We start from the raw sequence: 265,902 nt of genomic DNA on the forward strand, positions 1-265,902 counted from the left end.
CCATGCTCTAAAATACTAAATTAATGTTACTGTTTAGTACCTGCACCTGCTTTACCTCATCCAATGTCAGCTGTTTCCATAAACTTTTCACCAAGCCTTCCAACCTTCTTGTCGGAAAGGAAAATGGCACAGGATCACAGAATCAATGAAGAGTCTGGATTTCAAAGGACCTTAAAGATCATCTCGTTCCAACCCACCACATGAGAAGAAACCTTTAATGCTCAGTTTTCCTCAAACACTCCAAACTCTGCACCCTTCTTGAAATTGCTGCCTTTTAAACTCACCAGCTGCTTTTTGTCTGCTTTATTCATTTTCTCCTCACCCAAAAAATCCCTAAGGAAGGAGTGAAGGTAAAAGAAGTGACCTAAGAAATTTTTACATAACTTCCCAAAGACAGTTTCCCCTGCCTGAATGGTTTGTATTGGCTTAGACAGCTTTTCAGGCAGGTACAGGTTATAGAAATACATTTTTTATTCCGCCTAGGGCATAGAAGAGGAAGAAGGGAGATAATCAGGAAAAGCAAAGCCAGTGTGGTTATCAACCATACGGGAAATTCAGCCACATCAGCCACAGGGAAATTCAAATTAGTAAAAGTTTGTTTCACAACACAAAGCTTTCAAATTGCAGGAAAAGGATAAAATACTTCCTAATTGTGGTCATGCCCACCTTTTCAGAGCTGGACTGAACTTGAGGCTCAAGACAGAAGAATATCTGCCTTACATTCCAATATATAATTGGAATTAGTATTAGATCTAGACATCAACATGCACACTCCTCTCATGATATTCACTCTGATAGCAAGAAACAAACACCCACTGGCTGACCTCCACTGAGTGGATAAAACAGAGATATTCTGACTTTAGTTAGGGCTGGGGGTGTGTCTTCATACCAAAGCTCAGCTGCTGAGATTCATTTGGCCCCGTGTGGTCACAAGGTGTTTCCCCAGCCCCTGCACACACATGTACTTTAGACCCTGCATTTTGGGGACTTGAATGTGGTTGTGACACAACCTGGAATGGATCCTGGTTATCTTTAACAGCAGGTAGTTATCTCAATTAGTGGGGAAATCATGTGCCTCTGCAAAACAAACACTGGAATTCTGGCAATGCCACCCTTTCCTCTGAGCAATTCTGGAAAAACAAGTCCCTTGTACTCCACTTAATATTAATTAGATGGAAGGAGCTGCTTTAGAGGGCAAAGTAAACTGAAAAGCAAAGGCACTATATGGAAAGGAGAGACTATTCCTTTTTGAAATACTGCTTTGTTTTTCATTCCAATTTGGAAGAGGTTTCTGTTCCCTGTGGATTTCCAAAGGTGACTTTTGGCCTGTGGATTCTACACTATATGATGTGATTCCAGGCTCTCTTGTAAGCCATGGAAAAGACCGGGTGAATTTGGGAACTGGGTGGAAGCCTCCCACTGGAGCCCTTAGTACATGATGATCCCTGTGGAAAGGTGAAGCTCTTTGAGCAAAAGACCAAGCACAAACCTGAGTGAACTCCCGGAGCACTCTACTCATGCTTCATGTAGAGCTGAGTTTAGACCATGAAAACCACATTTAAGCCACCCTGGAATGTGGCAAGCACATTTTTCTCTCTCTCAGGATTTTTCATAGAGGCACACAGAGAGAAAGAAAGAGAAAACAATTTCTATTTCTGCTCCTTGTTTTTCCCATGTGGAATGTGCTTGGAGAATTGTTTACCTGGGGTGATTGCTTGATTGGATTCTGGTGAGGATTGTTTGAACCTGATGGCAAATCCAATCACCTGTGGCTGCACTCTCAGAGGGGGTCACAAGTTGTTAGTTAGTGAGATGTGGTGGTTAGAAAAAGTAGGTATGTAGTTTTAGTATTTTCCTTTATATAGTATATTAATGTATTATAGCATAGTTATAATAAAGAAACCATTCAGCCTTCTGGACTGGAGTTAGACATCATCATCCTTCCCATTGGGTTTGCCTGCATTTTACAATACTGGAGTTCCACTGGACAGCTTGTTTCCAGCTGGAAACACAAGCAGGACACTGCAGTTCTCCATGGCTGAATAAAACTGGAGGCATAATAACCCATAAGCTAAGATATTTTAATGCACTGGCTTGTCCTAAGGGAGTTTTCTGGTTAATTTGTGATATAAAACTCCATTTTCCCACCTGCAAGACACCTGAGACAGGTGCGCTTGTCCTGGGAAAGCTGAGGCATAATCCACTGGCTGTGGAAACACTGGGTTCTCCTCCTGCAATACAGCCTCAAGCTTGTGGCTCCACAGCCCCGGTGCCCAGGGCACAGGGGTGGTTCCTGTCCTTGTTCCACCTCATTTATGGAATCAAGGCCTGAAGAGAGCTGGGGAGGGACTTTGACAATGTGATAGGCAAAGGGGAATGCTGTGTGTCCAAGACCCCCCGTTCCTCCCAGAAGGGAATGTGGCCTGTGGAGAACCTGCTGCATGTCTGAGGTGGGCAAAGCCACTGCTGCAAGTGAACCACAGGCTGAGAGTGGAGGAATTTGTCTCCTCGAATATCTCAGTCCTTGAATGCCTCAGTGAAGAGTTCTGCTACTATGGGCAAACATGGACATAATGACTACTCGTTGAGTAAACCAAGCTGCTGCCTGCCCTCTCTCTGAGCAGGCTGAGTGTCACTATCACCCCATTAAATTCCACTCCTGGAGTATAAACACTGATGAAAAATGTGGTGATAGGACACAGGGAATGGCTCCCAGTGCCAGAGGGCAGGGATGGATGGGATATTGGGAAGAAATTGTTCCCTGGGAAGGTGGGCAGGCCCTGGCACAGGGTGCCCAGAGCAGCTGTGGCTGCCCCTGGATCCCTGGCAGTGCCCAAGGCCAGGCTGGACGGGGCTTGGAGCAGCCTGGGATGGTGGAAGATGTCCCTACCATGACAGGGGTGGAACTGGATGAATTTTAAAATCCCTTCAAACACAAAACCATTCCATGATTCTGTGATTTAATTATTTTAATAATGTATTTGACCAAGACATTTCTTGAAAGAGAATATTCCCAGGTTTGTAAACTACAGCTAATTTGCATCATTACTCCATTGGCCATGGTGTACCAGAGGATCCAGCCACTGAAGTTAGATTAGGATAACCCAGAGCTGCTTCAATGTACTGTCATTCCCTCAGTGCAGCTATTTTTCCCTTCCGGAAAACAGGCACAGTCTTGATCCTCCGAAAGGGGGGATGGATCCGCAGTGGCTGTAAGGGATGATCTGTACGATCTGTGCTGTCCGTGACACGCGTGAGTGTCAGAGGAGCTGTGGAGAAAGAGCCGGACCCTCGGAGCCCGAGTTCCCGGCACGTGTCCCTGTGGGAGCGATCCCGGTTCCCGGCCCGTGTCCCCGTGGGAACAGTCCCGGTTCTTGGCCCGTGTCCCCGTGGGAGCGATCCCGGCTCCCGGCCCGTGTCCCCGTGGGAGCGATCCCGGTTCCCGGCCCGTGTCCCCGTGGGAGCGATCCCGGTTCCCGGCCCGTGTCCCCGTGGGAGCGATCCCGGTTCCCGGCCCGTGTCTGGAGCACTGTCCCGGTTCCCGGCCCGTGTCTGGAGCACTATCCCGGTTCCCGGCCCGTGTCTGGAGCACTATCCCGGTTCCCGGCCCGTGTCCCCGTGGGAGCGATCCCGGTTCCCGGCCCGTGTCTGGAGCACTATCCCGGTTCCCGGCCCGTGTCTGGAGCACTATCCCGGTTCCCGGCCCGTGTCCCCGTGGAGCGATCCCGCTCCCGCTCCCGTCCCCTCTGGCCCCGCCAGCCGCCAGAGGGCGCTGCCGCCGCCCGCGCGCCGAGCGCCCGCCAAGATGGCGGCGTGTGTGGCGGCGGGCACCGCGGGCACCGCGGGCGGGGGTCCCGGCCGGGCGGGGGTCGGGGCGGGCCCGGCCCCGGGACGGGGCTCGGGGCGAGCAGGGGTCGGGACGGTCCTGGTGGCCGCGTTGGCGGTGCTCGGCTCGCTGCAAGTGGCCCGCGGCGCCGGGTGAGTGTCTGGGCACCGTCTGTCCCGGGGCGCGGCTGTGCCCGGCTCCGGGGGCTCCCGGTGCCCTGAGGTGGGGCTGGTGGAGCGGGTGCCAAGCGGGACGGCCGCCCTGAACCGCGGTGGGTCACAGCGGGGACGCGGGAGGAGCGGGCCCGGGGTGTCAGCGAGGCCGTGCCCGCCCCGAGCCGCGCCGCTCTCACCCGCCCGCGTTCGCGGCCGTGGGACAAGCGGGTGCTGTCGTTGCAGGAGCCCCCCCGGCGAGCCCCTGCTGCAGCCCTACCCGCCCGGGCAGCACGGCCCCCGGCACGGCCACCGGCACGTCAGGGACTGCCAGCCCGTCAGCTTCGGCAACGTCACGCACGAAGCGTGGCCCGGCGACAGCAGCACGGGCGGCCCGGTGGCTGTCACCAGGACGTTTGTGTCGTACATCCAGCCGGAGGGCAGCGACCGCAAGGTGATCTATGGCCACTTCACCTTCGTGAGGGACCCCCTGAGGACCTTCTCCGTGCTGGAGCCGGGCGGTGCCGGCGGCTGCCTGGCTCAGCGCAGAGCCCCCGTGGAGGAGACTGCAAAGCTCAGGAAGTGTCTGGTGGCCCAGAACGGCGGGTACTTTAACATGGAGACTGGAGAGTGCCTTGGGAATGTGGTGAGCGATGGGAGGCTGGTGAGAGACTCTGGAGGCCTACAAAACGCTCAGTTTGGCATCCGGAAAGATGGCACCATGGTGTTCGGGTAAGAGCTGGGGGTGTTTGGAGAATGCTGTCTAGCCTGAAGACTTTCAGGCATCGCTGGGCAGGAAGCTCGTCCCAGCACTGCCTCCTTGGCCTCCCCAGTTAGAGCAGAAGCTCACTTGGAATGCTGAAGCTAGGGATGTTCTAGCCGTACCTCATGGAGCTATCTCTGTGGCCCTTGGCTCGTGTCCTAGGATGAAGAGAAGCTCAGTAAGTTATGATCTCCAGCTGTTTAGGTTCCAGTGTCTCCTCTCCCAGCTTGCGGTAGGGACACTGGCTGGGGTAGAAGGGGAGAGGGCTCTGTTTCCCCACAGAGGAGACACAGAGTGGAGTGTCTGTGCTCTGGCTGCAGGACAGAAAGGCTGGGTTTGGAGGGGACCTCAGGAGGTGCCTCATCCAGCACCCTGCTCAGCACAGGTTGGATGGAGTGGGCTGCTCAGGGCCGCGTCTGGTTGGATTTTGAACATCTCCAAGGATGGACACTCCACATCCTCTCTGGGCAAACCTGTGATTGAACATATTAACACTTTTTTGGAACACTTCAAGGGTGGTGATTCCACCACTGCCCCAGGCAGCTGTGCCTGACTACCCTTCCCATGAAGGAATTTTCCCCATGTCCAGCCTAAACCTCCCATGGCACTTGAGGCTGTTCCCTCTCCTCCTGTCCCCGTTCCCTGGGAGCAGAGCCCGACCCCCCCGGCTGTCCCCTCCTGTCAGGAGTTGTGCAGAGCCACAAGGTCCCCCCTGAGCCTCCTTTTCTCCAGGCTGAGCCCCTTTCCAGCTCCCTCAGCCCCTCCTGGTGCTCCAGCCCGTTCCCAGCTCTGTTCCCTGCCCTGGACTCGCTCCAGCCCCTCTGTGTTGTGAGTAACACAGGGCTGGAGGTGCCTCAGCAGTGCCAGCACAGGGGACAGTCCCTGCCCTGGTCCTGCTGGCCACACTGTGGCTGGTCCAGGCCAGGTGTCACTGGCCTTCTTGCTCACCTGGGCATGTGACCCTCCCCAAGCAGATAGAGACAGAAGTTCTGATCACCCTCTGATGAGGAATATTTGACTGAGAGACCGTAGTGCTCCCTGGAGTGCAAGGCTGTGGTATTCACACATCCTTTGAACAGAGGGAGACACAAGCTTTCACAGGATTTTCCTGGGAAAGTCTGTGTCTCTCTATTCAAAGGATGTGTGAATACCACACAAGGCCTCCAGGAGCTGCCCTTCCCCAGCAGCAGGAGGATCCTAAAAGTCCCAGAAGGGTGCGAGGACCCTTCTGCTGGTCTCAGAAGATGCAGCAGCCTGGGAGTTGCATCCTCCACCCTTCTGGTAGCTCACTCCCAGGCCTCGGGAAGGATCCCTGCAAAGCCACACTGAGCGTGCCAAACCAGGGCTTTATCCTGCAGCCATTCTGGCAGTCCTGAGTACCATGGCCTTGATTTATGGGAGAGAGGTGTTGGGTGGGTCGGTGACATGTCCCTTCAGTGAGGGGGCTTCTGCAGAGGGGACCAACAGCAATTTCAGGGTCACTGTTGAGTCCTTAACCTCAGCTCTGCCCTGCTGCTCCCCAGCTCTGGCAGGATGTCCCTGTTAAATGGAGCTATTGTGATGTTTGGCGGCTTTGTGCCTTCCAAACCATGATCAGAAAAATAGTTTGGGTGTAAGTAATTTTGGCAGTCAGGACAATGGGGAAAGTCGTTCACTCCTTCACTCTTTCACCCTGCATCACACCCAGCAGGACACAGCCCAGGGCACAGTTACCCCACCCTGCAAAGCTGCTGCTGCTCCTGGGCTGGCAGTGGGTGAATCCAGGCTTTAAAAGCTGTCGGTCCCTGCCCAAACTGTTTTGTAGTTTGATCTACTTTCAGCCATGTTCAGGTTGTCTTCTTGTTCCTTTCCCATGGGAAAAGGGAATTGGTTGTGCATGCTTTCCATTTAGGTATTTGCAATTACACCTTCCTACAAAGCACAAAGCTTTGTTTGCCCACAGTCACGGATACCAAACGAGAGTTGAGCATCCAGCTCCCACAAGACATCAAAAAAGTCATCTTTAAACCCAAAACCTCTGGCAGAGCACAGCTGTCCAGCTCCAGCCCCTGCTCCCGTGCTCTCAGTTGCAAACGTCCCGCAGCACCAGGCTCCCATGAGGCAGGTGTTCCCCATCACCCTAATTCAGGAGAGAGCAGTGTCCCTCGGGAAGCACCCTGTGGTGACACACAACACCTGAGCATGGAGCTGGTACCTGAACAATCCTTGTGCTGTCTGCAGGAGTAGGGAAACCTCCTTCCCAGATGGAAGGAGCAGGTGGCATCCAGTGCAGCTACAGGCAGGCTGGATGCTGTAGCTCCAAATGCTCTCCAAAGCTGTTTGATGTCACATTTTTGGAGAATAGAAGCTGACAGGCAGCAGGATGGTACAGCTGCTTCCACAGATCCCTGAGTATTTGGCAGTGGCTGTGTCCTTGTGTTCTGCCAGATGCTTTCTGCTCTCGTTACCCTGGCTCAGATCCACTGGCCACATTGCTGCCGTTGCTGGCCACATTGAGGCATAGGGGCCTGGGACTGTCATTAGCTGTGGGTTTGTGTAGAGGAGCAGAGAACAGGGGCTGCTCTGGCTCCTAAAATGATGTTCCACACTGCTTGAAACATCAAGCAGTGGTTTGGATGTAGCTGTCCTTCATTCTGCCTTTTTCTGCCCTTCTCCCTGCTTCAGGAACCCGCTGGCAGCAGGAGAGGCTTTAACGTGATGTGCCTGTGGGTAACCCTGCTGCCCTCTGTTCCTAGGTACCTGTCTGAGGAGGATGTCCTGGATCAGTCAAACCCTTTTGTGCAGCTCGTGAGTGGGGTGGTTTGGCTGCTGAGGAATGGAGAGGTGTACGTCAACCAAAGCCGGGCGGCCGAGTGTGGTGACACTCAAACCACAGGTAAATACTGGGGGCCTGCCTTCAGCCTGCCCGTGGCCAGTCCTTCCCCTGGGACTCTGGGGAGAAGGGGCACTTAAGAAGTCCAGCTTTCACAGATCATGGAATAGTTTGGGTTGGAAAGGACCTTAAAGGTGATCTTACTCCACACCTCTGCCGTGGGCAGGGACCTTCCACTATCCCAGGTTGCTCCAAGCCCTGTCCAGCCTGGCCTTGGACACTTCCAGGGATCCAGGAGGAGCCACAGCTTCTCTGGCACCCTGTGCCAGGGCATCCCCACCCTCACAGCCAAGAATTCCTATCCTGTCTAAACCTGTCCAGAGAAACTCAAAGCAGGTGCCTCTTACAGGAGTGTAAGGGAGCCAAGGGATTGTGAATCTCCTGCTTTGTGCCTGTGCCAGACAAAAACTTAATCAAGAGCACTTTTGTAGGGCTTGGATGAGCGAGAGGAGGCTGGGCTGTGCTCTCCCTGTGTTTCAGTTCCGATGAGGCCCTTGCTGGGAGCTCTTTTGCAGACAGATGTGTCTTAGCAGCCCATCCTGTCCCTCAGCCTAGTGTGAATTGTTCCCTGTCCTGCAGGAACCTTCGACAGGTTCATCAATGTGATCTCAGCCAGGACTGCGGTGGGACACGACCGTCAGGGCCGGCTGGTCTTGGTTCATGTGGATGGACAGACAGAGTCCAGAGGGTAAGGGCTTAAATTCCCGGGACTGGAGAGGCACTGCAGCTGTCAGGGACATGTTTTAAGGCAGAGACTTGCAGAGCTCAGGAGAGCCAGAAGAGGCTCACAGAGCCCTCCTCAGGGTGCCTGGGATGGGAGAGCTTTCCCTTCCACCACAGAGAGCAACAAGCTCCTGATCTAACAGCTTCACTGAAGGCAAATGAACAAACAACCTCTGCTTTGCAGGGTCAGCCTGTGGGAAATGGCAGAATTCCTGAAGCAGCAGGGAGTCATCAACGCTATCAACCTGGATGGTGGAGGCTCTGCCACGCTGGTCCTGAACGGGACCCTGGCCAACTACCCCTCTGAGCACTGGTGGGTGCTGCTGGCTCGCGCCCAGGGCTGCCCGGGGGCCCTGCAGCTCCTGTCAGGGTGCAGAGCCCAGCCCCACGCCCTGGCCTGGCTGGGAGGGCACAGCAAAGGCAGGTGACAGGATCTGCAGGAGAGAGCAGCTCTAGAATTTAAAGAGATTGAGTGACTCCATGTTTTTTCCACTTAGTCATCGAGGATTAAAGCTGAGCTGGTTCCAGACAGGCAGCAAAGCTGTGGCTGTGGCTGAGTGGCTGATGTGGGAATCGGATAAGGCAGCAGCTCTTAGTCTGGGAGATTCAGAGGTGCACATCCATGGGAATTAGCAGAGATCTGTCAGCAGCTTATTATTATGGAAGAGAAACACTGACTGGGAGACTCTGCCCTTCCTCATTGGAGGGAATCTAAAGAATATTTTGTTTTAAATTCAACTTTTTAGTCAGTTCTGACTGTAAACATGAAGGGATTTAACATTCAGTTGCCATAACTACAGTGATATAATTTATATCAAAGCAAACAGCGTTCAAGAAAATGTGTGCTGGGTGTCAAAATGAGAGAAGCTGGGACTGCTTTAAGTGGGACTGTTGCTTCTGTAATTCCACGTTTGAAATGATACCTATGGGACGGGATTTATAACTCAGTTCAAACATTGACTCCAATGCCGTTTTATTTTCATATTTTCCCAGTATTAATGTTCATGTTTGGCAGTGTGGCTCGGGAGGAGATCTCTGGGTTATGTAACGGGTGTTGTGTTGGGCTGGGCAGCGCAGGGTCAGCTCAGGCTGTCCCCTCTGCTGTCCCCAGCTCCTTTGACAGCATGTGGCGCTGTCCCCGGAGCATCTCCACCGTGGTGTGTGTGCACGAGCCGGGCTGTGACCCGCCTGACTGCAGTGGCCACGGGCTCTGCGTGGCCGGGCACTGCCACTGCGACGGCCCCTTCTGGGCAGGTCCCTCCTGTGACACCCTGGACTGCGGCCCTGCCAACTGCAGCCTGCGCGGCGTCTGCAGCGCCGGTGAGTCCCGGTGCGGGTGACTCCGAGGGGCCCGGTGACACCGGGGCACAGCAGGGGCGCAGGCCCTGGCCGTGCATCCCTGGGGAATACAGTGTGCCTGCTGGAGACACCAGCTGGGTGGGTGGGGCTGCTTCCCCTCTCCTCCAGCATCCAGGCACAGATGGTCAGAACGGGTTGCTTTGAGGAGCCAGCAGCAGGGCTGGGCCGGGGCTCAGGGCTGGAAACTTCAAGCTCTGTGCCTCAGTTTCCTTTCCTGCCCCGGGGTCGTGCTCTGGGTTTGTTGTGAGGCAGCTGATGGACAGGGCTCTGTATTATGCTGTGTGACAGCAGCTGCTTCTGTCCCCTGCCCTTACTGTTCCTTCTTCACCTGCCTCTCCTACTTCATGATCTTTACAAGTGTGCAGTTGCTAGTCTTCCATGAATCTGAACCTAGGGATTGCTGGAATGTCTGGCCCTCTGTGCCCAATCCTGTTACCCTCTTCCTGTCCTCCTGACTCCACTCTCATTCAAGTGTGCCCCAGTGCAGTGGCTGGGCAGAGCTTGGTGGGTGCAGGTGTTGCCAGTAGCTGCCCCAGCACTGATCCCAGGGAATGCCATCAGCAGGGATTCTGCTGCATTTGGCAGCTGGGGAGGGGAGGTGTGTGAGCCCACCCTTTGTGTGAGTGCAGGGTTCCTCTTCTGGGGGTTCACTGGCAGGGGCACCTCAAGAGGCAGAGGCTCCTCATTTCAAGTCCTTGCTGCTTGCAAGTGTTCTGTCGTTGTCAGTAATGCCTGGTTCATGTTTGCATAGCTGGATGCCTGTGTGACGCCGGCTGGACTGGCAGCAACTGCACTGAAGGTAAATACTGGCTGCTGCTCCACTGCCTCTTCACAGGCAGGGAGGGGGCAGTGGGAACCACCTTCCAACAGCTGCCTGCCCCAGGGGGGGAGCGGGGAAGGGAAAGGCCACCCTGTGGGCTGGGCTGCTCTTTTCTGGCAGCGTGTGTTTCAGTGCAGCTGGAGCATCTGCAGTTGGCTTGGTGGGAGACACTCGAGCCCTTGCTCCTTGTTCAGGGCACACATTCAGCTTATTGCTGAGCATCCCTCCACAGGGATGAGCTGTGGCTGTGTGCTGGGATTGCTCACCTCTGCTGCCAGGGTCCTGGTGACACCTCTGCTTGTCTCCTGCAGCTTGTGCTCCTGGTTCCTACGGGGAGTCCTGCAGCCAGAAGTGCCGGTGCCAGCACGGCAGCTCCTGCGACCCCGTGCACGGAGCCTGTTCCTGCCCTGCCGGCTTCTACGGCACCAGCTGTGAGCATGGTAAGGCTCTCAGCGACCCCTGGGGCTGGGGACAGCATTTTGTGTCACCTCTGAGCCACCTCTTGGGTGCAGTTCTGCCAGGGTAGCTCAGGCCTGACCATCACCAGCCGGCTCCCAGCTCTTCTGGGCCCGTCTGTCCTACTCAAATGGACTAAAAAGGAGAGGAAGGAGCAGAGAGGAAAGAGCAGTTTGCTTCATCAATGGAAAACTGTAGATTCCTGTTTAGTCTCAGCCCCAAAGAACTGCATTTTCCCAGAGCTTCTGAGTGAACACAAAACATCCTCTGCTCCAGGGTGTTGCACTAGGCCCTGCTGTAGCCCAGGCTTCAGGTGATGCAGGTCAGTGCCCGTGGAATGCTCCAGAGGGCTGTCCTGACATCCCACCCTCACTACTTGTGCCAGTGCTAAGCGTTCTGCCTGGTAACCGCTCCAGGTCTCCCTGTGTCTGAGTGAACAATTTAATTACAGGGGGGTGTGAACTTCCTGGCTGCCTGATTCTGTCACTGATGCTCTGTTCCAGCCTGGGAACACTCAGCCAATCCCATCCCAGAGATGTTGCCCCGAGAAGCTGTGGCTGTCCCATCCCTGCAAGTGTCCAATGCCAGGTTGGACAGGTCTTGGAGCAGCCTGGGATAGTGGAAGATGTCCCTGCCTGTGGCAGGGGGTTGGAGCAAGATGAGCTCTAAAGCCCCTTTCAACTCAAACCATTCCATGATTCTGTGATCCCAGTTTTACACAAACTTCCCTCTGAAGCACACCAAAAGCAGCTTTGAACTCCCAGCACGGTGCTCCCAGGCTGCTGCAGGCTCAGCTGAGCTGAGGGAGCTGCAGCCACAGCCTGCAGCCTCAGAGCAGGTGGAGCTTTGGCAATGACCAATCTTTGTGATCCCATCCCCAGAGTGTCCCCTGGGCTGGTTTGGGCCGGGCTGCCAGAGCCGCTGTGAGTGTGACCACTCGTGTCCCTGTGACCCCGAGACGGGCAGCTGCAACATCACCCACCACGGGGCACTGCAGGACCACTTACACAGAGGTATCCGACTGCAGGGGCTGGGGTTTGAATAAAAGCTGGAAGAGCAGCTTTAGTGCATAATGGTGTTTGCTTAGTCACCAGCTCTGCTTTACCTTGCTCTTTTTTAGTGGACTGTTACACCCTGCCCCATTTTTCTTCCCTCTTGTTTTCCAGCTGGACAGTGTTTGGCTTCCCAGAAAAAGGAAAAGAGCAAAGAAGAGTTCTCTCTGTCAGAGTAAGTGTTTGGTGCTCACTGTGCATGTCAGAGGCTGTCACAGAGCATGGGGGGTGTTCAGTCTGCAGAAAGGGAGGCTCAGGGGGGCCCTTCTGGCTCTGCACAGCTCCTGACAGGAGGGGACAGCCAGGGGGGTCGGGCTCTGCTCCCAGGGAACAGGGACAGGACAAGGGGAAATGGCCTCAAGGCGTGCCAGGGGAGGTTTAGGCTGGGTATTGGGGAAATTCCTTCACAGAAGGGGGGTCAGGTAGTGCCCATGGAGGTGGTGGAGCCCCCGTCCCTGGAGGGATTTAAAAGCTGTGTGGATGTGGCTCTTGGGGACATGGGTTAGTGGTGGCCTTGGCAGTGCTGGGAGAATGGGTGGGCTCGATGATCTTGGAGGGCTTTTCCAACCTAAATGATTCCGTGGTTCGGTCCTGCCTGAGAGCAGGCCCACAGGCTTGGCAGCACAGAGAAGGGAGGGCAGTCCTCTGCACTTGGGCACACGTGCCACAGGTGAGCTGTTGGTGATGTGGTTTGTGGATTTGTGTGTCCCACAGAAGCTCGTGGCTCTCCCTGAGCTCTGCCCTGGCCCTGCTGCTGGTGCTGAGTGCCCTGGGGAACGTGGGGCTGGTGCTGCAGGGGCGGCGGCAGCAGCAGGACCGGGACTATCGCTACCACCCCCTGAGGGACATCAACGGGCACACCCCTCACAGCCCCACCTCTGCTGCCTGGGACCAGGAGGACACTCAGGAGCCCGAGGACACTCAGGACCCAAACCAAGAGTTCCTTTAGAATCATGGATGGGATGAGGTATTTCACCCTGCATTGCCCCTCAGCACCGACTGGGACTGGGGCAGTTCCCACTGGGAGCCTCAAAGTGCTGCCTGAGGAACCTCAGCCCAAGAACTGCCCTGTTGAGGCTGTGGTTTCCTTTCCTCTGCTGCCCCAGCACCCAGGACTGCAGCATTTGGGGATGCAGGACATCCCTTGGGTGAGGGAATTCCACAGCTGCAGCAGGAAAGGAGATGGGCTGGTTCCTTCCAAAACTTGAGGGAAACAGGTGAGGGATGCAAGTCACAGGCACCTCCGAAAGATCCCTGCTCATCTGAGCAGTGCTTTTTAAGATGCTAGTTAAACTGCCTCTAGTATAAAGCTGGGCTTAAGGGTATTAGTTAGTGTCTGCCCTTCCTTGCTAAGCTCAGATTTTAGTCAGAGAAGTGACCAAAAGTTTGTTCTAAAGTGTTGAAGGAGGAGCAGCACCCAGTGCCAGCAGAGCCCTCCTCTTGGGCCGTGGTGGGGGCTCGGGTGACACGCAGGGTTGTGACAGCCCCTGCAGGGCTGCAGTGTTTTCTGACCAATCCTCAGGCCAGAGCAGCCCCAGAGGGTGATGAGTGCTGTGTTTTGGGGCAGCTCCTCACCAAAAAAAGCCCTCTCAGGTCCCAGGTTCCATTTGTGCATCTCTCCAACTCCCAGGAGCCAAAGGCTCTGCCCAGCTCCATGGGCTGAGGGACCCTGGCAGAGCCTGGAGCTGCCCCCGTGGGGAAGGGCACACACAGGGACAGCCTGGCATGGCTGGCATGGCACGGACTGGGCTGCCCTGCCCCAGCTGGGCACTCCTCAGAGGGATCCCAGCAGGATCTCGAGCAGCTCCTGTGGAAATCTGGAACGCATCCTTGCACAGTTACATTCAAACAGTGTTTGAGTTTGCTTCCCCGCGAGGGAAACCCAGCCTTGGACGAGCCCCTTGGATGCTGCAGAGGGGTGAGAGCCTGTCTGAGCCCCACACATCTTTATGCACTCACTCTCCTTTTACCTCTCCAAGTAAAGGATGTGTAATTTCTGTGCCAGTGTTGGCACCAAATCAGCCTGTAACCAAGAGACTCTATTTTTCTATGATTTACAGAATCTTGAATAAAGTCTTTTAGTGCTACGTGCCTGAAACTCCAAATTCCTGATGTGCAGCTGATCCTTTCCCAGTTAACCTCAGCCACCCAGTGGAACCCAGGGGCTCTTTTATTTTTAATAACACCCACACTGCAGAATGTGCTGTTCCAGCTCACTCTGTGCTAGGAAATTAAACAAACTGTGCTAATTCCGTAGAAAAAAAAGCCCAAACATTTTAGTTAAAAAGCAGGAAAAAGTGAATACAAGCACTATGTGTGCTTCAGGGGGCAAAGAGTGCAGCACACAGGTTTGAATTTTCACTGCCCTGCAATTTCACCAGTTGAATCAAACAACTCCATGTGTTCTCAGAGATGTTTTATTTCCCACATACCCAAAAGTACAGCTCTACCAGGACCCACAGACACCATCACAGGAGGACATCTGTTATTTCAGTGCCCTGCAGTGGGCTCTTACAGGAGGTTTGAGGGTTTTGGCTGAGAAAAATGAGGATTTCAATGTATAAAACCAAAGCCAGCTGCAAAGGAGAGAAAGTAAGTGCTGCTAAAAAAATTAATGCCCATTTAACTTAGGTGTAACTGAAATCTTGGAAGTGGGTGTTGGTGTCACTAAAAGCCAGCAAATGTGACTTGACTCCAATTTCACCTTCCAAGAGAGAAAAAATCACATGTAAGGAGCATCACAAAGGTGTTGGAGGAATATTAAAGCTAATTGCATGCAGGAATCTTTGACAGCTGCTGTCAAGTAAGTCTCTAATAGCTGTTCCTTGCTTTAATTGCTTACAGTACAAACATTTGGGACATTAAAGCAGTGTGAGCTTGTAAAATGCCTTTTGAAATGAGGGATTCCCTGCCTGGAGCAGGGTTGGCCTCAGCCCCAGCAGCTTCCCAGCCCAGCGTAGTGGACAGCTGGGCTCACCACTTCTCACTGGGAATTGTGAGTAGATTATGGCATTTCAGAATCTTCTGCCAACAAACCAAATTGGGATTACAAACTGTCATTCACAGTTCCTGAAAGGGACCAGACAGAGCCGAAGTGGCTGAGAGAGGAGCACAGCTGCAGCTCAGTCACTCAGGATTCCCTGGCCTGGTCACCGTCGGGAATTCTGTTTCCAGCAGTGAGTTCAGGAGCTGAGGAACGACCAGCCGCTGCGGTGCCTCCCTGTGAGAGCCCCCAGAGCGCTGGGAGTGTCCCCTGGCACGGGTGACACCTGCGGGGCTGGAGCCGCCCCTGGTGCCCCGGGGGCTCAGCCCTCCTCCTTCAGCAGGACCGAGCCCTTTTCACACCGGAGAGCAGCAAAACACGGCTCAGGACTGCCCTGAACGACAGCCATCCAACACCCATCCTCACACTCTGTGTTTGCCCTTCCCAGCCCTGGGACAGAGCCCAGGAATGGGGCAAACCTGGAGAACTCGCTGGCAACGAAGGTGTCACATGTGGCTGTATTGAACTGTGGCCTCTGGCACAGCCCTTGGCACCTTGCACAGCATCCTGCACTCCCCACCACCACAGGAATGGCACCAGCTCTGAGGTAGGTGTTGTGTTTGCATAGGGAGTATCCGAAGCAGGGAGAGCCCCAGTTTACTGGGAGCCAGTTTTTATTTAGCAGCTCCTTCCCTGCACACAGCCCGAGCTCACCGGCCTCGCTGCTGGGGACGGAGCAGGGAGGGCTTTGCTGCATCACCCAAAATGAGCCCATTTCCCCAGGTTCTGGCTTAGGAAATTTCTGAGGGTCCAGAACCCTTCCCAGCCTCAGCTCACTGTGAAGAAAACTCTGAGTTTATTTTCTAAAGCACACTGATGTCATTTGAGGGAGGAAAAAGTGATGCAGAAGAATTCTGTGTCTCTGGTGTCTGCAGTTCACAAGGTCAGGTTTAGAAAGCACAGCACAGCATCCAGGCTGTTGCTCCCTTTCTCCTGTTTATATTCAGGAGAAAAAGGAAAAATTGAATTATTTAAACTGGTTTCAAAGTAAATTGTCAGGGATAAACCAGTCAGCCTTGCCAAGGAGAGGTCACAGGCTGCTTCACAGACCTGTGCCATGCTCTCTGATGGACACAGGAGTGGTACTGCCAAGGGACAAGAGGAAAAACTGGGACTGGGACATCCCCAGAGCCAGGAACACTCTGTGGAACCACCCTTGACCTCACCCTTCAGAGATCTGCCAGGGGCCAAGTTCCAGGTGCTTCACTGACAAAAGTCAAACTTCTGGTGGGCAGAAGACAGCATATCCCACATTTCAAAATAAAATTACAAAAATAAAATAAAAAAAAATCCAGGGCAAAGAAAGAGATTCTTACTCGGAGCAAACCCAGGGAACAGGAATGGTGCCACTGTAGGATGTGAGCAACCCCATGAGAAGGGAAGATAAAATCCTGAAACAGCACAGGGGGACAGGGCTGGGTTTGCTCCTGGAGCTTTGGGAGTCTGAAACTTTTTCTAGAATGAGATTTTTATTCTGGGTCAAGGATTTTCCATGAGGGATACACACATGCACTTTTGCTTCCAGAATTCCTGACTTTCCAGATGAAAGGTAGGAATTACATTTACATTTGTCCCTCTTTATCAGACTCCAGTATGCTGAAATGCCAGAGACAGAAGTTTCACTTGTCTGGGAGAAACATTAAAGTCTATGGAACAACTGAGAATTGGAAATCAGAACTTCCCTGAGCTCTACATAACCCAGTTACCTGTCCACAGGGAGAGATGCAAGGTGCAGAGTGATTCCCTTGGCTCCAATCCTTAAAAAACCCCACCAATCAACTCAAAACCGTATCAAGTTCTTTGTCTCCCATTGTCCCAAATATTTTGGCTCTGTTCTCCTTTGGCAGAGCCTGGTGCTTCAAAACCAGTGATTAAAAAAAGCAGGGTGGGAAGGAACAACTTCACAGATTCCTGAATAAAAACTTGGTGAGTATTTGACACCTGCTCTCATTTGTTTTTCACTTGGACAAGAACATGGATAAAACTTTGCTCCCCAACCCAACTACAGGAACAATCAGAGATTAGGGACAAATGTGGCATTTTTGGTGTGTAGGAAGACAGTGCATCTTCATGACAACTCCTGAACTTAATCCTTGTTTCTTAATCCTAAAAAACAGTCTAAAAAAAGCACTGGACTCTCACCTTCCCTTGCAAGGAAGGTGACACAAGCCCTTACCCCACTGCAGCCCTTTTGCAAGAACATCCAGTGATTATAAAGATCAGGACCCAAGCAGAAAGACTGCTTGGGATTGAAAACAATCAGTTATTCCTTTCTAAAACAAAGTTCATCTCATTAAAAAAGGTGACTGTATTTAATAAATAGTGATTTCTGACATAATAAGTTAAAAATTAATTTAAAATAAGCTAGTATAGAATAAATAGGCTTCAGTAAGTGCTTACATACATACATGCCTCTCTGAATGGTTTCAAGTGAGCTCATGTTTAAAAGAAGCAAGTTCTGTAATACTGCCAGAAAATCTTGTGCCTTCAGGAAATCAAATATTGCTTTTCTTAGCCCTTTAGGACTGGATTCAGTTCCCATCCACTAGGGAATGGGACAGACCTACTCATTATTGCTTTAAACCTGAGTAAAAAGAAAGAATAGTTTGGAAGATGCCACTCACTGCAGGCAGATTCAATGCCTGGAATTTCTAAAAAAAACCATTTTGACTTTGTTTCTCAGCAGGGTTAAAAAAATCCAACACATTTCCCAGAGCATCCTGCCAGACCAGAAGAGGTTTTTGGTTTGGCCTGGAAGTGATTTCTGAACTATCCTACCTGTACCCAGGTGTTGGCAGTTCCTTCAAGGCCCTGCCCCTGGAATGCCCACTTGACTGTCCAGTGTGGAACCAGTACCCCGTGGGCACCCAGGACATTCCCTTGGTTTTGCCACCCAGGAATTATCTAAAGGTCCAACAGGTAAGGCAACATCAGCCTCCTCTGGGGAAAAGAACTGATGGGAAGAGCCCTTTGGAGTGGAGCGGATTCCTGCAAACTCACAGGCACCCAAAATCCACAGGTGGTGAAGGAGGCTACTGAGAAGCATGCAGCTGACCCAAAACTCCTAAACCTGCCCTTGGAATTTCAGTTTTTGTGGTTGAAGCAGCTCCCAGAGGCCTCTCTGTGTCCAAATGGCTGCGACTGCCCCACGGCTCAGCCCTGGAGCTCTTTGGTTTGGGGCTGGAGCAGCCCTGGGTGCCCCTGCTGCTGGAGCCTTGGCTCTGCTATCTGGAGAGGTGGGAGCTGCTCTGGGACTGGCTGGAAGATGTGGTGACTCCACTCAGCTGGGAAAAGCCACTGTTGCAGGATTCCAGGCTCGACATGGATCCCCTGGGACGGGACAGAACAGGTGTGCCGTTAGGAAGGCTGCAGTTAAGGGATTCCTCCCACAGATCAGCTCCCCCTCTCTAACACTTGCACAAGTGCTTTTTGGCCCATCATTTCCCACTCGCTCTCTAAGAATCTCTGTGTCATGATGAAAAATTAATCAGTCAAAGACATTTTTTCCCATTTACAGATATTATTCCTTGTCTCTGACTATTGCTCTGGGAAAAGGGACACAGCTGCAGCCTCTGGGAGCTGTCCCTGAGGAGAAAGGAAAGCTCCAGAGCACTCCAAATGCAGTCTTGTGAATCCAAGGACTCCAGGCTACTGAACACCAGAGTCCCAGCTCAGCATCTCCAGCTCCTCCTGCCAAAAGCAGGCTGGGCTCAGGAAGGGCCCCAAGGAGGAGCATGACTGGAGTGAGGCATTTCTGCTACTCTGACCCCAAGGACCTGGCCAGGTCATACCTCAAGCAACCACCTTCAAGTCTGTTCTGCCCAATGCCTCCTCCAGCTCTAGGGAGGAGTCAAGGACTTGCACAGAGCTCAGATTAACAGGAGATGGGGAGGTGCAGCTTCCATTGAAGGAGGGGGCCAGGCACACCCTGCCAAGGCTGGCTGTTCACCTGTTCACAAGAGCTCATCCTTCTCAAGTGCCAAACAAAATCATCTGGGAAATAGCCCAACTGATATTTAAATTACTCCAAAAGCAGCTTCTCAAAATATTCCCAACTAAGATAAAAACCCTCTTGAGTCAAAAATCTCCTGCTCTTCAGGCAGCTGCAAGCAAGACCCAAAGCACAGATTTCACCGGTGGACACAGATTCAAGAGAACTTTTAAATACCTATAGCACCAGAGGAGATTGGTTGCAAAAATCCCACCAATTTTGTGTCCACCCACTCCTCAGTGGAAACACACCCCCTGTGAGGGTCTCTGATATCCAAGTGTTTAACTCACGCTCAGTGCAACTCGTAGTAAACCTCTTGTAAATGCCCTACCTGAAGTCCTTGGAGGCCAGCACCTCGTAGTAGTAGATGAGCTTGCACTTGTGGCTGGAGCCCTGCAGGGAGGCCAGGACATCGTCCACGCGGGGGAGGCTGGAGCTGGAGCAGGGCAGGGGCCCGTGCATCCTCCACTGCAGGATGTAAAAGCCAGGCCAGCGTGTGACATGGGACCCCTGCAGAGGGAGGGACACCAGGTGACCACGGGTGCCTGGGGGAATGGCTGAATGACCCAGCACAGGTGTCATTCACCTGTCTCACCTCCCTGAGACACAGCCCTGTAGTACCAGTAGGGAAATAAAAACAAGCTTATTTAGCTTAATTTCCATAAGAATTTTAGCTTGGAGTCTCTTTCCATTGACTCACTCTAAATAAGGATTTCCCACTTTCACAGGGTATCCAGAAAATGACCACAGAATGGTTTGGGTGGGAATGGACCTTAAAGCCCATCCCATTCCAACCCCTTCCACTGTCCCAGGCTGCTCCAAGCCCCGTCCAGCCTGGCCTTGGGCACTTCCAGGGATCCAGGGACAGCCACAGCTGCTCTGGGCACCCTGTGCCAGGGCCTCCCCACCTTCCCAGGGAACAATTCCTTCCCAATATCCCATCTATCCCTGCCCTCTGGCAGTGGGAGCCATTCCCTGTGTCCTGTCCCTCCATCCCTTGTCCCCAGTCCCTCTCCAGCTCTCCTGGAGCCCCTTTAGCCCCTAGAAGGGGCTCTGAGCTCTCCCTGGAGCCTTCTCCTCTCCAGGTGAGCACCCCCAGCTCTCCCAGCCTGGCTCCAGAGCAGAGGGGCTCCAGCCCTTGGGGTGTCTCCATGGGCTCCCCTGGACTCTCTCCAGCAGCTCCAGGTCCTGCTGCTGTTGGCCCCAGGGCTGGGGCTGGGGCCTGCAGGTGGGGTCTCACCTGAGTGGGGCAGAGGGGCAGAATCCCCCCTCCTGTTGCTGGGAATGACCACAGCCCCTCTTTGTAGCAGTTCCTGATTTCCCACACCATCAATTCCCTCCCTACCACCTGATTACTTTGGAGCTCGCAGGACTCTGAAGCCATGGCAGGACCCAAACCCCTCTGACCTGGATGCTTTCTCCTTCCCTGCAGACCAGGGGAGATTCCACCCGGCTGTAATCCACCCCCAGCACCCAGGTCTTGTCAATGAGCTGCACATTGTCCCCTGCACCAGAGGGACTTGGTGATGTGGCTTCTTTGTGACTTGGCTCAGGAGCTCGCTTGGAGTGGAAGAGGCTGAACACCACGTCTCCCTTCAGGATGTCGAAGTCCCAGGTGATGACAGATTCCCCTTCCAGGATCTCCACAAGTATCTAAGAAAGGAACGGAACAAGCCCCTTGCAGGGTCAGGTGCTCAGGTGGCAGCAGTGTGTTTGCCCCCCAGCTCTGGGGCAGACAGCCTTGGCTCCACAATCCTTCAGCTGGCCGATGGTCTCGATTCCTGAGGGGGATACACACCAATTCCCACTCCCAGCCCTACCACGGTACACCCACTCAGGTGTTTTTACCTTTTCTCCCCATATCAGAGTTGCTTGTAAATGAGTTACTTGTTCTAGGAAAACCTCAGTGGAACTGAGGCACAAAGAGCCAAATCAGAGTGACTCCCCATCAGAGAGGCCAGAAGACTGATTTGACACTGATTTGCTCCTTTTTGGGACATCCTGTTTCCTGGTGACTCCCATCAAGCACACATCTTCCTTTATCACCCCCACTACTGTCCCAGCTACACTGCTGGGAATGGGAGCTGAACTATCAGAAGGGAAACTGTGTGCCCTTTATTTCTCCCAAGAGGAGGAGGACAGGGAGGAGGAAGAGAGTGGACCTTACAGAAGATCAGGCCATAGTAGAGATAAGAGACAATGCTGCTCAAACTGCTGTTCTTCACTTCCCTTGCAGGAACAGCAGCTGCTGCCGAGCCCTCTGCTGCTCCAGTCAGCCCCAGCAGAGGGGACACGTGTCACCGTGCCATCCCAGCACCTCAAGCTGTGCTCTGTACCTCGTGTGGGGCTCCTTTGAGGACACTTGCAGAGTGGTAGATGGTTTCTGTCCACAGCCGGATGTGATCCGAGTTCTCCGGCTCGTCCTCGGTCTGGTACAGGGATTTGGGGACGAGTCCTCCTTCTGAGACAGTGCACTGCAACGGCCAGACAGACACACAGGAGGCTCAGGATGTTCCAGCAGTGAACCAGGAACTCTTGCTGGCTGTCAGACACGGGCTGACCCTCAGCTGAGCCAGAACTGCACAGCGGCTCTGAGCTCACAGGAACTACCGAGGTTTATGTGAGCTCCCTGTAGAGAGCTGCCCTCTGACCCTGCCCCAGGATCCCAGAGCAGCACCAGCACTGCAGGGGGCAGCCCTCTGTGCCCAACTGAACTGCCCTGTGCCAACAGCAGGGGCATGCTGGCCAGCACAGAGGCTTAACCCCTTCCAGAAGGCAGTGGAAGGCCAGGGTGGTGAGGAAGAGGGAATCAGTTCCAGATTGCACCTGCACACGAGGAAGGAAAACCCACCATGCAGTCTCCTCCCAGGAAGTCTGGGATCACATCCTTGTCCACATAGTCCACCAGCCCTCCTGAGCCCTGGTAGTTGTTGCCACTGTAGATGAGGAACTTCTGCCGTGTGTTCTCATTGATGAAGGGACTGACCTGGAAGACAAAGGGCACACAGGACATGGCTGTCACTGAGGGCAGCTGGGGACGCTGTCTGAGCCATCTCATGATGATGCTTTGGGCTCTAGCCTGGAATGTCCCAGCACTGTGCAGAGCTTCACAGCTCTGAGGCACTTCCCAAAGAGAGGGCAACAAACTGAAAATGTTCTCTGTGTCACCATTTCACAACACTTTCTGCTTCACGTAAAGAAGTCTGCAGTCACTGTCTCACCTACAAACCTCACAAGAAATGTAACAACCACGTTCTCACACTGCCAGAGCAGTCAGCAGGCATCAGGCAGAACTAGATTTATTATTTATTACTTATTGTTACTACTTATTCCCCTTCAGTGCCCTACAACATGAGATTAAAAGGTGTCTGTCTTTTCCCATCTATATGAAAGCCCACCAAGTTTGGGTGGAATGGGGAATTCCAACCCAGGTTTCTCATCCTGTCCCGGTGCATGGCAGTCACCAGAACCCAGTGAGCTACAGGCACCCCATGGCCTGGTTCTGCTGTGGCTCTTCAGGAGCTCACCATAAGTTGTCTGGAGATTTTCCCTCCCTGCCTCTGCTGATGTAGCTATCTGTGAACCTGCACAAGTGCCAGTGATCCTGCAGAGCCCAGGTTTCACTCACCAGGGTCCAGAGCACAGGGAAGACCCGTGGTGCTCTCACGATCAGGAGCCTCCCCAGGGTCTCAGGGTAGTTGTCCTCCACCACCTCGATGATCCTGAGCAGGGCCTTCACCCCAGGCCGCCAGAGATGCCTCATATTGAGCCCTTCCAAGTCCACCAGGCACGTCCAGGATCTAAAATAAACAGGCAGAAAAAGACCTGTCAGAACTTTAGAGTGTGGTGGCTGCTCTGTTTAGGATCCACAGTAACCCCACAGCCTGTGGAGGATCCAGGGAAGCCAACAAGGGACACGAGCAGTTCCAATAAAAGCACATCTCCACTCAGGCAGCAGACACCTGAATCCAGGTGAGCTCCAGGTAACACAGACACACAGCCCCAAGGGCAGGAACAGCTGTCACTCTGGAAGAAGGTGAAGGTATGCAGGCCTATTGCTAAAAATAATCTAAAAATGCATTTTAAATGAAGGTGGAATCTGGTAGACAGGCTTCTGTATTAAAAAACCCCAAAATTTCAAAGATGTGGAATAAAATCACCAAGACAGAAAGATTAAATTAATCTGAGATGGGATATGAAAATTATGTAAGGAAGGACCAATACTTACTTTCCAATGAAACTGCAGGATTTGTCTGCATTTAAGTCCAACAAATAAATTTATATATATCTGTGGTCCCCATCTAGCCCATAAGACACATTGCTGTCTGCACTGTAACCCCAAGGACATCACTCCAAACCACAGCAGCATCCTTCACCACGGCACTGAGAGTCTGCAAGGACTCAGGAAAACCAATTATAAACCAGTTTATACTGACGTGATGGGGCGGCCGAAGATGTTGGTGTTTTCCTCACATCTCTTCTGTCCTTCCTCATTAATGGACAGAACCTGGAGTCAAAGACAGCACAGACAGGGATTAGCCTGAGAATGGCTGAGTAATCAGGATGGCCCAGAGATATTATTTTAAAAAATACAGAAAGCAGAGGGCAGGGATGGATGGGATATTGGGAAGGAATTGTTCCTGGCAGGGTGGGCAGGCCCTGGCACAGGGTGCCCAGAGCAGCTGTGGCTGCCCCTGGATCCCTGGCAGTGTCCAAGGCCAGGCTGGACAGGGCTTGGAGCAGCCTGGGATGGTGGGATGTGTCCCTGCCTGAGACAAGGGGTGGGGTGAGATGAGCTTTAAGGTCCCTTCCCATCCAAACCATTCCAGGATTCCTGATGCACCACGACAAGAATTCCCAACACCCTGAGGGGAACAGGTGACACACAAAGGCACAGCTCACATGTCGAAGCAGGGATTCCTCTCCCAGGGCCTTCACCAAACCCTTGGTGTCCATCTGGCCGAGGCGGAGGATGTAGAGCGGCCGCCCATCTTCAAAACAAAGGGGGCAGCACTTAGAGAGGGCAGCACTTTAGTCTCCCAGGCTATCACTCTCATACCTTTTTAAAAAGCCACATTAAATTTTTGAAAAGGATAAAAATCACTGCCAAAAGCAACCTGTTCAGAGAAACTGCTTTGCATTGACTGATCTGCGCAGAGGAAATACAATTAGAGGGAAGCAGAGTGGCACTCACAGGCACTGAGCTGCTTTGTTAACTTTAAAAACATCAATACAGCTTTCCTCAACATCCCAGGCCATGGGTGAGGTGCCAGGACCAGCTCCTCACCTTTGTCCTGGTAGTGCCACCCCCCAGTGTAGTACTCCTGCAGCAGGGCTGGGGGTCTCCAGGACTGCAGGATGAAATCCACCTGGTACTGCTTGCGCCAGGCCAGCGACTGGCACAGCATCTCCCGCGCTTTGTCGATGTTGAAGTCGCGGGCGCGCAGGAACCGCAGGATGTGCTCATCCTTGGGGATCTGCCAGGAGAGAAAGCCCCAGGATCAGCACTGGAACGTTCCATTTGGCCTGCAGAGGAGGCTGCACAGTTGATACCATTTTTTAATATCTTAAAATGAAGACAGCAAACATTAAACTTCCCTACCGCCTCCCTCCCTCCGTAGCTAACCCGGCTGGAAGCAGCAGAGGGTGCCAGGAGCACAAAAATGGGGACCAGCTCACTGACTGTAGGAAGCCCTTCCCCAGTGCAATTCCCAGGAGCCCCAGCAAACCTCGGGCTGGCTAATGCTTCCCTTGGCTGGTTATCCACAAGGACCTCCAAAATACTGTATGAAAGTCAGGAAGCTGCAAGTTCACCTGCCCAGGGCAAATCAGCCCAGGATGGCAACAGGTAACACACTGACCACACTAGGCACTGGAGGGGAATCACAACTGTGCGGTCTGAATGATGCCACCAGTACCAAATCCAGCTCCTGTGCAGGCCCTGCTGCTGGTGTTTGAACAGGAAAGCTGTTGAGTGCTTCCAAAGACTTCCCTGCCCCATTACAGAACAATAACTCTTGATACAAATCAACCTTATCTACAACACACCCTCTCCCAATCACCCACCTCAGCACTAGCACTAATCCTAACATCACAGGCACAAAAGCTTTCCAAAGCAAGTCTGCAGAATGGCTTATTCCAACCTCCTTCCAGATCTGCCATGTTCTCTTTAGCTGGAGAATCAAAGAAAGCTTGGCAGGAGTGCCAAGCAGCAGGAATTAACAACAAACCTGATGGATTCCACAGAAGTGCCAAATGTGACCAAGAGCCTGTCAGCTGCAAATCCAGCTGGATTAAAGCTGCATGTGCTGCTGGATTCCCAGTCCCTCACTGCAACTTCTCCAAAACTGCTTGGCCTCATTCTCTACAAGTTTCCATAAAAATTCCAGCTCTGTGGAGCAGGGATAGACTCTTCCAGAGTATCCACATTGTGCTAGCACAACCCAAGCACTCCCAGCCCTGCTGGGACACAAACCCCCATGTTCAGGAGTCAAAGCTCCTTTGTCCACTGCTGCCATGCTCAGGGAAACAGAAAGTTGGGTAGAAAGCAAGGCTGGCAGCTGAGTCAGGAGAGAGCAATCTTGGATTCACAAGCAAGAGATGGTAACAACTGACTCACCTAAAGAAGGGGCAGAGTTCAGGCAGCCTAAACCAATCCTAAAGCACCTTAGGAGCAGGGAGGAGATTAACACTGGTTCTAACACTGCATCTGTGTGTCCTGCAAAGGAGAGGGCAACCTTCCCAAAGATGATCTCAGGAGTATTTAGAGGCATTCAGTATGACAGCAAGTTTAAAGCCAGCAGAGTGTTCATCAGATAATTCAGGTTTGTGTTCCTGCAGCTCAGAGGCAGCTGTCACTCATCAGACCCAGCCCAGACACCCACCACAGCTCCTGGATCTGTGCAGGAGCGGGGATGGCAGTGGAACGTTTGATACTTTTCCTGTTTCAAACCTCCCCTGTGTACAGCTCCAGGCAAGAGTCAAATCCAGCACTTCTATTTGGACCAAAGGCAGGAAGCTCCAAGAAGACTTATTTCATAGCAGAAATAGTCTTTTATCCTTGTCCAACCAAAACAGTAACTCCCACATGCAAGAAAATGAAGGTTTAATTTCAGCCTGCTTTTGTATTCCCTGGTAAAACTGCTGCACTCTCCTGCATGGTGCAAAGCCTTGAACAGAGCTTTAAGTTGCTGCAAATTTAATACCATTTACAGTTTGTTCCTTCAACTCTTCAGATTTTTTAAGCAACAACGTATCTGATTGTAAAGGTAACATCTGCTTTGGAAGGAATAGGGAAGGGATAATGAAATAGGACAGAGGACAAAAATAAGAAGGGCCATTTTCCAAGAAACGGGAGATCTATTTTTTGATAATTTCTGACAGAGGAATAAGGCCATCTCTGCTCTGAATTAAAAGAACAGATTGTCACAGGAAGGTAAGAGCCTCTCCAGGGACAATCCCAGCCTTGCAGGATAAGCTCCTGATTTTGGTCTGCTCTGTCAGGGAATCAGGAGAGGCAGCTGAGCAGTCAGGGGGTTCAATTTGAAGTTTCAGTAGCCAGCACCTCCCTTCCTGTATCCTCCTGGGGACAGGGCCCAGCAAGGCCACCCAAAGGCCTGAGGCAGCTCCACTGTCCCCTGAGCCCAGGATTCCGCTGCTCCCAGCAGAGCACAGGGGACAAGAACTGCCACTCCCTGCCCAGCTCCAAGCACCCAACGGGCAGCTGTTCCATATTTTGCTTATGTGCTCTCACTTTTTCCTTCTCTAGCTTGATTCCCCAGCCTCTGACATGGAGGGGGAAAACCAACCTGTGGGTTGATACTTTTCAACCTAAACAAATGTTCAGGTGGTGCCTGTTCCAGCTGGAAAGAGGATCCTTGCAGGTCACACCAGGGAAAAAGCCTCCCTCTCTTTGGGATGTCCTCCCATCCAGGAGCCACTAGGTGAGATATCTCCTACCCCAGTGGAGCCCACACCACTTCACTGTTCAGATCTCCATGAAAAGCTTCCTGTCCTCTCTCAGAGCACAGTCACACCTGGGGACTGATCCCTACCTGTCCAGTGCCTCTCATCTGACTGGAGGCTGGATCACAGGCACAGATCAAAAGCAGTTTTCAGCAGAGCCCCTTTTCTTGGTGAAGCTGTTCCTGCTCACACAGCTCACTCATCACCCCTGGCTGGCTGGGAGCCCAGCCCCAGCTCCTTCCTCAGGGGCAGAGCATCACCGTGACACAAAAGCAGCTGCCAGGGAGGTGTCACAGCTTTTCAAGGGGCCCTTTGCTACATCAGGTGTGTGTATATGTGCAATACATTATACATCATACATATATCCCTGCAGTCTCTACCTGCCCCCAGCAGCCCCCACCCTTCTGGTCCAAGTTATCCAACCTGCTGTTGATGCCACTGCACACCAGTGGCCTTGGCCAGCTCTGGCAGATGTTTGGGGTGGGAATTTATCAGCTCCTACAATTCAATAGCACTGTTGGTGTCTGGAGCTTATCAGCTGCTGGGAGCCTCTCACTCTGCCCCAACACCTCCTGTTCTCTTCAGACTGAGGTTTGCTGGGAGACGTTTCTCCATCCACATTCCCGGGTACCAACAAAACTCACGTGCCTGCTCGCACATAAGGGAACTTCAGGAGCTCAACAGCAGCAGAACAATAGCACTAAATCTTTGTTACATTTCATTTCTACAGAGGTGATTCACATTCACTTTTCCAAGAAAAAAAACAGCATTCTAAATCATGTTCAGACTCCCTGTACACAGATGAGACATGCTCAGCTCTGAGACATACAGCACAGCCTGCAGGACTGGCAAAGCTCCTTGTAAGCAGCAGTGTCGTTTGGAAAGGCCAGGTAAAGAAAAAAGAATGAAAATCTTCCCAGAGCCAGTAATGCAGAGCATCTCACCTAACCCATCCTGACTGAGCTGATTCCTTCCAAGCCAGGAAGCTTTTACTGTTGAAACTTCATCCAGCTCTTCTCTGCTTCCAAGCAAGATCACTCGCTCCTCTTCCTAAGCACCCTTTATCTGCTCAGCCCACCCAACTACTCTCTCTGGTGCTATGCTCGGTCCTTCTTTCCTTCCCTCCTAATCCTCCTCCATGAGGAAATCTGGAGTTAAACCCCTTTTGAGGCATTCAAGCTGCTCTAGGCCCTTTCTTTTCCCAGCCACATATCAGTTACCCTGCTGGTGTGACAGAGACTTTCCTTTAACCAAAAGGAGCCCAGGTAGCTTCTGGACATTCCAGCAGAGCAGAGGCACACCTGTCCCTCAGTGCCCGTGCAGCTTCTCAGGGAAAAATCAGAGAACCATGGAATTTCCTTGAGCAGGAAGGAACTCAAGAATCATCCAGTCCAACCCCTGACCCTGCACAGACACCCCAACAATCCCACCCTGTGCCTGAGCATTGTCCAAACCCTCCTGGAGCTCTGGCAGCCTCGGGGCTGTGCCCATTCCCTGGGGAGCCTGGGCAGTGCCCAGCACCCTCTGGGGGAAGAGCCTTTCCTGATCTCCAACCTAACCCTCCCCTGGCACAGCTCCAGCTGTTTCCTGTCCCTGTCACAGAGCAGAGACTGGAGCTGCAGCCCCTGGTGAGCTCTGTGCTCCATCTCCTCCAGCTGAACAGACCAAGTGCCCTCAGCTGCTCCTCCTATGGCTTCCCCTTGAGACCCTTCCCCATCCTCATGTTCCTCCTTGGAACACTTTCTGACAGCTTTAGATCCTTCCGATATCCTGATACCTGATAACATCTGATATCCTGATAATCCTGGTGTCCAGCATTAGAGGTGAGGTCACTCCAGCACAGAGCAGAGCAGGACAGTGCCCGCAGGGCACGGTGACCCTTTGGGCTGCCAGGGCTGACTCAGGCTCAGCTCAACATCAACCAGGACCCCCAGGTCCCTTCCTGTGGCATCACACTCCAGCTTCTCAATGCCCAGTGTGTTTGTGCACCCAGAGCTCCCCATCCCAGCTGGGGATTCCCCCAGATGCCCCTCAGTGCCTGCCCTACCCACCTTTCCCTTGTGAGTCTCCTGGAGCCACTGGCGCAGGCGGATCAGGCAGCTCTCCTGCATCGGGGTGAGCCGGCCCAGGTAGCGCTCGATGTAATCAGCGTCCAGTTTGTCAGCTGCAGGGAGGAAACAACTCAGAGCAGACTGGCACAGCCAGCAGGGAGGGGAGCAGGTGTTTCTACACATTGGGTTCCCTATGATTTACATGGGATTTGCTCAGAAGCCTCATCCCAGCAGCCTGGGGGAGGAAAGGAAGGGAGACAGGGATGGGGGGACACTCTCCTGGAGATTGGGGCATGAGGCCACAGGCAGCACATGCTGCATCACAGCTGGATCACTCCCCCTGTCTCTAGGAACACCAATATTCCATTCAGCCCTGAATTGCTCCAGGAAGAGCTTTAAAAGATCTATCATGAGCTCTGGCACTCAGCTCACCAACCACTCCAAGACTCGGGCACTTCCATCTCCATGTGCCCTAAATCTCCTGCACAACTGCAGTGAAAAGTGGCTTGCTGGAAAACCAAGCCATAATTCTACCCAGGGACACCAGAGACTAAGGGAGAACAACAGCACATTTCTGACAGCCAGGGAGGATTTTGGCAGGAGAAAAACTCCTGTGCACACCAAGCAGCTCAATGCTCCTCCAGCTCAGAGACAAAGGACAAGGGGTTGGTGACTGCCAGCACCGAGGGACAGAGGGATGTGCCAGCACCAAGGGACAGAGGGATGTGTCACCCGGGCTGGCAGCTGCTAGCCAGCAGAACAGGGCAGCTGGGGGGAGCAGCCCCGGCAGCAGCTGGGATGGAAGACACAGGGAGCAGGGCTGGGGACAGAGCCTTGTGCTCTTTGTCAGGCACAAGGCTCTCAGTAGATGCCACCACCTACACAAGGAGGCCTGGACATCCACAGGATAAGCAGGAGAACAGAGAAATTGCATTTGGAAGTGAGACATCCCATAGAACCCCCAGAGCTACCAAGGTGGGGAGCAGGCCCAGGGAAGCTAATCCTGTCCTGAACAGGAATATGGGCAGAAAAATAAGGGCTTTTCTTGCTCTTCTGCTAGCTGGGACCTGCCACTATGAGGTCAACATTAATCTCAAACATTTCTCCTAATCAGCTTCTCAGTGGATTCCCGTCTTTTTCCAGAAAAGCTCCAGAGAATGTCAGGTGAGAGCAGAACTACTGGTATTTCCAAATTCCAGGCTTTTTGCCTAGTTACATTCAGCAAAACAAGTGCTGCCTTTCCTTCTCAGGAATGACAACAACTGTTTCTATTACAACAGCTTTGGATTCAAAGGTCCCTCCTATTTCTTTTTGCCAGATAAGTATTTTATTTAGTCTAGAAAATATCATCAGACCAACACACAGAAAGATAAAGTTTGTTTCAGGCATTTTGTGGGAAAAATGCATTAGGAGACATTCCTCAAGTTTGTTTTGGTCTCATACAGGGCCAAAAACCATCCAAACCTGTCCCCAAGAATATTAATTTTGGAACAGATAAAATATTTAATTCCAGCATACTGAAGACCTTAAAGGGCTGATCAAACCTCCAAAACATACTGCCTGCACAGCTTTTTTGTTTTAGGGGAAAAAAAAAAGTTCCTCTGTTTATTTTTTTTGAAAAAAGAAAATAGCTTTCCCTCCTCCTCCTCCCCCCCACTCCAGATGAAAAACCTGATGCCAAGAGAAATTAAAATAAGCTCCTCGGTCAGTGCTACTGACCGAGTGCTGCAGTGCCTACCGTCAGGGCTGGCAGGCTCTGGGGGCGGGCAGGGGCTGGCAGCCGGCTCCCTGCTGGTGCCAGCAGCCCCAGAATCCAGCAGGATGGCACCGGGGGCCCGCCCCACCGCCGGGGCTCGCTCTTCCTCCGCCGCGGGAGGGCTCCAGCGGGGGATGAACGTGATCCCTTGGGAGATCAGCTCCTTCAGGTAGTGCTCAATCACCTCCTTGCCCTGAAGGGGAAAGCTCATTAGGAGAAAGCCTCCTCCAGAGCCAGCAAGGCACTGGAGTTTCCTCAGGACAGATGATGAGTGCTGCTAAGGATAAACAGAGGGGAAATCTCCTTCCATCCCCATGATCCTGTCAAAAAACCTCCAGTACCAAAGCCCCCTGTGAATGATGAATTACACTAATGGCCAGGCAAATCCCAGTTATGGATGCAGCTGCCTTTCTAACACTTTTACCCCGTCCTCCTGCTCCCAAACCCAATTAGCTGCCCTGTTCCTCTTCAGCCCAGAGCCACTGACCCAAACCCAAGCTTTGGAGACACAGGGGGTGATTTGCACCCAGAACTTTCCCTTCCTGCACAAGAAGAGTGTCTTCAGTGTCCAGCAGCCCTGCACTCACAGCACCCAGTGCCGTGCTCCTCTGGCACAGCCTGCTCCATCCCTGCACAGCCACATTCCAGCCAGCTCTGTTCTGTTCCGTGCTCTTTGCACACTGGCTTTGCCTTCCTTTGCCCAACTGAGGGATTTCAGAGCCATAAGCAAGGGCACAAAACTACACTGGGTCTGTTTACAGAAAGGCAAATAGAGGGCCTGGGGTGTTCAGGCAGCCAGGGAAGCCCACCTTACCCGTTTGATGTTGGAGGTGTACTGCTTCATGGCAATTTTTTCCACGGTGCTTTCAAAGCCAAAGAAGGATTTGATGTCGAGAGAGGCTGACTGCTCAAAGCAGGTCCACTCCTCGTTCTCAGGGTGAACCTGCAGCCAGGGGAACACACAGGAGGGATGGTGGCAGATGGCTCATGGCCCTGGCACCACACTGGCTGTTCAGCCTCCACAGCTACAGAGAGGGGGCAGAGGAGGCACTGCCAGACCTGGAGTGACCAGCCAGCTTCATTCCTGTTGTGGGAACCCTTTGTGAACTGGACATCCAGACTTTTGCTAACCCAACATTCTTCACATGCACAAGGAAATCCAGATGTAAACCCATCCCTGCCCCAGCAGACCTGATCTGTAGTAGTAAAAGCTGCACAAAAATAGCAGTGCAACTGCCCACTTCAAGCCCATCATGTCAAGGTCTCCTTATGGAAAGACAGGGATGGCCTTGTGGAACATGCAATTAAAACTTCTACACCTGAAAAGAAGAAAAATGCAAACCAGGTTCTTTTTTACTTTTGGATGGGAGACTTAGCCTCCTCCCCAAAACACTGGGGACTGGGGACATGGCAGAGCAGGGAGTTTCCCCACTCTTCAGCTCAACACACACCTTTCCCTTATTTCCCCTCTCCTGCTCTATATATGGTAGACTCCTTCCCTCCTTTAAACTTAACCCTTTCCTGAGAAGGCTCTGCCTTCTCTCTGCAGGTGCTGCTGTTCACAAATTGACACAAAATAAAAACAACTCCAGCCCCCACACAAGGATACCATAAAAGATAAATTTCCTGGAGAGATATTAAGTAACTGCAGGAGCAGGATCATATTTCTCCAAGTTGCCTCAGAGAACACTGCAGAAAAGGAAAGATGAGAATAAACCTGCTTCCGGTGCACTCTGGCAGGGAAAAGGGAACTGGTAAAAATAGAGCAGGGAACCATCTTGAGGATGCAGCCAGCAGCTCCCACCCTGTTCCCCTCAAAGCCCAGATGCTGACGTTTCCTTCCTAAGGACACAGCCAAAATCAGCAAGTGTAACAATCTCAGAGTTGACCTGGGAGCATTTCAGACCTATCAGTGCCTTTGATGATGATGGAAGTTTAATTTACAGCATTTTTTAGGATGTTTTTAGCAGTTTTTAGGAAGCGTCATGCAGCCACCAAGGAACCTCTGACCCAGGAACACCAAAATGTTCACAGCTTTTCCACTCCTCCTCTTGCCTGAAGCTCCTCACAGCCTCCTTACTCCCAAGAAACTGAGCTGCTGTCCAGCTGCCAAAAGGGCAGGTAAGTAACAGGAGCTGGACATTTGTGTAAGGAAGAACAAGCAGGATCTGATTGCTTCCAGAAACAGCTGAGCTATTTCATGGTGACTGGGCCCTCAGAGCACCATTACAGTGACACAGCACAGAAACAGCCACAGAGGGAGACAGCCCAGAACACAAATAAGGCTCAAGTCCTTTCTCCAAATCTTTAGAGCACGAAAATAATGACAAACAAGGTGCTAAAACTTTCACTTATTTGTGGGCAAAATAAATGGGCAGACTTCACTCAGGCCCTTATAATAATGAATAGTAAGGGTTTAATTCTATATTTCCAGATTTATAGACATGCCCAAGATCCAGATATTTTTGTTAGCCTGAATTTCAATAAAAAAGAAACAGAGGGAATACCAGCAGTTCTGTTTTCCACTTTCACTCCAAGCAGGGAATCACAATCAACCTGAAGAAGTTTCTCAAGCCTTATGAAATCACAGAATGGTTTGGATGGACACACAGAATCACTAGGTTGGAAGAGACCTTTAAAATCATTGAGACCTTAAAGCCCATCTTGTTCCACCCCCTGCCATGGGCAGGGACACCTTCCACTATCCCAGGTTGCTCCAAGCCCTGTCCAACCTAACTTTGGACATTTCCAGGAATCCAGGGGCAGCCACAGCTTCTCTGGGCACCCTGTGCCAGGGCCTGCCCACCCTCACAAGGAAGAATTCCTTCCCAATGTCCAGTCTGTCTGTGGGAAGCCATCCCTCCTGGTCTTGTCTCTCCAGGCCCTTCATCCAAAGCAACTGAACCATCCCACACCCAGGATCCAACAGCCTTTCCAGCCCCAGAGTCTCTAATCCCAGCCCAGCACTGCAGGGGTGCTCAAACCCATTCAGGCACCTTCCCCCTGTGTGTGAGTGTACAGCTCCCCCCTCCCAGCAGAGACAGCCCCAGGACGGCTCTCACTGAGTAGCTGCAGGTCTCCCTGACCACCACCCGGTTGGCAAAGGTCTCGTTGTGGGCTTCGATGCGGAGCGTTCTCTCTCTCCAGTTCACTGTGTTCTTCTGGATGAAGAAGACATATTCTACCCCTGCAATCTGAAGAGGAGGGGGAAACACAGAGAGACAAGAGTAACTTTAGGAGCCTTTGCCTGTCTCAGCCAGCCAACAGAATGCAGCCTCTCTGCTCCCAAGGTTCCACCTGCCTTCTTCAGCAGCCTGGGAGCATCCACATTCAGCTTGCAGCTTCGCTCAATGACATGGATGGCTCCGTCCTCACTCCGGGATTCGTGCAGGATTTCACTCCCCAGGAAGACTGGGATCTCTGGGCATGTAGGAAAGCGTTTCTCATAGGCCTAGAAGTGAAAAGAAAGTAAACTTCAGCTTCCGGGTAAATCAATTTTAACTCTTTCTGAATTAATTCATTCCCTTACAGTGAAAATCCAACAAAACCTGAGGCCCCTGAACCCTGGAGTTGGCCCCAGTTTTCTCAGAGATGAAGTTAAAGCAGAGTAGGTACAAGCAGGGACAGCACCATGTCAGTCACCAGCCAAGCACGTCCTAACATAACTTTTCCTTGACACATGAAGTAGAAACAGAATTCTGTTGTTGAAGAATACTAGGAAGGGAATCATCACTTCAACATCAGGAAGCTCCTAACTAGCAAAAGCAAACAGAGCTCTGCTGATTTCTGCTGGCTAAAGACTTGAATATTATAATCTCTGGGTCAATACTATCTGTATGAAGCCTTAAAATGTGATGTGCCAAACAGTTCTCGTTGCCCTGAACTATCGAGAGTAAGACCACCGATTATTGGCTACTCACTTTGCCTCAATTTATCCAATTCTAGAACAACTCTGTCCTGGCTCTGAAATCTTCCCTGTTCTATTAGCACATCCCTCTGAAGAGCCCTTTCTCCAAAGCTTCTTTAGCAGCTCAAGCAGAAATCCAGTCTTCCCTGGTACTTGCAGTGAAGCTAACTTGCATGAACAGTACCTACTCCTGCTGCTCCTTCCCTAACTTCATCTTTTACTATATTCTAAGATGTTTGCAGGATGGAATGTTTTCCTTGGATTTCTGAAAAACCTCTTGCATGTTGTGTTGCTGTTGCAAATATGTGGTAGCTGCGCAAGCTGCCCAGAATTCCAGTGCAGCTGTTCCAGGAAGAGAACCTGTGCTCTCCTTCCACTGGACTCCCAGAGCTCCACATTTCCATCGTAAGATGTTTCTGCCAAGGCAATTCATCTAGGAACTGCTGTCATCTTCCCATCTTCCAGAAGACACCACCATTTTATACAGCACAGAAAAATAAAAATGTTCATGAGTTCTCTGCCCCAAAAGCAAACATTGATGCACTGATGCTGGAGCTGGGCTGGGCTGTCAGCTCCCCGTTAGCACAGCCATGCAAAGCCTGGATGCCCCTGCACAGATTCATGTCCCTGCTCCCAAAATAGCCCAGGCACTTAAGGACACATTCCATATCTCCTGCTCCCGGACCTCTGGACGGGAAAGGAGCTATTTCAGATTATCGTGTTGCTCCAGTATCAGGAGGGAAGTGAAGGCAGCTGCCAGCTGGAGTCCTGGCCAGAACAGAGCACGCAGGTTTGAAACCCTGCTCTCCCAGTCCCTCAGCAATATCCTGCTTGCTTTGCCACACTTCTCAGAGAACCTTTCCCACGTTCTTCTACCTGTGCTTTTCACTCCTCATCACAGGAATAACAAAACCAGTTTAGATAAATCCAAAATTCCCATGGTAAGTGACTGTTTCCAACACAGATCCAGCTGGCTCCAGCCAAGAGAAGCTCACTCACTGCTTCAAGCAGCTTAATTTGTTAGGATGGGAGCTCATGGATCTGTGTCAGGCTTTGCCACAGGATACTCCCAGCCATCCTCTCCTGGTGCCCTTTGCTCCAGGGCCACCAGGTAGGAGGGCTGCACACCTCAGTCACTGCTCTCCTCTCTGCGCTTGCCAGCCCATTCAGCTGCTCAGGCAGAGTCAACACTTCCTATTTGTGCTTCCACCTGCCCTCTCCCAACCCTCCAGACTCCAAACCACCACCCAGGGCTATCCTGAGGCCAAAGCCTTCACCTTGCTGGTCTCTTCTGCTCCAGCACATACAAAATGTATCTCTTCAGGCCACCCATTCTAAGGTACTGGAGTCCTCAGTGGTTGGGCAGTGCATGCTGAGAACACCTCCAGAGGCCACTGGGATACCAGAATATTTAGCAACTGGTTCTGAGCAGTTTGTCCCACGACACTCCATACACATGCCCTTAACACACTTGAAGAAGGGTCACTGAAAGCTCTTCCCTGAGAGAAGGCTGCCCCAATTAACTCCACAGCAAGGGTGGACAGCTGGATAGGACAATGGGAAAGGGTCTTAAACTAAAAGAGGACACACTTAAATCAGATGTTAGAAAGAAATTCTTCCCTGTGAGGGTGTTGAGGGCCTGGCACAGGGTGCCCAGAGAAGCTGTGGCAGCCCCTGGATCCCTGGCAGTGTCCAAGGTCAGGCTGGACAGGGCTTGGAGCGGCCTGGGACTGCAAAATGTGTTCCTGCCCATGGCAAGGGGGTGGAACTGGATGGGCTTTTAGGGTCTCTTCCCACCCAAATTATTCTGTGATTCTGCTCTTTCAGGGGTGCAGCCGTGCCAGGAACATTTGAGGGAGTTTCCAGACAAACAAGAGCTGTTCTAGTGGGACCAGGACCCTCCAAAAGCATCACTTGAACAGCTTCACCTGTAAGTGCCCCCTCACCACGGAGAGACCACAAGAGCCAGTCTGAAACCACCACTGAATCCAGGTGCCTGTGGCTCCCATCCGAAGGTAAACCACTGCATCTCAACACCCAGCTGCTTCTTTCTCCACTAAGTATGGACTTGATCCAGCTGGAAACAGGCTCCCTAATAAACTGTCATTAGATCCAGCAAAACTAAGACCAGGACTAAGAGAGCAGCCCTTTTTCAGTCAGCTAAACAACATCTGGAGCAGGAAGAGAGGCCAGAGCAGAGGCACATGGCAGTGCACAGCCTGGTGATATAACTGTGACACGAGCCCAAACACATTGCCTAAATAGGGGGAACACTGCCATATTTGACAAAGAATCCATATCCACATCAATATTAAGTCCTTTGCTAATCTTCTTTGCACAACAGCTCTAAAAATACAGCAGGGAAGATGCCTGAGATCACATGAAGGACAGCTGAAGCCCCACGCTGCAGACACAGCAAAGCTGTTCCCAGAGCACCCAGAATTTCCATCCCTGCAGACTGAGCTGAGCAGGAGAGCAGCCCATTTCTGCACCCAGCAAAATCCTCTTAACCAAAATCATCCTCTCTATGCAACAGCCCATTGCTGCAACAGGGAAACTGAGGGAGGTTATAAAGACAGAGAAATACTTGATTTTTTTCAAGCCATCACAAGGCTGTTATGCCTCCTCCTCTGGGATTCTGCAGAGTCCAAGGTGGACAACAGAACATCCCAGAGAAATGAAAGGCACAGAGTATTTAGTATTAATTGTTTTAATGCTTTGGCTGCCTGTACTTGCTCTTTCAGCTCCTTCCTGCAGGAACTCTGCACTGAGCAGGATACAGGAACTAGGATTTGATCTCCCTTCTGTGCCTCTCCTTTCCCAGAAGGAACAACAGCAGTGTTGTGCTAGCACTGTGTGTTAAAGCTCTACTGTGGGTCTGCATTTCAGACTGACACTGGGATGACTGAAGTTTCCAACAGAATCAGGTATATATCAAATGTATAATAAAATTAATGGTGCCATGAAGCCACTCCCCCCCTTCCTCTAAACCCCACTGGGATTAACACCTCATACCCAAACCAACCATTCCACAAGGGGTGCTGGCTCAGGCCCACCAGTGTCCTCCCCTAAATAAAAGTTGTTTTCCCCCAGATTTCTGGCCAAAGAACTGTTGCAAAAATCAGTGCTTTTATTGTAGTAGACTGTGACCAACAGTTCAAAGAGTCATTTAAATATCTGCAGTCCTGAAACTGAAATTACACTTTATATTTCACAAGAGGGCTGAGTGAAGACAGAGGAACCCAGAATCTGTTTGAACTCATCAAGATCCTTTGCTTAGAACTATAACCAATTATTTGTGGGTGCATCTAAATGTAAAAAAAAAAAAAAAGCATTTAGATACAGTTCATTGGAATGAAAAAAATTAACAAAGAAGAAATTAAATTTAAAAAAAAAACCAACAAGTGAAACAATTTCCAGCTGAAAAGTTAAAACATGCAGGAAAGTCAAAGATCTCAAAGGTTCAATAGTGTCAGATTTTCCTTTCACACTGAAGAGAGCCCAAACTAGGATAAGGATATTTCCAGCTGGTTACAGTGACCTCTGCATCCCAACAAAGACCCCTTAATGCCACTGAAGCTGACAAATGATGAATTACAAGGAGCAGTCATTAACAGTGATATGGCTGACTGTGAAACCAGCAGAGTGCTCTGACCAAGCTTTTGCCCTGTGGATCTCCTGGGAAATACATCCAAGTGGTTTTACCTGCTCCGGTAAATATCCATCCCAAATGGATTATGGACCAATGCTGAAAAGTGAAAATCAGCTCGTGAGAAGAGAGCTTGAGAACAATGCAAGAAGCCATGCTTGGAAGTGTTCTGAACTGTACAAATTCTCAGTAACCAGTACAAACCCCACATCTGTGAGAAGACAGTACTCCAAAGGTCAGCCAGATAGATGCCAAACAAGAACAAATTATACAAAACCACAACGTCAAACCCCAAAAGTGACATTCTAAAGCCTCACAGCCACAGAAAAAAGAGGAAATTACCTGCCTTTCCACTCCCCCTACTCCACCTGCTCAGCCCCTTCCCCTGCAGAGCAGGGCCCTCTGCAAGCCCTGCACATTCCCAGCTCCAGGGTGTCAGAGATCCTGACAGTGCCAGAGTGCTCCTGCCCTCCACTTTAGGAGCTGTGTCACTGCTGTTCCTGCAGGAGCCATAGGACATGGCCAGCAGGCAGGATCTTTCTAACAGCTACTCCTGTTTCTCCTTGGCAGGGTTTTCTAGGAGCGACCTTGAAATCAATTTACACCACAGAGACCTCAGGAAGGCACAACAACAGGGACGTGTAACCACTGAATTACTGCAGGAAACAAAACACCTCAGCAGCCAAAGCCCCTGCACACCTCGAGGCAGCTCCCTCCAGCCTGCTGGGTCCCGAGTGGTTTCTTCCATAGGCAGCTTCTGTGAGATGGGATCTCCAGAAGTACAAAAGCTGGGGGGGAGGGGGAAACTGCCTTGTGTGGAGCACAAAGAAACTTAATTGTGATGCACCTGATGTAGACAGAATTTATAGTCAATATTACACGAATATGCGACAAGGAGAAGACTCCATCCTTGTGCTAAAACACTTCAAATTTTCATTATCAGATAACGTTTAAATCTGTATTAATTAAGGAGATTCCTCAAGGTCATGTTACAGCCATGTGCAGGTTGCCAGGGAAAAGGAACCCCTGTGTTCAGAAGAAGGGAAGTGAGGAGGAGGTACAATACCAGGTTTTGAGCTGAAGATGCCCAGATCATCATCCCTTTGAAAAGAGATGATGAGAAGCACGATGAAGACACTTCATCACTTTTAAGTAGGAAGTGGATGCATTTGGAGCAGCTTTTGAGCGGCTCTAATGATACATAAATATTCCTCTGCAGATTCAGGCCTTCTAGGAAAAAGGAATTTCATCCTGCAGTTCCTCCCACTGCTTGGTCTCAGTGCTGAAGGGAACCACAGAGTCTGCACACACCAGACACAATAATCCATGTGCTTTGAACAGATCAGATACCAGCTTCCCACTAGCCACAAAGTAAGATAAAATATACAAGGAACAATGTGGGAGGGACAAAATGCATATTTAGGGTACAGAAAGGCACTGATTCAGGGAAAAGAGAATTTCATTTCAAGGAGGTGCAGAGTATGCACAACAAAAGTGTTTGGGGCCCAAGGGAAAAAAAAAAAACACTTCTGTTGGCCAGAGGAAAAAGATTTGCCAACGAGAAGTGCATGGGACAACAGCACCCAGGCTACAAACATTGACCCAGTGTTATCTCTGCCTGGACTACAGCCAATAATTTGCCTCATTGCTTCAGATTTTGGTGAAAGAAACAATTCAGGGAGCAGCAGCATCTAGTGCAATACAGGCACAACTGAGGGCAACAGCAAACCTCCTAAACCCAGGCCCTGCACTGCAGCTGCACAAAGCCCTCCCAGGAAGCCACCAACGTGCCTGACCTCCTGTCTGAGAAGGAACAATATCCCATTCAAGCTGTCCTGCTGCAGCTTTCTCTCTCCTCTGCTGGGAGAAGGAACTCTGTGTGGAGCAGCTGGGGTCACCAACAGCACAAGGCTTTGGCCTTTACAAAAAACTGTGGAGTGACACCTTATCCAGGAACCACTGCTTGTCACAGCCCAATGTGGAGAGAGAGAAACCAAAATGGGAAGGCAAGGAAGCAGAGATCTGGTGTGACTAACACCTGAAAAAGCAAAACACAGCAGTCAAGTGTCACATCACACATTTACAGCTTGGTGATTCACCCCAAAATCAAAGAGGCTACCTCACAAACTAATGGCTACTTGGAAGGACACACTGTCATTGCCAGAAGCTGCTGTGAGAATTTATACAAACTGGCCATGATTCAGGGTCAGACTTGGGAAGGTCACTGTGCTTAGCAATTAAAACAAGCCCATACTGGTTGAGATTATTCTAAATTTTATCACTTGTTTTAGTCCCTACTGAAGAGTTTATAATTCATCTTCTGCACCTACACATTCAGTAGAGAAGGGTCTTTTGGTCACTACTGGAAGATGAGATAAAGGTGGTACAGCAGAGCTGGAGGTGTCTCCTTGTGCTGAGCCTCTGAACTGGAGCTCCTTTCAGAGCTCAGCCATCCCTGCACCAGCCAGATTAAGCCTGAGACACAACCCATCCTTCAAGGAAATAACCTCCATGCTGCAGCTGGAGAAGGCGAGTAAACCTGTACAGATCCTTGGAATTAGTGTAAACCCTCTCCAGTCCACACATGGTGCCAGCACCATCCTGCCCAGCAAATGGAGTCTGAGCAGTAGCAAAGCTCTCAGAGACCTCTATCATCCCCACAAAACACACTGAAGGTGATGTGCCGATGTTGCCAAAAGTTCTTCCATCAGTGCCTCCCAGAAAGCAGCTCTTCCATCATCCAGCAGCTGTGACAAACAGCACTCACCAAACACTTTCTGCTCACTCGAGGGGAAACATCCCACACCACGGTCCCAGGAGAAATGTCAGCTCTTTCCCAGCTATTGCTCACTCTCAACCTGCTTCATGCCAAAGGAGGAGGTGGCAGGGCCTGGGGCTGAGCCCCCAGTGCAGAGCCAGCCCAGCTGGCACACAGAGCATCACTCCCAGGCTCCTGGTGCCAAATGCTGCTCAGCAGGAAGATGAGGGGATATTTTTAGTGTATCTTGACAGCAGAGTTTCAAGCCTTCAACTCACACTGAAGCATCATGTCTTGAGTCAACACTAGATTATCTCTAAGTGCATAAAATGTTAACCCAGTAGCTTCTGGCAGTCACAGCAAACTCACCTTCCAAACATGGCAAAAAGCAGGGACAAGGGAAGCTGCCTTCTTTAAAATATCTGGCACAGTCCACGGCTGCAGGCAGACCATGCCCACCCAAGGAGGAATTGTCAAGTTTTATATACCCAACAACCCATACATCAATAAAAATCTGTAACATATATCTATAACCTATAACAATCAATAACAAACAAAGCAGATCCTGCTTTGCAGGGATTTCTTAACTTCTTAAGTGCTTAGGTTATTATCAAGACATTTCATGTCACGTGTGGCATGGGCTGACCACCAAAGAACACCTGTTTTGAAGCATTTTTCCCCCTTGCACATTGATTCTCTCTCCATCTCCAGGGCCCTGCCACCCAGCAATACCATTTCAGGCAGTACCTAAAAGCTGTGCCATTACCTGCATCCCAGCAGCTGCAAAGGAGCTCCCAAGCACTGGACACACTGCAAAGCTCTTCCCTGTGCCACCTGCAGCCACCCACAGAGAGGGCAGCAGGATCCTCTCCCCTGGCACTCCTGCAGCTACTGCACTGAGAGCTCCACTCCAACCGCCCTGGCTGCTCCACACAGCCCTCTGTGCCTTCACTGCTGCTCCTGAGGATTCCAGCTGCCAGGAACTGCTCTGTTCCCTGCAGCAAGTCCTCTCCTGGCTCCAGAGCTCACACTTGAAAGCAGAAGCTATGAGCCAGCATCAAATATTTTAGTTAAGATTCTACTTTTCTTTATTTAAAACCAGGCTGTGACAATACCATAATAGTGACAACAACTTGGAGCCCTAGATGGGGCTATTCCAGCCTGTAACTACAACTTGGCATCCAGGAACCCCCCAAAGTGTCCTCTGTGGTGCATCAGTGCCATGGCACTGTAGGTGACCTGACAAACAATCTGCAGTACTTAGGAAGCAAGACAGCAGCAGCCTTTGAGGCTGGCTGGGCTGTGAACACACACATTGAACGGTCACTCTGAACAAACCCAAAGAGCTGATGTGACCCCTGCTAGACATCAGCCTGTTTGTGCATTGTACAGCTCTCACAGCACTTATCTGTTCCCAGCACACCCCGAGCTGTTTGGGTGTTAAGTAGCAAAAGGAGGCTCAGAGGTTCTGTTGCAGGAGCATCACTTCATCAGCCAGTGAAAAATCAAACCCTTTAAGACACCACAGCATTAGGGAGCAGAGCACACTCAGCACACCAGGATTTAAGCAGTCTCTTTATACATTCAATCTGCTAAAGGCAACAGGAAGAAGTCATTAAATAAAGCTACTTTAAATCTAAAACCTTTAACACAATGCATGTTGATGTTGAAAAGGAAAATAAGTTTGAAAAAGTGTATGGAAAGCAGTTCTGGCTGTCAGGACCTGACCTCCAGCATTCAGAGTTTCTTCTCCTCCAGCTAAGCCTGACAGATGCAACAGCAAGGAGCTGTTTTCAATTAGCCTGCATCTACAAACCTCCTAACACTCGTGACACAAAAGAATGTTAGGAGGGTTGTGGAATGAGTGATGCATTTGGATTTTAGTTGTCCTAGATGGCGACTCTTGCATCTAACCCTGGGCCAGATCCTCAGCTGCTGGAAAGGAGCAAAAGCTTTGCCAGTGAGCAAACAGTGCAGAGAAGGCTGAGGAACAGCAGTGAGGACCACTGCCAAATCCAGTGAGAATCATTGGACTGCTCCTGAGAGTCAGGCACAAGAGAAAGACATCTCACATTGGGACCATGGATGTTTGCTTTCCATGGGTATGACCCTGTGTACAGGATGAGAAAAGATTATGGAGAAGGAATATTTCTGCTGCTTACTCCATGAGAAGTAAGTTCTGACTTTAAATAAACTTGCAGCATTTGTAGCCTGAATTAAACTTGTCACTCAGCTTGTTAGAACCTCTGACACTCAAACTATACTGAGCTGAAACAGAACCATCTACTGTTAATTTCCTACTTTGTCTTACCTGTGAAATAAAAAACTGCAGATCAACTAAATGTAAAAAAACATTGGAGACCAACAAATCTGGAGATGGACTTTGGATGAGGGCATAGAGTGATAGGACAAAGGGGAATGATTTCACCTTGTCACAGGCCAGAGTTAGATGGGATGTTGGGGAGAAATTGTTCCCTGTGAGGTGGGGAGGCCCTGGCACAGAGTGCCCAGAGCAGCTGTGGCTGTCCCTGGATCCCTGGAAGTGCCCAAGGCCAGGTTGAACAGGGCTTGGAGCACCCTGGGATAGTGGAAGGTGCCCCTGCCCATGGCAGGGGGTGGGATGGGCTTTAAGGTCCCTTCAACCCAAACTGTTCTGTGAGTCAAAGAACACTGAATCACCACTAAAACCAGAAGAGTCTGGGAGCTGCTTGGAAGTGAGGCCAGGAGCTCAGATGTTGCAGCTTTCACTTGCAGAGCAAGGCAGGGGACTCCTGAGCTGCCACAGGTCTGTCAGAGACTCTGAGTGATGCTGGAGATGAGAAACACCCCCACACCCAACAGGCACCCCAGAGGAGCCATCCCCACCCAAATTCTGGCTGCAGGAGCAGAATTGCCCTGGCCTCATGAGCAGCACTCAGCCAGCACACAGGCACACACCAAGGCTCCCCATGTGTGTCCAAGAGCTCGGGCTCCCAGCTGCACAGATATGTGTCAGCACATGCCGTGGGCAGCACCAAGAAATGAGGTCAAGCAGAAAGCAGCACTGACTCACATGAGGCACATGTGGGGCTCCACGGCAGTTTGTTTCAAGCACAAAATACAACTGCACAGGCAATGGGAGCTGATGCTCCTGCAAACATCCCAATGCCTGATCTTTGTTCTTATTTCCCAAAATCATGACTTATTTTTATACAGTAGTGCAGAAAGATCCCTGTCTTGCAGCAGAAACCATAAACTGCTCTTAGCAGTGAGAGCTGAACATGAAGTGCACTGTGGCAAGAGGAGCAAATCATTGACAAGTGCTGTCAGAGATTTCTCATCTGCACCACTAATGCAGCAACTGAAATTATCCATCACATACAGAAGACCCTGTAAGGTCTCTGGGGGGTTATTCCCAACCTGTAGCTTTAGAGACTTAATCCTATAAATCCCCTAAAGTGTGTGAAAATGGTCAATGTCAACTCTGAGTGTGAAGGGCTGAGGCATTACTAAAAATAACAGGAACACAACTCCCTACCACGTTCAAAGCTGAAACCCTCCAGCCACAGCTATCTCATCTAACCTAATAATCCACTGCAAATAACATTAAATATGCAATATGTCTCTCTCTTGGCCCTTTCCTGTGTGTTGGACTTGCTCACCCAAGCCAAATTCTCCTCCCCAGTACATCACAGAAGGCTCACAAATATTTGCATCACTCATGTATGGCAGAGGTACCTCTCTCCTTCTGGATTTTTCATTCATTACAACATTTTTTTTAAATCCCTTTTAGCTTTCCAACTACAACAGAAAGAAAGTGAAAAATAAGTTTATGCTTGGGAATTTTCTTGGCTGTAAGATAAAATTAGAAGACATGCAATGTCAAATCTACTGATCTAATTGAAGGGAAGACAAGATGAGGCCCAGAGAGGCATGGACAATCCATTGGAGGAACAGCTCCATTTAAAAGAGGACACAGACAAAAAAGATAAACTAGAAAGAAAAAACATGACACGATAACAAAGCCTAACAGAAGTCTAGGTTCTTTTCAAGTATAAGGTATAAAGGTGTCAGGCACTGAATATGTGTTTGAAGAGAATAATACTTTTGATCCATTAATGTGAATCCAAGCTAGGAACAAAGCAGGTGGAAATGACTACAGTGACCTTGGACAGGTGTGGAAAAAACACCCTTTGCTTAAATCTGTTTTAGAAGGAAGGACAAGAAAAAAGAAAAAAACCAGAACGCCCAAATGACAAGAAAAGACTTGTTAAGCTGATTCCTTTTTACTTCCTCAGATGCACAGGACTGGCAAAGAGAGCAAGAAGGGGAATGTTCTTCCAAGGACTTGGAATACACATCAAATCTCCTGCCTGCAAATACTCCAACCCAAGCTGCAGGAGCATCAGCAAACAGCAGAGTGTAAATCCAGAAACAATTACCCTGCCACACGGTAACAAAGGTATCACCAGGAAAAGCCCCAGCTCACCCCTGGAGCACAGCCTCAGGCACACACATGGCCTCTGCACAAGTCCAAGGAGGAGAACTCTTGCTCCTGAGGCTGGGCTCCACAAAGGGCCCACCTGTGGAGCCAGCCCAGAAACAAGGAATTGCTTGTCAAATTTGTCTGTGACAGCCCTATTTCTCAAAATCTCCTATGTGAGCAAAGCACACCCACTGCTTTCTCGGGTCCAAACACTGGAGGTTCTGAGGGAAAAATACTTTTCCCAACTTACTTCCTATGTTCTGTTCAGGCTGTGTTGTGAGGGATGACCCTCCCCAATGAGGAATTAAGCACAAGTGTATCAGGCTGAAGGGTGCCCAGAGATCTGTAAAACATGGGGGTGTCTTTGGGTCACCCCTGCGACCTCTGCTTTCCTACCACAACCTGAGACCTCAGCACTCCAAAGGTTCCCACACAGCATTTGAGGGGAAAAGATGAAAGCAGCTGAATCTCAGTGCTGAGGAAGCTGCTGTCAGATTTGTGGTGAAGGAGATTAACAGCAATGCCACGTGCTGAGGAGCAAAACAGCTTCACTGTACACCCACTCTTCCCTGCACAACTTCCAGCAACTGACAGCTGGTACCTGACAGCTCTGCGAGATCCGTGAGATCCGTGCTGCCTCCACACGAACGGGAGCCTCCGTCTGAACACGGCAGCAGCGGCAGCCAGCTCTGCGTCCAGCTCAGCCTGCATGGACCACCACAAGACTGAAAGGCTGCTTTACAGCAGCAGATCCTGCTGGGAACACAGGGTTTTCACAGGGAGGGAGGGGACTAAGGGGTCTATATTCAGCTCTCTACTCCACAGCACAGTCTGCAGGGTGACCCTGGATAAGGAACCTGTTCATGAGAAAGAGGACCAACAGCTCTGCTAAGATTTGCTGAACAACTAAAGGATGACATTTACAACCCCAGCCCTCAATTCTCAGGGAATTTTAAACTCTGTTAAAAACTGAAAGCAAATAAAATTAAACCACTTCAAAATTAAGCCTACCAGCCTCTGGCCTTTAGGCATGTGCTAACAAGCTTATAAAGGATTTGTCTCAAGGCAGCCCTCCTCAATTGGCAGCCAATCGACTGAGGAGCATCTGGTGGTAGCTTTATCCTGCTAATAGAGACAACAGGAATGTGGAGAGGTGTGCATAGAGCAAAGGCTCCCAGGATCTTCATCACAGGTACTGGTGTCTTATTCTCACACAGGATGCACTGAGAGAGCAAAGACCTCAGCCAGGAAAGCTTCACTGCCCCAGACTGGTCAGGGCAATTCTGTGGCATGTTCTGTGGTTTAGCTGTGAATAGACATGGCAAATCTGGGTAAGACTGGGGAAAAAAGGGGTGGATTTGGGAGGGAGCTGCTCAACAGTCAGCAAAAGCAGTGTTCATGTGGATGACCAGAGAGCAAAGTGAACAGCAACCACTCTCAGCTGCTGCTACCTTTGGGGTCCCCTATTCACAATGAGGAACAAACTGATGTCCCCAGTTTTAACTGTTGAAATAAAAGGCTGGAGGCTGTTTTGGATAAAACAAATCTTAAGGCATTTCTCAGAAATCTTGAAGAGGCCACATTGTCAAGAGGAACTCAATAGAGGTTCTCCCTTCCATTCATGGGAATCACATCAGTTGTCTCCAACAGCTGCAGCTTTCCTTCTTCTTTCTGGGTTCCCATAAACTAAAGGAAATGGGAACAGGCAATGGAGGAAGCAGCAGGCTAAAAGTGGCAAACACCAAGCCTGGGGATCCCTTCAGCTGACTGAAATGCCCAGCAGATTACAAAACAAAACTTTGCAAGATTCCATAAGCGAGCGCCTCTAACAACACCCAAATGCTGCCCTTGAAACGCAGCAGCAAACCTTTGAGAAGGGTATTTGACTCACACCTAATTGTGACAAAGTCCAGAATATTGCAAAGAAACTCTGCCTAAAGCAGTCAACATCAGCCTTCTGCATCCCCAGTGAACAAACTTCAATGATAGCCCTCAAACCCCTTGTGGAAATCACAAGATTTGGAGAGAGGTCTCCTGACAGTTCAATCACAGAGTGGATGGGGAAGAACAATACAGAAGACTTTTTCCAAAGATTTCCAGCCTTTAACCAAAACAAAAAGCTCAGTATTATTCAGAATCCAGTTGTAGATACATCCATACTACAGTGCTGACTGGGATCACATCTGGACAGATTTGGAACTGAGTGGCATTTGGTGATATAGCAAAGAAGGTGTCTGGCCACAAACTGACCCTGCCTAACAATGTCAGATTTTTCCCCCTTCCATGTCAAAGAATAAATACATAAGGTTGGATTTTCTTGGTTTTTTTTTTTTTTTTTCCCTTCTAACAACTAAGCTGCCATTCTTAATGCTGAGATACTGATCCTTATTTTTCTTGGAAAATTGGTGGAGGGGAGCTGAGGCTCTGTTCCTGCAGTAGGACTGTCACATACATCCACATAAACCCACAGTCCCCCACCTCCCACTGGCCCTCAGCAGCTGGAGCAGGGAAAGTGCTGAGTGTTACTCACTGCCATGACGAGCTCAAAAGGGTATTTGTAGACTCGAACTGGGGACTGGTATTTCTGCACCATTTTTACCACACACCTGTAATAGAGAGAAATTGGAACATTTTAGATTCCCCACGCCAAGCAGCGAACACATTCTAGGTGATTTTTACAGACCTTACTAGAAGTTGTAGCTCTTTCTTACAAATAGAGAGGAGATTTATTAGGTAGAATATCTTGCCTAGTAAGTGGCAGAGACAGAAGCAAGTCTCTGCAGTCCCAGTCCAGAGCTGTGCCCAGCATCCTGTGCTGCTTGCCAGCACTACTGCAATAAATTCAACTTGGACCTCCAACAAAATTCACAACAATTAAAGCACAGCACAGAGATGTAAAGCCAGAATGAATTGTACTCTGGAGAAGGAGCCTGTCTTAGGAGCCTTACAGAGCCTACATAGCAATTCTTCCCCCTATCCCCCTTCCCTATATTAGATCTGTAAAAATTAGGGCAAAATCTTTCTCATTGAAAGCTTCCACAGCTTCCCATACCTCTGTGTTTTAAATGCTTTTGTGCACAAAGTAGGATTCAGTTGTTTTAGCTCACTGAAAGGAAGGAAAAGGAAGCAGCATGCAGAAAGAACATGCTTGATGCTAAGCTGGCAATCACATCCCACTGCCTGGATGCCCACTTTTCCAGCTGAACTGAGGCAAGAACTGCAGGGAACAGGAACAATCCCGTCCTCAGCGTTTCCCTGCTCCCAGCCACCTCTCACTGTCCTCATCGGGATTCCTCCCTCAGACTCTCCTGCCCGGGTTTTAACTCTCAAACATGCATCAGTAACCAGCATCTCAAGGCAAGTACACAAATCATTATAAAAAGCATTATTAGGCTGCTTTCTGCGATTCCTTTAGGAATTCCTTTGTACTGCTCCTGCCAATACCATCCATGAACATCAGGACACAAAAGGCTGGATGGCTGGTTGGAGGCACTGTGCTCATTCCACCCCACTCAAATTCCACTGCTGAGCAGACACAGCCTTCGGCAACATGACGCAGTGTAGCGCTGAACTCAACAGTCAGAGCACTCAGACAACTTATCCCTGACATTTTCAGCCCAAAACCAGAGGTGAAACATGAATAAGCAATAGATTCTCCCTCCAAAATTGCTGCAAAATGCCATCACACTGTTAAATCTATGCAAGGGCGAGGGAAAAAGGACTTGAAAAGTTTGAGTACCTGAGAATGAGGGATTTTTGGAGAAATAAATTCCTCTGCAGGGGATCACATTACCCAAGCAGCAAAGGTCAGGACTTGCTGTATCTCTCAGTCTCACTGTTGCTAAAAGCCAGTCCATGCCAAGCCAGTCAATGGAGAGAGAACCTCCCAGCAGAGCATCCAACTCAGAGTGCAGCGTGAGGAGCAGCACAAGCACATCCCAGGAAGCCCGGGCTGCTATCAGGTATCAGATACCCGAGCCAAGAGGCACAGGACAGGGCACCTTGGAACATGACCTGTAACATGATTAGGCTGGGCAGAGACCCTCCCTGTGAGCGCAAATAGAGCGGGAGAAGCCTCGTCCAGCACATTTACCTGGGATCTTGCTTATTCTGACCTCACCTCCTACACCAGGAATTCCTGCACCTCTGCAGGAGAAGGTCAGAAACCTCCACAGCAGGAAGGCTCAAGACACACCAGCCACAGAACAGTGGGATGGCACGAGCTGTAGCTCAGCAGCCTTAATTGTGCTGCCTGGACAGACCCGCTGCTCCCGGCAGCTGCTGGACCTGACTGCCACAGGTTTATTGCCTCTGTGCTCCTCCAGCTGAGGGAAGGCTGGAGAAAAGAGCCAGTCACTATTACACCCACAGGAAGCTGTAGAAAAATGACAGCTGATAACTTACACCTGCCCTAGAAATCTTTCATACCTCGGGAGAGTACAGTGGCAGCAGACTTTCTATGCCCTCTCCTCCAAACAGAGCTGTGAGATGGTCATTGTGCTTCTCAAAGCAACAGGGACTCCTGCTATAAATCCTGGAAAAAAAGAAAAAAAATATCAGAAAAGCCAGTGAAGGTGGTTACTTAGCACACCCGGCTGAAGATGATGATTAGCACTGATAAGGACAGAGTCCCAGGTGTTACCATTGGGCATCTAGGCTATATTAGCTCAAGACGTGCATCTTCCCAGGGCTTTAGCACCAAAGACAGATGTGTTTTTAAAATAATCTCGTGTTCCACTCAAATTATAAACAGGTATGTTCAACCACAAGAAAGAAACCACGCAATCAGAGAGTATATCTGCTCCTCAAACATCCTTCCAGCTCTACAGTGGCCCAGGCTCCCTGCTCAACTTCCAATTTGCATCTGGTTAAAAAAAAAACATATTAGGGAAGACACCTCAGGTGAAGAGCAGTGACCCACGGAACTGCAGCATGACCACTTAGAAACCCCAATCCACAGGTGGAGGCAGACCTGGAGCATCCCTGGGGAGACACGAGGAAAAAGGCTCAATACCAGCTGGCCAAGCCCAGAGCAGTTGATAAAAACTCAGAGGCTGGAGTCGTCAATGCATTGAAGCAACAAATCTGGCTACTAACCACCATCCCAAGCAGCTATTAAATTATTTCAATTCTTGCGCAGCTGAACACAGAAAACAGCAGCAGCCACCACATTTCACAAAGCATCCTGTGACACACTGTGCCAACAGCACTGAGCCCTGAGAGCCTCAGCTCCCTGGGCACTCCTTTTGCTCCAGCCCACACAACAACTCCTCTGTGAACCAAGCAGAGAGAGCTCATTACGAGCTCGAGATCCACCTGCTGGGTGCTCCAGGGAAGGAGGTGGGAAGAGGAGGGATATGGACCCCTGATGGCACTTGCTGTAACTCTGGGAGCATTAGAGAAGCAGTGGTGCACCCCCAGCGTGCAAAGCTCCCCCAGCACAGGAGCCAGGCCTATGAGGGCTCCCGTGAGGAACACACATCACTACACACAGCAAAGGGACAGGCAGTGACATTAACTGTGTGTTTCCTTCTCACCCAGAATCACTCACTGCACACCTGAGGGATTCTCCATATGCTTGACTTCTAGTCCACTATTTGTAGGAGCAGCTTACTTGACAGAATACAGCCAGGTGGTTGGAAATCAGAAACTCAGTGTCTAGATTAAATACCCAGAAATCCCTGAATCAAACCCCCTGCCCTGCTTCTCGGCCAGGCACAGAACTCACTCAGCTCCTTCCACACTGGAGCTGCCTGTTGGACGTGGAACTGGCAGCAAGTGACTATTAACTTCTCCCACCTGTGGTGGCTGCTTTTCATCTTGAAGAGAACTGAGCAGGGTTTTTTCTTTGCTTTGTTTTTGACAAAGAACTGCTGAAAATAGCAGGATTCTTGACTTCCTCAAATACCATTACACCACGTGAAAGCCAGCTGTGGCACCCAGCTAAGCTGATATTTCCAGTTAGAAAAGGGGGACTCCACAGGGCTGCATTCTTTCCTCCTGCCTTCTAGAGAAAGGTGGAGAGAAAGGTGTGTGACATTTCCCCTGCCTGGGGCCCCTTTCACTTAGGGAGATATTGTAATTTATGCTTTACACACAGAATAACAACACAGTACCAAGCAGTAGGATATTTATTAGAGCTTTTTCACCTAAGAACTTAAGAAAAAATCTCTTGAAACTTGATATAAGGAAGGCTCAAGGCAGAATGGTGCCAGAATAAACCTTTACCATTTTTTAGAAGCAGACATCTGCTCAGACAGGGCTTAATCTTGCCCCTGAGAAACACCTCTGGAGCAAGTGAAGCAGCATGGAAGGTGCAGGTCACTGTGCTGAGGTGGAGCCTGGGCACTGCTCCTACACCTGGCAGAAGTACCTGGAGTCCTGGCAAAGATCAAAACCAAAGACAAGCAACACAAAACACCCGAACAACAACATTTATACATTCCTGACCACACAATAGGGAACAGTCTTTTTGGCTGAGGGGAAGAAGGAAACGGAACAGTGTCCAGCACTCTGCTCTTAGAGCTGTTTCTCTTCCTTTCTCTTCCACTTGTGTATCACAACAAGCTCCATGCCCAATATTTCCACACATCCATCTCGTAAGGTAATTTTCTCACCAAAGAATCACCAAGGAACTTTTATGCACAGCAATACACTAGCTCCCTGATATTTGCCAGCCTGTAGCAGGAGATAAGCATTCCTGAAGTAAACCCCCTCATTCCTCACCTTACTAGTCCACAGGAAGGCATAGGAAATAGTGTAGGAAATAGTTCAATTCTATAGTTCAATTCCAATTCAATAGTTCAATTCCTACATGCAGTGTAGGAAATAGTTCAATTCTCAAACACAATTTAAGAATAGGAAACACAGAATCCTGGAATGGTCTGAATTGGAAGGGACCTTAAAACATATCCTGTTTCCCCCCCTGCATTGGACAGGGACAGGTTCCACTATCCCAGGCTGCTCCAAGCCCCAGCCTACCTAACCTTGATTATTTCCAGGGATGGGGCAGCCACAGCTCCTCTGGGCAACCTGTGCAAGGGCCTCTTCACCCTCTATCCTTTGTCCCCAGTCCCTCTGCAGCTCTCCTGGAGCCCCTTTAGGCCCTGGAAGGGGCTCTGAGCTCTCCCTGGATCTTTCTCCTCTCCACATGAACAGCCCCAGCTCTCCCAGCCTGGCCCCAGAGCAGAGGGGCTCCAGCCCTTGAGGCATCTCCATGGGCTCCCCTGGACCCACTTCAACAAGTTCACATCCTTCTTCTGCCAAGGACACCATGCTTCAGTTTAACACATAAATCAAGAGTGGAGCCAGGCAGCAGCTCACTCAACAGTACAACAAAGCACCAGCAAACTGTTTCAGTGTGCCGTGAGTGAAATCTGCAGCTGTATTTTCCTTGAGCAGAGGCTGGCTGTCATCAACCCCACCAGACAAGTGGTGCCATCAACACAAGCACCTTCTCACCATCTACAGACCAGTTCTACTGTTTGGAGGAGTTTAGCCAAGTGACCCAGAGAATATACTTGGTTCACCTAGAAGCTGACTCGAAAACATGGATTTACAGAACGGTTTGGAAGGGACCTTAAAGCCCATCTTGTTCTAGCCCCTGCCAAGAGCTAGTTCTAGCCCCACCACCCCAGGCTGCTCCAAACTCCATCCAGCCTGGCCTTGGACACTTCCAGAGATGGGGCAGCAGCAGCTTCTCTGGGCAACCTGTTAAATCCATCAGTGGATTTAACAGCGTTGATCAGGGTCACCCTTAGAGTTTATAAATACTTCAGGGTGAGTTTCAGGCTGGATCTGTTGAACCCCGAGCCCCGGGGAGCTCGGCGTGCCCGGCTCTCCGGAGCCGCTCGGGCTGGTGCCGGGGTCCCACTCGCAGCCGCGTCCACGGCGGAGCCCACCTGGAGCGAGCCCCGCCCGCCCCTCAGCCGGCGTCCGCCGCACTCGCCCCCGGCACTACACAAACCCGACAACTTCAGAACCGCTGCATTTTGTCCTCAGAGCCGAAGGGCTCCCCCGCCACCCCGAGCCCACCGCGCGGGTCCGCGCCGGCTCCTTCCCTGATCCCACAGGATTATGACTAAAATTTCCCTCTCGGCTTCCCGTGTCTGAAGGATAGCGGCCCCCGGCGCCCCACACCCACACCCACCACCACCGCCCCCGCTCCGCCGCCTCACGACGCGCCCGGGCACACGAGGCAGGAAAAGCCTCACACCCACCCGCCCTCTCCTCACGCGGCGGCCCCGAGGGACCCCCGGAGAGCGCTGCCCACCGCGGCCGCCTCCCATACCCCCGCACCCCAGCCGCCGGCTCCCCCTCACCGCGGGCGCGGCGCAGCCCGGCCGGCCCCATCCCGCTCTCGGCGGCTCCCGCGGCCCCGCCCCTCTGCCGGCCCCGCCCCCCGCGCGGCCCGGCCCCGCCCCCGCAGGGCGCTGTCCATTGTGCTGCGGGGGCGCGGGCAGGCCCCGCCCCCCGCTCGTGCGGCCCCGCGCCCCCCGCCGCCATCTCGCTGAGGGGCGGCTGGGTCCCGGCCGTCGGGGGGAGATCGCTGCCCGATATCCCCTCCATCCCTGCCCTCTGGCGGTGGGCAGCCGTTCCCCCTTGGCCTGGCATTCCATCCCCTGTCCCAAGTCCCTCTCCAGCTCTCCCGGAGCCCCTTCAGGCACTGGAAGGGGCTTTAAAGTCTCCGCGGAGCCTTCTCCAGGTGAGCACCCCCAGCTCTCTGGGGCCGTCCCCACAGCAGAGCTGCTCCATCATCTTGCTGCCCCCTCTGGACTCGCCCCGGCAGCTCCGTGTCCTTCCAGTGCTGAAGACTCCAGACCCGGGCACGTCTCCAGGCGGGGTCTCATGTGGGCAGAAAAGGAGAATAACGAGGGGTGTGTGTGGAGATGGGCTCACCCCATCCCACAGAGGGGTCACAGCAACAACCCTGCCAGGGCTCAAGGAGTGCTTGGACAGTGCTCTGGGCACTGGGATTGTTGGAGTGTCCTGTGCAGGGCCAGGAGTTGGATCTGATGACCTTGATGGGACCCTTTCAGTTCAGGATGTTCTGTGTTTCTTTGATTCCTGCCCTTGAAGAAGAGGAACCTTCTTGGGTCAGGGCAGGAGGAGGCAGAGCCACAGCTCCCAAACACAATCCTGCTCATCCCAGGGTGGATCAGAGCAAAGGGACCTGCTCACCTCAGCCCTTTACTCTATCACTGCACTGTATTGTTTGATTTATTATGTGACTTACTACACACCTGTGAACCCGCTCCTTGAGCAAATATCCCCCAGGCTGTACTCTCTGATGAGGCACAAGGGGATCACTCAGATAAGTGACACTGAGGACACTGGGAGGCATCCTCACCTCTCAGCTTCCCCCTCTCCCACCAGCTCTGAAAACCTGTGCAGTGTTTGGTGAATCTTGGGGGACTGTGCAGCTCAGGCCATGTGCTGGGCAGTTGTCACCATTCAGTGACAGTCCTTGGGGCCGTGGCTCTGTGGAGGAAATGATGCCAACACTGCCCGGCTTTGGGGTGTCAAAGAGTGGCTGAGCAGCTGGTCCTGGGGCAGGAGAGGCGTGTGGCACCACGGGTGGTGGAGGAGAGGGATGTGAGAGACCAGCAGGGGAATGTTTTGCACCTTCAGAACCTCCTTTCAGGTTCTCCCTAAGGACCAGCTGCCCCTTTGCCTGCTGGTATTGAAGTAACATCACATTTACTGCTTTGTCTTTTCCTGCCTCCTTATCACTTCCAGCTGTGGGGTGTCCCCTTATCTGGGCAGACATTTCAGGAAGCTGCAGTACTATTTCTGATCAGCAATATTTCCTGAAATGTTCTGCTATCTCAGACTGAGGAGACCAGCCTGACACAGCTCAAAAACAACCATTTATCATCAAATGTCAGAGCTCCCAAGGCTGCAGCCTGTGGAGCCAGAGCACTTTTCCTGAAGACCTTTGCAGCACAACTTGGCATCAAAAGCCACAAAGTTACTCAAGGCCTGCAACATCTACTTCATAAATATATATTCAGAATAAAACCAAAATGTATTTATTTACAAATAAATATTCTGAATTTCCCATCACAATGCAACTTTCTTTTTTAAAGAAGTGTGTCTCTCCTGTTCCTCATTTACTGCTAAATTTCCTCAGAGAAAACAGAAGAAAAAATAAAGCACCATTTCCATCTTCCTGCTACAGAATTTGCACCAGCCTGTAACTACTTTGTGCCACAACTGGTTGTTTCCCTTTTGTTCAGGTTATAAAAGCTGGATGAGATTTTGGTGAGTCCCAATCCATCTTTTTCTCTGCTGTGCAGCCCTGAATATAATTCCTATTTTGCAACACTGGTTTTCTCCTGCTGCCAGAAGGTCACCTTGGCATTTTCCAGTGTCAGTGGGCTGCCTTTTCCCCTGACATAGGGCCAACTCTCCAGGGCACTCCCAAGGGCCCTGACTGTCCTTCCACCTAGCAGGACTGGGTGTTTGCCTCAAGGGCTGGCACTGACCCTCAGTTTTTTCTCATGGGAGCTCCTCACAAAGAAGTTCTGACCCCTCAGCAGCCCAGCCCAGGAACTCCTGCAGTTAGAAAGGAGAATGTCTTCCAGGAAGAACATCTGGTCTGGCGATATCGTTCAGCCTCCACTTCTCCCATTACAAGGGCATTTCACTTCAAATTCTGCTTTTGTCTCAACTTCTATGCCTCATCTGGTGGCATAAATTAAAAAAACTCAACAGCAATTCAAATGCATTGGCACATCACATGCAGGAAAAAGCCTGTAGGGATTGTTCATGGTATTGTTATTCCTATTTACCTCATTAGGAAAGCAGCTGAAAGAAGCTGCAAAGGAGGTTTGTGGCAAAGCTGCAGTCAGCGAGGCCAGAAGATGCAGTGGTTTGTCATGGGGGTGCTGGGGTAACTCGGCCCTGAGCAGGGGAAGGATCCCCCTGGATCCCTGTGGGAAAGGAAAAGGAGAAGGGCAAGGAAAAGGCAGTTTCACACCTCCAGCCCAGCCCTTTCTGCAGTGTCACTCTGAGGAGCTGCTGTCCAGCCCTCTGCCACACGTGTTCATCAACCCTTAGAAAATCAGCACTGGTTAAACGTTAAAGGCTTGCTTTAAAAATTCAGCGGTTAGGTTCACCTGCCTTTTAGAGCCCCATTTAAGCAGCGTGGAGGTGTATTCCACTCTCTAAACGTGGGCTTCAGTCCAGGTGTCACAGTGGAGCTGAGAGGAAGAAGAGGCTCCCCACACAGCCTCCAGCGCTGGCATAGACACACCAGCCTACTCCACTGCACCGTTCTGGGCTGGAGCTCACCTCTGCCACCTCCACTCCTCTGTAAAGACACCTTTTAAGCACTTAATCTCACTCTCTTTCACCTGAGCTGAGAAAAAAGCTGGATCTGCTGTTCTGAGAGCCAGGACAAGTTGAAATACTGAGGCTTTCTTTACTGAAACCAGACCAGCAGTACCCAGCTCCACAGCACTCACGGACCCCCTTGTTCCAAGAGGATGCCCCCACATCCCACGGATCCCTTTGGGCTTTGCCTTCCCCGTGCCACTCTCAGTCATTTTTTTGGTGCAAAACTGAGATGAAATGTGCTGCCCAAGGTCACCCAGCGAGATGGCAGAGATCACTGGAGGGATGAAACTGGAGACCAGCAGGCTGAGGTTGGGTTCCTTTCCCCGTGGGACTGCAGATGAACAGTGTGCTAATGGCTGTGCTACATTCACCTTCCGAGACAATGCCGAGGTGGCTCCCTGCCCCGCCTTCCCTGCCTCTGCAGCTTTTAAAATAGATGTACTAGTCTTGGTTTGGTTTGTTTTGTGAAGCAGAGGGGTCTCCCACCCTCTGGCCCACCAGCAGCTAAGAACTGAATTTCTGCTTTGCATAAGAGAAATACAAAATAAACCCATCACATCAGTAATATTTAACCCCCAAAGCTTCCAGCTCAACAGCTGATCCCACCGATGCTCTTTAAATGCATCTTTTTGAGTTTTTCACCTGCAGTGTGTTGACATGCTCTGTTTGTGGGGGTCTCTCTGCATTTTGGCTCATGAAATATTTGCCATATTCCAGCCTATCATAGAATCATGGAAACACAGAATGGTTTGGGGGTTTAAAGCTCATCCAGTTCCAGCCCCTGCCACAGGCAGGGACACCTTCCACTATCCCGGGTTGCTCCAAGCCCCAGTGTCCAACCTGGCCTTGGGCACTTCCAGGGATGGGGCAGCCACAGGTTCTCTGTGCCAGGGCCCCACCACCTTCACAGGGAAGTTTTTCCTGATATCTAATCTAAACCTACTCTCTGTCAGTGTGAAGAATTCTCCTTTGTCCTGTTACTAGATGCTCTTGGAGCACCCCCTCCATCTTTTGTATAGGATCCCTTCAGGATCTGGAAGGCCACTCAGGAAGATCTAATACAATTCAGGTTTCATTTTTATCACAAATATTTCTCCTCATTTCTGTGCAGTCATTCTGGGACCCTCCAAGGCACATTCTCTGAGACAAACACAGCACATTGTGACAGCAGCACATCTCCACAATCTCACAAGCAAACCAAAAGTATTGCAATTAACCCAGTGTTCAGCTCTCTGGTAGAGAGCTAGACAGGCCCTGTGTGAATGAAGAACATCCTATTTAAATGACTTCTCTTTCTGTGCTGTTTGTTCCTTTATGCATTTCCCCTTTCGCCTCTTGGTAGTTCTGTGAGGAGATGTCACCCTGTGCCTTGCTGAGTTCTGCCTGATTCTCCTTGCCTGGGAGTAAAGCCTGACACAGGTTTGTTATTCTGGGTCACCAAAATCAGTGCCATCTCCAGGAGCACAGCTCTTGTCAGAGCTTAGCTCTGAGCACTGCTCTGCAGAGGTGGTGTTGGAACAGCACGGTTAACAGAGAGGGAGGTCTGCTGAGCTCGGAGCAAAGGCAAAAGGAATATGGTAAATTCAAAGGAAATACTGGAAACCAGCTGAGAAACACGAAAGCTTTGGGAAGCATGCAGTGCTTGATCTTTGTTTGACGTGAGGCTCTCCAGTGGCTGATGGGAACATGGAGGATTTCCTTCCCAGAGCCAGTAAGCTGACAGCACAGAGCTGTTGGGGCTATTTAAAAGGTTGAGAACTTCAAAGCTCTTTTGGAAACAGACAGCTCAGGAGACCCCAAATACAGCGACCTTGCAGCAGCATCCCCTTGTTTCCACCCCTTTCCAGGTGCCAGCACCAACTGCACAATGCTTATTTCATCCAAACCCTCACCCACTGTGATGCTTTAATACAAAATCTTCTTTCTTGGGACCTTAAATACAGATCTCTAATAAAAGGAATAATACAGACTGTGGAAGCAGCATCAAGAATTTCTCTTCAGACCATGTAACTGGTCCCTGCTGGGACAGTCCTGGTCTCTGCCTTTCCAGCACTCTTGGAGGTGGAGTTCAGTACTCGTATTTTGAGAAAAGTATTCCATGACTGTCATAGAGGCTTTTGAAACTTCTGTTGATTTCCTCAACAGATTGTTGATTTTCTAGCTGATTAAGTGCAGCCTAAATGAGTGTGTTTTCCCCATAACTTTGCCCTTTTCTCCCAGGTGTCTCAAGTGACACTGGGTATATGAAATAACACAGCACAACCCAAGACCTGCTCCTTCCCAAAATCCTGTTTGAGCTGTTCCCTGACAAGTGTGACAAGCAGTGGCTGGAGATGTCTCCCTAGGATGCCACCTCCAGGCAAATGCTTTTGGAGAGACCCTGTCGGGGGCAGATTGGGATCTGCTGGTTAACCCCAGGGGAACTGGAGGTGTTTTTCCAGAGCCAGGGTACACCAGACCGGTGAGACTGGATTTTGCTCTGTGTGCCTCTTACCTGAGTAACACAGGAGATGAGAACAAAGCTCTAGGGCCAAACCCCCAGGTAACACCAGGATTTGCTATCGTTCCATCACAGCAGAGAGCACCGGGGAATGAGCTATTAAACACAGGATATTCCATGATGAATATTTTCTCCTTCCTGGGAATATTCCTTGTAAGCAGTCCAAAGGATTATGTCTCCTTTTAAAAGAAGTCCTTTAATTTATATTGAGGTATGCACTCCCAAGATTTAATTTACCCCAAGCTATGAAATTAAGCTTACCTAAAATTTCAGACTGCCTATTTATGTGATATATTCCACCACACAGTTTAGCAGTGCAGTGATACCTCAAGTGCAGGAGATACTGGTGAGGGTCATGATTTTGCCTAAGCCTTTAATTTAGACAATAGGATCCACATGCTTTGAACCCCCACAAAGAAGATTTGAAGTAATCTTAACAAATTATTTGTAAAAGCCAGATTGTACCCCATTTTCCTGCAACTTCTCAATGCATCTCCCCAGGAGCTGCCAAAATAAGAGGGAGGAAAAATGGTCTCAGGCTGTGTCTTTGTCTGTGAGACGCTGAACGCAGCAGCTGCAATCAGAACCCAGAGAGCAAACTCCTTGTGAGGGGTGTTTCCATTTTATTTTCCAGACCTCTGCCCATCTCAGATCTGATCCCCATCCACTGCTCTCTCAGTCTTGGATCTCATTTCCCAGTGACACCAGGGACCTTTACTGAGCTATGTTCACTATGCCCACTATGTCCCGCCCTGCGTTCCAGGGAGGGCTCGGTGTCCACGCTGTGACCGGAGCACCCCGCTGCCTGTCCTGCACTCTGGCCACCAACTGCCTGAGGTGCTGCTTCCCACTCCAAGCACTGCAGCTGGGATAAGCTATACAAAAAGAATAAAAAGAGAAGTACCTATCCCAAGACAACTAGGACACTAGAGATTAAGCTGCTTTGATTACAGTCACTAAATAGACTTTGGTTTTTTATCTGAAATACCAAAAGGGATCTTCTGGAGACCCCTGAGTCCCTCAGGTACATTCATGCTACCCAGAATACAAGCTCTAAAAGGCTGCCACAGAAATCCAGGCATCTGTAGCCTCATGAGAATATTTTTCCTATAAAGCTGCAAAACTGTGAGCAAAAAGCCTTGTATGATAACTCAGAGGTAGACACGCAGGGGAGGTTGCTGAAAAAGTCTTGGATAGTTAGGAAGAGTGATTCTTGTGTGAGAAAGCTTGTTCTCAGTCTGCTTGGCCTGGAAGTTGAGGTGCCTGGGGGGGTGTCTTTCCTGTCTCCCATGGGATGGATGGCCGTGGCTCGGAGCACCACCAAGCCATGGGATATTTATGTCGACTTCTTAGGCAGCTCCGTTGAGCTTGGTGGCTGTGGTTGGTCACTCTTGGTCTGGCCTGCAGGAGGGGGCCACGTGGTCTTCTGATGAAGGTGGCTGAAAAGGAGAAATATGCCTTAGGTAGTTTGGGAGAAGGACACAGAGGAGAATGTGAAGACAGCACTCATTATTTAGGAAAGAAGAGGAAGCCACAGATCTTGCCTGGTTAGACTGTGCAGGCCGCCTGTTTTGTCTGAAAATGCTTTTCATAACCTTGAAATCATCATTTGCAAATGCGTACTTTGTACCTAAACAAAAAACTGTGCTGGCAGATCTTCAGGTTGAGTTAAGCTAAGAAAGCAGTAGGAGATATTTAGGTCTCAAAGTACCCTTTCGGATAACTTTAGGAAATGGCTCTGTTAAATACAAGCAGTTTAAGAGGTTTCAGGGAAATTTAACAGTTTAAGGTCCAAACAAGGCCATGTCATCCTGCTTTCCTTGTCTGGAGCTTCACAGCATCTTGATATCACAGCATGAAAGATTAACATATTCAGTGATGCTTTTTCCCTTACACAGAGTGCACTATAAAAACGCTGGCTAGACAAGCCACAGAACCACAAATTCCCATTTGGCCTGAAGGAAAACCAGCATTTTATAAAGCAAGAGAGAAATCCAGGAATTCACACCATGCAGGGCAGGAAGTCTCTTTCTGTCTAGGAATTTCACAGTATTTCTCTGTCATGGCCATCTGGAGGCTTCTCCTAGACTGTCTGATCAAAAGTTGTCAAGCAACAGTTTTGGTTAAAAAACCCCAACAAAACAAACAGGAATTTTTAGTATCTATGTTGTCCAAATTACAGACCACAGCAGTTTTGACACCTACTCCTTGTAATTTGGGATTCCTTCAGCAGGCAGGCACTGGTCCCTGTCCCATGGCAGAGCTGCAGATGGAAGCACAGAGCCAAGTGTTAGTGCAGAGAACATGCCCAATGCTGCTGCATTATCATAATGCACATTTAAATGGGGCAGGAGCTCAGAAAATGCTGACAGCACTCATAAACCAGAGGTGCTCCTGAAAGGCTGCAATTATTTCCTTTGTGTCTTGTGCTTTGAGATGAAGGCAGTGCTGGGCCATGGCCACGCTGAGCTGGTGAATAGCATCAAAGAGCAAGGACTGGGCACCTGTCTGGGGCTGTGCATTCACCCAGATGTGACACTGGGGAGGTCAGACACTCATTTTGTGGGGGAAGAGACAAGCAGGGTCAAATAATTGCTGCCAAGAAATGTTTATGGCTTATGGACCAGCTCAGAGTCCCACACTGGGAAAGCTAATCCAGACTCCCATGGAGCTGGATTCCTGTTCCCTGATTTTCTCACAGATGTGAGGAAAAGGGAGCATGGCTGGTTTTTACTCCAAGGAAACGGGGAGGTGACTGTTCCATTCCCTTCAACATTGCTATAATTGTACCTGGATGATATAAGGAAAGTTTGGATCCTGGGTTTAAAGCTGTTGGGAAACTGATAGGATCCAGCAAGGGAAGCCCCAGGCCTTCAGGGAGAGGCTGGGGAGGGCTTAGGGAGCTGGGCTTGTTTAGCCTGGCAAAGAGGAGGCCAAGAGGCAACTTCACAGCCCCCACTGCTACGTCAGGGGCAATTAAAGGATGCTGCAGCCGAGCTGTTTTTGGCAGTGCAGCCAGCGTAAGTGGGGGCAGTGGCCACAGGCTGCCCCTGGGGGAGCACAGCCTGCATGCTGGGAAGATCTTTGTCACAGAGCAGTGAGGGAACACCATCCAGGAAGGCTGTGGATCTCCATCCTGGCTGGATCCCTCTACTGGGATGGCCCTGCCTGGAGCAGAAGATGTGATCTCCAGCAGTCCCTTTCAACCAGCATTTCAGTGATTCTGTGAAACCCTCCTCCTGCCTGTTAGGGTTTTCCCCCTGGATAAATGCCTTTCCTCTGGCCCTGGGAACAAGTCTTCGACTCCATACCCTGTGAGTCTGCATTGCAGATTCACAGATGAGTCACATGGATATAGGGCAATTACATCTCAGTGAGCATGAGAGAATCAGGGAGGCTCAGCTGGGATGGAAAAATATGGAAGGTGCTGGAAACTGTCAATAACACTGACAGAGATCCCTGAGACTTGCTGGGATTCAGCATTCTCCAGTTAATTTAGTACTTACCGTCCTTGTTGGAGAGGATTGGTGCTAACAGTTCTTTAGCTTCTGATAGCAAAAGGTCAACAAGATCTGAAGGTGGAAGAGATGTGTCTGAGACTGCATCTGTTTTATCCTCTTCTGTTTCATGGTTGACGCTTATAAATACGGAAAGTGCCATCAATACTTCTATCAGAGAATGGTCATTGACAATCCTGGCCAGCCTCTCAGGATCTGCTACATAAATTCTGTGTGTTTGGGGGGTTGCATCTCCATCTCTCCACATTCAAGTGTCTCTTAGACACACTTGCATTGCTTTGTTACAGAAAAATAGCAAAGTATTCTTTAGAATTTGTCAAATTATAAATTTCCCCTGCATTATATTAGAAATAACCAACTTGGAAACTTAATAACTGATTTCCATCCCTCTTAAAAACTGGCTTTTAAAGGGACTGGTCATTATCGATGGGACAGTGAGTTTTCAGTGATTTAATCAGTTAAAAACACACATAGAGTTGTGATACATTTATGCCCAAGTGATAGGAAATAGGCTCAGGTTGCAGGAGAGTCCAAAAGCCTGAGTTCTATGTTTGCAGCCATTCATGCAGCTGAGAGTCTGGAGAGCTCCTTGCTTACACTCTGCCTACTCTAACTGCTGATAAAAAAGGATGTGGTCCTGAAGGCAAAACCTGGTTTATGTTTGGAAAAGCAGGTGGGTCAAAACTCTGCTGCTCTGAAAAAACCTGCTTGGGGTCTCTGCTGACAAGAGCAATTTAACCCAAGCTGAGTTTCAGCTACTCACTCCCAAAAAATGCCTGAACAGAGGCCAAAGTCCCCCAGCACCAACCCACCAGCAACCTCCAGATCATCCTTCTCCCATGGTTTCACTTCCAAAGTGAAAGTATGTTTAGAAACTCGGGGTAGGTTATGTGTGAAGCACTTTCCCCAGGAAAAGGTCAGAAAAGGACATTTCATGTTGCTGTTCACCATTCCCAGAAGCCATCTCCTACCTTTTCTCATCTGGTAAATGACTGTGTGTGCTCAGGACCTTGTAAATGTTCTGTCATGCAATAGAAAAAAAAAAAAAAAGGTTTCAAACTTGTAGAAATGAATAATTCCTGAGAACAAACCCCATGGGTTTTTCCTGATGATCAGATTTAATATGACAGTAATCAGCTTCTGCTTATTCATTGCCCTTGAAGCGAATATCTCAAGGCCTTTTGCAGCTTAGGCAGCATTCATGAATCTACAGACACATGTGAATTCTGCATTTTAATATCACTGCTAAAATATATGAAATGCAACACAAAAATCCTCTTCCAAGGAATAATTTTGCAGGCCGCATTTCAGTGATCATGGCTCCCAGCAATCCCTGGCTCCTGGGTTGGACGTGCACGTGCAAGCTCTCATTACCATGCACTTCTCCAACACTACTGAGGGGTGGAGAGAAAAGGAAGACATTTTGCTCCAGTGCTCAAAAATCCTGTGATGTTTTACCCTGGGGTCAAGTGAGATATATTTCCAAAGTCTGACCCCAAACTGCACAGGCTCTAGTACATAGTGCTGAAGCTCTGGAGGCATTTAATTCTCCTTTCTCTGGAGCAGTGGACACAGCATCTACATTTCCTTTTGCTCCACTGTTTCTGCTTGATTTCAAGAATTCTTGGGACAGGCCACCAGTAGCCATAGCAGATACACTGGCTACTAATGCTTCCCATGCTGGCCAGATTATTAATGACACATACTGGTGTTCCCAATATAGGGAATGAAGTGGAAAACCTGCCAAATGAAAGACTAAACTGTGAGATTTTGCAGGAAATCCAGGGGGAGAGCAAAGCCACTCTCCAGGTTCCTCTTTATAGAGCTATAGCAGGGGAAGGTGAGCACAGATGATTTTGACAGCCTCAGCACGGGGAGCCAGGAAGAGCAGAGCCACCAGCAAAACCTGCACCACAGAGTTTGCATTGCTCCCAGGGATATGAGGAGATCTGAGTTCATTCCCTGCTTCCTCCTAACCAACAGAAAGTGACTTTTTTGAGTGAGACAGGAAAAAAAAACCCTCTTGCTTATGGAGCAGGAAGTTGATTGGACTTGCAAAACCACCCAGAAGGAAAGAGGCCGTGGTGGTGCTGCAGCACCAGGGAAGGTCCACACCTCACCTGCACAAACAGGAGCAGTTTCCTATTGCAGATCTCCAGGCGCTTCCGGGAGACTTCGGATTTTCGTAGCTGGGCATCAGCCAGGGACAGCTGCCTCTTCAGCTCCAGGATGTCCTCCTGAGGCAGGGACACAGGAGGAGGAGAAAGGTGGTGGTGATGCTCCAGCCTTGGCTTTTGGAAACAACAGTTTGTGGCATTTGCTACAAGCAAAAGCAGTGTCCTTTGGGAAGGGACAGTGGAAATCATGCAAATTGTAACACAGATCCAGAGACTGTGTTGGCCTTGTGGTCCCACACAGCAAATATCTATGTGCTATTTCATTTTCTCCTGTGTAAATAGAAGGAGGGTAACCCTAGTTGTGGCTGCCCCATCCCTGGAAGTGTCCAAGGCCAGGCTGGACAGGGTTTGGAACAACCTGGGATAGTGGAAGGTGTCCCTGCCCTTGGCAGGAGGTTGGAATGAGATGGGCTTTATGGTCTCTTCTGGCCCAAATCATTCCATGACTCTATGAACCCACAGAAGAAGAGTCTGAAGGGTTGTGAGTTTTTCCAGGGGGTTGCATTACCTCTATTTCAGAGACGTGCTTTGCTTTTTTCCCTGCCAGCTGCATCTTCAGTTCTGCAATTTCAGCCTCCAGCAGGTGGATCACTTCCTCGTAGTCCTGCTCGGCGCTGTGGGCCTGTCTCTGCACCACCTCAGCCATCTGCAGTTTGCTGTGCAGGGTCCGGTTCTCCGACAGGAACCCCAGTGCCTTCTGCAAGCACCCGGAACTTCTGATGAACACACCACGTCCCCCTCAGCTGCCAACCCCCAAACCCACCCCAAGCACCCCAGAAATCCCTTCACTAACTTGGTTCAGCCTCTGAAGCTCGTCCTCCATCGACTTCTTGCTGCTCTCCACTTCTCTCAGGAGAGACTGTGGGAAATATTTTCACCAGATTAGAAGCAACAAAAGACAGGACATTTTCTAGAATGCCCCTACCCACCAGAATATTATTTTACAGAAGTTCTGTGCATTTGGTCCCCCCCCCCCCCACAGGGAGAGCTTTTAGAGCTGTGACCTGCAGAATTCCACCTGGACACAGCTGAGGTGCTCACAGCCAGGTGAGGGTGAGAGGACAGGTGCTGCTTCTGTTAATCACACACTGGAATTCTTAATGAGACCTGCTTTTTAAATATATTAACTCTCTGCTGAGAAGAGACTGCGTGCTTGAGTACAAATAAGTTTTCCTTTGAGATGGAGAGCGAGAAAGAGGCAATTAAGGAGAGTGGAGGGTGAGAGTGTGACGAGGAATGCAAACTGGTGACTTCTCCAGAGGGACAGGCCACCTCATTACCCCCACAGAGAGCTACAGCAGAACACCCCAGCCAAGAAATCTGCTCTGACAGGAGGCTCCACCTTCAGCCTGCGGACTTCATGCCGCAGATCCCTCATCTCCAGCTGCAGCTGCTCCAGGTCCTCGCTGCCATTGCAGTTGAGAGAGTCAAAGGTCTGCAAGGAGAGGGACAGACTCATCACACATTGAATCAAATTCGCCTAAAAAAGAAGTCAGCATTTTTATGCACTAGATCAAAAGTCACATTAAATAATTCAGCTCCAGGGTGGTTCATTTTGCCCCATAGAATTTTACTCTCTGATCCCCATCATTGCTGAAATAGCTGAGCTAGAGTGAATTTTCACGTTGTAAACCAAATCAAATTACTTAGAATTGATTAATTATGGATATTTCTCCTTCTGCATAACCACCAGGCTGCTTCCTCAAATTATTCCATAGATAGTATTATTTCCTTATTAAAAATGAGACGTTTTAGGTCCTTTATAGAATTTCCTATTAATAAATGATTAATGAATAGGTTTGTCTTGTCTTTCTAACTCTAAAACAACCAGAAAATGGTAATTTAGCTCTTCCCATCTCAGAATTCCGTGGATTCAATGTAGAAGATCCATGGATTCAACGAAGGAGAGCTTTGGGGTGACTGACCGGGGAGTGAAAAGCTGATGTATCCAGCAAATTGGCCACTTCGTGCTGAGTGAAGAGCACAGAGCTGGAATCCAGACCAGCCTCGTCCAGCTCCTGCTGCATCAGGTCCCTGAGTGCTTGGAGAACATCTGTGAGAAACAATCAGTTTTTACCGGGCTAAAAGAGAAAATTGCGGTGGGTTAGGAGAAAATGCCACTGATTTTGGGGCCATCCACCGGTGCCAAGCAGGGTTTAGAGATGCCAGACAGGTTTCTCTAATAGTCCTGGGTTTGTCAGCAATCCCATCAGGCTTAAGTGAGTTGTTGATAGCCTTTATCAGACTCCTGTTCCTTATTCAACTGAAAAAACTGACATTTTTAAAACCCAGAAAACCCCAGATATTTTCACAGGGGAGTTCTCACAACTGTGGTTCTGAAAGTTTTAAAATTTTAAGCTAAACCCACATTACCCTGACAAAATTGCACCTGCTGCCATTTCTCATGTTACCGATTTAAACAAAAACACAACTCAGTGAGTTCAGCACTTAGAAAAGGTGTTAAATTAACAAGTCTGAAAATCCACATTAATTTTGCTTTCAGACATGAAGGAAAGCACAGCAGAAGGGGCTGCGTGGGACAGGTGGGAACCATCAGGGAGGTGGCACCAGGGTCCCAGATCTTCCAGTCACAGAATCACAGAAACATGGAATGGTTTGGGCACAAAGGGACCATAAAGATGATCTTATTCCATCCCCTGCCATAGTAGGGACAGCTCCTGCTATCCCAGGTGGCTCCATACTGTGTCCAGCCTGGCCTTGGACAATTCCAGAGGTCCAGGGGCAGCCACAGCTGCTCTGGGCACCCTGTGCCAGGGCCTCCCCACCCTCCCAGGGAACAATTCCTTCCCAATATCCCATCCATCCCTGCCCTCTGGCAGTGGGAAGCCATTCCCTGTGTCCTGTCCCTCCATCCCTTGTCCCCAGTCCCTCTCCAGCTCTCCTGGAGCCCCTTTAGGCCCTGCAAGGGGCTCTGAGCTCTCCCCCAAGCTGGAGGAGGCAGTTCTGCAGGTGGGGTCTCACCTGGGGAGGCAGAATCCCCCCTCCTGCTGCCCATACCAGGGCTCAGCCCAGCACAGGGGGGGTTCTGGCTGCTCACAGCCAGGGCATGTCCAGCTCTCATCCTCCGACAGCCCAAATCCTCCCCCAGGGCTGCTTTCAGTCCCTGCCCAGCCTGGATTTGTGCTTGTGACTGCCCCGACCCAGTGCAGAATATGCACTTGGCCTTGTTGAACTTTGTGAGGTTCACATGGTCCCACTTTGAAGCCTGTCCTGGATGGTGCTCTGTCCCTGGGCTGCAGCAGGAGCCAGAGTCTCTCTGCAAAACCAGCACATTTGCTAAATACCCCCAGTCATCCTTATTTCTGTTTCCACAAACTACAACGCCAGTCACTCATAGGAGAGGGCCGTGGTTCTGTGTCCCATCCCTCCCTCTGCCCAAAGCATTGGTCCAGATGCCTTGTGACTGTTCTCTCTGCTGGGAACATTGCTGATGGTTTGGGATTTTTGCTGAAAGCCTCCTGGGAAGCAGACCCTGTGGGCCAGCCATGCTCTGGAAGGCCACAGAAAGCAGAAGTGGCTTTCATTTTCTGTGTCTTGTCTGGCCAGTTCCTGCTAGGAAAGCTGGGATTTTAAGGAAAGTAAGCCTTTGCACCAACTTTCTTTTACCTATGATAGGACAATGGGAAGGGCTTTAAACTGACAGAGAGTAGGTTTAGGTTACATGTTAGGAAGAAATTCTTCACTGTGAGGGCAGTGAGGGCCTTGCACAAGTTTCACAGCGAAGCTGTGGCTGATCCATCCCTGGAAGTGTCCTCTTGGACAGGGCTTGGAGCAACCTGGGACAGTGGAAGGTGTCTGGTGGAATGAGATGAATTTTGAGGTTCCTTCCAACCCAAACCATTCCAGGATACCATGATTCTACAGAATGCCTTCTTTTATGTTTGTGATTTTCCCTCTTTATAGGCTCCATCCCATCCCAGGCAGGTGTCTCACCAGCCTCTTCAGTCCCTTTTTCCCTTTTTAGCTGCCAGTGAAGTTGCACAGAAATGTCAGATCCCCCTAGGCAGAGCTCCTGCTCACCTCCATAGGCCACAGTCCCCTGCGAGTCCGTGGTCAGGCTTTGCCGGAGCTGCCTCTTCTTCTCCTCAGTCACATCCAGACCAAGGTACTGCAGAACCTTGAGCAGAAACAAGGAGCCTTTAAAAAGAAAAATACTGGCAAAGCAATTCCTTGAGGTAAACACTGGGAAGACACTTGGTGCTGTGTTTCTCCAGGCAGCATCTCCCAGAGATGGGTTTCCAGTCTCTCCTTTGCTGCACAGGTACAGAAATGTTTGTTCCTGAACACAGGTTCACATCCCCCCAAGAACATTTTATCTGCAATCAGATTTGCAGCTCTGATGAGTTTTCAGGACTTTTATCACAAGCCAGTAGAATTTTAGCAAGACTCAGCTGGCAAGAGCTCAGCCTCTCCTTTCTCTTACTGCCCAGAAATTGTGTTTGGGACCAGGAAGATAAAAGCTATTAACAGAGTGTTTCTCCAGGAGAGAGGAGACATTCAAACATTTTGCTCCTCCATGCATGTTTTGCTCTCTCATTACTCCTGATGCCCTAACTTCTACTGATATTTATCAGTTCAACCTCAGGGCAGCACACAGAAGCAGATAAACCTGTGCAAGCCCCACTTCCCTGCTGGCAGCAGCAACTGAAGGCTTTTAAAGGACAAAGTCGAGCTCAGCAGACTCTGGGAAAGAGCCCAGGTGAAAGGATCACCCGTGCCAGGCTGCACTCACAGCTCCTGCTCACAGCACCTCCCGGAGATTCCCTGGGAAGGGGCTGCGGGGGGAGCCCCTTTCTCCTCGCTCGCCTTTCCAGCACCAGCAAGTGTAACGAGCGCGGATCTCCAGGACGGTTTGGATGGATGAGAGATCTCTGAAGTCAGGTCTTAGAAAATGTGGTTTATTAAAAGGGGGAAAGGCCCTGCTTGGAGTTGCCAGGCGCAACTCGTGGCAGGCCCAGGGGGAGAGGGAGAGAGAGGGAGCGAGGGTTCCAGGTAAGGGTCCCAGGGGAAGGTCCAAGAGAGGAAGGTCCAAGAGAGGAAGGTCCAAGAGAGCGTCTGGTCCCTCGGGCACACCTTATCAGGGGGCTTCAAGGTGGGCTGGAGCAGGACTTGGGCCAATGGGGTCACAGATACCTGATACTTCAGGGGAGGGTCACAGGTGTGGGATGAACCAGACATTGGGGGTGAGACAGAGCATTCCATTTGACCCTTGGACCTATCTGCAGGTAAAGGGCGTTGTTTAATCAGAAGGGGGGATTGCTTTCAGCCTGGCTATACTATTGTTTTCTAGTTATTCAGTAGTCAAGGTTTGCTATTTCAAATCTAGTTCTCATCTCAATGTCTGTATTTTCAAAATCTTTTGCCAGGCAATCATATTTATAAGGTTTTCCTATTTCATCTTCCCCAACAAGCAAGTCCCTGGGATCCATCTGCTGTCCCGCTCGAGTCCCACCTCCCGCTCCTCTGCCCACCACCCCTGTGCAAGGCAGTGCTGCAGGCTCCCAGACTTTGGGATGTTGGCGGGGATGGGCACCCCAAAGCCACCTCGGGCTGTGCCAGTCGGTGTCACCCCCCCACCTAACACAGCTTTGAAAAGTGAAGCCAAGCGCTCCGCTCCTGCCAGCCGAGAGGAGCTGCTTTGTCCCCCTGAGGAGCAGAGCTCGCTGTGCAAACACCATCCTGGATCCCGCTTTAGAAGAATTACGCAGGCTCAGAGAACGGCTCCGCTGCGCTACCGTCGGGTGGCAGCAGATGTTCGTCACATCGGGGTCTCCGTGGCGTCCCGGCCCCGCACAAAGGGCTCTGTCCCCGCATCCCCCCCTCTAACGCCGGAAGAACCCAAGATGCCAGACTGGGACACGGCCCCCCAGGGCATCCTGGCGCTCCCCAGGGTCTCGGTGAGCAGATGGGCAGCTCCGCTCCATGCCCATGGAATGTGTTCTCCATAAAATGATGGGAAAGTCAGTAGTTCTGGATGGCTCCTCGATGAGGTACAGGCTGCCTGAGGTCACCCTAGCAGTGACAGCAGCACCAAAAGTTTGGAGGGCACAACCTTAGCCAATGGCATGATGTCCAAGGGAGGTGCAGGTGTCAGGAAAAGACTTCTGGAGCTTCATGGAGCACCAAGGAATAGTCAAGATGAGCCAAGGGTTGTTTAAATGCCCCTTTGGACACAGTCAGGATGTTTCACCCTCTTTACCTTCAGAGGTTGGACTCAAACTCCAGCAAATTCACCTGCAGATGGACTATTTCCTGCACGGTGCACAAGGAGAAGACTTTGCTTTGGGGACAGGGGCCCTGACACTTACCAGTTCCAGTTTTCCATCCTTGAGCCGGATATGGGGATCCAGTGCTACTTTAGGTTTGGTGCCTGAAGCTGCTTTGTAGTTAGAAGCTGAAGCAGGTGCTGAAAAATCAAACCCAAATATTAATGGGGAAGCATTTGGGTAGAGGTGTCTGCAAAGCAAAATTCAGATCTCTTGTTGCATGAAATATAAAGTGTGTGCAGCAGGGCAAAAATCCAAGTCCAGGATTTACTAAAACCAGCTCTGGAAGGCTGAACTAGGCCTGTGTTGGAAAGATTGGATACTGGGGCAAATCCTTCTGAAACTGGGCTTCTGCATGGTTTAAAGTGACATGTTTCATCCAGGGACAAAGGACTGCAAAAAAATTTCCAGCACTTTGGAAATTTCTAGTCACAGAGTTTTGTGGAGTCTTGGAGTTATGGTGAGAAAAATGAATTAAAATCTGCCTGGTTCTTGTCTACGCTGGTTAAGCAAAATGGAAATAATTCCTGACACCCATGGGGATGAACAGATTAAAAGTGATGCGGAAAAGCACCATTTGGAGATTTTTTTCCCTCCTCAAGACTGCAAAAAGCCTTGGACCCTTTTTCCCTCAGCTGGGCAGGCAGGTTTTTTTGGGTAGAAGGAGCCACATGTGTTGTGAGGCAGGCACAGAGGCAGAGGGAGGCAGAGGCAGCAGCTGCTGTACTGGTGAAAAGCTGTCATAAGCTGGAGGATCCAGCTGCCAACAGCTGGCTCAGCATTGCCAGCACTGCTGCACAGCTGAAAAGGTCCAGAGCACAAACCCTGCTCCTCCATCCCTGGAGGGAACCTCACCTTTTCCATTATGATTGACCCTTACCTGTGAGGAACCATGATACTCCCTGGGAAGAGGGCTGTAGGAGGTGTTACCTGCTCCTGAAGAACCCAACCAGACTCCAGAAAGGTGCAGGGTGGCTGTGCCTGCCCCTGCCCACCCTCAAACCATCAGCCCAGGTGACAAAATTCCTTCTGGTGCCAGTCGTGAGATTTGCCCAGGGAGCAATTCCTGTTGCCTGCTTGGATCTGGTTAACATCACGGGGAGCCCTGTTTTGCCAAGTAACACAGCTCCTCTGGAATCCCTGCAGCACTTCTCCCTCACCCTCCTGTCCATCGGGGCAGAGCCCAGGTGCCAGGAGAAGGCATTGAGTAGCAGAGGAGCTGCATAATCCTCCTTATCCGGGTATCCATCTGCTCTGCTAAGGCAGCAGCTGGGAAGCAGCAAGAGGTAGCAAAAAGAGGTTTGCTGGATCAGCCACCACCACTTCCCTCTCCAAGTTCAAGGGCAGAGCCATTACCCTTCAAGCCATGGCTAATCAGGATTAGCTCCATGTGCCTTTGCTGTCAGCTCTGGACACAGCCATATCCAGGGCATCCATCAGGCACCCAGAGAGAGGCACTGCCTGGCCCAGGCCCTCAGCCTGGCTGTTCTCTCAGAGCCAGTTGTCTCCCTCCATGAATGACAACACTGACACAAAGCCTCCTTGGCATCCCACATTCAAATCCTGGAGTGATCAAATCCCCCAGCTAAGTCAGGCTGTGGGTGGGTCACTGCTGGTACTGGGTGGCTCTGTCCCCATCACCAGGACTGGCTGTCTGTGGTGGCCACCTGAGAGTGTCCCTGGCACCTGCTCAGGGCAGGGAGGACAGAGCTCATCCCTGTCCCAGGGCCTCTCCAGGGGAGCGTGGAAGGCAGAGCTGAAACTGCTGAGCTTGCCCAAGGTGAGCCAGGCATCCCTGGGAGCAGCTGCTCCATCTCCTGCTGATCCCAGCTATGGACTAAACACAGTTTACCTCCAGGGCTTGCTCTTAGCCTTCCAGAGAGGAATTGCAGCAAGGCACAGGGATTTATAAGCAAAGCCAATATCCCAGGGAAGGAAGGGCTGCTGGATTTGAGGCTGCAAGAATGGTGAGCAGCACTTGTTCAGGATTCGTTGGGTAAGTCCATCTTTTCCTCAGGGCAGAAGTAACCTTCCTATCACAGGGGTATGGGGTACCTTGGTGGAGGTTGTCTCCCTGAGCTCTGGGGATTACTGAGGTTTCCTCAGTAGTATTAAGGGATTTGGGAAGCTGCAGGGTGATTCAGGTTCACCCTCCATTGCTGCCACACTGTTGGATGAACAGTGTGGTTCTCTCTACAAAAGGTAAGAGCTCAGGAGACCCGGAGCATAGAGATGAAACACAGACTGGAAAAATAAGCAAAAACTGAAGCTTGGATGTAGAGAGAAACCTGATTTATTTAACATCTCTAAGCCATATCCCAATTTGGCCAATTGAGGGCATCCTCAAAGCCTGTTCAGAGCCCAGGATTGCTGTGTACATCCCAATTCTCATTACCTGACTTCTTTTATGCTGTGTGTCCAAGACCCCCCGTTCCTCCCAGAAGGGAATGTGGCCTGTGGAGAACCTGCTGCATGTCTGAGGTGGGCAAAGCCACTGCTGCAAGTGAACCACAGGCTGAGAGTGGAGGAATTTGTCTCCTCGAATATCTCAGTCCTTGAATGCCTCAGTGAAGAGTTTTGCTACTATGGGCAAACATGGACATAATGACTACTCGTTGAGTAAACCAAGCTGCTGCCTGCCCTCTCTCTGAGCAGGCTGAGTGTCACTATCACCCCATTAAATTCCACTCCTGGAGTATAAACACTGATGAAAAATGTGGTGATAGGACACAGGGAATGGCTCCCACTGCCAGAGGGCAGGGATGGATGGGATATTGGGAAGGAATTGTTCCTTGGGACAGGTTGCCCAGAGAAGCTGTGGCTGTCCCTGGATCCCTGGAATTGTCCAAGGCCAGGTTGGACAGGACTTGGAGCAGCCTGGGATGGTGGAAGATGTCCCTGCCCGTGGCAGGGGGTGGGGTGGGCTGGGCTTTAAAGTCCCTTCCAAGGCAATCCATTCAGTGGTTCTGTGATTCTGTAATTTCATGATCCTCAGCTCTGAGGAGCCACAGCTGTTTGTCACCCACACAAAGAGAATGGTTGAGCAGGACTCACCTGAGACCGTAAGCTCTGGTGGGCAAATGTCCGGAGACAAAGAAGGCACAGGAAAAGGATTTTCACGTCTGTTCTAGAAAAACAAGACAAAACGGCACAGACAGTTGCTAAGAAGAATCTGTTGGTGTAAATAATGAGCAGGAGACAGATTTCAAGACAGAGCCATGAGGGCACCACATACATCTCTTGTGCAGGTGGGCCTAAAGAGATTCCAGAGGTTTCTCTGGGAGCACCTGGTACCTGGCACAGGCTGAGCCACCCCATAACTTCTGGTCACATGCAAACGGCTCTGTCTTTACTGTAACTGTGCTTGAGTGCTGAGGCTGGTTGTGACCTTGCCTGGTTTCTCCACAGAGGTTCTCCCTGAAGCTCTGCATCCAATCCAGCAGGGAGGTCCCAAGTCTGACCACAGCCAGGTGTAATATTTACCCCAAACCCATAATTATCCCAGTGAGCGTGGCAGGAAGCCGAGATCAGTTCACACCCTTTCTTGTGTGCTATGTCATGATTGAAAGCACAAGGAAGAGGGAAAAATAATCTGAGGGTGATCACCACCAAGACAGCTGTGACACACCTGGGGTCTTGGGTGCCAAGAGGGCACAGGACTGGTGTGAGGACATACAGACAGGCAGCACACGTGCCTGGGCACTCTTTCCCTGGTGTGGAATTCCAGACCTCATTACAAGTTCCATCTTTCAGCAGCAAAGTGAGGAAAGGAGCCATTTCAGTCCAGCCAATGGTGTGATTTCATACAAGTGCACAGCATCACACAAGCTGGGGGTGAGGGGTCCAACCACAGCACCAGACCACAGCTCCAGGGGCTCTGGTGCCTTCCTAGGGCACATCTCCAGTCTGGTGCACCCAAAGTCAACACATATGTGACATTCATGTAAGTCTGTGTCCCCACAGGTCTGGAAAGTAAGGTGTTTTGTGAATGGTCTTGTATGAAAGGAAGATCCAGCCAACCTCTTTTGAAGGAAATTTGTGTGAAAGAGGGCAGAAAGGACACCCAGCATGGCACCAATCCAAGAGCAGAGTGGAGCTACAGACCCTGAAGGTTGTGTGGTTAAACCCTGTCCAGCCATTCACAGCTTGAGCACTTCTCTGCAAACACAATGTGGAGTTGGCTTTGCAGGAGAAATGAGCCTGGCTTATCATTAAAGTAGTCAGGAGCAGGAAAGGGCTGTGCAGGAATGCTGGGGATTCAGCCTCATCAGAGGGCTTGAAGAATAAAGAGTTGTGCCTGCCTTTGGGTAGGAGCCTAGATCAAACTGACTCCAGAGATCCCTTCCAGCCCTATGACTGGTGCTGAATGAGATGCAGGTTGCTATCCACAGAAGGGCTTTGTTTTTTTTTAGACCAGAGACTCTTGAAACAGGTCTGAATGCAGGCCCTGGAGATGAAACTCCTGTCATTACCTCCACAGATCCATCTCTGTCTCAAACCCAAGAGAGAAGAAATTATTTCAGATTAAAAACACCTGCCTGCAGGTAAATACATCAACAGTACAGACTTCCCACTAGATTTCCAGAAGTATTACTAGGGACTTCCTAAAGAAGAGTTCTCTGATCAATGAAAGATCCCAGGACTGGTATCTGTCTCCAGGACTGGCATCATAGCTCTTTAGAGATGAACTTCCACCTACCTCTGGGGACCTCACATGGACCTTCAGCCTGCAGGAGCTCAGGCCGTTTCCCACAGCCTTTGGAGGTGGGGATGGGATGTTGTTGTGAACTGACAATCCGGGATGTAAACGTCCCCTCCCAGGGATAAAGGCCACTTCTGTGCTTCCCTCGTGTCTTCAACAAACAACAAACACAGAACGTCTCATTAACAAAACAAAAGGTACCAATTTGCAGAGCTCCCATGCTTGTGGTTCTCTGTCCAGGATAACCTCACCTAAGCCTGAGTAGCCTGCACCAGTGCAGCTGGATCTCCACCAGCTGCATTCCATTGAATCATGGACTGGTTAAGGTTGGGAAAGACCCCTAAGATCATTGAGTTCCACCATTTCCTGGGCACTGCCAAGGCTGCTACTGACCCATGTCCCCAAGTGCCACATCTCCATGGCTTTTGAACACTTCTGGGTGATTTCACTACTGCCCTGGGCAGCCTGTGCCAAGGGCTTTACAACCCTTTCCATGAAGAAGTTGTTCCTAATATCCAATCTAAACATCCCCTGGCACTACTTGAGGCTGTTTCCTCTTGTCCTGTCACTTATTAATTGGAAAAAAAGCCCAGTCCCCACCTGGCTCCACCCTGCTGTACAGATCCATAAGGTCTCTCCTGAGTCTCTTTTTATCCCTTCTTTAAACTTCAGTTCTGTTTCAAAGCTCTGCTGGGCAGTGATAGGAGATACTCATGAGCCCCTGAACATCGGGAAGGTCTGGATTACACTTCAGGATGATCCATGCCTTCAAGATTTCCTGATGTGACCACCTTAAAGAATCATTTAAGACTAACAGTGCCCTTGAAGCCAAACCTTGGTATGAAGTGTTCTGCATAAGACTCAACAGCACCTGATGATGACAGGAAATGCTTTCTATGCCTACCTGAATTTGGCTTTTTCAATTATTTTTCTGGCCTCCTCATGTGTGCTGCCCACCAGAGAATCTCTGTTGATAGCGATGAGTTGGTCTCCAGGTCGGAGCCGACCATCCTAAACAAACAGGGAGAAAGACACAGCATTGAGAAGGGATATCTCTGCCCAAAGCCTTCTCCTGCTACACAAATCCTCATTAGTCCATGCAGTTATCCATCTACTCTTAGAAAAGCTGCTTCAGAACAGCCACAGCCTCTAGGAAAGGTCCCCATGGCAGAGCTCCAGAGGGTCTCCACGCTGACTTACTTTGTAACAGTCCCCATCTGGCAAAAGCTCTTGGACATAAATCATGGGCCCGTCAGGCCTGTTGGATCCGCCACTGATTGTCAGCCCCAAGCCAGAGGAGTTTGCTATAGAAATGCTCTGGATTCCTGAGTCAATGGAGCAGCTGCAAGGGAGAGAAGTCAGCAGGTGACTCAAGGTGATCTGGGTTATCTTCTCATATCACTGAACAAACTGCCTGGATTTATTTCCATGTGTGATCCTTCTACCTTCTCCCAGCCTTTTATTTGCATCCTTTCTTCCACCCACCGTTGGAAAGGGGAAGTGAGGCCTCCTGTTCTTTGGCAGACATTGTTCAGTGTTATTAAGGTGACTGCTTCCCCTAATCCCCAACAGGGGAATACTCATTTAGAGAAGAAACTAAAAATTTAACCAGAATATATTTGGCATTCCTGATTTTATAGCCAAAAGCACACAAATGATCAACACGGTTGTTGCTTGAATCCAACTAAATCACCAGACAGCAATTTACAGATGGATCAGCTATCCAGCAGTTCTTAGGAAACATCGAAGTGAAGCTCGGGATACACAGCTGGGTGTGTCCTAACCAGGGTTTGGACCCAAAATCGTGCAAGATGCCCTAAGAAATGGTTATCCTTTACAGCAACACCCACCACACTGTGAGTTGCTGCTGTGGCAGGTGGCTCGCCCAGTCCAGGATGCAAAGGAGCAGCAAACAGGCTGGACCCTTCCCTCCAGGAGCTGCTGGACAGGACTCAACAGGCCACCAAGGCCCGGCCACAGTGGTGGCTACGTGCCAGCAGGGAGGTCTGCCAGTAGCAGAGCTGTGGGAGCAGAGATCTCACTGAGCTCCCATGGGCAGCGCTGCAACAGGGCGGGGTTTGGGGAAGGATTTGGTGGTATATAAGGATCAGCAAGCCTTTTCCTCCAAATGGGATGGGTGCAGCTGACTTTTTGCTTTTCAGTTTATTTCCACAGCAGCCACTGCCCAAAGAGTCTGCACTGGCTCCTCACATTACAACTTCAGACACAACAGCAGCTGTGCATCCCGTGCCCCACAGTGCCACCAGCACATGTTCCCAAGCAATGCCCTCCCTGGTGGTCAGACACCCCAGTGGAAGGGGTGCATGGGCCTTAGTCTTATGAAAAAACATTGCTTTAAGGTGAACGATTTTATGGAAATGGTGTCATTAAATACAGCATTAAAATGCTCTGTTCAACCCAAAATCTCAGACACTGACTGTGGTGAGAGGGTATCACATCCAGCTGCCATTGCTCAGTGGAGGGGCAGGACCTCAGGTGATGCCACAATGAGAAGTCACAGCCTGGGGACAACCTGTGGTGAGCATAAGGGTGACAGCTACACGCATGAAAAGACCCTTGGCCCAAATTACATCTCACAGCTGACCACCAATGCTCAGGTGAAACCAGTGATCTGTGATTCCAGGGAAAGACCACCGGGGCCTGGCAGCAGCATGGAGACAAGCAGAACATGGTACAGCATGGCAAGGAGGCCACCAAGACAGGCCGCTCTAGCCTAAATGCCCATTTTCCTGCCCACAGAGCGGGGCTGGAATGAGATGATCTCTGAGGTTCCATCCCACCCAACCCATTCTGGATTCTACATCTCACCCTGGAGGGAATTAACAGCACAGTAAGGATGGCTTGTCCAAAGCAGCTGCCAAGTAGATGATCTGGTGTCTCCTCTGTGTGGGTCTCTCACTCCATGCAAGCAGCTTAAACCTCTGGTGCCAAATATTTGTCCTCTGCAAATCCCTAATAAGCTGGTATTTAGCAAGAGGATTTACTGGTTCTGCAGTGAGGGCTGATTCTCTTTACCAGTGCCTTGGTTGTTTGTGCTGGCAAAGGAGGGGAGCTACAAGCCCTGGGGACAAATGGTCCCCATTCCATGACTGTGAACACCCTCCGAGCTGTCCCTCTGGAAAAGGGCCCTGGAGACGAGACTGCAGAAAAACCAGCTCTGCCTGTCCAAACCTCTGACCCTAAGGAATGCGCAAGGGCTGATGACCACGTGAAAACACACTCTGAGAGATGCTCTGGCCACCAAAGGATGCAGTCACTGCAGGCTGATGACCCCAAAGCAAAGGGCATCAGGGATGTTTGCATGGAGAGGTGCTGGTGCTCTTGGAGCAAAGGGTCAAAGTGAAAGGAGCAGGGCAATAGGAAACAAGCTCCAAAAACACCTCCTGAAAGCAGCATCAGCCTTGCAGGAACACTCTGCTTGTGGTTTACAAGGTGATGTGCAGGGCCCTCTCAGCTGGCCGTAAACCATGGCCTCTCCCTGGGATTCAGAGGGGAGGAAGAGGAGCTGCTGCGTGGTTAACCACGGTGCAGACATACTGATTGTCTCAACTGGGAACCTTTTCACCCCTTGGGAACAAACCTCCCAGGAACAGCCAAGATGCCACCACCATATCCAAAAGATGCTGTGGCCTCTGGACTGTTGTGGTGATAGAAGAGTAGGGAAGTCATAAGGATGAACAAAACTGTTCAACAAGCACTGGAATTTTTTACTGGGTGTAGCCCTGTAGACATTTGATGGTCTCCTGCTGACCCCCCAGGCCAGGCTGGTGGGATCTGTACGTACTGTGCGTGAGGAGTGTGCGCCAGGTTCCCGAGGAAGGGGCCGTGGGAGTTGGCAGGGCTCAGCAGCAGCGGGCTCTGGGAGCGCGAGGACGAGCCCGAGGAGGTGCTCTCCAGGTATCGACCTGAACAGCAAAGGCAGAGTCAGTCAAGGGCACACAAACACTCCAGCATCCCCCCTGCTCTGCTGCTGAGAGCTGATGCTGCACTCCTGGATTTCTGGGGAAAGCCACATGGTGGTTAAAGACATCAGGATAGGGCTGCAGGAGAGGAAACATTCAGCCTTCTTGGCACAATTCCAGCGTGGGACTGTCACCCCTCTGCCAACCCTACACACCTCTGCCATAGCAGAAGGGCCAGCAGCTGTCTGGTGGGATGCCAAACCGTAGGGAAAGCTTTTTTCCCCAGGCACACAAGGTTTTTTGTGCTGGCATCTTGCTCAGGTCAACCTTGTTGCATCTCATTAAACATTTCCCATTTGCAAATGAAAAATAATGATCTTTATATGAATTATTGCTGAAACGACTTGAAATCCAGAGCAAAAATGTACAGCTGAATTTACTGATGAAGTCACTTGCCCAGCACATCAGTTAGGCAGAATCTGGGGATCAGGGGAGTGGTTATGACCCCAATTCAAGTCTCCCTTGATCACCCCTGGCAGCATTGGCCACGCTCTTGGCATGCACCAAGGGTCTGCAATAAGGACAAGCTTTCTTAAAACTTCCACCCCAACACCGACTCAAATCCAACCACAGCTCCTTCGGAATGACACTGGGATAAAGGAAACTCTCTCTGCAGAGAGAGGGGCTTTAAGTTCCCTGCTAAGCTACTCACTGCCACCATGCAGGACCGGCGAGCTCCGCGCTGAGCCCGTGTTGCTCTGGGAGCCGAACTTCTCCAGCAGCTCAGAGAACTCTCTCCTGCAAACAAAACCATGGTGCAGTCAGCTGCTGCTCAATACTCCCCCCACATGATTATATGGCAAGAGAGCCCCCATGGTGGTGACTGGGTACCAAGGCTGCAGGGCCGGTGCTCTCCAGCTGTGGGGAGCAGACAAAGCTTCCTCATGCACGAGGGGAACAGCCTCTGCTTTCAAGAGCTTGTGCAAGGCTTAAGATCTATAATCAATCTCATGGCAGTGCAGCTTTCCTGTGATGGGCTGCAGCTCCAGAGTGCTCCTTCCCTGTCCAGATTGTGTTCAGGGCAAGAGGAGCTGGGAAGGGTCGTATCCTTAGAGGTCTTTTCCAATCTTTATGACCCTATGATTCTATGGACAGGCTGTGTGCTGAGAACTGTCATTCCTGAGAGAGGGCAGGATGAACACCGGAGTCCTGCCTTGCATCCTGCCTTCCACCCCCCTTCATGGACCCTCCTGGGAATGTTTTCACCCCCAACTATAAGGCTCAAAAGTTTTGCAAACACACCACACAAATTAAACCCTGCCAGAAGGAGCTGTAACTGTGCAAACATAATCCAAAAATTCTTGCCCTATTTGTGACTCCTCCTAGGACAGTTAAATACAGGTTATTCTCTGTTTTTTCTCCTCTTTTCCTGGACAGAAAGCAGATCTCGTAGCTCTTGCTGAAGTAAAGAGGGAGATGGTTTTCAGGGCACCTGCAAAAGCATCAGCCCATTCTCCCAATCCATCCATGATGATGTTCTCCACAAACATCACAAGCTAAACCCTTGGAGCATGACACCTCAACAAAGGCCTGCATGCAGTCTTATCCCCAAAATCCCCTGGAAACTGATCTCCATGCCCAGGCACCAGATGCTTTGTTCCAGGTTGAGTCTGACCACCATGTGTTGAGCTGGAACTCCCTGTACACCACAGGTGATTTTCTTCGTGACCTTTTTTTGCGTTTTTTAAACTCCATTAAGAACTACCATTGTCCTCATTTACCAGCTCCTGCCTCATTTCTGTAACCTTTCTTTGAGTTGCTCTGAGCTCCTCACATCCTTTCAGATGAGGAGGCATGGAAAGGAATGACATCTTCATCATGCCCATGTTCAGCAGCCTTCTGATCCAGCCCTGCTACGCTGCTCTCATGTTGTCCCTCTGAAATGGGGGATATTCTCTCCCTTCATAACCCATCCCCACCTGACTGATCTGACCTTTTGGCAGAGAGATCCTCAAGGATGACTAATTTCTTACACATGCCAGTTAATAAGCATCCAGGCAGTGGGACAGACCCTGAAAATGTTGTTTCAGTGGCCACAGTAACACCATTAGATGTCGTCTTTGAAGGCAGGAGGGAATCCCCATGGAAAGGTGCCTTCCTGATGCCATAGCCCCAGGAAAAGCCTGGTCATGAGTGGCTCCCTCTCAGGCTTGACAGACAAGCTCAAGAGGTGAACCTGTAGGAACCCAGCCACAGCAAAGTTCCCTGAGCGAGGAGACTGCTGTGACACACTCGCAGACGCTGCGTCATCTGCGTTCCTCACCAGGACAGATGTTGGGTGTTATTGGCTAGATTAGAGTCAACAATATTAAATGATGAATGAATCATAAGCTCCTCAGGTTCCTGCTGGAAATGCTCTCAGTAATTTACATCTTCCCAGTCACAACCAGCTCATTAACAAACTTCAAAGACCAGTGCATGCCTTATCTAATATTGCCATCAAATTTATGCCTTATTCATTCCATTTAATGCTAATTTAAAACCCAAGTGTCACACAATGCTCACTGACATCCCTTGGTGAATCCCAATATTTGCATCCATACTATTGTCTTTATCAACCAAACCCATGACCTTAAACAAGACCATGACTTTGTTCAGAAACCCCATGTCTCACAGAGCTCTTTTGGCTTTCACCTCTTGGGCACAAACTTCCCAGGAACAGCCAAGATGCCACCAGGACTCCCAGAAGATGCTGTGACCTCCCAGTCATGGTGGTGATATAGTAGAGGGGACATGAGGATGATCAAAGCCATTCTCCAAGCTGTGGAATTCTTTATTGGATCTCCCCCTCAGACAGTGGCAGGCATTTGGTGGCCCACCAAGAGACAGCTGTGTGGGGCCAGCCCTGTGTGACCTGCACTTACTGTGCATGGGGAGAAGGCAGTTTTATAACGTAAGGCAAATACGTAAAATATTAGGAAAATTTCTCCACTGAAAGGGTGTCAGGCACTGGAACAGGCTGCCCAGGGATGTGGTTCAAAAAACATGTGGATGTGACAGTTGAGGACATGGTTTACTGGTGGCCTGAGCAGTGGTAGGTTCAGGGTTGGACTCGAGGGTCTCAGAGGGTTTTTCCAACCTAAATGATTCCACAAGCACTTGGAAAGCAGAAGGACAAGTCAGCTCCTGGTTTGCTGATCTGTGGATCCCTGCGCTGAGCCTTGGGTGGCTCTCAGCAGAATGATTCCAGTTTCCCAGTAAAGCCTCTGTTTCTGCAGCTGATTCACACCAGTTTCACTGGCAGCTCACACAGCCATGGCCTTACCCCTCCCTGACCCCTGCAGGGGCAGGTCCAACACGCTGGAATCTCACATATTATTCCCAGTGGTTACCAAGTCACCAGCACTTCGGTTTTGTTTTGGGCTGGGTATTTCTGTGGTCATCTATTGTTCCATTTTCCTCAGATAATAATCCAGCAGGGCACAGAGGAGGTTATAAACACCACACAATGGCTGAAATACTCTTAGTCAATGCAAATGCAACTGGTGCAGCAGCTCTGTGACCCTGCAAACCCTGTCACCAACCTGCACTGCCAAACTTTGTCGTAAGTGAGGACATGCATGGGCTCAGCACTCCTTGTTGTTGTTTATTTTGTGTCCTGAAATTCATCCACAAAGGAGGTTTATCATTATTTTCTCAGGAGCCTGAATGAGCTGTGAGACTGGGTCCAGCCCAGGGACAATGTGACCAAATGCCACCATCCCAGCTCCTGCTTTGTTGGTCAGTCCTGCCAGCCCCAGTTCCACCAGGGACACAAACACATGACTAACTTGAGGCACACATCCCAGCAGAAAGTAAAGCACTTTCTGGTGCCAGTCTCCTGGGAATTAATTTTGTGCTCCGTGCTGTGTTTGGAGGAATTGGACGCGGGCAGACAATGCCCAAACATTGCCGATTAATGAACAAGTGCACTGAAGGAATGCCAGCAGGCCTTGCTTTGTGCTTTCAGACACCAAGAGGCTTCAGAAGATGTCTTTAATATTTAAAACTTGACCCTTACTAAAACATTGTGAATTGTCAGGTGCCTGCAGGACTAAAATGCCCAGCTTGATTAAAAAACAACAACCGTGGCGTTGTATGAGGTGGAAAGTTCATTTTAACAAGCCCTTCTCCAGTTTTTTTTCATTAGGATGCAAACATTTGAGGTCTGGAGGATGCTTGCAATAGAGCTTGGCCCTGGACAGCCTTCAGCCAGGCTGAAGCCCCCAGCCCCAGGGTGGGATGGGGGGTCTGCCAGCAGCAGTCAGCTCCAGGATGACTTTGCTACAGATTAAGCAGCAGAGGGTCAATCTCCCCGCAGAAAATTGTTGTTTTATCTCATAATGCCTCTTTGTCCTGCCCTTTTGTTCCTGGAAGAACAAAGGATGAATCCTACATCAAAGGTTACACAGCGTCTAGAAACCTCAGCTCTGCACCACAGCTGGGAGAGAAAGTGGAGCCTGTGACATCAGAAATTACTGGTTTGTCTCAAAAAAAAACAAACCTGCAGGTGAGTGGGAGCCATGAACCCAGAGCACTCCAAAAGCGTCACAAAGGCAGATTTTCTCACACAACTCCAGTGGAATCAAGGTACCCACAGCCAGCCCAGAGCTGACACCCAGCTGTGTGGGGAGGTGACACCCTGGAGGGAAGGGATGGGACATCCAGAGAGACCTGGACAGGCTGGAGAGGGAGAACTGTGCAAAAACCATAAAGCACAACAAGGCCAAGTGCTTGGGTCAGGGCAATTCCAAGCCCCAGTTCAGGCTGGGCAGAGAAGGAATCATAAGCAGCCCTGGGAGAAGGATTTGGGCTGTTGGTGGGTGACAGCTGGACTCATCCCAGCCATGAGCACCCAGAAACACTGCTGGGCTGGGATGAGCCCCCAGAATGGGCAGCAGGAGAGGGGGATTCTGCCCCTCTGCCCCACTCAGGTGAGACCCCACCTGCAGAGCTGCCCCAGCCCTGGGGCCAACAGCAGCAGGACCTGGAGCTGCTGGAGAGAGTCCAGGGGAGCCCATGGAGACACCCCAAGGGCTGGAGCCCCTCTGCTCTGGAGCCAGGCTGGGAGAGCTGGGGGTGCTCACCTGGAGAGGAGAAGGCTCCAGGGAGAGCTCAGAGCCCCTTGCAGGGCCTAAAGGGGCTCCAGGAGAGCTGGAGAGGGACTGGGGACAAGGGATGGAGGGACAGGACACAGGGAATGGCTTCCCACTGCCAGAGGGCAGGGATGGATGGGATATTGGGAAGGAATTGTTCCCTGGCAGGGTGGGCAGGCCCTGGCACAGGGTGCCCAGAGCAGCTGTGGCTGCCCCTGGATCCCTGGCAGTGCCCAAGGCCAGGTTGGACAGGGCTTGGAGCAGCCTGGGATGGTGGGAGCTGTCCCTGCCCATGGCAGGGGTGGAATGGGATGAGATTTAAGGTCCCCTCCAACCCAAGCTGTTTGATGCTTTCCCTCTCTGTGGGTGGGATGGAAGCAGTGCCAGGCACAGGTGCACCTCACTGCTCTGGAAAAGGCTGGCTGCTTTTCCCAAAGCACAGCCTGTGTCCCTGGCACACCCAGGCTTGCTGGAGAGAGCCCTCCCTGCCAGCTTAGCAGCAAGTGCTCAGAACAACAGTGCCATGGTCTGAGCTGTCACTGTCACACACAGGGCTGGCAGGGCAGGAGGGAATATCCTGCATCTACACCAGGCCAGGCACCAGCTCCAGTCACAGCCCCTCTGCTGGGAAAAACAGTGGGGGCAGAATGACCTGGGAACTGATTGTGCCCCTTTAGCTGGGCCTGACCTCAAGGCCTGGGGTCACTTCTGGGCCCCTCACAAGGCAGACATGGAGGGGCTGGAGGGGGTCTAGGGAAGGGAACAGAGCTGGGAAGGGGCTGGAGCACCAGGAGCGGCTGAGGGAGCTGGGAAAGGGGCTCAGCCTGGAGAAAAGGAGGCTCAGGGGGGACCTTGTGGCTCTGCACAACTCCTGACAGGAGGGGACAGCCAGAGGGGTCAGGCTCTGCTCCCAGGGAACAGGGACAGGACAAGGGGAAACGACCTCAAGTAGTGCTGGGGCGGGGGGGTCATGTTGGACATCAGGAGGAATTTCTTCATGGAAAAGGTGGTTAGGCCTTGGAAATAGGTGGTCAGGCTGCCCAGAGCAGTGGTGGAGTCCCCACCCCTGGAGGTGTCCAAGGAACTGGACATGGCACTCAGTACTTTGGGCTGGGGGCTCAGTCAGCGGTTGGACTCGAAGACCTTTTCCAGCCTCAGTGACCCTGTGAGTCTGATGCTGTTCCATACTGCCAGGGCACTCGCAGAGAAGCAGCCCTTCCTTCCTGCTGGTTGTGTGAGCCCTGCTAGTCCAACAGCCCCTGTTCCTGGGATGCTGGGGATGCACCTCGTGTGGAGACACAATGAATTTAGGATTTTATCCTGCCAGGACTCAGAGGTGCAGCACAAACTGGCTCCTCCCAGTGATAAACCTGACAGACCAGGCCGATATCTGTGCAACGCAGAGAAACAAGGAACTATTGTAACTTTCAGGCTGAGAATGAATAAACAATAATTATGACTATGCCATAAAGTTATCCTCATTAGCTGAAGGTGAGCACAGACGAAAATCAGATTTAAGCATCACCTAAACCTGGTGAGTCCAGCTCCAAATCTGAATCCTCTGCTTTAAGCCCTGGCATTACTGCTGCTCTCTGCAGCCCAGCTGATGCGACAGGCCCAAAACATGCATCTGATACATGCCAGAGACTGAGTTCCATGAAAAGCACAGGTAATTTGGGCTTATAATTATCTCCAGAGACAAATAATAGCGTTTATGACTCAAATTCACCCAAGGGCAACCACAACAAAATGCTACTCAGCTGAGTCATTGGGAAAATTGGCAGAGGGGTTGGATCCAAACCCAGACCCATGACGTTCCCTCCTCCAGAGTGCTTTGAGTGCTCTGGGTGAGGAAGGATCTGAAAATAAACTGAATTTTCTCTGCCCTGTGTCCTCCACAGCTTTTGGGTCTTGTGAGCTGCTTTGCTGGGCAGTGGGTAGGGGGAAAGCTGCCCACAGCTCTTGGCATGGCACCTCCACAGGCATCACCGCCAGAGCTGATGGCCCCTTTCCACTCAGCTGGCTGCTCACCCACGCTCAAGGACAGACTTAAAAGATAGCAGGGCATCAATAAAAGCCAAAACTAAGTGGGAAAAAAAAGTGGAGAGCAGAAAAATCCTTCCCCATGTTCCCACAGTCCTTAATCCTGGAGATACGTATTCGTGTATTAAACAGTTTGAGAGATGATTATGTAAGTGAAATCTCTGCAAATCTTTTGGAAAAAAGAATAAATAAACTGATTACTTCCCCCCTCTCTCTCTAGCTAACCTTTTGCAGATTTAACAGATAACCAACAGTGAACGGAGGCCAAATAAATTGCTTAAAGTTTCATTGTCCTGCCGGCCTGCCCCAGCTCCCTGCAGGGCGACCAGGGACTGCGGGCAGCAGGGGGGAGCCGGAGCCACGCCTGCGTGTGGTTCAGGAAACATCTGCTGCAATTTGGGATATTAGGAGCTACAGGAACAGCTTGAAACAGATCATGGTGGAGGCAGAAAACCTGGGGGCTCTGGCTGAGAAATCAAGTGTTTCAGAGCAAGTCCTGCTGCTGCTGGACACAGAGATCCCAGCTGAGCTGTGGGATCCCATCTCTCCTGCTGGGAGAGAGTGTGAGGTGCCCACTGGCACTCTGCCCCACCAAGGGGACTGCTGTGATCCAGAGCTGCATCCTGAGCATCCCTACTTGGACCAGAGGATCCCTGGTGACCTACTTGCTTCACCCAGCACTTCCTCAGAGCTGCTGAAGGACTTGCACTTAATGTAATAATAGGAGATGCCATTTCCCCTGGAAGAGGGTGGCTAGAAGCAGCCCAGCCCGTCATTAATAGCAAATAATTCTTCCAGCCGTGTATTGCTGTGTCAGAATTAGTCTCACGCCTGTCATTAGAGCACTCTCACTGCTCTGCCAAGGCAGGAAGGCTGCACAGCAGCTGATGGATAAGGAATGCATCCATCCTTAATCATCCATCATCTCCACAGTAACGGGATCTGGGTGCGTTCAGCAGGGACTCTGACCTGCAGCCACCCACGGGCAGAGCACAGCCTGCCTGCCCACAGCCACGCTCTGCCAAATCCCACCCTCATTCCTCTGCTTCCTGCAGCACCTCAGCTTCCCCAACCCCTGTTTCTGTCAAGGGAGAGGCTGTGCCAACACATTGTGCCAGATCTCCCGTGGGATATCAGCAAAGACCACACTAATCCATACCTTGGTTCCCACAGTTCTGCCTGCTCTCATGGCACCATCAATGTCCCACACAGCTTAAATCCAGTCAAGATAAGACTGAACTCTTTCCTTCTCCTTCCAAAAATCTGAGTCTCTCCAGAGAGAGCAAGGTTTCCCAGGGAGCAACAAGGGGACAGGTTTCAGGGAGAAACTTCTCATCCTCCCTGAGAAGGAGGCAACCTCTGGGGAAGGAAGACCTTAACTGAATGTGTCCAATCAGAAAGGAGAGGGAAGATCCGGGTATCCCTGCACATCTTCATCCAGAGCTCTGTGCAGGATGTGCTGAAACACCACACAGCAGAGCTGAGGGAGCTGTGCCACCCTACAGCCAAGACTGGAGCAGCCCTGGTCCTCCCTGGGGAAACACCTGTGGAAATCTGCTCAGTGCTGGAATGTCCCACAGTCCCCACCCAGGCAGGGCTGCAGCTGGAGCCACCAAGGGAAGCTTTGCTTCCTTCCATTGCAGCTGCACTGAATTCCCACCAGTGCACAGTTATCAAAGACCCCTGGCCACCTCTGCCTTCCCCGTGGGCTTTGAGCCTGATTTGCCCCAAGGCTCTCCAGCTGTGGTGCCAAGGAGTGCCACAATCTCCCTTCCCAGGGTGCCATGCCCCCCCTTACTTGGCGTTGTCATCGCGGGCTATCAGGAGGCGCATGTGGCTGGTGGCTGACGCTGTCCTCAGGATGTCCACGGCCCTGGAACACAAGGACCATGACACGTCAATCCCAGCTCCCAGCAGTGCTCCACTGCTCTCACCCTGCTCGCCTCAAAGCTGGGCAGAGACCCCTGCCCTGGGCAAACCTGCCAGCAGCCGAGGCTTTGGCTGCATGCCCTGTTCCCTGCCCTGGCAGCGAGGCTGAGAGCAACCCAGCCATATCCTGATTTTCCCACTTCTGCAGTAACTGAGAAGTCCCTGATAGGAAAATCCAGAAGACACCTCTGGTGGTGAGCAAATCCTCCTGCAAAGCCTGTGGCAGGAGGCTGGAACGAGGTGGTCTTTAACATCCCTTCCAACCCACACCATTCCATGATTCTGTAATTCCCGATGTGGGGAAGTTTCCATCCCAGGGACAGCCATTTTCTGGGTCAAAATACAAGTGCCCTTGGCAGCCAGGGCAGTTGCTGGGAGCCAGGCACAGCCACAGAGATGTTCTCATGGACATCACCAAACCCAGCTGCCCTGGGGCTTGGGCATCATGACCAGCTCCTCATGCTGCTTCCCATCCAGCCTCGGCCCCTGGCAGGCAATAGGATAGCACAGTGCCTAATGGGAAAGGAGAGCCCCCAAGGTGTTGGTGCTCCTGTGGAGCTGTGAATGATTCTCTTGGTGGGGAGCTGAGGGGCTGGATCGTGGCTCCAGAAGGAATTGGAGCAGCACTGTCAGGCTCAGGCACCAGCTAATCTCCTGTGCTGGGAACTGCAGGATGTGCTGGGAAGCTGCAGCAGATGGAGTGGAGATGCCAGCAGCTGTTTAAAAACTCGGCATTTGGGGGGAATGTCTGAGTATCTCAGATACAATTTGGGCTGTCTGGTCTATTTTTATATTGAATCTTTCTGTCTGATAATTTCCGAGTTGGCTCTTGGGAACAGCACCCAGAGTGATACCCTGGTGCCCTCCACACAACTCACAGCCTAAGCCACATCACAGAATCCCACAAAAGCAACAGGAATGGGAAATTTCCATTGGATATGGTACCTCTCGCTTGTAACTCCAATTAGGGAATCTCCATTGACCTCCAGGATCTGGTCTCCTGGCTGCAGGCGCCCTAGAAAAGAAAACTAATGGATAGAAATTGTGGAAAATACAGCTTGAAGGGACTGGGAGAGGCTGGGCAGTTCCCCCTGTGCCCAGAGACAGGATGAGAAATGCATTTGTTGTTCCGGAGATGCTCGTCCGACCTGTTTTTCCAGATGTCCATAAATGAAGTTTCTGCAACCTCCCGGAACAACCCGTGCCAATGTCCCAGCACTTCCTCTGCTCTAGGAAGTTGCAAAAGTAAATACTGAAAACTGCAATAAAGCTTTTGCTTAATTTGCTTTGAGGTCAAGTAGTTCAGTTGGAGGTCAGGTAGAAAACCATGAGAGGCACTTACACCTGTTCTGGATTTATTTTCCTTTATTGGATGGAAAAATGATGTAACAGCTGGGGAAAAAAAAATATCTTTTTAGCTGAAGTTGTAAAATGTGAACTCTGCAAACCCATAATACCTACTTAGATGAACATATTCAGAATGAAATCAGTGACCCAGAGCAGAGCTGAGTTTGCAAAGGGATCTCTGGTCATTTTGGGGCCACAGGGAGGTGGGAAAGGACAGGAAAGTTCTTGTGTGGCAGAGGTGGGTCGTGCTCTACACACGCAAAGCAATAGCACAGGTGCTGAGGAGCCAGTCCAAGGCTGCTGTCAGATGTTAGAACAACTGCCACACTAAAAAAATACCCCAATCACTGGAAAATCTCCAAGCAAGCACCCAAAACATCTAATAAGGGATGAAACAAATGTGTGAAATAAATACCCTGAGTCTGGGCTGTTCTCAGACCTCATGGCACTCTGGCCCATGTTTCACTCACCATCTGCGTAAGCAACACCCCCGGGAAGGATCCTCTTGACGTAAACTCCATATTCTTCTCCAGTGAGCTCCTTGATGCCACCAATGACCTTAATGCCTGCAGGAAGAACACAGCCCGTGGCACAAAGGCAGAAGAATCAGAGCTGGCACAGGCCATGACTAAGGGATGTAGCCCCAACCCTAAATTCATGGAATCATTAAATGATTTGTGTTGGAGGGACCTTAAAGCCCCTCCAGTGCCACCCCTGCCATGGGCAGGGACATATTCCACTGTCCCAGGTCATTCCAAGCCCTGTCCAGCCTGGCCTTGGGCACTGCCAGGGATCCAGGGGCAGCCACAGCTGCTCTGGGCACCCTGTGCCAGGGCCTCCCCACCCTCCCAGGGAACAATTCCTTCCCAATATCCCATCCATCCCTGCCCTCTGGCAGTGGGAAGCCATTCCCTGTGTCCTGTCCCTCCATCCTTTGTCCCCAGTCCCTCTCCAGCTCTCCTGGAGCCCCTTTAGGCTCTGCAAGGGGCTCTGAGCTCTCCCTGGAGCCTTCTCCTCTCCAGGTGAGCACCCCCAGCTCTCCCAGCCTGGCTCCAGGGCAGAGGGGCTCCAGCCCTTGGGGCATCTCCGTGGGCTCCCCTGGACTCTCTCCAGCAGCTCCAAGTTCATCACTGATGGGAAAGGATCTGCTCTGCTGCAGATCAAAACATTCCTGGTGACAAGTGTTTCCCGCAGGAGATTCCTTCCCTGTGCACACCTGGACAAGCCCCAGGGGCACGGCAGTGGTGGGGACATCTCCACTCCGCTGCCAGGCCCCGGCAGCTCCTCAGCCTCTGACTCAGCCACTGATGGCACAGCCACACCCCAGGAGTGGCCACTGGTGTCGGAGCTGGGCCTGGGGGAGCAGCTGAGGCGGGAGGTGACCCCTGATCCGTGTGTGAGCCGCGCCCGTGGCACAGCACAGCCCGGGCGCCCTGCAGCACCTTGGCTCAGGGCTCCTGCTCCTCACAGCCACCCCTCCGGCCACGGGGCCTGTCCCTGTGGCCACCGTAAGCTGGCTGGCAGGAAAAGGTCCAAGAGACTTATTTATCCAGGGCTCATTAAGTCCTGCTTCGAAGATCCAGGCTAGGGACAGAAGGATTAAAAAGCCTGGCTTTAATTAACAAATCTCTGCCCAGAGCCACCGGTCGGGCATTTTGCCGCTGTGGCCCGGAGGGCAGGCTGGGGACAGGCAGCGCCACCGAGCCAGCGCCAGGCCAGCCCTGTCCCCCGGCTGCTGAGGGGCTGCTCGAGCCCTGGACACGTCCTGGGCGGTGGAAACAAGGCACAGCTGCTGCCCTAAAACCGGGAACCCTTTCTGAAACAGGCGGGAGGGAAGAGGATCCTGAGTCGGGCTTACTCAGGACACAGCACCATTTCCATCCCTGCTTCCCTTCCTTCTGTAAGCCAAGCTCTGCTCTCAGGCCCCTCACAGTTTTCATCTGCCTCTAGGGAAAGACTTTGTGTCTCAAGTCACCTTTATATTAAATTAGATTAAAACTAAATTATTACAATTTCCCATAAAGACATTTCTATTTCTATATGCACCGATTGCTTCTTTTCCTGAGCTCCAAGTCCCAGCCCTGTCTGGTTGCTGGAGTTACTCACTGGGCTTAATGCATTAACCAGGCACTTGTGAGGAGCTGGTTTATTGCTGGAACAGGGAACTCACAGCAGAACACCTCAGGAATGGGCACTAATATTTTCTAATTTGTAATATAGTAGTACAATATCATATAATAATATTATTATTATTTATATTTATAATATTTTATATTGTATTAGAAAAGAAATTCACTCAAATTGGAAATATTGCCCCCCAAAAATATCTATAAGCAGCACAAGCCTCAGCCAAGGTGTGGGTCAGGTCAGGCACCTGGGCACAAAAAGTGGGGAGGAGATGCTGTGGCCGTGGGCCAAAGGTAAAACGTGCTCATGGCCAGGGATGCTCAGCTGGAAATTTCTCTGCTCCCTGTGGAGCCAGGGGATGTCTCTGCTGGGCTCTGCAGAGACACCCCAGGGAACAGGGGCACCCCAGGGATGGGTTTGAGAAACCTTAGCATGAGGGGTCCTGCAGAGGCAGAGCCCCATCGGTTCCCTGGATGGAACAGAGCCTGGAAGTCCAGCCCAAGCCAAGGGGATGACTGAGGAACTCATCCTACATCTTTCTTCAGCCCTAAAACAAAGGAATTAGGAATGATGAGGCACATCAGACAAATAATATGAAAATCTGCACCTTGCAGAGGCTGAGCCACAGCATCCCCCAGCAGCCCAGTGTGTGCCGAGATAGCAAATCAATAATGGCTCATTTCCCTTTTGTGTCTGCAAATCAATTGGAATAATGCCTTAATATAGCTGAAGTATCTCCAAATCCTCCTCTATCCCCAACGATGTCATGAGAAAATCTGATCTTGTTGTTAAAATCAGTGATTACTCACAGTATTGCTCCAGACACACTCCAGCTTGGACAGGAGGAAAAAAAAATCCCTGAGTTTTAACTCCCTTGTTGGGAAAGCAGCTGGATGCTGCCGAGCTCTGCCCACTACTCACACCCATCACCTCACCAAGAAGGTGCTCTAGGTGCCAGTCCTGCCCCCCAAAATCCACTGGAGAGTCCCCACTGGGGCAGGGAGGAGGAGGAGGAGGAGGAGGAGGAGGAGGAGGAGGAGGGAGGGCTAAGCTCTTCCAGGGTTCAGACCACTCCAGGGGACAGCAGCTGATGGATGGCAGCAAACCTGTACCATCCAGGACTGTGGTGGCAGCATTCCTGGGACGATAATTTTTTACATATTTTATAAACATTTACTTCAAGCAGATTTCTGTTTGGGACCCAGCGTAGGTAAATAACGGCTCTTTAATTATCACAGCATCAAAGTCCCAGTATAATGCTTATTAAGTCATACTTAGGGCCAGATAATCTAGCCTATTTTGGATCCCTCTATTTAATCTTTCCTTTCTGGCAAAGGTTCTGGAGCTGATGCCCATGTCCCTGTTTTTTTCTCTTTTGCAGAACAAAGTTTGCCAGGAAAACTCCAGATGGACTTAGAGGTAAGACCGGCCAAGACTGTGTTTTGTTTAGGATCTTAACGATCCTATAAATTTTTCCAAGACCCTCAAGCTTCTCTGGTGCCTCTAATCCTGCTCCCACTAATGCCAGAGTCACAGTTCTCAGGCTATAATCTCACCTGCTCCTGGATCCACACAGGTCAGGGGGTGTCCTGGCTAATCTGGTTGTTTAGTCCAACTGGGATCATCCCGAGCACATCCTGACCCCACTGCCTGCCAGGCTGGGCACAGAGAGGGGCCACCCACTCTCTGCCTAAGCTGGCAATGTTCAATTACATTTCCCTTAATCCCTCTGTTGATCTTGCAGCCCCCGCCAGCTTTTTCTGTCTGGAGGAAGGGACAGATTGGAGGTGAATCACTCGCTGCCCTGTCCTAAGCAGATGAAGGTCAAGATAATGGGATCTCAGTGTTTCTGAGAAATGCTCCTTAATCAGCACTTCCCTTTGATGGCTATTCTTTAATTCGAGGTTCAGGTTTGAGGAGCTGCCAGGTAACCCCTTTGAACTTCTGCTGAGGTTCACATGTGGGTTTCCACCTAAAGCCACAGAGCAACAGACCTGCGGCCAAATGCTGACCTGGCACCAAGCAGTGATGCTGCTCCAAAGGAACTGCTGGAATACTGCCTTATCCTACCTGGGAAACTGCTGGGATAACACCTCATCCCACCTGGGAAACTGCTGGGACAACACCTGCATCCCACCTGGGAAACTGCTGGGATAACACCTCATCCCACCTGGGAAACTGCTGGGACAACACCTGCATCCTACCTGGGAAACTGCTGGGACAACACCTGCATCCTACCTGGGAAACTGCTGGGATAACACCTCATCCCACCTGGGAAACTGCTGGGATAACACCTCATCCCACCTGGGAAACTGCTGGGACAACACCTGCATCCTACCTGGGAAACTGCTGGGACAACACCTGCATCCTACCTGGGAAACTGCTGGGATAACACCTGCTTTCACCTTGAGAAACTCAAGGCACTTTCTTTTCCCAAATAAACCCACTCTGAGCAGCTACACCTCTGGCAAACACAGGGATTCTGTAAGCACCACTCATCAGAGAGGGATGATTAAGCTGCCAGAGGGCAGGGATGGATGGGATATTGGGAAGGAATTGTTCCCTGGCAGGGTGGGCAGGCCCTGGCACAGGGTGCCCAGAGCAGCTGTGGCTGTCCCTGGATCCCTGGCAGTGACCAAGGCCAGGCTGGACAGGGCTTGGAGCAGCCTGGGATGGTGGAAGGTGTCTCTGCCCATGGCAGGGGGTGGGATGAGATGAACTCTGAGGCTCCTTCCAAGCCAAACCATTCCAGGATTTCTGGAGGATGATCACTCGTCCTGAGTGCTTCAAGCCTCACAGAAGAGGATGAAGCCAGCAGTTGATGGCATTAGGAAATCCACATTATTGTAGCTTCCTCCAGCACACCACAATTTGCTTTGTAGGTTCTGCTAGACCCTGCAAAGACCCTCTGGCCACAGACTGGGGGAAAGGAGAGGAGCTGGAACCCAGTGAAGTGGCTCACAAAGAGTTGCCACACCTGTCACTTCTTCCAGAGGTCAGTGATGGCCCCATCAGGCTGTTCTGGGCCTCCTCCTTTAACGAGCTAATCTAACCCAGCAGCTGAAATCCCAGCAACTCAACCAAATTCACCTCTGGAGATTAAAATATCATATTCACCAAGTAAAGTTATTTCTCTGAGCTCCTGTGAACCTCATGAACATGGGAAGAGTCAGCAAAGCCGTCCCCCCATGGCAGAAAGTCCTGTTACCCCAGAGCTGGAAACAGCCAATAATTAATCTATAATTAATCTCAGGTCTCAGGAAACCTGAACTTGTTTCTCTGGTGACTCCTCAGGAGTTGTCCCAAATGGTCATTCAGGAGCCTTACCAAGAGGTCCCCATCTGCTCTGTGGGAGGGTGGGCTGCACTCACAATTAAGGATTAAGGGAGAGACTGTGAAATCCTGATGCAGGATCACAGATTTTTATAAAGTCCATGGCAGAGCACCTCTGGATACAGAGAGGTCAGAAGAAATGCTCTGCTGGATCCCTCTGGGCTGAGTGTCATGAACCTGGGATTTTCTCACGTTCTGGTGGGTGTGACCTTCTGTTTCCCCTTCTCTTCCACGCTTTGAAGTCCAGAGTGCTGTGGAAGGACACCTGACTCACTCAGTGCTCATTCCCTTCCCCGTGGGCCAAACTTTCCAAACCCAGCTCATGCATCCCAGTCCTCAGGAGCGCTGCAGGAAGCACCTTCCACCCCTCATTGGGATGGCTTTCTGGGGGAAAGGTCTGCAGAGGGGCAGGGGAGTGCTGGGAATTATCCTTATTTATTTATTTATTTATTTAGCATTTTAATTGATTTAATCCAGAAAATTCTGAAAGGCCTCTCCCCCTCATCCTGCTGAGGGAAGGGGTTGTGGCCCTGGGCTCCTGCGCAGCTCCCAGCACTGGCTGCTCACCATTACCATGGAACTAGTTGGGATTTTGACATTCTTTTAATGTCACAGCTGCAAAAGCAGCAGAAGATGCTCAACACAGGCAGGTACAAGACACCAGCGAGACACCAGACTTCACACAGCGAGGCACATCCTGACACAGGCTCTGGGGGCTGGGGGGATGTGTGGGGTATCCCAGCCCAGCCTGCTGTCCCTGGCACTCACCCAGCCCGTTTGCGCACTCGTAGAAGTCGAAGCAGTGCACGGTTCGATCCATCCCGTACGGTCCCATGAGTGTCCTGGGGGAGACAAGAGGAGCAGCTTTCTGTCATGGGCCAAAAAGGACAGAGGCACAGGTGCCCAGCCAGCACACACAGAGGCACATTGTCCCTTCCAGCCCAGCAGGCACTGCAGACACCCAGGCTGAGGGACAGCCCCACCACTGCACCCACACGGGCAAAACTCAGCCCCCAGCCAGCCCCCCCCGATCTCTACAGAGATAAATGAGAGAATATGTGCAGGGCTGAGCATCATCCTCTCCACCCAGCAAATCTGATGGACCTGTCTGTGATTCATTACCCCAGATTATCAAGGCTGGACAGCTGTGCAGCACCCGGGAAATGAGATCAGAGCTCGGAGCTGTGCTCTGGAATAAAGCAGTTTCACAAACACAGCCTGTAATGAACACAGCCGGGCACAATCCACTCTCAAGGTTTTTAATGCAGGCAGAGGGTCTGGAACAGGGGATGCAAGAGCTGCTCCAAGTCCTGCCTGGTCTGGTGGGAGCTTCTCACCACAAGCCAGAGCGGGTGGAAAAGCATCACACACCTGAGATTTCCCCAAGCCGAGTAACTCCCCAAAACATCTCACAGTCTCCCCCTAAACACCTTAGGCAAGGTCCCAAATGAATGACCCCAAAACCACCCTGCCCCAACCACAGATTCCAAACTCCAAACCTGGGACCACCAGGGCTTCTCCTTGGGCTCCTCAGGATGGATGAGCCCTGATCTGAGAAACCCCGACCCAGAGGTGTCAGGTGGTGAGGAGGCACCAAAGCACTCCCCAGAATTTAAGTTGCAAGAGAGAAGATGTTTCCCAATTGATATCAGGTCCCAGATCTGAACACGGATGAGGAGGAACAGCAGCATGGGAAACAAGAGGCTGCTCCAGATCCAGCAGGATGCAGGATAAGAATAACCTGCAGGGACTTACCAGGAGTCCAAAGTAAAACTCAAAATATTGAGCTATCCAGCAAAGCCATTAACTTCCATCTCTAAGATTCGGACTGGAAGCATTTTCTCCATGTTAAAAAATGCCCCTCCTTGCAATCCTTGCACTGTACTGAAGACTGAACAAACAACTGGCCACACCTGGCCTTTGAAAAACAGAGCTCGAAGGCATCCCAGGAAGGCAGAGCAGCCCTGGGCCCAGGCTGGTTCAATCCCCCACCCAAGATTTTCAGGGTATTTAGAGTAAATCGCCGAGGAAATTCCCCGGGCGAGCCCGGGCGCTCAGGGCGGGCAGGAAGGCACCATACGGCTGCAGCTTCAGCGGAGCAGATGCCTCCTCGATACGATCAGCTCTTAGCATCATCCCCTGCGATCAACTCTTATCATCATCCCTTCCCACTCTGAGGCACGGCCGCCCAGCAGCCCCGAGCCCTGCGGATGCCACCAACGCAGAAAACCCAAGCCGAGACGGTGTCCTGGGCTCTTCCTGCAACCCTTGCCTCCCAGCCCTGCTCCTGGAGAAGCCACAGGGAAGAACCTGGGCTGGAAGTGGAAACCACGGGGACCCCCGGGGCCCCCTCCTCATCCCCACCGCAGCTGGGGGGTTACCTGCTGATGATGATGGCTCCCTTGTAAAGGACAGAGACCGCGGGCATCTTGCCGGCGGTGGCAACCCGGCCCTGCCCGGCACCGGCCACTCTGATTTGGCAGGAATCCGTTAAAATGACAGGAGAAAAAAAATGGGAAAAAAAAAGGGGAGGTCGGAGGGCATCACGTGGTCTCCCCGTATGCATGTTAATTCCTCCCAACATTAACACAGATCAGCTCAAAACATCTCCAACTTTAGATTAAAGCTTACGCAAGCCGGAGCCAGTGCGGCCCCTCCGAGCGCCTTCCCAAAGCGTGGGGCCAGAGCTCGGCCAGCCCCGAGCAGGGCTGGCCCCTCATCCTCAGCACAAGGGGAATTACTTGGGATGCGCTGTTTGGAATGGCCCCTCCAAGGATGGAGGGCAGCGTTCGGTGTGGGACGTGTGCAGTCACCATCCCTAAAGGGTTAAAATCCATAGCAAAGCTTTGGAAGCAGTAACAGACTGTGGCACTTAGAGGGTTTAGGGTTGATGTTGATTTTTTTTCCTTTAGCATCTTTTCCAGCCCACAGTATTTCCTTCTTAATGCAGAACAAGTTCAGCTGTCCCCGGTCTGCTGGGAGGTCAGAAGCCTGACTTGCCTTTGAACAGCCCCTTCCACAGAATTCCCAGAATGACCATGTTGGAAGAGACCTCAAAGATCATCGAGTCCAACCCGTTCCCTCCCTGACACCTCAACTAAACCCTGGCACCCAGTGCCACATCCAGTCTTGTTATAACACATCCAGGGAAGGTGACTCCACCAACTCCCCGCGCAGAACATTCCAGAACTTTATTACCCTTTCTGTAAAAAAACTTTTTCCTAATATCCAACTTATATTTCCCTTGACGCAGCTTGAGACTGTGTCCTCCATCCCTATCTCGGTGCCATCATCCAGCTGGAGAAGCAGCAGCACCCCTGTCTTGTGGGATGGGGCGATGGAGGGATGAAATAAGATTATCCAAGCTTTGCCAGTGAATGGGAATGGACCAGAACAGCCCACCTCAGGGCTTGGCTGGAGCCGGGCTGCCATCCTGGGGGGAAAGATCTGGTGACCTTTCCTGAGAAGGAAAACATACTCCCCTGGACCTGCAGGAGGACACGGGTCCTGCATCCCGACCAGCCCTGGAGGACATCTGAGGTCACAGGGAAGCTCCTGGCCCTGACTCCACCAATGGTGTCCTCCTCGTGCTGTTCCCACAGCGTCTCAGCAGGCTCCTGGCCAGGCCCCATTAGTGGCCCTTGCCCTCGTTAGTAGAGCTCTGACTGCAGCCGCTGTGGACGTGCCTGCCTGGCACTGCCACTCCTTGCCAAACCATTCCTTGAGTCCAAGCTGCTGGATATGGCTGTTCCCATGTCTGAACAACTGATTTTATCAGCTGGAGCTTACCCCATGGCCTCGTGTGAAAAGTGCTTCAAAACAATGACAAATTGGAAAAGTTGTCCTGCATTTTGTCTTCTTTTTTTAAATTGTTTTCATTTGAGGACATTCAGATGACATTTAAAATCTGAGTAGATTTGACTTTTGAGTGGCCAAATCTTTCCTAAAAATTAAATTATCTAGCTAAAAAAATAAAATTTGGGTAAGTAATGCCAACTAGACAAACGTAGATGCATCTGGTGATAGATATATTGTGAACACAGCAAGATGTGTTCATGCCCTTGCCAAGGCTTTGGCTAAAGCAGACTAAGCACGAGGGGTGGTACCCGGGCCCATCTCCAAATCTGCCTGATGCTGCAGCCTTCAAGAGCCTCACAAACCTGCCCATCCCTCAGCAACCCAACAGCAGGGAGATGCTCTTTCTCCTGCCATCCCACAGAAAAGGACCAGGGTGTGGAGAGCCAAAAATTAACGCAGGAGATTCCAACACCTGATGACCACCAGCTCTGGGTCTCAGTGATTCGTTCAAGGCTGGCCAGGAGGCTTTGTGGCAGAACATGCACAGAAATTCAACTCTGGGCTGTGGGAAACTCCCTCTGTGCCTGTTCTGCAGTGGGAGCTGTTCCACACCAGGGCACAACTCCTCGAGGGCCAGGAGAGTCCTGGCACCATGCCCAGCTTGGGGTGACCTTTTTGGGCACCACTCACCCAGCAGCCTCCTGCCACTCACACTCAGGATCACACTCCAAGTGCTCTGATGCATCAATCACCTTCCTGGTCAGAGGAAGAGACATTTCCTTCCCACCACCAGAATACCATGTACACCCATCCGAGATCCCATGGGACTCTGCCAATGCATTTTCACCCAGTTACTGCCGTGATCCACGGGCCAGTCTTGGCTGGAATAAATCAGGGATGCTGAAGGGAAGGGATTGCACAAGCACCGGAGGCACTGGCAATGGGATAAAGTTCAAGCACTGGCACAGGGTGCCCAGAGAAGCTGTGGCTGCCCCATCCCTGGAAATCTCCAAGGCCAGGTTGGATGGGATCCATTCCCATGACTGGGAGTGCAATGAGATGATCTTTAAGGTCCCTTCCAACTGAAGCCATTCTGTGGCTCTGTGATAAGGTCACTTTTTTGACCATTTTCAGAGGGGCTGCAGAAAAGCTCACTAGACTCAACCCAAAACTTGCAGGAAAATGGGGAAATTTTCCTGCCTGGCACTTCAGTAATTCACCCACCCAGATTTCTGCATCTCAGGGAACAATTTCTGCACTCAGGGTTAGACAGATGTGTTTGGGGCTCCACGCCTCTGACATGAAGTCCTTCAGCTGCCCAAGGCTGGGATTCCTGGTCCTTCCCACGGGGTGGGATGTTGCAATAAACCACACGCTTGTCCACAAGCTGGTAAAATAAATGAAAACCAAATCCAAGAGGCCCTCAGGGAAAAGGAGCAGCGCTCAGCTTCCATCTTTCTCTCCAAACACTCAGATCCTCAATTCCATCCTCCAAAACACACACCAACTCTGGCAAAAGACAGACAGTGCTGCTGCTCCTGTTCATTAACACGTCTCTAATCAGAGGAAGTTTTGACAGAAACAATTCAGAGGATTTTCAGTGGTTTAAAACTTGGAATCATATTCAGGAAGGATTTATAAAGCCTCTATGATCTACCCAAGGGTCCCAGGCCTAATTTGTATAACAGTGTTGAAGGCTAACATCCCACTGGCAAAAGGCCTGTGCTATTGCTCGAGATCCTTACGGAGCTGGGACCCAGCTGAGCCACTCTGAGTTCACCCAGGATTCTTATCCCAGGGAACTGCTGGTGAGACTTGAGATTTTTAAATAAATAAGAGAATAGAAGGAGTATGAATTAAGAACGGAGTTACCCCATGGGGCTGGACAGCAGATAAACATGTTTCACTTGTTTGTTCACTTTTTCATTGACTGATAGAAAAACGGGTTTAAAACTCGCTGAAAAAAAAGATTTTTTTTTCCAAATGGAAAATTATTTTTGCTAGAAAAAATGTTTTTAATAGAAGTTGAATGAAACTGTATAAGTCAGCTTTACTTAACACTACTATTTATAAGCAGGGATGGGTGAAACTGTAAATAGAATCAAAATGAGACTTGGAGCAGGAGCATAGGGTTAAAAATGCTGGGTCAGCACAAGTCAGGTGCATTTCCAGTATATTTTTCTGGGAGAGCATGAAGAGGAAAGTGTGGGAGAGTGAAACTGGGAGCGCTGGGGAGAGGCACAGAAACTGCTGCCAAGTGGAGAAGGTGGTGGTGATGGGCTTGGGTTTCAGAAAGAAAAAAGGGGAAGAGAATGGCTGAAACAAGTACAAGCAAAGGTAAAGTTATGATAAAAAAGAACTCAGCTCTGCCCTTGTCCTTCCTACCCAGACAAGGAGCAAACAGAGCTGGGAAGAGCTGGACCACGAGGGGAGTGATGGGTTTAATGTCATTGGGAGTGTTGGCATAGCACGGTCAACACGTCCAGCAGCAAATGAAAATCCCATGGGAAGGCATCACCCAAGGCTCCTCTCTCATAAAACACACTTCCATTTGAAACTGAGGGCTCAGGGAGTTCTCCCCCCAGCCACACAGCCCTCCACAGCCTGGCTGCTCAGGTGGGGTGTCCTGGGCAGCCCATAATGTTATTGTATTCCATATCTAGCTGTGCCCAAAAACTGTTGTCTTGAACCAAGACATGGAGTCATCTCCAGGCCATGTTAAAGCTGTACAAGAAATGGAACCATCATCTCCACAGTTTTCCAGCCCCAATATCGAGGCTAAGCCCAGGAACCAGGAGTGGGGAGCAGCTGAGCCCAGCCTGGCCAGATCCCACAGCAGCATCCCTGGGTGATCCCAGAGATCCAGCCAGGACCACACCATCCCTAAAAGGGGACAGCCCCAGGAAGGATCCTAAGCTTGGCCAGGCAGTGGCACAAGGATGGGGAAGGGGAAAGGGGAAAGGGGAAAGGGGAAAGGGGAAGGGGAAGGGGAAGGGGAAGGGGAAGGGGAAGGGGAAGGGGAGGCTGTGCTGACAGCAGCACCCCCGAGCCCGCAGGGAGCTTCTGTGCCCGGCTGAGCAGAGGAACAGAGTCCAAGTAGGTTTGCGTGGGCGGGGATTAGAGGTGGGAAGACGTCCTGCAGTGGAAGTGAGATCTGTCTGAGGCCTTTTGGCTCCGGAAAGCAGCATTAAGGAGGTGGGAGGTAGGAGGGCTCACCCAGCAGGGCACTGGGTCACGGTCTCTGCCATCCTCCCACCCCTCTGGGAGCAGCAGCAGGAGCATGGGCTGCCCAGGCAGCAGCAGGAACTTTGGATCATTACTGAGTGAGTTCACTTCATGACACAAGAAAATTAGTGTAGGCTGCAGAGGCTTTTACATCTGATTAGAAACTGGAAAATTGCAACTGTGCTGCTTGCAGGATTGGCTACAAAGCATTGGGGATAAATCAAAAAACCAATCAGCTGGGAAGGAGCTGCCCACAGTGCAGCCCACGGTGTTCTCATAACAACACCCATGGAGTCACTTCAGATGAGCTCAGGAGATCAGAGATGCTCACAGACAAGTCTGAACAGAAGAGGGAACAAAGAATCATGGAATACCAGGTTGGAAGGGACCTCGAGGAGCACTTGGTGCAACCTTTCTTGTCAAAAGTACAGTCTAGGCAAGACAGCCCGGCACCCTGCCCAGCTGAACCTTGAAAATATCCAGCACTGCGGGATGCACCACTTCCCTGGGGAAGTGATTCCAGAGGCTGATTGTTCCCATTGTGAGAAGTTTTCCTCTCGTGTCCAGCTGGAACCACCCCAGGAGTAACTTGCACCCAAAGGAACCACAGTGCCAAAAGTACTGGTGAGGGAAGCAGGCAGGTCCTACAGGGAGCACTCAGGGATGGGCAATCCCACCCCAGCCCTGGGCTCAGCATCTCCCTGGGCACCCACCTGCAGGTGGGCAGAGGGTGGCAGCAGCCGCAGGCAGCCCTGGAGGGGTGACACTGCTCCTCCAAGCCTGTGGTCCTCATCCCCATGGGCAGGGCTGCCAACCATCCCACATCCCTGTCCCCACACCCCGGGGCACTCTCCTCCTTCCGAGGACCATGTGGACCCCAGTGCTCCTTCAGTCCCCTCCTCTGACCCCTCCATAGGTCCCAGGGTGGCTCCTGGGGAGCATTTCACCCTCCCCACTCCTCCTGCTGGTGTCACCCCTCACTCCCACCTGAGCCAGGCCTGACGATGGAGATGTGAGGACTATTTGATGGCTGGGTGGTTTTCCAGTGTTTGTTCCCTCCTGCTGCTGGAGGGGGGTGTCTCCACCTCAGGCTGAGGCACATTCTCACTCCTCAGAGAGGAAGGCCCAGGACATCTGCACCAGCAGACCACCAAGACCTCAGGCAGACAGAGCTGCCACCTCACTGCTGGCCAGGCTTTCCTGTTCTTCAACCCCTTTTATCACCTTCTTCTGAACTTCATCCCTATTTCCAGCATCCTTCTCAGCCAGTGGATTTCTCCAGCATGAGGGGTTAATCCCAACGAACCTTTGCTGTCTGAAAGTCAGATCTCTGCTGCCCATCCCCTTCACCCCCAGGCAGAGAGGGGCTTGCAGAAAGCAGCTGATGCCACCTGACAATTATGCATCAAGTCAAGAGTGGTGGAGCATTTTCTGGAGGTTCTTCTTGCCCAGGGAGAAGATGGTGAGTCCATGGGCACCTGCCTGGCAGAGCTGCTCTTGGAGACTGCTGGGGCTTGGTTAAACCACAACTAGAAGTTACAGTTCTCTTCCAATGGACATCAACACACAGCTCTTCCTGTGCTGTTCCAAAAGATCTTGGTTGGGGAAAAGGCAAAAAGATCCTCTTCAATTAGCCTGTCTTGCAGTAATCAGGAGAGATCGTTTAAGGTAGAAGGGAGGTCAGGCTTGGTCTGCCCAGAAGTTTTTAGGAAAGTCATTTATGCCAGAGCCCAGCTGAGCTGAACATCCCCCAACATCCGCTCCAGCCCAACCCTTGGATGTACCCCCTGAGAGGGGGATTAACGCAAACACAGTCACATGGGAAAGCTCCAACAGGCGCCTTCATTTTCACTGCAGCAGCTCCAAGGTGTGCTAACATCTCTCTCACGAGGAAGCCTTTCTCCCTCTCCTCCTCCTCCCCTTCCCATCAGGTGGGTGATCTGCTGCTCTGCTTGGGGACTGGTCCCGTGGCCCCTGTTTGGGTGTCAACTGCTGTGAAGGGTTAACAGGATTATAAATCATCCTGCCTGTCTAAATCCCCTGGGCTGTGGGATTGGACTGGTTATAAACTTATTAACAGGGGCTGGTGGGGGCTGCAGGACCTGCTCTGCCAGCCTGGCCACCCTCTGTCCACCTGCACTAATGGCAGAAATCCTGAGAACCACAGCAGGTAATTCACCCAAGTGAATCCCCAAAAATAGAGATGGAAAGAGAGAGGTGAGGGAAATGGCTGGGTGTGGAAAGATGGGAAAATCACATATTTTTGGGAAAGATTTCAGAACATGTTGCTGAACTGGAAGTGCAGCTCTTGGGAAAAGCTTTGACCCGTCCTTGAGCTGCAAACACCCCCCTGCTCCAATCCGGACCCTGGCACCAGCCATAAACGGACAGCAATAATGACTCCAAGGGGACTGGTGGAAGTGCAGGCCAGTCTCGCACCGGGCCACGCCCGGTGAGGAGCCGGCAGCGGATCCAAACCCCCCCCGAGCACACAGAGCGTGGTCCGGCCGCCAGACCTGCCCGGCACCGCCGGCGCCTTCAGGGCTGTTTTATTTCCTTCTGGCTCTGGCAGAGCTCCTGCACAGAAGCCGCCATTCAAAACTTGCTTAGAGCTTCCAGCAGCCACTCTCCAGGAGAGTCCCGCGGGGTCACACCGGCATCGCCATCGGGAGAGGCCGGGGATGAGGGATGAGCCGCTGCTCCGGCCGCGGCAGGCACCAACCCCCGCCCTGGTGCTGCCGGGTGAGGTTCTGCTGTCGGCTCGCGTTTATTTATCAAATTCCTATTTCAAACTCCAAAATTAATCTTTTAATCAGCGGCAGAGCGGGGTCATGCTTATCGGAGAGCCGGGGAGGTGTTATCTCCCCGCCATCTGCTCGCCATCCTCCGCCGCGTCCCGACGGAGCCGGCAGACAGCCGGGCATCAGCCAGCACATCTGGCAGCCGCCACATGTGGGGGATGGTCCCCCTGACCACCCCTCTCCTCCCAAACCAAACACGGCCCAGTGGACAAAGCTGAGGGAGGGTTCGACCCAAAATTCCAGCCTATGAGCAGATTTGTGAGGTAAAAAATGGAATTTGAGCATTTCTGCCTCGCAGGGGCAGGGCACCAGGGCTTAACAGGCCCGCGGAGCCAGGGATGGCCAGAGGCCCCCAGTGAGGTGACGGCGCTGCTCCCATACACAACCCACGGCCCCACAGCATCAGCACCCACCCGGCAGCGCTGCCCCAAACACAGCCACGCGGTCACGCCTATCCCGCACCACCTCCTTCCCACCGGCAACTGATTCTGCCCTTTCCGCACCCAAAAGCAGCAGGGCGGCATCAGCACAGCATCTCCAGGCACCGTCTCGGTGGCAGTGACCCCGGGGTGCTGCCCCCGCCATCCTGCCGGTACCCCCGGGGGCAGCGCCCCGCAGCCCCCCCAGCCCTCGCTCCAATGACCTACTTCAGCCGCAGATGGATCATGTCCCAGCACGGCAGGGATCACGGCCCCCGCTGCCTTCAGCGTGCCCTGGCCTCTTGGTCTCGGCTGGGGAGAAGCCCAGGTCTGGCCAGCCCAAGAAAGCCTCCGCCAAACCTCAGGGTGGTCCGAGACCCCGGCGGGGCCCACGCCGGCTCTGGCTCCGGCCCACTGACCCCCAGTTAATCGGCTAAAGCCGCACGCTCTGAACCCTGGCCCCGGGCAGAGCCGCTCTCTCTGCCCTACATAGACATCTGCAGCCGCCCGGCGCCCGCCGTCACCTGCCGTCCCCTCCGCCGGCCGGGGCCCTGCTCGCACCCAGCCCGCTCCCCGGGCACCGGCAAGGGGGGACCGGGCCCTTCTGGGGAGCTTTTGTCAAAGGGGAGAGCCCGCACCACAACTGCAGCGGCAGCACCCACAGCTGCTCGCAGAGGCTGTAGGTGCTTCCCCGGTTGCTGCCTGGAAAATAAATCCCCTTTCGCACCCCTGGCTGATCCCGGCCTCACCTGAGCGCTGCCCTGCAGGTGCTGTGGGACCCCCAGCAGACCCTGCCCCCCGCATGAAGAGAAAATGAACCGAATCAAAAAAACACCGCCAAAAGCCGTGGGGTCACCGAGCCCAGCATCCTCCCTAACGCCATCCCTGCAGAACGGATCCAAGGCTCCGAAGGATGCCCGTTCCCGGTCCCGGTCCCGGTCCCGGTCCCGGTCCCGGTGCGGCGGCATCCCGTCCCGCTCACCAGTAAATGAGGGAGAGCCCATCGAAGCGCTCCAGGGGCCGGCCAGGGGGCTGCAGGTAGGACATCATCGGGGCCGCCGGGCCTCAGGGCAGCCGCGGCCGGCTCCTGCTGCCCGGGGCCATGGGCTCCGGGTGCCAGCGGCTGCGGGGCTGCCCGCCACGGCTCCCTGGCACGGCTCCCCGCCGCAGCGGCTACACCTAATCCCGGGCGGGCGAGCATGTGATCGCCCCTCTGCCGGCCCCCCAGCTAAACCCTGCGGGGCCGCGGGGACCGCGGGACCGAGCGGCCGGGCCGGGAATCGCGGGGCGGCTGATTCCAAGCAGCGGGGCTGAGCCACACCTGGGCTGCGAGCCACGGCGACCACGGGACCCCCACGGCAGCCAGCAAAGTGTCCCATCACCCGTGTGCCACCGTCCCACTCTCCCTGTCCACGGCGGCCCTGATTCCATAAACCAAGCATTTATTTTGGCACAAGGACCCCTTCAGCCCCCAACCAGCGAGCCCCTCCTTCGCCCTGCACTTGCAGTGGCTGCTAGTGATGGTTATAATCATTAATGATGGTTATAATCATTAATGATGGTTATAATCCATGGTTAACCTGCCACCACAAACTATTTAAAGACAATTGTAGGCGTCTCCAACCTGCACTAAGCCTGGGCTGTGGCCGTACTCAGGGGTCCCCTCCTCCCTGGCCACTGCACGATAATATTTTATATATATAAAATATTATATATATAAGTTTATCATTTAATATGGGGCACAAGTCTTGCATTTGGGTATTTTTCCCCCCCTGTTTAAGGTTTTCTGATCCTATCCCAGCAACCAAATTACCCTTTAGACTATACGGAAAGCCCTGGGAGTGAGTGCTGGTGGGCAGATGGAAACTGTTTGAAGTGGAATATTATCCTGGAATGTGAATTATCCCAGAGCAATGAAGCCACAGCCAGCCCAGTCATGTTTGTCCACATCTAGCTGTAGGTGGGACGGAAGGACAGCAGGACGGACAGACAGGCCCTGATTTGGGGCGATGGAAAAGTCCCAAAAGAGCATCTACACTGCATTTTGTATATTTAATTTCTCTTTCTCCCCATCAGTTATGATCCCAGGGCAGCAGTTGGGAGTGGCCGGGACATAGGGATTAGGTGAGACCTGGGGATTATGAAATGCATCTGTCTGTGTCCTGCATGGCCTGGGAAAGCCACCAGCCTCCCCAGGGCCAGGTCCTGTGCTCATCACTCCCCCCAGCTCCAGGTAATGCTGGGACAGGAAATCATGGAATATTCTGAGCAGGAAGGGTCCATTGGGATCATCCAGCCCAGCCCCTGGCCCTGCACAGACACCCCAGCAATCCCACCCTGTGCATCCCTGAGATCATTGTCCAAGCACTCCTGGAGCTCTGGCAGCCTCGGGGCTGTGCCCATTCCCTGGGGAGCCTGGGCAGTGCCCAGCACCCTCTGGGGCAAGAACATTTCTTGATCTCCAACCTAAACCTGCCTTGGCACAGCTCCATGTCATTGCTTCAGGATGGGACACGTGAGGAGGAGCTGAGGAGAGCACTGAGCAGCAGAGGCGATGGTGACCTGTCTGTGCAGCCACTGCTCCCCAGCCCCGAGCTGGGGCATCCCGCGGCGGCTGGGCCTGCCAGGGCTGGGAGCTCAGAATGTGACATGAATGGGGACACCTGGATCCCTGGGGTGAGCGCAGCCGCCCCAGCTCCTGTCACCCACGCTGTGACGAAGAGCAGGGAGGGCCCGGCCGGGCGGGCGCGGGGCCCCGCGGCTCCGGCAGCCGCCCCGGAGGCCGGGCCGTGCCCGGGGCGCTGCCCGAAGGCGCTGCTGCCGGGACAAGGCGGGGAATTAAGGCCGATCCCGCTCGGCATCCTTTGCGAGTGACTGTGCAGGATGTGCCGGTGCCAAAATCCTTTTCACCTGTCGCCTCCCAGCCCGGTGACAAGTCCCCTGTCCTCCGCCCAGGACAGCCGCCTCCAGCTTGTCACGACCCCACTCTGGTGTGCAGCTCTGCTTTAGGGGCCAGCCCTACAAGCGACCCAGCCCAGGACCCCCACCCATCGGGGCACCCCATGGTGCGTTTGGGGTGCGTTTGGGGTGCACGCCCTCCCCAGCCCAGCGATCCCGAGGCTGTCGCAACGCGGGCCCGGGCGGTGCTGGGCGTGAGTCCCGGGACTGGTTTGTGCCGCCGGGAGAGGACGGGCACTGGGTTTGCCGAAACCGCGGGGTGCCGGCTGCCGCGGCCGGCTCGGGGCAGGGCCGGCCTCTCCCAGTCTCAGCAGTCGGGATTGTCCGAGGCAGCGTCACCCCGCTTTGGGGCAGAACAGAACCCAGCGGCCGCGGGGATGGCGGGGACCCCGGGCCTGCCCTGGTGCCACCGGTCCAGCTGTGCCCAGGCACCCGGGGCGTTGGGACATCATCTCCACCGCCCTCCCTGCGGCTGCCGGGATCCTGCCGGGACGGCCCATGGATGTGTCCCCCTCTCGCCCACAGCCCTGGGGGTCACGGCATCCCCCGAGGCAGGCTCTGGGGTGAATCACTGCGACGTGCTGCGGGGCCAGGCGCTGCCTTGTCCTTTTCCCCCGCGCGTTTCCGCGCTGGCGGAAGCGGGGCATTATCTCCCTCGCCCATCGCAGGCAGCTGCCCCTGGGTGCGCTCCAGCTGCATATTTATAGAGATGCAAACATTACACCCCGGAAATTCCCAGTCTTTACATCACAGGCAAAGCCTGCAGTGAAGCCCTGACCTTCTTCTTCCTCTTGATGTGTTCTGGGGGACTGTGACAGAGTGGTCCCAGCCAGAATCAGTGTTCCTGCATGGGTGCTCAGGGCTGCAGCACCGTGCCGCTGAGGGGCACAGGGGACACAGAGGAGCTGTGGATGCCCCTGGAAATGTTCAGGGCCAGGTTGGACTGGGCTTGGAGCAACCTGGTCTAGTGGAAGATGTCCCTGCCTTGGCAGGGGGTGACTAGATGAACTTTAAGGCCCTTCCAACCCAAACCACACTATGATGATATGATGATGATGATGATGATGATGATTACACCTGTGTGTCCCCACTGGAGGTCTGGGACCCCATCCCTTCATGAGACAGGAGAATAGGGACCAAGAGAAGCTGCTGCTGTCTTGGATGCACATTCTGACCTTACCATCCAGCCCATTCAGGATGGGACACGTGAGGACCATCACGTGAGGACCAGTTCAGTGCCATTCCAAAAATTGTGGCTGGGGACACAGGGCAGGGACCTGCCAGGGTGGCTGTGTCCCTCCTGGCCGCCCCCCTCTCCCCCTCCCCCCCCCAATTTGGTGCAGATGTCCCCATGCCTCCCCAGTGCCTGCTGTGAGCAGCAGCACCCAAAGCCACCCCAGCACTGGTGACAGCGCAGCCCTCCTGCTCCGAACTGTGCCGGGAGGATGAGGAAGAGCCAAACTTAATTTATTCCGTGCTGCATTTTCATGCCAAATGAGTCAGAGCACCGGCCTCTCTCAGCCTTTGTTTTGCTTGGCTGCCTGCACTCGCTTTCGCTTGGTGTTTGTTCAATATTAAGTCCCTTGATGGCACTTGGGCTCAAACCAGCAAGTGCAGCAGAAAAAGGCACTTCCCTGCTGGGACAGGAGCTTTCCCATCCTTCGGCATCGGCAGCGATGCACTTGTTCTATTCTATTTCTTTCTTACAGTTTGAGGAACCCTGAGCTTGGTCCTTTGAGCCACCACGTCCCACCAGAGCCATCCAAAGCCATCGAGGCTGGCAGGGGCTGTGAAATGGGGCCGGAGCAGCCGTGCTGGCTGCTGATTTTAGAGCAAAACCAGCCCCAAACAGAGCTGGGGGAGGTTTCGCCCAGCACAGGACCAGTTAGGAACGAGCACAGCCGCATTCCTGCGCACGTGGGAGCCGCCAGGAGGAAGCGGCAGCACGGAGGTGTTTCAGTGCCCTGCTTTCCTTCCGTGCGAGCAGGAACTCCCTTCCCAACCCAAACCCCTGCCGTGGGGGCCAGCAGCTCAGCTGGGCCCTCCAGGGGCTGTCAAAAACTCCCCACCCAGAAAATAAATGAGATTTTGGCTCATCTACTGCTGTTTGTGTTCCATCGAGCTTTTGGAAGAGATTTCCAAGTTGTTTTGCTTCAACCCCCCTCCATCAGAAGTCAAATCTGAAAATTCCTCATTGAGGAACATTGCTGAACAGCTGCCAGGGCTGATCATCTCCATGCCTGGCTCCTCTGCCCCGATGGTCCCCTCAGCAGTGCCACAGTGCCTTTTGGGGCCCATGGGGAAGGCGAGGCCACCACCCCACTGCTGGCTTGACCCACCCAGCCCTGGTGCCATCCCGAACTACAGTGGGCTGTGTGGGGTGGGACCCTGGGGCACAGTGGGGTGGCCAAGCCCACGGCTCAGGTGTCAGCAGGGAGTGAGACCCCCGAGCTGGTGCCCATCCTGCGCCCTGGGCAGCGGGGTCGGCCTCGGCCGGGTGCTGGGGCTGGCGCAGGGTGGAGCAGGGTGTGGGATGCCAGAGAAGGGCTTGCCAGGAAAATGTCATCTCGTTGCATAAAACGTGCTCCTCTCCCGCTCCCCTCCCGCAGCAGCAGCAGCTCAAGAGCTTCTTACCCAGGTTAAGTCAATATTGCCACATTGCTGCCTCTGTCGAGGTGCTCAGCCCCGTGGAAGGAGCTCCGTGGGTGTTTTAAGGGCTGGAAAGGAGCCAAGGGAACACATCTGGGTGGGTGCAGCACCATGGGGCTCGGCATCCTCCCACAAGCCCCCACAGTGGGGCCCACACCTGGGGCAGCTCGCAGGGCACGGCGGGCTCCAGGACAGCCCCACTTGCCCAGGCTCAAGAGGCTCCAAGGAGCCGGTGGCACCGGGGCTGGATACCTGGATACCGGCACGGGGTGTGCCCAGCCTGGCAGCAGCAGCAGATGGAAGGGCACGGAGCACAGCAGGGAGCAGCTGCAGCAGCAAAGCCACCGAAAGGCTCATTTGCAAAATAAACGCTGCAAAACCAACCCTGGCAGAGCCCAGCCGAGGAGGGAACCTCAGCACGGGCTGTGCGGTGCTCTGGGCAGACACCAGAGCCTGAAGAAGAGCTGCCAGCACCCCCAAACCACAGGCCCCCAGGTCCCCAAAAGCACCCTGTGTACAGAGGACTGTGCAGTGCCTCTGATCCCAAGCCAAGGTAAAGGCAGAATACCTGGGCAGTTTACATAAGACAGAGTTTTCCACTACACCGGAGTTTCTCTCCGCCTGGTGTTTCACCCAGCAGCTGCAAGTTTGCTGCTCTCAAGGGCATTTGCACACAAAAATGAGCCACACCAGAGATGCGGGGAGATTAGGAGGATTAAGGCTGCAGAACTGGCACAGGAGGAGATTGAAAGCAAACCCCTCTGGTAGGCAAAGGCAGTTCATCCCTAAACCTCTGCTCACCTTCATGCAGGGTTAAGAAGGGGGGCTCTGGGATAGCTCTGGAAGCTTGAAGAGGAGCAACTAGTCCTTTGATCATCCAGAACCTGTTGCTGCTAGAGATGGGGTGGGATCCCAAAGCACAAAAACCAGAAAGTGTTTCTAGTGCCGGGTAAAGATGTGCAGGTAGTCGGGCTGGGTTTCTCCCTCCTCAGCTCGCCTTGCGTGGGGCTGGAGCGAGGATGGGGATGCAGGTGCTGCCTGGGCAGGTTGCACGGGGATGCTCACAGCCTCCGAAGGAACCACAGCACCTGCAAAACCCTCCTCCCAAAAAACCAGGGGAACGCTGGTGTGCTCCTCAGCATGGGCAGAGCCTGGCACCGATGGCCATGGCAGGGAGCGTGCCGGGCTCCGGGCACTGCCAGGGATCCCAAGGGATCAACGGGTTTTGGGGATCAGATGAACGGCTCCTGCCCAGGGGATCCTCACAATCTATTCAGAAGTAAGAATGGAAGCTGGGCACCATGAAGACCAAGTCATACCCTCAGTTATAGTTCAGATGGAGCTGGTGCCATGGCTGGTAGCAGGGAGAGCCCAGAGACGGCCCCAGCCAGGCCGGGGTGAGGCCCAGCCCCGGCTCTGGCTGTCGGGGCTGCCGTGGCAGCGCTGCTGGGCTGCTCCAGCCTCGCACCACCACGCCCAGCAGCCAGCAGGGCCCGAGTGACAGCCCTGGGACTCGATCCCAGCAGGACCCTGCCATCCCCACCCCCAGCAGATCCACCTTCAGCACAACCTTGGGCTCCTGGCAGTGTTTCAATTCCATCCCCGCTAGCCAAAGGCTCGAAGGTGCTTGGCTGGACGAGGCCATGGGCGCACCAATGCTGCTGTTTGTGGGGTGACAGCCCGGCCCCGAGTGGGCTCAGGGCTCTGTGGGGCACGGGCTGTGGGCTCCGGCCTCACAGCTCAGCTGGCTCCTGATCACCCAGAAGGGGAGGCACAGCCAGGCAGCACGGCCAGGCCACGCAGTGCCAGAGCCCTCAGCAGGCTCAGCTCCTGCCGGGAAACAGCCTCTCAGCCCTGAACGAGCCAGGAGGGCAAACGGCGGCAAACTGCGATGGAGGAGACTCCCACAAACACACACAGAGAAACACAGACAGACACACAGACGGGCACACGGACGGACACACAGACACGCACTTGCCTTGCTCTGTCGCTGCCGGGGCCCGCAGCCTCCCCGCGCCCCCGGCAGGCGCAGCCGGACCCAGGCGGGAATGCCCGGCCGGCCGGAGCGCTCTGCGCTCTTTAAGGGCGCCCCGGAGCGCAGGAGATCCGGCACACGCAGGGATCGGGATCAATAGGTCACAGCGTGCACTGACTTGCTCCCAGAACGAAAATCAGCAGAGGATTTGGGGCTGGTGGGGAGGCTACAATCAGGGCTTTAATCCTGCATGGGCACAAAATCCTGGGATAAAAAGGCCAGAGCTGGTCCTAATTGCTGACTGCTGTGTGCATGTGTGAGCAAAACCTCTTAGGCTGCGGGGGGCCTGGGGGAGGCATCTCCGTGCCTTATGGAGTCCTTGAGGTCGGAGCAGATCTGTAAGATCATCAAGTCCAACCACTCCCCCAGCACCATCGTATTTGCCACTAACCCGTGTCCCCAAGGGCCACATCCACACGGCTTTTGAATCCCCTCAGGGATGGGGACCCACCACAGCCCCGGGCAGCTGTGCCAGTGCCTGACCGTGAAGGAATTTTCCCAATATCCAAATGAAACCTTCCTGACACTGAGGCCCTTTCCCCTTGTCCTGTCCCTGTTCCCTGGGAGCAGAGCCCGACTCCCCCAGGCTGTCCCCTCCTGTCAGGAGTTGTGCAGAGCCACAAGTTCTCCCCTGAGCCTCCTTTTCTCCAGGCTGAGCCCCTTTCCAGCTGCCTCAGCCCCTCCTGGGGCTCCAGCCCCTTCCCAGCTCCGTTCCCTTCTCTGGACCCGCTCCAGCCCCTCCGTGTCTGTCCTGTGAAAGGACTGGAGGTGTCCCGGCAGTGCCGGCAAGGAGCAGGGACGCTCCGAGCACCGTTCATCCCCAAACACAGAAACCTCCCGGGAGGAGCCCAGCCACCTCCGTGGCTGCCCCTCTGTGCCCATCCCGGCCCCGCTGAGGCCAGGGACCACCCGTGCCCTGGCTCCTGGGGGGTGTCAGGCTGGCCCTGCACATCGCGGGGGTCCAACCCTGCCGGGACCCCTTCAGGGGCTCCCCCAAAGCCAGGGGAGGATGCTGCGGGGTGGGAGGGGAGGGGCGGGCCGGGCAGCGGCAGGCAGGAGGCAGGAGGAGGCAGGAGGAGGCAGGAGGAGGCAGAGGCGGTGCAGCCCCGTCCCGCCTCCCGGCGGGGCCCGGCCCGGTGGCGGCGCAGAGGCTGCGGGCGGCGGCGGGGACGGGCAGGAGGAGCGCGGCGGGCGCCGTGCGGGGACGCGATGCACTCGCTCTTCAGGAAACGCAACAAAGGGAAATACAGCCCCTCCGTGCAGAAGAAGAGGTGAGTGAGCCGGCCCCGGGCAGACCCGCTCCTCCCGGGACGAGCAGAGCCGCCATCCCGCGGATCCCGTCCCGCAGCATCCCCCCCGCTCCGCGCCGGGGCTCGGCAGAGCTGATCCCCCCGAGGAGTGGGAACCCTCCCGAGGAGTGGGAATCCCCCCAGGTGTGGACACCCTCGAGAGTGAGAAGCCTCGAGGTGTGGATCCCCGAACTGTCGGCACCGCCCAAGGAGCGGGTACCCCTGGAGGTGTGGGCACCCCCGAGATGTGGACACCCTTAAGTGTGGGCACCCCCCGAGGAGTGGGCATTCCCGAGGTGAGGAACCCTGAAGTGTGACATCCCCGAGGTGCGGGCACCCTCTGAGTGGTGGTAGAGCCCCTGAGAACCGTGTGGGAACTCCGATGTTTGGCCCCCCCGTGAAGTGTCAGCTCCTCCCCGAGCCGGGTCCATCTCGTGTGCCGGCTGTGGGCACAGAGGTTGTGTCTCCCAGTTCCCCTCCCATCGCAGCAGCTCCGGCGAGCAGGTTCCTTCGCTTCCAGGTGTGTGCTGGGTTAGCTCGTAGGGAAAAATAGTCTGGTTGTTCTCCTCCTTCGCCCCTGTTCCCTCCGGACCAAGGATTTGGTGCATCGTGGTTTCCTCGGCTCCCTCTGACGGGGTGGGGACGCGTTTCGGTTGTACTGTTTGGTTAAAAAAAAAAAAAAAAAAAAAGCAGCGTGTTGAATGCGCCCTGTGAAAGGTCACTGATAGAAGGGAAAAGGTGTAAAAATCCCTCCTCTGGAAGGCTCAGCCTCTCTGGGCTGGACGGTGGACAGTCCCCAGCCCCTGCCTGCACCGGGATATTTTTCTAAATAGGTGGATGTTGGGATTAATTCAGAAATGTGTCCCGTGCTTCCCAGAGGAGCTGCAAGGGCTCTGGAGCATGTGGAGTGCTCCAGGATTCTGAGTGATTCAAGGATTCATGATCCCAGCCCATGGCTGTTCATCCCTTCCATTCCTCTCCACCGGCACCAATCCTGGCTGGTGCAGTCCGAGCATCCGCCCTCTCCCAAAAATCCTCCTTTGGGAAGGAAGCTGGGGAGCTGGTGCAGGGGCTGAGGTGCCTTCGAGGAGCCAGAGAGGGACCAGTCAGCCCAAAAGGGGACATTTCCCAAGCAGGGGAGCCCCTGGCCGCTCCCTGCCCACGGGAGCGGGGCCGTGGCGGTGGGAGGGTGCTCCCCGCCAGGGGAGCCTCTGCCCGCTGCTGCCCTGGCACAGGGGATTGCGGAGCTCCCTCTCCTGGGGCTGAGGCTCCAGCCCCGGGGAAGGCTCCCCCGGCAGCCCGGCTGGCTCGGCAGGGCCGCCCAGGCTCCCAAAGCCCGGGGCGTGCTCTGCTGCCAGATGCTGCCCCGGGGAGGGCAGGCAGGAGGAGACGGGGGTGGCACGGAGCCCTCGGGGGCTCCGCTCCTCCCTGGTGGCCCCGGCATTGCCCCAGGTGAAGGATGGTGCCAAAACCCAGGCGCATTTCTGAACTTCGGGGGAGTTAGTGGGCGGCTCGAAAGTGAGAAACCCCGCGCCGGGGCTGGCAGCACAGGGCTCCGGGAGCATCAGGATGCTGTGAAGCAGGAGGAGACAGACCTGCACTGTGCGGGGTGCCCACCGTGGGGCTGCGCTCCCAGCCCTGGGTAGCCCGTGCTCTCTCCATCCGCCGGGGATCGGCTCAGGAAGGAAGAAGCTTCCCTCCGCCGCCCTGCCTGCAGCCCAGCGGCCCTGGGCAGGTGCCAAAGCACCTCCGGAGGCTGCGGGCCAGGCTGAAACCTCTGTTTTTCTGGCTGGTGGTGGCTGAGGAAGCAGCGCAGGGCTGTGCCCGGGGCCACCCTCCCTCCCTCCCTGCGCCCCGGCTGTCCGTGCACACCTCGGGGAGAGCTGTGCTTATTAGCCCCAATTTGTTAATTCCTGCCTTGGAGTTTACAAACATCTGTGAATCCAGGGAACACTCCCACCGTGTGGAAACAGCCCCACCATCAAGATGGGGAAGCCGGTGCCGGTGCCCGACCGGTTGAACAACTTGCTGGAGGAGGATTGCGAAGAAGTGAGGAGCTCCTGCCCCGTCCCCTGCTCCAGGCACTGCCAGGCTCCCAGGCGGCTCCCGCCCAGCTCTGCTGCCAGGAAAACAGAGCAACACTCCTCAAATCAACCGCCCGCCCCCGCCGCCAGCAGAGACCGGGATTTCGACACCGCGGGAGCGCGGCCTCTTCCCGCCGGGCTGCGCAGCGGCTGCGCCTTGGGCAGGGCGCGGTGCCAGGGCGCTGCCCGTGACGGAGTCTTCAAAGCACCGAGGGATAGGGCGAGAACCCAGCACCGGTTTGGCAAGAGAGAGGGGCACCGGAGCGTGTCCTGCCACCGCCGGGAGCCAGGGCCACGGGCTCAGCTGTGGGAGGCAGGGGCTGTCCAGGGAACATCGTCCAGCAGCAGGATAGAGCCTGGAGAGGAGCCATGGGAGCCTTGGTGGCTTCCTCAGCCTCGGGACAAAGCCTGCCCAGGATGAGAGCACCTCCTTGAACAGCACTGGCACCCAAGCCAGGTGCTGCAACCTCCCCATGAACGGCTCTTTGTCCCCTGGATGTGACCCTGGCCCAACCCCAAAGTGGCCCTCAAGCTTCCATCCAGCAGCACCAGGGCTCCAAGTCTCTCCTTAGGAATATCTGCTGCAGCTCTGTGATCTGCCTGGGCTCGAAGCCTCCAGGTTCAGTAGCCATCCCCACCCAGCTCTGGGCATCTCCTGGCCTTGGCTGGGGATCCTGGAGGATGATGACATCTCTTTTGTCTTCTCATCCTGGTGACATCTCTTTTGTTTCATGGACTTGATTGCTTTATTCTGCTCTCATCCCTGAGTCTGGGAAGGCCCTGGGAATTCAGCCATGACCACTGCGTTGTTACATGGATGTGTGTCCCTGGAAGGGAAGGCACAAGCCTTGAACAGAGCCACAGTGTGGGGAAAATCATCAGCGTCCTTCCAAATCATGTTCTTCAAACACCTGCCATGCTTAGAAAACAGGAGGTTGGCTTCTTCTTTTTTTGATAGTCCAGGCTTGGCAGGTAGAAAACAGTGAGGGAGGTGCCCTCACTGAAGTGCCCGAGGCCAGGCTGGACAGAGCTTGGAGCAACCTGGGATAGTGAAAGGTGTCCCTGCCCATCTAACTCAAACCATTTGATAATTTCATGATAAAAACCAGTTCAGCCTTCACAGCTGCTGCTGAAACGCTCCCTCCTGGCAGCAGGAAAGTTGTTCATCCTCGGGGTCCTTGGGGTGAGAGCAGCCACCCAGGAGCACTCCCAGCCCTGGAGACCCTCACCAGTGTCACTCCTCAGGTAAGAGGGGGTGCAGGCACTGGGACAGCTCTGCCTACAGGGCTGGCACCCATTTCCAGAGGCTGTTTGGAAGGGCTGGAGTCAGCAGGTGAGTCAGGAGCTGCTCAGGGCTGAGGGTGGAGCGAGCCTCCCATCGCCCGCCCCATTTCTGCCCTCATTTCCATGCAGATTACAAAAAAATATCACCATTCCTACGAGGGAAGATAAATACAACTGGAACAGGCTGGGCTGAGCACAGCAACCCTGCTGTCCAGCTACACCCTGACGTGGGCAGCTTGACAGAACTCTGCTCTGAGTTTTCAGCCAGATCCTAATCTCTCCCAAACCTGAATTACCGTAGCCAGAGCCCAGCCCTCGTGCTCTCTACCCTGCCACAGTTTCACTCCAGTGTCATTAAAGGCAGCATGAGAGAATTTCATGCAGTGGGAGCTGTGGCTGGGGGAGCTTTAAGGACATTTATAGCTCTGTGCTGTGGCCTTCTGGAGGATTCGTTCAGTTGAATTTCTCCTAAAGTCCGGCCTCCAGCAGCAGGGCTGACATGGGAGAGCTTTCCATGAAATCCCTGTAAATGGCCATTGAATGGGGATGGAATTGAGAGCAGCAGTGGGTGGGCACTGCCTGCTGTGCTGATTGTCCCTCCCAGTGGTGGGATCAGACCCCATCCTCACCCAACTCCCCTGTCCCTGGCCAAGCCATCCCACCAGGAGAAGCCTCTGGGATGGGAAGGTTTCCTGACAGGAGAGCAGCATCCCTGAGCAGGACAGAGCCCTTCCCTTAACCCTCCCAGCAAGGATCAGGCTCATGGGACAAATTCCCAGCAGGAGCCTTCCCAGGGAACTTGGTCAGCTGGAGCGGTCAAAATTCAGGAGTGTCTGAACATCCTCCCTTGGAGGGATTAAGGAAACAGCCTCCTTGTTTGGAAAAAAGGAAACTTGAGTAATCAAAGGGATTTTCTACCACCTGCCAGCAAGCACAAGACCTTTGCACATCCTGGAGAAACTGATCTCAGGGAGGTTTGCTCCAAAACCTGCTCTTACCAGTGAGGGTGCAACCTAATGAGAAGAGAAAAACAAAAATGAATAGAGGAAAAGTCCAGTTTTTAGCAGCAAAGTTTTCACATTACAATAATTATCATCATATTTGTTGAGAACCTCTCTTAATAAAAATCCCCCAACAAATCACAACTAAAATACTAAGAAAAACCACCAAACCCCTAAGAAAACAGAAGAAAGAAAAACCTGAATCCTAAAAATCCCCTTAAGCCTTCAGAAACACCTGAACCCCTCTGAAAGCAAGGTCTTGAGGGCAGAATTGTGGAACATGGATGAAGTGCTGTCTGCCAGGGTGCAGTTTCCTCCTGGTGCCTTAGCTGGGAGAAACCCCAAAAGCAGCTCCCATTCCCCATGGGAATGACCTGGGGTCCTTCACCCCAGCCAGGCAATGGCACTGACAAAAATCAACTCTTGTGCTGAGCACAGCTTTCCATGAGAGAGATCATTTTTCCCTTCCTCACCAGAGAATGTTAAAGTTCTCCAGAAATGGCAAAGCCAGTTTTTCCAGGCTTTTTTTTTTTTTTTTTCATCTCTCAAACAAAGCCTTATCTATTCCAGCAGAACAGCTCTGCATTCCCCCCTGTGCTGCAGCCTGGCAGGGGTTGTGTCCTGGGCACCTTCGCTCCTGGCTCTGCTCAGTCTCGTGTGTACTGCCCATCCCAGCTGGGCTCTGGCCAAATCCTGCCCTTCTCCCTCCCTCCCCAGCTCTGCTCCATGCTCCAGCCACCCCCAGCCTGTTTTTTGGCCCTGGCATCCCTTTTTCTTCCCCTGCCAGCAGCTCTGCTCCAAAGCCTGGATGCATCCATGGCTCTTCCTGGCAGCTTCCCAAAAGAGCCACATCCTATCAGTCCCATCCACACACTTTTCCTGGGACAGCCAAAGCTTCCTCACTGCTTTGGCCAACAATCTATGCTTCTCCTGCACAGAATCATGGAATGGGTTGTGTTGTAAGGGAGCTTCAAGCCCATCTCATCCCACCTCTGCCAGGGGGACACCTTCCACTGTCCCAGGCTGCTCCAAGCCCCGTCCAGCCTGGCCTTGGGCACTGCCAGGGATCCAGGGGCAGCCACAGCTGCTCTGGGCACCCTGTGCCAGGGCCTCCTCACCCTGCCAGGGAACAATTCCTTCCCAATATCCCATCCATCCCTGCCCTCTGGCAGTGGGAAGCCATTCCTCCTTTTCCTGGCACTCCAGCATCTTGCCCCTCGCAGCAGATGAAGCCAAACTCCTCCATCCCCTGGTAGGGAGATTCCAGCCAGGCTTCAACTTTCCTGTTTGACATGCAGCTGGATGCAGGGATGGTGCTCCTCCTCTGGTTTATCCACATAGCCCCAGCTGTGGTGGGGACAGGTGGGTAATTAACTGGCCTGATGGTAATTAACTGGCCTGATATTCTCACAGCAGTGATGTCCAGGCTGGTTAATGAAGTGGCACCAAAGTGACAAGTGTGGAGAAATAAATACACAAATAAGAGAGGTCTTACATGAGAGGTTCCCATTCTCTCTTACTTCTCTGTTTGTTCCTGCACACTTGTTACCCCTGCATTTCCAGCAGCAGTGGCATGGGCGGAGCACAGCCGAGCTCAGGGCAGGACAGGGTGCACAGCAGCAGCTCCCCGATGCTGCAGTTTGAGGTGCAGCTCCCATGGGAGTTTTGATGAGAGTTCCCTGTCCCACAGCCTCAGCTGGTGACTCTCACGTAAACCACAGAGGTGGAGAGAGCAAAGGGCTCCTCTGGTGTGTCAGGAGAGCCCAGCCATGCCCACATCACCTCCCAGCATGTCCTTGCTTGCTCTGAGCAAGGCTGCATTTCTTTGCCCTGGTCACCCAGACACTGCAGTTTCTGGATCACCAAGCCAACCATCCCTCCAACGCAGGGAATGGCCCTTCTCTGCCCCCCTTCCCCTGCCCTCACCTGCTCCCAGTCCTGCAGGGATGGAGAAGGGATGTCACCGTCCCCAGGTGCCACGGGGCTGGAGGGTGACTCTGCCTCGGCCCTGGGTTCTGGGAGTCATTGGGAGCAGGAGGTGGGCAGGGGGGTCCAGGGGCAGCACCCCCAGCTTGGGAAGGGGCTGGCAGGGCACGGGTGATGACAGGGATGAGGAGATCTTGTGGCTCCAGCCTGAGAGAGGAGCAGAGAGAAGGGGACCAGGGGCTCATCCTTGGCCAGACACAACATCCTCACCCCAAAGTGGCTCGGCAGAGCCGGTACCTGAAGGGGAGGGTCAGGGCGGGGAGCTGCACTCGCTGCTTCAAGCACCTGAGATCAGTTTTGCTGATGCAAAGTGAGCAAAAGGCTGGGCTGAGGCTCCAGGCTCAGCTCTCCAGGTCAGCAGCCTGAACCACAGCCATGGATCCAAAAAATCCCTGCCTTAGGTTTATTTCCTCCCTACAACTTAGAGGCTCCAGTCAAAACTAGAACTAGAAAAAGCTCAGACTTCTCCTGGGTTTCAGGATGGTTTTCCCATCCATGCTGCAGATCCACTGAAACCCTGAAGATCCATCCTTGGACTTGCTGGAGTCACTGAGAGCAAGGCAGGGCACAGGGAGAGGAGCCAGCAAGAGCTTCCAGCTCGTGCCCAGCTCAGGGCCAGTCCAGCTCCCGGCCCTCACAGTGAGCATCCCAAGCTCCCACCTGGACAATGAACCTCCCTCACCCTCCAAGCTCAGGTGGCCCCCAGTGCATGGGTGGGAGGTGAGGAAGGCTCCTTGGTGGCCACAAGCTCTGCCAGGATGCAGGAGATGCCAGCTCTGAGCAACCATCACCCGAAGAGACCCAAACACGTGCAGCACATTTCAGTCACCCACTCCAAACCACTGATTCCACCTGACTGCTGCCCTGGTTTCTGTGGGATGATGAAGGTTGGAAGAAACCTCAAAGTGGATTTTGAGGAGCTGCTTCTACCACTGGAGCAGGAGCCAGCCACCCACATCCCATCTCCCAGTGCACCCTGCACCCTCCAGCTGTGATTATTGAACAAAGAATGAGAATCATCCCTGGAATTATTGCAACCACTACTGCCAGCGACCCCTTCCTTGTCTCCTGTGCCCAGGAATGCCCACTGGGTTCATTGCTGCTGGTGCAGGAGGTGCCAGGCAGGCAGCAGGCACAGTGATGGGCACAAACCTCCGAGTACCATCGTGATGATGCAGCTTCTATAAAAAGAAAAAAATCAGTGTAAACCATGCCCATACCAGAACTTCCCAGGGAAGTGTGAACTTTTCTGGAGCTGTTGGATGCCACAAGGCTCCTGCAGCCTGGGGCAGGTTTGAGGTAGGGAGGAACAAGCCCAGAGCTGGGGTTTGAGTTTGTTCTGCTGCACTGAAGCGACAGCACACGGGGCGGGCAGGAACAGGTCCTGAAACTCAGCACCAGAGTCCTGGGGGAGCTGCAGCACCAATCCTGGGGTCACTTCTGGGCCCTCCCAACACGGAGGGGCTGGAGCGTGTCCAGAGAAGGGAACAGAGGTGGGAAGGGGGTGGAGCACCAGGAGGGGCTGAGGGAGCTGGGAAAGGGGCTCAGCCTGGAGAAAAGGAGGCTCAGGGGGGACCTTGTGGCTCTGCACAACTCCTGACAGGAGGGGACAGCCAGGGGGGTCGGGCTCTGCTCCCAGGGAACAGGGACAGGACAAGGGGGAATGGCCCCAACTGTGCCAGGGGAGGTTTAGATTGGATACTGGGAATATTCCTTCACGGGAAAGGTGGTCAGGCACTGGCAGCTGCCCAGGCAGTGGTGGGGTTACTATTCCTGAAAGGATTTAAAAGCTGTGTGGATGTGGCACTTGGGGACATGGGTTAGTGGTGGCCTTGGCAGTGCTGGGGGAATGACTGCACTCGATGATCTTAGAGGGTTTTCCAACCTTTACAATTCCATGATTCTACCTGGGGATGCAGGAGCTCTCTGTGCCATGAGCCAGCACTGCTGGGATGCTGCTGCTCCCCCAGCCAGCCCCACTCGTTCTCTCCAGCTGCTCCAACAGCAGTTGACACTTCCAAGTGCCACATAAAGATTAGTTCTGCCACCACATAACGAGGTCTTTAAGGCTCATATTAAGGTGGTTGGGACTGGACTGAGCCAGCCCAGGTGGCAAAGCAGCACAGCTGGGACACCCCAGCCTTGCCAGCCGCCTCAGCTCCCTCGGGCTGCAGGGATTTGGGGGGCACACCCCCCTGGTCAGGGGTGGGAGAGCTGCGGGCAGTGCCTGGCACACACCCCTGGAGCTGGCCCTGGCATGCTGCAGCCTCTCCTTGCAGCCAAGTGACAGCAATGAGATGAAATGTTTAAAATAACCCCAGCAATGCAGAAGCTGCGTCACGGGTTGTTCTGACTCTGCTCCAGCTCTGCTGTCCCTGCGCTTGGATGGGAATATTTGGGCTGGCCCTGCACCCTGGGAGCAAAACCAGTGCCCAGCACAGGAGAAAGCGCTGCAAGAGATGCAACGTGTGTGATCCCATCCTCTTCCTGGGTTTAAAGTGTGAATAACTCCTTGCAGAGAGGGAAGCTCTGAGCACGGCACAGAGGGGCAGAGCAGGGCTGCAGGCAGGGGCTGCCCACGGGCAACAGCCCCCAAGGGGCCACCTGCCCTGTGGGCATGGGGGCCAGGGCCTCCCTGCTGCTCCAGCTCCACTGTTTCCACACGGGACCCCCCTTCTCAGGCACAGGATGGGCTTGTTGGGGTCTCTGTGCAGGGCCAGGAGCTGCTCACCTTTGTGAGTCCCTTTCAGCTGAGGATATTCTGTGATTCTCTCCCTGTCCCTGCAAAGAGCTCTTTTCTTTCCTGCTCTGAAGCCGAGGGAGGCTCAGGCATCGCTCCCGTTTCCACCCGTCCCCCACCCCCTCCTGTCCCACTGGCTGAGTATTTTGGAAAGTGTTGGAAGGCAGCAGTGAGTCACACACAGCTGCAGTGCCTGGCAGGCTCGGCTGGCCCCCGGCCACCCCCGGGGTCACGGCACCCCCGGGCACCCCCGGGAGCTGTGGCCGCCTCTGTGGGTGACAAGACCTCCGTTCTCTCCCCAGCATCTCCAGCAAAGAGCTGACCGAGCTCATCGAGCGCCTGCAGAAAAATGCTGACCAGGTGGAGAAAAACATCGTGGAGACCGATTCCCGAATGCAAAATGTAAGCAAGGCACGGTCCCACGAGGCTCTCCCCTCTGCCTCCTGCCCCAGCCTTTCCGCGCTTCCTGGGCTCTCCCCTCCTCTCCTATGGCACGTGTGGGTGGCTGCCCAGCCCTGCATTGGTACCTGGACTGTGATGATCTGCAAGGGTCATTTAAGGGTTATTGGGGTCGCCCCTACTCATGGGAAGAGGGTGGGAGGGTGTTCCAGGCAACAGGGCCCCGAAATTCCCCCTATCCAGGGGGCAGGATTGTGCAGAGTGGGGGTGTGCATCCCAGCAGGGAGCTGGGGTGGAGGAGGAGAGGCCTGAACCATCCTGGTCCCAAAGGATGCATCCTGAGGCGAGGCAGCTCCCCAGCCCTTCCCCAGCAGGTGAGACTGGTGCAACCTTGTCAAGTGGAAGGTGTCCCTGCCCATGACAAGGGAGTTGGAGCTGGATGGTCTTTGAGGTCCCTTCCAACCCAAACCATTCCATGATCCTGTCACAGGAGAGGGGAAAGTAAAATCCATCCCAGGTGGATGGGAGACAGCAGAGCTTCTGCTCCTCTCCAGTGCCAAGAGAGAGGGGTGGGATGACCTCTTGGCCCCCAAGTGGTGACCCTTCCTCCCGTCCCCACGGCACAGGACCTGCACAAGATCAAGGCGTGCCAGCTGGCGCAGTACAAGGAGCTGACAGCACAGAAACTCTCAGAGTCCGACAAGCTGCTCTACGTGCTGGACGGGGACGCGGCCGTGGCCCGGCACATGAAGCACCCCCAGGGGGACATGATCACAGAAGAGTGAGTGCCACAGGGGCACTGTCCCCAGAGCCCTTGGACGAGGGGGAGGCCTCTCCAGGGGCTCTGCTCAGCTGCTGCCTGCAGTGGGGGGGTCACCTCTGCATCCCAACTCCTGTTAGGGTGTGTGACCCACACCATCCTGGGCACGTGGAGTGTGAGATGATGGCAGCGGGGCAAGGTGGCCCCTGCCCACTGTGCCCCACACTGTGTCCCAGGTCCAGCCTGCCCTGAGCTCACAGCCACGGGAGCAGCCCCTGGCAGAGGGCAGAGCACAGGAACCTCTGCCCAGCCATTGCACAGCAGAGCTGCCTGGGCTCCCCCTAAAGACAGCCCACTGTCCATGGGGGCCTGGAGAGGATCAGCTACACCCACCAATAATGCCAGCTAATGCCAGCCCATGCCCACATCCCGCATCCCACCCTCACCTTTCCCTTCCCGCAGCATCCGGCAGCTGAAGGAACGTGTGGAAAACCTGCGTGTGAAACACGGCCAGATCTACAACTTCCCCCTGCAGCACATCGAGCCCCAGGTCAACTGGTCAACGGTGATCGAGGAGAAACAGGTACCAAGGGGGCCACCAGTGTCACTGCCTGGCCAGCAGCATCAGCTGGGCAGGGACTCCTGCAGCTCCCCATAGAGAAACTGCCTCTTGGAAAGCCTCTGGGTAGCTCCACACTGGGAGCTGCAAACAGCTGGGTGGCAGGGGAGGGGCAGAGGTGGTGGGACAAGGCCGGCTGCTGTGGCACCAGAGTCAGCGCTCAAGGTAGCACCACTCCTGGCCTCAGCATCCGCAGTCACCACCTGCTTTAGGCTCTACTCCACAGCCTTTGTTTTTCATTTCATCCCACTCCCTACACTCTTCCAGCCAGAGAAGGGTTTAACCCCCCAAACTGGTTTCCCCATGGCTGCCCTCCAGCACAGCTGATTTCATCCACACGCTCCTGGGGCATCCATACACTGCAGCCACTGGAGCTCATCCAAACTCAGCTCCATGGCCACCTCCAAGAGGAGTTTCCTAGCTCTTGGCAGCCTCACCCCATTCCCCCATTGCTAATCCCAACTCCTGTGCACCCCAGGATGCACTGAGCAGCAAAGGCTTTGGGACTGACCTGCCGCTGGTCAACAGCCAGGTAGAAGAGCACAACATCTTCCACAATGAGGTCATGGCCATCGGGCCACACATTGTCAAGGAAGGAAGCAAGGTCAGTTCTCCTGCCCCTCTCCCTGCTGCGCTGAAGGGTCAGCCCTGGCCTGAGCCCTGGATGAAGGGGAGGGTGTCCCACTATCCAGGGTGCTACAGCCCAGAGCAGGTATGGGTGGGTGCCCAGATCTCCTCCCAGCCCCAGAGCCCAGCATCGTATGCCGGCTCTGGCTTTACAGTGAGGCAAATTCCATAAACTATATCCCCTTCCAGCCTAAACCCACATCCTCTGCACCCTCGAGCCCCTGTCAGAGCACTGCTCTCCAGCCACCGCTCCTAACCCATGCCTTGCTCCTCCTCCAGGAAAACATGAGCGACTTCCAAGCCAAATACCAGAAGCTGCTGGTAAGAGCCCCTGGATCCTGGGGGAAGAGCCCTCCTGGAGGGGCCCCTTGTTGGGGTGGCCCTGGGGGACCCCCAGAGAGGAGCTTTGGGCTGAGCTGTCCCTGTGCCCCTGCGCAGGCCGGCTCCCAGCAGCGGCAGCAGGACCTGAACTCGCTGCAGGATTACATGCAGCGCTGCACCAACAAGCTCTACTGGCTGGATCAGCAGGCCAAGGACAGGACCCATTACGACTGGAGCGACCACAACTTGGACTACCCCAGCCGGCGCCGCCAGTACGAGGTCTGTGCGCTCCCCGCAGCCTGGCCCTGCTCCGGCTGCTGCTGGGCAAAGGGGAGCTGGGCATGGGGCCAGGGGCGCTGGATGGGGGCAGGAAATGTTCCTTCTCCCGTGCCTCAGTCTCCCCCAACCCACTGTGAAGGGCTTTGAGATGTGCAGCTGATAGTACAGGGATAGTGAGGTTAATCCTTACCTCTGCCAAAGATAACGTGATGGGGAAGTGTCCCCACGATAGGGACAGCTCCCTCGCCCTCCTGTCCTTTATCTCAGCGCTGGCTTGGCAGCAGTCACATCTTTAGCAACATCTGCAAGGGAAGGAAAAGTGAAAGCTGCAGTGGGAGAACAGCACACTGTCTTGTGGAGCTGCTCAGCCCCAGAGTACAGCCAGGGCCCCCTTCCTTTGCGTGGGGATCAATATCTCACCTCTCTCCATCCAGAACTTCATCCACCGGAAGCTGGAGGAGAAGGAGGAGGCCATCAACAAGCTGCATGCCGATGGGGATCAGCTGCTGGCCCAGAACCACCCCGGGAAGAATGCCATCGAGGTGAGCACCAGGGATGGGTCCCAGCTCTCCACCCACCCTGGAGCATGGGCAACTTGCCCAGCCCTTCTCCAGAGTGGGACCCAGTGCCAACACCACTCGTGACTTTAGTTCCTGAGATGCCAAGGGGGAAAAAGCCTCCTTCACTTGCAGATGTGTAAACACCACAGCAGGAGGAAGGATAAACCTAAGGAGCTCTTCCCATCTTCCTCATTCCTATGGCAATTACCTTGTGCCCACCTAAAGAGGATAAACCATGGTGGAACCCTTCCCTGTTTGGTGGGAGGATGTTCACAAGGATGTTCCACCTGCACACAGCCTGTGTTCCCATGGGATCATCCCAGCCTTGGGTATTCCCGTCCTGGGCTCCCTCTGAGAGCATCTGGGTGGCTCCAGAAGCAGCCAGAGAGCTGCCCACTCAGGATGGCAGCTGGGACTTCCTGGTGGGCACTTCAGGCTTCTCCTGGCGTGGGGATCCCGCTGATGTCCCCTCTCTCCCCTGTGCTGCAGGCTCACATCGAGGCCGTGCACGCCGACTGGAAGGAGTACCTGAACCTGCTGATCTGCGAAGAGAGCCACCTGAAGTTCATGGAGGACTTCCACAAGGTACCACATCTTGGGGGCAGTGACTTGTTGGAGCCCAGAGAGCAGGTGCTGGGTTGCAGGAGATCCTAGAACACAAAAATTCCTGCTATTCTGGAAACTAAGTAGAAGAAATGGAGTGCTCTAAAACCAGGATTTTTAAGGCTAGGAGAGCACCTTGAGCTGATAGAAAACAAGTGATAATTGCTCAGGCACCAAAGGTAAGTGATTGCTTGGCCAAAGCATGACTTGCAGAAAGCTTCTGCTCCAGCAGAAGTGTCGTGAACCACAGTCAGTGTCAGCTTCCTTGTCCCCAGGACAGCAGAGATCCCTCACCCCCAAACAGGGCATGGGGAGAGCTTGCATGCTCCTCTGGGAAGCAGAACAGGTCCATGTAGGAAGTCCCAGCTGCCACAAGCCGAGCTGCCCCCCAGGGAGCCGGGCACAAGGGCTGAGTGTCCCAGCTGAGCTGGGCAGACAGATGTCTGCTGGATAAATGGCATCTGACAGCCAGGGAGGCTCTGCAGGGGAGCAGGTCGGGCTGGATTCCTCTCCCACAGCCTGGGCGTGTTCACCACCCGATGAGTCTCCTGCCAAAGCTGAGCCGTGGTGCCCAGCCCAGGCAGTGCCTTTTGTGGGGATCTGCCAGAACAGCTGCCCCAGGGGATGGTTTGTGTGTGGAAGGGCTTGGCTCTCCCTTCTGCTGGCGCTGGCAGTGGTGGCACCACACACCGTGGTGATGCTGTCCCGGTGAAACAAAAGTGAGGGCAGGGAAAGGTGGGACTTAACAACTCTGTATGGAATAAGCTGCTCCTCCCTGGTTGTTGTTTCCTTTGATCTGATGTCCTGAGCAAGGGAAATCGTGATCCCTTGCCTTTCTCCACGTGTTCTAGGCGTTCAAATGCCCAGAGTAGCTCCTGGTGGCTGTGTGGAGACCGTGCAGGGTCTGCTCCATGTTTCAGCAGGATCCTCTCTCACAAGAAACTTTCCCTCTCTGCAGTTTCAGAAGGACACCAAGGATGCTCAGGAGCTTTTGAAGAAGGTGGATACAGACCTGGACCAAAAATTCAGCCCGGAGTTCAAGGACAGATACCAGCTGGAGTCTCTCCTCCGGGAGCTGGATGTGAGTGTCTGCAGGCAGGACTGCAGGGGAGGCAGCAGCAGGAGCCACTGTCCCCATGGCACTGGCACAGGGATGTCCCCGCCCGTGTGGGCACCTGGCCCAGCTTTCTCCACGGGGAGCAGCAGGGTTGTGCTGCTGCCTCCCCGTGCCCGGCCTTCCCCCAGCTCTTCCTTTCCCCCTGGCTAGAGATTGCCTCTCCCCTAGCAACGTAATTGCTCACTGGGCTGGTTTTTATTTGTTCTCTCATTGAGTTAGCACTTGTTGAGGGTGGGAGCATAATTAGACCTGCTGCCAGAGGAGGTTGTGGAACTCGCTGTGCTGCAGTGAGCTGGGCTGGAGATCGCCCACTTGGGAAGGGCTGTGCTGGGCCTGAGCCTGAGCCTAAGTCTAAGACCAAACCCAAGCCCAAGCATGCTGCAGCAGGCCCAGCTGATGCAGGTGTCCTGGGACAGTTTACAGCTCTTCCCAAGAGCTGTCCCTTCTCCTGCATGCTCCATCCCACTCAGCATCTCGGGATCTCCACCTTCAGGGCTAGAAATAGAGCAGCTGCTGGAGAGCCTTGTGACAGGGCTGGAATCAGAGCTGGGAATGGAGCTATCCACCAACACGCAGCCATGCCGGTGTGGTCTGGGCACCGGGGAACAGTGTCACTGTGCGCTGGCATGGCAACCCCTGGGCACGGTCCCAGTCCTCAGCCCGGTTGTAGAAGGAGGCAAGAGTGTGCAGGAGCATCTGGAACAGGAACACAGGGCTGCAGGAGGTGCCTTCAGCGCAGAAGAAGGCACGGCTTCTGTCCCGGCTGCGTGGGAACGAGCTCCTCCCTGGCTGTGAGAGCCCAGGAGTTCGTTCTTCCCCTGTTTTCCTACTGTTTCGTTTTGTTGCCCCGTGCCAGGACCAGGAGAAGGCCCTGGACAAGTACGAGGCCGTGGTGAAGTCGCTGCAGGAGCGCAGCCAGCAGGTCCTGCCCCTGCGGTACCGCCGGCAGCCGCCGCCGCAGCCCATCCCCGTGGAGGCGCTCTGCGAGTACGAGGGCGAGCAGGTACCGCCATCCTCGGCCCGGGAGCGGCAGAGCTGCCGAGGCACCGTCTGCTCAGCGGGCACTGGGGGAAGGAGCAGGTTTTCCCAAGCAGCGGTGGTGGCTCCTGCAGGGGAGCGAGGCAAAGGTCGCCCTCGCCCCGGTGGGAAGAGCAGGTTTTGCAGCCGAGGAGCAGGGGGGATCCGGGGGAAACGCAGCCTCGCTGCCTCTCACACGCCCTGGGGATGTTGCGACAGCACAGCTCTGTCACATTCCCACGCTCCCTGAGCTGGTGTCCCGTGTTCCTGGCCAAAGGAACGCCCCACCGCCACCGGCCGTTCCCAGTCCACATCCCCTCATGCCCACCACCACCGGCTCAGTGTGAGGGCTGGCACAGCAGAGCCGGCAGCCACCACGGGAGCGGCAGGGCTGGGACAGGGGCCAGCAGCTCCAGCTCGCTCAGCTGCCTGCTTCTCCGAGAAGGAAAGGCAGGGCACGGCCCTGGAAACGCCTCCTCATCTCTGCCCGAGTGGGAATTCGCTTGCCGTGGCTGTCGCAAGAGGCACGGCTTGGTGCCTGCAGGCTGCGGGCAGGGAGGAGCGGGCACAAGAGTTTCTGGCGAGGGGCAGACTCCTGGGGAAGCCGCGAGCAGGGCTCGGGGCTGTGCCGCTCCTGCCTCCGCGGCTGCGGGCGGTGGTTCCGGCCGTGCTGCTGTGACCGGTTCTGTCCCCCAGGGCCAGATCAGCCGCGGAGCCCACTACACCCTGCACAGGAACAGCGGCGACGTTTGGGAAGTGGCCGACAGCGCAGGAGACACCATCAGCGCCCCCGGGGTCTGCTTCATGATCCCCCCGCCCGACCCAGAAGCGATAGCCCTGGCAGACCAGTACGTGCCCCGCCTGGGGCAGGGCCGTCCCGCTGCCCCTCCGGCCCCTGCCTTCCCCAGCCCCAGGCCCTGCCACCGGCGCTGCACCCCGCTCTGGCGCCCCGGGGCTCCTGCCCTGATCCCCACAGTGAAGCCCTGCCTTCTCGAGACCTCGGGCTTCCTCCCGGAGGGATTCCTGGCCCTTCCTGCTTGCCCACAAGATCCCACCTGGCAAACGGGGGCCAGCTCAGAGCCACCCAGGTTCCCCCTGCTCTGGGGGGTCGTTATGGCAGGGGGAGCTGCCCACTGCTCCCTCGGCAGGCAGGTACCTGCCTGGCTGCCTCTCCCCTGTTCTAATGAAGACGCTGCTCTACCCCAACATGGGGTGAGGGTGCTTTTTCCCCCGCCTGCTTCATGGCTGCCTCGAGGGAGCAGCCCCCACAACCTCTCCAGAACTGGAGCTCCTTCCTGGAGCAGCGCCGGGATAGTGACGAGGTGATGGAGAGGCTCAGGGTCTGACTGAACTCCTGCTGTCCCGTTTTGCAGAATTGCCAAGCTCTACGTGACCGTGAAGGAGAAGACCAACAACTGCAAGAACGTTCTCCAGCAGCGCTATGAGGGGCTGAAGGCAGACAGCATCGGAGGTGTGGGGCAGGAGGGCAGCCTGGGGCACAAAAAGGCTTGAACTTAGGTGGTGGAGCATCTTATGAGGATATTCCCATCTCCTAAGGGTCCTGGGGACAACAGTGCTGGATGGGTGGGGGGCAGAGCAGCCAGGCTGTGGTCACAGCAGGCCAGGCTCAGGAGTGGGACTGAGCCCACACTCAGCTCCAGCAGCTTTAATCTGGTGTCCTCTTGTTGTCCAGATGCTGCATCAGTTCGGGGACGCCAGCTCCTGGCAGGGCTGGAGAAAGTCAACAGTGACCTGGACAAGCAGGAGAAAGCAATAACAGCAAACCTGCGCCCGCCGCTGGAGCAGAGCCGGGCAGTGCAGGACAGCACCGAGCGCTCCAAGGACCTCAAGGTGGGGCTTCGGAGCTGAGGGACGGTGCCTGACAGAGGCCGTGCTCCCAAAGGGTCTCCGGCAGGGTTCTCAATAGCCAAGGGTGCTCAAAGTGCGCCCTGAGCCCTGGAAATGGGGTGTGGAGCGATGCTCACGGCTTCTTCCAGTAGAGATGGGGAGCAGCCCTAGGAGCAGCCTCAGAAGCCCAAAACCTTTGCCTTGCTTCTGGCCCAGCTCAGCAAAATGGGAAAAAGGCGATGGCTGCAGGTAGCGGCTGTGAGGATGAGAGAGGAGCCCTCAGGGTTTTATCCTGCCTACCATCTGAGCACAGTTAGCTTTGCCACCACTACCACCAGCTCAGAGAGGAACAGGAAAACCCCTGTGGTCCGAGGCAGTTTCTCCTTGTGGACCTGCTCCTCCGGCCTCCAGTGCCAGTAGCATCCAGCTCCTTTCCTCTTTTTCAGACCCCTAATTAAGCCAGGCTCCGTGCCACAAACCTCCCTTGGTTTAGGAGGAAGTTCAGGTCCTGGTTACATCACTTGCCCAGGGCTGTGTCAAAATCCAGGTGCTACCACAAGAGAAAGCAAATTGCCCCAACTGCCTGCAGCACTTTGATGTCCAGGCAAGGATTCGTCTGTCAGAGCCCACAGCCCAGATGAACCCAGCATGTCCCTGACAGAGCTGGAGCTGCTGGGAACCACTCCCCAGCTGGAGTTTCCTCGCTAAAGAGAGACAGGTCAAAAGAAAGTCAGCCAAAAATATCCTTTTGTGCTCTGCAGGGCTGGAAGGCACCTTCCACCAAACACAAATCCTCAGCCTTGACTTCCTTCCTCACCCTGGACAGCCAAGTGTGGCTCCTCTGTAGCCACCAAGTCCTGGCTCAGCTGCTCTAAAGGCTTTGTTCCTCCTGCAGAACATCACCAATGAGGTCCGTCGGATCGAGCCTGAGAAAGCGAGGAAGATCCAGGAGTGCGAGGCCTTCATCCAATCTGTGCCCAACACGGGCAGTGCAACCCTGGTGAGGAACAAGGTGGAGGACACCAATAACAAGTACGAGCGCGTGGTGCAGCTGCTCAGCGCTGCCCAGGAGAAGTAAGTCATGGCTTAAATCCCGGCTTGAGCCCGACCTAAGGCAGGATCCTGCAGGAGGAGGGTGCAGGTGTGCTTAAACACCTTCCTCGTGTCCTTACAGAGTTGAGGTGGCCACACACCTGGAGAGGAGCCTCCAGCAAGGCCGAGACCTGCTGTCAACCTATGAGAACAAGCTGGTCATAGATGACACGGTACCGGAGGACTTGAGGGTGGTGGACAGGAAGAAGGAAGAACTGCTGGTAAGTTTCCTGCCTTGTCTGCATGCTGCACCTGCACAAACACTTTCCAAAAGCTGTGGGGATTTCTGCTCAACTCAAAAGCTTGGATCTGTTGGTGACAGAATGGCCTCCCCCAGCTGGGGGTGAGAACTCACATTGACCGCAGTGATCCCCACCTACTTCAGACACAAACACCTCCCATCCTCAAATCCAATCCAACACAGTCCAATTCAATGCCACTTGAAGTCTTGTGATTTGATGAAAGGACTAGTGCAGACTGATTTCCTCATTCCCTCTCTACTCTACCCTTGTGAGACCCTTCCTGTGTTAAGGTCTGGAAGCCTCAGCACAAGAAAGTCATGGACTTGTTGGAGCAGGTCCAGAGAAAACACATCAAGGGCTGGAGCCCTTCTGCTCCGGAGCCAGGCAGGGAGAGCTGGGGGTGCTCACCTGGAGAAGAGAAGGCTCCAGGGAGTCCTTAGAGCCCCTTGCAGGGCCTAAAGGAGGCTTATAAAAGAGAGGGAGAGAGACTTTTTACATGGGCAGATACTGACAGGACAACAGGAATGGTTTTAAACTCAAAGAGGAAAGATTTGAATTAGATATTAGGAAGAAATTCTTCCCTGTGAGGGTGGGGAGGCCCAGGCACAGGGTGCCCAGAGAAGCTGTGGCTGCCCCTGGATCCCTGGCAGTGCCCAAGGCCAGGTTGGATGGGACTTGGAGCAGTCTGGGACAGTGGAAGGTGTCCCTGCCCGTGGCAGCGATAGAATGAGATGAGTTTAAGTTTTTTTCCAAACTAAAACCTTCTGTGATTCTTAGAGAAGTGAAGGATAAAATGGTCTGGGAAAAGCAACACAGTGGCCTGATCCTGGAAGGATGGGCCTGGCAAGGCTTTGAGAACAGTTATTGCTTGGAAAAACTACCCAAACTGGCAATTCTTCTGCTATAGAAAGACCAAGAACTGGCTAGGCCAGAATTTTCTGTGCTCCTTCATCTTTTCCATCAAATCCCAAGTTCAGACTAACATGGAAGAGCTTTCACTGCTCCTTCCACAGTTGCTGCACTGGCAAGAACAGGATCTAAGCCTTGCATGAGAAGCAGCAGCTATTTTGCACATTGCACGGTTACTTTTAAAGGTCAGCAGGTCGAGGAGGGAATAAGAGGTAGCTTTTCTCCCTGTCAGGTTTATCAGGTGGTTCTGCCCTTCAAGTTGTTTTTTTCCACAACTGGTGGCACTGCTGGAGCTCAGCCCTGCAGCTCCAGTGCAGTTGCTGAAGTCAATGTGGGTGATAACTGTGTGAAACCCCAGAGAATCCCCCTCTCCTGCTTTTTCCCCACAGGCCATGGGCAGTGAGCTCCAGTCCAAGAAGTTCCTGCTCAGTGAGGCCGAGCAGAACCTGCAGAGGACCAAGACGTGCTCCAACACCCTGGCCAGCAAGTTCCAGGAGCACTGCCCCGACATCGAGCGCCAGGAGGCAGAGCTCTACAAGCTCAACCAGCGCTTCAACAACCTCAGCAAGCAGATTGACCACAGGTGAGACTCCAGGGCAGCAGAGCCGGGATGTTTGCTGTGGAGGTGGAACCACACTGGAATTGGAGGAGGCACAACACGGTCCTGGGGAAGGAGGAGTTGCAGAAGGGCTTCCAGGGAGGTCTGAGGAGGAAGAGGGAGATGTTGCTGGCATGGGCTGGCTGGGTAGAGCTGGGAAAACAAGGATTAGGTCTCTTGCAACAGAGATGCCAGGAGAACAACTCTGGCTCAAATCCATGTCTTTAGGGAGCAGGGGAAGTGGGATGGGTTAAGAGGTGTCTGCAGCAGGCATGGGAGTTGGGACAGGACTGAAGCTGAGCTGATTTCACCCACAGAACACAAACCCTGCAGAAAGCAAAAAATGCCTACTCCAACTACCGCACCAACTACGACAAGGTGAACCAGTTCCTGTGCAACATCCCCAACTACGAGCCCCAGGAGACTGACAACATCCAGCAAGTGGAGATGAAGCTCAAGAGCCAAGCGGTAATTCCCAGAGCACCCTGGGCTCCACAGGGAGAGAAGAGGGAACTAGACTAGAAAAACCAGAACTTAGATAGCTTCTGAACATCAAATAGAAAAATATAATGTTTATTAGATTTATTCTTGTGCTCTAATGTCCTGTGGTCCTCCTGTGCCTTGTTTGCACAAAGCAGGGCTGCTCAAGGAGGTTGGAATTCTCAGGGTTGTAAATTTAATGGTAACCCCCAAAAAGGCTGAAGGATGCATTTGGATGTTGTGTTCCCTCTGATCTGTATCTCTGTGCACCCAGGCACTGCTCAGTGACATTGCAAGCAAGGAACAGGAGGTGCAGAAGGTCTCTGCCACAGCTCAGCAGTACCAGCAGGCAGTGAAGGTAAGGACTGAAATTCTGCCTGTGAGAGAACAGAGAAACAGAGTACTTTGGGTTAGAAGAGACCCTAAAGCCCATCTCATTCCATCCCCTGCCATGGGCAGGGACACCTCCCGCTATCACAAGTTGCTCCAAGTTGCTGGCGTGGGACACTTCCAGGGATCCGGGGCAGCCACAGCTTCTCTGGGCAACCGGTGCCAGGGCCAATTCCTTCCCAATATCCCATCTAACCCTGTCTTCTACCAGTGGGAAGCCATTTTCCCTTGTTCTTGCACTGCAGGCCCTTGTCCCCAGTCCCTCTCCAGCTCCCCTGGAGCCCCTTTAGCCCCTGGAAGGAGCGCTGAGCTCTCCCTGGAGCCTTCTCTTCTCCAGATGAGCTCTCCCAGCCTGGCTCCAGAGCAGAGGGTGGGGTTTTGTGGCCTTCCCAAAAAATGGGTCAAGGGGTGAAGTTGTTAAAGCCAGGGCAGCTTAGGAGGAGCCTGTGCGTGAAGGGGATGCAGTAATTTCACATTTCTCCCGGGAATGTCTTTCCACAGGACTATGAGTTGGAAGCTGAGAAGCTGCGGTCCATCCTGGACCTCGAGAACGGCCGGAATGGCTACACCAGCAAGAAGCCCAGGCTGCAGTCCCCAGCTGCCAAAGTGAAGGAGGAGGTAAGCAAGGGCTGGCCAGAGGAGAGCTGAAGCAGAGGCCAGCTCACTGGGACCACTGGGGGTTTGCAGACATCTACATTTACTGTGGGGACGTTGGTCCCACAGGGAACCACAGGGAAGGACAGGGAATCAGGAGGAAGGGATTTTTCATCATTTGTTTGAACTGGGCTGGCCAGAATGAGAGAGGGAAAATGCAGGATTTAACACTTTTGGAAGGGAAAAAGGAGGAGAAAAGCCAAAAACCTGGGAGTTTTTCCCTTCTCTAGACTTTCAGAGAGATTTCACCACCAAAGAAAGAAATTCTTACAGTGAGATGAGGCCACAAGCTCCTTACTTATGCAGGATCTGTTTGCTACCTGCCTCAAACTCATCCTGCCTATAGAGGCAGGTAAAAGTGTCCACCTGGCTCTTCCTCAGCTTCCTCACCTGGTTCTTACTGCACCTGTTTTTGCTTGAGTAGAAAAATCACAATATGACCATGAGTGTGTCTGTGCATGAGAATCCCTCTCCCTCCCCCAAAACTCAGCAGTTCACTGCTGTAGGTTTTTAGAGGAGGACCCAGAACTACCAGTTTAGGGCCTGATTGTTTCTGGCCTTCTCAAGCTCTTCCCAACACGTTTTTGCACTGCAGGAAGCTGTTCTGGCAGCCAAATACACAGAAGTGAACGCTGTGAACAAGCAGAGGCTGCAGAACCTGGAGTTTGCCCAGAGCCTCCTGCGGCAGGTGAGTGATCACAGGAGCAAGGTGATGCTGAAGGGACACGTGTAGGACCCAAGGACACGTGTGAATGGCACAGGTGGGGTCTGCCAATACAGGCTGAACTGGGAACAAGTCTAGCTGGTGTCTGTCCCCCTAAAGCATTAATCAGCAGACACTTAAATTGCACAGACCACCCCCCAGTCCCATTGCCCACTCATCCTAGGAAGCTCCATATAGTTTTTAACTCTTTGTTAGCCATTCTGTGGCAGAATTAGTGTCCCTTGTGGCTCAGAGCTTTGTTCTGACAGCAGCAAGCATTGCAAAAAGGACTTCTCAGGCTAGGAACCTGCAGAGAGGTCTGTTTGTAAATCCACCCTGCTCAGAGTTTGCCATAGCTCAACTCCCTCCTGTTGCTTTGTTGGAGGCACCAATCTCCTGGTCTGGGTCAGGAACAGTGTGGCCAGCAGGACCAGGGCAATGACCGTGCCTCTGTGCTGGCACTGCTGAGGCACCTTGAGTTCTGTGTGCAGTTCTGGGCCCCTCATGACAAGAAGGACTTGGAGGGACTGGAGTGTGTCCAGAGAAGGGAACAGAGCTGGGAAGGGGCTGGAGCCCCAGGAGGGGCTGAGGGAGCTGGAAAGGGGCTCAGCCTGGAGAAAAGGAGGCTCAGGAGGGACCTTGTGGCTCTGCACAGCTCCTGACAGGAGGGGACAGCCAGGGGTGGGGTCGAGCTCTGCTCCCAGGGAACAGGGACAGGACAAGGGGAAACAGGGAGGGTCAGGTGAAACATCAGGAGAAATTTCTTCACTGAAAGGGTGGTCAGGCCTTGGAAGGGGCTGCCCAGTGAGGTGGTGGATGTGTTCCACCATTCCTGGAGGTGTCCAAGGAACAACTGGACGTGACACTCCGTGCTCTGGGCTGGGTGGCAAGGTGGGGATCAGTCACAGGTTGGACTTGATGATCTTGGAGATTTTTTCCAACCTAAATGATTCTGTGATGATAAGCACCAAAAGTGTGATTAACTGGATTTTTTTGACTAAATTTTTTTGATCCTTTTGCCAACAACAGCAGCCAGAGATTCAGGTGACACAAGACTCTGCCCAGACCAAGAAGTCTGTAAGGCCTGTGGAAGAAGTCTGGAAGTTGAAGAAAGAGCTTGAGGATGAGACTCAGCGTCGGCAACAGCTCGAGGCAGAGATTGAAGCCATTCAGAACAACATTGTCCACCTGCAAAACCAGAAGCCCCAAGAAACTGTGGTGAAGAAAGAACTGGTGAAGAAGGTGCCTGACCCCCAGCTGGAGGAGAGTTTCCACAGACTGCAGCAAAACCTGGCAGAGGAGCAGCGCAAGAACCAGGCGCTCCAGGATGAGCTGGAGGCTCTTAAAATCCGGCTGCGAGTCCTGGAGCACGAGAAGAGGGAAGGAGGGCAGGAGTACATAGTGAAAGAGGTGCTGAGGATTGAACAAGATAAGGCTCAAGCTGCTGAAATCCTGAAACTCAAAGAGGAACTGGAAGAGCTCAGGAGGCAGGAAGGGACCAGGGAGAGTGAAGTCATCCTCTTACGCCAACAAATTGCTGTGCTGTCCAGCGAGAAGAACAAAGAGCAGGAGAAGGTGACAGAGAAGGAGGTGCTGAAGCTGCAAAACGACCCCCAGCTGGAGATGGAATTCCGGATGTTGCAGGAGACCAAGGAGAGGGAGAGCGCCCTTCGGCAGAAGCACGAGGAAGAGCTCAGCTTCCTCCAGGACAAGCTCAAGCGTCTGGAGAAGGAACGGGCCATTGCCGAGGGCAAAATCACCGTCAAGGAGGTGCTGAAGGTGGAGAAAGATTTGGCCATTGAGAGGGAGGTGAACGAGCTCCGGCGCCAGTACGAAGATGAGAAGTCCAAGGGCCGCTCCAATGAGCGGGAAAAGGCTGAACTGCTCAGGAAGATCCAGCAGCTGGAGGAGGAGAACTCCAAGGTGGTTGTTCAGGAGAAAGTGCGTGAGATTGTGCGCCCAGACCCCAAGGCTGAGAATGAAGTTGCCAACCTTCGCTTGGAGCTGGTAGAGCAGGAGAGGAGGTACCGCGGTGGGGACGAACAGCTGAAGAGCTGCCAGAACGAGCTGGCTGCTCTGAAGAACAGAGGGCCCCTGGTAGAAGTCAAAGAAGTCATTAAGGAGGTCATTAAGTACAAGAATGATCCAGAAACCGAAAAGGAGCTACAGCGACTCCGTGAGGAAATCATAGAGAGGACCGGAGCTATCGAAAGGGCTGACCTGGAGATCTACCAGCTGAAACAAGAGATACAAGCTTTGAAAGACACCAAACCTCAAGTGCAAATGAAGGAAGTTGTTCAAGAAATCCTCCAGTTTCGGGAAGACCCCAAGACTAGAGAGGAGGTAGAGTCGCTGCGAGTGCAGCTGGCAGATGAACAAATGAAGCACATCGACCTGGAGAGGGAACGTCTTCTCCAAGAAGAAAAAGTAAGACTGAAGGAGGAAGAACTTTCCCAAGTGAAGGAGAAAGTGGTCCAGCAGGAAGTAGTGAAGTATGAGCAGGATCCTGCCTTGAAAGCGGAGGTGAACTCCTTCTCCCAGAGCATTGAGAGCGAACTGAAGCAGATTGACAGCCTCCGTGAAGAGCTGCGCAAGCTGCAGAGGAGACGCTCTGAGCTGGAGCGGCAGCTCGAGGAGCTGGAGAAGGAGAGACAGGCCCGCAGGGAGGCCGAGCTGGAGGTGCAAAGGCTCAGGATCCGGCTGAACGAGCTGGAAGAACAGGAAAGAGAAACGACAGAACGAGTGACTGTGAAACAAAAAGTGATCCTTCAGCAAGATCCCCAGCAGGAGAAGGAGCACTCCCTCCTCAAGCTGGAGTTAGAAGAAGAGAAGCACCGCAGGCAAGTCCTGCAAACTGAGCTAGAAGCCCTGAGAAAGAAGCTCCTTTCTTTGGAGAAGATGGAGGTCAAGGAGAAAGTGGTCTTTTCAGAGAGTGTCCAAGTGGACAAAGGAGACACAGAGTACGAGATTCAAAAGCTGAAGAGCAACCTGGAGGAAGAAAGTAGGCGCAAGAGGGAGCTGGATGCAGATCTCAACCGCCTGGAAACCAGGCTGTCCGAGGTGGAATTCAACAATTCCAAGTCCTCAAAGGAGCTAGACTTGTTAAGGGAGGAAAACCACAAGCTCCACCTCGAGAAACAGAACCTACTGATGGAAACAAGGAGACTGCAGTCAGAGATTGAACTCACCGCAACAGAAGCTCAGGATTTGAGAAACATGACCCATGTGGACAGTGGAATAAACCTGGACTCCAGGTTCCAAGCTTTGGAAAGAGAGTTAGAGGATCTGAAGCAGTTATCCAGAGAAAAAGATGCAGAGATTGAGCAACTCCAGAATCGCCTGAAGACAGTGGCTATCAAGAGGGAGCAACGAGAGAACCATCTGAGACGCTCCATCGTGGTCATTGACCCCGACACAGGAAAAGAGATGTCTCCAGAGGAAGCTCACGTGTTCGGCCTCATTGAATGGAGCCTGTTTGTCAAACTGAAGAGCCAGGAATGTGACTGGGAGGAGATCTCAATAAAGGGTCCCAACGGGGAATCGTCTGTGATCCTCGACAGGAAGTCTGGCAGGGAGTTCTCCATCGAGGACGCCCTGAAGAGCGGGAGGCTCACCACGGCCCAGTACGACAGTTACCTCAACAAGGAGATGTCCATCCAGGAGCTGGCAGTCTTGGTGTCCGGAAGCAATTACACAGCGCTCGCTCCACTTTAGAAACTTCACTTCAAGAGCAGCCAGTCAGAGCTGCAGCACCTTGCAGACATCCAGATCACTGCAAAGCCTCGCCCTCCTTCGCGTCTTCCAAACTGCTACAGCCTCTGCCCCAGCCATGCTATGCAGCCACACCGCTTGTTGTCACACACTGCAGAAAACACCACCAGTAGTGGAAAACATCTGCCAACCTCCTGAAACCCCTCTTCCTCCCTGACTACCAGAAAACAAGAGAAAGCCTTAGGACAGAGAAGTGCCTCAAATCCAAAAGACTCAGTAGAACCTGCAGTTTCCTCAACTCCTACTCACATAGTCATGTACGAAGCCGTGTCAGGAGACTGAAGGTCCAGGTGACTCCGAGGTGACCAGCAGGAGCTGGTTACATCAGCTGCATGTTGATAAGCCAGACAGTCCCACTGTGAACAACTGACTCGGTGATGGGCTCGCCCTCTGAGAAAACCAGCTCTGTGGAAGCCAAGGTTTCAGCCCAGAATCACCACGTCAAAACTCACCACCACCATTTGTTCACCTCTGTGCCTGTGCTGCTGGGGAAGAATGAAGGTGTACTTTGATGGCACCAGCCATTGATGCAGGAGGAGCATTCACACACCCCAGAGGTCAAGGAGAAGGACATGAAGAGATGGCAGAACCACCAGACACAAGGGCTTGTGCACAGCATGCAAGGGAACCCAATGCAGAGGGCCTCCCACAGACAGCTCCTTCACTCGTGGTTAAAAGCTGTAAGTGCTGGTGTTTTCCTGGATGGAGTTACATGCAGCTACATGTTTCATTTACTTGTGTAAGGGAATGGGGAATAGAGGGGAATTCTATTTATAGTACAAAATAAAAATGCAGTGGTTCCAATCAGAAGGTGTTTGGTCTTTATTAATTATGGCAGCCTCCTGATCTTTGGCTGTACAAGAAGCTGCCATTTAGGAGTCAGAAATAAAACACTAAGATTATTCATTTTAGCTGTTGGCTCTTTTCCAAGGGGAAACTGCTGGAGCACCATTGAAGCTGGGACTAATGAGCAGCATTAGATGGGAGTGAAGTGCACTAAAGAATGTGACTGACTGCAGGAGAACAGTGGATTACACTGGGATGGTACCTTTCAGAGCCCATGCACTTCCTTTTGCCCAAATTTCAACTAATACCCAAACCCTGGCGAAGTCCACAAAAGCAGTCATAAGCATTCCCTGCTTATTCCTCCTGGCTCTGGGGATTAACACTACTATTTTACCTTTGTGAATAAAGAGATCAGGGAGGATCTCACTGGTGCTCTGGGGTCTGAGCCCCACATGTCCTTTAAAGCAGAGGCCAACTTCAAGCACCATTAGGAGCACAGGGAATGAGAAGAAACATTCCTACCCCTGCCAACAGCTGTAACACAGCTGCCATTCACTCACCATGTAGGAGACTTTAAAACAGTCAATAATTCATTACTCAATCGAGACACAGATGAGCATCCAAGCTGCAACAGAAATTCTTGGAAACAAAATCGGGGAATGGAGGTAAGGAAATTGGGGGGAAAAGGCATTTTGGAAAGTTTGAAACAATTTATTGAGTTGTTCTGTACAAGATTAACATTTTTCATACCACCCCCACCATCTTCAGCAAGACAGTGCCAGCACACATAAAAAAAAAATAGAATAGTAAACTGCAGCTCTTACACCCAAAAGGAACTGCTATCCCCAGGTAAGTGCCATGGGAGCCTATCCCTCCCCATTCCATCCTGGAAGCGCTGCAAGTTGCCTCACCAAGGCAGAGGTGCCAGCCTGGCTTCCCATCAGCTGCTCTGCATGGGCCTGCCTTGCTGCCACTCTGCTGCACACCACTCACTCATTCATTATAGCATGTAAAGAAAAAATATCCCACAGAATTTCCACCACATAAACATTTCCCTGAGGCAAGAGGCTTCGCTAAATTCCTAGAAGGAGGGCATTCTGCTCCGGCCGCGCACACGGGGGCTTCCCAGCAGAAGCATTCAAGTGAAAGCAAAGAGAGGGAGGAGAACCAGTACCTCGAGTCACTCGCTGAGAGCCCCTGTCCTGCCAGGTGTCCCAAGCTTTCAGCTCCCAGGGGAAGGTGAAGGTGCCAAGCACCCCTCAGGATGAGGCCTTCAACAGGAACCAGGCGACATCCACTGCTCAGAGTCCACCAAGAAATGCTGTGCTTCGCTCTACCCACACGAGTTCTGTCTTTGGCTTTTTGCTACAGCCTAGGTATTTTCTGGAAACAGACTTGAAATCTGAGCTGTATCCATTAATTTGAAATACAATCAACTCACTGATCCTGGGCAGTTATGTATCAGCTCAAATTGAAAACAGTCTTTCTCAGATCTTAATAAAAACCAGAGGAAACTAAAGCAGACATTTGCTGATATCCTGGGGTCAGCATCCTTCCCCAAAGCTCAAGGAGGAAGCTACAAGCTTTTCCTTGGAATACCAGTAAATTCTACATAGATCAGCACTACCCCTGCACAGCTGGGATGTGGCTGTGGGGGCCTGAGAGAAGACAGACTGGGCAGAGCAGGAAACCAAACCTCAGAAAGCTCAGGTGGAGCCTCAGCCTGCATTAGCCTGAAAGGGGGTGCACAGGGGGACTATTTAGCTCCAAAGTTAAAAAAATGAACGAGAAAAGACACCCCCTGACTGTGGATGGTCCCCGTTCCTGCAGCTGTGCTGAGCACATGATCCTGGTGCAGGTACCATTGAGGAGAGCAGTGTTTTTCTCTGGAATTCATTTGACAGGTCGTGACCTTGGCTCATCTCGCTCCTTCCCTCTGCCCACCAAACTGATCTTAACTCACAACCTAGGAAAGAATGGCTTTAGGGGAGGGCCTGGAACCCGCCTGCACATACTGGGATGAGAACTGGTGCTCCTGCTGGATTTGGGACTGTGCTCAGTCACCAGGTCACCACTGAAGTCCAGACAGTGCAGCTTTTTTTTTTTTTTTTCTCTGATGTGCAACCATAAAAAGCTCTGTTAAATAAACCAGAATACATTTTAAATACAGGATGATTAAAAAAGGGTTGAGGAGCACACAAAATAGGGCTGAAATGTGTGTCACTAGTCCATTCTTGCTCCACCATAAAAGGCACTGGAATTATGTCTCCCGATCCATGTGACATGCTAAGTATCCCATTCAATCCAATGCATTCGATGGCAATGAGGATAAAACTGAGCAGGAAAAAAGCATCCCTTTGGAAGGATGAAAATCCAAAAACTCAAAAGAAGTAGAATTCTAAATGTTGATGACTGCATCTAAAAATGTCTTTAGTCTCTAAAGAGTCTTCCTTCTCCTCCAGAGGGGAACATAAGGTGGTTCCTCAGATTCACCACACAGGAAATGTTAAATCCTCCAACTAAGGGTAGCACAGTTTTATAGTACAATTGGAAAGTTACTCAAATGTCTTCAAGAAAGCACTGGCAGTGCTAGAATTATCCAAGTAAATCCAAAGCAGAAGAAAGAAGCACCTTTCATACCCTCCACAGGGAGACCAAGGAGGTAACTGGACTTGGAGGTACTTGGCAGCTACAGACACAGGTGGGTGGGAATCCACTGCAGGACCACCCGAGCCTCCCTGCGAGTTCCAGCTCCTGCCAGTGCCAGGGAATGCAGGAAGGGCAGCAGCAATAAATAGTGCTACAAAAGGCTCCTCTCATCAGGGCATGGCTCCAGGTGGCCCCACGTGTGGGGCTCAGCTCTGAAAGCCTCTGAGCAGATTCCCCAATGAGTTCCTTGTTGCAGTTCAGTCTCTCCAGTTGTCATTAAAAATAAAATAGAAAAAAAAAAATAGAAGAAATTAAAAGACATAGCTGGTATCCAAAGTCCATGACCTGTTCCTCTGGGTTTTATCCTATGGGTGCTGGAGCTCCCCTCCTTGCAGGCGTCACAACTTGCGCTGCTGTGCATTGGACCCTTTGCCGTGAAGCTGAGAAGCATCTGAAAGAAAATAAAACAGCTGGGAAGGGGTTCAGCACCAGCCCATGGAGGGTGGGCAGCTGGGACAGCCAGGCCTCTGCACAGAGGGAAAGACATACTCTTCCTTCCCAGCACCAAGGGAACAAGAAGAAGAGGATGTGCTTGGGGACATCTCTCCACTGGGAGCAGCCCAGCCTCAGAGGAAGGGACAAAGGAAGCACTGAGGGTCCCCATGGGCTCCCAGCAGAAGCCCCACAGCACAATTCCAGCTTCCAGGGAACCCCTCAGCCTGTGCCCTTCTCTAAATCCACCCTGACACATCTCCCCCTCCAGGAATCCCAAAATACATGGTGTGGTTGCCTTACCAACAGGTGGTTGGAAGTAACCTGTTGTACATTTTTGTTGTTGTAACCCCAGAATCACTGAGGTTGGAAAAGACCTCCAAGACCATGGAGTCCAACCTGTGACCCATCTCATGCCTGTTCCCAGCCCAGAGCACTGAGTGCCATGTCCAAGCCTTCCTTGGACACCTCCAGGGACTCCAAACCTCCCTGGACAGCCCCTGCCAATGCCTGACCACCATTTCCATACAGAAACTCCTCCTGATGTCTAACCTCAACTTTCCTGTTTCCTCTTGTCCTGTCACTGGTTGTGTGGGAGAAGAGGCAAACCCCTCACCTAAAAACTCTTTTCAGGTAGGGCTTTAGGGGCTCTACTGATTATTTTTGAATTATTTAATTAGGTGCTTTTTCAATGAAGGCTTTAGGTGGCCAGTGATAGCAACAGGATCCATAGGAATCTCATCACTGATGGAACAGAAAGGAATGGATGTGGAGGACAAGAGAAAATGCACTGAAGAGAGAAAAAGGAAGGAAGTTTATGGAAGCAAAAGTTTTCCAGGAGCAATTAAAACTACTTCAGACTGTGATGAACAAATGGAGTACTGAGACGTGCAGCTAAGCAGCAGTGGCACCCAGCAGTGCAGCAGCAGCTTCTCCTCCAGGCCAAGAACATCTCCTTTGCATGCAAGAGCTCAGCCCAGCACATTCCCAGCACCACATTCCCAGCCCCAGCACAAGGAACCTCCACCAGCAACGGAAGCACCGACCACACACAGGCAAGCACTGGATGCTCTTTGCTCAGAGGCTTTCGGATGAACATGGACATAAAAGCACTTTTATTTAAGGCATCACTTGTCTTGCATTTGCAGCAACCCCTGACGCATCTTGCAGTATTCAAACACAGCAATGCAGCTGTGGGCACGTGTTGGCACAGCCAAACACAGCCTGTGCCACAAAACACAGGAATTCATTTTAAGGTTATGGGAGTCACTTAAATATCTACTGTGTTCTCCTCCAAAACACCAGAACTGGAAATGTTCCAAGAGATGGCAGCAGCAGGCTCCATCTCCAATCTTTAAGTGAAAACTCCAAGAAAGAAAGCAGGTCCTTGCTGAAGCTGGATCCATAGTCAATTTTCCTTCACTTATTCCCAGTGGTCTTTTCTCTTCTGGCCCTACATCCTGCTGAAGAGTCCATCAAAAAATTCTTCTGTTATAAGCCCTATGAACAACACTGAAGTGATCACTGTGAACTCCCTCAACTAAAGGGACAAAGAGCTGCTCCTCAGTGACATGGAATATATTGCACAAGCCATGTTCAAGGTGCAATCTCTGATCTCATTCCAGAAGTGTGATTTACAAACAGGAAGGAAGGGTCTGTCACACCAGTGATCACTGCCAGGACCTTCTTCAGCTCTACCACACCAGCACGGCACAACCCACATCAAACTTCAGCAAAGGAAGCAAACCCAACCAATTCTTTGCATTTTCATACTCTTCCTTCTTCAGCAAACAAGCACTGTGCTCAGCAGTCAAAGGCCTTTTATTCCATGACTCCTCCAGGATGCTACATGGTTACACAGCACAGGACCAGGCTAGCACTCCTAAATCAGGCTCACTTAGCCCAGGAAGACCATCCCAACAGGAGCAAGTACTAAGATAATGGCACTGAACTGCACTGAAGTGCTACAGAACACACCTAAGAAAGCAGAAATAGGAGTTATCAGGGGAATAAGCAGCTCCCCGAAGCAGGTAAGCACGATCTGCTGGCGCTGAATTTCAATTTTCCTTACTTCTCTCCTTCTTTGGAAAAGTCTTGTTTTATGCATCACTTCTGCAGGCATCAAACTGGGGCAGGAACAGGCTTAACTGCCAAATCCTTATGTTGCGAGCAGCAAGTGGAGCAATCTGCATTTACACTACAAACTTGTTGTGAGGGAGATGCTGGCAATTAACTCAGTGCACAGACACAAGACAGTCTGGTCTGACACATTTTATGTAGGCCACCAGGAACAAAACTCCCCAGAGCTGGAATATTCATTCCAGAGTAGTCCTGGCAGGCTGTGCACGAACAGGCACAGCTTTCATCCTGGCAGGGTAATTCCAAGTACCTGCGGGAACCAACACTTGCTGTAAGCACTGAGGACTCATCATTCCAGAAATCACAGAATCCAAGAATGGTTTGATTGGAAGGGACCTTAAAGCCCATCCCATTCCACCCCTGTCATGTGCAGGGACACCTTCCACTATCCCAGGCTGCTCCAAGCCCTGTCCAACCTGGCCTTGGACACTTCCAGGGATCCAGGGGCAGCCACAGCTGCTCTGGGCACCCTGTGCCAGGGCCTCCCCACCCTCACAGCCAAGAATTTCTTCCTAATCACAGAATAGCTTGGGTTGGAAGGGACCTTAAAGCCCATCCTGTTCCACCCTCTGCCATGGGCAGGGACACCTTCCACCAGTCCAGGTTGCTCCCAGCCCCTCACTCTGTACCTCAGAGAGGCTTTAGTGACAACTACACAGCTGGAAAACATGGACAACCCCTTTGGCTCCAGCCCTGAAGGAAGGATCTGCTGAGATAGACTCACGAGGGAGAAGACAAACACGAGCATCTGACAAGTTACCTGGCAAACTCTGTGGTAAATGAGTGGACAGGGCAGAGTGTGGGAGTGGCGCTGCGTGGTGGGGGCTGGAGTGCAAACCAGCCAGAAGACCTAGAGAGAAAACAAAGAGAGGAGAGGGAAAAAGGAACAAATACACATCCAAGACAGAAATGAGCAGAGGAGCTGCAGCAGGTAGCAGAGGTCGGGTTCCAGTTATTGGCACTTCTGGGTGAGCTCTAGGGATGTGCCCAAGGTTCTCCAAATGCAACTGCTGGAGATACAAAAGCAAGGACCACAGCACAAAGCAACAGCCAGAGAGATGGGCTGGTGTGCAATGGGGCAGCCCAGCAGAGCACTGATGTTCTGTGTGGGAGCACAGGCACAAGTGACACACAGGTGACCAGCAGGATACTCACTGTGCCCGAGGCCGTGGTGGAAAGTTCCCGGAGCAGGTCCCGTAACTATTGCATCCTTGGAAACTCCTGCTTTTGGGGAGGAGTCGGAACTGAAGGAGATGACATGGAGAGGGAAAGAATGAATAGGAGAGATAATACCTAACGGGGTGGAGCTGAGGGCAGCTGGCAGCTTTGGGTTGTTGGACTTGTAGGATGGAGCCAGTACACTTAAGGAGGAAGAGCTTGTTAGCAGCACAGCTCCACTAGTTCCTTTCTGCAAAGCAATGGAAAAGGTCAGTCAGGAGAGGGAGAATCAAGGTACACCATCATTCATACGTACAGGTCTGCAAAACTGCTTGAGAATTCCCCCTTGGAAAAAGCACCCTCCCAGCCCGGGCCCAAGAGATGCCAACACCTGAGGCCATCTGCAGATGGACATTGGCAAGCCAGCTCTTCTGAATGTGGCCACGCTGGATTTGCCTCCATGACTCCCCTGCTCTGGAATTGGGCCTCCACTAGGCAAAGGAAAAGTTTCCACACTGCCTGTGAGTTGCAGGGGTATGCTTCCTACTCACACTTATGGCAGCACACACTGCTGACAACTCCAGGCCCCGTGGTCTGACACCCAAGGCACCCCAGGATGTTATTTAGGATCTCCCTCATGGAGACAGGCACCGCTGGGGAGTGCTTCCCAGCTCTCCAGCTCAGGAACAGACAAGATACATAAGCTGAGCAGTACATGCTTTCCATTTAAACACACTCCTTGTATTTCCCAGCTCTCTCCATGGGGCACAAAGAAGGCAGGCATAAGCAGCCAACAACAAATGAATACAACATTAGGAACTATTACTTTTTTGCTATAGATAAAAATTAAGCCATTTATACCATTAAGTAATTCAATATTGTAATAATACAAGTCTGTACTGACAACCCAGAAGTCCTTCCTGAAATGTTCTGTCCCAACAAATATTGGGAAAATTTCTCCATGGAAAGGGTGGTCAGGCACTGGCACAGCTGCCCAGGGAAGGGGTGGAGTCAGCATATCTGGGAGGATTTAAAAGCCATGTGGATGTGGCATTTGCGTTAGAGGTGGCCTGGGCAGTGCTGAGGGAGTGGTTGGACTCAGTGATCTTACAGGGCTTTTCCAACCTGAATGATTCCACGATTCATTAAATTACCACAGGTAATTTACTCTATGGGCCAGTCATGACAAAAGTAATAATAATACTAAATGACTTGGAATACAATAATACTAAAATGACTTGGAATAATTTAAAGAAGGCTAAGTGAATAGATCTAATTAATGACAAATTCATCATTATAAGTTTAGTTTATGCAATGAATTTTATCTCTTGTGATAAATTACCTTACTGCACTTTCTCTTAATCCAAATGGGAGCCCTATTGTCCCCATAACTCGCAGAGCCAGGGCAGGACCATGACATAGCCAGGGCAAAAATTGCCCTTTGGAAGGCAGCACAGTATTCAGCTTAGTGCTTATTTAAGCTGAAAATGAAAGCTGGAATTCTGGAGGGCAAGCCCAGGGCAAAGGCCACAACTTTCTAGTCTAAAGCAGCTGAAATCCAGACAGTCATCCAAGAACTTCAGCAACTGCTTTTGAAGTGCCCCCTTTAGGGGGTGAAAGAGGCAGGAGCTCCCAGCACAGCCCCCTTACCGGCACGGAGGTAGAGGCTGCGGTGCTGCTGACCACAGCTGGCTTTAGAGACGAGGTCAGCAACTTGGCCACCCCCTGGGTGCCCCCGCTGGAATCTCCGTTGGAGCCTCCAGGAGGTGCCACCAGGGTCAGCTTCTGGGAAACGGGAGTTTTCTTCACGGAGGAGCCGGAGGCCGGGCGGCTGGAGGCCGAGCCCGGGGAAGGGGCCGGAACGCTGGGGAGCAAAGTCCCAGAGGAGCTGCCCTGGTTGGCAGGAGCTCCAGAGGAGGAGCTGCTGGAAGAAGCCCCGTGCTTGGAGAGGGACCCAGCGACGAAAGGCGATTTGTAAGATTGTCCTGAAGAGCCGGAGCCACCCGAGTGCTTCCCGGCATAGCTGAGAGATGATGAGGACAAGCCTTGGCTCTTGTGGGAGCTGCTGGAGTTTTGGGTGCTGCTTGGGGACGTGGAGGAATGGAAGCTCTGAGCTTTGGTTGATGACTTGACCTGCTGGAGGAGGGAGCGCTGGGGCAGAGGGGTGGAGGACTTGGGATTCTGCAGTTTGACAAAGGGAGCTGGGGAGGTGAAGGTTTTCTGGAGCTGAGCACCAGGGTGGAACACCTTCACCTGAGAGCCCGGCACCGGCGCCGAGGCTGGGGGCCCATGGCCTGGCCTGACCAGGCTGTGGTGCTTCTGTTTAGCCTGGTGGGCATCAGGAAGGATTTTGTTGGGGGAGGCTTGGCAGGAATGCTCTTTGTAACTAGAGTTCTCTGTCTTCTTGTCTTGAGAAGACTGGCCCAACGCCAGTGCCTGCTCAGCTAGGAAGTTTAGAGGAGACTGGAGGGAACCAGAGGATGATGTAGAGGAAGGGTTGGGCTTTGGAAATGTCCTCTTCTCCTCTGAGGATGCAAGAGTTGGGATCTTCTCTGGTGGAGCTTTTGGAGCTGCAGGAAGAGTAAAGTCAGGGCTCCCTGCTGCCCTGCTGTTCAGCACAGCCAGTTCCTTGGACACTGCTTCCAGGGAGGAGGTGGGGTTGTGAATCAAATCCTCATCCAAAGAGTCATCCTTGAAGGTGGCAGGAGTGGCACTGCTGCTGGCAGCTTGGGCTGTCCCAAGGGCCAGGAGTTCCCTGGTCTGGGCACTGATGCCCAGGGCTCCTCCCTGGGGCTCTGAGGACATGGCCAAGGTGCTGCTCGAGTGCAGGGAAGGGACAGACACCGACAGCTTCTTCTCTGGCTTGCAGGAAGAGTCCTGGAACAACATCACAGGAGAAGGCACAGTCAGAAGAGAGACAGGGTTTACTGCTGAAAAGGGGAGGGAAGGGTCACAATCTGGGGTTAAAAGGCAGGACACACATATTCTCTGCCCATGAGCCCCCCACCTCCCTCCCAACTGCCACTGCCATCCATTTTAGCTGCTGTTCCAGTTGTTTTTCCCAAGCCAAATCCTGAGCAGAGCCATTTCACAGCAGCTGAGACAAAGCTCAAACACAGGGCTCAGGGTGGCAGTCACTTGACTTTTGGCACATACCAACCATGAAAATCAGAAAATAGAACTCACCTTCACTTTCACCTTGGTAGGAGCTATAACTTTCTTCTTTGCCCTGTTTGGAGGAAGAGGAGAGAAACATGGCTCAGTGACTGCCCCCAGGGAAGGAGTCAGCTGGGGAGCACTCCTGGGCCCTGCTAGTGATGATCCACTGAGTCTTTGCAGGGAACAGAGGCAGCATCTCAGGTTGCTAGGATTCAAAACCACATGACATTTGGTTGCTGCTCTTGGAAGCCCCAGCTCCCACGCAGGGAGCGGATCAGGGAGTGGAGCAGAATCTTGGAATGGCAGCAGAGCAGTGAAACACCCGCACACACATCCTGCACCAGCTGCAGGACCCCACTGCTGCCCTCCTACAGCAATGCCCAGAGAGAAACTGGCACAGAGACTGTTCTGCAGAAGTTACACCCTTCTTTTGGGCTCCCAGAAGAAGCCAAGGATGCAAAAGCATCTGCCAAACTCCCAGAGAATAGATCTGGTCAGATGCAATCTCTGGTACAAGACATCCCTGAGCTGCTGGGTGGTGTGGCTGAGGGAAGGATGACTCTACACCCTATTCCACTTCCCCTCACTCACCCAGTGCCAAGAAAAGGACTGTCTGCCAAGCTGACACCAGCCTAAATCCATGTCCTCATCTATTATCAACCACCAGCAAGATCCATGAGACCCTTTGGATTAAAGCGCCTGCCCAGCTGGATTCTGATGGCTCTTGGTTTGCCACCCACCAGCCTGCTGCACCCACCTTCACTAGTTTGAGCTCATGGTGACCCTCCTTGAACCAGGCAACAAGAAAGAGGGAATCCAGAATCCAGCAAGGACCAACGGAACAGGCTGCATAGTCACACTCCACTCTACCTCCCTGAGCCTCCCAGGCCCAGCACAGAGGCCTGACTCCAGGCTGTTGAACCAGAGGCAACCTGGCTTTAAAGTTGTTGGTTTTGACCTTATTGAAGGCTAAAGCACCTGAGGAAAGTGTTGGGAGATGTTACACACAAACAGCTGCTCTCCCTAGAGCTCCCCAAAGGGAGCAGCGCTGATCTATGTTGGGGGAGCCAAGCAAGCTCAGGTGCTCCTGCAGGACCCCCCCAGGCCCCAGGGAATGGAGATCACCAGTTTTCACTCCAAGGAATGCTGTGATACTCACAGGACTGATGTGAGGTGTCCGTGTACACGCCTGCTCTCCTTAAACAGTGTCCTAAGAAGGGAAGAGAGCAATGAGAAGTGATATCCAGCAAGACCCAGTAGAGCAGCTGGGATCACTGGAGACAGAGCTGCACAGTACAGCAGGGGACTTGGTGAAACTGAAACCACAGAGAGCAAACAAATATTCAGCCCTTTGCCAGGAAGATCATCCCGAGCTGCCCCACACAGTTCTCTCTCTGGGGAGCAATGCTTGTAGGCACTGGAAAGGCCATTAAGGCAGTGGTTGGACAAAGCCTAAGGAAAAAGCTCTGCCAGCTTATAAAGCCAACTGGAGAGGCAAGATCATTACTCAGGGCCTTCCTGCTGCCAGAGATCATCCCAGAGCTCTCCAGCCTCCAGGGAGAAAGTTCCCTTCCCATGCCTCTCACCCAGCAATGAAGGAGAGGGGTCTGTGCTGCCTTTGTGCCTCAGCCTGGAGCTGAGGTGACTCTGTACATCACAGCCATTTCTGGAAGGACTGACTGAGCACCGCCAATAGACTGAGCTTCACCCAAAGCCCTGCACTACTGAGGGTAAACCAGAGTCTCCTCCAAACACTCTCTGACCCAAACCAGCTGCCATTCAGTTCCCTCTGACATGTCAGGGAGGAGTTACAAACATTCCTTCAGTACTGGCATGTGGAATGTGATTCCTGGCCGGTATTAACAGAATTTTGTCATCATTTTTCTCTTAAAAAGCAAGCTTATGTTTACCTAACATTCTGTTAATCATCTCTTAGTTCAAGAGGAGGAAACAGACTCATGGCAGGGTCTCTCTAACTCATCCATGAAATTGCTGCTCTGTCCACCTTCAAGTTTCTCTTACAGATGAACTTCTGAGACCATGATGACAGTGAATCAAGCTGACATCCATAAAATTGTTACAGTTTTCCTAGAGCTACCAATCCCTCCCCGTGGCTGTCACTCTACCCTCTGTCTTTAAACCAACAAGTCAGAGAATATCTTGAGTTGGATGGAACCCAGAAAGATCAAGTCCAACTTCAAGCCCCAGCAGGAGAAACCATTGTCCTTGAGCCACTGGAAAGCAACCAGGAAATCCACTTTTATTGAGGCATTACTTACTGCACCACTGGAAGTGCCTCCTACACTGAGTCTTGGGTGAACACCTGAATGCCCAACACCATCAAACTTGGAGTTGAAGCTTTTAATTTCCATTTATTCAAAGAAAAGTGTTTAAAACTTGGCAAGCTGAGACCCTCAGGCTGGGTATATCTTCATTAACTAAGCACTGACTTCCCCCACCTCCTACTGCCATCTTTCAGCTCCTGCACCACCACACTACAACCCTGCTCAGCACTGAGCTTCCTGTGCACATGCAACTGCAACAAACAGCCATGGACTTCTCCAAGTGGATCTCTGATGTGCCACTCATACTTACTGCTCTTAGGAACTGCTACCTACATCTCCCTTTATCTCCCAACACCCAGAAAGCAAATTCAGCAGAGAAGACAGCACTGCCCAGCTGGTGAAATGCAAAGAGACAGATCATGGAACAGCTTGGGTTGGAAGGAACCTTAAAGATTCCACAAGTAAGACTGCAGAGCTGTCCTTTCTTTAAAAGTACTGAGCAAAACAAAGCAGGCCAGAAGGTGATGACAGTCCCAGCAGAGGGACTCTGCCATTTGTGTGGCTCTCTGCCACTGCCAGCTGAGGGCAGGGACGACGGAGAGTGGGAAAGAGCAGGAAACAGCAGTGAGGGTACAGAAACCACACCAAATTCTACTGACTCTAATAAGCCCCTAAAACTTTACTACTTTGCCTTCTTTTGGGAATACTCCAGAGAAGACTTCCCAAAGTGTCTGAAAAATGTATCCTTTGTGATTATTAAGGGATCTTTGTAACACAGAGCTGAGAAAGCACAGACTGGCCCGTGGGCCTGACCTCAGTGCCAGATCTACCTGCCAGTGGCACCTGTCTGACATCAACACAGCACCAAGGCCACTCAGCACTGCCAGCACTGCCATTTACAGTCCTGGCTGCACTCAGGCATTTGTGAGGTGAAAAGGGACAGAGGGAGCGGGGAGAATATGGTGGAGGGCAGGGCTGCCATTCATAGGGCCCTTCCCCGGCTGGAGAAAGGGACCAACACAAACCTTGTGAGGCTCAGTGAAATCCAGCACCAAGTCCTGCAGCTGGGATGGAACAACCCTGGGCAGCAACCCTGCAGGAAAGGACCTGGGGGGCAAGGGAAGGGGAGCCACTGCTGCAGAGGTGTCCTGCTGAGAGCAAACCATCCCCTGCTCAGCACCTGGGAGGACACATCTGGACACAGATCCAGTTTCAGGGTCCCCACAATCCAAGGGAGATGCCAGCAAACTGGAGACATCCCGAGGAACAGGGACACACGACAGCCAAGGAGAGGTGGAGGGAACTGGGTTTGCTCAGCCTGGAAAAGGAGAAGCCCCAGGAAGAGTCTAATGGCAGTTTTCCACTACCTAAAGAGTGGTGGGGACAGGAACAAGATGGAGCCAGACCTTTCTCAAAGGTGCACAGTAAAAAACAAAAGCAGGGAATATTCAGTTCAGTGCAGCAAGGGGAATTCTTATAGGAACTAAGGAGAAAATATTTCCTGAAGAGTGATCAAGTACCAGAACAGGAGCCCAGAGATGCTGTGGTAATCTCCATCCTTGGGAATTTCCAAAATTCCACAAACCAAAGCCCTGAGCACTCTGATCTAACTCTGAAGCCAGCCATTCCCTGAGCAAGGGCAGGACTAATGACCTTCCCAGGTCCCTTGGGACAAGGAATCCCTTGATTCTTGCTCACCTGGCCTGCATCCAGCCTTTTGGCCAAAGGGGCTTCACCTCTCCTTCTAGGAAGGTCTTCACATAATCCTCTAGAGACTGAGCCTTATTCTTGTCAAGGTCATAACCATCCAATTTAATCTTCACCAAGTGGCAAAGCAGCTCCCTGAGGAACAGGAAGATTTCACATACAGTTATGCAGATTGACCTTTCCCACTTGGAGATCATTCTCTTTATCCAGGCTGGATAAATACACCAAGACACACCTGGCTCTTGCTAATACAACCCTGCACTGCCTCCTCAGGAAAGGAGAAGGGAAAGGTACATTCCTTGCTCTGTGTGTGCACACGCGTGGGTGCACCAGGGAGAAAAGTCTTGTTACCCCTTCCCAGTGTAATCTCCTGAAACAGCTGAGGCAGCAAACCAGTGCCAGAGCCACAGGCACCAGTAACAACCACAGAACTGAACCTCTCAGCAAGGAGAAGGCAGGAAGCACAGCTGGCTATGTCCTACATGGATCAGCAGCACAAATTGATTTGTTCCAGAATAAGAAGAAAAAGACAGCAGGACTGATTTTCCTTTTACCCTTTGTCACTCTCCCCTGTTCTCAGAACTCCCTTCTCTGTCAGTCCCTCAAGTGCCAGGGGGAGAAAAACCCAACAGCTTCAACTGCTTCCACAACCAGAACCTGGGCACGTCAAGAGTCTGGGCTGCGGAATGTCAGCAATTCAGCTGAATCCCTTCTGTTCCCAAAGATCTGACTCTCTCTTTTGGACTCTGCACAGAGGCTTCTCAGCACTTCTCTCAGGGTGAGATGCAATAAATGCAGTAATGGCTTCCATGAACAACACCATGTGCCACGAGCCTCCAAGCTGACCGTTCCTACAGGTGATCAGCACTGCTTTGTAAACAAAACAGACACCAAAATGCTTCACTGCCAACTGCAAAGAGTAAGACAGGTCATGAGTTTGCTTAATATCTGAGTTATTCAAACCTGATTTCATCACTCCACTGGAATTTCTTCCGCGGGCCCGCGACACGCTTCCCTCCCTTTTCTTCATCCTCATCATCATCAGAACAAACTCGCTGCTCTTTGTCTTTTTCCTCTTCCAGCATCCTAAAATGGAGACAGAAATGGTGGAAGTGATCATCCTGCAGGCTCAAGGGGAGGATTAAGTATCTCTGAATGGCACTGGAAAGAGGGCTCAGTATCAGCAATCTCTGGCTTAGGGTGCAAGCTGAGCTATGGGCTGAAGGTTAGAAAATCTCCCAATATTTTGTAATAGAGATGATGGGACTAATCCAGCCTGACTGTTCCCAGGCTGCCATGTTCCTAAGGACATGCCTGCACAGGCAAAACCCTTCAGCCAAGCTCTGGTCCCATCAGTGCTGCTGTAGCTGGCATGGCCACAGACAGCACAAAGAACACACACAGCTTAATTAGGCCAATCAATGCCCATCAGCAAATCTAACCTACAGAACAAGAAGAGGTGGCAAACTTCAGGAGAGCAGCCTCCAGGCCACAGGGAGTCTGCTGGGGAAAGCTGCAGATGGGGAATGAACAAATGAGGAGCTTACTTGGCAAACTTTGCCTGAGTATGGGCTTGGCATTCCTCCTGGTACTTGGCCACCTGCTCTGGCATGGCCCTTCCAATGGCTTCCTTCAGCTTCTGCAGAGGCTCCTTCAGCCGGCCACCCTGCAGTGAGCACAGAACTGTCAGCACAATGGGCCAGGACAGGGTAATAACCTACATAGACTCCATGGACTTACAAAAGGCTGATCAACAATCTTTACTAAGAAACCTATACTTTTATACCTTAGTTCAATACAGGTGGAATTGATTAGTTCTTCAATTAAAACATCATTAGTTAATTAAGAAACCACCCTTTGGTAAACCAATTCCCATAACACATTCCCCATGTTCACAACAGCAGGTGCAGCAAGTTAAGATAAGAATTGTTTCTCACTCTTTTCTCTGATCTTCTCACAGACTTTTCCCAGAACGATGGATGCCTGGGGAAGTTGTCTCTTTCTCTCTGTGGCCAGACAGCTGCTGCCACACAGAACACCCTGAAGCGTTCCCACGGCTGGAACACCAAAATCCAGCCAGCTCCAACCCCCACCCCAGCCACCGTGAGGGGACAGTGCCCCATGGAGGACACAGCGGCTTGGGGACAACAGCAACAGCCTCGCTGTGCCCAGCAGGGCTACCACCCGCCCAGGCCTGTGCTGGCCACTCCCCTCACCTGCTCGTAGAGGTAGAGCCTGCGGGCTCGCTTGAGCAGGGTGTCCTTGCTGCAGGGGAAGAAGGCAGCCAGGTGGGCGTAGACCCCCGAGCGAACCTGGCTGCTGAGCTCCCGCGTCTGCAGCTCGATGCTGCGGGACAAACACAGAGTCAGGACTGCCAGCCACCCTGAACCATCAGTGCCACCCTGAGGGGACTGGCAGGCAGGGACAGAGGGACAGAGGACCAGGTAAACTGCGTGAAGGTTCTTTGGATTCTAGAATCGACAGGTTTTATCCCAAGCTATGCTTTGAATCTGCTCTGGGAGTAGCTGGAGAAGGAGCAAATGGAAGTCAGCAGTCTCATCTGCTCTCCCTGGCAGCTGCAAGCAGGAGGGTCAGGCAATGAAATGAGAAGTGCACACTGGTTCTGTCAGGTGCTGTGGCAGTGGAATTCAGGACAATACAAAACCAAACTTTATCCCTTGGGTTTCAACTTCCAAGTGAGTAGATGAAAGAGATCAGCGTGTGCCAAACCCATCTACACAGTTAAACAGAAATTAGGAGCCTGGCTTTTTAAGCCACCTCTCAGTGTCAGAAAGTGTGAAAAATGCCAAGTGATTCATCATCACCATCATCAAAGTCACAGAATGGTTGGAATTGGAAGGGACCTTAAAGCTCATCTTGTTCCACCCCTGCCATGGGCAGGGACATCTTACAGTCCCAGGCTGCTCCAAGCCTCATCCAGCCTGGCCTTGGGCACTTCCAGGGATCCAGGGGCAGCCACAGCTGCTCTGGGCACCCTGTGCCAGGGCCTGCCCACCCTGCCAGGGAACAATTCCTTCCCAATATCCCATCCATCCCTGCCCTCTGGCAGTGGGAAGCCATTCCCTGTGTCCTGTCCCTCCATCCCTTGTCCCCAGTCCCTCTCCAGCTCTCCTGGAGCCCCTTTAGGCCCTGCAAGGGGCTCTGAGCTCTCCCTGGAGCCTTCTCTTCTCCAGGTGAGCACCCCCAGCTCTCCCAGCCTGGCTCCAGAGCAGAGGGGCTCCAGCCCTTGGGGCATCTCCATGGGCTCCCCTGGATTCTCTCCAGCACCTCCACATCCTTCTGATGCTGGGCACCAGCGCTGGAGCAGCTCTGCAGGTGGGGTCTCACCTGAGGGGGCAGAATCCCCCCTCCTGCTGCCCATACCAGGGCTCAGCCCAGCCCAGGGGGGTTTCTGGGTGCTCACAGCCAGGGCATGTCCAGTTCTTATCCTCCAATGGCCCAATTCCTTCCCCCAGGGCTGCTCACAGTGAGTTATTCTTCCAGTGTATATTCATGTCTGGGGTTGCCCTGATCTAAATTGTACAGTAAAATAGTACAAATCTGTCTAAATCTCCTCTGAATGAGGCTGAAGTGATCAGTTTGACATCAGACAAGGACTATTTGTGCAGCCAGCACTGGAATGCTGGAAGGTGGTAATCAGCCCTGGAAATGAGAGGGAAACAGAGTCCCAAACTCCTCCTGGCAGTTCCCTGCAAGTGCCTGGATAAACCTTAATGAAATTAAAGCCTGGGTGTCAGTATTATTGCACTGATCACAAAACCCTGTGCATTCATCAGCCCTCTCAAGGCTCTGGCAGAAGAATGAAGCCATTATCTGCAGCTGCCTGAGCAACACTGGCACTCTGTAATTTGGGGCCTCAAAACACAGAGCAGGAATGGAATTCCTCCAGTTTTCCCAGAGAACCAGTTGAACACAGCAGCCTTATCATAGTTATAAATAATTCTACATAGCATGTAAGTTAAATAGCAAAAGCATACCTGACATCTCTCACAGGGAGAGATTTACTGGTCTTGCATCAAGCTAAACTCACAGGTCAAGAGACCAAATTTAGGCATGTAAATATCAGGCAGCATCTTGAGAACAGGAGGCCTGGATACATTCCCTCCAACATTCTCCTGGCTCATCATATTTCAGCTGAAAGCCATTTATAGGAGACTTTCATGTTATTCTGGGCATGTTCTGCCTGGAAGACCTGTGCAAGGACAACCCTACAATTCCTGCTGAACCTGCTCCTGAATTTACCAAAAATCCTCTGCCTAATGCTCTTCTTTCCCACACCTCTCTGCTGGTAGCACTTACTCCAGTATGATGTTGTTGATGTCCTGAGTGAAGAATCTCTGCTTGCCTTCTCCCTCAGCAGCTCTGGCAGCCTGGAAGTCAGGAAATAACACAAATCATCAGCACTTCACAGCTGGCACAAAAAAACAGGTGTCTACGGAACCACCACAGAACTACTGCAAAACAAGGCACAGTTTCATTAAATAAACTCTGTCACAGCAGAAGTGTGAACCTCCCCAGCTCAAGTCCAACCCTGCCTGACCTGGTAACACCACATCCTGCACATCTGGTGGTGTTCCCAGTCTGGATTCCCCTCTCCAGATGCACTGGAGTTGCCACTCTGGCGTGAAGAGTCCTCTGTTTCCTGGGACAAAGGAGGTGGCTTGGTGATTTCTTTGGCAAACTTGCCATGGGGACAATGACAGCTTCAGGGCATTTTAGCTTCTCAGTAGATGGTGGAATATGAACACAGAGCTTGTCCCTGGACAAGGAAAGCTCATCCTAATCACAACTAAGGAAGGTTGAGGAGACTTATCACCAGATTTTCTAAATCATTCTAGAAACTAAGCCAAGACACCAAAAGAGAAGAGTCACAGCCACAGGGGATGTGTTACTCCCAGTCAACACCATGGAAACAAAAAAGAAGTCCTGTTCAGGAAGCTTCCTGAGCTATGACTGCACTCACAAAGTGCTGCCCAAAAACATCACACCCATGAAAAATATGTCCAGCAGAAAAATAATTCCAAGAGATGAATGAGGTAGTAACAAATTGCCAAGAGCTTTCAGTTTTTTCTGAGTGGGGATATAAACAAAACTGGGATTTGGCACAAGGCACCACCATGAGTTAGTGATTCCTTGCACAGGAAAGCAGACCAAGAGAGGATTTTGAAATCCCATGATTTATCACTCGAAAGTTGAGGCAGGCAAGCAATTAATTTATGCCCAGAGGGTGAACATTCCTCCCTGCCAGCAGCAGGTGATGTCAAAGGAGAAGACTCAATGCTAAGGAGAATCCTCAACAGGAAAATTACTTAGAAAGGAGAGGGTTAAAGTCAAAGCAGTTCAAGTAGAAGAGGAAATGCCTGGAGGCTCCATTTAACTCAGGAGATGCTCCCACCTCTGGGATGAAGAGACTTGCCTCTCAGGCAGAGGTATAGCACCTCTTCATTGCCACCTGAGCTCATGTCCCACAGTCCTAAGTGACACAGAGGTTTCAGTTTGTTTCTTTTCTTAACATCCACAACCCAGCAACAAGAGACACAGCAGCAAGAAAATCGAAGCAGGAAAATAAGCGGGGACTGTGCTATTAAACTGTTTCACAACACCATAACAATTAACCTGATATCATGGAACTTCCAAAATATTCTCCTTTAACTCACAGTCACAAACAGTAATTTTGGTGCTTTCTGAAACAGAAACATCCACCAAGAGCCCATTATTTTTATCAGCTGTAGCAATACTTGCTTCAGTTCCTCCTCCCCTCCCATCTGCTCACCCCCACTGCACAACTCAGCAGAACAGTTCTCTAAGAGCAGCTTATCTACAGTAACTGTAGATTACTCAGGAGTTACTCAGCATCTCCCACTTAAGTAAGAGGTGCTTTAAACTGAAGTGCCCCAGGAGGCAGAACCACCACAGAGTTCCAAGGGTGAGTTTATGACTTAAAATCAGTGTTTAAAACCACATCAGCAGCAGGAACAAAACCTCCCAGCATCTGTTGACAGGCTGATGGTGACAGCCCTCACCACAAAGCTGAAAGCACACTTTGACATGCCAGGAAGGGATCCCTGACCAGCACCCAATATTTTCCTTCTCCAAAACAGACTGCAGCTTCCCAAAGCACACCACATTACGGAGAAGATGGGTGAGTCCCCCAGGAGCCCAGCTGTAGGAGGAGCTACTGGTGAAAAGACATAAGATCATCCTTCTAGACATTAATATATTCCACTCCCTTGCTGGAACCCTGGCTGCTGAGAATTTCAGACTTTCTGTGCTGAAAAGGCACTGACCCCCAGGAGAACACTGCACTTTACCTGAGGCCGTGGAGAAGGCTTCCAAAATGGAATGACAGCACTGGGATTGTGGGTGTGGAGTTTGAATAGAAGAGTGTAATATCACATGGGGGGAAACTCGGAGTTTAAGGCTATAGAATATAGCAAGCAAGATGGAGGTTTTAGGGCAGAGGCTAGTCCTCCTCCTCCATGGGTGTGGGGGGTTTTGTGTAATTGGATAAAAAGTCCACATTGCGGGCACTGGTGGTTGGTTATTGGGTTAAAAGTAAAAATAATTTAGGTGTCATTTCTTAACTGGACAGTTTATCCTTAAAAGGTCTTGCAGAGAGAGATACATAACCATTTTCTACCTTGTTAGAGCAAAATACTGTAGAACTCAGGGTTTGTGAGACTGTAACATAGTTAAGAACTAATAAACATCTGAGTCTGAACAAGAAATACCATCTCGTGATTTAATCCTGACCTTGACAGAAAAGAAGTTAAAAATCTGTTACTCCCTGTTGGTACCCCAACAACCAGATGTTAAAAATGGCTGAAGGACTCAAATTGCCAAATTGGTGCAGCTCCAGTGGTACCCAAGCTTCAGCAAAGGATCTGCCTGTGACATGGAAATGGCTCTAGCAAATCCTCAGCCCCATCTACAGGGCTTTCCAGGCCTTCTGCCAGTGTAGAACTGTGGCAATGCTTTCCAGCTGCACCCTCTTATTCTACACACACACCACTGTGCACCCCTTCAGTGTCCTGACCAGCACAGCACATCAAAAATATTATGGTGGGATTTGTCCTTGTCATGGTTTAACCCCAGCCTGCAACTCAGCCCCACACAGTTGCTGCTCCCTCACCCAGGTGGGATGGGGCAGGAAATCACAAGGGTAAAAGTAAGAAAACCCACAGGCTGAGACAAGGCAGTGTAACAGGGAAAGCAGAAGCAATTCAAGGAAAGCAAAACAAGGAATTCATTCCCCACTTCCCACGGACAGGCAGGTGTTCAGCCATCCCCAGGACAGCAGGGCTCCATGTGGGAAAACAAATGCCATCACTCCAAACATCCCCCTCTTCCTTCTTCTTCCCCCAAGCTTTATGTGCTGAGCATGACCCCCCTGGTCTGGGATAGCCCTGCTGGGATCAGCTGTCCTGGTTGTGTCCCCTCCCAGCTCCTCCTGCCCCCCAGGCCCCTTGCTGGCAGTGTGGGGTAAGGAGCAGCAAAGGCCTTGGCACTGGCTGAGCATTCCCTGCTCAACAGTAACAAAAACATCCCTGGGTTATCAGCTCTCTTTACAGCACCATTCAAAACTGCCCCAAAACAGCCACTGTGGAGAAAATTGCCCCTATCCCAGGCCAAACAAGCCCTCCAGCCTCAGCAATTCCCATTTCATTCATGTCAAACTGACTTTGGAAATTACTTCTTGCATCAGGTCCATACTTTCATAAGAGGGGTAAAGAAGGAATCCTGACCAGGTGTGATCCCAAGTGTCACATTCAGTAGATAACAAGGTCCAGCAGCACTTGGACATCACTTGACATCTGGGCCTTCAAGAAAATCACTTAGAGGAAACCGAGTGACACAAAGCTGTGATCCGAAGGGATCTGAGAAACTCCCCCACTGGAATGTGCTCTGTCCCTGGGTGCTGCCACACCACTCCCAGCAGAGCTGTGTCCCTCCACTCACACACACACACACACTCCCAGCAGAGCTGTGTCCCTCCAGTCACACACACACACACACCCAGCAGAGCTGTGTCCCTCCACTCACACACAAACACACACCCCCAGCAGAGCTGTGTCCCTCCACTCACACACACACACACACCCAGCAGATTTGGACCCCTCCAGTCACACACACACACACTCCCAGCAGTGCTGAACCCCTCCAGTCACACACACACACACTCCCAGCAGAGCTGTGTCCCTCCACTCACACACACACACACACTCCCAGCAGATTTGGACCCCTCCACTCACACACACACACACCCCCAGCAGATTTGGACCCCTCCAGTCACACACACACACACTCCCAGCAGTGCTGAACCCCTCCAGTCACACACACACACACACCCAGCAGAGCTGAACCCCTCCAGTCACACACACACACACACTCCCAGCAGATTTGGACCCCTCCAGTCACACACACACACACCCCCAGCAGTGCTGAACCCCTCCAGTCACACACACACACACACCCAGCAGAGCTGTGTCACTCCAGTCACACACACACACACTCCCAGCAGATTTGGACCCCTCCAGTCACACACACACACACACACACACACACACACACTCCCAGCAGATTTGGACCCCTCCAGTCACACACACACACACTCCCAGCAGATTTGGACCCCTCCAGTCACACACACACACACTCCCAGCAGATTTGGACTCCTCCAGTCACACACACACACACTCCCAGCAGATTTGGACCCCTCCAGTCACACACACACACACTCCCAGCAGAGCTGTGCCCCTCGCAGCCCCACTGCCCCCAGGAGCTGCTGTACCTGAGCCAGTTCCTTGATCCTTTTCTCCAGGGGGGCTGGCAGCCCTTCTGGGAGGGATGGTGGCTGCTTGAACTCCTGCTCCAAGCCAGGGTCACTGCCATCCTCCACCTCAGGGAAGGGACTGCCCTCTGGGGACTCGCTGAGGAGCCGCTCCAGGTCCAGCTCGCTCAAGGAGTCCATGGCTGTGGCTGCCTGCAGCAGGTCACTGTCACTGGCGTGGCCAAAGAGGGACAGCAGAGGGTCAGCCATGGCCTCTGCCTCCCTTGGGGCTGCAGGGTCTGCTGGGGAAGGAGTCACCACTTTCTGCTCTTCATCTTTTTTCTTCTGAGCATCCTTCTCCTTCTGGAACTTCTTCAGCATCTCCTTGACACTGAGAGCTCCAGAGTATTTCTTCTTCTTCTTCTCCTTACTTGCATTTAACGCTGTGAAGCTGCAAAGCGTAGAGGGGGAAAGGGAACTGAATACAAGATCAAGGAGCAGAGAGGATCCCTTCTCCCCCAGTTCACTTCAGGTACAATTCCCTGGAAATGTCTTAGCTCCTTAACCAATTACACCAGAAAAAGTGTTTTGCAGCTTCTAAAAGTCTTAAGGTTCTGGTTGTCCATCTCAGCTCAGAGAAGGCTGTCCTGACTCACTGCAGAGAGGTGCTGGGGCTTAAACCACCTCCACAGAGCTCTGCTTTCATTCAGCTACATGATATTATTGTTATTCCAGCAAGGAAGGCTGGGAAATGCACAATTAGTACAGAGGAACTGAGGCAGGACAGAGCTAGTGTGAAACTTTCTGCTGTGTTAAAACCAGGAGAGCAAATTCCTTTCTTTGCTCGCTTTGAAGGAATCACACACTGATGACAACACGTCAGACACATGGGCTGCTGCTGCCCAAAAGCAGATCCATGCAGGAAAAAAATAAATTACAAAGAATAATTAAAGGAAGAAGGAAAAAACTTAGGAGGAAACTACAGGAAATGAGTGGAAAAGCAACAGATATAGATACTGAAAGAGACAGGCCAGGCAGAACAAAGCATGGACAGAGCTACAGCACAAGATGAGTCAAAACAAAAACCACTCCATTTTACAGCCCAAAAGCTACAAAAGAGCTGAGCACTCATCCAAGAAATACTTTGGGCAGGAGTGCAAAGGACTGCCCAGAGAGAGCAGTAACACAGCCTGCCTTGTAACCCCTCCCTCCCTGCCAGCCCCACACTCGTACAGCCCCGAGCCCTTCCCACCTGCCTTTCCTCCCACAGCTTCATCCCAACAGTTATCTTTCTCTCTCCTCTCCATATCTGTTCCCACTGCCAGTGCCTAAACAGAGCTCCAAAAACACCACTCCTGCAGCCAGCTGTGCCCCCCTTTGCTCACACACTGCTGCTGTGGAGCTGTGCTCCTTTCCTGCTCATCCCCTGCCTTTCTTTCCCACTTGGGAAACAACAGGGGTTTGGAAAATGTGCTGGTGTTTGCAATGTGCATTCGAGCCACCCCACACTGCAACAGGTTCCTACTACAGCCACCTGGAAGCCTGAAACAAGGTGCTGAGCAGCAAGAATTCCCTCCTTACCCAGCTTTTGGAAACTTGGACTTCTTAGATTTCTTTTCTTTGTCATAAGAATCATCCTTCTTCTTCTTCTTTATTTTTTCACCCCCATCTTTCAACTTCCGCTTCTGCAGAGGGTTAAAAACGAGTCACAATCAAAGAGTTTCCCACAACATTACCAGCACTCCCAGAGCTACTTTGGGACCTCTCCCAGGAATGTGAAAACACAGGACTCATTAACCCAACCCCTCTACATCCCTCACCACAGTTCTGGCACATGTTGCCTTCAGCATTTGACAGCATCCCCATAATGCTGTGACTTCCAGGGTGACAGGGAGCTGCTGTCACCTCTGCTCTGGGAACCAGGTAGCTGGGTAACCCCACCAGAGTCTTATCCATGCCAGACATGCTTCATTTTACTAAGAAATGTTAGGATACAATGGGATTTCAAGTGCCTATCCCTATTCTGTCCACACCAAGCCACGAAACTCTGGATGTTAACACGCTTTCATGCAGCAAGCTCTGAGCTGTAACAGAGGGAATAATTGAGAAAGCTTCCTTCCTGACCTTGGGACACTTCTTCTTCTTCTCTTTGACATAGTCATCCTCAGACTCAGAGGCCTGCCGGAACTGCAGCGTTCCTGAGTTGATGTAAAACCCTCCGTACTTGGTAGTGAGAGAGGCAGGAACCAGCTCATCGTACTGGAAATAACAGAGAACACTTTACTGGCATTGGGACCTTGGTTACTTCATTCCACAGCTCAGCTGCTTGGAAGATGCAGTGGGATTCATGGAATCACAAAACATGCTGAGTTGGAAGGGACCCATCAGGACTGAGTCCAACTCCTGGCCCTGCACAGACACCCCAACAATCCCAACTGTGCATCCCTGAGAGCGTTGTCCAAATGCTCTGGAGCTCACACAGGCTTGGTGTTGTGGCTACATCCCTGAGAAAGCTGTTCCAGTGCCTGACCATGCCCTGGGGAAGAACCTTGTCCTGATATCCCACCTAAAGCTCCCTGACTCAGCTCCAGCCATCTCCTCAAGTGCTGTCCCTGGTCACGAGACTGAGGAGATTGTGCTCCCCCAGGAGCACACTGGAATGCCTCCCAGCATCTCCTGCCACGCAGCTGCCCCAGGAGCTGTCACTGCCTGGCCCTAGCACCCTCGTGGCTCACTCCCAGTGCAGGTCCAGCCTCCCAGGCAGCCACCTTTAGCCACTCTCACACGCCCAGCACTCACAGCTTCCGAGTTGTCGATGAAGGAGTCGGACTCATCATAGCCATACCCCATATCAATCAAATCCTGAATCCGGTCCTTCCTGCGCCTCTTGCCACCCTGAACAAGGAAACATGGACACTGTGATCACTTTTCTTTCCCAGTACCAAAGAGATACCCTGACACAGGACAGCAACACTGGCTCCAGGACAGAAAAGCTCCAGCAGAACCAAGCCAGGGCTGGCTCCCATCACACAGTACTCCCAGGGTGTGGTAAATCCAGTTTTAAGCCTTGTCATACAGAAACAAAACAGTGCAGCCAAATGAAAAACTGCCAGCCAGACCCCACACTGAACTGGGTCTGCATCCCTTCAACATTCCTGCCAGGGCTCTCTTCCATAGGGCTTGCTCTTCTCTAAGTGCTCCAGCAGATACAGACTCAGTACTACAGACATCAAACACACACTGAGTGTGTCAGGGTGACCCATGGGCCAAAGCTGTGTCACAAAACAACACACAACTTGCTACCCCAAAGTGCCAAAGGGTACAAAAACCACAGTGTGGTTTTAGTGTCAACCACAGAAATAATGCAAAAGGAGGAAGAGAAAGGAACAGGTAAGACAGATCCATGCAGCACTGTCCTGAGGGCAGTGCACTCATCACAGCCCCACGCTCAGAGACTTGGAACATTCCATCCTGCCACAGCAACAAGGCAGAGGAATTCGTTTTTGCTTAAGGAAAATTCAATTTTATCAATCACAGTAAGTAATTTGCTGCTCACTTTAGTTCATGTAATTCGCTTTAATCAGACTCATCTGATTTATAAATGAATCTGAACTATTTCTGCAGCCCTGAGACAGAAAAAGAACATAAAAACCAGCACATGGCAGCCAGGATAAAGGCCTCGGGAAGAACAGGAACTTGAGAGCCAGTGAGCATTAAAAGCACCGCCTGAGACCTGAACAGCACTGCCCAGCCCAAAGAACAACATAACTTAGAGAAGAAACACTTACATATTTTTCTTCAAACTTCCTAGCAAGAGCCTCCACTTTATGCCTTTCCTTTTCCTCATCATTGAAGGGATCAGCTGGGTCTTTCTTCTGCAGAAATAAAAGGGGTAAAACAATTACAGCCAATCCTGTCACACTGCCACCAAAACCACAGGAATTAAACCCATCCTGACTGGAGCAGCTGGGCAGAAGCTCAGATAAATCAACCTTTAGGACAGTGCTGATCAACATCTTCACCAGTGGCATGGACGGTGGGATCAGGGCACTCTCAGCATGTCTGGAGATGCCACCCAGCTGTGTGGTCTGGTTGACACACCTGAGGGAGGGGAGGCCATCCACAGGGACCTGGGCAGGCTGGAGAGCTGGGATCATGGGAACCTCACGAGGTTCAACCAAGCCAAATGCTGGTGCTGCACCTGGAACCTGCGGCATCAGTCCAGGCTGGGAGATGAAGGGATTTAGAGCAGCCTTGGGAGAAGGATTTGGGCTGTTGGTGGGTGACAGCTGGACTCATCCCAGCCATGAGCACCCAGAAACACTGCTGGACTGGGATGAGCCCCCAGAATGGGCAGCAGGAGAGGGGGATTCTGCCCCTCTGCCCCACTCAGGTGAGACCCCACCTGCAGAGCTGCCCCAGCCCTGGGGCCAACAGCAGCAGGACCTGGAGCTGCTGGAGAGAGTCCAGGGGAGCCCATGGAGATGCCCCAAGGGCTGGAGCCCCTCTGCCCTGGAGCCAGGCTGGGAGAGCTGGGGGTGCTCACCTGGAGAGGAGAAGGCTCCAGGGAGAGCTCAGAGCCCCTTGCAGGGCCTAAAGGGGCTCCAGGAGAGCTGGAGAGGGACTGGGGACAAGGGATGGAGGGACAGGACACAGGGAATGGCTTCCCTCTGCCAGAGGGCAGGGATGGATGGGATATTGGGAAGGAATTGTTCCCTGGCAGGGTGGGCAGGCCCTGGCACAGGGTGCCCAGAGCAGCTGGGGCTGCCCCTGGATCCCTGGCAGTGCCCAAGGCCAGGCTGGATGGGGCTTGGAGCAGCCTGGGACAGTGGAAGGTGTCCCTGGACATGGCAGGGGCTGGAACAGGATGAGCTTTAAGGCCCTTTCCAAGCCAAAGTATGCTGGGATTCTGAGAGTGTTCCTGTGGTTTGGGTGCTCTGCTAGCTGATCTTCTACCTGCCTCTGCTCCTCCCAACCCTCAAAAAAAAACAAAAACCAAAATGAAGTGGCATAAAACATCAACTGACTGCTAACAGACCTGAAGGCAAACAGGAAAAGGAACAGAATCCAGTAAGTTTCTTTCCATAGACAGACACTCCTAACTCAAACTTTATATGCTACAGGAGATTTCATTCATGTCTCCTTCGGGGCTCTTTGGAAAGCAGCTCTTTGTCACTGCCAGCCACCCAGGTACCAAAACTCACTTTAGATCCAGCCACTCCAACCTGAACGAGCATCACATCCCACACCTGCCAGCAGCACAACACCCTCCCAACACCAAACTCCAGCCAGGGCAAAGGAGTGACACACTGTGGCCTGACAACAAGAACCCCAGCCTGTGGGACAGTTCTCCTGCCTGCAGGATGTTCACCCACCCTCCTCCCACCTCGCAGCAACCACAGACCCAGCTCTCAGAACAGCGATGCTGAGACAGCCCTTGAGACCCTCAGCTACAACACAGGCTCCTGTAGCCCCCAGGGACACTCACCTTGTCACCTGAAGAACCCCCTTTTACTTTCCCCCGACAGCTCTTGAGGAGATCTGGGTAGAAGAACTCGGGACAGCGTTTGTGGTCGGGCTCGAAGAGGGTCAGAGTGATGCGCACGGCCGTGGCCGCCGGCTCCGCCTCCGGGGGCTGCTCTCCCTCGTCCTTCCGAGACCTCTTCAGGAAGCTGCTGCTCAGGGGCCCGTGCAGAGTGGTGAACGACACCCTGTGGGGCTCTGTCATGGCTATGGCCCAGCCTTACCAGCCCTCACGGCATCGTTCCCATTGCATTAGGAAAGCTGTGTCGGGCTGCACCGATGGGTTTCACCGCGGATAACGGAGGACGCTGACAGCAGAACAAGCGCTTTGCTTTTGGAGTTTTCCCGGGAAGTGACAAAGGGCCGTGCTGCGAGCGCTTGCTGCAATCGTTAGAGAGAAAAAGGAAAGAAAGAAAGAAAGAAGTCAACCCTTGCACCAGTCTTCCCTCCAACACTGGAAGTTCCTCGCTATCCCTCCAGTTCCATTGCAGCTCTCTCCCCTCACACCACAGCTCCATTTGTAAGGGCTGAAGGAAATCCAGCAGCCGGGGAAACAGAACGAGCCCGCCAGACTCGCTGTGACGCGGCCCAGGAGCCCTGGGCACAAACACGGGGCTGTGCTGCACCTCCCGGGGCCGGGGCTGCGCTCGGGCCGCCCGATCTCCCGCTGCACGGAGGCCCGCTCACCACTGTCCCTGGGACAGCGGCCCCGGCGGGGGCCGAGCGGGACTCAGCGGCTGAGCGGGGCCCAGGGCTGAGCGGGGCCCGGGGAGGCAGCTCCGCGGGAGGGAGCGCGGCCCGCGGGGCGGAGGGGCGGCCCGAGGCCGCGGGCCCGCCCTCCCTCACTCACCGCCGGCGGGACGCGGCCGCCGCTGCCGCCGCTCCGGGCCCGCGCCCGCGTCACGTGGGCGGTGCTGCCCTCGCGCCGGGCCGCGCGCGCCACGGCCAATCAGCGACCGCCCCGGCGACCACGCCTCGCACCGCGACCAATCAGCGGCCGCCGCCGCGGCCACACCTCGAGGGAAAGGCTCGCGGACGGCTGCCCCTCCCCACGTGATCGCGGCGGGCCAATCCCCGCCGCCGGCACCGCCCCGTCCCGGCGGCCCGCGCGCGGCGCCCTGAGGGAGCGGCGGGGAGCGGCGGGGAGCGCTGCCCGCCGCCGCTGCCCGCCGCCGCTTCCCTCGCCCGGCAGCGCTCGGTGGAGCCTCGTAGGGGCGTGAAGCCTCCAGGAAGCTGCGTTCATCCTGCCCCTCGCGTCCCTTAAACAAGCTCAGGTTTCTTCCATAGAATGAAATGCAGCGTAGGGAATGTGTGTAACGGTAAGGCGCAATAGAGTAATCTAGTATATCTCAACAGCGGCTCGTGTGGATAAGGCTGCAGGCCTGTGCTGGAAGACCTTGGCTGGAGATGACAAACTCCCAGCAGACCCTGAACCTGGACGGGACACGATGGGATCCATCCCAGGGCACTGAGAGCTGACCGATGTCATCCTGGGAGCTCTCCGTTATTCTTGGGTCTGGGGAGTCTGGACAAGCCTCTGTTGAGTGGAAGGTGCTGAATGTCCCAGTTCTCAAGCAGACTTAAGGAAGAAGACCCTGCATCCTACAAGCCTGTCAATCCCACTTCAGTGTCTGCTGAAATCCTGGAGGTTATTTAGGGAGGTGCTGAAAACCCCTTGAGAGACACACAGGCAGCAGTCACAGCCAGTGTGGGCTCACAGGGGGAAGGTCCTGCTTCATCTGCTTAATTCCCAATTGTGAGAAGCTCAGGCACTGATTCCCCAGAGTCACGGAATGGTTCGGGCTGGAAGGACCCACAGTGGCTCAGCTGCTCAGGCAGGGTCAGCCCAGGGCACAGGGCTGTGTCCAGACAGTTCTGAAATGCCTCCAGTAACACACACTCCACTGCCTCTCTGGGCAGCCTGTTCCAGCGTACAAGGAGGTTTTCTGTCATGTTCATTTGGGACTTCTTGGGCTCAGTCACTGCCCGTGGCTCTGGTGCCATTGCTGGGCCCTGAAGCAGAGCCTGGCTCTGCCCTGCACCCAGGGACACCCAGGGCTGAGGGCCCCTCCCCAGGCTGAGCAGCCCCAGCTCCCTCAGCCTTTCCTCACAGGGAGATGCTCCAGACCCTTCAGCATCCTCACAGCCTCCACCAGACCAGCTCCAGGAGCTCCATGTCCCTCCTGTCATGGCACAGCATTCCAGGTGTGCCTCACAGGCTGGGCAGAGGGGCAGGATCCCCTCCCTCACGCCCCCCAGGAACCCCCCTAGGCCCCTGGGCTGGTCAGAACAAGTCGGTGTCACCCTCTTCTCCACAGAGCTGCAGCCCCAGCCCAGCCTGGTGCCTGGGGTTGTTCCTCCCCAGATGCAGGACCCTGCTCTGCCTGTGCTGGATTCCAGAAGGTTCCTCTCTTGCTGCTCTGGCATTATCAAGGTCCCTCTGAAGGGCCACACAAGCCTCTGAGGTATCAGCCCCTCCTCCCAGCTGTGTCAGTCACCTTTGTGCTGACCAAGGGAAGAAGGTAGATGTGGTTGTTTGGGGGTTTTAGCAAAGCTTTTGCTGCCATCTCTAACACTCTTGGATAAACTGTCCCTTACACAGTGAGTTTATTCCTTTACAGGTGAGCAGGCAGTGCCAGGTCAAGCTCAGAGGATTACAGTAAATGGGGTCACATCAGGAATGGCCCCAAATGGCTTTCCCTGTATCCAGCCCGGTTTTCTTGGAATTTCCAGGGATGTTGGGGAAGGGGCTGGGACATCCAGATGTGTAGGAAGATCCAAAAATCCCCTGATTTGGGTGGCTGGATATGGCAGCAAAGCTGGGACGAGGCTTGAATGAAAGGAGAACCTTCCAAATCCAAGGAAAAGGGTTTGGCGGGGGGGGAATCCCATTAATCCCATGGAAATAGATTTTCCAGGGGAGGGAAAAAGCACACTCACCAGTGGGGCTGTACACACAGGGCTCTGTTCGAGGGCTGGTGCTCTTGAATGTTTTTAGAAATGCTCCAGATTCAGGAATTTAACATACATTAGGCAGGTCTGCCAACAACAGTGACCTGGAAGGGGCTGTGGAGCCCCAAAGGGCCCTTACAGGGAGCTGGGCAGTCACAACCTGTGTGAAATTCAGCAGCAGCAGTGCTGGACTCTACACCTGGGACAGGGCTGGACACACAGTCTGGGGGATGAGAGGCAGGAGAGCAGCCCAGCACACAGACCTGGGGGTTGACAGCAACTTCAGCAGGAGCCATCAGTGGCAGCCAAGAGCCAACTCTTCCCTGGGTACAGCTCGGCTGGGGGAGGGGATTGTCCTGCTCTGCACTGGGGCTGGAGCTCTGTGTTCCCACTAACAGGGCTGGGAGCAAAACTGGAGAGAACATGGTCATTTCCCATCCCATAAAATTTTTAACCCTCTTTCATTTTCAAATACTCTGTGTTTGGCTGAGAGCACTAGCTCAGACCTAACTCCTTAGCAAATGCACTGCTGAAAATGCAGGGAAAAGCCCCAGGAGCAGAAACCAGGGTCTGACATGGGCTTGGGGTCCAGCTAGGAGGATGCTGCAGGGCTCTTCCAGTGGTGCCCAGCAACAGGAGGAGGAACAACAGCCAGAAACTAAAACACAAGAAGTCCCCCCTCAACATGAGGAAGAATTTCTTTACACTGAGGGTGGCAAAGCATGGGAGCAGGTGCACAGGGAGGGTGTGGAGTTTCCTGCTCTGGAGACATTCCAAACCCACCTGGACACATTCCTGTGATGGCTGCTCCACGTGACTCTGCTCTGACAGGGAACTGAATGATCTCCAGAGGTCCTTTCCAACCCCAGCTATTCTGGAATTTTGTGAGTCCTGCAGGAGCACAGACCCTGCTGTTTCTGCTGCTATGAGCATGTGGCGCTGCAGCATCAGCCTGGCTCCACTGAACATCACCCCGGCCAGACTTCTGCTTCACAGGGAAGCACAAGAGCCCTGCACAGGGCAGAGACAAGGGCATCTCTGCTGCCTTCACCTCCTCCCGCTCTGACACACAGCTGCTGCACCCAAAACCTCCCCTCCACGCTGCTGCCCAGGCTGTTTTTGACAAGCACCTGCAGCCTCCTGCCTTCAAGGGCCCCAAGAGGAACAACAGACAGCTTCTACATTTATTATTACAGTTTAACACAGTCTTGGACAGAGGAGAAGCAGCACAAACCAACATGCAAAGCAATTAAAAGTCCCCAGGGGCTCAAGGAAGACCCCCCACAGCTCAGCTCCTGTACCTGCTCCCAGCAGTGTCTCTGGGGGCCCTTTCCCTGCAGCTGCTGCTCTGTCGTGCCCCAGAGTGGGACGAGGTCATGGCAGACACCAAACCTACACACACAGAGAGGAGAGGACTGGCCTGGGATTGTGGCTTGATGAGTCAGGTCTGTTATCTGACTTGATTTCAGTGCACTTTCAAACGGGAGGCACCTTAAATCCTGTCCATGTAGACAGGGAGAAGAGGGATCCGTCAGGAAGAGGCAACAGCAGGAGATGAAGCTCAGTTATTTGGGCAGAGTTTTCCTGTGTCAGAGCTGGCAGTTCTTGGTGCCAACAGCTCTTCTCAATGCATCTGTTAAACAACATGGCCTTTCTCCCACTGGCTTCACATCTCGGTCTTCACCAGCACCTTCTCCTGCAGCCCTGCTGCGGCCAGACTCCAAGTTCAGCCAAGTGGACAAGTTCCAGGAACAAATGAGATCTGTCAGGTATTTAGAGCTGGACACAGGTGCTTGGAGAAGACCCCAGGGCAGGAGGAGCCTTGGCTGAGGCAGCTGACAGCCCCAGTCACTGGAGGGAGACCTCCCAGCCCTGTCCTGCGCAGCCCCACCACCCTGGGACCAGCACAGAGCAGGAGGGGGGCGACTTCACTCTGCTCCCTAAGAGCTGCCCTCATTCCCAGCACCTACAAAGCTGAGGATGCACAGGGACAGGCTTTTAGGGCACAGGTCAAACTCATCCTGCACACAGGAAAGCCCTGAGGATCTTGTTCCCTCGGTTTATCTGTGCCCCTGTTCCATGGCAGGAGTCCATGTCACTGTCCCTGTGCTTTTGCTCTGGTGAGGCTGCACAGGGAGCTCAGACACAGCACAACTCTGAGGAGCTGGAAGGCCCAGGGACAGCTCACAGGTGGTGTCCAGCCTGTTACAAACTGGTTTCCAGATACCCTCCCAGCAGAAAAGCTCCACTGCAAGCTCTCAGGGGGACAAGGAAGATCTCAAGACCTGCCAGAGCTCAGTGCCAGGACTTCACAGCCTCTGCTGTGCACAAGAGAGAAGTAAATACTCCCCTAAACAGTCCTTTCTGAGCCCCAGGTCCACAAATCCTTCCCTGCCTCCCTCTCCCCCTTCTATTCCTGTGGCTGCCCCAGTGCTGCTGCCTCACATCAGTGGGGCACGGACCCCATGACCACGGAGGGACAATCTGGTGACAGGCTGGGTCAGGGCCATGCAGCCCCAGAGAACCAGAGCAGGCCTGAAGGAGCTGCTTCCCACTCCCAGCAGCCACAGCCCAGGAAGCAGAGCCTGAGGAATTGTGCGTTTAGCAGCGTTTGGAGAATCTTCCTTCCACAGACTCACTCATCACATCTGAAACTGGGTGAGCTTTTGCCAGTCCCAGCACACAGGGCTCCCACCGAGGGAGAGAGAATTGTCCCATCCTTCATTCCTTGTCTTGGAATGAACTCCAAAATGAGAATTTGCTTCCTTATCCTACAGCGGCCCAATTGTTTAAGAGCCTCTGGTGAAAAGCCTTCTAGAAATGCAGGTAAATTGTCAAGCCCATCACCTCGTGACCAGCACCTCTCCCAGCAGCAAGGAAAACACATTCTCCTGCTCCAGGCAGGGATGAGAACACCCAGGAATGGGCCAAGAGCCCAAGTTTTGCTTCAATTAATCAGCTTGAGCTACTTGAGATTTAAGATGCTGCAGCAAACAGAGCAACAATACCAACTACTTACTAGAGCAGAGAGAGAAAAAAAGAAAGAGCTCCCCTTGGCAGGAGCTGAACCAGAGTTCCACACACAGCCCAGCTCCAGGATCCCTCAGACACAAGAGGAATCCCACAGAGGATCTGCAGCCAGCCCCAGCAGCTGCCACGAAATGGATGGAAGTGTGCTGTGTCCCAGCAGGAAGATGACCTTCCCTTGGCATTGCTGCTCACTCGTAGATCCAGTGTGCAGCCGTGTCCTCCCAGCACGGCAGCTCCTCGGGGCGGAACCAGAGCGAGATCTCCTGCTGGGCACTCTCCACCGAGTCACTGCCGTGGATCACGTTCCTGTGGGCACGGAGAGAGGGAGCAGCTCTCACCAAGCTGAGAAAGGTGGGAGAGGGATGCTGCAGCCTGCAAAATTCCCCCTTGGCCAATTTCATTAAAGCGATGGAGCCAGTCCAGTCCCACAATATCCCCTCCTATCCCACACCAGTCATCCTTCCAGCAGTGCCAGTTCCCAGCACTGCCCCCTCCTATGCTGAGGAACCTTTTGTTTGCTACAGGAGGAGCTGCAAGTGGCTGTGGCTCTGGGATGTGCATGTTTTTATGTCAGTGATTCCAGGTGTGCCTCCAGATTTTCCCCCTTCCATCAAAGCAGGTTTTGAATCAGACACCAGGAAACAGACCTAAGCCAGGATGGTTCAGTAAGAGCTGTGTCTACCACAAGCCAGGCTGGGGCCACCCAAGGTCACCACCCATGGATATTCACCTGCTCCCACGAAAGGACTGAGTGGGAGCCCCCCTTCCTCTTCACAGCCTGACAGTCCCAATTACCAGAGGAAAACAGGCAAAGCCCTCCTGCTTTCAACAGAGGACTCAGGAGGAAAGAAAGACACAACCCAGGCTCTTCCTCCTATTAAAGTCAACCCTGCGAAGCAGAGCTCAGCTCTGGTCTGAGCACAAAAGGGAGAACTTCTGCTCTGGAAATGCAGACTCATGTGGCTCAGGCAGGCCTGGCACAGAAATGCCTGGACAGGATGCCCTGAAACACTGAGGGAAGAAGAAGTCAAAGCTCTCACTTGCTGACTTCAACACAGAAGTCTCCTCGGATGGTGCCAGGCCTGGATTCAGCTGGATTGGTCTCCCCGATCATGGTGCGAACTGTCTTCACCACATCCAGGCCCTGCCAGACCTACAGGAAGGCAAAACCAGGATCAGCTTCCACAGCTGCCCCAGCAGGTCACATCAGCCCTCTGAATTCCCCACCGGATCCACCCGGGTGAGAGACAGCAAAGGGTCTCTCCAAATTATTCTTCCAAAGTTGATTTTGGAAAATAATCCAAATTGTCTGTGGATTTCTCCCCATCCCTGGAAGCGCTCAAGGCCAGGCTGGATGGGGCTTAGAGTAACCTTGGTCTAGTGGAAGGTGCCCTGCCATGGCAGGGGTGGAATGAGACCTTTAAGGTCCCTTCCAACATAAACCATTCTATGATTTAATTTACAACAGAAAACATCCCTGCAGTTCAGTACAGCTTCAAGAGACGCTCTGAGGGGAGATACCACCTTCCTTCCACTGTGCCAACAGCCACTGCTGCTCACACCTTGCACGTTGTCCCTGTTCCTTTGCCCAGGGGCCCTGGCCAGCACTCACCATGGCCACGATGGGCCCGGAGCTCATGTACTTCACCAGGCGGCCGTAGAAGGGACGGTCCCGCAGGGCGATGTAGTGTTCCTTCAGCAGCTCCTCCGAGGCCTGCACAGAGCACAGAGCTTAGTCTGCTCCCACACGGGGCATCTGGGCAAGGGCTGCGCCTCAGGGATGCAGGAAATTAAGAGAATTAAGCTCTTGCACAGATGCTCAGTTCCAGGAGTGAAACACCAGGAGCCTGACACAGAGAGGAGTTTCCAGCTGCCAGCTTACAGTGACAGACCTGGAGAACGGGCACAGCCAAGGGCAGACATGCTGCCCACGGCTGGAATCGCCCCTCCCAGTGCCAATTCTCCTCTGAGCTGCGAGGATTTGCCGCTGGAATGACACCAGCAGGTTGTATGGGCCGGATGAAGGCAGAACCCCCAGCAGTTACCAGCACAGGCGAGGCTTGGGGGGCTGCAGGGGCTCCTCGACTCCAGGGACCCCCAGGCTGGGTGGGCCCAGCCGCTCACCTGCAGCAGCTTCATCCCCACCAGCTGCAGCCCCTTCCTCTCGAAGCGCCGGATGATCTCCCCGACCAGGCGCCGCTGGACCCCGTCCGGTTTGATGGCCACGAAGGTTCGTTCATTGACCCCGCCGAAGGCTGCAGGGACAGGGCAGAGGTCTGAGGGGGGAAGGAGACGCCTCCGGGCCTTCAGCCAAGCGGGCACAGAGGGGTGGCAGACCCTCAGCCGTGGGGACACAGGGGGCTCCCAGGTTCCCGCAGGGGAGGGCAGGGCGGTCCTGGCCGCAGAGGGCACAGGGGGGCCTGGCCCGGGCCTTCAGCCGCGGGGTCTCTCCCGGGAAAGGGAGGTCGCTGGCCCTCAGGCACAAGGGGAGCGGGGATCCCGGGTCCTCAGACCCAGGGCCGGGGGTCCCGTCCCGTCCCGTACCGCTGTGGAAGAGGCCGGCGAAGAGCCCCAGCACCAGGCAGATCATGGCGGCGCCGCTCTTAAAGGGGCCGTGCTCCCCCCGCGCTGTCACCGCCCCCCGCGGAACCATCGTGCCGGGGCGCGGAGCGGCGGGGCCGAGACACGGGGACACCGGGTACGGCCCGTTCCCATGGCAACGGGCGGGCCCGGTGCAGGCCCGGGGGACAGCCCGGGCTCCGCCGCTGCGAGGTGTCCCAGCTGCGGCCTCCTTGCTGCCGCCTCTGAGCTCCCCTGTGCCGCTGGCCCGGCGACAGCGTCCCCGGTGTTTATGAGACTGTTTTGCCTCCGCTGTCTCTGTCGTTGCGGTCGTGGCTGCACACTAGTCGTGGTTAGACCAGTCCGGTTGTGGGGCAGCTGCCGTGGTACCGAGCAGCCCCTCTAGCTCGGGCAGGGAGCTCAGGAAGAGGAGCTCTGAGCTCCCCCGGGCCGTGCTGCGAGAGCAGAAGGGCAGAGCTCCAGCCGCGCCGGGCTGGGGAGCTCCTCTGTGCAGAGCACATGCTGCTGGCTTCAGCCTGGGGGTAAGACCCCGGCTCTTCACGCGATCTCAGCCTCAGGGGTCCTTAGGAAGGTCATTAGGACTGCACTCCAGGCCTCCATTTCCTGCTCTCAGGAACTCACCTCTCGCTTCGGCTCCCTCCAAAATCGGCCTCTGGAAACACCAGCCCATGAAATACCTGCGCCAGGTGCCCTGTGCAGGGCTGGCTTTGCTCCCAGAGCTGCTCGGGTGCCTCATGCAGTGCTGGGTCTGCTTCCATCCTGCTTCTCGTGTTCAGTTCTGCCCCCTCTCCTCTGTTCAGCTCTCGGCTGGGACAAGAGGGGTCCGTCTCCAAACAGCAGGGGTCCAGCTGCTTTATCCAAAATCGTTTTGAGTAAATTATTCCTGCGTTTGTACCAATAAATAATTCGTGGTTGTAGCCTGGAGGTCCAGAGCGTGGCTTTGCCCGAGGAAAGCTGACCCCGTTTGCTCCAGCACCGTCGCGCTGCGCTGGTTGTTACTGTGCCGGTGGAAAAGCCTTTGTGGGGTAACCTCTGTCCGTTGTGGAGCCCTGGGCACCGCTCGGGAGGCGAGGGCGGTGCCAGCGGCTTTTCCCAGAGGCTGCTCCCGGAGCTCTGGTGCCGGCAGAGGGAGCGCAGGCAGCGCCGAGCGGCTCCCGGCCCTCGGCAGCCCAGGGCCCGTCCCGTCCGGGCACGGCCGCTGGGGCTGCCCGAAAACAACGCTGCAATGTTCAGGTGCACAAGCAGCGTTGTCAGCCCTCCCCTCGTGTTCTTAGGGACGGCCGGACTATTTTGTTGGAACATCTCAAACAAATGCCGTCTGGAGCAGGTGTCTGTGCAGAGAAGCAGCCCTCACACGGTTTGGAGAGGTTGCAGAGCACTCAGAGGAAGGTGCCTAATAGATGGTGTCAGCTCTCATTTAGCTGCTCACAGAGCCACTAATGAAGAGCACATTCTCCGTGTGCTGCCGGTGACATCTGTGTGTGTCCAGCCTGGTGTGCAGGAGCGTCGTAGCTGAGACAATACAAAGCAACACTCCAGAAGGCTTCAAACCCCGCTTTTATTTTAGCGTGCGTGCTTTTTATACATCCTTACAAGACTCAGAGGTTTACACTTTACTCATTGGTCAGGAAAGACAAACCAAGTGCTCATTGGAACAGGCAGTTGCAGGTTTCTCTTATTTATCCTTCTTTCTTTCTTGGTTCCTATGTCAATGACCTTGGTAGGAAATTCTTTCAGGGGTAAACGTAGATCCTCTAATCAAACTTCTCTCTGGCTCACGGAAGTCACTGTGAAACCTCTTCCACACAGGAGTGGCAGTGGGGCTGAAGAAGTGTGGCAGGTGGTGAAACCCAGCTTCCTAACTCCAGCCTGATGGCTGATCTCAGTCTTCCTTCATAGAAGGCTAGCTCAAAAATAGTGATGTTTCTGTCAATTTAATAAGATTTATTCTAGGACACTTTTCAAGGTGCCTGCAGAGGTGTCAGTGATGAAGTCAGCAGCTCAGTCCCCAGCCCAGCCAGCACCCGTGTGTGCTGCAGGCAGCCAGACTCCCACACAGGCAGCATCCCTCATTTCACACTTGTTTTATTTCTGTTGTTTCTCAATGCTGATGAAACACCTCATTTTCTCATACCAGAGTTCTTCTGTCATTCTCCACAGGTCTCCTCAAAGATCCTGGTGCAGGCACTTGGGTGAAGGTTTTCATTTCCTTGGACTGTAAATGTTCTTTGGAGCTTCAGGCAGTTCCCTGCAGCAGAACTTGGAGGAGAAACATGTCAAACACTCTCTGCTTGGGTGAGTCCTTCTTGTCTTCTCTGGCAATGCTGTGCTGTGGGGAGAAGTCTTTGACTTTCCTCTCTAGGATTCCCAGAAATACGGATTACTGGTTTCCAGGTGGCTTAGGAAATGGAGCTGAGCCTGATTCCCAGGCAGATTCCTCCTGAGCCAATGTCTTTTAGGCACAGTTTTAGCAGGTGTGTATCTAGGGTGAGCACAGGAAGCTGCAGTAAGCAAGAATGAGACTACAAATCCTTCCTACAGAGCTTTCACTTGGGTGCTCAGCATTCCCATCCCAGATGTGTGCATGGAATGGTGCCACAGGCAGCAACTGCACATCTGGATGGGCTGAACAAATTTGTTGCCTCGTTTGGAAAGCCCAGTGATCACTTTTTGAACCCCTCACTGGGAACCTGAAAGGCCAGGTACCTTCTGGCACCAAACACCTTCTAATTTCAGTGGGAAGGTTCAGTGTGGAGGATCCCAGTGTGGCAGGAGAGGCTGGGAGGGGCTGTTCCCCTGCTCGCCCCCACTGCAAGAATTTCAGGCGGAGGCAGAACTCTATTTTTGCTCCTGCTGGATAGAACATTGCAGATCCTGTGCTTATGTAAGAGACTCCAGAACATGTAGGTGCAGATAAGGTGGCCATCCAACACTGTGCAGTGCAGACAAAGGCTTTTTGTCTCCTTTCATCACACTCAGCAACTTCTGCAGTTGGCACTGCCTTCCTTCTCAGGCTCTTTTTGCACGTTTTTGCCTGTTTGGGGAGGATTTTCACCTTTTAGTTCAGCTGTGGTTTTTCACCAGCATAGCATTGGCACAGCCTGGAGTGTTGGTGCCTCTCACAGTGCGGGCTCTGCACAGGTGCAGACCTGTCTACTTTCATCCTGGACTACTGATCCTGCTGGAAATATTTCACCTTTCGGAAAAAGAGGGGTTGGTAGAGCCAGAAGATTTCCTGAAGCACCTTTTGCTGGACACAGGGGATACAAATGTCAGAGCCAGAGCTACACAAAGTGCTCCACAGCAAGAGAACATGGAACAGACAAGAGGATCCACTCCAAAGTGCCATTGCTCCATCCTGGAACAAAGCTCTGATACAGAGGGGGGTGCTCTGAAAACTGGGTATAGCTCTCTGAGTACAGCAGAAGGTCTCCAGGGATATACCTCTAACCCCAGGACAGGGGATGCTTCCTCAGAGGGAACAGCTCAAACCTTGCCTTTCCTTGCATTTGGCTTTTCCATTCTCATGGAGTCCATGAAAGATTTCCTGGAAAGAAACACTCAGGGTCCACAGCCCAGGGAAACACTTGCACTTTGAAGCAGAGGTTTATGTTAGGTCTCACTTCTGTGCAGTGCTACAGCATTTTATTTACACCTGTCTGGGCAGCCTGGGCTTCTCTGAAAATTCCAGTCCATCCAGTCCCATCCAAGGCCAGAGAAGGACAGGCTGGAATAGGCAGTGCCAGTGAGGAGCTGGGTGCTGATGCTCTGGAGGGCAGCAGGAGGGCAGCAGGACACTGGCTGCTGTTCAGTGCCCTGAGAGATGTCCAGGGCCTGGAGCCCTTGTCGTGGGCTCTGAGTGTGTCACTTGTGTGCTGCTCCCAGTCCTTCCTGTCCTGTAGGTGCACAGCAGAGGAGTCTCCTCTGTGCTAATGCTGGGATCACATCCAAAACCCCTGCAGAGATGCAGCTACAGTAGCTTGGTCTGTCCTGTTCTGTCTGGAGTATTTCATAGAATCCCAGAGTGGTTTGAGTTGGAAGAGACCTCATAGCCCATCTCATTCTACCCCCTGCCATGGACAGGGACATCTTCCACTGTCCCAGGCTGCTCCAAACCCCATCCAGCCTGGCCTTGGACACTGCCAGGGATCCAGGGACAGCCACAGCTGCTCTGGGCACCCTGTGCCAGGGCCTGCCCACCCTGCCAGGGAACAATTCCTTCCCAATATCCCATCCATCCCTGCCCTCTGGCAGTGGGAAGCCATTCCCTTTGTCCTGTCCCTCCATCCCTTGTCCCCAGTCCCTCTCCAGCTCTCCTGGAGCCCCTTTAGGCCCTGCAAGGGGCTCTGAGCTCTCCCTGGAGCCTTCTCCTCTCCAGGTGAGCACCCCCAGCTCTCCCAGCCTGGCTCCAGAGCAGAGGGGCTCCAGCCCTTGGAGCATCAGACATGATTTCTCAGGGACAGCTCCTGTCTCACCACCTCCTCAGCTCCCCACCTAAGCCCATGAGGGATAAATGTTTTTGTATAAAAACCCAGCTGTGGCCTATGGAGTTCTGCCAGCAGAGGCAGCCAGTGGCTGTCACCATGGTTTGGTGGTCTCCTCTCACTCACAGGGGAGCTGCTGCCACACCTTTATTTCCAGCTGCAGGTCAGATCAGAGGTGGCAGATCTGGGACTGAGCCTGACCTTTCCCTCTTTACAGACAGCAGCCCTGGAGTGTGAGTGTGTGGGGCCCCTGCATGAACCCTGTGCCCAGGGCAGGGCAGGCAGCTGCCCCTGAGCCTGGCACTGCAGAGGCCCAGCTCCCAGGAAGCTTCCTTTGCCTCATGAGGAGATACTGGAGGTAAAGCTTGGAGTCCGTGAAGCTTTCTGTCACTTGGGTTGTGCTGATGGCAAAGTCCCACGTGTGCGAGTTCTGTGAAGGAATGCTTTGCTAGAGAGGTGGTGGCTGCCTTGGATCAGGTTGCATCCACTTGCTCACACCTTCATCCTGGCTGGCAGTGGGATTGAGGAGGAACTGCAAACTTTGAGGCAGTATTTGGAGCCCCTTGTTCAGAGGGGCCTGAACGCAGCCTCCCCTCTCCAAATCCACCACCAGCTCCTCAGTCAAAGGGGCTGTTGGTTCTCCTGCAGTTCCCTGCCTTGCAGAGCCTGTGTCCCCCAGCGGTGTTCCTTGTGGTGCCACAGCAGTCACAAAGTAGGTCAAACACTATCTAAACCCTGGCTTGATATCCCTTGAAATAAATTCCTGCCCTGCCTGAATGTGCCCCAAAGGGGGTAGGAGTCATGGCTTACGGGGAGCTAAGAAAGATGAGCAGCTTCGCAGTAGGTGGGTAAACAGCTCTGGGCAGCCCGGCTCCCTGCCCTGCCATCCCGGCTCCCTCCCCTGCCATCCAGGAATCTTCCCCTGCCATCCCTGCTCCCTCCCCTGCCATCCCGGATCCCTCCCCTGCCGGGCCAGCCCTGGCTCATCTCGCCCAGGGAAGTGTCCAGCCCGTGTGCTTTCAGGGAATTATTAAGGCTGGAAAAGACCTCCAAGATAAGTGCAACCTTTGACCAAACACCACTGTGCCCGCTAAGCCGTAGCAGGAAGTACCACATCCACTGGTTTTTGGCCCCTCCCAGGGATGGTGACTCCAGCACTGCCCTGCTGCTCCCACCAGGTGACTGGTGACACCAGCTCTAGCAGGGCTGAAGAGGGTGAGAACCTCGGGCCATCCTGGCTCACCTGAGCCTTGGTCGATGTGTTTGTTACATGTTTCTCCTCTCACTTCTCTGGGTGCTGCAGCCATGGGGTAACACTACAGTGTTGTGTGTAGCAGCAATTTGGCCAGCACCTCTCTGACAAGGGCAACAACAAAACACCGGGACAAGTGAGTTATTTCCCTCACATCCCAAGCCCAGAGCTTTGGGAAACCTCAGTGAAAGTTACAGGAATGTTTGTCTGTGGCTGCCAGCCTGTCCTTGATGCTGTCCGTGGAAGGGCCCAGATTATTTGTGTGTCTCAAGATCCTTTTGAGTCTCTGCAGATGAAAATCTGTTCTCGTGGTGAGTGCAGTGGTGACTCAGCACTAGGGAAGGAGGAAAGATGACCTTAGGAAAGTATTTTCACCCTCGTGCTCTGGAGACGTCCAGGAAAGGAAAGAAGATTGAGTGGGGAAAAAATATTAGCCCTTGGCAGAAAGAGGCTTTAGAAGGAGCCCAGAGCTTAATGCCAGGGTGATGCTTCAGGTTTTAGGTTTTATATTTTTCAGATTCCGTGCTGCCTTAGTGTGTACTTCTGAGCTTCATATTAGCAGGTAGTGAGCTCTCTTCACAGAGTAGGGAGACAAAACAATTCCTGCTCTAGCTGGGGACCAAGGACAAATGATCCAAATCTCAGCCCCAAGAGCAAAAACAACGTGGGCTGAAGAGAGAAAAACAAGGAGGATGGGACTTCATGGGCTGGAGCTGTAATTGGACAATGAACTCCAATGTGCAAATGGAGCAGAACTTACAAAAGTGAGAGACCCTGTGAGCAGTCGTGCATTTTGTGACCATTTTGGTTCATCTTGGGTGCAGCCCTGGCTGGGCTCTTGTGCTGCCCAAGGTGGATCCACTGAGGCCTCCTAATAAATCCCTACTTCATTCTTTAGCTCTGTCTTGTCTCTGTTCTAGGTCAGCCTTCCCAAGGCATCAAGGGGAGGGCTGAAAACTCTGGGGTCGGGCACACAGCAGCCTCAGGCCTTGCTCCCAGCTCTTTCTGCAGGAGACAGCTGGAGCTGCAGGAGTTTCCTTCCTGCCCTTCCAGGGTCAGGGGTTGCAAGAGGAGATGAACAACCCAGGACTCTGGCAGGTGTGGAAGTGACAATTCCAGCAGTAGAAGAGTCAGCCCTGCAGCAGCAGCTGCAGTAGAAACAACCCCTCCCTGCTACAGGTGAGCCCTCAAAGTCCTCTGTGGCCTGTTAAAGCTTGGAGGACAAGGGCAGGGAGGGCTGTCATAGAAATCTTCACTAAAAGCTCTGTGTTGATGGAGCAAACAAGCCCTACATGTGCCACCAGTTCCCCAGGGAAGCAAGCCTTGTGTGTGGGTGTGTGATTAAACCAGAGCCTTGCTCCAGTAGTATGTGCTCACCCTCCTGTTGCCCTTCCCAGGCCTCTCCCTGCTGTGGTCTCCCTTCCCAGGACCTGCTCACATCACCTTGGATGATACCTTTGGCTGCCCACCCAGCCAGGGCAGCTGGTTGTTGGGGCAGCCACTGTCCCCCATGGTCTGTCCCCCCGCTCTGGGTTTGGTGTCCCAGTGGCTGCTGCTGCAGTCTGACAGCTACAGCCCTTCAGGCAGAAAATGTGTCACTCCAGAGCTGTGGGGGCTTTCCACAGGACACCAAGCTCTCCTCATGATGTACCCCACACCTTCCTTGCTCTTCTGCTCTCTGAGCCTTCAGGGAGCTGTTTTAGCTCACCAAGTTCTCCCTCCCCCCACGCCCCTGGGCTTTCTGCTGTTCCTGACTGAGAAAGGCAGGAGCAGGATTAGACTGGGATGCTCTGACCCTTCTGACAGCAGCTCAGCCAATGGATGAAGGCACATTTTTATCAGCACGTGCTTGTTTTTGTGAACATTAGTCATATAAAACTCCTACTGGTTGGGGAACTCTGACAGAACCTTTTTTTTATATAATCTGATGTAGACAAATACTCTCCTGTCCTTTTCCTTGCCCTGGAGCCTTAGTCTCTGGCCTCAGCACAGCCTCTCTGGAAGATAAGTTTCTTCCCAGTGCCAGAGGGCAGAACTGGATGGGATATTGGGAAGGAATTGTTCCCTGGCAGGGTGGGCAGGCCCTGGCACAGGGTGCCCAGAGCAGCTGTGGCTGCCCCTGGATCCCTGGAAGTGCCCAAGGCCAGGATGGATGGGGTTTGGAGCAGCCTGGGATAGTGGAAGATGTCCCTGGACATGGCAGGGGGTGGGATGAGATGAGCCTTAAGGTCCTTTCCAACCCAAACCAGTCTAGGATTTTATGAAGTGGCCTTACAGCTCTCTCTGGATAGATAGCACACAACTGAGTGTGTGCAAGTCTGTTTCCAAGTGATCGATACTTGTTTTTTCTGAGCTTCATCTTCCCCATCCTGGTAGGTTTGGATGAAGGCTCAGTCATGGATCCTCACTGTAACAATGGGATTGAGTCCTGCAGGGAAGATTGGGGTCTTCTAGAGCATCTGTGCTAACTATTCCCTCTTCTTCTGTGCTCAAAGAGAAGGTGACACATGACACCCTCTGAGCATCCCAGTGACATGGGCCATCAGTGGCAAAGACCACTGTGTTGGGGCACATCTCTAAGCCCAGCCCTGTTCTGGTTCTGTCCTGGTCCCCACAGAGGGACTGTGGCTGGTGTTGGTCACTCCTTTTATCTGCCAGGGCGTGGCTGTGGCTGAGCTGCAGCTGGGAGCCCAGCCAGGGGAAGCAGCTGATTCTCCTTCAGAACAGACTTGCACATCAATAAATGTCTCATTACAGATGCTTTCTTCCGCCTCTTGGCTCTCATTTCCTCTTTCAGCTTCCCCAGCTTTCTCTCCTGCTGGCTGGAAAGCTGCCTGTCTCCTGTGAGAGCTAAGGAATGTTGGAACAGGGCCTGGTGTAGCTCTGTCCTTGCAGGTGAGGTGCTGGACAAGCCACGTATTTTCTTCAGTGTGTCCTGACTTCCCATGTCCTGCTCTGGCTCTGTTTCTGTAGATCCTGCTGTGGCTTCCAGGGACATGTGGATCCTGTTTGAGTCACTTTGGAAAACACCTGCCAACTGTCAAAACCAGCTGAGAGGAGAGGAACCACTTCCTTGGGGTAACACAGCTCAGGGCAGGGCAGTTTGTTCACTGAACTCCCACCACAAGAAAATGCTGAATAAGCTCCAGAAAATCCACAAGAAACGGTGGGTTAGGATGAAATTCTCTTTTCCCAAAGCAAGTGCTCCATTATTACTCAGAAATATCCACAGCCAGGATGGGGGTGGGTCAGGGCTCCCCCAGTGCCTGCTGAGGTTTAGGATTGTTCACTGGGGCTTTCCACAGTGACACAGAACCCCTGAACTTCTTCCCACAGCCCTGGAACAACCAGTGCTGCAGGAGGAGGAGAGCCCCTCCAAACCACGTTCCTCCCTGCTCTGCCTGCAGCTGCTGCTGCTTGAGTCAGTTCCTGGGGAAGAGCAAACCAGCAAGGCAGCTTGCTCTGGCTGCAGCACCAGTCCAGGGGCATGGACAGAGCCTGACCTGCTGCAGTAAAGTTCTCATTCAAAGCCTGGCCCCAGAGCAGCAAGAGCCATCTTTGTTTCAGGATTTGGGAATGAGCTCAGCAGGGAAGAAGTGCACGTAGTGCAAGAAGTTTTACCTGAACCTGTGGGGGTCTGTGATGGGAGCAGAGGAGAAGGGAGTAGCTGCAACATGTTGGAAGGAAACCCACAGAGAGCTGGTTAAAAGCCATTTCCCATCCACACCTCAGCCCTGTTCCACTTTCCAATGCCCTTTGCAAGGCCGACAGCACCAGCTCAGCCCTGACTCCTCAATCCACCAGAGGACAGCTCAAAGGCTGGGGAAAAACCCCATGGGCTGACCATAGGCCCTGCAGGGACTGGCCTGGGCTGGCACCAGCCCTGTGAGAGCACGGAGCCCATTCCCTGGCAGTGGCATGTGGCCATGGCACAGTAAGTCACATGTCCAGATCCTAATCCAGCATTTCCCCTCAGCAGGACCACTAAGTCCTGGAGGGGCTGCTCTGATTGCCAGGCTCTGGGGTGGGGCTTTGGGGTGTTTTTCCCAGCGTGACCTGCCAGAGGACAGGCACTATAAACCCTACAGCCTCCATTCCAGTGCACAGACACAGGCATCAGCCTGGCTCCACTGAACATCACCCCGGCCAGACTTCTGCTTCACTGGGAAGCACAAGAGCCCTGCACAGGGCAGAGACAGGGGCATCTCTGCTGCCTTCACCTCCTCCCACTCTGACACACAGCTGCTGCACCCAAAACCTCCCCTCCACGCTGCTGCCCAGGCTGTTTTTGACAAGCACCTGCAGCCTCCTGCCTTCAAGGGCCCCAAGAGGAACAACAGACAGCTTCTACATTTATTATTACAGTTTAACACAGTCTTGGACAGAGGAGAAGCAGCACAAACCAACATGCAAAGCAATTAAAAGTCCCCAGGGGCTCAAGGAAGACCCCCCACAGCTCAGCTCCTGTACCTGCTCCCAGCAGTGTCTCTGGGGGCCCTTTCCCTGCAGCTGCTGCTCTGTCGTGCCCCAGAGTGGGACGAGGTCATGGCAGACACCAAACCTACACACACAGAGAGGAGAGGACTGGCCTGGGATTGTGGCTTGATGAGTCAGGTCTGTTATCTGACTGCAATCCAGTACACTAAACCAGGAGACTGCCTGAAAGTCCTAAGTTGGAAGGGAGTCATGAAGATTATCAAGTCCAACTCCTGTCATCAAGTCCAATTTCTTAAATGTTGTCTGTGCCAACAGGGAGAAGAGAGATCCTTCAGGAAGAGGTGCTGGCTTCCACAGCAAGTCAGGAGATGAAGCTCAGCTATTTCACCACAAATTTCTTGTGTCAGAACTGGCATCTCTTGGAGCCAGCAGCTCCTCTAAATGCCTGTGATGGATATCAAGGCCAAAGATTTCCACAGCATTGGAGAAATCTTTGCCAACACGTAGAAATGGATGCCCCCAGAAGGAAGAGGTGCATCACGCTTGACTGGCCCTTGCAGACAACACAACAACCCCCCACCCACGTGGTGTGCAGAGCCATTATGTCCTCCTGCACCGCTTCCTTTGGCAGGCCTCCGCATCCGAGCCGCACAAGCTGTCCGAGTCGCTCCCTGAGGACGAGGAGGAGGAAGGCTTCGATGTGCTATAGTTCATGCTCAAGACCCAGCCCAGTTTGTTGTGCAGCACCTGCTTGAGTCCCGGGGGCAGAGGCAGCACCTCCAGCGTGTCCACGTAGTCGGGCAGGAGCTGGCGCAGGCGGAAGCAGCACAGGTACTGCAGGGACGTGCGGCTGGCGCAGGACCGGATCACCTTCATGCTGCTCTTGGCTGCCGTTGAGCACACCATGGGGTAAAACTTCTTGCTCTGCAGCTTTGTGGCTGCCACCCCTGCCAGGGCACAGCACCAGGGAGGGCACGTTAGTTTAGACAGAGGGATCTCTCCCCTCCCACCTACCCCAAACCCATTAACTGCAAAGCTGTTGGGAAAAGCTTTCCAAAATCCCAATCTATTAAATAATAAACGTGACCTTCCTCCCACTCACTTCACACCTTGGTCTTCTGCTTTCCCAAAGTTTTCTGCTGCAGCCCGACTCAAGTTCCTCCCACCCCATCCCTGGCTCTCACCTATGCACTTGCGGTTCTTGAAGAACGTGAGTGTCCCGTGCCACGTGTCCAAATGCACCCCAATAATGGAGCCTTGGCCAAACCTCGAGGAGAAGTTTGTTTTGTCCCCTTTGTGATGCAGCAGTCCTGAAAATACACCCAAAAAATGGCATTCTGTGGAAAACGTGCACTCCAGAAATTCATCCCAACTCCCATGCTGCTGGTACAGCCTCGCTCAGTGCCAAAAACATCCCTGCATTTCTGACCCCTGCCCTCCCATCCCAGAGTGGCTGGTGCAAAGGCAGAAGTGAGGTTTTACAACTCCAGAGCACAGGGAGCAGCACTGAAACGCCGAAGTGCTGGTGAGACAGTAGTACCCTGGTGGCCTGGCAGGGTCCCACACCAGGTCTAAGGGCTCTGCAAAACGTGGGCCAGGAGAGACACTCCAAGGGCTGCTTGCTGCCAGCAGCTGCTCTGGTGTCTTAACAAAGGGATTCACAGGCCTGGTGGCACCTGTTATGCCACTGCTGCCCACCCAGCCACCCTGGGCATTACCTGTGTAAGACAGTCCCCAGCTGTCCTCGTCCTTGCCCAGCAGGCTGCAGAAGGTGTGGCGGTACTTGTCCAGGTTCACATCCGACGTCCCAATCCCCACCATCTGGGAGGCAAAGCAGGGATGAAGAACACAAGCTCAGTGCCTTTTCAAGCAACAATACACAACCAAGATTCCACCTCCAGTTCTTCCCTCCTCTTCTTGGCTCAGCCCAAAACACCCAGAGGGGTTGGTGAAGCCAAGTCAGAGGTTTCAGGGTGGAGCTGAAGGCTCCCAGCTCTAATTTCCTTTCCTAAGTGAGGAGGCCCAGCTAAAATGCTAGAGAAGGTCACTGTCCTGCTCACAGTCACAGAATGGTTTGAGTTGGAAGGGACTGTAAAGCTCATCTCATTCCACCCCCTGCCATGGTAGGGACAGCTTCCACCATCCCACGTTGCTCCAAGCCCCGTCCAACTTGGCCTTGGACACTACCAGGGACCCAGGGTCAGCCACAGCTGCTCTGGGCACCCTGTGCCAGGGCCTCCCCACCCTGCCAGGGAACAATTCCTTCCCAATATCCTGTCTATTCCTGCCCTCTGCCAGTGGAAAGCCATTCCCCCTTCTCCATCCCTTGTCCCCAGTCCCTCTCCAGCTCTCCTGGAGCCCCTTTAGGCCCTGCAAGGGGCTCTGAGCTCTCCCTGGAGCCTTCTCTTCTCCAGGTGAGCACCCCCAGCTCTCCCAGCCTGGCTCCAGAGCAGAGGGGTTCCAGAGCAGAGGGGCTCCAGCCCTTGGAGCATCTCCATGGGCTCCCCTGGACTCACTCGAGCAGCTCCACATCCTTCTGATTCTGGGCACCAGGGCTGGAGCAGCTCTGCAGGTGGGGTCTCACCTGAGGGGGCAGAATCCCCCCTCCTGCTGCCCACGATGGGGGCTCAGCCCAGCACAGGAGGGGTTCTGGGTGCTCACAGCCAGGGCGTGTCCAGTCCTTATCCTCCAATGCTCCACGTCCTTCTCCCAGGGCTGCTCTCGCTCCAATCTCTGCCCAGCCTGGATTGGTGCTTGGGATTGCCCTGACCCAGGTGCAGCACCAGCACTTGGGCCTTGTTAACTTTTTTCCTGAGGTCCCACCTCTCCAGCCTGTCCAGGTCTCTCTGGATGCCCCATCCATCCCCTCCAGGGTGTCACCTCCCCACACAGCTGGGTGTCAGCTCCAGTCTGGCCGAGGGTGCCCTGATCCCACTGTCCATGTCCCCAGCAGAGACGTGAAACAATACTGGTCCCAGTGCCAGCCCCTGAGCAATGTCACTTGCCACTGGTCTCTGTCGACTCCCAACTCTTGCATGTGATCATCCAGACAATTCCATATCCACCAAGAGGTCCCTCTGTCAAATCCATGTCTCTCCAGGTTAGAGACAAGGATGCCATGCAAGGCAGCAACAAATGCTTTGCACAAGTTCAGGTAGATGAGATCAGTTCCTCTTCGCTCCTCCACCAACACTGCAACCCCATCATGGAAGGCCACTGAATCCCTTAGTGAAGCCATGATGGATGTCATCAATCACATCCACTTTTTCCATGTGCCTTTGCATAGTTTCCAAAAGGATCTGCTCCAGGCCCGGAGGTGAGACTGGTGAGCCTGTACTTCCCCAGATGTTCCTTATTTCCCTTTCTAAAAATGGGGGTTATGTTTCCTCTTTTCCAGTCACTGGGAACTTCACCAGACTGCACAGCTTCTCCAATATGATGGACGGTGGCTAAGCCACTTCATCCACCAGTTCCCTCAGATCCCAGGGATGCATCTCATCAGGTCCCCATGGACTTGTGCACTTCCAGACAGCCTCAAACCTCATCTGCCATGGTGGAACCTCATCCTGCCAGCCCCTGTCCAAAATCCTGGGCATTTCTGCATGCCCCACACGTACCATGTCAGTGCCATACACCGGGGAGGTCATCTTGATCTCCCAGAAGTGCTGGCCCTCTGCCAGCTCCTTGTTGCCACGGATGGCGGCCGTGCCACAGCTGTACTCCATGTGGAAGTTCACCTTGCGGTTGTCACACGTCAGCAGCGTGGCCGTTGACTTGTTCAGGTCATCCCACACCCAGTCAAAATCTGTTGAGGAAGCACAGAGGGGACAAGGATGGGCAAAGACCCTCAGGGAACGAGCCCCATGCCAAAGCACAGGCAGATGTTCGTTCTGAAGGCCTGTCAGTGGGTTTGTTTCTATTTCTCTTATTGTTTAAGAGAATAAATCTTAAGCTGTGCACATCAGAGAATTGCTTGAGGCCTGAACTACTCTGCAGTGTCCCACCAGGGATGGATCAGTGCTCCAAAGCTGTCAGCATTCACCAGGCCAAATTTTGGCAGAGCCTCCCTTCTTCCCACATTCCTCATGGGATCAAGGGGTAGCTCTGCCATGCCACAGGCTCTACCCCCAGCCCAAGCCCACCCTGTGCTCTGAGCCAGGTGCCCTGCCAGCCCCTGCAGGGATCAGGAGGGCCCTAAGCACCAGCTCTGTTTCACCGGGGCCTAAGCTGGATCGGAAAGCAGGTCCCAGGGGTGAGCGCTGACGCCGTAACAGCATCAGCCCTGAGCCTGCAAACACGACAGCAGCACAGGCTGGTAATCCTCCTACAGCCTCAGGATATAAACAAAGAAATGCTGGGACAGGAACAGGACACTGCAGGGGTCCCCCATCCCAAGAGCCCCTTACACTCGTCCTCCTCGCCGCAGCGGCAGTCGCGGACACGGTGCAAGGCGTGCAGGCTGGAGCAGTAGGGAGCTTCACTCTGGTTCTCACAGTTGCAGTAGGACTCTCCAGTCACAGGGATGGCACTTGGGATGGAGGGAGGCAGGGAGGAGAACTCTGGCTCCGAATCCGAGTCGCTGTGCTGCTGGGAAGAACAGGAATGCTCACTGCTGGCCACCCCTGGCTGTGGGAGCCGGGCTGGCAGAGCTCCGGGAGGGCTCTGCTGGGACATCCCCAGGCTCGTGTCACACAGGGAGGCTGTGCTCATGGAATTACCCTGCTCTGGGACATGGACAGTGCCTGCTGAGCTGCAGGGACCTCTCAGCGCTCTGCAGTGCAGGTATGTTCTGTGTGCCTGCCAGGGACACAAAGCTGTCACAGCAGGGTGACAGCCCAAGTCTGGAACATACACATTCTGAAGGAAATTCTGTGCTAAAGCTTTGGCTTTCACCAGGCAGGTTCCAGCCATCAGCAGAGCCAAGCACTGCTCTGGAGAAGCTGTGAAGAGGATGGGAGGCACAGGAGGAGAAGGGAGAGGGGGCAGAACAAAGGGAGCCAGCTGAGCAGCACGGCTGCAGCTCCTCAGGCCAGCACTGCAGACAGGCCCACAGGGAACCCAGAGCCAGATTAAAGGGCTTCTGTTTACTTTCATGAACACAAAAACCTGATTTACTGTTCCCCAGTGCCAAGAGACCACAGTGATCCTGGACTGGACATGGTGAGAGTCACAGCCCAGTTTCACTCCAGTGTTATGGTGTTGCCTAAGGGATTCTCTTATCCCTGGTTGCAGAGTTACTCTAGGTTTATGTGCTGCTCAGGTGTACCTGCTTGTTATTCACCACCACGGTCAGGGGTATTTAATGACAAAAGTCCTTTCAACTCATGTTCTTGCAGCTGTGCAAGACAGGGAATTGCAACTACTTGGGCCTACATACGTACTGCCCAGGCCTCCTTCCCTGGCCTGCAGACCCCAGAGCTTGCGTTCTGTCTTCCTAACTTCTAACTTTCCCCAAATACTGCTACCTAGAAATCCTGTCATTCCCTTGACTGCAGGGACAGAAAACTGCTCATTTTCTGGGAGCACAGTGCCTGGGTTTGGACACTGCTCTGGCAGAGCCACCTGGCTTCAGTGTGGCTCTGAAGCTCCTGGAGCAGCTCCTTGTGTCCACACCACTGCACAGGGAACTCAACTCACACACTCAGGAATAGGGGAAATAGGGAAGGATGGCAGAGGCAAATCAGTCACTCCTTGCACTGTTTTATTCTTGCTCTCCCTGCTGTGTTCCAGTCTCCAGCACACCTGGACCAGGTTCAGAAGTGAGGTTCACATTGTAGAGCAGGAAATGTGAGGAAATTTCAGTCTGAAGACACTGCCCTGCAATCTCCACCACCATCTCCAAGCCCCTCACAGCCCAGGAGGGAGCACAGCCAGGCAGATTAGGGAACTGATCCACTTCAAACACTTATCTAGAGTTCTACTTCCAAAAAAAAAATTATAAAAATATTGTATGTACTTTATGTATGACATACCCATTCCATGCTTGAAAAAGCATTTAGTTTAGTATCAATATTGACCATTACTAAATTCTTGCTGCTTTTGGCCAGCTCAGACCTGGTATCAGGGACAGGAAAACATCCCCTGTGCCACCCAGAGCCCCCGAGCCCAGCCTACCTGCCCGTCAGAGTCGTAGCCCCAGCCCCAGGCGCTGGCCCAGCCGTTGGCATCGCGCTGGACCTCGCTCAGGACGAAGTGCCAGGCCCGGCTGCTCCGCGGGCGCCGTGCCATGCTGCCCCCACGCAGGTAGGCTGGGGAAGGATTACACTTCTGTTACACTTCTGCCACGTGCCCTGGCCACTCCCCGGGTCACCAAACGCCCCAGGGGGACCAGCACATGATCATCGACCAAAGGAAGTTCCAGGCGCATGAAGAGCCTCTGCAAACTTCAACCTCTTTCTCCACCCAGGGTCAACTTCTCCCTGAGCCAGGTGTTCAGCTGGCACGAGGAACGCTCCCAATATCCAGCTGTGGTGGCAGCAGCTGCCCCTCTGCAGGAACTGGGTCCAGCAGCCACCTCTCACCTGGCCTGGGGAGCTTCAGGGCTGTCAGAATCACAGAGTCCTTTGGGTTGGAAGGACCTTCAAGCTCATCTCGTTCCACCCCCTGCCATGGGCAGGGATTCCTTCCACTAAACCAGGCTGCTCCAAGACACAGCCTCCCTGGTGCCCAGTGACCCTCCAGCAGCTGTCCTGGCTCTGGCCACCTGCACTGCCCGGGCCCTGCTGCAGCCCGTCTGTCTCCAGGGAAGGCTGTCCATCTGCAACTGCCCTCTGATGGAAGACTTTGCTCTCAGTGCTTGGAGAGGAAGAGAAACCACTTTCCTGCTCACTGGAAGAAAACCTGTCTCAACTTGCCTCAAGGACAACAGGCAGAAGGGAAGTGATGCCTCAGGTTTTAGCTTTTATATTTTTCAGATTCTGTGCTGCCTTAGTGTGTACTTCTGAGCTTCATATTAGGGGATAGTGAGCTCTCTTCACAGAGTAGGGAGACAAAACAATTCCTGCTCTAGCTGGGGACCAAGGACAAATGATCCAAATCCCAGCCCCAAGAGCAAAAACAACGTGGACTGAAGAGAGAAAAACAAGGAGGATGGGACTTCATGGGCTAAAGCTGGAATAGAACAATGAACTCCAATGTGTAAATGGAGCAGAACTTACAAAAGTGAGAGACCCTGTGACCAGTCGTGCATTTTGTGACCATTTTGGTTCATCTTGGGTGTAGCCCTGGCTGGGCTCTTGTGCTGCCCAAGGTGGATCCACTGAGGCCTTTTAATAAATCTCCACTTCATTCTTTAGCTCTGTCTCGTCTCTGCTCTAGGTCAGCCTTCACAGGGCTTCACAAGCAGCTGCCTGTCCCCCAGCCCAGCAGGGATGATGTTCAGAGACAGATGTCCCACGGCTCCTTCCCTGGGCACAGCCTGGCAGCTCCCAGCTCCCACACAGGACCACTGCACTGGATGGGACAGGGAGACCTCGGCTTCCAATCTCATCTACCTGAGGCTTATCTCTGCAGGATTCAACTCCTCACCAAGAGGCACCATCAGAGCTGTAACCTTTGAACCCTCTCCCTCAGCTCAGCCCTGAGGCAGAGCCTGCCATAAAGAACCTGGCCCTGTTCTGCCTGTGCCTCAGTCCCCGGTGACAGAGCAGCTCCTGGAAAAGCAGGACAGGCCAAGCCACAGCCAGCTGTGCAGCTGCCCATGGGTGCTTTGAAGGGCTCTGGAAATCCCACCTGCTGAAACGACAGGGCTCGCACAGCCATGCTGGGAAAGCACCTAAAACCACAGCAGAAACCCCTTCTCCAGCTTTGCTGAGCACCCACGGCAGCCCAACAGAGCTGCCCTGCTCCCCCAGGCCCTCGCTGAGGCTGGGGTTTAGAGCCAGCACAGAGACCCCAGCACCCACGGCAGAGTCAGTCATGGAATCATTACGGCTGGAAAAGATCTCTTGGATCAACGAGTTCATTCCCCCAGCACTGCCAAGGCCACCACTGACCCGTGTCCCCAAGTGCCACATCCACACAGCTTTTAAATCCCTCCAAGGATGGTGACTCCACCACTGCCCCAAGCAGCCTAAACCTCCCCTGGCACAGTTGGGGCCCTTTCCCCTTGTCCTGTCCCTGTTCCCTGGGAGCAGAGCCCGACCCCGGCTGTCCCCTCCTGTCAGGAGCTGTGCAGAGCCACAGGGTCGCCCCTGAGCCTCCTTTTCTCCAGGCTGAGCCCTTTCCCAGCTCCCTCAGCCCTTCCCAGCTCTGTTCCCTGCCCTGGACACGCTCCAGCCCCTCAAAGTCCTTCTTGAGCAGAACTGTCCCAGGACCGGAGCGGCCCCAGCAGTGCCAGCAGAGGGGACGGCCCCGGTCCCGCTCCGGCTGTCACAAAAAGCCGCTACCCCTGAGGGGCCCGGGGCCCGCTGAGGCCTTTCCGAGGGCCCAAGGCGATGCTGCGGCGTGACCCGCAGAGCCCCAGGCACCGAGCGGCGCGGGGTGACCACGGCGAGGGGTCCGGCCGGGCTCGGCTCGGCTGGGCTCCCTGGCCGCGGAGGCAGCGGCTCCGCCGAGGGTGGGCACCGGAGCCCCGGCAGCTGAGGCCTGCGGGACAGGACCAGGCCAGGCCGCGGCGCTTGGGTCGCACAACCCCGGCCCGCCCTCAGCCAAACTCCCAGCCCCACGCCAGCTCCCAGCTCCCAGCCCCGGCCCGTCCCCCGGGTCCCCGGCCCACCTGCGCGGTACCGGCCCGGCCCAGCGCTCCCCCGCCCGGCCCGCGGCGCTCTGACCTACTTTCCTCTGCCGGGACATAAACAGTCCGCTCCTGGCACCGCCCCCAGCCGCCTATTGGCTGCGACAGCGCCGCGCCCCTTCGTCATTGGCTGAGTGCTCTGTCACTCACAGGCGGAGGGGAACAAAGGGGGCGGGGTCTGAGAGAGCCCGGCACTATTGGCTGTCCTGTGTGCCAATCGCCAGAGAGCGGCGCCATTGGGCGGCCGCTCCCGAAGGGAAAGCACTAAGCCCATTGGCTGATGCGAAGGGAGCGAGAGAAGCGGATTGGTTGTAAAGCCTGGAGGGCGGGGTCTTCGGTGAGAATGCGGCTTGCGATTGGGCACAGCACCTGTCAGTCTTAGGGGGCGGGCCGTGGGCCGGCGGAAGACGGAAGCGGGTGATGCGGGCAGGCAACATGGAGGAGACGGCCGGGGGTGAGCGGCGGGGCGGCCGCGGCCTGGGGGAACCGCGATCCGGGGTCTCGGCCTGGGGGAACCGCGATCCGGGGTCTCGGCCTGGGGGGTCCCCCTACCCGCCTCGCGGGGAACGTCCGAACCGGAATGGCCGAGCCTAGCGGGCGGCCAGGACCCGGTTCCGCGGAGTTCCGAGGTGCTCGGGCCGAGCCGCTGTCGCGGTGTTCGGCTCGCCTCCTGGTGAGGGGCGCTCCGGGCCGGGCCGGGCCGAGCTCCCATAGGCGGCGGGCACCGCCTATCGGGAGGTGACGCTGAGCCTTAGCAGAGGCCCGGGCCCGGTCCCGCGGCAGACAACGCCGAGTAACCGGGCCCGGCGCGGGGCTGCCGCTGGCACCGGGCGGTATCCCGGGAGCACCTCGCTGCGGGGCCCCGTCTGCCCCTCCCCGCGCCCCTTCTCCCCCCTCCCCGTTGTGGGGACCGCGGCCTTTACCGTCGGCGGAGGTGCGGATGAGCTCTGCCATGGTGCGTGCGGGCTCCATGCCGCCGGTGCCGCTGTGCTGCCGGGCCAGCCCCGGCGCGTTGAGTCCGTGCCCGGTCGTGTCGGGGCGCCCGGAACACGGCCCCGGGTGGGCGGGTGGCGTTCGCCGGCTGTGGCTGGAGCGGGCCGGGGAGTCCGGTCCCGAGCGCTCCCTCCTCCGGGGAGCTGCGCCCAAAGCAGAGCCGGGAGCGCTGACAGCACGGCAGGGAGTGCAGGGAGCGCTGGAGAGGAGCGTGGGACTGGCAGGAAGCGACCGGTGTGGCACGGAGGAAGGAAACGCCAAGGGCCTGAGCTCACCGTCAGCCTCGGGCCATGGCCGGGCTGAGCCTCACCAGCCCCGTGCGTGTTTATTGCTCGGCTGCCCAATTTCCACTTAGGTCATCGGGACCAGCCTTTGCTCCCCACACACGGTGTTTGTTGCCATTGTTCTCGTTGTCCCTGTTCTGATGACAAGAAGCCTGTGGCACGTCCACCTCTTCTTTGCCACTGCCTTGCACTGAGGGCAGAGCTCAGTGGGGCAGCTCTGATCTCTGCTCCCTGTGTCAGGGACAGGAAACGCTGGAGCTGGGCCAGGGCAGGTTTAGGTTAGATTTTAGGAAAAGTTTCTTCCCTGAGAGGGTGCTGGGCACTGCCCAGGCTCCCCATGGAGTGGGCACAGCCCCGAGGCTGCCAGAGCTCCAGGAGTGCTTGGACAATGATCTCAGGGATGCCCAGGGTGGGGTTGTTGGGGTGTCTGTGCAGGGCCAGGAGCTGGGCTGGGTGATCCCTGTGGCTCCCTTCCCACTCAGGATATTCCATGATTCTGTGGTTCACTTGCAGAGAGAGCCAACCTGGCCGGGGTGCGGCACATCCTGCTGGTGCTGTCTGGGAAGGGCGGCGTTGGGAAGAGCACCCTCTCCACCGAGCTGGCCCTGGCACTGCGGCACGCCGGGAAGAGGGTGAGTGAGGGTTTGGGGTGCTGAGCTCTGCCTTTTCCCTTCCTGCCTAAAGCTGGGCTGGATTTTGCCCACCCTTTCCACGTGGGTGTGCTTGGTGGGCAGCGTGTGGATTCTTTGTGAAAATGCAATTTGTGATAGTCTGATCCAGTTCAGGTACTTCAGTTCATTTCTATTTTATCTATTTTATTAAATCATCCAATATTTATTGTTGAAATTGGCACTGGGACATGACTTTGCTGCTTTGTGGTGTCACCCTCACTCCCTCTGTGGGGTGAAGTAGGTGAGCTCAAAGACTCTTAAAATGGGGATAAAAAGGAGATGTGTGGCAGGAGACAGACTGAATTCCCTGAGGATCTCTTTAAAGGCTCTGTGCAGCCTGTGCCACTTGGGTTCCAGCATAAAGCACTCGGAAACACCCAGGGGATGCTCCCTGGGGAGCAGGAGGTCAGGAGGGGCATGAAATTCAAAGCATTTGTGTTCCAAATGTGGCTGTTGTTGGGAGTGCTGTGGGCAGCCCGAATTTGGGTTGTCGGGGGCTCCTGAGCCCACGCTGCCACGCGTGTCTGAAGGGCCGTGCCTGTGCCCAGGTGGGGATCCTGGACGTGGACCTGTGTGGCCCCAGCATCCCGCGCATGCTGAGGGTGCAGGACAGCGCCGTGCACCAGTGTGACAGCGGCTGGGTCCCCGTCTTCGTGGGCCAGGACAAGGCCATCGCCCTCATGTCCATCGGCTTCCTGCTGGAGCGGCCGGACGACGCCGTGGTGTGGAGGGGCCCCAAGAAAAACGGTAACACGGGGGTTTGCTGCTGGAGGAGCCTCCTGTGAGCCCTCCTGGAGAGGTTATTCCTTGGGGCAATGAAGCTCCTGTTCCACAAGGATGGGTTGAAATCACTCACCTGGGGAGAGCGCAGCACGTGTTGTGCTGACAGACAGCCTTGTCCCCTCTCCCTGTCCCGCGGCTCCCAAGCCACCTGCCGAAGCCCGTTGTGGTTTTTATTATCTGCCCCTTTTATTTCCACAGCTTTGATCAAACAGTTTGTCACCGACGTGGCCTGGGGGGAGCTGGACTTCCTCATCGTGGACACGCCGCCGGGCACGTCCGACGAGCACATCTCCACCGTGGAGGCCTTGAGGCCCTACCAGCTGCTCGGGGCAATCCTGGTCACAACACCTCAGGTGGGACACGGGGCTGGAATTCCTGGCAGGCAGCAGGTTTGGAAGGGGGAAAATGCACCCCAGGTTTGCACAGGGCTGTCTGTGTTGTACACATGTTCTCTGGAGCCACAGCCAGCGTGGCCAGAGGGATCCCCAATTGCTGCTGTTCCCCTCAGGCTGTGTCCGTGGGGGATGTGAGGCGGGAGCTGACGTTCTGTAGGAAGGCGGGACTGCAGATCCTCGGCATCGTGGAGAACATGAGCGGCTTCGTGTGCCCCCACTGCTCTGTGAGCTCTCCTGACCTTGTCGTGCGGCCTCGGGGCTGCTGTGGGCCCTTCCTTGTGGTGCTGGGGTGGAGAACTGGGAAATGCCACGAGGGTGGTGCTGTGAGCCGGGCAGAGGAGACGCTGCCAGCTTTGGGCTCTGCTGTCCTGAGGAGCACTGGGAGAGGGCGGGGCACAGGGAATGCCTGGGGCTGCAGGGTGGAGGGCAGCTGGCCCTGCTCAGGGCCTGGCAGCTCCTGTCCTGTCACACAGGGCCCTGGCCTTCCTGACTCACCGCTCTTCCTCCTTCAGGAATGCACAAACATCTTCTCCAAAGGAGGAGGCGAGGAGCTGGCCAAGCACGCCGGGGTGCCCTTCCTGGGTGAGTGGCCTCTGGAGCAGAGCTCTGCTCAGGGCTGGTCTCGTGGTGCTCTGGGAGGGCTGAGCATCACAGGAGCAGGTGGGCTGGGCTGTGAGCCCCAGGCACCTGGGCAGAGCTGAGGTTTCTGCTTTGCTTCTCTGCCATCCAAATTCTTCACAGTGGGCCCCTGGCCCTGCTGGGGCAGAGATGGTGATGCCAGCAGCCTGCTCTGACTGCTGACATCATGGTGACAGTCCAAACAGGCTGGAGCTCCATAAGAACCACGTTGGAATATCTGGAGCCTTCCTGAGAAGTGGGGGCTGAGGGCTGAACCCTGTCCCTGACAGGGCTGGGATCAGGTGGGAGAGCCTGTCTCATGAAGCACCAGGGTGGGGTGGGGTCTTGGAGCCAGAGGAAGTGGTTGCAGGTGAGAATTATCTCCTGGAGAGCCCAGAGAGGGCAGTGGTGGCTCTTCCCTACCACTTTCCCTGGAGTTGACTGTTGGCAGTGTGTTTCCTATCCCTGGCTGCAGACCTGGGCCCTGCAGGGAGCAAGCTCTCACTCTCCCTTCCCTGTCCCACAGGCTGCGTCCCCCTGGACCCCCAGCTCAGCCAGAGCTTGGAAGAAGGCAGAGACTTCATCCAAGAGTTTCCCAAGAGCTCTGCCTTCTCTGCCTTGACTCACATTGCCCAGCAGATCTTGGATACATCGCAGAGGAGCTCCTGAGGAGGGGAAAGAGATGCAGGAACTGTTCAACTCAAACTGGGGTGTGAGGAGGGGAGCACAGATTCCTGCTGCTGCTGGCAGTCCCGGAGGGAAGAAGCCACATCCCCTCAGACTCAAAGAGACTCTGGAGCTGCAGTGTCCAGTGCTGTTCTTCCCTGAGCATTCCCACATGGCTCTGATCACCTGGATCATGGCTCCGTGTGCTGCTGCCTTCTCCTGCTGCCCCTGCCTGATGGATCACACCGGGCTTGCTTCAGTGGCTGGGCCGTGCTGGCTGCTCCCATGTGGAGCCAGGCCAGGTTCTGAGCTCGGAATTCTCGGCTCGCTGGTTCCTGATGGGCTGTGAGGGCACAGCACAGCGTGGGCTGGGCTGAGGAAACACCTTCAGGAGCTGCCTGGGAGCTGCATCCCATCATGCCCTTGAGCCTGCCGGGCTTCTGTGACTCAGGAATATTTTTCAAGGTTCCAGGCAGTAAACCCTTTTCTTAAAATGCAAGTCTGCAAAACTTCTATTTTTCCATGGCTTCAGGCCTCGCTGCATTTGTGAGTCTTGGCCCTTCATGTACATCAAGGTGCTTCCTGCTTTTCCCTGGTTTCCTTGCTGGAATTCAGCTAAATCTCTCCTATAACAGCATCAGGATCCAGCCTGTCCCTTGTCTTGCTGTGAGCCAGCCCTGGCAGCCCTTCATGGAGCTGTTCTCCAGCCCCAGCCTGGGGCTCCTCTGTGTCCCCTGGTGGTTCCTGCTTGTTTCACTTCCCCATGTCCTGTTCCCTGCACCTCTTCCCATGGGCTGCTGCTCCCATGAGACCTGCCCTCCTCCTGCAGGCTTGAGTTAAGCTGGGGAAGCAATGAAGGTGGTGGCCCTGCATCTCATCTCCCTCCCTCCTGGACTCTGAGCCCCTCCTGCCTGCCTCCCTCTCTGCCTTTGGGACTCACCCTCGCGGCGAGGTTTTGGGAAGGGAGGGAAATCCTGGATTTCCACTAAGGAGACTGGATTCCAGCAGGCAGGAGCAGGAGTAGCATCCAGCCCTGCTCCCGCTGCACAAGGACCCACACCCAGGCAGGTTTCCCTTCATGCAATTTTCCAGGAAAATTTTGTCTGACCTTTGGACACTTATCTGGGATTTGGAGAGCTGGGCAGTAGCGCTGGAATCTGGCAGGGCTGTTGGCTTCTGTGGGATAGCTGGGCATTTCTTGCTCCCTCCCTGGGCACGTGCCACCCACCCAGGGCTTGCAGGACATGCTGGGAGCCCCCTGGGAGCCTGAATCCCTCACCCTGAGGGGCTCTGGGGAGAAACCTGGCCGTGGGCAGCACGGGCTTTGGAAAAAACATAACTTACGAGGTGGGTTGCAATAGCTCCAAAGGTTTATTTGTCTGCTGCCATTTATCAGGTGAGCAACGAGTGGCTTTCTGTGCCCTGCCTACACCTGCTGCTGCAAGGAATCATTACAGCAAGTCCTCTGCCCCCTTCCCTAAGCTCAGGGGGGGCTTTTAGGATTTCTCCACTGCTCCATGGCAGGAAAACGCTTTGTTTTGTCTCATAAAAGTCCTGGCCTGGGCAGGGCTGCCCCTTGCTCTGGCTGCAGGGCTGGGGGTGCAGCATTCCCCCATCCAGGGATTCTCCTGTTGGGAGCTGGGAGCAACCACGCTCTGCCCTGGGGGCTGCTATTTAAATAATAAAGCACTGAAATACTCAGTTTGAAGCCCAGGGGGCTGGTGCCCATCCAGCATCTTCTGAGCAGGGTGGCTGCTGGAGGTGGTGGCAAATCTGTGCTCTGGCTGGGGTGGCCACAGATCCAGGGCCGGGATGAGGGTCCCTGGGTGGGCCAGCCCAGCTCAGCAGTGAGCAAAGCTCTCCTCGGCAGTGTCACGCAGGTCCAGCCCCGCCAGGCCCGGGGGGTGCAGGCAGGTGAGGTTGTTGTAGGTGTAGATGGGGACGTGGGTGTCGTCCCCCTCGGCCACCGACTGCACGAAGCGCGGCACCACGGCCGGGTGCTGCCGGGAGAAGTCCCGCAGGCCCTTCAGCGAGCAGTTGCAGTGCCAGTTGTTGCCCCCCAGCCACAGCTGCTCCAGGGCGAAGGGCGGGCACAGGAATGCCACCGAGAAGGTCTCCAGCGAGTTATTCCTCAGGCTGAGGTACCGCAGGTTGGCCAGGGGGGAGATGACGCTGTTGTCCAGTGTCTCCAGCTGGTTGTGGGAGAGGTCGAGCCAGAAGAGTCTCTGGAGCGGGCTGAAGGTGTCTTGGGAGATCTCCAGGAGCTGGTTGGAGGAGAGGAAGAGGTACTCCAGGTTGCTCAGCCCCGTGAAGAGCCGGGGCGAGAGGTGGCTCAGCCTGTTGTGCTTCAGGTCGAGCTCCAGGAGCTCGTGCAGTTCGCTGAAGCTCTGGTCCTCGATGAGAGAGATGCTGTTGTGCTGCAGGAAGAGCCGCCGCAGGCTGGAGAGCCCGGAGAAGGTGTTGGCCCGGATCCTGCCCACGCAGCTGTGCTCCAGGTGGAGGCTGTGCAGCTTGGTGACCCCCTTGAAGACAAAGTCAGGCAGGACCTTGATGCAGTTGGCAGACAAGTGCATCACGGCCACGTTGTGCAGCCCCAGGAAGGCCCCGGCCCTGATGTCCTGCAGCTGGTTGTTGTTGAGGCTGAGCACCTCCAGCTGGCCCAGCCCCTCGAAGGTCCTTTCCGCCAGGCCCCGGATTCGGTTGTGCCCCAGCTGCAGCTCCTCCAGGAACTGGAGGTCCTTGAAGGTCCTGGGCCTCAGGCTGGTGATGGAGTTGGTGGACAAGCGCAGGACGTGCAGGCTCAGGAGGCCCAGGAAGGTGTCCTCGTAGAGCGAGACCAGGCGGTTGTGGGACAGGTCCAGCCACCGCAGGGACTTCATGCCCATGAAGGCGCGAGGGGCGATGGCGTTGATCTGGTTGTGGTTCAGGTACAGCTTCTGCAGCTTCTGCAGCTTGACGAAGATGTTGATCTTGATGCCCTTGAGCGCGTTCCCGCTCAGGTCCAGCTCCTTCAGCTCGGTGAGGCTGCAGAAGAGCTGGTGCTGGAGGTAGGGCAGCTTGTTGCCGGCCAGGATCAGCTCCCTCAGGTTGGGCAGGTCATGGAACACCTTGTCAGGCAGCACCACCAGCGAGTTCCAGCCCAGGTTCAGGTACCAGAGGTTGGAGAGCCCGGCAAACAGCCCTTCCTCCACCTTGCTGAAGTGGTTGTTGTTGAGGCTGAGGGACACGAGGTTCTGGGTGTGCAGGAAGGTGTGCGGGGCCAGGTGCTTGAGGCGGTTGCGCTCCAGGTGCAGGTGGTAGAGGCTGCGCAGCCCGTGGAAGGCGTGCTGCTCCACGGAGCCCAGCTGGCTGCTCTGCAGGTCCAAGAAGTCCAGCGCTGACAGATTCCTGAAGGCGGCGGCCGGCAGCAGCGTGAAGTTGTTGCCGTCCAGCCACAGGGCTTTGGCGTTGGCGGGCACGTCCTCGGGCAGGCGGGTCAGGTTGCGGCCGCTGCAGAAGACGTTCAGCTCCTCGCTGTAATCGTCCAGGCTGCAGGCGCAGGGGCCGGGGCAGCGCGGGCCGTCCCCGTCCCCCGGCTCCTTCGGGGGATCCCCTCCGGGGGGCTGGGAGGCGGCAGCCAGCAGCAGGGCCAGGGGGAGCAGCAGGGGGATGCCTGCTGGGGGCCGAGGAAAGGGGACAGCGTCAGTGCAGGGCGGTGGCTGCTCTAGGGAACACCCTTGGGACACCCTTGGGTCACCCTTGGGTCACCCTTGGGTCACCCTTGGGACCCTTGGGACACCCTTGGGTCACCCTTGGGACCCTTGGGACACCCTTGGGTCACCCTTGGGACCCTTGGGTCACCTCTGGGACACCCTTGGATCACCCTTGGAACCCCTTGGGACACCCTTGAGACCCCTTGGGACACCCTTGGGACACCCTTGGGTCACCCTTGGGACATCCTTGGGTCACCCTTGGACCCCTTGGGTCACCCTTGGGACCCTTGGGACACCCTTGGGTCACCCTTGGGACCCTTGGGACCCCTTGGGTCACCCTTGGGACCCTTGGGTCACCCTTGGGTCACCCTTGGGACCCTTGGGACACCCTTGGGTCACCCTTGGGACACCCTTGGGTCACCCTTGGGACCCTTGGGACACCCTTGGGTCACCCTTGGGACCCCTTGGCCGGGTGCCCGCACCGCCGGGGCTCGTGGTGGATAAAGGGGTCACTCCCAGCCCGCTGCACACACGGGGCAGCTGCGGGAGTTTTCAGAGGCTGGAACCCTTGGGAAACGGTCCAAGATCTCCCCCCACTGCTGCCACAGCTCTGACTCCTCGGGTGCAGGGACCCCCCGAAATTCACCTCCATATTGCAGCGGCAGCTTCTCCCTTTCATGGGGAAAGGCGCCCGGACCCCTCTCCCCCTTCCTCCCCGGCTGCCCCTGTGACTCCCTCGGCACTGAAGGGTCCCAGTACCACGGTCCCTGCCCATCCCTGCGCTCCCCATCCACGTTTGGGCTCTGCCCTGCAGTGCCTGCAGCCCCCCCCCAGGCAGCTCGGGGGCCCCCAAAATGTCTTATTAGCAGTGGAGGAGGAGCGGAGTAAAGGGTGGCTGGAGCCCGGGCAGAGTCTGAGCGTGTCCCCCCCGGTCCCTGCCTGTCCCCCCAGCCTGGCCGAGGGCAGGTCCAGCCTCACCTTTGCCTGCGCTCATGGCGGCGGGCAGGGCAGGGCTCCCGCTCCGCTCTCCGGCCCCTCCGACTGCGCAGGGATGGATGGAGCAACCACCTTGACGCCTGTCCAGCCACCCGCCCGGCCGGGCTTAACCCCACTGCTGCTGGCCCGGCCGCGGCTGAGCCCCGGGGACAGCCTGGCCGGGGCAGTGGCACCGGGACGGGCTCCTCGGCACTGCCCTTAGGGCAGCTCGGGACACGGGCACGGAACGAGATCTCCAGGAACCTGATGGGGGTCCTGCAGAGGGTGGTCCTGCCAGAGATGGGGTTTGTGTGGGCTTTGAGCGTGGAGGGAGGAATGGGGCAGCCTCGGAGGGTGTCCCCCCACCGTGCCCTGAGCTCCTGGAGGGTCCTGAGCAGCAGCACTGACCCTTCCCTGCCCTGCTCTGCCGGGGATGCCCTGGGATAAGCCCTGGCGGTGGGTCCTCACTTTCCATCAGGACACAAAAACCACACGCTGGAGCTTGGAGCATCCCGTTAAAGGGACCCTTTAACCCTTTAACACGGGTTAAAGGTTTGGGGATCAGCCTTAGTGCGGGATGGGCTGAAACTCCTGAGGGTTTATGGTGATGCAAGTGGGAAATGAGTTGGGAAAAGGGGAAAAACTCTTCCCTGTGTGGCACTAAAAACCTCGGGGGGCAGAACCCTCAGCCCCTCCTGGGAATTTTCCCATTTTCCCTCCTGTCTTGCCTTGTGGGTGGGGATGGTGCTGGGAGCTCCCTGCTCTGCCCAGTGCTTCTGTGCCAAAGGGGAAACCGAGAGCAAAGCCAGGGTCCCCCTGGTGAGGTGGTGGCTCTGGAAGTCCCCTGCTCCTCTGCCAGCCCCCATCCCCTGGGATGAGGGCAGGTGATGCTCCAGGGCTGGCAGATCACACTCTGCCCCTGGCAGCTCATCAAAACCACCCTGGGGAGGCCACTGACCTCATCCTGTGTCCCAGGTTATTTCCCCACCAGGCTCCAACACAGGTTTTGTGGAATCTTTTACCAGTTTCCAGGAAAGAAATAGAAAGAAAAAGCCCCAGCAAGAGGAGCCCTGGGTGGCCAGATAGAAAAGCCATGGCTAAACCTTCCCCCGTCCCCTCCTGCCTGGAGATGCACCAGGCTGGCACCACTCACACCCACAGCTCCAGGAGCAGCAATCCCTGCCCTGCAGTTGCTCTTCCCAGCCCTGGTTCCCCCAGGCTGCTTTGGGAGGAGCAGGGATTCTCTCCCCCACCATTCCCACAGCACGGGCACCCCACCATGCTCCCACCTTGCCCCTTCCCCTGGGAGCCTGGCACTTCCCCAGCTCACAGGCCACACCTCGGCTCCTCACCAGGCATGGCCATGCCCACGGGACAAGCAGTTGGAGAGAGACATCCAGGCCCCAGCCTTGCCACCCAACTTTCCCACAGGCTCTGTTTCTCTCTTCCCTTTTGGCCCCAGTGGAATTCTCCTCCCCCTCTATTTTAATCTTTTCTTCTGGGAATTTATAGATCAGGAGGGAGAAATGATACATGCACCCACTAATAGGCACTGAGCACATATTGACACAAAGTGTAATCAATCTGGAAGCTAAAAAGAGCTGAACCAGCACAGGTCAGCCAGCCAAAACCCACAAAACCTCGTTGGGAAGTTTAAACAAGCCCTGCCTTCAGCTGGGAGCAGGTTTATCCCTGCCTCCAGCAGCCCTCTCCGGGGAAATATCAAATGAGATGCAGTGAGAAAATAAGGAAATCCCTTCCCAGAGTGGTTGCAGTGCAGGGAGGAGCTGGACCCATCTCCACCTTTAGAGATCCTTGAGGCATCTCCTCCAGGCCTGTCTGCACCCCTAAACCTCCCTGGCAGCCTCATCTCCAGGTGTCTCCTGTGGCAGGAGATGCTGGGACCCCGCAGCTGACCCCAGGCCCCTCATCTGCCCACAGCTCCAGAGCCACCATGGGGACCTGGCTTTGGGTCCCTGGCCAGTGTGGACCCCCCGTGTGATCCCCCCACCACTTCAGCTCCAGCAGATAAACTCCCAGCCCGGACCAAAGTCTGAGCCCCTCCCCTGGTTGCCATGGAGAAGGCTGTAATGGTATTAGGAAAAGCAGCAAAATCATTAAAAAGTACTTTTAAAACCTATTTAAACTCTAAGGAATCATTTACCTTCCCCAGCAGCTCCTGTGCCTGCAGCTCCCTCCCCGGGGAGCTTCCCAGTCCCTTTGGGTGGGACATGCCTCCAGCTGTCCCCGTTGTCCCTGCTCTGTCCCTGGGCTGGCTGAACTGGGAGGGGACAGTGCTGGGCCACATGTGCTGTGGGACCCCGGGCGGTGCCCGGTGCATCCCCCCCCAGGCAGGGTGAGTGACCAGGGACACTCTGGACACCAGCAGGGACAGCACCCACCCAGCAAGCCCTGGGGAGCAGGGAGGTGGCACGTGTGGCACTGGCACAGCTGAGTTAGGGAGTATTTTTAGCAAATCTTGCCAAATATTGTCCCTGTCTGGAGGAGAGCATCTCACGTTGCCAGGGTAACCAGCGCTCCTGCTCCTCGTTCAGGACCAAAAACGAGCCCCATAGAGAGAGGAGGGGTGACACCAGCACCACAGGGCTGGTGCCACTCTCCTGGGGACCCCAGCAGGGACCCAGCCCCAGCAGTGGCACTTTGCCTGATGCTCACCCACGCTTCTGGTCATCCTGGTCCCTGCTACTGGAGATGGGGATGGGGGAGTGGTGGCAGCTGTCCCCATGGGCATCTCTGAGTGCCACCTGCTGCCCTGCTACGGCTGCAGAGCCTCGTGTGGGAGGCTGGGAAAGGTGCCCCATGTTCTGGCAGCTCCAGGGATGCCAATTCTGCCCTGGTGGCCCACGTGGCCACCACGTCACCAGCACCAGCCTGGCCAGACTGGTTGGACTGGGAGAGGTGAGGATGTCCCCAAGACATGACTCAGGGTGGCCAGGGCCATTGCTGGAGGCAAGGATGGGAAAACTCCCAAACATTGAGGTGTGGGGAAAAGAGGGGGCCGTGGGAGCGGGGATTTGGAGGTGCATGCAGGCAGGGAGCAGCAGGAGAGCAGTGGCTGTGAGAATGGGGCAGTGAGCAGAGGGAGGGGAGGCAGCCACCTTGCCTAAGCCATCCTGAGGGCAGTGCCAGGGCGGGCAGGGGGAGAGGAGTGGTGTTCTCCATGTGCCACGTCAGCTCTCCAGAGCTGGACACGGAGGGAGCAGCCTGGTCCTCGGGGTGCCTGGGTGGAGGGACGGGCTGGGAGCGTGGCAGAGGGAGCAAAGCTTTCCTCCTGCCCGGGATCACAGCCCCACCCCATCCTCCAGCGCCTCCCCGCCTGCCGCATCCCGACTCTCCTCCCAGCCCTGCAGGGAAGCGCCTGGAGGTGCCAGGGGGTGACAAATGGGACGAGGGGTGGCAGTGGGTGCTGGCACCAACCTTTTCTGACCCAGTGATGGAGCAACTGAGAGGCATTTCGTATCTCAAAGTTTACATACGAATACATACCGTGTAAACCTTCTCTCAAACACTAAAAACTCTCTACAAATCCGTTTCCCACAGCAACCCACAAAGCCAACACCCCCTGGGCTGCATCACCAGAGGGGTGTTCAGCAAGGCAGGGCTGGTTCTGCCCCTCAGCCCCCCGGAGCACACCCAGCCCTGGCATCCCGGGACACGGCAGGCCTGGGTGGGACAGAGCAGATCCAGAGGGGACCCTGGAGATGCTGGAAGAACCTTTGCTGTTCTTCCTGGGGGAGCTGAGAGGGCTTCTGCAGCTCCCTCCTCCTCTCCCTTCTCCAGGCTGGAAGAGCTGGGGCTGTCCAGCCTGGAGAATTCCTTGTGGCAACCTGAGGGCTTGGAAAAGTGACAGAGAAAAGCTTTTCCTCAAGCCAGGAGAAACGGTGGTGATTTTAAACTGGAATAGGTTGGATAGAAAGAGAAAATGTGCTGGGGGGGTCGGTGGGAGCTGGGTGCCCAGGGATTCCCCATCCCTGGGGTAGCGAGGCTCGGGCACCTCAGGCATCCCGGGTGGCAGCGTGCTCCCCTGGCATCCCGGGTGGCAGCGTGCTCCCCTGGCATCCCGGGTGGCAGCGTGCTCCCCTGGCATCCCAGGAGGAATTTGGCAGATCCGGGAGCGGACTCAAACTCCCTTTGCTGGCGCTGGAAGCCAGATGGAGCCACTCACTGCGCTAAGGCCGTGCGGCTGCCGGGAGCTGGGGCGGGCGGGGGCTGCTCCCCCTGCTCCGCTCGGGGGTCCCCTGGGGGGCACAGGGCCATGTGTGACCCTGCGGGGGCTGGCAGGGCTGGAGCACAGGTGACAACCAGCAGCGGGCTCGGTGCGGGGACTGCGCGCCCCAAAGCTTCCCCTGGAAGCTTTTTTAGGGGATGGAGCGGTTCCATCCCCTAAAGCCGGGCTCCCGGGGTTGGGTTTAAGGTGTGCCCGACAAGGAGAGTGAAAATCCCCCAGGACAGAGCTGCGGTTTGGGTCTGGTGGGGTTGTGTGCTTTAGTCCGGAATGGTGGTGGAGATTCGGTGACACCCCAAAACTTCATTTCTCAGCCCCAATCTGCTTTTTGTGGTGTTGCCCGGCACAAAATTGGCTTCGTATTCCCAGCCCCTGGGAAAAGTGGTCACTGTCACTGCTGGTGCCGGTAGGGCACCTGGCACACAGGTTATTTATTGCATAAATAACGCCGTGTTTGCATATGCTAATTGCCCGTTAATTGGAACGGGCTCGCTGCGGCTCAGGGAGCGCCCGTGTGATGGGTGGGGCTGTTCCCCCCCAAATCTGGGTCCCGGGGCTGTGGGATGGGGGTGCCCATCCTTGGGGTGTCCATGTGGGGCTGAGAGCCCTCGGACCCGCCCGGGGAGCGGAGCTGCAGCTCGGCTCCTCCGTGTGCCCGAGCCCCCTCCGAGGCTCCCGCGCCGTGGGCAGGGTGTGAATTCGGCTCCGCGCCGGGTGTGAAGAGACTGTGAATTCTCATCAACACTTTCATTACCTTAATAAAATTACTTCAGGTCTGTTAAGTTCTTTTGCAGAAAAACAAGCCGTAATTGCACGGTTTGCTGGCTTCTCCTTCCCCTGACCCCCCCGAAATGCTCAGCCCCTGGCTCTGGCCCCTGTGCACCTTCACTGAGGCGCTCTGGGGTCTCCTCCAGCAGCCTGGAACAGGTGGGGAGCTCTGCTTGTCATGGAGCTGTGTCAGGATGGCCCCTCTCCCTCTCATCTGCTGAGCTCTGACAGATCCTGAGGAGTTATTCAGAGCTTTGGGCTTTTTTGAACATTATATTGTCAAAGCTTTTTTTTCTGTGGGAGACAGATTCTTACCTAAACTCACCCACTCTCCAGAAATAGCAGCAATAATAAGCCTGAAATGAGGAGATTAAGAGCTGGAATTCATTTTAGAGACATGGGAGAGTTTGAGTTGGAAGGGCGCTCTAAGGTCTCCCAGTCCATCTGATTTTACCTCTGCTCAAGGTTTTCCAGGGTTACCCACTCTGCCCTGCATTCCCTGTTACCCTCGCTCTGACCCTGGAGACTCTCAAAACACCTTTGGCTGTGGGATTTGTCCCATTCCAGCCTGGCAGGTCCCCATTTGGAGCCAGCAGCAGCACCCAGACCAGCACAACCCACTTCTAGCACTGTCAGGGCTAATCCAGGCTTGTTTCAGTGCATGCTTTGCTTTAAAACATCTTTTTCCTCACAGCAGCTCTGATGTGAAGGGATGAACTGGGAAAGGTCTTTCCTGCACCCAGAACTCAGAGATCCTGGGACCGCTGGAGCAGCTCGTTGGCACGGGAGGTTCAAGCACTGTAGGGATCAAGAGGAAGTTTCCTGGAAGAAAATCAGATACTATGGGATGGGCTTGGAGCAGGTGATTGGTTTAGTGGGTTAATTATTGGGTTAATCAGCCCTTGGAATCATGGAATGTTTTGGGTGGGAAGGGACTTTAAAGCCCATCCAGTGCCACCCCTGCCATGGTAGGGACACATCCCATTGTCCCAGGCTGCTCCAAGCCCTGTCCAGCCTGGCCTTGGGCACTGCCAGGGATCCAGGGGCAGCCACAGCTGCTCTGGGCACCTGTGCCAGGGCCTGCCCACCCTCCCAGGGAGGAATTCCTTCCCAATATCCCATCCATCCCTGCTCTTTATTCATTCTAAATTTCTCCTCTATTGCTTTAAAAACCTTCCCCCTTGTCCTATCACTGTTGGCCCATGTAAAAAGTCACTCTCCCTCTCTCCTGTCATCCCCTTAAGCACTGGAATATCCCTGCATTGGAGATGGAGGCCATCCCTGCAGCCAGGCTTGGGAATGGTCCATAACAGGGGCTGGTGTCCCCTCCCTGGCTGCCCTGGGGAGCTTCCTGAGCTGCTTGTTCCAGTGTCTGCTGTGGCCTGAGCTGGGAATACGGAATCCTCCTGGGAAGTGCCAGTGCTTTCCCTCCAGCAGCTCCCAGGGTGGCTGTAAGGTTTGGAGCCACCTTAAAATCCAGGTGGACGCCTCTGGTAACCAGAGTTGGTAGCAACAGTGCTGGACCTCCTGGGAGAAGTTCCTTAGAGATCCCTCCTTGGCTTCTCAGTCGCTGCCTGCCCAGCCCTGTGCAGAGCCCCTGGCCTCTGAGCACATGGATCTTGGAATTGTTGCAGAGAATGAGAATGTGAGTATTCTGACAGAGCACCTTGCTGCCCGAAAATCCAGGTATGGAGGCCTGCAGCCCCTTCCCAGCTCATGGAACCAGCACTCTGCCCAGCAAATGCTAACCACAGGGGGGAAAGGCTGGGATTCATTCAGGTCCTGAGAAGCTGGAGGTGCTGAGCTCTTCCAGCAGCAGTGGTGGGCGAGTGGCAGGGGGAGAGGAGGGCCCAGCTGGAGCTGCTCTGTGCCTCCAGGTGCAGCTGGAGGACAGGAACCAGGAGATGCACCAGCCTGGAGATGAACAGGAGGAGATGGGGAAGCTGCCTGGCTCCAGGACAGACTTCCCAGCCAGGATGGTCCTCAGTGAAGAGGAAAAACTGAAGGTAAAACTTTGGGACTTGGAGGGAACTGAGCTGTGATGCTGTGTGAGGCCAGTAGATCCACAGTGGGAGATCTGGGGGAAATTCCTCCTTCGGGGGGGGGGCGGTGCTGTGTTGTGCTCAAACATCACATTGGCCTCAGAATCCATCCATGGCCTTCACTGACTTTGTCTCTCCCAGATTTCCAAAGACCTCGTGGATCTCCAGATAGAGACAAACAAAATGAAGGAGCGTTACGAGACGGAGAACTTCCACCTGAAAACTACGGTACCCACATTTGGGAACAGCCAACTTCAGCCCTGCCAGAACCTTCCCCCAGCTCTGCAGCTCCTAACACACCCACCTTTACTCTGCTTGCCATCTCCTCCTGGCTTTAGAGCGAGCTGGATCCCCCAGCAGCCCGGATCCCAAGGAGCTCCGGTGCAGTCCTCTCGTGTTCGGCTGCTCTGACCCTGCGCTGCTCTGACCCTGCTGTCCCCCCGAGCAGATGCAGGCCCTGGAGAGGCGGGTGCAGGAGCTGGAGCAGGGCAGTGCCGGGCTCAGGGAGGAGCGGGATTCCCTGCGGGAGCGCCTGCACGCCCTGGAGAGCAGCCGGCAGGAGCTGGGGGAGGAGTTCATCATCCTGAAGAGCAGTTACGTGGCCCTCGGCAGAGAGCTGGACAAGGAGGTGAGAGAGGCTGCGGGGCTCATCCCAGAGCTCATCCCAGGGGTCATCCCAAAGATCCAGCTCCACCTCACGTTCCCTGCTCTGCAGGTGCCTTGCTTGGCTTTCACTTGTGCACCCCCCTCACAGCTCAGGTCCAGGGAGTACAAATTGTACAAAGGTTCTTGTTGAGGGACCTCTTAAAGGCCACTGAGTCCCCAAAAACCATCCAGTGCCACCCCTGCCATAGCAGGGACAGCTCCCACTGTCCCAGGCTGCTCCAAGCCCTGTCCAACCTGGCCTTGGACACTGCCAGGGGCAGCCACAGCTGCCAGGGCCTCCCCACCCTGCCAGGAACAATTCCTTCCCAATATCCCATCCATCCCTGCCCTCTGGCAGTGGGAAGCCATTCCCTGTGTCCTGTCCCTCCATCCCTTTAGGCCCTGCAAGGGGCTCTGAGCTCTCCCTGGAGCCTTCTCTTCTCCAGGTGAGCACCCCCAGCTCTCCCAGCCTGGCTCCAGAGCAGAGGGGCTCCAGCCCTTGGAGCATCTCCATGGGCTCCCTTGGACTCTCTCCAGCAGCTCCAGGTCCTGCTGCTGTTGGCCCCAGGGCTGGGGCAGCTCTGCCGGTGGGGTCTCGCCTGAGGGGGCAGAGGGGCAGAGTCCCCCCTCCTGCTGCCCATGCTTGGGGGGTTCAGGGTCCCAGGGGGGTTCAGGGTCCCAGCACACACGGCCAGGACATGTCCAAGCTCTGAGCTGTGACACGGCACAGCCTGGCCGTGGGATTGTCTCCAGGGACTCGATGTAACACAGCTCCTGCTCACAGGGCCTGCAGACCTGCCCTCACAGCGGGGACAGGGCTGGGGACAGGCTGGGGACAGGCTGGGGACAGAAATGGGGACAGAACTGGGGACAGGCTGGGGACAGGGCTGGGCACAGAGCTGGGGACAGGATTGGGGACAGAACTGGGGACAGGCTGGGGACAGGGCTGGGGACAGGACTGGGCACAGGCTGGGGACAGAAGTGGGGACAGGACTGGGGACAGAACTGGGGACAGACTGGGGACAGGCTGGGGACAGGGCTGGGGACAGAGCTGGGGACAGAAGTGGGGACAGGCTGGGGACAGAACTGGGGACAGAACTGGGGACAGGCTGGGGACAGGCTGGGGACAGGGCTGGGGACAGGGCTGGGGACAGAGCTGGGGACAGAAGTGGGGACAGGCTGGGGACAGAACTGGGGACAGAACTGGGGACAGGACTGGGGACAGGCTGGGGACAGGCTGGGGACAGGCTGGGGACAGAACTGGGGATAGAACTGGGGATAGAACTGGGGACAGAACTGGGGACAGGCTGGGGACAGAACTGGGGACAGAACTGGGGACAGGCTGGGGACAGAACTGGGGACAGAACTGGGGACAGGCTGGGGACAGAACTGGGGACAGAACTGGGGACAGGCTGGGGACAGGACTGGGGACAGAACTGGGGACAGAACTGGGGACAGGCTGGGGACAGGACTGGGGACAGAACTGGGGACAGAACTGGGGACAGGCTGGGGACAGGACTGGGGACAGGCTGGGGACAGGACTGGAGACAGAACTGGGGACAGGGCTGGGGACAGGCTGGGGACAGGGCTGGGGACAGAGCTGGGGACAGAGCTGGGGACAGAACTGGGGACAGAACTGGGGACAGGACTGGAGACAGAACTGGGGACAGGGCTGGGGACAGGCTGGGGACAGGCTGGGGACAGAACTGGGGACAGAACTGGGGACAGGACTGGAGACAGAACTGGGGACAGGGCTGGGGACAGAACTGGGGACAGGCTGGGGACAGGCTGGGGGCAGAACTGGGGACAGAACTGGGGACAGAACTGGGGACAGAACTGGGGACAGGCTGGGGACAGGGCTGGGGGCAGAACTGGGGACAGGCTGGGGACAGGCTGGGGACAGGGCTGTGCTGACCCGCTGCTCCCCCGGCACCCCGCGGGCAGAGCCCTCCCGCTCCCCCGGCGGCCCCACGGCGGTGCCCGGAGGTCACGGCGGGGCTGCCCGGGGCCGGTCCCTCCGCGCTGCCAGCGCGCTTTGTTTCCCTTTTTTCTGCTTGGCTTGCGCAGCCCGCACGTGAACGGATTGGAGCCGCTCTCATTTCGAGCGGCGGCGGGAAGGGGCCTGGCAGCTTTCAGGTCGACAAGTTTATAAAAACACCGAATTCAAGCAACTTTCTGATGGTTCCTGAAAGGACAGACACCTTCCCGCTGAGTGCTAGCTCAGCAAAGATTAACCAGAGGCTTTTGGACCCAGATTTGTGTATTTCTTTGGCTACTTCAACAGTCCTTCCTGTGTCCCCTCCCTCTCCCCCTCCCGCTTCTCCTTCTTTTCGAATCGAGTGGGATGACTGACACGCTCCTGCTCCCTCCCTCCCCCAGCAGATAGTTTGGCTGCCTCAGCTCAATGACCTGGTTTTCCATGCCGAGCTGTGCTGGGAAGATGTGCAGCAGGAATGCTGCTCTGGTCCAGTGTGTCTGCACGGGCTCTGGCAGAGCAGGACAATGATCACCCGTGAGTTAGTGACCCTTGTGGAGAGATCGTCTGTCTCCCAGAAGCTGAGAAATGGGAATTTCTCACAAGGAGGAGAACTCAGCTCTTGCAGGGGGTGATCCCACCCTGCGACCCCGCTGGAGCACGAGGCAGAGCCGCTCTGCTCCCCGTTATGCCGGGCTCAGGGAGGAATCACTCAGCCATCAGCACGCTCAGCTGCTTCTTGTCCCCAAGGGGGTGCAATGTGTTTGTCAAAACCTGGATTTTCAGGCAGCTGACATCTCTGAATGATGGGTTTAGCAGGTTAGAGGTAATAACACACTGTTTTCACACGGATCCTGGGATGGTTCAGAGGGTGAAAGCACGTGCATTCAGTTCTGTGCCAGATACCATCCTGAAGAACCATAGAGTCGAGGAATGTTTTGGGGTGGAAAGGACTTTAAAGCCCATCTCATTCCAGCCCCTGCCACGGGACACCTTCCCCCAGAGCAAGTTGCTCCAAGAAGTGCTGAAGCAGGGCCAGAAGCCAGAGGTGAATTCCTTGGATGTCCTCCATATGCCGAGGAGTTTACCCCAGTTCCTTGGCTCTGACTCCCAAAAATCCCCGCCTGAAGCCAGAGAGGCTCTGACTTGGCAGCCTGGGACTTGTCGCGACATGGGCCTCTTGCTCATTATTTTCCCAGTGCGGACTTTCCCAAAGGAAATGGGGAAAGCAGCCTGCGGTTCTGCCCCCTCCCCTTCCCCGGCGCTCTTCTGGGGGAGACAATGAACCTTTTACACATTCCCAATTACAAGTGCTACTTGTGACCTTGCCAATATGTTGTCATGGCTGCTTGGCGCAGGAGCAGCTCGGCGAGCTCATTCACGGCCCCTTGTCCGGGAGCAGCCGGAGCCTCCGGATTGTGGCGGCTCCATTGTCCGCGGTATCCGCGCATCGCCCGCGTCTGCCCAGGCCGCAGGAGCGGCCTTGCCCGGCCCTGGGGAAGCGCCTCGCAGGAGATGCCAGGCAGGCACTCGGTGCCTGTTTTCTGACTCGTTGTAAATTCTTCTTTTTCAAGGCTCTGACCTTTCCTCACTCTCCGTTTCCTTCTCCCTTTGTCCCCCAGCCTCGCTCCGGCTGCGGCGGCAGCCCCCGAGGGGACCCAAACGTGCTCTGGGTTCCACGCTGGGCTTTTCCCTGGAGCCACGCAAGGCTCAGGAGCTCAGGAAAAGGCAGCGAAGCCCAATTCAAACCGGGAACTGCCCCTTTTTTTTTTTGGCTAAACCGGTCCTTGTGACCCCTGCGATCAAATTGTCAGGGCTGACAGCTGCAGATGGATCGCTGCGGGCCGGGAACCAGCGGAGCTGTCTCTGCGGAGCTGTCAGGTTTCACAGCTGTATATCTCACCTCTTTGTCAGCCTCCTTTCTCCTGCTCTCCCCCAGCCCACCCCGTGCTATCTTTTGATAAGCTATTCTCTCCACGGATGACTCAGATGACCTCTGCCTCCCATCCTCCCGATTCACTGCCATGGTAACAATTACTCAAGCTTGTCCCCAGTCATAAACCCCATCAAAGCTTTGTTATCTACACAGAAACCCTCCTGGGAGACATGAATTCCCCCAGTGTTCCTTCCAGATCACCTGTAACGGAGCTTTTCTCATTCAGATCCTCTTTATCTTTTGGAAATGTGTCACGTCACACCAGCACTGCTTTGAATCTCGCTGCCTACACGGGGCTGTGGGCTGGCTGCTGAGGGGGAGGCATTCCAACCGAACTGGGAATGTCATCTGGAGGGATGGATGAGGGATGGATGGATGGATGAGGGATGGATGGATGGATGGATGAGGGATGGATGGATGAGGGATGGATGGATGAGGGATGGATGGATGGATGATGGATGGATGGATGGATGGACAGACGGATGGATGGATGGATGGACAGACGGATGGATGGATGGATGGATGGATGGATGGATGGATGGATGGATGGAGACTTGGCCCTTCTTGCACTGTGGAGCCCAGCACTGCTCAAAGCTGTCCCATGGGGAAGGACGTTCCGGAAGTGTTGGGAAGCTGAACAGAGGGTGCAGGGTCGGGGCGAGGAGGGAACTGGAGGCCTGCAGAGGTGGTGGCAGAGCTGTGACCAAGGCTGGGGTCTGGATTTGAGTGTGGGATGTGCAGAGGGATAACATTCCATGGGAAAAACGCTGCTGCCTGGCAGTGCATTCCATGAGAACCAGAAAATCACCTGGTGATCATCATCATATCTTTGGATATTGGAGACAGAACTAAAATGAAAACGTGATTTGGGAAGAGGGTGCCTGCCTGGAGCACACACCAGGAGCAGCAGGGATGTGCTGACAAGAGGGGGATTTCAGAAGTTCTTTCCTTCTTGTTTGACCTTGCAGGTGATGAGGAATGAGGAGCTGACCCAGGAGCTGCTCAGCCTGGCCAAAGAGAGCAGCCACCCCCCTGGCTTGGTCCATCAATCCTCCCTGGGGCTGGGAAGAGGGAGAGCAGCGGGACACCCCCGCTCTGCTCAGAGCAGGAAGGTAAGGAACTCTCTGCCCTTCCACCAGCCCCTCGGAGAACAGGGATCTACCAGGCTACTTCTTCTCTCTCCCCAAACCAGCCCGAGGATGCAGCTGCCTCTGAACACGAGCAGCAGGAGCTGGAAAGAAACGTGAGTGTGCGGGGGTCTGCTGCAGGATCCTTGGGAAGCAGAGGGGGATTGATTCCAACTGTGGCTGGCACCTCCTGGTGCTAACTTGAGTTTTGTGGATCAGCTGATGCCTTGATTCATTTTAAATCCTTTTTTTAAATCCTGCAATTGCAAAATAAGACAGGAATAACTCCAGATGTGCAGGCAGAGCTGAGGAGGGCAGAGGTGATTCCCTGGGTCCATGCCCTGGCAGGGGGAACACAGACAGGAGCTTAGAAGCCAACAAGTGCAGAGGACACTTTTTTCCTTCTTTCTCACACTTGAGAAATCTGGGGGTGATGAAGTACCCAAAACTGAGAGCACAGAGATGGTTCCTGCCTCCTCCCCATCTGCAGCCCTTGCAGAACCAGCCTGGGCTCCGCCACCAGCTCCTGCTGGGAATCTGACTCTCAACGTGAGCATTTCCCTCGCAAGAGTGACACATGTGCACCTCCACGTGCCCTGGCTGTGCATCAGACACCATTCCTGCCTGCTGGAGGGCACCAGTCCCTCCCACTCAAGCTAGTCCTTCCCCCAGCATGTCACTGCTCAGCTGGACAAGTGCTCAGTTCGAGGTTCTCCTCACTTTGTCCTCTCTTCACTCAGCCTTCTGCCTCATCTTCCTCTTCGTTTGTCCCTCAGTTGCTTGGAAACCAGGATCACATAAAAGTGGAGCCGGAAAAATTGAAGAAAACTCACGATGAGCAGCAGCAGAAGCTGGAGGAGAGAGTGTGAGTGTCCCTCTGCTTGGCCAGGTGTTAGTGGGACTTGTTGCAGCTGGATTTGACCCATGGGAGCAGGAGAGGGGGCAGTCTGCCTTTGGGGGGTACAGGGAAGGAATGAGTCCTGGAAGGAAAACCTGATGTTTTCAAGGCTCTTCAGAGCTGTCGGATGAAACTTAGTGGTGTTCAGGGACACCTTGAAAATCCACTCTCTGTGATACGCAGCAAACGAGTGACATCCCAGAGATTAATCCAGCCCAGCCCTTACCCACACAGTGGGTTTTCCATCACCTTGGAATGGGGTTAATCCCTGGAAAGGCTGCCCCAGCAGGAATGCTACAGGACTCGCCCCTCTGAACTGTGGAGGGTGTTCATCCTCAGTGGGGAGAAAATTTGCGGCACCGGTTTACACATATTTGGAGGCTGGCAGCTGCTGCTGGGAGATTTTTGTCATTCCAAAGTGCTTTTCTTCCCAAAGCTGGTTGTGTTGGACCTATGGAAAATCACAGAATGAGTTGGGTTGGAGGGGACCCTAAAGCCCATCTCATTCCATGGGCAGGGACACTTTCCACTATCCCAGGTTGTTCCAAGCCCCACCCAACCTGGCCTTGAACACTTCCAGGGATGGAGAAGGAGTTTGGGCAGTTCAAATAAACCCAGTTTCTCCCTGTGTGTCCAGGCTGGCGCTGGGGAAGGAGCTGCAGGAGGCGAAGGGAGCGATCGGGGACAGCCGGCACGGGCTGGCGCAGCAATCAGCGGTGAGCACGGGCTGCCTCCCCCCACCCGCCTCCTCCTGAGCTGCCAGGGCTGCCTTGAATCCAGGTGCTCCAACAGCTCTCCCTCTCCAGGGATTTTGTCACACCAAGGTTTTCCCCGTGCAGTTTCCTCCTGCACGTGGTGGAAGTGCTGCTTGCAAAGCTGGTGGGAGGAATTTTGTTCACTGGTTTTCAGAAAGAGTTGGTGGAATCACCGGGGTGGGGGGTGGCAGATGACAGAAGGTAGCAGGGGAATAGGGATTATAAACATTTCCAGTAGGTTCCTCTGAAAATCCAGGACCTTCCCAGCTCTAGTGAAGCCAAATATCTGGAAATGAAGACCCTCAGCTCTTAAGAAGCATCTCAGCTCCCACTCCTCAGCCAGAGGACCAGGCCAGCAGGATTTTTGTTTGCTGTGCCAGGTGCTGCTCACATCCCAGGGCCAGCTCCAGGAGGTGGAGGCAGAGAACTCCCGGCTGCAGCTGCAGCTGAAGGAGCTCAACGAGGAATATCGCTCCCGGCTGGCGCGGTACATCCGGGACCTGGCGGTGGGTACCCCCAGCCCGGCGCTCTCCTGGCCTGGGAGGTGCCACAGATTCATGGAATATCCTGAGCTGGAAGGGATCCACAAAGATCATGGATCCAGCTCCTGGCCCTGCACAGACACCCCAACAATCCCACCCTGTGCATCCCTGAGATCATTGTCCAAGCACTCCTGGAGCTCTGGCAGCCTCGGGGCTGTGCCCATTCCCTGGGGAGCCTGGGCAGTGCCCAGCTCCCTCTGGGGAAGAAACTTTCCAGCCTGACCCTGCCCTGGCACAGCTCCAGCTGTTCCCTCAGGTGTCTCCATACTGGCACCCTCCTCTTGTAGGCTGCTGCCAATAAATAAGAGTAAATACATAAAGAAAGGGTTTTTCTAATCCCTGTAATCTGACCAAGGAAAGTCCCAGCAGAAGCTCACCAATAATTTTGCGTGGCCCTACAGGAAATCTGGGTGTGTGGGAAGGCTGCCACAGAATCATGGAATGGCCTTGGAAGGGACTCAAAAGATCATCCAGTGCCACCCCCTGCCATGGGCAGGAACACTTTCCACTGTCCCAGGCTGCTCCAAGCCCCGTCCAGCCTGGCCTTGGACACTGCCAGGGATCCAGAGGCAGCCACAGCTTCTCTGGGCACCCTGTGCCAGGGCCTGCCCACCCTGCCAGGGAACAATTCCTTCCCAATATCCCATCCGTCCCTGCCCTCTGGCAGTGGGAAGCCATTCCCCCTGGATTTCCCTCTCTGTGCATTTCCAGAACTACATGGACAGCAAACCCAGCAGCGTGACAGGACACAGCAGAGCCCCAGCTGGCCACGCTGCCATGAAGAACTTTGTGGACAGCATGCTCAGGGACATCCGGGCTTCCTACAAGTCCCGGGAAGAGCAGCTGGCTCGGGCAGCCCGGGGCTACAAGAAACGCATGAAGGACTTGGCCAAGAAGCACGAGAACCTGCTCATTGCCTATGGGTAAACCTCAGCCACCTCCTCCTCAGGGCCAGGTGGAAAAGCCCCAGAGCACCCATCCCCTGCCCTAGAAGGAGGTGAGCACGGCTCCCAGGTGGGGCAGAGGATCCGGAATGCACATTTTTCTCCCTGCTCCTGGCAATCCAGGATCAAGCTGCCTCCAGCTGCACATCAGGGTGCTCTGGACCCCATGGAGCTGCTTTGCACATATGTTCCTCCCACTTAAAATGCAGGGTGAGAGATTGATCCCACGGTGGATGGTGTGGAAATGCAGAGGTACCACAAATAGCTCCACCTCCCAGCCCGTCCCTGCAGTGCTCTCAGCTCTCTCGGCAGCTTGGGCTGTGGGAAGCAGCAGAAATACTTGTGGTAGAAAAGCCACAAATAGCTCTAGGACAAGCTCCCTTCAGAAACTCTCCCACTTATCCTTTGCAGGGGGCCAGAAGCAGCAGGTCCAGCGAGTGGCACCCTGGGGAGCAGCAGAGCTGCTCAGTGGTGTCACCCAGAAGGGCGAGCAGGGACTGACCCCGTGCTGGTTGCAGGCTGCAGCGGGAGCAGATCCGGTCCCTGGGCAGCAGTGCCATGGACTGTGGCCCTGCCGAGCTCCACTTGTCCATCACAGACCCAGAGCTGCTGACAAACAGCTCCCGGGAGCTGAACCGCCTGCGGGAGGAAAAGGCAAAGCTGGAGATGCAGCTCCAGGAGCTGCAGCAGGTAGGGAGGGAGCTGGGGCTGGGTGGGAAGAGTTCCATGAGCCCCTTCCTTAAGGCATTTGTAGGATTGGTTAGGTTGGAAAAGCCCTCTCAGATCAGCGAGTCCAACCATTCCCCCAGCACTGCCAAGGCCACCACTGAGCCGAGTCCCCAAGTGCCACATCCATGCTCTCCCTGAGGATTTGCTGTGCCTGTGGCACAGGCAGGGAACACAACAGTCACCTCCATGTGACAGAATCATGGAATCACGGAATGGTTTGGGTTGGAAGGGGTCTTAAAGCCCATCTTGTTCCACCCCTGCCATGGCAGGGACACCTTCCACTATCCCAGGTGGCTCCAAGCCCTGTCCAACCTGGCCCTGGACACTTCCAGGGATGGGGAAATGTCCTCCCACTGGGCAAATATGGGTCTTGATTTGCACAGGATGCATTTATTTAGAAATTCAGACAGGAGGCCTGAAACCTTCAGATTGTATAACCCATGGTTTCCTTGCTGTGGCACTGGTGGCTGTGGGAGTGCTGGGACACCTTGCGCCGCTTCCAAGGGCACAGAAAAGAGGGATAATGTCTTTTTACATGTACAGTCAGTGACAGGACAAAGGGAATGGATTTAAACTAAAAGAGGAGAGATTTAGGTTGGATGTAAGGAAGGAATTCCTCCCTGGGAGGGTGGGCAGGCCCTGGCACAGGGTGCCCAGAGCAGCTGTGGCTGCCCCTGGATCCCTGGCAGTGCCCAAGGCCAGGCTGGATGGGGCTTGGAGCAGCCTGGGACGGTGGAAGGTGTCCCTGCCCATGGCAGGGGTGGAATGGGATCATCCTTAAAGCCCCTTCCAGCCTAACCCATTCCATGGCAGGATTTATCTGACAGTGGCAGGATCTGGGATTGCAATGGGTTCATGTTTACAGGAATTCTGTTCTTCCTTTGCCTCCAGAAAAGCCTGAAAGGAGCCTCTGCCTTTCCAGCACCTCCGGAGCAGTAAGTGCTGTTTCTTTCTTGGGATATCTGCCGTTCCAAATTCTCATGGATGTGTGGATTGAAGGATCTTTTTTGCCTGGCTGGAGGCAGCAATAAGCAGGGAAAGGGAGCTCCTGGGCCTGCTCTGGGAAGAAGAGGCAGCTGTCCCCTCTTCCTGCAGGAAGAGACTTGGTAACTGGGCCTTGATCCAAGAAAGCTCTTAAGCACATATTTGATTTAATCATGTTTTTAGCCCCACTGACCTCTTTAAAACCGAAGTTAAGCATATGCCCAAGTGCTTTGGTGGATAACCTGACAAAGGCCCATGAGGCACCACCAGTTTGGGGTTATTCTGTTTTTCCTCCTTCCCAGCGCAGGAGTTTGGCTGGAATCCTTTGGTGCCACTGTGCTGACACCTCCCTGGCTTCCCAACAAATCCTGAAATTGCTACATTTTGATGGGTCTCTTTCTCCTGCTCCATTATCCTGCCAAAACTCAACCAGCTATAGCTGTGGAGGGGTGGAACAAAGCACAGGAGAAACCTGAGCTGGGTTTTTTCTGCCCTTTAAAAGACGTGGTCACCTAGAAAACATGTCAAATATTCCATTAGCTGGATGCCAGCTCTGAGGAGTGGGTGAGTGCCAGAACCCCTGGGCTCTGGATGGGTGTCTCAGGCACAAGCTTGAGCCTCAACCAGCCTCTGCCATGTGTTCCACACTGAAAATAGCAGTGGTCCGTGAGGAAATGCAGCAATTTGGGCAGACACCACAGGAGCAGGGCATGGAAAGTCCAGAGCCTGAATTTCAGTGATGCATCTCATCATTTGGGGTTTTTTTTTAACTGCCATGAGACCCCACACATTTCAAATTCTGCTGGGTTAATCCGTGCTCCTCCAGCTGGAGACAGGAGCCCCGGTGTTCCCGCAGCTCCAACTCCCGCTGCCTCTTGCCTCTGTCAGAGAACGGGTTGGCTTGGGAGGGACCTAAAGCCCAGCTCCTTGCACTGCCATGCCGTGGGGCTTCACCAGCGGCACCAATTCCCTGTTCACTGTTCCCTTCTCCTCTGGCTCCCACGGAAGCCCAGCCGGGGTCTCCCGGCGCTGGGATCTGCGGCGGGAGGAGGGAACCGGAGGAGCACAATGCATTCCTGCTTCACACAGCCCAGATTCCCCCAGCATCACATGGCACCGGTGTTCTCCTCCCGCCTGGGAAGGGCTTTCCCACGCCAGGCTGTGCAGACAGCTCACCTCTCCCGGTGCTCGGTGACCAGAAGGCCTCCCTGCTGCCAAGAGGGCGAGTGCCAGCCTTTGGCACGAGGGCTCCCTGTTCCCATGGAAGGCAGCCCCGCAGGAGCAGGTTCAGGGCTCTGGATGGGGGCTGGAACAGCCCCGGGCTGTGCCTGGGGAGTCCCAGGCTGCGGGGACGGCTGTGACTCCCCGGCGGTGGGAAGCTTGGGCACTGGGAGAGGAAAGGTGCCCGTTCTGGGGATGGGCACCGGCTGTGTGGAGCTGTGTGATCTGTGGAGGGGCTGGATTTGGGGTCTGGGCATGATCCAAATGAGCTCCTCTGTCGCAGGCAGCTGGATGAGGAGGGCTGGGCAGAGGTCAGGCAGAAGCTCCGGGAATTCACACTCAACACCCAGGTAAAGGTCTGGAACAGCCCATTGGAGGCCAGGCTTCTCTCTCACCCACAGGCAGAGATGTGCTGCCTCAGCTCCTGCCCTGGGGCTGCTCCAGGCTGGAGGGGGAAACTTCATGGAGTCACAGAATATCCTGAGCAGGAGGGGACCCCCAGGGATCACCCAGCCCAGCTCCAGGCCCTGCACAGACACCCCAACAATCCCACCCTGGGCATCCCTAGGAGCAGTGTCCAAACTCTCCTGGAGCTCTGGCAGCCCCGGGGCTGTGCCCATTCCCTGGAGATCACTCTCCATGGAGCCTTGCTGTGGCTTTGGCCTCAGCCCTCCCAGCAATGCTGGCAGGTCCCAGCTGGTGGTGTCTCCAGGCTTTACTGTCCCTGCTACTAAAGCAAGGACAGCAGCCCCTTGCCACTCCTGCCCATGTTTCAGAAAAACCTTTGGCATCTCTGTAATAAACTGGGGTTGATTCCTGCCCTGTGCTGGCACTGCTGGGACATCTCCAGTCCTGGGGGCAGTTTTGGGCCACTCATGACAGGAAGGACATGGAGGGGCTGGAGTGTGTCCAGAGAAGGGAACGGAGCTGGGGAAGAGGCTGGAGCACCAGGAGGGGCTGAGGGAGCTGGGAAAGGGGCTCAGCCTGGAGAACAGGAGGCTCAGAGGGACCTTGTGGCTCTGCACAACTCCTGACAGGAGGGGACAGCCAGGGGGGTCGGGCTCTGCTCCCAGGGAACGGGGACATGACAAGGGGGAACGGCCCCAACTGTGCCAGGGGAGGTTTACACTGGATATTGGGAAAATTCCTTCACAGAAAGTGTGGTCAGGCACTGGCACAGCTGCCCAGGGCAGTGATGGGGTCACCACCCCTGAAGGGATTTATAAGACATGTGGATGTGGCACTTGGGGACACGAGTTAGTGGTGGCCTTGCCAGTGCCAGGTTAACACCTGGATTCTAGTGGGCTTTTCCAACCTACAGAATTCCACCATTCTTTGATTCTATTCAACCTGGTTCAAGTCAAGGCTGAATCTGAATCAGCTTCCCAGTTTGGTTCCTGCTGGCTGCAGGGATATTCCCTTCCATGTCCTGCCTTTCCCACAGCAACCTCGGGGAGTGCCCCACCACTCCCCGGGGATGTAAAGCTCCACACCTGCACGGGGACTATCTCTGTGGCCAGAAGAAGGGAGATGTCACGGCAGAGGGGTTGGAGTGCCGGGGAAGTGGTCAGAAGGTCGGACTCACACAGCAGAGAGGGGCTGAGCACATCACTCCCATGGCACAGATCTCTTTTTTTCCACGTTTTCTCCACGGCTTTTTGGTCCTGCAGGAGGACCTGGAGCAGCAGAGAAGCCAGCTGCTGACTCGGGCTGTGGTTGCAGAGGAGCAGGTGTCGGAGCTGCAGGGGTACATCGATCAGCACCTTGCCAGGTGAGACGGAGATCCTCTCCAGGCTTGGTGCCAGCGCCATCCCCATGCCCACTGCCGGCACGGCCCATGTCCCACTGCTCCTCCAGCTGTGCAGGCAGCTGCCACCACCTCTTGTGCCATAGGGCAGCAGGACAGACACGCCCCACACACCACACGTGTCCTTCCCTGTGTGCTCACCCATCCCTGGGAGGAATCAGAATCATGGAATGGGTTGGAAGCGACACAAACGTTCATCCAGCTCCCCTGCCATGGCAGGGACACTTTCCACTGTCCCAGGCTGCTCCAAGCCCCGTCCAGCCTGGCCTTGGGCACTGCCAGGGATCCAGGGGCAGCCACAGCTGCTCTGGGCACCCTGTGCCAGGGCCTGCCACCCTCCCAGGGAACAATTCCTTCCCAATATCCCATCCATCCCTGCCCTCTGGCAGTGGGAAGCCATTCCCCATGCCCTGTCACTTTATGCCATTGTCCAAAGTCCCTCTCTCACTCTCTTTGAGCCTCTTTAAGCACTGGAAGGGGCTCTAAGGTTTCCCTGCAAACTTCACAGGAACTTAAAATCTAAAGCCTAATCTAAAGCCTAAAACCTTCAGAGCTCTTTTTTTCACAGGTTCTAACCGAAGTCCTCCCAGCAGCCCCTGATCTGTGTTCCCCTCCCCACGGCTCATCCTGCCCTGGAGCAGGGAGAACAGCAGGGAAGGGAGAGGACAAGCAGGGCACGCGTGTCAGAGCATGATCCCCCTGTCCTGGCTGTGCCTCCCCAGCCGCGGGCTCGGCTCAGGCTCTGCCCTTACCGGGCACAGCCCAGGAATGCCTTTTCTTTGGGAAAAGCAGCAGGATCTGCGTGCCAGGCTCAGCTGCTGGCATGGCTCATTGCCCAGGGACCGTGAGTAGTGACCGGGGCACCTGCACACTGCTCACTGTGAGTAGTGACCGTGGCACTTGCACACTGCTCACTGTGAGTAGTGACCGTGGCATCTGCACACTGCTCACTGTGAGTAGTGACCGTGGCATTTCCACACTGCTCACTGTGAGTAGTGACCGTGGCACTTGCACACTGCTCACTGTGAGTAGTGATAGTGGCACTTGCACACTGCTCACTGTGAGTAGTGACCGTGGCACTTGCACACTGCTCACTGTGAGTAGTGACCATGGCACTTGCACACTGCTCACTGTGAGTAGTGACCGTGGCACTTGCACACTGCTCACTGTGAGTAGTGACAGTGGCACTTGCACACTGCTCACTGTGAGTAGTGACCGTGGCACTTGCACACTGCTCACTGTGAGTAGTGACCGTGGCATTTGCACACTGCTCACTGTGAGTAGTGACCGTGGCACTTGCACACTGCTCACTGTGAGTAGTGACCGTGGCATCTGCACACTGCTCACTGTGAGTAGTGACCGTGGCATTTGCACACTGCTCACTGTGAGTAGTGACAGTGGCACCTGCACACTGCTCACTGTGAGTAGTGACCGTGGCACTTGCACACTGCTCACTGTGAGTAGTGACAGTGGCACTTACTTGCACACTGCTCACTGTGAGTAGTGACCGTGGCACTTGCACACTGCTCACTGTGAGTAGTGACAGTGGCACTTACTTGCACACTGCTCACTGTGAGTAGTGACCGTGGCACTTGCACACTGCTCACTGTGAGTAGTGACCGTGGCACTTGCACACTGCTCACTGTGAGTAGTGACCGTGGCACTTGCACCACAGGTACAAGCAGGAGATCCTGCGGCTGAGGAACGCTGAGGGCAGCGAGGTGCCCCCCATGCCCGGTGCCAGGAGTGCCAGCCACGAGCCAGAGCAGCCCCAGCCTTGGGAACACCCCACTCCAAGGGAGGTCTGTGCTTCAAGGAGTGCCAGGCAAGGATCCTTCTCAGGCTGGGAGGTGGGAACAGCGAGAGAAACCACGTGGGTGTTTCTGCTCTTAAATTCACAGGACTAAAATGAGACAAGAGAACTGCACCTCATCTGTGCCCGCCAGGCTGCAGGAATTCTGCTCTTCCCTGAGCACCCCTTGGATCCCAGGCAGCTCTTCACTGATGGGCTGCAGGGGCAGGTCCCTGCTCCTGCTGGAACTTTTTTCCTGGATGAGACCTGGACCTGGACCAAGGGCTGCTCCTGTCTCACTCCCCTCACCTGTGAGACAGAGCCAAGGCTGGCTCACACCAGGATTTGTTCTGGGCTTGGACAAAGGGATGAGCTGCTCTTTTACTGTAAGGGTGGTGAAAGGGTGCCCAGAGCAGCTGTGGCTGTTTCTGGATCCCTGGAAGTGCCCAAGGCCAGGCTGGACAGGGCTTGGAGCAGCCTGGGATAGTGGAAGGTGTCCCTGCCCATGGCATGGGGAACAAGAGGAGCTTCAAGGTCCTTTTCAACCCACCCATTCCATGATTCTGTGACTCTGTGGTGGGAAAACCCCATTTTCCTCTGCGTTTGAGTGGAAAATTGAATATTATATTGACGAGCAGGGCCAAACTGATCCTGCACGGAGGTGAGCTGGAGAGGATGGCAGAGCAAAGCCAGGAGCAGCTGCTGCTCCAACTCCAGCACCATCCAGCAGCTCAAAGACAAAGCAAAAACCTCAGAGGAACAATCAACCAAAACTTTACTTTTAAAACTTAAATTGAAATAAAGCAGCAATCATCCAAAAAGAGGCACTGGAGCTTCATCCCTTAAATCCTGTGTTAACCCCAGGATTTCCAGGTCTGATTTTCTCCTCCCTTGCTTTGCTCACACTCTGGAAAAATGAAGATCTGCCACCCTGCAAGTTCCCAGGACAAATGCTGGCCAAGCACTTCTGTCCTGGGCTGAGCCAAGGGCTGGAGTGGCTCTGACCCTTAATGCCAGGCTTAAGGAGGCTGCTGTTAAACCAGGCTTAACAAGGCTGGGGTCAGACCTGGCTTTGCTGGGCGCTGCCCTGCGCCTCTCGCCGCACCTCCTTGATGTCATAGGCCCAGACCTGGTCCAGCCCCTGGCCCAGGCTGCTGCTGGGGGTCCAGGAGGGGAAGGGGTAGCGTCCGGCCACCACCCGGGCGTCGTCGGGCAGCTCTGCCAGGAGCTTGGTGGCCAAGGGAGGTTTCTGGGGAGAGAGACACAGCCAGGGACAGGCAGCCTTAGGACACAGTGACACAGTGGCAGTGCCACCAGGGAGCTTCTGGGACACCAACCCCTCAAAGCACAGGGCTGGTACTGGCCCTGGGTAAGGCTGGGACTTGGAGCAAGCGATGAGCAACGGGACAAGAGGAATTGCCTCAAGCTGCACCAAGGGAGGTTCAGGCTGGATACTGGGAAAATTTCTTCCCTGAAAGGGTGGCCAGGCACTGGCACAGCTGCCCAGGGGAGTGGTGGGGTCACCATCCCTGCAGGGCTTTAACAGACATGGATGTCCCCCAGACTTGGGGACATGGCTCTGTGGTGGCCTTGGCAGTGCTGGGGGAATGGCAGGACTCCATCCCAGAGGGATTTTCCAACCCCCGTGATTCAATGATTCTGTAAATCCCAATGCTGTGTAGCACCAAACCACTCAGCCACAGGGATGCCCACTTGGCCTTATTCCATCCCAGATCCCCTCTCTCCCCCAGGAAAAGCCTCCCCGAGCTGGCCCAGAACAGCTCAGGGTGTGAGGGGCTGACTCACCACGCTGGGGGCCAGGAACACGATCACGTTGTGGCAGTCAGAGAGATTCACCTTAAAACAGAAGGAAAAGGGGAATAACGAGCAACAGGCAGAGCAGAAACAACTGTTTGAGTGTCCAAACCTTGTGGGTGATCTTTGGAACCCTGGAGGGAGCAAAGATGCCACAAAAGATGTGGGTTGGGAAGTGTGGGTGCGAAAGCAGCACCTCTTGGGAAACACCTGCCTCCAGCACCATCCCAGACCCACATTCCCTGATGGATTCTCTCTGGTCAGGCTGCAACTCAGCCAGAGAAGCTCATGTCTGCAGGTGAGCCTGTCAGCAGCACCCAGACCTCTCCTCAGAGCTGCTCCAAGCAGCAGAACTGGCCACGGGCTGCCCCAGCTGGCACTCCCCAGCAGGGAGGATGGATTTCCATCTCCCAGGAGCAGTGTCGGATCGGGAAGGAGCAAGCAGTCATCAGCATATCCATTCTGGAGATGCAAACAGAACTCTGGCCACATCCAGACCCTCGGGATGCTGTTACCTTCCACAGATCCTTCTTCAGGAAGGAGACCTTCCCATGGTACCCAGCCTTCCAGGCACGGTAGTTGGCCAGGCACAGCAGCCAGGGGTTGAGCTCATAGCCCAGGGCTGGCCTCAGCCCCTGCTTGTAAGCCTCGAGCACCTGGAGATGGAGAGAGGGAGGGCTGAAAGCCAGAGCACCTCAGTGTTGAGGCTGGGGCAGCATTTGGGTGGGCAGGGGCTGGTGCCCAGCTCCACTGACCCCATCCTGCTGGCACACAGGCAGGGTGACCTCGGAGCTCAGCACCACCCAGGGCCCTCACTGCCACCCTGCTCCCTGCATGCGTCTTTTAGGGCTGCCAAAGACCACCTGTGGCCATCTAGAGCCAGCCTGGACCACCTAGGACTGCCTAGAACCACCTGGGGCTGTTTAGAGGCACCTAGGACCACGCTGGGTCACCTAGGACCACCTAGGACAGTCGTTAGGAACACCTAGGGACACCCAGGCAATCTAGAGCCACCCTACAGCTGTCTAAGACCATCGAGGACCCTCTGGGAGCACCTGGGACGGTCCTGGACCGTAGCCAGGAGGGCCACCCAGCAGCACAGCCAGAAGCCGGGCAGCAGCCGGGTGGGGGCCTCCCCTCCACCCTGCCCGTGCGTGCAGCCCCGCTCCCTGCCCTTCGCCCACCCTGGCCACCCCAAACCCCCCACCCCGGACCCTTACGAGCCGTCCATCTCCGGATCCCAGATCCACGGTCTTCCCGGCGCGGCCCCGCAGCAGTGCCAGGGTGTTGGCCACCTGCCGGGGGCTGGAGGGCTGGTAGGGCACCTGGGGGCACAGGGGGGTCAGGGGCAGCCGGGGGGCGGGGGCCGGGGAGGGAGGGGGGCTCCGGGGGGTCTCGGGGTACCTGCAGGCGCAGGGGGACGCGGCGGAAGCCGGGCATCAGCAGCACAGCCCAGGTGGCCCATACGGCCGCCCCGCTAGCCACGGCCAGCGCCAGCAGCCCCCGGCCGCCCAGCGCGCCCCCGGGCTGTGCCCAGCCCGGCTCGCCCGGCTCGCCCGGCTCCCAGCCCGGCTCCATGGCCGCCGGAAGGGGAGGGAGCACGGCCGGGAGCCTTCCGCCGGGAAGGCGGACACGGGGACACGGGGTGTCCAGCCTCCGGGACACGGGGACACGGGCTGGGCACGGGGACACGGCTCCGGGACACGGGGACACGGGGACACGGCTGGGCACGGGGACACGGGCTGGGCACAGGGACACGGCTCTGGGACACGGGGACACGGCTGGGCACGGGGACACGGCTCCGGGACACGGGGACACGGGCCGGGCACAGGGACACGGCTCTGGGACACGGGGACACGGGCCAGGCACAGGGACACGGTGACACGGGCCGGGCACGGGGACACGGGGACACGGGCTGGGCACAGGGACACGGCTCCGGGACACGGGGACACGGGCCGGGCACAGGGACACGGCTCTGGGACACGGGGACACGGGCCGGGCACAGGGACACGGCTCCGGGACACGGGGACACGGGCCGGGCACAGGGACACGGCTCCGGGACACGGGGACACGGGCTGGGCACGGGGACACTGCTCCGGGACACAGGGACATGGGCTGGGCACGGGGACACGGGCTGGGCACGGGGACACGGCTTCGGGACACGGGGACACGGCTCCGGGACACGGGGCCATGGGCTGGGCACAGGGACACGGGCTGGGCACGGGGACACGGCTCCGGGACACAGGGACACGGGCTGGGCACGGGGACACGGGCCGGGCACGGGGACACGGCCCTGGGACACGGGGACACGGCTGGGCACAGGGACACGGGGGCACGGGGACACAGCTCCGCGACGCGGGGACACGGGCCAGGCACAGGGACACGGTGACACGGGCTGGGCACAGGGACACGGGGACACGGGCCAGGCACAGGGACACGGTGACACGGGCTGGGCACAGGGACACGAGGACACGGCCCCGGGACACGAGGACACGGTCCCGGGAATCAGCGCTGCCCCCGCGCTGCAGGAGGGGCACAGCCGTGCGTGGTTGTGTGCGGGTGTGCACAGGGCTGGGTGTGTGTGTGAGTGAGTGTGATAACAGCTGTGTGTGTGTGAGATAACAGCTCTCTGTGTGTGTGAGTGAGTGTGATAACAGCTGTGTGTGTGTGAGATAACAGCTCTGTGTGTGTGTGAGTGAGTGTGATAACAGCTGTGTGTGTGTGAGATAACAGCTGTGTGTGTGTGTGTGTGTGTGTGAGTGAGTGTGATAACAGCTGTGTGTGTGTGAGATAACAGCTCTGTGTGTGTGTGTGTGTGTGAGATAACAGCTCTGTGTGTGTGTGTGTGTGTGAGATAACAGCTCTGTGTGTGTGTGATAACAGCTCTGTGTGTGTGTGTGTGTGTGTGTGTGAGATAACAGCTCTGTGTGTGTGTGTGAGTGAGTGTGATAACAGCTCTGTGTGTGTGAGATAACAGCTCTGTGTGTGTGTGAGATAACAGCTCTGTGTGTGTGTGTGTGTGTGTGTGTGTGTGTGAGATAACAGCTCTGTGTGTGTGTGTGTGTGTGTGTGTGTGTGAGATAACAGCTCTGTGTGTGTGTGTGTGTGTGTGTGTGAGATAACAGCTCTGTGTGTGTGTGTGAGTGAGTGTGATAACAGCTCTGTGTGTGTGAGATAACAGCTCTGTGTGTGTGTGTGTGTGTGTGTGTGATAACAGCTCTGTGTGTGTGTGTGTGTGAGATAACAGCTCTGTGTGTGTGTGTGTGTGTGTGTGTGTGTGTGATAACAGCTCTGTGTGTGTGTGTGTGTGAGATAACAGCTCTGTGTGTGTGTGTGTGTGTGTGTGTGAGATAACAGCTCTGTGTGTGTGTGTGTGATAACAGCTCTGTGTGTGTGTGTGAGATAACAGCTCTGTGTGTGTGTGTGTGTGTGTGAGATAACATCTGTGTGTGTGTGTGTGATAACAGCTCTGTGTGTGTGTGTGTGTGTGATAACCGCTCTGTGTGTGTCTCTGTGTGTGTCTGTGTTTGTGCAGAGCTGGTTTTGCTCCAGGGCAGTTCTGCACGGTTGCCGTGCGCACGTTCGTGTGGAGCTGTGAGTGGTGAATGGCTGTGCACTGCTGCGCGTGTGTTTGTGCAGGCTGTGCACGGCTGTCGTGGGCAGGGATGTGCTGCTGTGTGCTGTGCACGATGGGCACGGCTGTGTGCTGGGCAACACCCGTGTGTGTAGTGCACAGTTTGTGTGGATGAGCACTTGTGTGAGGCTGGGGATGGCTGCAGCTGTGTGTGACTGAGCACGGTTGTGTGCAGCGGTGAATCGTGGTTCAGTTGTGCACAGCCAGGTGCAGTAGTGCACGGCTCTGTCTGTCTGTGCTGTTACACCCAGTTCTGTGTGTTTGTGCACTGCTGCACAGCTCTGCGTGGTTGTGCACACTCGTGTGAAGGGTTCTGGTGGCTGCATGTGGCCGTGCCCAGCTGAGCACGGCTGTGTCAAGCGGTGAGTGGTGTTGTGCAGGGCTGTGTGTGGTTGTGCGTGGTTGTGTGTGTCCTTGTGCGCAGGTTTGTGCAGCTGAGCACGGTCCTGTTTCAGCTGTCCTGGTGTGCATGGGTGAGCAGGCTTGTGTGCAGGGTGCACAGCTGTGCACAACTGCCTCTGCATGGCTGTGTGTGCACAGCCACGTGCAGCTGTGCCCAGCCGTGCGCAGTTGTGCATGGCCCTGCACGAGTGTTGGCACTCACACTCAGCAGTGCATGGGTTTGTGTGTGGTTACTGCGTTTGTGCACAGTCGTGTGTGGGGCTGTGCATGGTGGGGTGCAGTCATCACCAGCTGTGCACAGCTGTGTGTGGGGCTCTTGGGGCTGTGCACACCCATGTGGGGCTGTGCACACCCATGTGGGGTTTTTGGGGCTGTGCACACCCGTGTGGGGTTTTTGGGGCTGTGCACACCCGTGTGGGGCTGTTGGGGCTGTGCACACCCGTGTGGGGTTTTTGGGGCTGTGCACACCCATGTGGGGCTGTGCACACCCGTGTGGGGTTTTGGGGGCTGTACACACCCGTGTGGGGCTGTTGGGGCTGTGCACACCCGTGTGGGGTTTTTGGGGCTGTGCACACCCGTGTGGGGTTTTTGGGGCTGTGCACACCCGTGTGGGGCTGTTGGGGCTGTGCTGCCTCAGCCCGGGGCTTTCCCGCTGCGAGGCAGCAGCGACTGTGGGAAAATCCCAGGCGTTGGGATGCGGGGGCGGCCAGGCCCCACAGCCCCTGCCCACCCCCAATTAGTGACCCCCCCAAGCCAGCCCAAACGCGGGAACAACACCCGTTCAGAAGGGACAAAGGGCCACAGCCCCCTGCCAGGGCAGCCACATGTCACCGGGGATGCCACTGCTGTCACCTCCCCCCGCTCTCTCCTCAGCCTGTGGGTCAGGATTTGTGGGGTTTGCTGGGGGTCCCCCTCCAGCAAACCCCTATCGGGATGTCCCCTGAGAGCCTGGGGGGTCTGGTGGCCCCCATGTCCTTGCCACAGGACCACCAACCTCATCACATGCCTCAGTGTCTCTGGGGCCATTCCCAGTGGAGAAGAGACCCCAGCTCCACCCTGGGAATGGCTTTGGGGTGCAAGGAAGCAGAATTGTGGACTGGGATTCCCACTTCTCAGTGCTGGGGCCAGCACTGGCCCAGGCCCAGCCCCCCAGAGCCCCTCTTTGGGGGGGAGCCGGGAGTTAGGAGCTGCCCAGGGCAGGAGTGTTCCTGCTCCCACCTCCCCCTGGTTTGTGGGAACCGAGCGGGGTGAGGATGCACACACACCCACACACGTGTTCTACCCCAAACACACAGCTCAGGGCACTGAACTACAACCGCACCCCATTAATCAAGTCCCGAGAGCAGCAGTGGGGCTCCAACGGGGAGCTGAAGCCGCCCCCAAAACACATCCCAGGGCTGTTCCCTCCCCAGCCGCCCCAAAGAGCCCGGCACAGCCAAATCGGGGCTCACGGGGATCACCCCGATTTTCCGCTTTCTGCTCTTTCTTGCTGCCAGGTGGAGCTGGTTAAAGCAGAAAATCCAGGGAAATCGGAGCTGGGGGAGCCCGGGGGCCGGGGAGCTGCAGAGGAGGAGGATGGTCCGTGGGGATGAGCCGCTCCCTGGAGCCCCTGCGGAGCTGCAGAGCGAATTCATTAAACCCAGCAGGGCTGAGCCCTCCTTGCCGGGCCCCCAGCATTCAGCAGGGGGGTGGCCGGTCCCCTCCTGCCCCTGCCCCAGGGTGCCCGCAGCATCTCGGAGCGCCGGGACGAGCAGGTGGCCGTGCGAGGGGACCGGTTGCGATGTGTCATTGGAGCCGAAGAGCTTTTAATCCTCCTCTTTCCAGGGCAGCTTCCCCCGCCGGGGCCGCGGCGGCTGCAAAGCAGCCCTGACCGCCAGGAATTTGTCGCTATGTGCTGGGAAAGCCGCTTCCCACCAGCTGTCGGCAGCCGGACGCGGGGGACGGGGGTGAGGGGCCGAGGGGGCCCCGCTGCGGGCCGGGGTCCTGCTCCAGCCCAGCATCCCTCCCCGCGCTGGGATGCTGCTGCCTTGGCTTTGTCCTGCTCAGAGGATGGGGGCTGGAAGCAGACCTGATGCCAGGATTTGGGGTGCAGCTCCCCAAGGGGTGGCAGTGTTGGGGGGGTGTCCTCTGAGTTATCAGGTTTTTGCTTCTCCTGTTGCCGAGGACTGTGGGGTCGAGCTTCCTCTGGCCCCAAGGCGCTCATCCTGACCCTCTGGGGCATCCTGGACCCCAGGGGCTTCATCCTGAGTTTTCAACTCCAGAAGCATCATCCTGACCCTATGGGGTACCCCTGAGCCCCAGGGGTTTCATCCTGAGTTTATGGGGCTTCCCCAGGTCCCAGGGACATCATCCAACCCTATGGGGCATCCTCAAACCCCGGGACCTCATCCTGACCCTACAGGGCATCCCTGAACCCCAGGGACTTCATCCTGACCCTCCTGGGGATCCCCTGAGCTCAGGGCACCCCTCTGCCCCACGGCAGCTCCTGAGCTCTGGGGTGCTGCCGGCAGGGTGGGCAGGCTGCCCGGGGGTCCCTGGGGGTCCCCACTCGGTGCTGGGGGCCACAGGGAGGGCTGAGCGGGCCTGGCCGCCTTTGTGCCTCCCTTTGTGCCCCGCGATTCACACGTTCGGGCTTTTATCCGGCAGCCGGGAAGGAGGAGGGCGAAGGGAGCAGGAGAGGGGGGAGAAGGGCTGGAGGGGGGAAATGGCGGGAAACGGCGACTCCCTTTGTGTGACAGGGATGGGGACAGGGACCGGGGCACACCCGGCAGGGCCACCGCTCTGTGTTTTGCCATCCCCGTGCGGACGCCCACCCACAGCGTGACTGAAGGGCTCCACAGTCCCCAGAAGGTTCCCGATCTGGGGTGTGTGCATGCCTGGGTCCACCACGGGGCAGATCCCACGGAATGAGGAGCCCCAGGCACGTCCCTGGGCACACCTGCACCGAGGGAGCTGTTTTGGGGCACTGCTCCCCAAGGCTTCCCCAAAGCCCACCCTGTGTGGGGCAGGTCGATGAGTGGGGGGCTTTTGGAGCGGGTCTGGCTGGATCGTCCCCGCGGATGCTGCAGGAGGCTCTGCTGGGTGGGCACCATGGCACCCACAGGCAGGACCACCCTTCCCTGTCCTCCCAGGGTGCTGCCACAGCCCCTCACCATGGTCACCCATCCCTGAGCTCCTCCTGACCCCCCCAGCTCCACTCTGCCTCCCCACCCCGCTCCCCTCACCGTGCTGCCTCACGCCACATTTTCCATCCTGTGGAGGAAATATTCCCGGGGATGGAGTTTGTCTCATTGTGTTTTCACCCTTCGTGGCCTTGCTCTGTGCCAAGAGGCCGGGCAGGAATTTGGCTCGGCCAGGGCTGGACTCTGCTTTCGGGGAAATGCTCGGATGACCAGTCCTGGAATGATGGAGATCCCAGAGCTGTGGGATTCCATCTGGTTCCCTCGAGCCACAGGGAAGGGCTGTTAGCCCCATCTCTCAGTGGGGAAACTGAGGCCCGGGCTGCCTGGTTGTCCCGTGGGACGATCCCACAGGAAGCGTTAGTGCCCTGGCCAGGGCCCAGCGCTGCAGTGACAGCCGGGGGAAGCGAGGGCGGGTGACCCAACCTGACAGGGGGCAGAGGGCACCAAAAACAGCCCAAAAACCTGTGTGCCAGAAACTGAGCGGAGTAACAGCCCTTTCCGCAGCAGCACACCGAGCTGCTTTGGCCAAATAAACAGATGGGAAGAAAAACAAGAGGTTTTGCTGCTGGCTAGAAAAGCGCCGGATGCCTCGCGCGTTAAACGCCGACATTCAGCCGAGAGGAATGTGCCGGATTGCGGCGGGGTCGGAGCAGCCGTGATTTACCCCCGTGCATACAGAGGATGCCGTGGGCAGCACAAGTCCCTCTGCACCTCATTTATTGCTTTTCCAGCTTCATTTTTCCTCCTCTGCTGGGTTTCCCACTCCTTCCCCCTTCCCCCTGCCTCACTTGGCTCCTGCTTGCTGCCAAAATGCAGGGGGATGCTGGCATCCTCCAGTGCCCGGCGTGGAGCTTCAGCCTCCCCAGGGAAAGATCCTGCCCTCAGAGCCCAGCCTGGCCCCAAAATGGGGCAGTAAAAAGGAAAAAATCAAAATATCCAAGTATAAAATTGGCAGTGAAGCATAAACTAAGCAGCAAACTCTTCTCAAGGGAAAACATGTGTTGTATATCAAACCCACCAGGATCTTATCACAGCCAGATCGTTCTATACACACACACATATAGATATTTATATTTAATTATGCTCCAAAGCCCACAGCATTCTTTGGAAACTTTTTTTTTGGCAAGGGAAAGCACATTGTGGTCAGCAGAGGCACAGAATACTCAGCAGTTCATCCTGGCTGGTGATATTTGAAAAGGTGTTATTGAAACAAAATTGGAAAGGTGTTAAGTACAAGCAGACATGTGGCAGGAGCTTTGCTTGAGTGGTTTGGGGGGCTCAGGGGGTTTGGGGGAGGAGGCTCAGGGGCTGAGATTTCCTGTGCTGAGCCTTGTAGCATCACTGGTGGGGAGAAAAGGTCCCTGGCTGGGGGTGCTGTGCCCCATTCCCATGTCTAGGTGGGATCGGACTGGATGCCCCATGTCCCATCCCTGGTTGGGAGGCTCCTGTGTCCCATCCTCAGCTGAGGTTTCCATTTCCCATCCCCGGCTGGGGATTCTGTGTCCCTTCCCTGACCGAGGGTTCTGTTCCCCATCCCCATGCAGGATTCTCATGTCCCATCCCTGTGCAGAGGTGCCGTCCCCCTCAGCATTCCCAGGGAAGCAGAGCGGTGCCGGGGGCCGGAGGGGGCAGCGGCGGGTTGGGAGCGGGCAGGGCTGGGATGCTGGCGCGGCACAATTGGGCACAATGAGGCCTTGTGGCCGGTGGCTCTGACGAGAATCAGTCCTGACAGCGGCTCCACCAGCAGGGTCACCCCCCCAGCACGGGACCACCCGCCCCTGGTCCCCACACCCAGGGATACCGAGGGAGAGGCACCCCAAAGTGACCCATGCTGGGGGATCACTGGGGTGCAGAATGTGCAAATAGCAACAAATCTCTCCATACAGAGAGATATCCAAGAATTAGGGCTGTTTCCAGCCCCGTGGGAGGCAGGGTCACAGCTGGAGCTGGCACAGAGGGGAGCAGGTGGCACACACCGCATTGCCTGTCAGTGAATGCCCTGCTCAGCATGCTAAAAACAGGAGCCACACGCTACAAATACAGCTTACTTTATAAAAAAGAAGTCACAAATTTGGTATCGTTATAACTTTAGTGCACATATGATGCCCCCCCACCCCCACGGTCAAAAATTCCCCGCGGCTGGCACGGCCTGCCCCGCTCACCCGAGGGCTGGCAGGGACGGGTGGCACGGTCAGCTCTCCCTGCTCCCATGGCACCTTCCTGCGTCGGCGCTTTGGTCCTGCCCTGACCGTGCCAAGGACACCTCTGATCCCTGCACCAGCCTTCCTCCCACCTCACCTCTTCCCTCGCTTCCTTCAGCTTCTCTCCTCTTCCTCAGCATCCGCCCCGCAGCTCCTGCCTGTGCCAGGGCCAGGCTCAGCGCTGCTTGCTCCCCCTTCCACCCCCAACCTTACAGATCCATCTCCCGGCTCTTCCACTCCCTTCTGTGCCTACTGTCCCTGGACCGGCCACCACGGCCACCCGCCCCTGAGCCCTGCCAGGGTCTGGGGGTCCGGCTGCCCCCTGGTGCCAGACCCACTGTGCCCCACAACATCCCCTGAGCATGCAGCACCCCGGTCCCCTGGGAGCCCCGACCCCACACCGCTGCACCCCTCACCCAGGCAGCTCCCTGGGCACCCTGGACAAGCACGCCCTGGGAAAATCCCTTCCCTTCCAGCAGGATTTTCCCAGAACCCCCCAGCCCGCCAGCAGGTGCTGCCACAGCCCGGCTGTGTGGCGAGGCCTGTGTGCCGCGCTCCCTCCAGGCACCGTTCCCGTGTCCCCTGGGGATGCTCTCTGTGACAGCAGGACCGTGGTCCCCCCGCGCCCGCGGGGCCGGGCTGCGCTCCCGGAGCTGCTCAGTCCACGGGGAACTCGCAGGGGTTCTGGCGCGTGCGCTGGGCCCCCTCGTAGATGCGCTGGAAGTCCCGGTAGCGGGGCGCGCAGCTCAGCCAGGCCTCCCCAAAGTGCAGCCACCCCGTGAACAGGAAGGTGCCGGGGCCCGGCTTGACCCCGCAGCGCAGCGGGGTGCGGATGCTGCCCACCGGCCGCCCCGGCCGCCCGCCCGCCTGGAAGAGCGGGAATTTTTGGCGGTGGATGCGGGTGGCGCTCACCCTGATGATGGATTCCTGCAGCTCTGCGTCGTTGGAGACGCTCCGGATGCTGCCGCGGATGACTGCGGGGGGAAGGTGGGGAGGGCTGTCAGCATGGCCTTGTCCCTATCCCCACTGCCGTCCACATCCCCATTCTTGTCCCCATCCCTGTCTCCATCGCCATCATTGTCCCCATGCACATACCCATCCTCAACCCCATCCCAATCCCTGTCCCCATCTGCATTCTCATTCCCATCCCTATCCCCATCTCCATTCTTGTCTCATTCCTACTCCCACTCCTGTTCCCATCCCCATCTCCATCCCAGTCCCCATTTTCATCTCCAACTCCATTTCCATCCTGATCCCCAATCCCATTCCTGTTCCCATCCCCATTCCTATCCCTATCCCCATTCCCATTTCCTACCCCCAACCCCATCCCCACCCCAATCCCATGCCCATCCCCATCCCTAGCAGTTCTCTGCAGCCCAGCCCAGCCCAGGCCGGCCTGGCCAGCTGTCCCAGTGCCACTTCTGGGGCCATCCCCCCTTCCCGAGTGCCGGGGGCTGCACTCACCAAAGTCACTAGTGCAAATGGCCATCAGGATCTCGGTGTCATTGCACGGCCGGCACGCACCTGCGAGGCCAAGCACAGCCCGTCACCACCCGGGGAACAACACCACAATCCAGCCCCTCCTCACCCCTGCGGGCACCCAGCAGGGGAAGGAGAAACTGAGGCAGGGTGAGGCGCTCACCTTCGGCGCCGAGGCTGGCGGTGGGCAGCGCCGGGCGGGCCAGCCAGTCCCCCCGCAGCTCGTAGCGGAAGGCGGCGATGCGGCGGCTGATGTCGGGGTGCGGGGTGGCCTGCAGGAACAGAGCCACCTTCTCCTGGGGCAGCCAGCTGAAGCAGCGGGCGTGGGGCCTGGGGGCTTCTGGCAGCAGCAGCTCCAGCACCCCCTCCCTCTCCAGGTAGAGCTGAGCCCCCCGGAAGGTCCCGGTGGGTTTGATGCAGGCGGTGACGTGCGGGGGGTTCCTGCCCTTGACGGCGGCGCTGGCGGGGGGCAGGCGGGGGGCCAGGCGGAGGCGGAGGGCCCCCGTGGGGTACAGCCATTCCAGCGAGCCCTCGGCACAGTGCAGGGACAGCTGCTCCACGCTGCCAGCCTCCTGTGACAGCCCGCTGTGGGGCACAGCACCTCGTCAGCCGGGACCCCCAGGTGACGGGGACCCCGCAGTCCACGTCCCCCGGCACAGCAGCACCCTGCACTCCCGAGCAGCCCCTCCACAGAAGTGTGCGGGATGGCCACAGGCAGGAACAGCACCAAACCCTCGATGACTTCGACTTGGGGTTCAACCACTTCATTTTGAGGTGCTTGTGTTCCCCCAGCACCTTTTGGAAGGAGCTAAGGGGCTGGGAGGACACAGCAGCACAGCCCCCTTCACACCCAGTGTGGGCTCCCAAACCACCCCCAGAGTGGCCACAACCTTGGGGTCACCTGTTCCCACTTTGGGGATCCCCAGGGGATGCTGGGGTCCCACTCTCGCACAGGATGCCTGGAGCCGCTTCTTTCCTGCGGCGTTGTTGGGGGGACAAGCCTGGATGTCAGCCTGGGGGGAGCGGGGACAGTCGGGGGGCTGCTTTGTCTCTGACAGGGCGTTGGTGGCTGCGTGACCCCCGTGTCCCCCACGCCCCTCGCGTGGGGCAGCCCCTCCTGGCGGGCCCCGGCTCTTTGTTCGGAGTCCGGCGCCTTCGGGCGATGCTTAGGGCCCTGCCGGGGGCCGGGGGTCCCGCTGGCCACAGGGATGGGCTTCACGGGCGGGGGGCTCAGGGAAAGGGTCCCGGAGAGGCGGGGAGCCCCGCAGGGAGACCAGCAGCCCTGAAAGCGGGGGGGAGCGGCACCGAGGGTTGAGGAAACTGAGGCAGGCGCAGGTTCCCAGCATCCCACCCGTACCCTCCCCACGGATGCGGGAGGGGTTCAGCCCTAGGATGGAGGGGGGGGGCGGGGAGAGCAGACTCCCCCTCCCCCATGAATCTGCCTGATCCCGGGACCCGCGTGTGCCACCCTCGCCCGCCCGGCGCGCCGCCCCCGGGGCGGCTGTTCCCGCTGCCGGCGTTCCCGGTGCGGCGTTCCCGGTGCCGGCGTTCCCGGTGCCGATGTTCCCGGTGCCTACCTGCCCCTCCAGCTGCACTGGTCCGCCGCGCCGCCGCCGATGGCCGCCCCCAGCCCGGCCAGGCACAGCGCCCGCAGCGCCCACATGGCCGCGCCCGCGGCGGCCCCGGGCGGCCCGGCCCGGCCCGGCCCTGCCCGCACCGCTGCCCGCACCGGGGCCGGGGCGGCGGGGACGGGGGAGCGCGGCCGCCACCCCGCGTCGCGCCCCGAACTTTCCGCCAATGGCTGCGGAGGGGCGGGCGCGGGAGCCGCCCCCGAGGCCCCCTCCCCACCGCCGGGGGCACCGGCATCCACCGCAGTGGCATCCCCGGAGCCCCCCGGGGCTTCTCCGCACCCCGCGGCACGGGGGGATACCGGGCGGGGACACGGCTGGGGCAGGAGACAGGACCCGGAGCGGGGCTGGGGTACCCCAGGTTACAGATCCGCCCCCCAGGGATGCACCCTGAATTCTGTAGGCCCGTGGCTGTGACAGCCGCGGCTACAGCACCCCGGGCTGGGAACACCCCACTGTGCACACCCCACTGTGCACACCCCAAACTGTGTGGATCCCAGGCCAGGTACACCCCAACCGTGCACACCCCTGGCTATAGACACCCCAGGCCACGTACACCCCAAATTTGCACAGCCCAGGCTGCAGCCAGCCCTGTCTGTAGACAGCCCAGCTGTGAGCTGTGCACAGCCGGGCCACAGGCGTAGCCCGGGCTATGAACACCCCAGACTGCAGCTCTCTGGTTTGTGCATCCCCCAGAACTGTGCACCCCAAGACCTGCACACACCCCAGGCCAGGTGCACGCCAGGATATGCACACCCATGGTCATGGACACCCCAAGCCATGCACATGCGGGGCTACAGGCACCCCAGGCTGGGTACACCCCAATCTGTGCACACCCCACACTACAGCCCCCCTGGTTTACACACCCCCACCCCAGAACTGTGTACCCCAAGAGTTACACACACCCCAGCCCTGAGTTACACACACCACGGCTTCCCTGCACCCTGAGTTCTGCACCCCAGTTCTATGCACTCCCCACCCTTGCACAACCCAGACCATACACACCCCAGGCTACAGGCAGCCCAGGCTATGCACACCCCACGCTACAGCCCCCTGGCTTACACCCCCCAGAACTGTGTACCCCAAAAGTTACAGCCCCCCAAACTCCTTATAACCTCCCCCATCACCAGCAGCGTCCCCCTCCCCACGGAGACACTTTTCTAACCGGGGGAGCCCAGGCACGTGGCGCCGGGCCTGACACGGGGGTCAAGCACATCCGAACCCCGAATTCCCCCCTTCCAAACCTGGGGATTTCTTTCCACCCCCTCCCTTCCAGCCGCTATTGTGTCACCACTACAGACCCCACTATTAATTAAGTTTCCACCCAGTGACAGCCCGCCAAAATGTTTGAAATAAACACGGAACAATTGGGATGGGATGATACAGGCCTGGAACAAAGTCCCCGGCCAGAGGGTGGAGCGGAATGGAAATGAGGGATTGTAAATTGGGATGGTGGGAAGAAAGAGGGGAAGGGGGGAAAGGGAGGGGGGAGGCAGGCGGGGAGAGGAGGATTCACAGCCCTCCGGCCATGAAATGATGCTGAAAGAAGTCATGCTGCTGGAATCCGTGGAAAATGAGGGGCCGGAGGGGCAGTGGGTTAAGGTGGAGCGGGTCGGGATGTCGGGGTGTCGGGGGGCTGGGTTGGGGGTCGGGTGGGCGGCTCTCTGCCCGCTGGCCCTCGTGCTGAGCCCACCAGCTGCCATGTGGGTTTTGCCAGAGGGTGGCTGGGTCGAGGGTCTGGCTGTGCCCCGGAGGGTCACAGCGACCCCGGCATGGCGGGGACACGGCCCCAGGGCAGACCCGGTGACACAGTGAGGAAGTGGAACCGGCTGGGCTCGCAGTTGGGCAGGCAGGAAAGCCAACCAGGGACCCCACCAATGGCTTTGGCCAGGTGCCAGGGGCGAGGTGGCACCAGGGGAGGAGTGGCACCAGAGGCAGGGTGACACCAGGCACTGGTGTCCCCAGGCAAGGACCTCTCCCCACCGAGACTGATCCCCGGCCCAGTGGAGTGCTCGGCACCCTGCGGGGGTGTTCCCTTGGGACACCCCGGGATGCAGGGAGCTGGCACACGATGCCACCATCCCCGCAGGCACATGGCAGTGTCTGCCCTAATGCCAGCGCCCCGGGGTGAGGCTGCACCCCTGGTCCCCTCCACAGCCCCCGACCCACCTTAACTGGGTGTTACTGGAGAAACCCCGGTACCAGCTGCACCACCAGCCCTGCCTTCCCTCCCTCCACACGGTATGGGGCACCCCCGCAGTCGGGGCACGGCCACCGGGGGGTCCCGGATCCCCTTTGGAGCAGCCACCGCAGCTGGGGCTGAGCCGGGACCGGGCACGGCTCCCGCAGCACCCCGCAATCGCCTCAGACCTCCGGACCAGCCCATGGGGCTGAGCACCTCCGGGCACCCACCGAGGAGCCAGCCGTGCCCGGAGCTCTGTCTGGTGGCCGTCCCCAGACTGTGTCCCCGGCGCCACCGTGTCCCCTGGCCACCCCCTCCTTGTCCCTGGCTGGAGCAGGGTGTTGTCCCCGTGGGACTGGGGAGGAGTGGGGGGTCCGAGTGCCGGCCGCCCCCGGGAGCTCCCCGACGCCGCCGGCCCCTGCTGCGTGTCCGCTTGGCCCCGGAGCCCTGGGGCCGCTCGGGGATGCTCGGGCTCGCAGTGCCCTCTGGTGACCGCGGGCACGGCGGCCGGGAGCCGCCACCCCCGGGCCAGGGGACCCGGGGGACTCGGGTGGGGCTGGGGAAAAACACGTCCCTCAGGGGAGCAGAGCTTCAACTCGTCCAGCGGGATCTCCGAAGAGCAGCCGGTGCCACCTCTGCCCTGGGCGGGGATATCTCACACCGGGCCGGGCTGGGCTGCTCCAGCCCTGTGGGGCACCCACAGCTCCTCCAGCTTCTCACCGTCTCACTCACGCCTTTCCTCCTTTTATCCGATCTAAACGCACCCTCTTCCAGCTGAAAACTGCTCCCCCTTCTTCCGTCTCTACAGTTCCTGGCGAAAGCCTCTCTCTGTCACCCTTCCAAGATGCCTTAGGTATCACCAGGATGCCAGAAGTTTTCCTCCAGGCTGGATGGCCCCAGCTCTCCCAGCCTTTCCCCACAAGACAGATTCTTCCAGCCCCCTGAGCATTTCCATGTCCCCTCCGCATCCGCTGTGACTCATCCAGGATTGCTCTGTCCCAGACCCATCTGCCACTCGCGGAGCACTCCGTGCTCCATGCAGGAGCTTCCCTTGGATTTTGATGATCCTGTCTCTTCCTTTGGGCCACCCCAAAGTTTTTCTTTCCTGGGCAGCTCCCCTCACCACTCCTGGAGTTTCTGGTAGGTCCCTGGGACATCCACGCTGCCCACAAAATGTCCTTGTGGGGTGGCTCTGGGCAACCTCCACGCTGTGCCATGAGTGGGTGATGGCATGGGCAGGAACGCTCCAGGCTAGGCTGTGCCCAGGGGCAAAAACCCTCCTGGAAAAACAAAAGGGACATTTGGGGCAGCTGGGACCTTGGAGGGCTGCTCAGGGGCTGGGGGTCCCCAGCCTGTCCCCATGCAGCTTCCCATCCCCCCAGGTTGCGTGGGGAGCTCTCCCGCCCCGCCGAGCACCCGAAGGAGCTGCAGCTGTGGGAGGCACCCACCTATGTCTTTAAAAAATAGCTCGGCAGCCTCAGCTCAGCTCCCAGCTCATGCCTGGGGACGTGCAGGGACAACCTCAGCTCCTCTCCATGGAAGCCGGCTGGCTCTGTCCCCTCTCAGTGTCCCCTCTCACCCAGACCCCCAGGCTGGTATCCCTGAGAATGGGAACGTGCCCTGGGAAGGCTTGGGGAGCTCAGGGAGCCTGTCAGGAGGGGATGCACGGGGGAGGGTCCTCGAGGCAGGCCAAGGGTCCCCTACGGCAAGGTGGGGATCCCCAAAGCAAAGATGGGGCCCACATGTCAAAGCAGGGGTCCACATGGAAAGGAGGGGATCCCATGGCAAGGTGGGGTCAGCATGGCAAGGTGGGGTCACCATGGTAAGGTGGGGGTCCCATGGCAAGGTGGGGTCACTGTGGCAAGGTGGGGGTCCCATGGCAAGGTGGGGGTCCCATGGCAAGGTGGGGTCACCATGGCAAGGTGGGGGTCCCATGGCAAGGTGGGGTCACCATGGTAAGGTGGGGGTCCCACGGCAAGGTGGGTGTCCCATGGCAAGGTTGGGGTCACTGTGGTAAGGTGGGGGTCCCACGGCAAGGTGGGGGTCCCATGGCAAGGTTGGGGTCACTGTGGTAAGGTGGGGGTCCCACGGCAAGGTGGGGGTCCCATGGCAAGGTGGGGGTCCACACTAGTGGGAGAAGGTTCCCAGGAAAGGATGAGGCTCCCAGCAGCTGGAGGAGAGTCCTCATGGCTGGTTGAGAGTCCCCACAATAAGATGAGGGTCCCCAGAGTGACAAGAGGGTCCAATGGTCCTGGCAGCAGTGTGGCCATCCCCATCTCTCTGTGAGGATCCCCACAGAAGCCTGAAAGCCGCCACGTCCTCGCCCACCCTCACCTGCACGTGGCCTGCATGGGGGGAACCTGAAGGGGAATCAGACCCTTGGCCGGGAAGAGCTCTGAGCCCTGTGGGGTCAGCGGAGAAGGGGCTGAGCCCAGGGGTGGCAGCGCGGTGACCCCAGGCTGGACAGACCCCCCTGCTCCCCCCCTCCCGCGGGCCCCGTTCGTGCATCCTGCGGGGCAGCGAATGGAGCTGCCTATTGATTCGCAGCCCGGGCTAAAAATAACTTTCAACTCTTCATCCCGAGCTGTGAAAAATCCCCCATTGCTAGGCGACGGGTTACCGGGAGACAGCGGCGCTAGGCGACGGCGGTTGCTGCGGCGACGGCCCCCCGGCGCACTGCGGTCCAGCGCGGCCACCGCTGCTCCTGCCGGACCGGCGATGCTCCAGCTGCACCGGGAAGGCTCGGCCCGGGCTCCCGGCGCCGTGAGGACAGGCTGGGTGCGAGCTCCAGCGTCCCCGGGGTGCTGCAATGGCAGGGGAGTAGAGGGCTGCGGGAGCTGTGTCACTTGGCTCTCGGCTGCTGGCCTGGCCTGAGTGTGGGGACACTGGCCACCACCCTCCTGGCACTCAGGAGGGACAGGCCTTGTGGAGCAAGGGGGCTCAGGAGGCTTGTGATGGTGACCTGTGGCTGCAGGGTGAGGTGGGGTGACCAGCACCTCACATCAGGCACCCAGGGTGTGGGTACCCCCTGGACTGGTGGCACCCCAGCTGTGTCCCCTTCCTCAGGGACACAGACACACGCGGAGTCTCCTCTTGCCCAGGGACAAGTCCTGTTGAAGGAGTTTTCAGCTTTCTTGGCATAAAGATATCCCCGGGACATGGGGCCACAACAACTTGTCCCCTCTGAGTCCTGGAGGTGGCAGGGGTTAGTGACAACAGGCCTGTGCCAGGACCAAGGGGACATCAGGGACCACGCAGGGCCCCACTGCCCCCGGTGCCTGCCAGCCCCAGTGGCACTTGGCCTGCTCTGGGTGCAGAGTGCGTCCCCACGGGCTGCGCCACAGCCTTTGCTCCCAGGCTGCTGCTGGTCAATTCCTCTGGAACACCTCCCTGGGGAGCAGGCACTGCGAGGGACAGGGCACTGCTGGGGACAAGGGACTGTAGGGGAAAGACCTGCAGTTCCTCAGGCAATGGGGAAACACGTGGCACCTGGATGAGGCCGTGGATCCACACAGCCCTGCAGTCACTGTCCCCTCCAGCATTTGTCACCCATGGGAAGGGTGCGCTGAGGATGTGAGTGTGTGAGTGTGAGTGTGTGCACAGTCTCCTCCCCCAAGCCCCCTCCCAGCTGCCAGTGTGAAACCCAACCTGCCTTATAAATAATGGAAGCGGGAGGCAGGCGCCGGATGCAGGCAGCTCCCTCAGCCTCCCCAGGGCCAGCCGGGCACCGCGGCCGAGCCCGACCTGCTGCTCACGTGGGGCTGTGCCAGGGGAAGGCAGACGGGATGGGGTTAAATGTGGCTGCTGACCGGTTCCCTCCAGCCTGGGGAGCAGTGGTGAAGCTGGGCCCAAGCTGGGGGGGCAGGGTGGGTGCTGAGCTGGGGGTGCTGGGACATGGGGGACAGCAGTGGGACAACCCCAGCAGGTCGCAGTGCCAGACGTGGCTTGGGCAGGTGATTCCCCCCAGCATGTGGGCACAGCCTGGCCTGGGTGCCTGCTGCCCCTGGGGGTCCAGTGTCACCGCTGTGCCCCAGGGGCTGTCAGCAGAGCCTGAGGTGGCTGCCGGGCTGAGCGGGATCTGCAGCAGGATCTGCACCAGGATCTCCAGCTTGCCATGCCCTGGTGGGGAAAGAGCCAGAGCAAGCATCCGTCTGTCCTTCCAGCCTTCCATCCATCCCTCCATTAAGCCTTCCAACTCTCCCTCCCTTCATTTCTCCATCCACCCCGTCCTTCCATCCCTCCCTCAATCCCTCCATCCATGCTTCCATTTCTTCTTCCACCCCTCCATCCCTTCCTCTCACCATTCTTCCCTCCATTTCTTCATTCCTCCATCCTCTCCAACCCCTCCATCCTTATCTCTCCATGCTTCCCTCCATCCCTCCACCTCTTCATTCATCCTTCCACCTCTCCATCTCTCCCTCCAGCCCTCCCTGCATCTCTCCATTCTTCCCTCCATTTTTCCATCCCTCCTTCGATCCTTCCCTCCATTTTTCCATCCCTCCTTCGATCCTTCCACCTCTCCATCCCCCCTCCATCCTTCCATCCCTCCCTCCATCCCCCATCCTTCCACCCCTGCATTCCCCCACCCACCACCCCTCTCTCCCTGCACACCCAGCTGCCAGCCCAGCCCTGCCCGTACCCCCCCGCACCATTCCCCGTGTCCCGCATCCTCACCTCGCCTCTCCCGGTGCCGCTGCCGGTGCTTTCCCAGCGCGCTCCATTATCGCTGCCGGTGACCGTGTCCCTTTAACAGCCTCCGCTGGTGACACGCGTGTGCGTGTGTGCAAACGCGCGTGTGCGTGTGCTCCCAGCTCCCTGGGCTGGCTGGCAGCAGGGCCCCCCTTCTCCATCCCCCCGGATCCGGATCCGGCCCCATTCCCCCCCTCCACTCCCCGCTTATTTTTCCTGTTGTTTCGCGGGGTTGGGGCGGGGGCCGGGCGGGATCCGGCCCCTTTGCCAACGGGGATTTTTGGGGGGATTATTCGCCGTTTTCTTCCTGGTGGGATTTTTTGCTGCAGCTGAAAGAAGACGGGCACAAGGCATGGCATGAGCTTCGGGAGACAGGGCTGGAGGTAAGAGCCGCTCGGGAAAACCCTTTACGACACAAAGCCGGTGCCGGGGTCGATGCCGATGCCGGGGTCGGTGCCGGTGCCTGTTCCACCGGTACCGATACCGGCACCGCAACCACCCCCAGCCGCATCCCGCATCATGGAGCCGCGTTATATAACGGCAGCGGAGCCGGCCCGGCCCCGGGGCTCCCGGTCCGGTGGCCCCCCCTTCGCCCCCGCCTCCCGGTAGCTCAGCAGAGGATGGTGGTCGGTGTGACCCTCCCCCGCCCCAGTGATGCTGCCCCCTCCGCCCCCTTGGTTTGGGGAGGGGGGGATGTGGGGGCTGAGGCGATGTGTTGTGTGTCCCCCCCCAGCATGGCCGGGCACCAGCGGGTGGGTAAAGGCAGGGAAAGGGGGATCAGGTGGATCCCGCGGGATGCAGGGCTGCTCTGGGATGGAGGTGTAAGGGGATAGCGCTGTAAGGACACGGTCGCCCCAGTGTGGGGTTGATGCTTGCCCCCTTCCACCTCTGCTGCCAGCCTCTAAAATTCTTCTTGTCCTCCCTGGTGGCACCACTGGCATCCCCGACTCTGCATTCAAACACCCAAACAGCCCAAAACCTCGGTGTGGCTTTCTGTGGATGCAGGGTGACACCAGCCAAGGGATGGGGGGACGGGGGCAGCCTCCCCCATTCCCAGAGCCCAGGGGATGGAGGAAGGTGAAGGCCCTGGCTGGGATGGGGCCGAGGGGGCTGAGTTCCACAGCAGGGTCCTGCAGACCAGCATGGGGCCATGGATCTCCCATCAGTCCACGATGGGAACACGGAGTTTGTTTTGGTGGGGCAGAAGATGGGGACGGGCAGAGGGATCAGTGCGTGGGGTTGGGGAGCAGGCAGACTCAACCCCACAGAATGGCTGGGGCTGAGCACAGCTGGGGGAAACTGAGGCACGGGGATATGGCAGCAACCAGCCAGATCCCCCCAAGATCTTGGCCATGTGGGGGTCCAGGGGTGCCATGGGTTTGAGGTACTGGGCTGAGGTAGCTCTGCCTCTCGGGCATCTGCTGGTGCCAGTGGGATGTGGCAGTGCCTGGGCAGGGAAGGCCGGAGCGTGGCAGTCCCTGCAGCAGGGATTCTCCTGGCAGACCCTCTCCATGCCCACCCTCTGCCCGGGGTCGGGGGGTCTCAGGGCCCCTGCACAGCGCCTCGAGGGGCTCAGCACGCAGCAGGCTGGGAGCAGCGGGCACAGAGCGAGCACTGTGCCATGCTGGCATCTCCCCTCCTCTGGAAGCTGGGTGCTGATTTCACTCCGGCTACCAGGAAGAGGGAGGGAGGTGGCTTTGGAGTGGGGAGGACTCGCTCAAGCATCCATTTTTAATGAGCTAGATATCTATTTTTCCCCGAGCTGGCTTCCCCCACATCGATCCCTTTGCCTGCTCCCCTCCCCGTGCCAGCAGCTCCAGGGCAGAGGGGAGCAGCAGGACAAGCACCCCTGGCAGTGGGACCCTCCTGCCTCCCCAAACTCCTGGGGAAGGAGTGATCCTCACTTGGGCCAGGGTAAGTTGAGAGTGGGGAAAGGATTCCCTTGTCCCCTCCAGTGGGATCACAGCCGTGTTGACCATCCTGTGGGGAGGTGGCCAGACAGAAGGACAACTGGAGTGGGAGCACTTTGAGTTTGGAGGTTGGATCCTGCCCCTCTGCTCTGCAGATTTAAGCTCTGCCTGGCTCAGCATCTGGCAGCTCCATGGCAAAGCCACATCGTCCTGCCTGTGGCTGTGCCCCCATCTCCAGTCTCCTACTGCTCCCAGCAGTGCCTGTGCAGAAGGAGCCGCACCCGGAGAGGGGAGAGGGAATTTGGGAGGCGAGTGGGTGCTGCTGGTGTGGGAGGGAGCAGGATTGGGTGTGCAGGCGAGCAGAGCTCCTTGGCAGCATCCCACCCCCTCCCAACCTCTGCCCACCTGCCACGGGGACCAGCCACGTGTGCTGGGTGCTCCAGGGCTGGCGGCTCACGGGAGGAGCTCGGAGCTGAAGAGGAGAGTGTGTGGGGAGGGCACAGTCCAGCAGAAGCTGTTTCTCCAGGGTTTCTCCCTGCAGGAGGGGTGATCCCTGCCCAGCTCTTGGACAAGGGAAGTGGGAGGCCAGGGGCTTGTGCTGGCAGCAGGATCAGGATGGTGCCTGATGGTTTTTGGAGCCCGTGCTGACATTTAGCACCCACAGCACACTGAATCAAGGAGTGCCGTGGCTGGACACTGCCTGGCCTGGTGTCCCACCTGCCTCATGCCAAGGGGCCCTGCTTTACCCCAACCCCAGCTTCCAGCCAGACCCCTGAGCCCAGGGGCAAAGGGGCATCAGTGCTTGTGTGGCTGCCGCTGTGTCTGGAGGGATGAATGTTTTGGGGAGGCACGAGTCCCAGCAGCACCTGAGGAGCACATCCACATCCTGTGCTTGGAGACAGCTCTCCTGGCTCCTCAGGGGATCTTGCATTTCACCCCTTCCTGGGCCCACGAGGGGCAGAGGGAAGGGCTTGGGACACACTGGAAGCTGTCACTAGGCTCTGGCTGGGCTTGTAGCGAGAGGAGGCCAGGCTGGGTAGGATCCAGCACATGAGGAGCTGCTCCCTCTTCTCCTTGCCTCGGTCAGTGGGGAGCAGGAACAAGCTTGGCTTAAGCACGAGCATCCTTCCATGGTGTGAGAGTGAAGATCTCCGGAGGAGGCTGGAGGGGAACGGAGCAGGGGTCCAGCTCTGTCCTGAACTTGTCCACTCCCTTTTGAGTGGGGGATTCCTCCCGAGGGGACAAGGGGCTGCCTGGAAAAAGGAGAGAGGTCAGAATTTGCTGTCTCTGGGAGAAGGGGGTTTAGCAGAGACGCTGAAAGCTGCTGCAGGAGGGGTTTGGTGGTCAGAGGGAACCCTGTTGGGAGGGAGTTTCGCTTGGCCAGGCTTGGGGCTGGAGGTCTGCCTCCCCTATGCTGAGGGCTGGGGGACAGGAGCTGTATCTCCCAGTGCTTCCAGTGCTCCCAGTTCTCTCAGCAAAGCCCAAAGCAGTGGGAAGCTGAGCAGAGTTTAGTGCTGGCACCTCAGCCAGATTTTCCCAGCTCCCTGGGGATGGGGCCGACCCTGCAAAGCCTGAGCCTGACCTTTGGGAAGGCTGTGGGACCTGAGAGATTGCAGTGCTGGGGGTTCCTATCATGACAGCTCCTCTGCTTGGCCATGAGCTGCAAGACCCAGCTGGATTCACCAGCCTGCCGGGCACTGAGAGCAGCCCCCAGCAATGGGACTCAAACCAGTCATTTCCCAGCCCCTCCTGAGCCTCTTTGTCCACTGTGAGGTGGGATGAGCTCCTTGGCACCGTTGGGAGCCATCAAGGGAGCGGGAAAGCTGCTCTCAGCCCTTAGGTCTCCCCAGGAGCTGTCAGGGCAGCCCCAGGAGGGAGTTTCCCTGCTCCCATCACACAAACACCGGGTTTCCAGGGCCAGGTGGAGAGGCAAGGCCCTTCCCTACCCTGAATTCCTGGATTGTGCAGCAAGGAAAAGGTAGCACTGAGTTTGGAGCTGTGCTCCGAGCCTCTGTCCCAGCTCACCCGTGTGAGTGCCAAGGCTGGAGCACAAATCCACCCATGCACACACACAGAGACGGGTACAGCATCTCCCTCCCCAAACACAACCACTGCCCTCCATCTCCGCGGGAGCCAGTGGCTCCTCCAGAGTCTTCAGCGGCTCCTCTGCATTGCTGGGGTGACCCAAGCCCTCTGAAGAGACCGGGCCTCGGGGCTGGGTGCTGGCACGCTGCTCACAGCACGGGCAGTGTTCAGATCCAGCGGGATCAGAGCCGGAGGCAGCTGCACAGCGCGGAGCTCTGCGGCGGGATGTCTTTACCGCTGCCATGCGCTCGGGCGGCAGCTTCAGCCCCCGGGCAAAGCCCGCCTGGCCTCGCTGCCGGCCGGGAGAGCCTCGGGAAGCTCGTCCCCTCGGGAGTGCCGGACAAAAGCCTCGGCTTGCTGCTCCGCACAGCACTCCGTGCCGGGTGTGTTTTCTCCGCCCGTGGAGCAACTTGATTTGCTGCATTAGTAAAAATAGACGGGCTAATGAATTCAGCTGATGCAACCCCGGCTGCGCGTGCACGCGGCGGCTCCGGCTGCGCGGGCGTGAGTGTGAGTGTGAGTGTGAGTGAGTGTGAGTGTGAGTGTGAGTGTGAGTGTGAGCGAGTGTGAGTGTGAGTGTGAGTGTGAGTGTGAATGTGTGTGTGAGTGTGAGTGTGAGTGAGTGTGAGTGAGTGTGAGTGTGAGTGTGAATGTGTGAATGTGAGTGTGAGTGTGAGTGTGAGTGAGTGTGAGTGAGTGTGAGTGTGAGTGTGAGTGTGAGTGTGTGAGTGTGTGTGAGTGTGTGAATGTGTGTGTGTGAGTGTGAGTGTGTGTGTGCGTGAGTGTGTGAATGTGAATGTGAGTGTGAATGTGTGTGTGTGAGAGTGTGTGAGTGTGAGTGTGAGTGAGTGTGAGTGTGAGTGTGATTGTGAGTGTGAATGTGTGTGTGTGAGTGTGTGTGAGTGTGAGTGTGAGTGAGTGTGAGTGTGAGTGTGATTGTGAGTGTGAATGTGTGTGTGTGAGTGTGAGTGTGTGAGTGTGAGTGTGAGTGTGTGTGTGAATGTGTGTGTGTGAGTGTGAGTGTGAGTGTGTGTGAGTGTGAGTGAGTGTGCGTGTGTGAGTATATGAGTATGAGTGTGTGAATGTGAGTGTGTGAGTGTGAGTGTGAGTGTGAGTGTGAGTGTGTGTGAGTGTGAATGTGACTGTGTGAGTGTGTGTGTGTATGAGTGTGTGTGTGTGAGTGTGTGTATGAGTGTGAGTGTGTGAGTGTGAGTGTGTGTGAGTGTGAATGTGAGTGTGTGTGTGAGTGTGAGAGTGTGTGTGTGAGTGTGAGTGTGAGTGTGAGTGTGAGTGTGTGAATGTGTGTGTGAGTGTGAGTGTATGAATGTGAGTGAGTGTGAGTGTGAGTGTGAGTGTATGAATGTGAGTGAGTGTGAGTGTGAGTGTGAGTGTGAGTGTGAGCCGCAGCTTGCGCCAGGGCACCCCCCCGCTCCCCGCGGGCCGTGCAGCCCCGCGTGTGCGTGCCTACACCCCGTGGGTGTGTGAGTGTGAGCAGGCAGCGAAGGCTGCTCGCTCCGCACGGCTCTGCCGCCTGAAAGCCTTGGGCAGCAGCTCTGGGTCCTGGCAGGGCGGTAACAGGCTCCGAGGCGGGCTGGGCAGCAGCGGGGCTGCCGGCACCCGCTGGGGTGACAGCAGCGTCTCACGGGGAGTTCGTGGGGCAGTCATGGATCCTCTCTGGGATCTGCTGGGGCAGTAGCGGATCTGCCTGCTGGGTTGTAGTAGGATCTCTTACGAGGATCTGTTGGGGCAATACTGGATCTTCACAGAGCCCTGGAGGGGTGATGTAGGTTCCCCTACAAGGAGCTGCTGCGGCAGGAGTGGATCCTCCCAGGGCCCGGCGCGACAGGGCCGGATGCTGGCAGGGACAGGAGCGCGGTGTCCTTGCGGAGCGCCGCTGTCCTCGGTGTGACCGGGGCCGCTGTCCTCGGTGTGACCAAGGCCGAGCTCCTCGGTGTGACCGGGGCCGCTGTCCTCGGTGTGACCGGGGCCGAGCTCCTCGGTGTGACCGGGGCCGAGCTCCTCGGTGTGACCGGGGCCGAGCTCCTCGGTGTGACCGGGGCCGCTGTCATCGGTGCTGACCGGCACACCCCGCTGTCCTCGGTGTGACCGGAGCCGCTGTCCTCGGTGTGACCGGGGCCGCTGTCCTCGGTGCTGACCGGCACACCCCGCTGTCCTCGGTGCTGACCGGCACACCCCGCTGTCCTCGGTGCTGACCGGAGCCTCTGTCCTCGGTGCTGACCCAGCAGGGCCGGGATCCCGGCGGCTCCCACGCCGGCCAGTCCGGGATCTCCCTTGGCCTCCGGTCCGGCTGTCCCAGAGCTCAGCCCCACTCCCTGCTGCCGCAGGATAACTGATCCAGGAGCCAGGGATCTCCCAGGCAATGCACTAACAGGGTGGCTGATGGCCCTGCCCGTGTCTTAAGGCCCTCATCCCTCCTCACTTCCACGTGGAGATAGTAAACTCGCCAACAGGTTGAGCAAGCTCTGTCTTCCTGGCAGTTTCCATCCCGTTCATCCCAGCAGCCTCATTGTCTGTGCAATGTTTGTGGTGACAGGCTCTCAGACCTCTGCTTTCTTCTCTCTCCCTGCGTCAAATCCGCCCCCCACCGCTGCATCATCACTTACCGTGGGTGACAAACCCCTCCAAACCTCTCTGCCAGTGACGTATCCTGTGAAATGTGCACCCTGGAGTGGATCCGGGAGGCTGGAGGGCTTTGACCTTTGCTTTTGTCAGGTTTTCTCTCACTGGGCTGGGAGCTGGAACTCCACTGCTGGGAAACGCTTCCCCGTGAGAGAAAAAAGGGGGCATGAGACAGAGTGGCGTTGCAAATCTGGGCCCATCCTGTGGGATTCCAGAGCAAGGATGGTTGCACCAAGTGCTGAACAATCCTGATGATGATGGTGTGCTTGGCCCAGTCATGCAATCTGCAAACAGTGAGATGACAGGGAGAAGGGAAAGGGACAAATCTCTTCTCTCCTGCTGCTTTGCAGTGGCCAAAAAGCATATGGAGGTGTTCATGGGACTGCTGGAACATGTGGGAGGGTCTATGTTGACACCTCCAAGGCAGACAGCTTTGGGTTTGTCTGTCCATCTGCTGTCTCTGGGCTGGGAGTGCCTGGGGAGGCGCAGGGTGGGCTCTGGGTGTCCCTGCACTCAGCAGCTCTGACCTCCAGGGGTTGTGGGAGCTGCACTTTGGGCATCAGAGCAATGTGGCCTCAGCCCTGGGCTGCAGGAACTGCGGGGCTGCCTGGCTGCAGGCCAGATCTTTCCTGTGGCACAGGAGGGCAGATGCCAGCACTGCCCCTTGCTGCCAGAGACGGCAGCTATTGGACACACTCCCCTCCCAGCCCGTACCCCCAGCCCACCTTCTCCACACTGGGGTCTTTCCCCAAGCACAGTTCCATGCCTGGGGGTGGTAGGAGCACCCAAATTCTTCCCAGCTCATCTCCCCGGAGAGAAATGCCTGCCTGGCTTCCCCCCACCGCTGCCCAGATCCTCCTGTGCCCAGAGTCTCGACTCTCTGTTCATCTTTCAATTTGAAGTGACTTGCAGCTCACTCAAGGTTCGGGATTTCTGTGCTCTGTTCAGGCAGCTTGAGCTCCCTGGGCTGCGGGCCTGGCTCAGCTTTCCAGGGGAAGCTGCTGAACCCCCTGAGCCCCCATAAGCCCCCCTGAGCATCCCTGAGCACCCCTCAGCTCGGCTCAGGGACCAGTGGAGCTCCGAGCTGCTTGGATGTGGTGCCAAAATCTCCTGCTGGCTGCGTGTGAGTCCGGCGACTTGTCAGCATCTGTCTCCTCCTGTGACTGTCCCCTTGGGCTCCCGAGGCCCAGGGCTGCCCCTCTGCCACCACCTGCCCTCTCCCCGGGGCCAGCCAGCGCGCCCAGCAGCTCTGGCTGCGGGCTCGGTGCCGCAGCGACAGCTTCTCCGCGCCACCTGCTAATTGTGTGTTTGCATTGGTGCTCTGTGGCTCTGAGACACCCCGGTGCACGTTCTGTTTACTTCCCTAATTGCTGCCAAGCACCGAGCCGCTGGTTTCAAGTTTCTCTCTTCTCTCCCCTCCCCTTCTCCTGCTTTCAAGCGAATTTAACACATGTCCAAGCATCGGCGGCCCAGCTCCGCTGTCGGGCAGCGTGAGCGGAGGCAGCAGCGGCTGCATCCGAGCCGGGAGCGGCGCCAGACTGTCTGCACAGGGCTGGGCTCGTCCCCGGAGGCTGGATCTCGGCGGGACGCTGCCACCGAGCCGGGCTGTCTGCCGGCACCTCCGCTCGCAGCACGGCAGAGGCTGCGGCAGCTCCCACCAGCCCCGTCCCACGGCCCCGCTGCGCCGGGAACGGTGTCCTTGGGAGGCGCCGTGTGCCGTGCATCCCGCGGGTTCTCCAGATGTGCCACTGACACCCGACTGCGCTTCTGAGCTCCTTTTTGGGTGGCTGCTCCCTCCCTGGCTGCTCCAGGAGAGCTGGATGAGGCCGGGGATGCTGTGAGAGTGAAAGGGATGAGGGGTCTGGGCTGCATCCTGCTTCCAGGCTCGGGGACCATGGAGCTTGGCCATGAGCAGGATACTCTTCTCTCAGAACCCCTCCATCAGGGCTCGACTTTCTCCATCCCAAATCAAGCAGCTATAATAATTCCCTTGCTTCAGTCTCGGGTCTGGGAAGAGCTGGCAGGCAAGAAGGTTCTCAGCTCCTGTCACTGATGGATGGATGGATGTGCCAACCACCCCTTGGGGCTTCAGGGCCAGCTCCCTGTCCCCTGCTCCATGCACTGGAAGCTCCATGCATTCCCGTGCTTCAGCTCCTTGTGCTCCCAGGGGTTGCCAGGATCAGCTTTTTTGGCAGGGTTTGGCATGGCATTGGCACGCAGACTGCGGGCAGGGCAGGCAGCAGTCGGGCAGGGCCCTGTGCCAGGCCCTGGCTGGGCAGGGGGAGGGGGCTGAGCCCCCATCAATAATTCACCTCCATATTTATAGAGGGAAATGCTTTGAATAATGGATGGTGGGCACGGCGGGGCCCTTGGGAAGCTTGGCCCCGCTGCCACTGCAATATTTATTGGCCCAGTTTGCCGGGTGCTGCCTCGAGGCTTCACAAAGATCGGCGGCGCTACGGCTGGCACAGGCTCACTGCTGAGTGCTTGGCTGGCATGGTGGGCACAGCTCTGCTCTTCTGCCTCTGCCCCCTCCCCTCCACAAAAATGCACTGGGACTGGAGCCCCTCTGCTCTGGAGCCAGGCTGGGAGAGCTGGGGGTGCTCACCTGGAGAGGAGAAGGCTCCAGGGAGAGCTCAGAGTCCCTTGCAGGGCCTAAAGGGGCTCCAGGAGAGCTAGAGAGGGACTGGGGACAAGGGATGGAGGGACAGGACACAGGGAATGGCTTCCCACTGCCAGAGGGCAGCGATGGATGGGATATTGGGAAGGATTTGTTCCCTGGGAGGGTGGGCAGGCCCTGGCACAGGGTGCCCAGAGCAGCTGTGGCTGCCCCTGGATCCCTGGCAGTGCCCAAGGCCAGGCTGGAGCAACCTGGGACAGTGGAAGTTGTCCCTGCCCATGGTACGGATGTGGAGTGAGATGGGCTTGGAGATCCCTTCCAATGCAAACCAGTCTGTGGATCCTTCTCCGTCTGCCACCGGCCATGCTGGATTCTAGGCTCAGAGAGGGATGTGAATGACCAGGGACAAATCCCCATCCATCCCTCATCATAGGGGACACCAGGGCCATGCAGCTTCTGGGAGGACCCTGCTCTGTGTGCTGGACATGTCCCCTCTGTGGTTGTGTCCTGCAGCCCTGCACCACCTGGTCCCATGTGCCACCCCGCTCAGGGCCCCCAGGATCTCCCCCCTCACTGGTGCCACCACCTCCCCCAGCCATGGCCACCCCCCCAGCAGACCCACAGCCCTCATCCCACACCCCTGTGTTACAGAGAGACCTGTGGAAGATGTCGAACCCGAGAAACGGCGACACCAAGCCCCCATGTTTGCCCCGCAATGGACTGGTGAAGATCCCCACACAACCCAACGGCCTCGGCTCCGCCAGCATCACCAAAGGCACCCCTGCCGTGAAAAACCGCCTGTGCCAGCCTTCCTCCGTGCCTGCCATCCTCAGCCCGGCCTTAGCCCACCGCAGCGACCTGCCCATCCCCAGCCTGGCCTCCCCGCTCTCCTTGGCCACCCTGGCCAGCGTCTCCTCCCCTCCCAGCGCTTCCTTGGTGGGACTGAACGCGAGCGAAGGCTCGGAGCAGCCCTCTCCGGAGCGGCTGCCAGGCTCGCCCTCGGAAAGGCAGCTGGCTGTGGACGAGAAGATCCTCAACCGTTTGTTCTGGTACTTTTCGGCGTGCGAGAAGTGCGTGCTGGCGCAGGTGTGCAAGGCATGGCGGCGGGTGCTCTACCAGCCCAAGTTCTGGGTGGGCTTGACGCCCGTCCTGCACACCAAAGAGCTCTACAACATCCTGCCCGGTGGAGAGAAGGAGTTCGTCAGCCTGCAGGGCTTCGCCGTCCGCGGCTTCGACGGCTTCTGCCTCGTGGGCGTCTCTGACCTGGACATTTGTGAGTTCATTGACAACTACCCCCTCTCCAAGAAGGGGGTCAAGTCCATGAGCCTTAAGAGGTCGACCATCACAGATGCAGGGTTGGAGGTAGGTGACCCTGCTGAAGCGACCGGGATGGCTGAGATGTGCTGGTGGCGGGTCAGTCCTGGTGGCCTTGGGGACACACACATGGGCGGAACTTTCAGTGGTCACAGTGAAGGAGCAGGCAGGTGGCATGGCCACCCCACAGGTGCTGGCAGCATGGGGAGGCCCTGCCTGTGGCCTGGGCAGTGGGATGGGTGCAGCCTGTGCAGGGTCAGGGGGCTGTCGGGGCTTCATCCCTGCTGCCTGTGGGTGCTGCCAGGAAGGCAGGGCCAGGTGAGGTGGCCGTGCTGCTGGGCGGTGATGTGGCAGTGGGTGACAAGCTCTGGGAACAGGACATTCCTGCTTGGCTGGCTGCTCCCCAGCCAGGGGGTCACCTAAGCAAGGGGCTGAGGGTCAGATAGAGATGGGGCAATTCAGGGGGCTAGGCAAGGTCCCCACTGAGATCCTTGCCCTGTGCCATGGCCAAACACAGCACCAGCTGCTCCGTGGGCACAGCTCACCCGAGCGGTTCCTGTGCTGGGAGCGGGTATCAATCCCAACCCTGCCAGCAGCACCTGGGGCAGTGCTGGGGCTGCACCCAGGGGTCCCTGCCTGTCCCCTCCCATTCCCCACTGATGCTGGCGTGTCCTAAGGCAGGCATTGAACCCATGCCAGAGAGGTCCTAGGGAGAAGACTGGACCCAGGCAAGTCTGGGAGCAGTGGGAAGAGCCACCCAGAGCAAGCCGGGGTGGGGGCACAAGGATGCACAAGGGTGGGTGGCAGTGCCTGGCATGGCCTGACCCCCTGCCCCTCGGCAGGTGATGCTGGAGCAGATGCAGGGCGTGGTGCGGCTGGAGCTGTCGGGCTGCAACGACTTCACGGAGGCCGGGCTGTGGTCCAGCCTCAACGCCCGCATCACGGCGCTGAGCGTCAGCGACTGCATCAACGTGGCCGACGACGCCATCGCCGCCATCTCGCAGCTCCTGCCCAACCTCACCGAGCTCAACCTGCAAGCCTACCACGTGACGGACACGGCGCTCGCCTACTTCACCGCCAAGCAGGGCTACACCACCCACACCCTGCGCCTCAACTCCTGCTGGGAGATCACCAACCACGGCGTGGTCAACATGGTCCACAGCCTGCCCAACCTGAGCGTCCTCAGCCTCTCGGGCTGCTCCAAGGTGACGGATGACGGTGTGGAGCTGGTGGCCGAGAACCTGCGGAAGCTGCGCAGCCTCGACCTGTCCTGGTGCCCCCGCATCACCGACATGGCCCTGGAGTACATCGCCTGCGACCTGCACAAGCTGGAGGAGCTGGTGCTCGACAGGTAAAGGGTTGTGCTGAGCCGTGCTGTGCCATGCCAAGCCATGCCATGCCATGTTGAGCCATGCCGGGCCATGCCATGCCATGCTAAGCTACGCCAAGCCATGCCAAGTCATGCCATACTGTGCTGAGACATGCCGTGCATGCCATGCCATGCCGTGCCGTGCCAAGCTGTGCTGTGCCATGTCACCCCATGACAAACCATGCCGTGCCAAGCCGTGCCATGCTGAGCCACGCTGGAAGCAGAGGGTGCAGCATGAGGGCCATGGTTTGGGGACACCCATGGGTGACCAGCTGGCCCTGACACCCCGTGTCCCGGCAGGTGCGTGCGGATCACCGACACCGGCCTCAGCTACCTGTCCACCATGTCATCCCTGCGGAGCCTCTACCTGCGCTGGTGCTGCCAGGTAGGTGTGGAACACGGCTGTGCCCGTCCTGGCTCGGCACGGCAGAGAGGGCATGGTGGCACCTCCCTGGGGATGGGCCATGAGCTCAGGGCGGGCTCCCAGGGCTGGCTGACGACCCCAGGACTTGGTGCCAGGAAGCAGAGAGCTCCTGTGAGCTCAGCAGGACTCAGCCCTGGCACCCTGACCCTGCATCCTTGCCCCAGCACCAGTATCCCCTGAGCCAGTACTTGCTGCAGGCTCCCTGCCCTGGCTCCCTGCTCCCTGTCGCACAGCCCAGACCCAGTACCCTGGCCCTGCACCCAAAACCCTGCCCCAGCATCCTGCTGCAACATCCCACATGCTGCTCAGGCTCCCCTCCCCAGCACCCAGCTCCCTGCAGCCTGTCCCATCACAGTTGGCACCCAGAGCCAGCACACTGCCCCAGCATCCTGCACCCTGCTTCAGGTTCCCAGCCCTGGCACCAGTTCCCTACCCCAGCTTGGCAATGCTGAGCCCTGGTGCTGTGGTTGTCCCCACTGTCCCCTGCTCATCCCCATCCCATCTTCTTTTCCAGGTGCAGGATTTTGGCCTGAAGCACCTCCTGGGCATGGGCAGCCTGCGCCTCCTCTCGCTGGCTGGTGAGACCTTGACCCTCTACCAGGGACCAGAGACCCCAGAGGGCTGGGGAGGCACAGGGCATGGGACAGAGAGAGCCCTGGGCACAGCCAGCATCTCCCCAAACCAGCAGGCACCTGCACCCAGCCCAGCCTGTGGGGAAAGATGCACGGCTGGGCTCTTGGGATGCAGTGGTTTTTGGGGTGGTGGTGTTTTGGGAGCTATGTATTTGCAATTCAAGTTTTCTGGGGTGTTGGTTTTTGAGGAGCTGTTCTAGTGAGCACTGGTTTTTGGGATGCTTTTTTTTTTTTTTTTTTTTTTAATACTGGTGCTTTGAGATGTTGGGTTTTTGATGGGTTTTGAGATGCTGACCTTGGGGTGCAGGTATTTTGGAGCACTATTCTTTAGCATGCTGGTTTTCTGGGTTCTTGTGGGGGTTTTTTGGGTGCTAATTTTGATGGTCTTGGTATTTTGGGGTGCTGGTGCTTTAAGGTACTGGTTTTTGTGTGCATTTTTGTGTGCTGGTTTCTTTGGATGCTGATATTTTGAGTGATTTTTTTGTAGCGTTAGGGTTTTGGGGGTACATTTTTTCTAGCACGCTGGTTTTTTGGGTTCTGTCTTTTGGGTGTGGTGAGTTTTGAGGTGCTGGGATTTTGAGATCCTGATCTTTTGGTCCTGTTTGGGGGGTTTTTGGTGTTTTGGGATGTCGGTGCCTTTGAGATGCTATTTTTTGGGATGCTATTTTTTGGGGTTCTGGGCTGACAGTGCACCCTTTCCCCTTGCAGGCTGCCCCTTGCTGACCACCACGGGGCTGTCGGGGCTGGTGCAGCTGCAGGAGCTGGAGGAGCTGGAACTCACCAACTGCCCCGGGGCCACCCCGGAGCTCTTCAAGTACTTCTCCCAGCACCTCCCGTGCTGCATGGTGATCGAGTAGCGCCGGACCCGGCCCAGCCCGCGCCCACCCGGCCGCCATCGCCCACCCCATCTCCCTCCGGCTGCTGGGGGATTCGAGAGACGCCCCCCATTCCAACCAAGCCCGGACATCCCCCGCATCGACGCCCCCGAGGGACGCGGGGCTCCGGGGGGAGATGGGGGCAGGCGTCGCCCCCGGCCGGAGCCCCCCGGGTACCATGTAAATTCCCCCCACGCCGCCGCCATCGCCCGTGCTCCTCCCGGTGTCCTGCCAATCCCTTCCGGACAGACGAACGGACATCATGGAAGCCCAAAGTGGGAAGGCGACGCTGTGTGACCCCCCCCGGCCGCATCCTGCTCCCCCCGCCCCGGTGCCGAGCGGGCACACGGCCCCGCCACCAAGGATGCTCCTGGGGACCAAAGGATGCTCCCAGGGATGGGCCAGAGGAGGATGCTTATTTTTGGGTGGCGGCGGAGGCTGGATGGGTCCCCTCAGTCCCCTGGAGCGGGGCACCGAGCTCACCCCCCACCTCCCCGTGCTGCGTGTCCCCTCCAGCCCCCAGCCCCGCCTTTGGGGCACTTTGTCCCGGTGAATAGGATGTCCCTCTCCGCCCGCCCGCCGCCCTCGCATGCTCGCTTGCTTCAGTCTCGTGCTACGGCAGGTTTCGGGGTACCCGGGGGGACGGTGACAAGTGACAGCCCCACTGAGCCCCTCCACGCGGCTTCGCCCCGGCCGGGTCCCGCCCCGGGAGCCGGGCTCCCCTGGCGAGCATCCCCCGCCGCCCTGGGGACCAGGGCCGGGTCTGAGCCACCGCGGCGACACCGGCAGCGCAGAGAGACCACAGGAGGTGGCACCTAGGACACACTGCCACCGCCACCGCTCTTCCAGCTGAAAAGCCATCGCCTCGATGCCAGCGGCAAGCGGGGCACCGGGGGGACCCCTGGGCTGCGCCGAGATGGGACCGAGCCGGCGCGGGGCTGGGGAGCCCACGGGGACCCAGCGCGGGAGGGGCTCGGTGCCCCCGCCGCGGCATTGCCCGCTGCCACAGCAGCCGTGGGAGGAATTGGGCATGGATGTGGACACGGACACGGGCACGGACACGGGATGGGCACGGACACGGACACGGACACGCTTTCGGTTTGTTTTGCCTTTGTACCGGCCGGGAAGGAACTGCTGCACCAACTGCCGCCTCCGCTCCCTGCTTTGTCCGAAACGCCCCTTTCTGAGCCCAAAATGGCACAAAGTGACCCTGGAAGGGGTTTCGGGAGTCCCCGGGGCTGCGGGACAGTGTGGCACTGCTGAGGCCTGGAGCTCCCTGGCACGGGGGTGGAGGGCTGCCTGCACCCCCAAACCCAGCAGTGTCCCTGGGGGCGGGGGCCAGGCAGGACAGCGGCACACAGGGGGTCCCCCCACCCCTGCAGGTGACAGCAGCAGTTTCGGGGTGCCATAGCCCTGCACAAGCCCCTGGTCCCAGGTTATGCTGACGGCCCCAGCACGGCCCCAATACCCTCCCCTGCACCCCCCATGGCAGTGGCCCCCATACTCCCTGCACCCCTACTCCCCTGTGCACCCCTATATCCCTCCAGTGCATCTGTACACCACCAGTGCACCCCATATCCTCTCGGCACCCCCATTTCCCACCCCGCAGCCTGACCCACAAGGCTCCCACAGACCCCCGACCCTCAGTTATCCCCTTGCTTCCACATCCCTCTGGCACCCCCAATCCCCTGGACCCCACATCTCCCCGGCATCCCCCCCCCAGTGCACACCCCCACGGCAGTGTGCCCCAAGCCCCCCAGTGCACCCACACACCCCTGTGCACCCCTGTAACACTCCAGCTCACGCCTACACCCTCAATGCCCCTCATATCCCCTCGGCACCCTCATTTCCCACCCCAATCCCTAATGCACCCCACATCCCTCTAAACCCCTTTTTCTCCTGCGCTCCCAGTCCCTCTGGGGTGCACCTCTGGCATGCCCGTTCCCCCCGG

At 55.1% G+C, this 265,902-nt stretch overlaps 13 protein-coding genes and 2 long non-coding RNA genes across 29 annotated transcripts; 6 read left to right on the forward strand and 9 right to left on the reverse strand.

Annotated features, from left to right (window-relative positions):
• Positions 1-3,793: 3,793 nt before the first annotated feature.
• NAGPA (N-acetylglucosamine-1-phosphodiester alpha-N-acetylglucosaminidase) lies at positions 3,794-43,674 on the forward strand. Of its 3 annotated transcripts, none has more exons than XM_068206464.1 (12): positions 3,794-3,978; positions 4,225-4,710; positions 7,477-7,616; positions 8,193-8,301; positions 8,521-8,649; positions 9,448-9,656; positions 10,447-10,494; positions 10,827-10,955; positions 11,853-11,984; positions 12,138-12,198; positions 12,738-12,990; positions 13,624-16,028. In XM_068206464.1, exons 1-11 carry the CDS (start codon positions 3,806-3,808, stop codon positions 12,970-12,972), a joined length of 1,851 nt encoding a protein of 616 aa, XP_068062565.1. In that variant the 5' UTR covers positions 3,794-3,805; the 3' UTR covers positions 12,973-12,990; positions 13,624-16,028. The 3 variants fall into 3 exon arrangements, with proteins under 3 accessions (XP_068062565.1, XP_068062564.1, XP_068062566.1); XM_068206463.1 differs by lacking the exon at positions 13,624-16,028 and adding an exon at positions 13,130-13,348; XM_068206465.1 differs by lacking the exons at positions 12,738-12,990; positions 13,624-16,028 and adding an exon at positions 43,660-43,674 and having other exon boundaries at positions 12,138-12,202.
• On the reverse strand, positions 14,429-53,984 carry SEC14L5 (SEC14 like lipid binding 5). 2 transcript variants are annotated; one of them, XM_068206461.1, is made up of 17 exons: positions 53,930-53,984; positions 50,037-50,142; positions 48,139-48,214; positions 34,131-34,280; positions 33,892-34,023; positions 31,644-31,772; positions 30,812-31,022; positions 29,074-29,186; positions 24,345-24,534; positions 23,960-24,048; positions 23,494-23,564; positions 22,686-22,857; positions 21,909-22,043; positions 21,394-21,531; positions 20,465-20,710; positions 19,389-19,567; positions 14,429-18,396 (listed from the first exon to the last, which is right to left on the reverse strand). In XM_068206461.1, the coding sequence occupies exons 3-17, from the start codon at positions 48,199-48,201 to the stop codon at positions 18,291-18,293; spliced, it is 2,124 nt and encodes a 707-aa protein (XP_068062562.1). In that variant the 5' UTR covers positions 48,202-48,214; positions 50,037-50,142; positions 53,930-53,984; the 3' UTR covers positions 14,429-18,290. The 2 variants fall into 2 exon arrangements, with proteins under 2 accessions (XP_068062562.1, XP_068062563.1); XM_068206462.1 differs by lacking the exon at positions 53,930-53,984 and adding an exon at positions 51,837-53,513.
• Positions 53,985-59,804: 5,820 nt separating this feature from the next.
• LOC137483433 (syntaxin-binding protein 4-like) lies at positions 59,805-98,501 on the reverse strand. Its single transcript, XM_068206472.1, has 22 exons — positions 98,351-98,501; positions 96,738-96,811; positions 90,980-91,075; positions 90,108-90,177; positions 89,032-89,106; positions 80,768-80,853; positions 79,938-80,058; positions 77,333-77,474; positions 77,037-77,143; positions 76,130-76,283; positions 74,485-74,557; positions 71,473-71,570; positions 69,185-69,281; positions 67,069-67,196; positions 66,486-66,578; positions 65,937-66,002; positions 65,652-65,840; positions 65,087-65,203; positions 63,938-63,987; positions 62,955-63,085; positions 61,654-61,711; positions 59,805-60,887 (listed from the first exon to the last, which is right to left on the reverse strand). The coding sequence occupies exons 1-22, from the start codon at positions 98,395-98,397 to the stop codon at positions 60,785-60,787; spliced, it is 2,175 nt and encodes a 724-aa protein (XP_068062573.1). The 5' UTR covers positions 98,398-98,501; the 3' UTR covers positions 59,805-60,784.
• A 16,464-nt stretch (positions 98,502-114,965) lies between these two features.
• On the forward strand, positions 114,966-142,037 carry PPL (periplakin). Its single transcript, XM_068206473.1, has 22 exons — positions 114,966-115,125; positions 124,541-124,640; positions 125,264-125,418; positions 125,860-125,980; positions 126,495-126,620; positions 126,923-126,964; positions 127,082-127,243; positions 127,678-127,785; positions 128,293-128,388; positions 129,365-129,487; positions 130,380-130,526; positions 131,237-131,388; positions 131,914-132,011; positions 132,234-132,391; positions 133,284-133,462; positions 133,563-133,701; positions 135,021-135,214; positions 135,547-135,697; positions 135,984-136,067; positions 136,601-136,717; positions 137,349-137,441; positions 138,486-142,037. Exons 1-22 carry the CDS (start codon positions 115,064-115,066, stop codon positions 141,168-141,170), a joined length of 5,292 nt encoding a protein of 1,763 aa, XP_068062574.1. The 5' UTR covers positions 114,966-115,063; the 3' UTR covers positions 141,171-142,037.
• LOC137483436 (uncharacterized) lies at positions 118,568-127,782 on the reverse strand. The gene is made up of 3 exons (XR_011004471.1): positions 127,664-127,782; positions 127,434-127,545; positions 118,568-119,524 (listed from the first exon to the last, which is right to left on the reverse strand). It is a non-coding gene; the product is annotated as an uncharacterized lncRNA (long non-coding RNA).
• UBN1 (ubinuclein 1) lies at positions 135,782-170,317 on the reverse strand. 7 transcript variants are annotated; one of them, XM_068206475.1, is made up of 17 exons: positions 169,879-170,317; positions 168,179-168,265; positions 167,190-167,285; positions 166,515-166,649; positions 165,972-166,075; positions 164,412-164,841; positions 159,923-159,993; positions 157,819-157,948; positions 157,150-157,268; positions 156,566-156,688; positions 155,594-155,737; positions 152,770-152,820; positions 151,638-151,680; positions 150,102-151,328; positions 148,449-148,701; positions 148,054-148,143; positions 135,782-136,086 (listed from the first exon to the last, which is right to left on the reverse strand). In XM_068206475.1, exons 1-17 carry the CDS (start codon positions 170,116-170,118, stop codon positions 136,043-136,045), a joined length of 3,387 nt encoding a protein of 1,128 aa, XP_068062576.1. In that variant the 5' UTR covers positions 170,119-170,317; the 3' UTR covers positions 135,782-136,042. The 7 variants fall into 7 exon arrangements, 3 of the variants coding, with proteins under 3 accessions (XP_068062576.1, XP_068062575.1, XP_068062578.1); XM_068206474.1 differs by lacking the exon at positions 135,782-136,086 and adding an exon at positions 140,496-145,113; XR_011004467.1 differs by having other exon boundaries at positions 148,054-148,701.
• Positions 170,318-174,035: 3,718 nt separating this feature from the next.
• Positions 174,036-178,578, reverse strand: NME3 (NME/NM23 nucleoside diphosphate kinase 3). Of its 2 annotated transcripts, XM_068206535.1 has the most exons (6): positions 178,440-178,578; positions 178,020-178,150; positions 177,508-177,609; positions 176,936-177,048; positions 176,088-176,201; positions 174,036-174,257 (listed from the first exon to the last, which is right to left on the reverse strand). In XM_068206535.1, exons 1-6 carry the CDS (start codon positions 178,546-178,548, stop codon positions 174,056-174,058), a joined length of 771 nt encoding a protein of 256 aa, XP_068062636.1. In that variant the 5' UTR covers positions 178,549-178,578; the 3' UTR covers positions 174,036-174,055. The 2 variants fall into 2 exon arrangements, with proteins under 2 accessions (XP_068062636.1, XP_068062637.1); XM_068206536.1 differs by having other exon boundaries at positions 174,036-176,201.
• Positions 178,579-178,729: 151 nt separating this feature from the next.
• LOC137483466 (uncharacterized) lies at positions 178,730-186,967 on the forward strand. Its single transcript, XR_011004476.1, has 2 exons — positions 178,730-180,770; positions 185,265-186,967. It is a non-coding gene; the product is annotated as an uncharacterized lncRNA (long non-coding RNA).
• Positions 186,968-188,550: 1,583 nt separating this feature from the next.
• Positions 188,551-197,416, reverse strand: SPSB3 (splA/ryanodine receptor domain and SOCS box containing 3). Of its 2 annotated transcripts, XM_068206521.1 has the most exons (7): positions 197,365-197,416; positions 194,763-194,896; positions 193,055-193,235; positions 192,266-192,453; positions 190,367-190,469; positions 189,833-189,958; positions 188,551-189,595 (listed from the first exon to the last, which is right to left on the reverse strand). In XM_068206521.1, exons 2-7 carry the CDS (start codon positions 194,874-194,876, stop codon positions 189,249-189,251), a joined length of 1,059 nt encoding a protein of 352 aa, XP_068062622.1. In that variant the 5' UTR covers positions 194,877-194,896; positions 197,365-197,416; the 3' UTR covers positions 188,551-189,248. The 2 variants fall into 2 exon arrangements, with proteins under 2 accessions (XP_068062622.1, XP_068062623.1); XM_068206522.1 differs by lacking the exon at positions 197,365-197,416 and having other exon boundaries at positions 193,055-193,232; positions 194,763-196,684.
• A 352-nt stretch (positions 197,417-197,768) lies between these two features.
• Positions 197,769-202,286, forward strand: NUBP2 (NUBP iron-sulfur cluster assembly factor 2, cytosolic). Of its 2 annotated transcripts, XM_068206528.1 has the most exons (7): positions 197,779-197,836; positions 199,173-199,291; positions 199,879-200,077; positions 200,312-200,466; positions 200,622-200,732; positions 201,021-201,090; positions 201,653-202,286. In XM_068206528.1, the coding sequence occupies exons 1-7, from the start codon at positions 197,803-197,805 to the stop codon at positions 201,793-201,795; spliced, it is 831 nt and encodes a 276-aa protein (XP_068062629.1). In that variant the 5' UTR covers positions 197,779-197,802; the 3' UTR covers positions 201,796-202,286. The 2 variants fall into 2 exon arrangements, with proteins under 2 accessions (XP_068062630.1, XP_068062629.1); XM_068206529.1 differs by lacking the exon at positions 200,622-200,732 and having other exon boundaries at positions 197,769-197,836.
• Positions 202,287-203,633: 1,347 nt separating this feature from the next.
• IGFALS (insulin like growth factor binding protein acid labile subunit) lies at positions 203,634-206,952 on the reverse strand. Of its 2 annotated transcripts, none has more exons than XM_068206513.1 (2): positions 206,463-206,952; positions 203,634-205,444 (listed from the first exon to the last, which is right to left on the reverse strand). In XM_068206513.1, exons 1-2 carry the CDS (start codon positions 206,476-206,478, stop codon positions 203,634-203,636), a joined length of 1,827 nt encoding a protein of 608 aa, XP_068062614.1. In that variant the 5' UTR covers positions 206,479-206,952. The 2 variants fall into 2 exon arrangements, with proteins under 2 accessions (XP_068062614.1, XP_068062613.1); XM_068206512.1 differs by having other exon boundaries at positions 203,634-205,447; positions 206,463-206,950.
• Positions 206,953-213,189: 6,237 nt separating this feature from the next.
• CCDC78 (coiled-coil domain containing 78) lies at positions 213,190-229,672 on the forward strand. Its single transcript, XM_068206542.1, is given in 18 exon segments — positions 213,190-213,233; positions 213,235-213,304; positions 213,306-213,479; positions 213,657-213,743; positions 213,964-214,143; positions 219,040-219,183; positions 219,264-219,314; positions 219,975-220,063; positions 220,734-220,812; positions 221,232-221,357; positions 222,105-222,316; positions 222,856-223,027; positions 223,958-224,001; positions 225,555-225,621; positions 226,942-227,042; positions 228,754-228,880; positions 229,509-229,560; positions 229,563-229,672. Coding segments are annotated over 18 exon segments (1,929 nt in total).
• ANTKMT (adenine nucleotide translocase lysine methyltransferase) lies at positions 229,640-232,288 on the reverse strand. 2 transcript variants are annotated; one of them, XM_068206537.1, is made up of 5 exons: positions 232,090-232,287; positions 231,906-232,010; positions 231,201-231,341; positions 230,677-230,727; positions 229,640-230,119 (listed from the first exon to the last, which is right to left on the reverse strand). In XM_068206537.1, exons 1-5 carry the CDS (start codon positions 232,261-232,263, stop codon positions 229,931-229,933), a joined length of 660 nt encoding a protein of 219 aa, XP_068062638.1. In that variant the 5' UTR covers positions 232,264-232,287; the 3' UTR covers positions 229,640-229,930. The 2 variants fall into 2 exon arrangements, with proteins under 2 accessions (XP_068062638.1, XP_068062639.1); XM_068206538.1 differs by lacking the exon at positions 231,906-232,010 and having other exon boundaries at positions 232,090-232,288.
• Positions 232,289-239,360: 7,072 nt separating this feature from the next.
• METRN (meteorin, glial cell differentiation regulator) lies at positions 239,361-243,380 on the reverse strand. The gene is made up of 4 exons (XM_068206527.1): positions 243,161-243,380; positions 241,747-242,168; positions 241,569-241,628; positions 239,361-241,078 (listed from the first exon to the last, which is right to left on the reverse strand). The coding sequence occupies exons 1-4, from the start codon at positions 243,244-243,246 to the stop codon at positions 240,762-240,764; spliced, it is 885 nt and encodes a 294-aa protein (XP_068062628.1). The 5' UTR covers positions 243,247-243,380; the 3' UTR covers positions 239,361-240,761.
• A 6,677-nt stretch (positions 243,381-250,057) lies between these two features.
• On the forward strand, positions 250,058-264,665 carry FBXL16 (F-box and leucine rich repeat protein 16). The gene is made up of 6 exons (XM_068206478.1): positions 250,058-250,465; positions 259,989-260,699; positions 261,494-262,002; positions 262,321-262,405; positions 262,959-263,022; positions 263,785-264,665. The coding sequence occupies exons 2-6, from the start codon at positions 260,004-260,006 to the stop codon at positions 263,931-263,933; spliced, it is 1,503 nt and encodes a 500-aa protein (XP_068062579.1). The 5' UTR covers positions 250,058-250,465; positions 259,989-260,003; the 3' UTR covers positions 263,934-264,665.
• The last annotated feature ends 1,237 nt before the right edge of the window (positions 264,666-265,902 follow it).

The sequence above is a fragment of the Anomalospiza imberbis genome, chromosome 16 (assembly GCF_031753505.1).
Source record: "Anomalospiza imberbis isolate Cuckoo-Finch-1a 21T00152 chromosome 16, ASM3175350v1, whole genome shotgun sequence".
NCBI classification, from domain to species: Eukaryota; Metazoa; Chordata; class Aves; order Passeriformes; family Viduidae; genus Anomalospiza; species Anomalospiza imberbis.

What these genes read in the sequence shown, in the direction of transcription:
- SPSB3 (XM_068206521.1), bottom strand. Translation starts at nt 194,876, where the DNA reads ATGGCACGGCGCCCGCGGAGCAGCCGGGCCTGGCACTTCGTCCTGAGC. An exon ending in CTGCGGCGAGGAGGACGAGT is followed by an intron (nt 192,454 to 193,054) that starts GTAAGGGGCTCT and finishes CTTCCTCAACAG; the next exon opens with ATTTTGACTGGGTGTGGGAT. An exon ending in CTGGGGACTGTCTTACACAG is followed by an intron (nt 189,959 to 190,366) that starts GTAATGCCCAGG and finishes GTGTATTTTCAG; the next exon opens with GACTGCTGCATCACAAAGGG.
- SEC14L5 (XM_068206461.1), bottom strand. Translation starts at nt 48,201, where the DNA reads ATGGTGCAGAAATACCAGTCCCCAGTTCGAGTCTACAAATACCCTTTT. An exon ending in CTCCCAGGCTGCTGAAGAAG is followed by an intron (nt 34,024 to 34,130) that starts GCAGGTGGAACC and finishes CCTCCTCTTCAG; the next exon opens with ATTGCAGGGGTAGAATATGT. An exon ending in TCAAAGGAGCCCCACACGAG is followed by an intron (nt 20,711 to 21,393) that starts GTACAGAGCACA and finishes TTCCTTTCTTAG; the next exon opens with ATACTTGTGGAGATCCTGGA.
- NUBP2 (XM_068206528.1), top strand. Translation starts at nt 197,803, where the DNA reads ATGCGGGCAGGCAACATGGAGGAGACGGCCGGGG. An exon ending in TGCGGCACGCCGGGAAGAGG is followed by an intron (nt 199,292 to 199,878) that starts GTGAGTGAGGGT and finishes GCCTGTGCCCAG; the next exon opens with GTGGGGATCCTGGACGTGGA. An exon ending in TCGTGTGCCCCCACTGCTCT is followed by an intron (nt 200,733 to 201,020) that starts GTGAGCTCTCCT and finishes TTCCTCCTTCAG; the next exon opens with GAATGCACAAACATCTTCTC.
- UBN1 (XM_068206474.1), bottom strand. Translation starts at nt 170,118, where the DNA reads ATGACAGAGCCCCACAGGGTGTCGTTCACCACTCTGCACGGGCCCCTG. An exon ending in GGACACCTCACATCAGTCCT is followed by an intron (nt 151,681 to 152,769) that starts GTGAGTATCACA and finishes TCCTCCAAACAG; the next exon opens with GGCAAAGAAGAAAGTTATAG. An exon ending in CAGCCTCTACCTCCGTGCCG is followed by an intron (nt 148,702 to 150,101) that starts GTAAGGGGGCTG and finishes ATTGCTTTGCAG; the next exon opens with AAAGGAACTAGTGGAGCTGT.
- METRN (XM_068206527.1), bottom strand. Translation starts at nt 243,246, where the DNA reads ATGTGGGCGCTGCGGGCGCTGTGCCTGGCCGGGCTGGGGGCGGCCATC. An exon ending in CGCCAGCCTCGGCGCCGAAG is followed by an intron (nt 241,629 to 241,746) that starts GTGAGCGCCTCA and finishes TTGGCCTCGCAG; the next exon opens with GTGCGTGCCGGCCGTGCAAT. An exon ending in CATTTGCACTAGTGACTTTG is followed by an intron (nt 241,079 to 241,568) that starts GTGAGTGCAGCC and finishes TTCCCCCCGCAG; the next exon opens with TCATCCGCGGCAGCATCCGG.
- FBXL16 (XM_068206478.1), top strand. Translation starts at nt 260,004, where the DNA reads ATGTCGAACCCGAGAAACGGCGACACCAAGCCCCCATGTTTGCCCCGC. An exon ending in TCACAGATGCAGGGTTGGAG is followed by an intron (nt 260,700 to 261,493) that starts GTAGGTGACCCT and finishes GCCCCTCGGCAG; the next exon opens with GTGATGCTGGAGCAGATGCA. An exon ending in GCGCCTCCTCTCGCTGGCTG is followed by an intron (nt 263,023 to 263,784) that starts GTGAGACCTTGA and finishes TTCCCCTTGCAG; the next exon opens with GCTGCCCCTTGCTGACCACC.
- LOC137483433 (XM_068206472.1), bottom strand. Translation starts at nt 98,397, where the DNA reads ATGCCCGCGGTCTCTGTCCTTTACAAGGGAGCCATCATCATCAGCAG. An exon ending in ATTGGAGTTACAAGCGAGAG is followed by an intron (nt 89,107 to 90,107) that starts GTACCATATCCA and finishes CTTGTGTTCCAG; the next exon opens with GGCCGTGGACATCCTGAGGA. An exon ending in ATTGAAAAAGCCAAATTCAG is followed by an intron (nt 76,284 to 77,036) that starts GTAGGCATAGAA and finishes TGTTTGTTGAAG; the next exon opens with ACACGAGGGAAGCACAGAAG.
- NME3 (XM_068206535.1), bottom strand. Translation starts at nt 178,548, where the DNA reads ATGGTTCCGCGGGGGGCGGTGACAGCGCGGGGGGAGCACGGCCCCTTT. An exon ending in CGCCGGCCTCTTCCACAGCG is followed by an intron (nt 178,151 to 178,439) that starts GTACGGGACGGG and finishes CTGTCCCTGCAG; the next exon opens with CCTTCGGCGGGGTCAATGAA. An exon ending in TGGGGATGAAGCTGCTGCAG is followed by an intron (nt 177,610 to 178,019) that starts GTGAGCGGCTGG and finishes TGCTCTGTGCAG; the next exon opens with GCCTCGGAGGAGCTGCTGAA.
- ANTKMT (XM_068206537.1), bottom strand. Translation starts at nt 232,263, where the DNA reads ATGGAGCCGGGCTGGGAGCCGGGCGAGCCGGGCGAGCCGGGCTGGGCA. An exon ending in GCGTCCCCCTGCGCCTGCAG is followed by an intron (nt 232,011 to 232,089) that starts GTACCCCGAGAC and finishes CTGTGCCCCCAG; the next exon opens with GTGCCCTACCAGCCCTCCAG. An exon ending in GATCCGGAGATGGACGGCTC is followed by an intron (nt 231,342 to 231,905) that starts GTAAGGGTCCGG and finishes CTCCATCTCCAG; the next exon opens with GTGCTCGAGGCTTACAAGCA.
- NAGPA (XM_068206464.1), top strand. Translation starts at nt 3,806, where the DNA reads ATGGCGGCGTGTGTGGCGGCGGGCACCGCGGGCACCGCGGGCGGGGGT. An exon ending in CAAGTGGCCCGCGGCGCCGG is followed by an intron (nt 3,979 to 4,224) that starts GTGAGTGTCTGG and finishes CTGTCGTTGCAG; the next exon opens with GAGCCCCCCCGGCGAGCCCC. An exon ending in GATGGCACCATGGTGTTCGG is followed by an intron (nt 4,711 to 7,476) that starts GTAAGAGCTGGG and finishes CTCTGTTCCTAG; the next exon opens with GTACCTGTCTGAGGAGGATG.
- PPL (XM_068206473.1), top strand. Translation starts at nt 115,064, where the DNA reads ATGCACTCGCTCTTCAGGAAACGCAACAAAGGGAAATACAGCCCCTCC. An exon ending in TCATGGAGGACTTCCACAAG is followed by an intron (nt 128,389 to 129,364) that starts GTACCACATCTT and finishes CCCTCTCTGCAG; the next exon opens with TTTCAGAAGGACACCAAGGA. An exon ending in AGCAAGCAGATTGACCACAG is followed by an intron (nt 135,215 to 135,546) that starts GTGAGACTCCAG and finishes TTTCACCCACAG; the next exon opens with AACACAAACCCTGCAGAAAG.